Raw genomic sequence first — 259185 nt, forward strand, 5'->3', positions numbered from 1 at the left:
TCCGGATTCTAGAAATGAGTGCGCAGGATTAATTCACGACGCTCTTTTTCGTTCGACGACATTTTTCCAAATTTACGAAAAATTGACAGTGAAGCATGGCCAACGTAATCTATACACTCTTATCTGATTATAAGCGAAAGCTGAAGATATAATTCCTAAAAATTAAATTTCTACAGCGTTTTTTCCGTGATGCAATTTGATGTGACACACCCTTTAGTAACAATACAGTAAGGAGTTCGGCTCCTTTAAACTTATGTAACTGAGCCTGTAAAAATAAACGATTTAAATAAAAAAAACTAGTAGAACACAGTTATTCATGAAGAATGCAAATCCAAAATGGCCGCCACCACCAAATGACGGATTACACATTTTCTCAAAACCCCATCATTATGGTTATCAGATCAAAGGACTTGACTAGTAGAACACAGATATACATGAGAAATGCAAATCCAAAATGGCCGCCTCAACAAAATGCCGATATATATTTTTTTTTCCAAAACCCAATCAATATGGGTATCAAATGAAAGGACTTGACTACAGTTATTTATAAAAAATGAAAATGCAAGATGGTTGCCACCACAAAATGGCGGATTACATATTTTCTCAAAACAAACCCCATCAAAATGGGTATCAAGTGAAGGGGCTTGACCAGTAGATCACTGCCATTGAGGAAAATTCAAATCCAAGATGACCTTTGTAACAAAACAGCCAATTATTTTTTCAAACGGTTTCATTCAACTTCACCTATTTGTATGTCTGTAGGGTTGTCCCACATTAATAAAAAATTAGCTCCGTTCCTTTTGATTTATTGATCTTAAATTTGGAAGAAACATTTATCTCTGCTGTCATTTTAATACTGTGTAGTCCATTATCTTGAAAAACCCAATTTGGCCGCCGGTAAAAATGGCTGAATGGATTGACTTGGAGAACACACTACATTATGAACAACATAAATTCAAAAAGGTGTATGTATTTTTTTGTAATCCCCTCAATATCAGTATCGAATGAAATGATTTGACTAATAGAATACAGTACATCATCAAAATATTCCGAAGAAAATTAGGTAAAAAATAAAAATTAAAAAGGTTGAACGGTTTTATTGTAGAGAAGTATACTAATCATACAGATAATGTACTAAAAACTAGAAAATAAAAAAAGTAAAAAAAACTTTTTAGGTTAAACGGTTCAATGTACTAAAAGCTATAAAATAATTAGGCAAACAGCAGTTAGTAATTATCACATCCCTACCTTCATTAATCTAGGGCAATGATGAGACTAAAATAAAATCGTGGGGCATATGATGAAATAACTAACTGTGAATAATGGAAATCCGATGAGATATATTTACTGAACATCAATGTTGTTTTGATACCTATAAATATTGTTATACTGAAGGGTATATAATATCGGGGTTTTAATTATACAATTATTTATAACATTGATGTTTAATGCATTTATTTTTGCATTTATGAAATGAAGTTAACGTTAATAACTATTTTTGCCGAGAACGGATTTTGTCGATTTACATACATTTACATGATGGAAAAGTAGAAGAATGAAGGGGAACACTTGCCTAGAGTATAAACAGTGGATCTCGCTGAGGCAAACTTTCATTCGGCATCGGACTGTTGAGCAATCCAGTTCACTTTGCTTTCGTTGCACTTCGATCTAAGATTGGACCCCACCATAGTTAATCCAACTTGGATATCGTCATTTGGTTTTTCTGTTCGTTTTTCGTTATTCGCATCGTGTGTTTTTCTTTCCGCGCCATAAATTGGACGCTGTGTGATGAGCAAGAAGAAGAGGAAGGCAGGCTCGAGCCCTGCAAAAAACGAATGCATTGCCAGGGGCAATTGGCGATCTAACGCAAAACGTAAACGATCGGTGAGACATCTGGATTTTGTTTTTGAACTAAGAAAATGATGATAAGGTAACCAAAAACTCAAAATCAAATCACGTATATTTTACCTACGGTATTTTGGAGGTAGTTCTCACATGTAGGAAACATGCATTTTTCAACTTGTTTTTGATTGTGCTCTCGAATTTTCTTTTTTGATTCAACCATTGTCAACATTTATACAATTTTCACTACTGAAAGAGGTAAGAAAATAACATGTTATATATAAAATTGCGCAGAATTAAATTTCTTACAAACTAATCGCAATCAAATAATCTTTTATGACTATAACATTGTAATTTATGGAAAGAACCACAAATCTTCCATTAACTCACATGGCAAAATTTAAAACCATCATCACTTTCACCACAGCGCCACCTAGGTGTAGATTTGTACGTTAGATCGCCAATAACATTTCGAGGAAAGCGTCATCTAATGATGGACGCGATGTTGGTGCAGTGAAAAGCGCTCGCACTGAACCGAGCCTTTGCGAGTGTGACACCGCATCGAACAACAGCGAAGTAGGCGATTTCAGCGCGTCGGTGGAAAATGTAAACGCCGTTACCCAGGCAGCAACCAAAATCAAGCTCCCCCCGCTGGTGGTGAAGGCGGTCGCTCTTGACAAACTCATCAGCGAATTCGCATCGATGGGTGTTTCTGCAGAGTACAAGCTGTGTGGCATAATTCAGTCTTTTTCCAAGCAGTTAACATTGTTTGTTTTCCGTCTTCATAAAGGCTTCGTTGGTGCCTTTGAGAATGCATCAATGCATTAAACTGACGTTATGGCGACGCAGGCGTTAAGGTTGTGCGCCAAAAAATTATTTGGGGAAAACCAAGAATCTTGAATGTCTTACTGGAATGTTACAAGTTATTTGGGTTCGCGTGCCAGTCGCAAATCTGCCTTCAACTAGGATTGAATTTGCGCTTATATGTATAATGACTTATATAAAATAACAGCGTAGTTCTACGTCAACAATGCGGTCGTATCTTGGACACAACCTCCTATAATTTTTTCTCAGACGGGTCAAACTGTGTTATAGGAATGGCGGATGAAAATGCCAACATCCAGCTCTGGCTGACGAAGTATGAATTTGCCGATTTTTCAGAATGCTTCCTCGCCGTTCAATGTCTCAATGAGAAAATCACGCGCTTATCGGAATATTGAAAAAGAACAGTCACAATATTCCTGACAATTCAATGGCAATGAATAAATGTGAATGAATTCTCATGACTCGAACTTTATTGGAAGCTCAGATAGCACAGAATGAATATGAATGAACACAGTTGTAAATTTGTTGGACGTCGAATGAATGACAGCGGCATCGACAAGCAAAATAAACGCGTTACACTGATAAAAATCTATTTTCAATATTACTTAACAAGCTCAATGTTTCTGACTGTTCTGACTGAGCCTGATATTGACTTCAATTAGGGCAACACGGGGTGAATTAGACATATGGGGTATGATTGTAATGCTTTTTCAAATAATTTATTCAATAAAAACGACTACCTGACGGCACAAGATGAATGCCCTATGGCTGTGGCCTTCATGCTCAGAAACAAAACAAAATGCTTTTAATGTTTGAATAGGAATATGAAATTTATATTCCCTGTTTAACACTCCTATACTCGCGCATTGGTCTGTCAGACCGAGGAATCAATAATTCGTTCATTTCTCAGAAAATATCAACACTATGACTTTGCGATTTTCTCTAGCTTTGTTATTCGTCGTTCGTCATCGTTTAGCGTATCGCATGTGTTGGTACAAAGGGGACGTGTGCCACTTTTTTAACACTTTCGGTCTGACACACCGACGTGAGCACAGAAGTATCTTTTTTGGACAATTGCATTTTTTCATATTCTAGAATATCGTTGAATGAAATGTATAAATAATGATAGTGGCGTGGAATATCTGTTGAATATAGTGCATAAGATCATTACCGGACTATTCTTATTTGATTTCAGTCCCTTTCGTAACTGGATTGAACGGATCCATATATTAACTATTCGTCGATATATTCGTCGTTAGATTCATACGTTCAAAAGCAAAATATAAATGTTTGACTTTCGTATAGTTATTCACTAAATATAATGGTCATACATATATACACTTGTGAAAGAATTTCCCTTGTGGAAGAATTGTAAACAGTAAACTATAAGCTAATCGGTAGTTTATGGTAATTTTTAACAGTTACAGTTTCGGGGATATTTTTTTATAATGGACAATATCGACAAGAAAACAAGAAAAAGAAAAGGAACTACACGCACAATCTGTGAAACCGTGATCGAGTATACGTGTTACGATTTTGCACGCGAGTACGGCATTCATATAGAACAGGGGTGGCTAAACTTTTGAGCAGTTCGGGCGACTTTTTGTTCAAATGTTAGGATGCGGTCTACCAAGATTGACTATATCAAAAAGTCATTAGAAAATGAATCTAGTCTAGTACGTCTAGTACTAACGCTTAAAACAAAAGTTAACTCTCCTGTACTCGCGCGCAGAATCATAGCTCGTATACTCGCGCACGGTTTCATAGATTGTGCGTGTCTCTGTAATTTTGTCATGTTGCATTTTAGGTATTTTGGTATTAGTATTTTTTTAAAGTAAAAATGATTGATGGGTCTGAGCCTAGGGGCACGGACGGGATCTTGACATAGGATTGTGATTGTGTGTAGTAATTGCATTTAAATTGAGTTTTTCATTGTTCAAAATCTGTATTTTTTCTCTTCTGATACATCAAATGGATGCCCTGGAAAAAACCGTTTCCTGTATGTACTTGTATCCTTTCAACGGGTTAGATGACATAACGTGGTAGAATTCGGTACCGCATTCTGTTCAAAAATATACACGAATATACCATTAAAGCCATTACTACCCTTTTCTTCTGTTTATTCAATCATGCAGAAGAAGACAAAGAGTCATCATGTATCATTTTTAATCACAAGTCTAAATAGTTAATACCTACATAAATATAAGACTGAGCCAAATCAATCTATGACTACAAAAATATATTATAGATAAAAATAGCATCTCCTTCGTTACCACGTTGTCCGGAACATTGTTTATAATAACTTTATAACCCTGTAAGATCGCGACTACTCAAGCTATCATAATCTGATTTACGAGGGTATACCCTTTCGATCTTCTAAATCAGCAGTAATTTAAATTCATTTATTGCGTTTTTACATAACCAAACAACATACTCAATATTGTGACATCCTGGATCACAATTACATAAATTGTTAGTAGTGAGACCTATACGATAAAAACATGAATTGAGCACAAATGGATTGGACAACATACAATATAATATAAAATTAAAGCCTATTATCGGAAGGAGGAAGCGAGTGGATAGTGCAATCGAAAGAAAACATCAAATCGTCAAATTGTTAACTTTTTTTACTATATTCACTGTTCATGTTTCAAGCAAAAAAAAATGTGGATAAATTTCCTGTCTAATGATATATAACACAACATATGTCGCAATAACCATTTTGAGTAATATGCGTTTGAAAACTCTTAATAAATCGTTACATTTTTCGTAGTGTGACCCCCCTATATAGAAATCGAAGACATAGTCCTATGTCAAAACAAATATAATAATATAATTGAAAGAAAACAACTCCAAGAAATATTTTTTCTTCAACTTCATTCAGTTTCAATACTCATTTAATTTAGGCTCTTGAAAACAAAATTCTCGGTCTGTATGCTCAAGTTAATTAGAGGAAAATCATAGGTCATACTATCCGGCCAATGTTTGCTATCCGGCCGGATACCAGATATTAGAAAAAAATTATTGTTAATACGTTATGTTAATACTAACTCATAACATTAATTCAGTAATTGTGTTATTGGCGGTACTGCTTAGAGTTGGATGGCCACCAAACGTGAGGAACGTGATTGCGATCGATTTGAAATATTTTCGCATAACAGTCGATTTCTTTGGTAATAGATTTGTTTTAAATAGAAAATGAATATCATTTTCATCTGCCATCTCCCACCAAAAAATGTCCTGAGCTTCGCGCGTAAGCTTTAATTCAGTTTCGTAACTTTTCCTTCGTTTAATTTGATTTGTGGTAAATTAAGAGCACCTTTCTCGGATTATTACCCCTTAAGACAGTTCCATGATCCTGAATAAAAATAATTGATTGATGTTCTTTGCTTATTTGAGTTCGTAGTCACTCTTACTCAAATAGTATTAAAATTGTTGATTCACAAAAACTTCGTAATTGTAATAGAAAACCTTTAACAAGAAAAATAAATCTGTTCAATATTCGTTGCAGAAAACTTGATACTCTGTTAGGGAATATTCATTTTATATGGATAATTTTATCATAGGTCATTATTTTTATGTAAAAATGTGTTTATTGCTCCCTGAAATGTAAACAATTTTTTGCTTCATGCACACATACAGTTTCTCCCAGTTTCATATTTTCAAATAAAGACCCGAATATCCGGCCATCCGGCTTCAAAGCTTGCGGGATATCCGGTAAACTACTATCCGTTTTATTACTAATAAGAACTGTCTATCGGAGATAATGGCCCTTATTCTTCTTCTTCCCCAATGGCACTAACGTTCCTAGAGGAACTTCGCCGTCTCAACTTAGTATGTGCACAATATTTTTGATAGTACAGTGGAGCCCCGATTATCCGCGGTGCGGATTATCCGCGAAAGCGAGTTCCTTAGTAAATCTATAGAGCTTCCCAAAATTTGTCAGTGTGACGTAAAGACTTGCTCTTTTGTTTTGGTTATGGCTTTTATATTATTTGACACTGGTGCACACGACCTTACAGATGGATAGTTTAATGATTCCTATATTGATAAAACATAGTTTTCATGCTGAAATATTCATATTTCGTTTTTACACCTCGTATATCGCATTATCCGCGATTTTCGTTATCCGCGGTGACCTAGCCCGACTTTTTCGCGGATGATCGGGGTTATACTGTACTTAGTTGAGATTGCTATGCCAAATAACACGCCTTGGATACATTCTGAGTGGCAAGCTCTAGAATACGCATGACCACAGTGCAAGTTGGAGGAAATTTCTTTGACGAAAAATTACCCCGACCAGGACGGGAATCGAACCCGAACCCCTGACATGTTAGGTATGACGCTAACCATTCGGCAACGGGAGCACAATAGCCCTTATTATGTAAATTGAATCAAACGGTCGATTCGATCCCTATAACTATCACACCGAACAAGTATTTTGTAAATCGATAGAATCTTATCGAATCGAGTTATTTCTCGAACGCGAATTGCATATCTTGAAAGGTTGCTGAAATATTTACCGAAGCAAAATATCAGGAATCCAACAAGCAAACCAAACAGCTCGAAAAACTATGCCGACAGCTTTCACCCGACTGTATCTGTAAAAAAAGATCTAACGAGCAAAATTCTGTTCAATTAGAATTACATAATAGGGCCCAGTATTAATTTTTTCATTTATTTTAATTCAATATTTTAATTTTTGAATTTCTCTCTTGACTATAATTCTTGAAAGAAATCTGCACAATTAATAACATTACTCACCATAGTTTTAAAAAACAATACTTCATTAAAACTCGCACTCGTAGTCTTCAAAGGTGAAATTTTCTCCAAAAATTTCGTTTTTATTGATTTTTGAGACTTTATGTCGGATGTTTCCAGCATTTTCAATTGGTCATAACCACAAGAGTGACGTAGGACTATCGTTGATTTAGTGATTATTTGTTTTTAGTTGTATCTGAGTCAATTCTGAATGAATGAATAAATGAATATTTGGGGGACTTCAAAAACGAGAGCAGAATTTCGCGCGTATGTGTGACGGCTACTCCGAGGCCTCAAGCGGAATCGATTTTCGATGCTGCCTTCTCTTCTCCTCCTGATGGATCGGCTTTTCTGCGCTTCCTAACAGTTCGAAACAAACTGAATGCGTTTCAGGTCAGGTAATGAATCACTCGATCCCTCGCCGTCCAGCTCGTCCAGCAACGATGTTATCCAGTCGATGTCCTCGCGAAAAATGAATGCATTTCACCACCAGAATATCGCTCAAGTATGCTTTTTCTCCGTGATTGAATCGAGAGAAGGAGGTGGTTTACGATTGCAATTTGCAAGACAAACTAGAGGCGAATGAACTCTCTGAGTTTGAAACTTTCAGCGACTGAGCAATAATCGATTGAAAATTATATGATTTTCGCGATGCGAAACATTTTCCGTCGTGCGCGCATCCAATATTGGATACGAAAATATCCTACTGATGGGGAAGAATAATTTTCAGAAGCTTTCCTGCTAATTGCACTTGACGATAACGATAACATCTTTCCAGATTCTCCTCGATACTCGAAGCCCACCAGTGGTTAATGCTAACTCGATAACCACCTGTTAGTTGCACTTGATTGAAAAATCAAGAAACCAAATGTATTTGGTCGCAGTGTTATATGATAGAAAACATTAAAATAAACTTTTTAGCTTGAATGTTTTTTTCAATTCCCATGGGAACTGGCAGATTATTTTTCAGCAGCGATAACATCTTTCCGGAATCCTCTCGATGCTGGATGGCAACCAAACGAAAATAGTTCCGCGCGTGTGTGTGTGTGTGGCGGCTGCTCCAATGTCTCAAGTGGAGCCGTTTGTGGCATCACTCTCCTGAAGGATTCCCTTCTGACCTAAGGTGACACCGTTCATCAGCGCTTTCATGACAAACGAAGCTACAACAGCGACAACATGCCCCAATCGCTGTTCAATCATAACTGAGTGATTTGTGAGATTTCCGAGCGGCGCTCGCTTATATACCGATTGGTGATTTCAATAGTCTGTTTTGAAAGCAATTTTAAGACAATTGAAACAACTTTTTGGATCAAAAAGTAACAAGTAGATAACGCGTAGACATTTTATCTTCCGAATGAAGTGTTTATCATACCATTTCGTTCGGTTGTTTAGCAGCTATTAACGCTCAAAATCTCGGTCTCCGGCGTAACGCTTTCGTTTTCGAAACTATGATTTTACACCTCGGTATAGAAATGAAAGACGTAGTCCTACGTCAAAAATGATATGCCTGCAGAAAACATTGTTGAAATTGTTCCTAGTGAGTGAGTAAATCGAAAAAAAACTTTTAACGTTTCTACAGATCGATTCTTTGGTACCGATTCAATCAGTGGATCGATATCTACGCCGTTTGGAAAATCGATTCGACAAGATCGATCTTTTTATAAAGATCGCCCAATACTAATCCGCACCGCGGGGTCCTACTATGTTTTGTAAGGCTAAGCGCAAATTGAGAAGCGTATAGCGCTCGTAAGCGAACGCGAGACTACCAACACGACTCATACGTGCCACAAACGTAGCGTGGTGGAGCGCATATTGGGTCGCAGTTTGGTGTAAATAACATGCCACTCGCATACAATGACTGATTAACACAGAGTTGCGCGATATATTTATTTACTAACACAATCACCCGACCAGTACAGTCATACAGTGCCAAACCCACGGCGCTATATGATTGTTCACCAACACAACTACCACACAGGTATGACCAGCACGAGAAACTGTGGTTCAGCCACAGCGTCGCACGAGTCGTGTCTCACGAGCGCTCCACCATCTCGCGTTATCTGGCCAATTTGCGCCGTTCTATCTGTTTTCATTAGCCACAAAAACAGGCGCTATATCGCGCCAAGTTACGCTATATGCGCTATATGCGTCTCAATTTGCGCCTTGCCTAAATCGAGTCCTTTCGCGAGCTTCATGTGTTGCAAATTGCATATATTTAAGCGTTTCTAAAACGTTTCCCGTAGGAAACTGTCAGGGACGCAAACCAAAACAAACTAAGGGCCTAATAACGAACGTCACGTCACGGTCAAAACGAAATTAATTGAGCGCAAGGTTATATGCACTTCATTTCGTTTTCACAGTGAAGTGGCTTCCGTGATCATGCCCTAATTTTTTGACTGTTTGCAACAAACAAACCAAACAACTTGAATTTTGTTTTCCTGAATACTGCACCTTGTCACAACAGATTGACAAAGCACCGTACCTGATAGATTTATGTGAAAAGAAATTCACACCATATCGCTTTTTCTTTGATTTAAATAAGAATAGTATCAAAGATTTCCCCATGTTCGGTAAGTGAATTCAAATTCACCGAATCTGGATTAGGATGTCAATAAATAGTGGACTTTTCAATATACATTCGAACAATTAGTATATTTCTTTTAGATGCATACAAAAGTATTCAGAAAATTTCAATCTGCTCCACAGGCATCCACTTCGAACTCTCCAGCGCATCGTACAGATTCCGATCGCGTTCCATCATATCTCTGTTCATTTTATCGATATCCAGCGTAAACTTGTGATCGACCAGCGTCAACTCTTCATCCTCTACCTGGTTATGATGATGATGTTGCTGTTGTTGTTCATAGGTTTGCTGCACATAGGCTGAAGGGTCTACTGCGGCTTGAGTTGTGGCAGGTGCCATCTGATAGGCTGAATAGGCGTCTGTGGAAGCAGACGCGTCGTAATAACCTTGCCAAGCACTGTAGTTCTGACAGTACGTCGTCAGATCGTAGTATTGGGAATAATCGGTGCCCGTTCCATACCCAAGTAGACTTGCAGCGCTGGGAGTCGTTGTTGTTCCTGGCGTGCTGGTTTCAGTTTTTGGCTTGGGAACTGCATTGCAAATTTTCAGTGGCTTGCTTCCCAAACCAATGAACCCATTCATTTCATATAACGCGCTCTTTTGTTCGTCTTCCAGACCAAACTTGACAAAGCCATATCCCTTTGAAAATCCTGAGCCATCCAGAATAACTTTTGCTGTCTTGATTGAAGTGTATTTTGCGGAGAACACCCGATACAAACTGTAATCGTCCACGTCGGAACTAAGATCTCCAACCCAAACGCTAAATTCTCGATCCGCGAGCAATGCTTTATTCTGGTTGTTAGTAGCGCTGTTCAAACGGAATCGAACCAATGGATTCGTACCTGGGATAGGTTTTCCGTTCAACTTGTGCATCGCATCAATCGCCGCTTCGTCAGTTTTGAAACTAACAAAGCAATATCCAGCCGGGTCACCGGTATATTTGTTGCGCATCAATTTTACAGTTTGTGGATCCTCTCCCATCTTCCGGAAGGCGGCGAGTATAAAATTCTCCGTCATGTATGATTCCAGCTGTAAAATGAAAGTCATCAGATATGTTGGACGGTAAAAGAAACAATAACAATAACTTACACTGCCCATCCATAGCTGACATTGAATGGAACTCATTTTGGTTAGCTTAGAGAAGATTTCTAATCGAACTACTGAAAAATGAAAACGTATACAACAACTGATCGGAACACTGTGTGTAAACAAACAAATTCGTATGTCTACAATTTCAGCAGACTTCAGAATAGTACCCTGCAGGAAAGGGAGTCGAGCAGGGATGCCAGATAAGATGAAGCTTATCATTTTGAAGACATTTCTCGTATAGCTTTTGAAAAGGTCCAATGTATAAAAGATAAACGAATTGAGTTAATGATGCACACTATCAGATTTCAATCATTGAATGTATTGCAAAAATAAAATTTTCAAATATATATCATCTTCATCTTTCAATCTCCGATACAAAAAGTGTACAATGTACAGATTCGCATTTTAAGCACTCGGCACACTCTGTATCGGACGCTACTTTCCTCCGACACTCGGAATATAACAAATCAATCAAAACAACATGAAGTTGCACTTCGGTCATTTTGAGTTTTTGTTCCTTTCGTGTGTTGTAATCATGTTTAGGTGCAATTCAACGTGTGATAACAATAACGAACCGCCTTTAGCATAAAAATGTAGGTTTTTGGATTGTTATTCAGCAGTTATTATCAATTTCTTATTATGCAACATAATTTATCCAATGTACAATCGCGGTCAGTCAAAACGTCCATTGTAAAAATTGTCGGTACTTACGTATTAGCGTCACCAGAGCCGAATTATCACGAATAGCAATTTTAATTTTCACATGGGGACTCAATTATCTTTTGTATTGTTTTTTTGCATTGTTTTGTTATTTTTTAGTGCGTGTTTGGGATTTGCAGTATTAACGTATGAACGCCATCAGAGCGTCACTCATATTTCAAAGCAAAAATTACCCGGGCAAACGTAATGCACCAGGCAATCATATGTCGTTCAAAGGTATGTCGATCAAACTGAAGGATCGTCTCCTATGTTTCAAACTAACCGGACAACCGGTGGAACGCAGGTTGGCTTGCTAGAGACCGCCGCTTCCGACGGGTCGGAGGTCGACTCAGATTGCGCCAACTCGGCGGCTTGGGCCCGCCTGTGTTCCTTATCCTCGTTAGAGACTTTGTCACCATCAAATTTGTTCTAGAATAAATTTCATTACACAAAAGTAAATTCATAAAGAAAATTGCGCTCTGGTGGCGCTCGTACGTAAATACCGCAAATCCCAAATGCGTATTTTCGAAGCACTAAAAAAAAATAAAACACCGCTAACAACAAGCAAACAACAATACAAAAAATAACTGAGTGCCCGTGCGAACGATAAAATTGCTATCTATTGAATTTCGGCTTCGTTGACGCTAATACGTAAGTACCAAATTTTCCCTCCGAGGCTTAGACTAATAAAAAAACACGTCACAACAGAAGTATCTATTGATTGCTAGTTGATAAAGTAACAACAGTAGAAATCAAGATAAAATTTGTATCGTTTATGATCAAATTTGATGGTTTATGATGGTTTATCAAACATTATTTGATAATCAAGTTATAAATGTTTTATTTTCGTTCAACATGTGAAGTTTTTTTTTTTCGCGGTATTCGAAAGAAACCCCCCTGTTTTTACACAAATCTGTGCACATCTTCCATCATTGCACACATGATGATGTTTATAAATATTGACCCTAATTTTTCTAGCCGACATTTCCAGTTAACAGACTAGAGCGTGGTGCATTTTGATCATTTGTGTTATCAGGAAGATATAATAATTATAGCTGAATTTCCTGCGTTTTAAGCTTTATCAAAATGAAACAGTAATACGTCGAATATTTTTCCTAGGTTGGTGTCCATCTTCATTAGGTTCATATTATTTGATATAACATTCTTGGGCAATAAATTCGGTTTAAAGCAAGTATTTGTGGAAAGTGCATAACCTAACCGAAAATAAAACCTAATAGAATACAATAATATGGTAGCTTTTCTACAGAATTATTTTGACAAAAGAACACACATTGTGATGTAGAAAAAAAATCGTTGAATAGAACATCCTACAGGAACATAAATGCTGATTTTGCCCAACTGCAGATTTTTTGTCATTTCCGGAAAATGGAACAATGAAAAAAAAATTCTTGAATGTTGAGGTTTTTGAGCGAACGAATGAACCAGCCGTGTGCTATGATTGATGCTAGGATCGTTAGCAAAATCTCAAGCAGAAATGTCAGTGGGATACCCAATTCATGTGAAAACAAAGGGAAAATGTCAGTGGGATACCCGATATGTTGGCTCCTGTCAGTGCAATAGGGGTTCTCTAAAGACGTCACCCACCTGGAATGAACGTGATGAATTATAGAAGCTTTAAACTTTTCAGTTCATTCGCCTTTAGGGGTTCTTGAACGCCAATAATCAAAATTATATCAATGGCCAAAAATATACTTTATACCGTTTGGTCGTTAAAGGGTTAATTTATTTTTCCTTTTTTTTATTTATTCGACAATATTGTAGCACCTTGCTGATACACTTGGTTGCGCCGATTCAGTGATCAGAAAAGATGGTTCATTTTCAACTGTTCCTTGTTTATGCGAAGAGCTGTCGAAGCAATTGACAGATCGTATTAATTTCAGTACATATTTCCATTCATCTTCGTCGGGAGTTTTTCGATTGTATTTTGTGGATTTCCTTGAAACGAAAAGGTTGAGTGTTTAATCCCAATTCGTTGTTCGATTGTTATCGTTTACACTATTTTTACCACTCATATCGTTAAGTTTTACGGAATTTGATGCATCACAAATATTACATCACCATTGTCCATTTTTTTTACATTGTAAACATTGCCTACTGTGAACTCTCGAACCTTGCAGATGTCTTTGGGACCGTTTTTTCGCTCGCCGTTTACTGATTTGACCGCATCCATGGTCAACTTTCAGCAGTATGACAAATGCGGTGAACTGGAAATGGCCTCCATTGATTGCTTGGAAGCGTACGGAATGAACCGAGGACAGGAGAAATGTGCGGATGTCGTTAACGATTTCTTGGAGTGTGCCTACATGAGGAAACAAATCCAAAGATTCAATGTATGTCGAAGACTAGTAAACCTTTTTGGATGTAACTTATTATTATTTTTTCAAGGCTATGCGTTTGGAGAGACATCGTCAGGGTTTGCAGGGCGAACGAAAATCGAGTGAATACTATGCGAAACCACCGCGCGTTGATGCTTATTAGATACTGTCTTGATTTCATGTAGATGGATGTTAAAATAAAATCTGTTCAAGGAATGTGTTTGAATCAATTTTAGATTATACTAAATTGATACACAATATTACGACTTTGAACATTCATACAAAAATTAAATGCTATAATAAAAGAATGATTAATGTATAAAGACTTCGGTACACATAAGGTCACAAATCATTCAACAGATGGAACATTTTTATAATCGGAAAGACAATAATAGAGGCGAGACCTAATCCAACATGCAGTATTTTTCCTCTGATTCGTTTCATTGTAAGGCTCAATTGAATTAGCCTTGTGTACCCAGTAATTATATTTTGTAGTTTAAAAATAAGAGCTTAATGTTACAGATCAATTACTCGCACTCTACTCGAAATTAAAGGCGAAAACATTTTTGTATAGATTCAGATGAAATCGATTACGGGATTTATTTCAAAGAGATTAAAAGCTAGTACTACGTATAACGATCGAGCAGAGCTCAGCATAGTCATAGTCAACTTAGGTAAAGTGACCAGATGGTCAGAGGTCTAACGCGGGACACAAAAACAAAACGTTATGTGAACATAAACCATAGTTTAGAGAGTCTCATTTATTCGTGAAACTCTTAACATGTGTCCTAGCAATTAAACCTGACCTGTAATCACTCAGTTGTTATTTTTCGGTGATTTAGATTTTGTTTACGCCTGAAAATCTCTCACTCGATCAGAGCATTTAGGTCTGGCAAGCACGATTCAAATTCTACAATTTTCTTCCAATTATCGAATGGGATGCTTGGAAATTCCAATTCATTTTTCATCATACGTTAACACCAATGAGGTACATATAGAGGTGGAGCAGTAGGCGAAGTGTATCTGTATTGGCAAGCCAAATATCGTGTCGTAATTATTCGCATTCAATATGGAATGTATATGGAAGAAACAAAACAATGTTGAAAGTACTTACCGTTGCATGATAATTTGAGCCAAAATTCTCATGAAATCATTCAACTGGTTGTTTTTAACAGATGACAATTTTATCGTGGCTTATTTCAATTATTCATGTGGTAAAAAGGTCCAAAGAGCAGTTGTTGAAGTATGTCATAATTTTTTCCATTTTTATAAATATTGTAACTGCAAGGAGGCTATGAGAAATATATATTCGCTTGGAAACCGACAGAAGTCAGACGTCTTTTCTTTTCCCGTGAAGAAGCCAGAAGAAAATCGAAAATTTGGAAATTCTTCGTTTTGTGACGACATCTCTCAAGTTTATGGAAAACCATCCAATACGCAGCCATCAAATCCATTCTCGACGGTGTGATTCACCACAACAAGAATCTTTTGGGCCGTCGCATACTGACGGTGGAAAACCCTTCGATCAGGAACGGGTAAGCCCCATCATTTTGGTCCTTCGAACCGGATCGAAGGTTCCCCCGACCAGAAGGGCAGGTGTGGTGAGTACACCATTTTGTTTGCAAGTTCATTTGGTGGTGTTGGTTGGCAAGTAGACTCGCGTGGGTGGTATGCCCGTGTCGGGAAGGATTTTTTACGTTCGTTTTTGCGCACCATCCTCGAGTTATTCGTTCGCCTAAAAAGTGGTAAACCGTGACGGGAAGGATACATTCGTTCGATTTTTACCATTTTTCGATATCCGCGTCGTGTAAAAGACATTAAAACGCACAATTTACGTTCCAATCTTCCGAATTTTGATTCCGTATATTCGATCTGTGGTGGTAGTGAAGTGGTGATAGTGTAGTGAACCAAGATGTCCAGACCAGAGAAGAAGTTGGTCGAATGCTTTATGAAGCGCAAAGCACTATTCGTCGTTCGTGATTCCGTTGAAGTGTTCATCAATAATTTTGACAACCAGAATGACGTTTTCCAGATTCCGATTCGTGTTGAAGCGTTGGACAGAGTCTATAACGAATTCCTTGACCTGCAAACGGAGATCGAAAAGTATGATGATCCTGAGAAGTTTGAGGAGCATATGCAAGAGCGAGCAACGTTCGAGGCGCGATACTGTTCGGCTAAAGGTTTTTTATTGATGAAACGTTCCATAGATCACAACCAACCAGTATTGAACACGTCTTTTACAGCCAATCATCCTCCAGCGAATTTCCACCTGCGATTACCCAAGATTGACCTTCCAAAGTTTGACGGAGATTTGTCTAGATGGCTTTCCTTCCGTGATATGTTTACATCTATGGTCCATTCCAATGCGGATATTCCGACAGTAGCGAAGATGCAGTACCTCTTACAATCACTGGAAGGAGAAGCTCATAAGCCATTCGAGTCAACCGATATAAGTGCGGATAATTACGCATTAACTTGGGACGCTTTATTGAAGCGTTACGACAATAAACGTTATTTGAAGCGTCAGCTATTCCGAGCTTTGTATGACCTCCCGCCACTCAACAAAGAGTCACCCCAAGAGCTGCATGACCTGGTTGATGACTACCAACGGCATGTCAAGGTTTTAGCGAAGCTGAACGAACCAGTCATCCACTGTGACACACCGTTAATCAACCTGCTAAGCTACAAGCTGGATTCAACAACCCTCCGAGCCTGGGAGGAGAAGACTAGTAGCGCTGATGACATCACTTATGAGGAGTTGGTTGATTTCTTGTACCAGCGGGTCCGAATGTTGAAGTCCGTCGTCACCGATCTGCAGTAACGCTCCAATCAAGTCGGCCAAGTCAAGGTGGCCGGTTCCACACCAAACCAGAAGAAGCCATTCAAGATGGTATCCAATTCCGCCACGACCGAAACTAAGAGTTTCATTCCGCATTGTATTGCTTGTCCAGAAAACCATTTGTTATTCCAATGTCCAGCATTTTCCAAGATGTCCGTTTGTCAACGCAGAGAACTGGTATCCCAAAAACGCCTATGCTGGAATTGTTTCCGTTCTGGACACCAAAGTAGGAATTGTACGTCCAAGTATGATTGCCGAAATTGTCACCAGAGACACCACACGCTGCTGCACGAATCTGCAGTCCCGAAGGTACAATCCACTCCAGTTGTCATGTCTGGTCAGTCATCCCAGCAACCGAATCCACCCACGTTGACTGTTGTCGAATCCCCTGGATCAGCGAATCCGAATCCCCAAGTGAGTTTGTCGGCACAGTCGTATCAGTCCACTGTCCTATTGGAAACGGTTAACCTCCTTGTCGTAGACCAGAATGGCAAAGAGCATCCTGCTCGCGCGCTCCTAGATTCGGGATCAATGTGCAGTTTTATTACGAAGAAATTATCCAATGTACTCAACCTCCGCCGCACGAAAGTTGACATCGCCGTGTCTGGAATCGGTGAAGCATCGAAGCAGATCAAGCGCAAGTTGACTGCTACGATTAAATCCAAGTTGCTTTCGTATAGTACAACTCTCGATTTTCTGATTTTGAAGAAACCCACAGTATGCCTGCCAACTACGCCGATTGATATTTCCTCGTGGCAGTTCCCTGATGTTCCGTTAGCCGACCCACGATTCCACATTCCAGCCGACGTTGACATGATTGTCGGTGGAGAAGTATATTATGACCTGCACACCAGTTGTAAGATTTCCTGCGGCGAAGGAAAACCTGTATTCGTCGAAACCTCGTTCGGATGGACTGTTTCTGGGAAAGTAGTCATCCAATCACCCGATGTTCCACGTGTTTGTCACCTCACCACTGTAGACCGAAACCTGGAACAAGCCCTCCAGAAGTTCTGGGAGCTAGAAACTGTTGAACCCTGCTCCATGTTATCCGCTGAAGAAAATTTCTGTGAAGATCAGTATGCCACTACCACCACTCGCGATTCGTCGGGTCGTTACGTTGTGTCCTTGCCACTCACCCGCGATCCGCTCGTCACTCTCGGCGAATCACGTTCAATCGCCGAGCGTCGCTTCTTGAACCTTGAAAAACGACTTGAGCGAGATCCAACCACCAAAGCTGCCTACTGCCGCTTCATGGAGGAATACGAACGCCTAAACCACATGAAGAAGCTCGTGGATCCAATAGACGAAACCAAGCCACACTGTTTTCTCCCACACCACCCGGTGTTCAAGGAATCCAGCACCACTACGAAAGTTCGAGTTGTGTTCGATGCATCCTGCAAGACGTCTTCTGGATTCTCTGTGAATGACCTGCAACTAGTTGGACCCGTCGTTCAAGATGATCTGCTATCGATCCACATCCGATTCCGCATCCACCAAATTGCATTCGTCGCCGACGTCGAAAAAATGTATCGACAGATCCTATTGCGTCAGCCGTTTCGTCGATATCAGCTCATCCTCTGGCGTCCTAGTCCAAACCAGCCAATTGCTACGTACGAACTGAACACTGTAACGTACGGTTTCGCGTCATCACCATTCTTAGCTACACGCACCCTTCAGAAAATCGCGCAGGACGCAAGTGATATCTATCCAGCCGCAGCCGCGGTAGCCCAGAAGGATTTCTACGTGGATGATTTCCTGTCTGGTGCCGACACCGTTGAATCCGCTATCCAAATACGCCATGAAATGACTGTCATGCTTTCAGCAGCAGGTTTCCCGTTGAAGAAGTGGGCTTCAAACTCACCAGAAGTCCTAGTGGATATTCCCGAAGAAGACTTAGCCTTTGCACCGTACCATGATCTCCAGGACGATCAATCCGTTTCCACACTAGGACTCATCTGGAAACCGAGAATCGACATGATGAGTTTCAAGGTTCAACTTCCACTGCCAGCATCTGTTTTAACTAAGCGGAAGATTATGTCGTACGTGGCGCAGATTTTTAACCCACTTGGCCTGGTGGGACCAATCATAGTCATCGCCAAACTCTTCATGCAGCGTCTATGGGCATTGAAAACCGAAGCTGGAGATTCATATGAGTGGGATCGTCCTCTTCCTCCACGTTTGCAATCCAAGTGGAAGGAGTTCCACGAAACGTTAGATACTATCGCATCTCTTCGAATTCCACGCTGTGTAACCGTAGCAAACGCAACCTCATTCCAACTCCATTTCTTTTCCGATGCCTCACAGAAGGCTTACGGAGCATGTTGTTATGTCCGCTCAGAATCCGCTGGGGTTGTTCGTGTCCAATTGCTGACGTCCAAGTCCAAAGTTGCACCGCTGGCCAAACAACAAACCATCGCACGTCTGGAGTTATGTGGGGCTGTACTCGCATCCAATCTCTATAAAAAGGTGGCCCATTCCATTTCGAAACCTGCTGAATCTTTCTTTTGGACAGATTCGTCAACTGTATTACATTGGTTGGAGTCTTCGCCGTCCCGATGGAAAACTTTCGTAGCTAATCGGGTAGCTATGATTCAAGAAGCTACAGAATCCTGCCACTGGAACCATGTTTCCGGAACATCCAATCCAGCTGATCCCCTCTCTCGTGGCGTCAATCCAATCGATCTCAAACAACTTCCCATTTGGTGGAACGGTCCGAACTGGTTATCCCTGCCACCATCCGATTGGCCTGTTAACGAAATGCCATCCCTTGACCCACATTGGATGTCGGAGGCCAAAACCAACGTAACCATGATAGCCACACTCAAGTCCAACTTTTCCGATAAATTATTCAGCCGATACTCCTGCTTCAGCAAACTTCGTCGATCTATTGCATACTGGATGCGATATTTCCGTGCCCTGAAAGCCGCCGTCAAGAAGACCACCATCGAACCTTTTGAGACCTTAACAACTGACGACCTCCGTGATGCAGACATCGCCCTTTCTCGGCTAGCCCAGCGCGAATCATTTCCAGAAGAAATGTCCAATCTTATATCCGGGGAACGTATTCCTACATCGTCAGCATTGAAGTGGTTGCAACCTAAAGTCAGCAAGGAAGGTGTTATCCGAGTTGGTGGAAGACTCGGCAACGCCCCCGTGTCCGAAGATGTAAAGTTCCCAATTGTCCTCTCGTCGAAGCACCGGTTATCCGTCCTGCTAGCCAAGTACTACCACCATATGCTGCTCGATGCCGGTCCCCAGTTGATGCTTTCTTCGATTCGCCAGAAATTCTGGATCATCGGTGGCCGTAACTTAGTTCGCCGCACGTACCACCAATGTCACACGTGCTTCCGCAACAAACCCACCCTGGTGCAGCAGAGTATCGTCGACCTGCCTACAACAAGAGTGACTCCGACCAGACCATTCGCCGTATGCGGTATTGATTACTGCGGTCCCGTATATATCAAATCTCCGGTGCGTAACCGGACTCCTACTAAAGCGTACATCGCAATATTTGTATGCTTCGCTACACGTGCCGTCCATATCGAGCTTGTATCTGATATGTCAACACCGGCTTTTATGGCCGCTCTCCGCCGTTTCGTCGCCCGCCGTGGAAAGATGAAGGAAATCCACAGCGACAACGGCACCGCCTTCAAGGGCGCAGCAAACGAACTGCACAGACTCTACGCCATGTTAAAATCCAACCAAACCGAACGAAAGCAGATCCACGACTGGTGTGCAGAGAACGAGATTATCTGGCGTTTCATCCCTCCGCGAGCACCACACTTTGGAGGGCTGTGGGAAGCAGCCGTTAAATCAGCTAAGCATCACCTGTTACGTGAAATCGGCAATGTAAACGTTGGCTACGAGGACATGTGCACTTTATTGGCCCAAATTGAAATGTGCCTGAATTCGAGGCCCCTGGTTCCAATTCCAACCGATCCTTCAGACCTGGAAGTCTTAACTCCAGGACATTTCCTGATTGGAGCCAGTTTCCAAGCCGTTCCGGAAAACAACTTGTGCGACATTCCGGATAATCGTCTGACGCACTTTGAGCTCGCTCAGAAGCGATTCCAACGAATCTGGTCTAGATGGGCACCAGAATACCTCCAGCAACTCCAGTCACGCGTTACAAGGTCCAAGCCACCAGTAACCATCAAACCAGGTGCCGTCGTGGTAATCAAAGACGACAATCTACCACCAATACAATGGCCGCTCGGAAGGATCACTAAGGTTCATCCGGGCAAAGACGGAGTGGTACGTGTCGTCACCCTGAAGACTGCATCATCCGAAGCAATCGTCAGACCTGTGGCGAAGATTGCGCTATTACCAACAGCAGAAAATCATCATCCGGATCCTGAAAAATGAGACCTGGTAGAGCACGCCAAAATTTGCTCGATGCCTTCGTGGGAACCAAGCAGGTAATTGCGGTTCCAATACGTATCTTTATCTTGTCAGGTCTACCTGGTCTTTTCAATCCCCAGATGACGATACCCTGGGCTACTTATAACAATCTACATCGAGTTCAATGCCCGGCGAACCATAACAAACCGATCGTTGCCGGCAAATCACGTGCTTCTGTTGCGTCTTCACAACAACTGAGACTAGTCTCGAATCTTTAGATATTTAGTTTAAAAACAACGACAACATTGTTAAGTAATAGAATTGAACTAGCTAAACCAGTTCAAGGTGGCCGGAATGTTGAAGTGTCATAATTTTTTCCATTTTTTTAAATATTGTAACTGCAAGGAGGCTATGAGAAATATATATTCGCTTGGAAACCGACAGAAGTCAGACGTCTTTTCTTTTCCCGTGAAGAAGCCAGAAGAAAATCGAAAATTTGGAAATTCTTCGTTTTGTGACGACATCTCTCAAGTTTATGGAAAACCATCCAATACGCAGCCATCAAATCCATTCTCGACGGTGTGATTCACCACAACAAGAATCTTTTGGGCCGTCGCATACTGACGGTGGAAAACCCTTCGATCAGGAACGGGTAAGCCCCATCAGCAGTCGTATGCTTAGTTCTTGAAAGCAGTAACAATTTCGGTGAAATTTTGATTAATTGGCGACTATTATCTCACAACATACACACCGACACTGAGAGCCTTCGAAACATCAACTTCATAACGTTAAAATAATGAAACTTCGTTTGTTTGTATGAACGTGGGGGAGTTAAAACTGGCACATGGAAATATCACTTTTATCCGTATTTTTCGACGTCATTTCACAAATATTCACTGCACGTTATCACATTAGCCTTATATTCAGCGGGAACTCTAAAAAAATGTACGTTTTTAATTGATAAATTACTTCCTGAAAATGGCATTTTTACATGGATGCGGTGGGCAATCAAAGGTAAACACAACGACTGACGTCACTATTTGCGAAATAGTTATGGCAGCGCATGCTATGTCGCTCGAAACTCGACCATCTTCATTACCTTTTGCGTTAACACAAAATGCATTAAAAAAATGTACTAATTTCGGATGGCGATGAAAATAAACTACAAAAGATAATTTATAGGAACAAATTTTCTTCAAATCTCACGTTTATTAAGTCTACAACAAAAATGATTCAAGGATGTTGATTTGCAGCAGCAGCACTGTCAAGCAACTTAATGATTTTTCCATACTGCAAGCTCCACCCCACAGCGAAGGAATTGGACATCCTGAGGCACTTTGTGTCCGCCAGATATAGCCGATCTGGTATTTACAATATCATCTCTTTGCCACTCCTTAAGCCGGGAGATCCAAGCAACCGGTCAAACGGTGGAGAAGAATCTGGTTAAAATGGACATTTTTATGCAGAAGCGTCAGACGAGACTGACCGTATTTGAGCAGCAGTCAATCACCCAGAAGGAGTAGTTTCAGGTGCTGGTGAAAAACTTCTTTTCGTGCTCATAATGGAAGACGACACGTGTTTAATACTAGAATTCAACGAGTGCAAGGGACCGGATACTTTACGTTCTCCAGATAAATGATGGCGACGAATATATCACCCACATCAAGTTCTCCAAGAAGGTCATTCTCTGACAAACGAGAAGGGAATGTCCAAGCCGCTCTTCTTTCGAGTCATATGGTAAACTGAGAGATATACAGTACGAAGTGCTTGCCGGAAGTTTCGAAGGTGATGTGGTCGAAGCTGGGATCAGCCCATTATGCCAAAAGATCACTGAAGGATGGATCGGCTGGAGATAAAACGCCAACCTTCCCAACATCCCCCAGCTGCGACCGATAGAAAACTTTTGGGCGAATGGCCAAAATGGAGAGACAGCCGACCACCAAAGCCACGAAAAGGTAAAAGAACACACTGACATACATCTTCTCATCGGCCGTAGTTGAGGTTCCAGCCAACTTCCGTAAGGCCGCCAAGCGTTTCATTTACGATACTTCATCAAACAACCCTGTCTCTTCCTGTCCCGTATACACTAGTTATTCCGGCTTATTCAACACGTTAAGCCCTGACCGAGCTAGGGAACCAAAGATGAACTTTTCGTCTGACTCACGTTGGTCCCTGCGGATCAATAGGGGACTTTTATAAAAATCATTTTCTAATTTTGTTGCTGTCGTTTCCATTTGAGACTTTCTAAACAAAAAGTCCACTGTCGGTGCGATGAAACCAGCTCAACGTATTAATCTTTGGATGCATTGGAAGATCTCTTGAACAGTCTGTCAAATAAAAGTTTTTTTTGTGGGTCATCCATTTCGAAAATCAACATGATCAAATTGTGATTTTGAAATATATTGATATCGCGGGACATTTTCGTTTCTTCTGCCAAATGCGGAACGGAATCTTACGCGGGACATTTTGCTGAAATGCGGGACTGTCCCGCGTAACGCGGGACGTCTGGTGAGTTTAACTTAGGATAGTCGGCTGACTAACCGACTGACTAAATCCATAGTCAATCGGTAAATGACTTTTGGCTCTACCGTAGTTTCTCCGCCAAAACGACCGAACAGTCAGTCGGGCGTTTAAACGCTATCTCCCTCTACCGACTCGACTATATCATTCCATTCTTCCCAGTCAAATTGTCATTGCATTTTGAAGTGACTTCCCCCAAAACCAGGTGGGTGACGTCTTTAGAGAACCCCCATTGAACTGACAGGAGCCAACATATCGGGTATCCCACTGACATTTTCCCTTTGTTTTCATATGAATTGGGTATCCCACTGACAGTTCTGCTTGAGATTTTGCTAACGATCCTAGCATCAATCATAGCACCCGGCTGCCCAAAACGAATTCGTTCTTCTTTCTTTCTCCCATGCACGTTTGCATGCATTGATGTTTGAGTTCAAGGCGCCTAGAAGTATATCCTAAGGTGGGCCAACTTGCTAAACCACTCTTCAGCCATCTTGGAAGTCTACTGTGTTTTGTTTGTAAACAAAACACAATACGATTTTGCCGAAGCTCGCTCGTGATCAGTCTGTCTCTTTCACGCTACAAGCAAATAATTCCCCTTCTGCTTTCTTCCGTACTGTTTTCATATACCGCTCCCCTAACCAACTTAGTGACGAAACGGCCTCACCTCGAGTCACCTAGTACCATAGACCCGTCTTGGTTTGAGTTCACCGTGGTTTGACCAGGGGTTAGACATCAATTGAATATAAGCTACCCAAAATCAAAATTAATATGGCGTCATTTGTTTACCAACATATCATTTGCGAGGATTGAAATCGTTGAAATCACGGAGATAGTATGCTTTATTTCTAACTGCATGAGCGATTTTCATATTTCGGTTTCACATGGAGATGTTCACATTTAACATGGAGTTTACAGTTAGCCACTATTCGACTATATAACCGGACCGATTTGTAAACAACAGTAATTGACAGTGAATTTTGACAATTGACAAAATTGTCAAAATTTTGTTATAAATTTACTCACACGTATAAAATAGCGTGCAGTGTGTGTGCGCTATTTGGCACGCCTAATACTAACTAATACTAATGCGAGGACCTTGATAAATGACTAAGTTCGTTGGTTTGAGTTCACGATGGGTAAAAAAAAACCGTCCATTGATGGGGTAACTACTTTTTTGCATCAGGAATCAAGTTTTCGTTCCTCTTTATATGGACGGGTACAAAATTAGTATCAGGGGGAAATGGAAATGTGGATTGAAGTCAGTTGAATGAAGAGGCAGAGGCAGAGGCACTGACTGGACTAGTTCACCAGTCATCCTCGCTAGTCAGCGCTAGTCAATTCATTTTCTAGTCAAGTCATTTTTTTTTGCGGCGACTGCCGAAGCAGTTCTAGTCGAAGCGATGCTACTGGGAGTAGAGTCGGTCTTAATTTTCACCTTAGAAGATTTCGGGCCCTGTGATCGAGGTTATTTATTTAATTACAACTAGCTGGCCCGGCGAACTTCGTCCCACCTACAATTGTATTTTTTGATTTGAATCTTTTCAAATTCTTCATTTCCCACAAAAAAAGATTTTCTAATCAAGCAAATGGAGCAAATGAAGGGTTTTTAGGGTCGAGAAAAGTTTCTATGGTGGTATGACACCTCTCCCTCCTCTGGAATGGAGCGGGCTTCCATAAAAACATTACACATATTTCAACCATACAATTCTCATATGTTCTACAATTACATAGTAACAAGCGTTGTTAGACCATTTGATGTTTGCGCTAACGAAACTGATGTTTTTTTCGAAAGTGGATTTAATGTGATAAAATGCACTCCTTAATCTCCTTCTATCTAAATAAATAAAAATGGGTCGACGAATGTGTTGATAAAAGCAAAACTCCAAGAAGGAATTGTGTGATTTAGGGCTGTCTTTATTCTATCATATTTTCTGTATCAAACCTTTATTCCATGTAACGGAGAAACATGTTTTTTTGCTTTTGCCGACAATGCTAGATAAATTGAATAAAATGTGCGTATATAATACTGCATATCACTATACCAGGATGTCTGTTATTCCGATATACGACCTCGATTGAGCTCAAAGTTGTACATAACATACAACCCACTTCAAGAAGTGTTGTTACGGCATAAAAAATTGGAAAATTGGAAGAAAAATGATTTTATATATGACCAGAGTGCGTTTCTGAAATTGAGCTTCTAATGAAAATCATCTATTCAGTAATGAATATCTGTTCTATGTGAATGAAACATCTTTTTTCCACGTGTTTGACAAAATTATGAAATTGTGTTTCGAAGTGATTTAAGTGATTTAAGCTTGCTACAGGAAAACAAATAATTTTACGAATTTCTATTTATACTTTACCGAATTTTCTATTATTGAATTATATGGAGTTCGAGATAAACTTGAACATTTGTCAGTAATATGAATTTGTTTCACCAATCTCGTACAACTTGTTTTTGTTCTAAGCACGATGACAGATTCGCATGATTTCAGATTCAGATTCGCATGATTTCGTAATTCAATTGACAGATTCGCATGATTTCGTAATTCAATGTGAATTTTAGTTATTTATTTTGGCTTAACGTCTTTACAACATTGCCCGATTCACAATTTTCAAATCTTCTTGCGTATCGTTCGTTGCTTGGTGTTTTTAGTGGTGTGGCTCCCAAGGCCTGCGACCAACCCCACTATCTCGCAGAAGGACCATCGTGATACTGCTGATTTACGTCCCGAGTAGTACCACCAGGACTGGGCAAAGACGCTTATAACGGCGTCAATTCGCTTAGAGGAGCTGTTTCCGGGTTTTTGTGGCTTTTCTTGGGGACTGGCAATGCCCAATGCTCATCCCACTACACCCTAGACAGTTCCCCTTTACCAATGCAAGCCAGAAAAACGATCTATGACGATAGAATTTCTGACCCGAACGGGAATCGAACCCGAAGCCCCCATCTTGGCAAGCGCTACGCTCCAGCATTCTGTCAAATCGAGCGCGATTAGCCATTCATTCACCCGGCGCGACGCTTCCACCGCTTTTAACACGCTTCGATAGGCTCTCCTGCTCCACATCCCATTGAAACTCCTGTCTTTCACTCTTACGGTATCGCACCGCATACATCCCCGGCAAACGCAGCGATATCTCTTATGCTAAAAATATAGTTCAAGATAGCGTCTTTCCTGCTTGGCGTTCGATGATAAAATGTGGCCAAGCCCCACCATCGCTCACTTTATATAGCCATATAGTTAACGTTGTAGCGACCGCCTATATTTATTTATAATCTCTTTTTTGTCTCCCTCCTTCACCTTGTCCATACGTTTCGCTCGTACCTGTGATTGCTTGTAATGAATAGCTGTTTGCTGCTGGAGCGCAGATAAAATGTATGGGAAAGTAGGAAATTTTTTTTTCCAATTTTTCATCAATTTGAACTTTATATGAGCTGAAAAACCGTAATGTATAGCATATAAACAATTGCTGAGGATATTTCCTATCAATGTGTGTATTTGCGTATTAGCGTATTAGCACACCGAAATATTGGAATGGGCCCCTATATTGAAAGGTTAGACGTAGTCCTACGTCAAAATGAGCTCAATCTAAAACCAAGACGGGTCTATGGTACTAGGTGAGGCCGTTTCGTCACTAAGTTGGTTAGGAGAGCGGTATATGAAACCAGCACGGAAGAAAGCAGAAGGGGAATTATTTGCTTGTAGCGTGAAAGAGACAGACTGATCACGAGCGAGCTTCGGCACAAGATGTATAGAAGTATTACTACTAGGTGGGCCAATCTGCTAAAACCACTCTGCAGCCATCTTGAAAGTCTACTGTGTTTTGTTTACAAACAAAACACAATACGTTTTTTATAACCAAATTGCCATGCGATACGGCCATTTACATTACAGACGTCTCTTCATTGAAAACGAATGATTTCAATAGATCTTGTTGATCTTTTTTTTTTGTTTAATCGGGCTTTTTCAACGCATGAAGACACAAGCACGGATAAAAAAGCAGATTCGTTGGAAATTGGAGATATAATCCCGGTTGAAGTAAGTAGTTATTGACCATCTTCGTTAATGTTTGTAATGTTTACATTTGTTTGCTCTGCAGGCATCTTCACATTCGTTTTTAGACCCGGTCCCACAACGAGTGGTGCATTCTTTTGGAGCTTCTACATATCTACAATATCTCCCGTAACGGCTCGTGATCTGCGTTTTTTAACGGAATGTTTTAGATGGACTATTACTCCGGCACTTCCACCCTCAGTGGCCAGTGGCATCCCAGAAAGACGGGTGTCGCGTCCCTGTACTGAGCCCAAATCATACGCTGAAACGCTAGATAGTGTTGCTACCAGCTAAAGCTAATGATCGTTCGTTCAATGGTGCTGCTGCTGCAGCTGCTACTGCCACTCCAGCCACAGTACTGTCCAAATATGAGGATGACCAGTGTATCGTACCAAAAATTGACAGTCGCAGAAAATTTTGAAACGGGAACAAGGTTTGAAGAATCTTCAGGGAGAACTTCGCAACGAAGAAACTATGTTGATGTTATTGAAGAAGTTGAAACAGTCTCAACACGTAATGATTATGGAAAATTGCATCGTGACTTCAAGTAATACAAACATGAACAACCCTCGAGCTTCGATACCAGTCCCCTAACGAAAGGGTTACTCAGTGCGGTCGCATTTCCAGCTCATTCGAAAAACATAATGTCAGTTAATACAAATCCAGTCTGGTAAGACTTTTTTACTTTTCGTTTTTACATTCATCCTTCCATTTCAGTCATGGGTCACCTATCAATATCGCGAAACCGCTTCAACGTTTACTTTTACTCCCGGGAGGTACTTATTATACTGCGACATATGTTACCTATTGGAGCAATCCGAACAGGGTCCAATCTAATCATCACACCGTCAGTGACGATAACTCCTACGAGCGCACCTTCGAATAGTGTAAAACTCAAAGCTGGAGAAAACCTTGCTATAGGTATTGTATTGATTGTATCTGATGCCACAAAGTTAATTAAAAAATCGTCCACAGATCCCACCGCTCAAACCCAAAATGCACTTCATTCCGAATGGATGCCACCGGAGGTGGCTGTTGGATGATATACAATGATTCCGTGGATCAGGCAATGAGCTATTTTAGAAGGGAACAATACGACGTGCTTATAGAAGATTACTATAATATGCTTTCCCCGGAGTTCCTTCCAGCTGTGGGGACAGAAGGTGGATGTCGTCTTTTGCACATCAATTACAATTTGTCGTTCGGATTCTGTTTCTCCTTGCGGCACGAACACATATGTAACGAAACAACGGGACCATTTCTTGAACAGTATTTCTAATAATGATTCTCTGTCCAACAGATATTTTGGTTCAACAACACATGGTTCTAAAGGACATCCGTGCAAGAACATGCAAAGCAGGGATTGTTATAGTGATACACTTTCTCATTGGGAAGAGAAATTCTGTGAGTGCGCGTGCGAGTGTGGTTGTAACGAGCGCGCACCGATGAAGGGGCAATCTTTTTTTTACGCGATTCTCTTAAAATTACGCAATATTTTCACGCATTTTTTGTGAGCACTAGCGGCCCGTCCCATGTTTTCCCAAGTTTCCCGCATACTCATTGAAACAAATGAGCCCTGGTGTTTGGTTTGTTCAAATTGATTATTCAATCTTTCCACTTAAGGTGAAGGTGGAAGCTAGCCATTGTAGTAGTATAGGTAAAACCACGTGTAAAAATGGGGTAATAGTGTTTGTGAGAGAAGAGCAAAGCACATGTAAATAGATCAATTCACTTATCAGTGGCGCTTCATTGACACGAGTCTTTGAATACATTTGAAAAAAAATAACAATTCAATACTGAAGTTAAATGTATGAACGATATGTTCCGATGAACGATTGCAAACATAAATATATATGGAAGGTGCATTTGAATATGAAGTAAAATTCTGATTATACGCGAGCGTAACATGAGCAAATTTATAACACATGCGAATTGGGGCTCTTTTGATATTAACAAGTTCTTCCGCATAGTATCGATGCTGATAATTCCTCAATTTTTTTCCTTCGTTGGTCGTATTGTTTTCACATATTCACGTTGGAGAGCCTTAACCCTTCTCTTCGTTGGCCGAGACATTTAGATTGAATGTAATACTTTTCCGTTTATTGTTTTTGAAAGCATAGGGAGCCGTGGCAGTGTTCCGAGTTCTGCAATACAATTTTCTTACCCTATGTTAAAGTTGCTAAAACTAACATAATATACCCATTAAACGTAAAAATAATGATTGTTGATATCAACACAATTTTATTCTATTGATTTTCATAACATGAAACGCTTTAACTCAGGAATAACATTTTATTGAGTGGTTTTGATAGCTGTTTCGATGATGTTGTCTGGCATCAGTAACGAAAAAATAACGATGCTTTCACCAATACAAATAAAACCATTGCCGAAGATTGAAAAATGAAAATTTAACTTTCAGAGCACTTGCTCGAGTTTTCCGACGTTTTTCACTATACAGTGCGACAGCAGGTGAAAATTTAATATCTTGTGAGTAATCGATTAGAGTTTGGTTGATATTACTTCATGGGAAATGTGCGAAAACGATCATTTTCTTCACACTGTTTCGCAAAATTATTGATTTTCTGGCGAGGGGTGAGGGAGGGAGATGAAAGAAATGAGCGCCATTGTGGCAGCCATTTGTGGCTAGCTTCCACCTTCACCTTAAACGCGCTGGAAAAGGGAGTTGTATGTATGTAGTGTGTATGCATGTCTTCTATCTCTCTGTCTCTCTTTTCTCTCTCAGAAAATTTTAAAATTACCTTTTAGCCTCGAGGAAGCCTGTTGACTGACTGGCTAGAGCGAGAATAGAATTTAAATTTTCTTCTTACTATTTAGGTTTGAAACACCAAAGTTCATTTTCCTCTTACCTTGAAAAGTCCACTGAGGATAGCAAAACTAACTCTCTCGTAACCTTTGAAAGAACGATTTTTAAAGTTATTTAATGGCATATTCATTCTACAGTTTTGCATTTTTATTATTATTTGTAGGACAACCTATTTAAGTAGCATTGTGAGAAACATATCAGCCATTTCTCCATCAAGGGGGGACCCCGATCTGGAAAATCGAAAAAATCGAATTTTTGTTTTTTGCATTTTTGAGTACTTATGCCCTAGGAAATGTTATCCCAAAAGTATTTTTCGTAAAAATGGATTATCTGAAGCGTTACATAACCGTTTTTCATGTTCCTTTATTCCATTTTTTTTGAGCTTTTAAACAACGATTTTTCATGTAAAATAACTTATTTTTAAAAAAGACCGCCATTTTGGAATTTTTTTCGAATTTTCAAAAACTATGCAACGCCTCAAGTATTGCCTTAAAGCTTCAAAATATTCATTGGAATTTGTTCTACGACACCCCGTTGCTTCTGTACTACGGATCCAGCTGTCAACAGTGTTATAATTATTATTCGTGCATTAAAAAAATGGAAAATACTACTTCATATAAACCTTAAACAATAACCAAAATACCCGAACACAGAAGTGTATATAATATTGCCATGCCTGGAAAGCATCTAATTATTTGTTAATTTGTGTTGTGTTATTTGTAGTACCGTAAACCGGGGGCAAATTGATCACGATTTTCAGAAAAATGTAAATATTTCCGAATTTTTTTGTTAGATTTAAACCTAATTATTTTTGAAATCAGTACTGGTGCTAAGGCCACAAAACGTTATGGAATTTGTTGAAAAAAATCCTTGAGCGTTAATTTGGAAAATTTTTAGCAGAAAATTTCAAAATTTTACTTCGGGGTGAAATTGATAAATCTCTGTTTTTCAGGATTTTCTAGTGTCATACGCACAAAAATGTATACAAAATCTATTATTTCTTCACCTACGGTCATTTGAATGGGATTTGAACACTGATCTGTAGGTCATCCGGAGACCATTCCGGTTATCCTAATGTGAAATCCTTGAAATTGTCACCAATAAGCTAGTTTTGCCAAACCAAGATGTTCGATATGTCGAATGATGGGATTCGGTTCTGGTCATGCGTCGTGCTGTTTTTGTAAAATAGTATGTTTTTTACTTGTTTGAATAGTAATTACAAGTATTTGAATGCTTATTCAACTCATCAAGTATCGGCTAGAAGTGGATTAATATGTTTAGCGTCTATAAATATTGTTTTGATTTGTTGAAAATATGTTTCTTTACCATAGTTGAAAATGAAAACGAAAATGCTATTTAGAAAAATATTGTTTTTTATGCAATTTAATAAGGGATTCGTTGAGAGCCATTGGCAAAAAGAACCTTCAGATGATGCTTGAACATGTCAGATCAAAAAATTTTAAAATTAAATTAAACTAAATTGATCTGAAAATTTATGTTTGTTTTCATCAATACGTTTGATCAATTTGCCCCCGGATGACGGTACCGTGTTCTTTGTAGCACCGGGGTGAGATTGGATCAAATCGAAAGAAATTGCAGTTAGTGATATCTAGACAAGTATTGCAAATATTTTTGAAAGCTGTGAACCGTTTAGGAGGAGATATATTTTCACTACTTCCAGTGCATAATACTTTACTGTAATACAAATAGTTATTGTTTAGTAATTTATCAGAATTTGATGTATTTACAAATCAAGCTTAGACCTATTCTCATCCCCATCGACGGTACTTTAGCGAATTAATCTAATCCGGCGAACAAAACAGTAGAAAACTAGTAACTTCGATATACCAGGTGAGAGACGAACCAACCTACGGCTTAAAGTCTCTATAATAAAGAGCAAAAAAATGTACCAGGTGTTATTTGTATACTTCTATGCGAGCACTAGTTAATGAATTAAAGTTTCACATACTATAGTGGAACCAATGTGATAGAAGACACGATAAGTCACCAAATAAAACTTAATTATTGTATACTGATCAGTGTCAAATTCACGCCCAAGTCCTTCAACGTTGGGACACCATTTTTGACATCATCGGTCACATAATCGCGCTCGACGGGTTTGGTGTGCAAGTCTCCCAACGGGAACGAGATGCAAACGAATTCTGTAAATCTCACCTTCATCATGAAAGTAGGATCATCCCGTAAACGCCAATAGCTCTACCAGCTTTCATTCTTGCACATCACCTGGTGGAACCAATCGATCATTTCCGACAACTTGTACCGGCGTAGACCAACAGTCTGATAGATTTGGTCTGGCTGTCCGGGCAACATTCGAACAGTATTGCTGTTTGTCGGTGCGCTTGGACCACAATGGCATGTCGCGGAGCGATCTTCCTGGTATATACCTAATGGGCGGAATATGACCGCCTCGAGGAACTCACAAACCGCAAGTTCACATATTTACTCTTGTGAGTACCTCCGAGGAGAAAATTTTTGTCGATTAGATTTGTGACATAAGTTGAATTTTGTCACTGTTCACTTTAATCGATTTACGTGTTGGCTACTCATGCATTTGCAGATTTTCAGCTGATTTTCTTCAACATTTCATTGACATGCAACAAAGCAAGCTGTTCACTGCTAATTCTCTTTCTCTTTGTGTGTTAACAAAACATGCTCTCTGTTTATTTACACCGCGCTTTTGGACACGAATTTTTTAAGCGCTTTTATTTATAGTGAGAAAACGAACACATGCACACACGCAGACGCGCACACTTCGCGCAGTGATAAAATGAACAAACTGTTGTGTGCTGTATGCTGGGGGACTTGGACGCTTTCTGGGACTTGGTGTTATTGCCGACGGGGCAGTGTTATACACACTGCGTACTGCGGGTGCTGGCTCGTTCTCACACAAAAAACACATCGCAGCTGCTCACTCTCTCACTCTGTTTGTGTTTACGTCAAGAATACGACCATTTACGACCGTTTACGACTGTTCACGACGACCGCGCTTTATTTTTTAGCGATTTTATTTATAGTAAGACATCAGTTGCGTGAAAAATAATTCAGTTTACTTATTATTATCATCCTTCACTTACTAGAAGTGATACTGATAGCAACTGCATGTGTAATTACTGGAAAGGTTTGCCGACCAACAGACCTATTAGTAAACTTGAGGTATGGAAAGTATCGTGTTTGGGCATTGTGTACTTCGAGTTTGGTGTCGATTTACCACCGCTCGTGCAGAAGCGACCAAGGTTACAGTAAAACCTTCCGGAGTAAAAGGTTCATTGCACTGATTCACAACATCGTATATAACAATGAACAAATGTTGATGGTTTAGAAAGGATACCAAGAAGGATAAGCTATGCTCTTGAGTAACATTGAATATGCTGATGTGTAATGAACATCCGGATGAGGACGTTGAGGACCGGCAAATGTTTTCCGATACGGTTGAGATGCGAGCGGGAAGAATTATTGCAGAATTTATTAGAAAATTAATTTGCTATTTCGCAAAACCGATGGGTCGGAATAAGGTGATCGATGTAAAGTTCAGCGGGGATGATAGTGAAGAGAAAAATCTATAGACCAGAAAAAAGAGTTAATGAAAAAAATGTTCATTTAAGTACGTTAAACGTTTTTAATTCGAGCAGTAACGACACTGCTTTGCTCATTGATAAATAATTGACCTGCTATTTGGATTAATAAGTGTGAACATACTATTTCGTAAATTTATATGTACATATTTAATAGAATTATGTATTTAAAAAGAAAACTTTAAACTTTTTTTATATAAACATTTATGTATTTCAGTATTTTGCGGAAAATCGGAACAATTATCTGAATAAATATTGATCGTGCTGATCTGAATATTCATTTTCGACATTCAAGATTTTATTTATTCCGAGAGATGATTCTAGTTTAATGATTGAAAAATCTATATTTAGTTGTTCGACATTTTTCTACGTTACAATGTCTAGAAGTATTGTATTAAAATTCATCATCATAGTTTTATATAAACGATCATAGTTTTATGACTATATTAATTAAGACGTACGTTGCTATTTATAATTAATCAGTTAGAAAAAATCGTGCTTATCGCGTCTATAGTTCTTTAAAATAGCTTAAACGATTTCATTGCTTTTTTTTATACTTCATTAAAGAGCTGCTGGTATACTTGCGCTCTCAGTGGCCGAACGAGAAGAGAATGGATGGAGTTCAGACGGCTACAAACCACCCAGTGACTGTTTCCCCGACGGCGGAAAAAATCAACTGATTGGTCATTGGCGGAGGCTATGATAAACTCAACAATATGGTAGGATGATCCCACCGACACCCGCCCGTGTTCGGAGTTACCGACGCGACTGACTTCGTGGGAACCAGATTCAGATGCCAATTGTTCAGCAGAACAATTAGAAAAAAAGGAGAAACATAGAAAAAAGCCTTCTGCATGCTCACACAAAAACCGAAAAAGGGTAGCAAACATTCTATGGTTTCATTTGTGAATATGTTATTTAGAGTATATCGATAACCAAATAGCCTTGAAGGGATAGAGTCGCTTGGTGAATAGACAAATAACATTTGAGAAAACAGACGCATATTATTATTCATTCTTCAAGCTTGTTTTATTTTCTGAACTGAATGTTTACTGCACACTACTCGGTTTTCCCGACGATTTTTAAGACCGATTGGGTCACTGCACTGAACCTGAAACGAGATGCGCAGCGCTAGGAAACCTGACGAGAAGGTATATATCTGTGCCGATTACTCAATCGGCGCTAGAAGCAAACTAATCCCTCCTAACGTTCGAAGGTATTTTTACCAAACTTGTTGACGAACGTGTCTCCAGTATAATAAACCATTCCGTATCTGTGAGTAGAAGAGGATGATGAGTTAAAAAATCGGTTCACGCTGCTTCGCGACTACTGTTACCATTCACGACTGAAGAAGAGCCGATCCAACTGGAAGGAGGTCAAATACTTCGATTACTTAATTAATGCAAATTAAATCCACGACATTTTCAACCATCTCCCAGATGCCAGCTCCAATTACGACTCCAATTACTGCTCGCGTTGGTTGTCACCTGTACCAAATTCCATTACATGGCCGTCGTTTCACGCTGTAAATAGATCATCGTTAATCGAGAATTGAAGAAATATTTTTTGTTGATAGTTCCTCACGCTTTATTTTGTTTTCTGAATAGAACAAAACGAAATAGTTGAAAAAGTTTCGCACATATGTTCGTATGCTCATATGTATTAGTGACCCCCTTCCGCATTTTTTGTAAACAATCCCCTCTCACACTCCTCGCTACTCACCACTCCCCTCGCTAACTTACTGAAGATACGGACTCACCTTAGTAATACTTCTATACATCTTGGTGTGCAGTAAACATTCAGTTCAGAAAATAAAACAAGCTTGAAGAATGAATAATAATATGCGTCTGTTTTCTCAAATGTTATTTGTCTATTCACCAAGCGACTCTATCCCTTCAAGGCTATTTGGTTATCGATATACTCTAAATAACATATTCACAAATGAAACCATAGAATGTTTGCTACCCTTTTTCGGTTTTTGTGTGAGCATGCAGAAGGCTTTTTTCTATGTTTCTCCTTTTTTTCTAATTGTTCTGCTGAACAATTGGCATCTGAATCTGGTTCCCACGAAGTCAGTCGCGTCGGTAACTCCGAACACGGGCGGGTGTCGGTGGGATCATCCTACCATATTGTTGAGTTTATCATAGCCTCCGCCAATGACCAATCAGTTGATTTTTTCCGCCGTCGGGGAAACAGTCACTGGGTGGTTTGTAGCCGTCTGAACTCCATCCATTCTCTTCTCGTTCGGCCACTGAGAGCGCAAGTATACCAGCAGCTCTTTAATGAAGTATAAAAAAAAGCAATGAAATCGTTTAAGCTATTTTAAAGAACTATAGACGCGATAAGCACGATTTTTTCTAACTGATTAATTATAAATAGCAACGTACGTCTTAATTAATATAGTCATAAAACTATGATCGTTTATATAAAACTATGATGATGAATTTTAATACAATACTTCTAGACATTGTAACGTAGAAAAATGTCGAACAACTAAATATAGATTTTTCAATCATTAAACTAGAATCATCTCTCGGAATAAATAAAATCTTGAATGTCGAAAATGAATATTCAGATCAGCACGATCAATATTTATTCAGATAATTGTTCCGATTTTCCGCAAAATACTGAAATACATAAATGTTTATATAAAAAAAGTTTAAAGTTTTCTTTTTAAATACATAATTCTATTAAATATGTACATATAAATTTACGAAATAGTATGTTCACACTTATTAATCCAAATAGCAGGTCAATTATTTATCAATGAGCAAAGCAGTGTCGTTACTGCTCGAATTAAAAACGTTTAACGTACTTAAATGAACATTTTTTTCATTAACTCTTTTTTCTGGTCTATAGATTTTTCTCTTCACTATCATCCCCGCTGAACTTTACATCGATCACCTTATTCCGACCCATCGGTTTTGCGAAATAGCAAATTAATTTTCTAATAAATTCTGCAATAATTCTTCCCGCTCGCATCTCAACCGTATCGGAAAACATTTGCCGGTCCTCAACGTCCTCATCCGGATGTTCATTACACATCAGCATATTCAATGTTACTCAAGAGCATAGCTTATCCTTCTTGGTATCCTTTCTAAACCATCAACATTTGTTCATTGTTATATACGATGTTGTGAATCAGTGCAATGAACCTTTTACTCCGGAAGGTTTTACTGTAACCTTGGTCGCTTCTGCACGAGCGGTGGTAAATCGACACCAAACTCGAAGTACACAATGCCCAAACACGATACTTTCCATACCTCAAGTTTACTAATAGGTCTGTTGGTCGGCAAACCTTTCCAGTAATTACACATGCAGTTGCTATCAGTATCACTTCTAGTAAGTGAAGGATGATAATAATAAGTAAACTGAATTATTTTTCACGCAACTGATGTGCTCACAAAAAATGCGTGAAAATATTGCGTAATTTCAAGAGAATCGCGTAAAAAAAAGATTGCCCCTTCATCGGTGCGCGCTCGTTACAACCACACTCGCACGCGCACTCACAGAATTTCTCTTCCCAATGAGAAAGTGTATCACTATAACAATCCCTGCTTTGCATGTTCTTGCACGGATGTCCTTTAGAACCATGTGTTGTTGAACCAAAATATCTGTTGGACAGAGAATCATTATTAGAAATACTGTTCAAGAAATGGTCCCGTTGTTTCGTTACATATGTGTTCGTGCCGCAAGGAGAAACAGAATCCGAACGACAAATTGTAATTGATGTGCAAAAGACGACATCCACCTTCTGTCCCCACAGCTGGAAGGAACTCCGGGGAAAGCATATTATAGTAATCTTCTATAAGCACGTCGTATTGTTCCCTTCTAAAATAGCTCATTGCCTGATCCACGGAATCATTGTATATCATCCAACAGCCACCTCCGGTGGCATCCATTCGGAATGAAGTGCATTTTGGGTTTGAGCGGTGGGATCTGTGGACGATTTTTTAATTAACTTTGTGGCATCAGATACAATCAATACAATACCTATAGCAAGGTTTTCTCCAGCTTTGAGTTTTACACTATTCGAAGGTGCGCTCGTAGGAGTTATCGTCACTGACGGTGTGATGATTAGATTGGACCCTGTTCGGATTGCTCCAATAGGTAACATATGTCGCAGTATAATAAGTACCTCCCGGGAGTAAAAGTAAACGTTGAAGCGGTTTCGCGATATTGATAGGTGACCCATGACTGAAATGGAAGGATGAATGTAAAAACGAAAAGTAAAAAAGTCTTACCAGACTGGATTTGTATTAACTGACATTATGTTTTTCGAATGAGCTGGAAATGCGACCGCACTGAGTAACCCTTTCGTTAGGGGACTGGTATCGAAGCTCGAGGGTTGTTCATGTTTGTATTACTTGAAGTCACGATGCAATTTTCCATAATCATTACGTGTTGAGACTGTTTCAACTTCTTCAATAACATCAACATAGTTTCTTCGTTGCGAAGTTCTCCCTGAAGATTCTTCAAACCTTGTTCCCGTTTCAAAATTTTCTGCGACTGTCAATTTTTGGTACGATACACTGGTCATCCTCATATTTGGACAGTACTGTGGCTGGAGTGGCAGTAGCAGCTGCAGCAGCAGCACCATTGAACGAACGATCATTAGCTTTAGCTGGTAGCAACACTATCTAGCGTTTCAGCGTATGATTTGGGCTCAGTACAGGGACGCGACACCCGTCTTTCTGGGATGCCACTGGCCACTGAGGGTGGAAGTGCCGGAGTAATAGTCCATCTAAAACATTCCGTTAAAAAACGCAGATCACGAGCCGTTACGGGAGATATTGTAGATATGTAGAAGCTCCAAAAGAATGCACCACTCGTTGTGGGACCGGGTCTAAAAACGAATGTGAAGATGCCTGCAGAGCAAACAAATGTAAACATTACAAACATTAACGAAGATGGTCAATAACTACTTACTTCAACCGGGATTATATCTCCAATTTTCAACGAATCTGCTTTTTTATCCGTGCTTGTGTCTTCATGCGTTGAAAAAGCCCGATTAAACAAAAAAAAAAGATCAACAAGATCTATTGAAATCATTCGTTTTCAATGAAGAGACGTCTGTAATGTAAATGGCCGTATCGCATGGCAATTTGGTTATAAAAAACGTATTGTGTTTTGTTTGTAAACAAAACACAGTAGACTTTCAAGATGGCTGCAGAGTGGTTTTAGCAGATTGGCCCACCTAGTAGTAATACTTCTATACATCTTGCTGCACACTACTCGGTTTTCCCGACGATTTTTAAGACCGATTGGGTCACTGCACTGAACCTGAAACGAGATGCGCAGCGCTAGGAAACCTGACGAGAAGGTATATATCTGTGCCGATTACTCAATCGGCGCTAGAAGCAAACTAATCCCTCCTAACGTTCGAAGGTATTTTTACCAAACTTGTTGACGAACGTGTCTCCAGTATAATAAACCATTCCGTATCTGTGAGTAGAAGAGGATGATGAGTTAAAAAATCGGTTCACGCTGCTTCGCGACTACTGTTACCATTCACGACTGAAGAAGAGCCGATCCAACTGGAAGGAGGTCAAATACTTCGATTACTTAATTAATGCAAATTAAATCCACGACATTTTCAACCATCTCCCAGATGCCAGCTCCAATTACGACTCCAATTACTGCTCGCGTTGGTTGTCACCTGTACCAAATTCCATTACATGGCCGTCGTTTCACGCTGTAAATAGATCATCGTTAATCGAGAATTGAAGAAATATTTTTTGTTGATAGTTCCTCACGCTTTATTTTGTTTTCTGAATAGAACAAAACGAAATAGTTGAAAAAGTTTCGCACATATGTTCGTATGCTCATATGTATTAGTGACCCCCTTCCGCATTTTTTGTAAACAATCCCCTCTCACACTCCTCGCTACTCACCACTCCCCTCGCTAACTTACTGAAGATACGGACTCACCTTAGTAATACTTCTATACATCTTGCTTCGGCAATAGCGTATTGTGTTTTGTTTACAAACAAAACACAGTAGACTTCCAAGATGGCTGAAGAGTGGTTTTAGCAAGTTGGCCCACCTTAGTATATACTTCTAGGCGCCTTGTCTAAAACAAGCATAAGACAAATACAGTGGAACCCCGATTATCCGCGGAATAGTCGGGCTAGCTTATCGTGGATCACGAAAATCACAACACACAACAACACAACAAATGACTAAAAATGAGGTGCAAACACAAAAAAACAGATATTTCAGTATAAAAACAATGTTTTATCAATACAGGAATCATTGAACTATTGAATCTGTAAGGTCGCGTACACCAGTAGTCAAATAATGTGAAAGTAATGACCGAAACAGAAGAACAAAAACCTACCACTCATTGTCAAATTTAGGGTAGGTTCATAGAATTACTATGGAACTCGCTCTCGCGGATCATCCGCTCGCGGATAATGGGGGTTCTACTGTATCTCGAAAATTAATACATCTGGCGTCCCTGGTACTAATTTGTTAATATTCCCACTTTGAAATACCTTGTGAGATATCTTCAAGGAAAGAGATGACAGTTAATTCACGTGCTCTGTACAAAAAGTAAACAAACGCATCTCAAAGTGCTAAGTTGAGCTCGTCGAAATCGTTAATTGTGAATTTGTAAATATAATAAAAATCATAAATTGTCTGCATAATGAAGAATCGTCCATTGAAGCACAAATCTACAAATGCATTTAAGGTATGTTGGTTTTTCATCTTCTGATTTTTCTACGGATGGTTTTCGTCAACTCGAATTTCATCAATGAAAACGTGTTTACAATTTCAGTTCAAATCATCCAACGATCGGAATGCTGGAGTCGATGTGCGCCGGCAGGTGTTTTATGATGCAAAATATGAATACGAGAAGACAGAAGGAAATCAGTTCCACTTTCATGAGGCCATCGTTAAATGGAGCGCACTTAACGCGACCAAAGAGTATCAACAGTTTCATGGACCGTTGCGCTGTATAGTCACTCTGCCAGATTTGCTACACAAGAAGGAATTCGTCTTCGACCATCTACTTCAGTGTCTTAGTAAGGCGACTGAGCTATCGTTGCAGGCGATATTAGAGTAAGAAATAGTGAAACCTGTTGATATAGACTAGAATTAATACGAAAGCTATGTCCTCATTTACAGGTTCCCGGTGGCGCTGGCTAAAGATCTTCGCAACGAATTTTCTCCGTTCTTTTTGATTATATTCGACGAATTAATCAAGTTGCTCAATACGAATGACCCCGATCGAGTGGAATGGATCCAGATATGCATAGCGCAATTGTTCAAAACACAGAAGAGTTTTGTTAAGAACAAATTAGACTTGTTTTTCGGCCGAATTGTGGAATTACTCGATGACGCCAAGCCTCTTTATATGACTAATTTCGCAGCTGAATGTTTTGGTTTCATTGCCAAGAACACCACGAACAAAAGAGATGTGATTCTAATGGTCGCAGCCGCTGTGAAGAAAAGACCATCCATTACAGTAGGATGCGGTAGATTATTGTTTGAAATAATGCGTGGTGTTGATCAGCAACTTCATAGTTGCGCGGATGAGCTCTGGAGCATTCTTCTCGCAGAATTAATGAATGATGCAAACACAGAAAGTGACTTCGATCCAAGGATTCTTTTCAACACTCTTGTGCAGACCGTCACCGACATGACAGAATGCATCCGAAGTGCGCAATTAGAACCTTTTTGGAATTCCATTCATCAGGCCATTGATCAAATGTTGGAAAATCCCAATCAGTTGGATAAATGCTCCTGTAACTATGTTTTACAATTGACTGGAATAGTTGTTGAACATCAACATGGCAAATTGCTGAATGATTCCCCACGCTTGGTTGGACAATTGGTGAAAATAGTCAATACCAGCCATTCGGAAGAAGTGCTACAAAGTGTCACTAAAATAGCTGCCGTTATGATGTTGTCCAAAAATTTGAAACTCTCTCAGATAGAGGGAAGCCGTTTGTCGAAAAACATCGTAGCTGTTCGTGATCGTTCACGGCATGCGTTCGAGACATTTGTGATTAGTGTAACCGATTATGCCATGTTCGACAACCTAATTTGGCCTGATTATTTGAAATACTTCAAAAATAATTTCGACTTGAACAGCTTACAAGTATTACTGCGGATAGTAACGAAGAAATCACCTCTCTGTGGAAATGGGATCAATTTAAGCGAATGGAAACAATTTCCTATAAGGCTGGACTGCAACAAGACGAAACAAAACTTCGTAAATCTACTGCAAGGTAATTCTATTGAAATTAATACAATATTTTATATATAAATCTTTTTTCTATTTGAAAATCTTGGTGGACATACTAGTGTGTTTTGTGCTGTGATTGTTAAAACAAATTACGTGTTAAATATTGTTTTGTACAGCGAAAGATTACTTGAATCGCATGCCCATTGTGTATTAATATCATGCTAAGTAGAGGAACGGCTGCAACCACAGCTGATCTTCGTTTATTTATACTTTTCTCGATCGCCCCAGCGTGCTACTTTTCTCGTATAGTAGCTGTGGCGATTCAATTATTTTTACTTCTCTTCACTGTATGGTGTTTGTTGTGTCTAATAGCGTCCCGCTTTAATTTGTTTTGAAGGAATTGGCAATGGAATGTTCTGTGTATAAACTGGGGATATTTGTAAGAGGTTGTAAGTGATCTTCCGGTTTGCTGTATCGGTATGTGTAGCGGTGTATTCCACTACCGCTGTACTCCTCTGACTAAAGCGACGGCAAAGCTTATCACGGAGAATGTGAATGTTTTTTTTAAATGCAATGACTGTTTATCAGACCAGGGTTGAGCAGAGTGATATTCAGCCCTATTCTGTATTTCGGTAGATTAGAAATATTTCGAACGACTTGATAAAATTCCATCCTGTATTTTGTTCGAGTTGTTTTTGCATTTTGTTCGATCTGTTTCTCTTTGAATATCAAATGGGCAAAACGTTCGAAATAGGGAATGCGAAATTATAACTCGAACGGAATAACGGTTACGAACGAAATGGAAATCCGTCGGAATACAGAATAGAGCTGATTATCTCGGATGTGCGTAAGATAGAGAAAGAGGTGATGAAATTATCTTCACTCTGATTCGTTTACGGGCATGCGAGATCGCATCAGATAGACAGCGCGTTAAAGTGCGGTATGGAAGAATTGAGACAAGATGTAAATGGGTCTCTTGATAAATTAATACGCGAGAAATTGAATTCAATGACAAGTTCAGTTTTATCAATTAATGTGCAAAATAAATTAGCTGCAATGAATAATGATTCGCTTGGTCGAACCAGAATAATCCGAAACGGAAGAAACGTAAATTTCAGAATAACGATGATGATAATTTCTTCAAAATAAGATAAGTTTTGCGGATGTTGTAAAAAGCTCTAACATTGTTAATGAGAATAAGACAACGGATATTAGTGCCAAGCAAAAAAATTGTAAGGCTCATTTGTTATAAAACCTAAAGTGTCCAAACAAGCTTCCGATGATACTCTAAGGCATTTGATAACGAAACTTGATCCAAGAACACACAAAATTAGCAATTTTAGGAATGGTAGAGATGGCTCCATCATTGTTGAGTGTGCAACAATATAAACGATGTAAGAAATGACATCGAAAGCAATTTGGGTGAAAAATACTGTGCTGTTGTTCCCACATCGGTATCTAGATTAAAAATTGGGGGCATGGGCGATCAGCATTCCTCTGATATCTTCATTGATTATCTCAAAAGTCAAAATGAAGACATCGCAATAAAAGACATAAAAGTTTTAAATGTGTACGAAAATCCACGCTTCACATACAATAAGTTTAGTGCAATAATTGAAGTAGATGTTGATACATACAATTGTTTATTAAATGCAAAAAAGGGTAAATTTCGGGTTTGATCGCTGCTCCGTAGTCCCCGCGATTAATGTGTTGCGATGCTTCAAATGCGGAGAATTTGGACATAAGAGCACGGATTGCAATAAATGTGAAACGTGCTCTAGGTGTAGTCAGAAACACAAGACATCTGAGTGCAGGTCAACTGTATTGAAATGTGTTAATTGTTTGAAAATTGATAGAAAAGAAATGTTTCTTGATTCCAGCATATTAAATATATTGGCTGATGATTTCAATATCAACTCAACAACCGTAATTCAAACCATTCAGCTGGCTTCTTCAATTTTAAACAAACAGTAAATAATTTTACACGTATTTCCAGGCACAGTAAAACTTGATCATGTTTAATCCAATTTTGATACAGTTTGCTCACTGATACCTTAGTTATTAATGTAGTAGATAATTTCGTTAATAACGATGATTTTGTGAAATTAAAGTGCTGGAGGAAATATTCGAAACATTCCGTCTCGAATTTTGTATTAAGAAGTATGGATTTTCCATTCGGGACGAGTAATTTAGACTAATCAGCAGCTTAGTGTTAGAAACTGATGTGTTGAAGACGTGCACCAATCGTTTAGTTACGCAAAAGTTTGTGTGTGTGAAAAACTCTAACAGCTGATACAATTTGGATCTATTGCGTCTCAAGCGTAAGAGAGACAGATGGTACAATAAATTTTGTAGAACTAGTAATGAAAATCATTGGGATATGTATACGAACGCGCGCAATAGATATTCAAATCTATTAAGAAAACTCGTTGTGAATATATTCAGAGGAAGATTGATCAGCATCAAAGCAACAGCAAAGAGTTGTGGAAAATTTTGAAATCCCTATTGAAACCTAATAACAGCAAACCGCGGTCCATAACTTTTAATGGAACACTTGAACAGTCTGAACAGACAATAGCTTCTAAGTTTAACGTAGGGAACTGGGCATGTACCTCAGGTATGGGAGGAATCCCTGACAGTCTCTATTCAAAAGGAAGGATTCAAATGAAAGCCGAAAAGTTTCGTCCCATCAACATGTTGCACACATTAGTGAAAATATTGGAATTAGTTGTTAAAGGCCAGCTGTTGGAATATTTAAATGATAACAATTTGCTAATACCAAAACAATCTGGATATCGGGAAGGTCATTTCTGTGAAACCGCATTGGACTTGGTGTTAGCAAAATGGAAAGATAAATTAGAATGTAAAGATACCATCATTGCTGTTTTCTTGGATCATCAACACTTTCGAGGCAGTTTCTAGGCCCCTGTTGTTGAATACGATGAGGCACTTTGGAATTACGAGTGCTGCATATAAATGGGTTGAAAGTTATTTGTATGACAGAACTTAACGGACTATTTTTAACGATTTAATTTTCAGTCCCGTAGGGAATTATCTTGGAGTACCTCAGGGAAGTGCATAATGGTCCATTTTATTTATTATGTACATTAATGACATGTGACGAGTTTTACGATTTTGTGATATCAATCTTTTTGCAGATAATACTCACCCCTATTCTATATTTCGATCGATTCGAAATATGTCGAACGACTTGATAAAATTCCATTCTGTATTCCATTCGAGTTGTTTTTGCATTTCGTTCGATCTGTTTCTATTCGAACATTCAACGGGCAAAACGTTCGAAATAGAGAATGCGAAATTATAACTCGAACGTGATAACGGTTTCGAACGAAATGAAAATCCGTCGGAATACAGAATAGGGCTGACTGTGTTATTCATTGCAGCTAATGATTTAAATCAGGTCGCGTCACATTGAAATGGAGATTTGCATTCTTTAAGTAGATGGTTGAGTTGTGCTCCCGTGGCCGAGTGGTTAGCGTCATAACTAACATGCCGGGTGTTCGGGTTCGATTCCCGTTCTGGTCGGGGGAATTTTTCGCCAAAGAAATTTCCTCCGACTTGCACTGTGATCACGCGTATTCTAGAGCTTGCCACTCAGAATGCATTCAAGGCGTGTTATTTGGCATAGAAATCTCAACTAAGTACTAATAAAAATGACGCAAGTAATACTACGTTTAGACGGTGAAGTTCCTCTAGGAACTTTAGTGCCATTGAAGAAGAAGAAGTAGATGGTTGAAGTACAAGCAATTAAAATTGAACATAAGTAAAACTAAATATATGGTAATCACGCGAAATCGTTCAAATGAAAACGTATCTATTATTATTGATGATGAGACTATTGATCGCGTTCGGGAAATTAAATATCTTGGCGTGATTATTGATGACAAACTCAAGTTCAACACTCACATTGATAGTGTCATCAAGAAAATTGACAAGAAGTATGGAATCTTGTGCCGATTGAAAAACGATTCAACTATTTGCAGCAAAATACAGCTATACAAATCAATCGTCTCTCCTCATTCAGACTTTTTCTCTTCCATTTTATTTCTGACCAATGAAACACAAATATCTAGATTACAGCGTTTGCAAAATAAAATAATGCGGTTGATACTAAAACATAACAGATTCACTTCCTCATCTTTAATGTTGAACGCTCTGCAATGGTTATACGTGAAGCAAAGAATTGTTTATTTAAGTTTGGTGTTAATTTTCAAAGCAGTTTACGGTCTGTTGCCTCGATATTTGTGTGATCGAGTTGAAATAGGAAGTAAATTTCACAGTTATAACACAAGAAACGCGAATGAATTAATAACACCCAATTTCTTGACATGTGCTTCACAAAATTTATTGTATTTCAGGTATAAAGGTATAAATGTGTTCAACTCGATGCCAAGACATATTAAACGTGCAACAGCACACTTACAGAATTTAAGAGGCACTTTATTTATTATTTTGATGTTTTTATAAGGAAATTTTCTCGATTTCTCTGGATTAGGATATTCGGTGACCGGAATAAATCGCCACAGTAAACAACTGCAACAGAAACAACCGCTTAGAAAAAGTGTAGTAGGCTAGAAATATTTGGCGCGGGAAAAACATCATGTGCCTCACATTTCTATTATAAATTTATTCTCTTGTTCTCGTTTTTCGAAATTTATTCTGAGGACAATGTAATGGGGACGAAGTCCCCATTTGGCGAGGATAAGGAATCGAGGCGGCCCATGCCGCCAAGATGACGCAATCCGAGTCCACCGCCGACCCGCCGTCGGAAGCGGCGGTGTCTCGCACGCAAACCTGGGATCCACTGATTGCCCGGTTAGTTTGAAACATAGGATACGATCCTTTAGCAATGTCCGACCGAGCTCTAGCGAGCGTCGGACGGTATACGTCTGCCCGGGGCGTTACGTTTGCCTGGGGCGATACGTTTGCCCGGTTAATTCTTGTTTTGAAATACAATACCGCGCCACAATATTTATAGCCTACTACACATTTTATAAGCGGTGGTTTCTGTTGCAGTCGTTTTCTGTGGCGATTTATTCCGGGAACCAGGATATTCATAGTCAATCCAATACAAGCCTCGCGGTTGGGCTTGTGCTCTGGTAGACCACTTGGGTACAAGGGACTCGTCGGGACCGTATCGGCTCTGTGGCGGACATGACTGAGTATTGGCTTGTCATTTGACATTGCAATTTTTTGAACTTATATCTGTAAATAAAATCGGTTCGTTGTTTTCTTATTTGCCTAACTGATTTCAATGCTGAAAAAATAACTAAATAACAAGATAACTCGTCTTGCTCAAACCTCTGTAGGGGAAGGAGGCGGGACCATCATCATCAGAACAATTTATTTATTTTCATTTGTTTATCATAGGTGAATTTGGCAAGGATCACAGTCCTGAGTACCTGATGTGTGTGATTCTTTTGCCCCATATCGTGGACCTGGAAACAAACGATGAAATCCTTAAGGCTGTGGTACGAGAGGTTGATTCGTTTTCTTCAAGATTGGACAACCAGGACAACTTCGTCCCACTGTGTCTTATGATCGAAACTTTAGTCCACATGAACGTGAAGAAAACGGATATTTTCGTCGGAACCGTAAAAAAACTACTGCCTGCACTCTCAAGCACAAAGAATGAGTATCTGCTCAATGCCATCGATCTATGCTTAACAAAGATTCATCTCAGAAAGTCGCATCTGCTGGACGACAAATTGTTCGACATGATTCATCTACACCTGAATGATTTTCTAGGATCTGTCAATCACCCAGCACGACTGCTTGTTACGCATAGTTTATCTTTGTTCGGTCATCTCGAACAAATTAAGATAAAAAACGAAGAGCAAACACTGTTCGACATATTATATGCCATTGAAACAGTTGAGCCCAATGTTCACACATATCGTGATCAAATAATGCTACTGAAAAAACTCGAATACGATACCGATTTCTTCCAGAATATGAGCGGTGAAAGGAGACTAGATGCGATGAAATACGTTATATCGATATTGTCAATGAACTTCCTGAAGTATTGGGAGCCGGCGTGTGATGTGCTACAAACTTATGCAGACAATTTCGCTGTTTCCGACTTCTGGAACGTCTACAAGCAACAATTGGACCTCGTAACATCCGGCGTATGCTTGCAATTGTCAACGAACGCAGCGACCGCTGCTTATGAAGCTTATAGTTTTCTTCAAAATCTTGAAACGAAAACAAATGTGCTTATCGAAAATCGCATCCCGATGGGTTACCGAGAAAGGCTCCTGAATGCATTGTCACGGTTCAGTAGGATGCTAGAAGCGAGAGGTGCAGATATTGTGCGATCTTTTTTCCATTTCATTGAGACGGAATATCAGACAAAACCGAGCGCGGGAACGACCGAAAAAAGTCCAAAAGTTACCCAACAGATATTGATTTCCTACTTGAAAATATTTGCGAACTTCAAAAATGCAAAAGCAATACACAGATCAGATGAATTATATGAACTCTACCTGGAACTGGTGACCCATCGTTGTGCGGAAGTTCAAAAATTGGCACTTGATTGCATTTTTACTTACAACAAACCTTCGTTTGTGCCGTATAAGGCTAACCTGTATCGTTTATTCAGCGATAAGGGCATCAAAGAGGAGCTACAAAACTTTTTCAAAGCGGATGACGACAACAAGAGTGAGCTGCGCTGCATAGTACAGAATGAGCATCGTCCAGAGGTGAGTGATATTCGAGTTTCCGACTTATTTCGACTTTAAATATTTAGTTTCGACATTTACAAATTCGGGTGTAGTGATTTTTTTTTCGTTTATGTTCAAGTGCTTACTTTGTTAAGCAAAATATTTAATAATTGATTCAGCACTGTAGGATGGATCATTCAACTAAATGTATGCCTTTTGTATGTGAACTGGAGTCTCCTTTATGCATAATAGTGAGTTTGACCACAGTTTGGCGGTCAGCTTTCAGATCAAGTTTGCTGGCACACTTTGCTCTCTGAATAAGCTATAACCTGTGCAATTTTATTTGACCGCATTGATTAGTATTCAACGGTTTTAACAGTATCGAATCGAGCGCTAATAGCGCTTAAACGCGTCACTACATTGGAAGATAGTTCTTACGCGGACAGGTCAGCTCACCCTACGAAACTTCCCTCGAAAAATATTGTAAGTCTCCATCCCCGACGCTCTAATAGTCTCACTCTCCCTTTCCCACCATCGATTTCGCTTCCCCCTTCTGATGTCCCCGTTACAACTCTACCCTCGTTCTCGCCGTCCCCTTCTGTTATCTCCGCTCTCCGTGTCAGAGTTTATTCAGAAAATGCACCTGGAACTGGTTGTTTTCGTTCCGCCTGTTCCCAAGTAACTGAAGAGATGTTTCAGGTGTGCTTGGGGCCTGACGAAAGACTGCTTGGGGCCAGATAGATACGAAAAAGAGAACATTAATGACCATACGACGGGAGGCTTCAATTACAACTGTTGTGGCAGTCAACAACAAAAACAAAATGTGATGTCGCAATTTTCGCGGATCGCGTTCCCTCCGGTAACGGCAATTGAGTGATGGATAAAGTGAGAATGGCCGCCATCCAAGTCATGGGCCGATATCTCATTTAGGAGGAAGTCTCGAGGTCTCGCAAGGGTTTCGGGACCACAAAGATCAACGGAATTTTCATCTGCAGTTGCAACGCACCTCCCAGATGGACGATGGACCAGTTCCACTACATACTGGATGTCCTCTCCGAAGAGCTCGCCGAACGAAGACCAGTCGTTATAGGAGCGGATTTCAATGCTTGAGCAGTAGAGTGGGGATGCAGAAGCACCAATGCAAGAGGGACTAGTTTACTAGAAGCTCTGGCCAAGTTTGATGTGGCCCTGTGCAACGAGGGCACCACTAGTATCTTCGGCTGAGATCATCGACCTGGCTTTCTGCAGTAGGTGGGGGTAAGACGGACATGTTAGGAAGAACTTCAATTGTATCTTTGGACACTCATGTTTTCCAAAACTTAAAAGCAGTTTCTTACAGTTCAATATACTGGTTTTCGAAATAATTGGCCAAACATTTTATAAAAATGTGTTTTTCCATGTTTTTTTACTAAAATTAAAACAAGCTAAAAAGTAGAACATTTTTATCGATGCCGGTATAATGGACATGTAGTGAGGGGAATATGGACAGAGAAGTATAATTTCGCTCTCTCTCAGTGTTCATGTGTCCAGTAACTGAAATAGAACAAACAGAGAAAGCAATATGAAAAAGAGTTGAATATTCTTGCCTTCACTTTCGATCATGCATTGGATGTGATTATGGATGTGCCTGTCCATTTCAACCCCACCAGTGCAATTATTTCAATAATTTAAACCACCTACTAATGAAGAATTTTCTTTTCCGTACATACCTAATATCGCTTCTCTGTCAACTCACAATCCGAAATATAACCATGTTTGATTTTCGGTTTTTGTTTCCCTATTCCACTTTTGAACAGTATTCATTGTCATAGGATGGTTTAAATATTATAGAATAGCATGTAGAAGGGGTTCCCATCAACAGAAATTTGAAATTCATAATGCAACTATACAAATCAACCTCGTTAATGACGAAAATGAGGTGGAGGGTATGTGAAGGATACACCCACAGTGACCATCCAGCCATCAGTTATACCATTGGCCAACGAAACTCCGTAGCCGTACGGATAAATAGGACGTGCCCGCGCAGATGGAAAACAAGAACCTTTTCATCGAAGCACTGGCGTCTTGAATATGAACGCGGATGAACTGAGGGAAACACTAGCAAAAGCATGTGATATAACAATGGTGATGGTGAAGCTCAGGGGTCCATCACCATTGCTGGACACTCTTGGGAGACTTCTGGAGAGAATCATTCTCAATATGCTGACGGAATGCACGGAGGGAGTTCGTGGACTGTCCGATAGTCAGTTCGGATTTCGTAAAGGGAGATCTACGGTAGATGACATTCGCATAGTCGCAACTAGACTTTCCGAGATCTCGCACAGCACGCAAAAGAGACAGTGTGCTTTGCGTTATCCAGTCTGGCATCTCACAGTCAAGCGAGCAAGACTTCATGTGCGCGCTGAAATTTCGAGAGACGAGTATCGATTTTCTCTTCCTCACAGCCCTTCCATGTGCAAGCAATGAGATCGGGCTTTAGCACGCGAGCTTGGGATTGTCTCTTTATCTTCTCTTACGTAAAATGTTGTGACGTATTCAGGAAATGCCTCGTCGCGTTTCGATGCGAACGATGCACATGTGTTGTGTACACGAAGAGATGCTAGTGCATTAGTGCTCGCGAGACTTTCCGTGTACCTGCCTTAAAGTGACATTTGGTTAGGTCTTCTGAGATCTCACAGAGCACGTAGAAGAGACAATGTGCTTTGCCCTATTCAGCCTCATATCTCACACAATCATTGCAAGCTGTGTGCAACAAATGAATGAATTGATTGGATGACTTTAGCAGCGATATTTATGTGAAACAGTTCTTCATCACTAATTGTTCTACGTGCAATATTACGAAGATTAAAATTTTAACACCAAAAGCACAACTTCCCCCGACAGCACCAAATGTCACTTTGAGGCAGGCACACGAGAAAGTCTCGCGAGCACCAACTCATGTGCACCACTCATGTTGAGGTACTTCGTTGCACCTTCTTGAGCCCTTAATATTTTACGAAAGAGAAGAGAAGGAGCCGAACCCAGGCTCGTGTGCTAAAGCCCGGTCTCATCGCTTGCACATAAAGGGGTTATTAAGAGGAGAAAATCAATACTCGTTTCTCGAAATTTAGCCGCGCGCACAGGATTTCTGAAAACCTCTCAATATTTTACGAAAGAAAAGAGAAAACCAATCCTAAGCTCGCGTGCTAAAGCCCGATCTCATCGCTTGCACATGGAAGGGTTGTGAGGAAGAGAAAATCGATACTCGTCTCTCGAAAATAAAGCGCGCGCACAGGAAGTCTGGTCGCAACAAAGCATCCAAACAGAAGCGCAGAGGAAACCGATACTGCGCAGTGATAACGATCGACGTTAAGACCGCGTTCAATTGTGCCAGTTGGGAGGCCATCGTGACTGGGCTCCACACGATGAGAGTCCCAGACTATCTGTGCAGAATACTGAGAAGCTACTTAGAGAACCGGGTGCTGGTGTACGAGACAAACACGGACCAGGTGCAGATTAGAGCTACGACGGGAGTTCTAAAGGTCCGCAGGGCTCTATTCTGGACCCATCGGTCTGGAACAGTATGTACGATGGCGTACTAAAACTGAATTTGCTCAGAGGTGTGGAAATCATTGGCTTCGCGGATGACATCGTTATCCTCGTGACAAAAATGGGGGATGCAAAGTGTGAAACTACAGATAGCACGCCACAAGACGGGAATGCTGATTGTGAGTAATTGCAGGGCGGTGGATCGTGCGGAAATCCCAATTGCAGAGCACTCGATAACTTTGAAGCGAGATTTAAAATACCTGGGAGTGCGAATCGATGATCGACTGAACTTCAACAGTCTTGTAAAAAAGCAACGAAAGCAATCAATGCACTGACGAGAATAATGCCCAGCAATTCTGACTCAAGTAGCAGCAAGAGGCGCTTTTTTTCTAGTGTCTCCTCATCAATATTATGATACGAGGGTTCAGGCTGGATCGAGGCGTTAAAAACTCAGCGGAATACGAGGAGGCTGAATAGTACGTACCGGCTCATGGGGATGCGAGTGCGTACAGAACCATATCAACAGATGCGGTCTACGTCATAGCTAGGTTGATTCCCACCAACATCATCTTGGCGGAGGACAGCAAGTGCTATTGGAGGAGGAGAACCAGAGAAATTTGGAAGCTAATGAGAGCGGAGTCGATGGCTAGGTGGCAGCAAGAGTGAAGTGCGATTCAAAACGACAAATGGACGCACAGGCTAATACCGACACTAATGGACTGGGTGAACAGGAAACATGGAGATGAATTTCTACCTAACGCTGTTTTTGTCTGGTCATGGCTGCTCCAGGCAGTATCTGCACCGGTTTGGACACGCAAGATCGCCTCTTTGTCCAGAGTGTAGAGATGTGGAGGACACACCGGAACACGTCGTATTCGTATGTCCCAGATTCACCACAAGGTGCGAGAGGCTGCCTATCCTTCATGCTGGGAACATCGTGGAGGAAATCTGTCGTGACGAGGGCACCTGGAACGCAGTAAACAGTGCAATCGTACACATCATGCCAGAGATACAGCGGAAGTGGAGGGCCTACCAGCGTGCTCATAACGCCTGACTATAAAAGATTAACAACTGCGAGAGCTGTAGCAACGGATAGTACCCCACGAGAATTGCCGTGACGGAGTGCTCGTTATGTTGGAGGGCTCTACCTAATCGGCGCTCCGCTGGGAAGAGAAATCCTGTGCGGGTGACTGTGACGGGATGCGCGTTACATTGGAGATCGCTTCTTTATCGGTACACGTCTCGATAGGTGAGAAACCCCGTGAGGGTGGCTGTGACGGATTGCGCGTCAAGTTGAAGGGCAATTCCTAATCGGTACACGTCTCGTCGGATAAGCGGAATCTGGCGAGAAGGAACAAAATGTTAGTTGGCAATGTCAGGAACACTACGAGTGTCGTTTCGACGGAGCGAGCGCCAAGGAGGGTGTGATCAAATCGGTGTGTACCCTACGAGAGTTGCTGTGACAGAGTGCACGCTATGTTGGAGGGCACTGCCTAATCGACGCTCCCGCGAATCCCGCGAGGATGACTGTGACGGATTACGCGTTGAGTTGGAGAGCAATTCCTAATCGGTGAACGTGTCGACAGATGAACGGATGCCCCTTGATAAAATGAAACAAAAACAGAAACCAATCAAGTATTACCAACCAATCAAGTGCATGAGCGCCGCCTCCTCGAAGTAGTCGCCTAGATGTAGTCCCGGAAGAACGAGGCGACGAGTAGAGGGCTTGGCTTTTAGTGCTTGTGAGCCCCACACGACGTCAGGGTTAACCCGACCCAGATATAGGAGGCAGAACATTTCCAAATCTGTAAAAAAAAAAATATGGTAGCATTGATATCGTTGAACATTTTCTGATTTTTATATGAAATTTATAGTTCAGAAATAACGGGGGGAACAAAATGTGCTTCTTATCTAAATGTCGCAAACTGAATATGATAATATGTTTATCAGCTAACAATAGTATATGATTCGCACAAAATATGTGCAATTTTTCATATTTTCTGTCAGGACTAAATATAGAATCCATAAAAGATCATGTTTACAAAATTGACGTAAAATTTGAAGGCAGAGTTCAACAAAACCATGTATAAACATCATACAAATCAGGGGATTATGAGAAATCCTTTTTATGATTCATTTTGTTGTTCAGAATCATTTTAACTCAAGAATTAAATGGACTTGATTATGTCAGTCGCAAACAGCTTCGTGAAGAAATGTTTCAGACAATCTACGCGTTTTTAAAAATAATGATGAATATCGTTTCCACCTGAGGGAGGTTTTAAACAAGCAGAACTTTCAGTATTGGTTGGTTGCCGATCCAAGGGAACCCAATGTACTGTATTTACATTATCCGAAGGATACAGTATACATATTTTAACCCTTCTGTGCATAATGATGGAAATTTCCGTCATAACATTGAATTCCTAAAATTATATAAAAGAACAAGTTCACTTTAAGTTGATTGTGTCTGGACTTAGATTTATTTCACCAATGAAGAATAAATCATGCAAAGAAGGTTTAAACCGTTCAAAGCCCTTTTAAAGCTTGTGGCGAGCAAACCCGTTGTGTGGAACATCAGCATTAGGTGAGATTGCTGGCTGCTCGCTAGATGGAGCGATACTGAATATTAAAAAGACACAGGAGGGTTGAGTCCGAGACCCTACCGCATAGTTGACGTAGGATTCCGTAATTTTGTAAGGTAATGTATGTAATTTGTTGTCTACTACAGTTTGACGAAATAAAGAAATAATAATTATGTATGGATGAAATGAAGAAAAAAAACTCACCAATGTAAGATGTAAGATAATTACCAATACCGAATACAATTGTCAATTTTTCTCACCATTCACATCATATTTGGTTCTGGGTTGGTTCTGAAATACAAATGAAACACAAATTTCTGAATTGTTGGAGAATCAATCAAGCAAACGAAACCAAATCTGGCATGTGGAGGTTTTAGGACGTAATAAGTATTTCTATGGTGGTTAGATGCTCCTTCCGCTCTCTAAGGGTGGGCTGTCATACAAATGAAACACAAATTTCTGCATAACTCGTCAAGCAAATGGAGCCAAATTTGGCATGTGAAGGTTTTACGGGGTACGAAACGTTTCTATGGTGAATACACCCCTCCTCTCTTCTCTAAGGGGGGCTGCCAGACAAACGAAACACAAACTTCTGCATAACTCGAGGTTTTTGGGTATGAGAAATGTTTCTATAATGGTATGACATCCCTCCGTTCTCTGGAATGAAGAAAATATTACACATATTTCAACCAAAAATATTCCAACCAACCATAACAATTGAAAATTTTAGGAAAACTTTGAAGGAAAAAGGGAAAATTCGGAAAATAAATTCCCATATTTTCTACAATTACATAATGACAAGTGTTGTTAGCCCATTCGATGTTTGCCCTAGCGAATTTGATCTTTGTTCGAAACTGGAAATGGAATTTAATGTGATGAAAGGCACTCCTATATCTTTTTCTATCTATACCAAAAAAAAAGGATCGCTGGATGTGTTGATAAGAACAGAACTCAAGGAAGGAATCGTTTTTTTTGCCTGAAATGGGCTGTCTTTATTCTATCATATTTTCTGTATAAAACATTTATTCCATGTAACGGATAAACATGTTATTTGCAAGTGGTTGAAAAATCTTGAACGAGAATTGCGTCTGAAAATAATCTGATATTATAAAGATGAGTTTTGTTAGAAATACTAGGAATTTTATAGTTAATGGTAAATTCAACGGGGTTGAATAGAAGATCAGTCAATGAACAGTTCTGCGATTGGACCCATGAACTTGCTCATAGTAAGAAAAGGTGAATGTTTGAAGGTATTGATAACAAAAAAAACATTTTTTGGCGGGACGAAGTTTGCCGGGTTAGCTAGTAAATTATAAACGGACGGGGTTAATTAGCAATATCTCCTCATTCCACAATGTTCATATGAACGAACGCTGCATTTACATTCCTTGCGAGCGATTAACGCACGCCTTATAAAAAACGCCATATAAAAATTATACCTCACGGCATCATGCATTCCTCGGAATAGATAGTACGGGAAGGTAAGAACAAATATATGGGAAAATGAGTGTGCTTTCAATTTTTGTTAATTTAAACCGTTTACGGGTTAGGAAATCGTAATGTATAACATATCAAACAATTCCTAGAGAATATCCAATTCCATTGGATCTCAGGGAACATTCCTTCGTTGTGGAGAATAAAGCAGGTATTTTTAAGAATGTTTGATGAATGGTTTCATGGTCGGATTTATTCACTAAATAACATTCTTCAAAAGCTATGACTTTTTGATATTTTTTTTGGGCTTGAATGTCCCGTTTTCATTCCTAAACTATTTGGATTAGTTGCTCTACATTGACAATATGTCCCTGAGACGAATTCAATTGTCGATAAATAACGTAAGATATTTAAGGATACATGATGTTAACCACATCTTCTCCAGTTGAACTCAATGTCAACGATTTAAAGACTGGTACCGACCCACACAAAGCAATCCCCCAGTTTGATAGATTTGTTTGTTCAAATATTATTCAAAATTATATTTAAAAAAAACTCATGTTAACTAATAAATGTTTGCATCATAAATGTCCTTCGTTTTCATCATTATTGTAATGCCCCACAGGTTGTTCAACTGGTCATCCGAATTGTTCACACCAAGATGGTGCAGAAAACTACACCGGAGGAGCTGAAGCCGTTGCTGCTGCGCTTCATTGGAAATTTCCGGGAAGAGGAAATCAGAACATTCATTAGCAAATCATTCAACTACTTCGAGCGGTTGTTGAAATCGAGCCCACTGGAAACATATCATCATATAGCAGAAGGAGGGTGTGATTTCGATGACGTTCCCACCAACCGATTCAAAGCACTGATGAAGCTGATCGACGACATTCGGGATCAATTCGCGGGATTGAAGAATAAAAGCTTCATCCAGCATTTACTGCACATAAAGCTGTGCATGGATTCAGTGCTACTACAACTAGATCATTCCACAGTGAAAGATTTGAAATCACAAACTCTTTTAAACATGGTCGAGTTCTTCAAACATTTTGCGGATTATGAATGGCGCGAAGAGGAAATCGAAGCTATCTTCTTCATTTACGTTTGGCCCCAAATGGGTAAACTGGAAAGCGATTGTATTCACAGCCCAACACCACTGTTGAAGCTATTCATCGCATGGAGCAAGGATCCAAGATATCACCCACTGCTGGCCAAAATGGCACCAAAAACGCACACTTTGGCTCGCCTTACTCCTCTGGAGAGCGTTACAAGCTTACTGATTGGAGAAAAAACCAACGTGAAGGTGTGTCAAGAAATTGTTAAGATGGTAATCAGTTTGTTCACCATGGAATCAACAAGTGGTATTGATTCACTCCCCTTGAGAGATGTTCAACCAATCGACAGAGAAGAGATCGAAAAGAGCAATTTAAATGTTGGCAGCTACTTATTGCTTCCGCATGTAGCAAATATATTGCTCTACATACATCGAGTTTTGAAGCGTCAGCGGTCGATTACAAACGACCACTTGTTCATATTGTCTCGTGTGGCTGAGTATGCCAAGGATCCGGCGCAATGTGACTCCTTGCTAGAATTATTAGTGCCGATGACCGTGAAGAAAACAACATTAGCTCATGTTGAACCGGAAACTATCCGACAAATGAATGCTACTATTGACTCTTTGATTGAATCCGTATCAAATCCAGAAAAATATCTCCGGCAGATGGGATTGCTACTGGAAGCCGTTAGGGATACTGGTGAGTAACGGAAAGGATGGATTAACATTTTTCAAATATTAATCCATATCCTTAATTTTCAGCAACACGAAAAACCATTTGTCACATAATTGAGTTTATAGCGAACAAATGCAGTGCTGAAGAACTGATGCAATGTGCAACAATAATCGGTAACATGAATGCAATGCATAAACGCGGATTGGATAGACCAGATTACGAGTGCCAAATGGGAGCATTTCGTGATATTGATAAGCTAATAGAAAATCGTGGGATTATGGGGATCGATTCAACGCTTTTAATCGTGCATCAGTGTTTCTATTATCTGAAAACAGAGAAAGATTTGGCAATGCGTAACAATACCAACCATTATCTACGGAAAATAATTGTTACATCCCTCAACCAACACGGAACCGATCGAAAGGAGGATATTCGGTACCTTATTGAACGCATAATATTGCCTGCCCTAATGAAGGGTATCAAAGAGAATAATGAATCCTCGCGAAACGAAAGCATACAATTGCTGGGTGATTTATGTCGCGATTGTGCCGAGCACTGTTCGGTTTTCTCCGACCTGCATCCGTTCACTTGCAGTCAGGATCGCGAGCTGGATTTCTTCGATAATATAACCCATTTGCAAACCCACCGCCACCGGCGTGCAATGAATCGATTTTGTAAGACAGCACAAAAACTAACCCAAATCCCTTCCGCCCGTGCCCTCGTAAGCTTCCTCCTGCCCATAGTGTCATCCTATTTGGGCTGCGAAAAGTATCGAAAGAAAAGCAAAATAACCGAATCTGCGGGGAATTGCGTTGCGGTCATTGCTCGAATGTTACCTTGGTCAGCATACAAGGAGCTGTTGAAGCAGTACCTTAATAGGATGAAGCACAATCTAGAATACCGGAAGCAAACGAAAAATATAGTTGTTTCGTTGCTAGATAATTTCCACTTTGACTTGTCGGAGGCAGACGTGGCAAAGCTTCAGGACATGGATAGCTGTGTTCAGCCTGGAAACGAGGAGCTGGAAGATGATGAAAGGTTAGTCAGATTTGTTTAAATTTCTTCACTGAGTTAATGCTACATTATTGAATTACTACCAATAATTAAGTCGCTCTTAAACAAATCGGCCATAATCGTATATTTTTGTGTCGAATTAATAGAGATTCAAATGAATTGTTATGATTTAATTTCAAGTAAACCATTTTTATATTGTCAATTGACGTTCAAGAAGATAATATTTATGTTATGTTTATGAGTTTTATGGTGCTTGTAAAGTGTGTTCTTAATTGATGATAATAATGGCTATCCAAAACCTGTCGTCAATCATCAGTTACTCTTCAATTTTCCGCCGGTAATAAGTTTCTAGAGTGAAAACCCCCGAGGGAGCGATAATTTTCTAATCACTATCTAGAGCAGCAGTACTCAACCTTTTTTGACGTAGGACTACGTCTAACCGGAAGATATAGGGGGTGAAATGGAAATCTAGGCACTGAACAAGTAGGAAAAAATGCAAGATTTGGAACGCTTATAACTCGAGCATTTCTCAATAGATCGCAAAGGTTTTTGCATCAATTGATAGGAAATATATCTACGCATCTATCATAACGAATAACATTTCATTTTTCTTGAGATAAATAATTGAATAATTGTGAAATATCAAGCATTGTCAAAATGCACTATGTGCCCATTTTTGATTGGTCCATTTTGTGCTCCTCAAATCATACCGACCAAAACGGGCAACCAGAGCAGCAGCGAAATAGGATGAAGCACGATTGGAAAGGAAAAAGAAAAAAATGAACGAAACATTGGTCGCAGTCTCACAAATGCGTAATTCTCGAGCCAGCCAGTCAGCTTAAAAATCCCCGCTCCGCTGCCGTAACGATCATTCTCATCGAAACCGTACACCACATCGTTTCGCATCACATCAAATCAACAAACCAACCCAAGCAGCCATGTCTGGACATGGTAAAGGAGGAAAAGTGAAGGGAAAGGCAAAATCCCGCTCGAACCGTGTTGATCTGGAGTTCCCCGCAAGGGTAGCTAGGCCGAGCACATTAGTACCAGTGCACCAGTCCACCTAGCCGGCGTTATATAGTTTCGGCCGCCGAAGTGATCGAGTTAGCTGGCAAAGCTGCTCGCGACGATAAGAAAACCCGCATTCGGAACAGAACACATTCGGTTCGGTTAACATCAAGACAACAACAGGCAGTTGCAGCGAGTGGCGAGTGGCAAACGCAATCGCAAAACGGCATCAGGTAGCAGAAGAAAAAAAGTTTGTTCTTTATACAAACTGCTTTGGTGGCAAATCTAGAACAAGGCGGCATCGAGGGAGTTCGAAATGGTTTTTTTCAAAACCATGAGTACTAAGTTTTCTAAATTGGAACCATTCCATAAAACAAGGCGCTTTGCAGGGCCATTAAACCTTCCAAAAAAGAGTTTAGGAAATACAGTTCAATGCTTTCTAAAACATGATCCAAAATAATAATAAAACACAAATAGATTTTTTCATAATTTGTTTGCCAGGATCTGATGAGTATGTGAATTTGGCAGTTGTTCTGAGCTTATTGATAGTTGGGGACTTTCCTGATTATTCAATTTTCACCAATTCTTAAATTGTTTCCAGATTGAAAGTACAGTAATTTACAATTAGTTCGACATTTAGCTAATTGGACGGACATGTAATGCGACATATTTAGTTGGACATTTTTGTAAACATAGAGATCCAAATTATGACCCCACATTGAAAGTCGACACTGTACCACTGCCATCGCAAATGTTCAATTACAGGTTAAAATCGCCTCCAATGCGACACTGAGTGGTGCTTCGGCACGTCGCATTGAATGTAATTTACTGTACAACATGTCACAAAGCTGGATGGGAAGAAATTCTCCAACTGTGAAAGCTGTGGCGAGTGGCAACAAATCGCTAAACAGGAAGGTTTAGCCGAACAAGATGGGGATATCGAGTGATAACAAAACAATAAACTCTTTAGATTGAAGATAATTTTGTGATCCTGAAAAGGACCCTTTTTAGCCTGCATGTGAATCCAACGAGCGAACAAATCGTAATGAATGTATTTTTTTGCCATCGCTCCCTTTTAACGCTCATTCGTTCGTCTCGTTGGACTCGCCCCTCTGGCTGAGTCTGCCGATTTGTCTCTATCATGTGAGTGTGTACCGCTAGAGTATAAAACACGCGGACCCCAAAAAAATATCTTATTTTCTTTCAAACCGTAAACCCGTGTGGTTGTACGGCATCGGCATCGTGGACGTAACAAAGGAGGACAAGTTAAGGGAAAGGCAAAGTCCCACTCGAACCGTGCAGGTCTCCAGTTCCCTGTTGGTCGCATTCACTGATTGCTCCGCAAGGGTAACTAGGCCGAACGGATTGGTGCCGGAGCACCAGTATACCTAACAGCGATTATAGAGTTTCGGCCGTCGGAGTGCTCGAGTTGGCTTGCAAAGCTGCTCACGACAATCAGAAAACCCGCATCAAGAACAGAGCATCTTCGGTTCGGCGCTCATCAAGACAACAATTAGTTTCAGTGAGTGGCAAAGTGTTTCTCCGGCACGTCGCATTAAATGTAATTTACTGAACAACATGTCACAAGCTGGATGGGAAGAAATTTTCCAACTGTGAAAACACAACACCAAAGGTTCTTTTCAGAACCATCAACATATTCATAAAGAGTAAACAGTAAACTAATCCATTTTCCAGGTAGATAGGTAGGTATTCACGTAGGAGAAGAAAATAAAACAATATATTTTAAATATATATTTAACAAAAGCTGTTTCCTTTGTATAGTCCTACGTCACTCCGGTTATGTCCCCGACATTACCCACCCGTCTTTTTTCAGAGGGGCAACAAATACTTGTTAGTCAAGGTGTCGCGGGCCGCAAAAATAAAGAAGGGTGATGTCCAAGAGACGACCTGCTCCTGTCTTTCAGTGCATGCTCTTCACTATGCTTACTTCGCGCATATTCTGAGAATGAATTCAGAGGTAAAAAAATTGTTAACGTCTGTTCCTAACGGTCGCAAAATAGAAACTGAGGTTGGCCAAGGCGACCACAATATTTATAATGTTTTCACGGCCATTCGACGACATGCATCGACCACTGATCAATCTTGACATCGATGAACTTTCTAATATGTTTCTAGATTTTTGAGATTTTTTTTGACTCCGTTTAGCCGGCGAATGTGTATTTACGCTTAAATCCTTGTACCCCAAACGTAACGCTCTCGTTTTCGAAATTTTTAACTTTCACCCCAGCACAGGTGCCGAAATTATATAGTTCAAAAATGCAGGATCACTCTTCATCAGACGGCATGGAAATCGATGCCCACCACAAAAAATGGAAATCGATTTCCACCGCAAAAAATTACAGCACTATGTGCGATATTTACCTTTCATTCATCCTTTGTATCGAGTAAAAAAGCTGTGTCTGACATCCGCATTAAGAAAAACTGCTGGAGCGAAACTATGAGTTGAATAATTATGATCATGGTTTGAATTAGAAGGCTTCAAATTTTCTCAATACATTCGCCTTTAGTCCTGAAAAAGGCCAATTTGATCTAGAGAGACGCGCCCCTAGTTATATCTAGGGGCGCGTCTCTAGATAGCTTTATTCTCAGGCAAACTGGGCAAACTTTATTCCGCGCGGCGAATGAGGTGAGATGGCTCAAGTCACTGCATTCCCGTAGGCGAATGGCGTGACTATAGTTCGTCACTAGGTGAGATTTGAAGCCGTGTCCTCATATGTTAACGACTTGGGTATCAAAAAGAAGTTGAAAAGTAAGTTAGCTCCACAATGAAGCGAGAAACTTCGCTATCTTACGTCACTCGCCGCGTGGAATAAGGGGGATTATCAACATTTGACATGAATTGTATAAAATGTCTTCATTGTTCATCGGTTCGCTCAATCCTTATTTATACTTGTGTCATATGGTCGACTCATTACCAAATCGAATCGAGGCAATTTAGTGTAGCGATATTCATAGCTGACCTAATATTGATTGTTCAGATCTTCTCGATCAATTTCAATATTGGGTTATGAACCTTGCAAGTTTGGGTGGAAATCGAAATCGTTGATCATAAAATTCTCATCTGTTTGGTGTACTTGTGATTCTTTCATTTCTTTCATCCAATGAAATGAAAGGATCGAATCCGTAAAAACTACCTGTAGGTTTGCCGCTGAGTTTATGAAGTACAGTAGAACACCCATTATCCGCGAGCGGATGATCCGCGGTGCGGTTTGTCCGCGAAAGCGAGTTCCATAGTAATTCTATGCACCTACCCTAAATTTGACAATGAGTGGAAGGTTTTTGTTCTCTTGTTTTGGTCATGACTTTCACATTATTTGACAACTGGTGTACACGATCTTACAGATGGATAGTTCAATGATTCCTGTATTGATAAAACATTGTTTTCATACTAAATTATCTGTTTTTTGTGTTTGCACCACATTTTAGTCATTTGTTGTGTTATCCGCGATTTTCGTGATCCGCGGTGAGCTAGCCCGACTATTCCGCGGATAATCGGGGTTCCACTGTAATAGTTATTGACGACTTCCATCTCCTAGGTCTCAGCTGGCGCTCTTCAACGCATGCTTTAAGTGACGACCCTGTATCTATTAGCTACAACTTTCACAAGACCGACATTTCTGGCATCGCTGATTTTTTTTTTTTTTTTAATTCGTTTATTTTTACAGGCTCAGTTACTTAAGTTTAAAGGAGCCGAATTCTTAAATATAATTTTAAAACTATATATATAAACAATTTTCTTACATCTATGGTTAGTAAGGTGGAAAACCGATTACTCGCGGTGTACTCGAGTTTAGGAGGGTGACATATTTTTAGGAGAAGGATGGGATATAAGGAAATTGGAACAATGTTGATGAACACTCAATTTATAAATCTATTCGTATATCTATAGTGTATTTACATTTCAACTTATTCTACTATTTATAGCAAGGGGACGAATTACCCGCAAAGGAAGGAAAGGAGGGTATAAGGATGTAGGGGCAATCACACACGAAGATCTATAGCTTTAAGGAAAACATATATATGGGACATGTAATCAAGGTCTAACCGAGCCAACACATCTCTCACCGGCACATTGGGCTGTCTTCCTCGGGCCCGAAGGGAGTTTTTTAAATTCGATCTGGCGACCAGGTACACCTCGCACGACCAAACAATGTGCTCGATGTCGTGATAACCTTGGCCACAAACGCAGAGATTGCTGGTGGCAAGATTGAAACGGAAGAGTAGTGCATCTAACGAACAGTGATTGGACATGAGTCGGGAGAAGGTGCGAATAAAGTCCCGACTCAAGTCCAGACTTTTGAACCACGGTTTGAGGCTAACCTTAGGGATAATCGAGTGAAACCACCGGCCCAATTCATCTTCATTCCACTTGCGTTGCCAGTTAGCGATGGTATTTTTGCGGACTAAAGAATAAAATTCATTGAAGGCGATTTGACGCTGATAAATATCGCCTTCAATTGCACCTACCTTTGCTAATGAGTCAGCCCTCTCATTACCCGGAATGGAGCAATGTGAAGGGACCCAGATAAAGGTAATGACATAACAGCGTCTGGATAAAGCACTCAAAATTTCTCGTATTCTCTCAAGGAAGTACGGCGAGTGCTTTTCCGGCCTCACTGAACGGATAGCTTCGACAGAGCTAAGACTATCCGTTACAATGTAATAGTGTTCAACAGGTCGTGAGGCGACGCTGTCCAGCGCCCAATGAATTGCTGCCAATTCAGCAATATACACTGAGCAAGGATTCTGAAGACTGTGTGAGGTGCTAAAAAAATTCGTTGAACACTCCAAATCCTGTGGACTCGTTTATAGTGGACCCATCAGTAAAGTACATATTATCACAATTGATACCCCCATACTTTTCATCGAAGATCGTTGGAGCGATCCTCGATCGTTGGTAATCTGAATATCCATGGATATCTTGCTTCATGGACAGATCAAAAGGGCATCGCTGATGTTTTGAATGGAATCAACTGGGACAAAATTTACAATAACTATGACGCTAACAACGCACCTCAGACATTCCTTAATATATTGGCCAACGTCATGAATCGACACGTCCACAAGAAAATTTGGAAGAAAGCCTACCATCACTCTTACCACGAAGTACAGACGCTGCCCGGACGTCGCCACTATCTCATGAAACAGCTCGCCCCTAAGGCTCCAGTGATACGATTGGCTTACAGCGGGGGAGAGAAATATAGCGATCATTTTTTTAATTCATGTTTATTCACCACAAGGCTTAATATCTAAATTAGCTTTACATAAAAATTCTTACATTAAAAATTTACTTTGCCTAAGTAAGGTTAACTGGGTGCCAGAACCCGCGGCGGAATCGCGAAATTCGTGTCAAAATGAAAGTACGCGTTTTGTACTTCAACACTTGTGTTATTTCACACGGAATTTATTTCTGCTGCTGCTGCGTAGTGGATCCCCGGTGGTCATAAAAGAGGCTGAGCCTGATCTCAGTTCCCTTTTTATAGTCTAAGCTATTTTCTCTTTCGTTCTCTTTGCGTAGTAAAGGAGAACTGATCGTAACGCATACTGCGGTTCATCGTGAATTTGAAATTCGCCTTAACAACGTCTAAAAAACATTAACACGTTAGGTTCCGTTTTTTCTTGCTGCGCTTTCCATTCAGCCTGCATCAAGAGCGTTTGCACAATATCAGTGACGAACCCAGTTCCCAAAGGTACTTATTGTATAAATAGAAAATATTCACCAATTAGACTAGAAAGTTGTCGCATTTTGTAAAACATAAAAGAAACCATATATATTTTTATTTTATTATTTTGTAACTGTCAGTCCCAGTCAGTCAGTGCTTCCCTACCAAAAGGCTCAACTTCGGCCCCTAGGGACCGGCGGTGGTCTTAACGTGTTGAAAATTTACGCTCAATACAATCACGACACAAGCTAAAGTCAAACATAGAGATTACACGGTTGAAAATGCTCAGCAGGCCTGTAACAGCACCGTAGTTCGTTCACCGGGCGGGAAACGAGAGATGTGCCGCATTTCGATGCTGCCTTGGACGTGCCAGAAGATTGGCCCTTTGGAGAGTGGCAGGACAGTCGATTCGTGAGGTTAAACCGTCTGATCCATACCCCGGGCAGTGTTCCTACGCACTTCCAAAGTTTCTAAGTTGATAAGCTGACAGCGGCTTTCATAGCTGGATAGACTATAAAGATTTCGCCACGACAGTAAACGTAGAGCGAAGCGAATAAACCATCGTTACACATTTTCCATGCGTCCGGATATGAATCCGTGCTGATCGTTGCTGATTAGTTTTTTGAAATGATTCCTTAAATAGGCGGTAGAATAACGAGTTCGAACCTTTTCGATGTCATGCATAGGCTGGAAATTCCCCTGTAGTTTTCAAGCCTCGATTTGTCTCCTTTCTTATGTACCGGGAACATATACGCAATTTTACAAAGGATAGGGAATTTGCCACAAGACGATTGGCCAAACAAGCGGAGGAGCGGAGCGAACAGCAAACTTTTTTAGGTTTGAAGGTATCTCATCGGGGCCCGCTGTCATTTATGACTAAATTTTGGCCACAGCCTTGAGGATACACTCATCGTTAACGAAAATTCGGAATATTCCTGACGGCTGTCGATACTTATTCGGGTGATAGCGTGAAGTTTTCGAACATTTCTGAGAATTTGAATGAGAAAAGTCGTCGAATACCTTCTGTATCTGTCGCAACTCCATCTTTGTAGAACATTTATGACGGCATGTCGCTTTCCTTTCGTTGAACGTTGACAAATTTCCGGAAGGCTTTGATTTCAGCTTTATCTGGATGCGTGTCTGATGTTTAACAAAGCTGCCTCTATTTTGTAACTTATAAATTTGGTTCAATCTACGGTAGCGTTCTCTAAGCGGTAGCACAACGTGATTCTCGAAGTGACGTGCTCTTGTCCCAGAATACTGACTGAGTGCTGCTCTGCCGTAATCTCGCAAAGTTAAGTAAGTGCCAGAGGGAAGAATTTTCAGTACGAGGCTTTTATTAAAAATGTATGTATAATCACCATACGTGTACACTACACTCTGTCCAACAACCACGCTGAGTATATATTGTTGCAACACAAACAGTTGGAATTTCAAAAAGTTAAATGTATTTGAAGAATACATTGTAGAATGCTTAGAATAAAGTATATTTAACGCCAATTCGGTTCAGAAGAGTTGTTTGTTCATTGATTGTGCTTAAATATGATAATTTCAGCCGTCCAGTTTCTATAAGACCATTTCAAAACATTAGTATTATAAACGAAAAATTCAAAACGATTGGCCGATTTTCATGTCAATAATTGGCAAACCTGCCATTTCGGCTAATAACCTGGAAAAGTCGTATTGGCATACTATTTACCAAATTCTGCTGAACGTAATTCTTGATATTTTTCCATGTTTCCGAAATTGCGACCTTGAGCTCTTCAATCGTGGTGTACCACTTTCCTTCAGCGTAGATTCTGCGTACAAGGGTCCCCCTAAGATTTTCAACAGAATTCAAATCTGGAGAGCGAGCTGGCCAGTCCAAAAAAATAAGTTTTTGATCCTTAATCTTTTGCTTAGTTTCCTTGCTGGTATGAATAGTAGCATTGTTTCGCTGGAATGTGAATTTGTTGTGACGAGATCCACGCAAAAACGATAAGAGAAAGAATTCCAGAACATGTATGTAATCCTTGAGTGAGGTGAGTGCTATCTTAACTTTCCGGTTGCACAAAATCCCGCCCAAACCATGCACGAGCCTCCACCAAAATTCCTGATTGAAAAATACTGTTCCTCCTTCGGTAAATCACGTCAATACCCGTTGAAACCATCAGGACCATCCAAATTGAACTTTTTTTCGTCAGTGAAGATAACCTATACATTGAATAACTTTTCGTTATGGTATATAGAAAAATGTATTCTTCTGGAAACATTCTTTGTCATAACATACCATATTCCATTGTCGGTTCATGTGAGCTTTGGTAAAACTCAGACGTCTTCCGATGTGAATAATGACAATCATTCATGTGAGCAATATAAATCATTAGAAGCTTCATCGTTTTAAGCCCACTTTATGTGAGGATTTTTTACCAAAACTTTTACCAATTGTCACCCGAGGAACATTTAAATTCAAATATTGCTTTATTTACATAAGCAGTTTTGAGGTATTCGAAGCTTTTCTAACTATTTCTCGCTTATCCTGGTCAGAGAGCTTCGATTTGAGTGAAGCTCTCTCCTTACCGTATCCTTGTGGATAACCCAAATAATTGAGCACTACTTGATAGTATCGTTCAATCCGACGAGCAATTTCTTTGATACCAACATTTTCTTGATGAAATGCTTCGATTTGTCTTTCTTCAGCACTTTTCCCTTCGGAATTTTCCTGATTCAATGATCAAAACATCTAAAACAACGGAAAATGTAACTGGTCTTACAAACGTGACACTTGAAAAACACAAGAACAATAGTTTGTGCCCAGCGCTTGCACACACACACATATGAAACTCATGCAGTGTATGATAGTCACCTACACACTAGAATATAAATGGGAACATTGTTTACAATGAAACAAATCAGTAAGATTATCACCTGGTCTTATAGCAGTTGGACAGAGTGTAGAGTGCCAATAAAAATGATCATCTCGAATTTCAAAAAGTTACCCCATAAAAATGACATGAAACGTCGAGATCTACTGTCATTTCGGAAAAAAAAATTATCAACAATCGATACTCTGGGACTTGCTTTTTCTTTTCGAAATACGAGACGAAACATATGGTTTTGGATGCCAATAAAAATAGTCACCTCTATTTTTCATTCGGAATTTCATTTCTAGTGTCGCAGACGTTGAAATTTTAGTTTTTTAAAACCCGAAAAATCATCGAAAATCGAGATTAAAAAAAAATTGGTGCGAACTGTCTTAAAATTACATGACAGATTTACTGTTATCTCGAAACAATTTTTTTGTCAAAAAAATAGTTTTGGCACTTGGTCGTTTTTCCGCATGACAAGCTTTTCGAAAAAGTTATTTCTTACAAGAATGAACGCAATGACTCTCATTATGCTAAACTTCTATTACGAAAAATGTTGTTGTGTATAATTTGCTGGCCCAGCTCATCATTCTATGCCATCAGATAAGATCAAAAAGCACATCGCATCACAATCAACTTGATCTTATGGCGCTTACACCACTCCGTTTTTAAGGTTTTACGGGGTCATTTTTTCACATTTCTGCGAAACTTCGCAGTTTTTTTTTTTAATTATTTGGCATTGTTTATCGATCTATAACAAAAAAAGAAAAATGTCAACGTTGACGCTTACGGCTTTTCGCGATATTACGGCAGTGCTCTCGTTCAGGTCTTCAGTTGTCTAAAGCGGCCCATAGACGTTCAATATTATGGCGCAATATGGTTTGTACAATATAATTGTTCGTCTAGAGACTTCAATATTGAAAAATTCAATGATATTGAACGTCTATGGGTACCCGCGTTTATTGGAAAATCCGTGTAAAAAACCGCGCTAATTGGAAAATCCGCGTAAAAAACAGGAAGTGGGTTATATCTGTGGTATAATCGCAAGGGTGACTTAGGACTATCGTTGATTTAGTGATCATTTGTTTTTAGTTGCATCTGAATCAATGAATGAATAAATGAATATTTGGGGGACTTCAAAAACGAGAGCGTTACGTTGGAGGCACAATATTCAGCAAAAGAAGCAATCACACAAATGTTGTATAGTACATAATACATTGTTTGTATTGTGATATGATTTGTATTCCATATCCAATAGACAAAAAATCTGTTGCATCAAATCAGTCTATATAACTTTTGCGTTCGCTCATCCTTTCTCACAACAATCATTTCTCGTTTGAGAAATTGTTGAGTGAACATCGTTTGCCAGTGCGCGTAGAGCAGGAATTCCTTCTTAAGATTCATTGCGCCTCTAATAAATTGCCGAAAGACGAGGTCTTACGTTGATCGCACTTGATTGAAAAATCACAAAACCAAATGTATTTGGTCGCAGTATATGGACAGAAAATATTAAAATAAACTCATTCGCTTGAATGTAATTTTCAATTCCAAGGGGAACTGGCAGATTATTTTTCAGCAATGATAACATCTTTCCAGATTCTTCTCGATACTCAAAGCCCACCAGTAGTTAATACTAACTCGATAACCACCTGTTAATTTCACTTGACTGAAAAATCACAAAACCAAATGTATTTGGTCGTCGTATTATATGGATAGAAAACATTGAAATATACTCTCTCGCTTGAATGTATTTTTCAATTCAAAGGGGAACTGGCAGATTATTTTTCAGTAACGATCACATCTTTCCGGAATCTTCTCGATGCTGGATGGCAACCAAACGGAAAGAGTTCCGCGCGTGTGTTTGGTGTGGCTGCTGCTCCGATGTCTTAAGCGGAATGCGTTTCAGGTCAGGTCAGGTAATGAATCACTCGATCCCTCGCCGTCCAGCTCGTCCACAACGATGTTCTCCAGTCGGTGTCCTCACGAAAAATGAATGCGTTTCACCACCAGAATATCACTTAAGTATGGTTTTTGTCCGTGATTGAATCGAGAGAAGGTGTGGTTTACGATGGCAATTTTCGAAGGCAAACTAGAGGCGGATCAACTTACTGAGTTTGAAACTTTCAGCGACTGAGCAATAATCGATTGAAAATTATATGATTTTCTCGATGCAAAACATTTTCGGTTGCGCGCGAATCCAATATTGGATACGAAAATATCCTACTGATGGAGAAAAACATTCTTCAGAAGCTTTCCTGCTAATTGCATTGTTTTGTGAAAAATCACAAAACCAAATGTAATTGGTCGCAGTGTTATATGGATAGAAAACATTAAAATAAACTCTATCGCTTGAATGTATTTTTCAATTCCAAGGGGAACTGACAGATTATTTTGATGTCTCAAGCGGAACCGTTTTTCGATGCTGATATGCTCTTGGTCACCTTTTCAGTGGCATCACTCTCCAGGCTCTTGGTGACACCGTTCATCAGCGCTTTCATGATGAACGAAGTTAGCTTCACCACAACAGCGACAACATGCTCCAATCGCTGTTCAATTATAACTGAGTGGATTTCCGAAGCGCTCGCTTATATACCGATTGGTGATTTCAATAGCCTGTTTTGAAAGCAATTATAAGACTGTTGAACCAATGTTTTGGATCAAAAAGTAGCATATATATAACGCGTAGACATTTTATCTTTTGAATGAAGTGTTTATCATACCATTTCGTTCAGTTGTTTAGGAGCTATTATCGCTCCAAATCACTGTCTTCGGCGTAACGCTTTCGTTTTCGAAACTTTGATTTTACACCCCGGTATAGAAATGAAAGACGTATTCCTACGTCAAAACCTATTAAAAACCGCGTAAAAAACCTGGGTGTATCTGAATGCAGGCTTTTTGAAATTCATTCATGCTGTTTTCGTTCAATATACTAGACAAAGCTCACGCGTCTCAACTTTTGTGTTATACTCATTATGACAGATATGTTGTTGAGTTTCAACAGAATAGAATACATTCGACACTGGGAAAAAGTCAATTCCTTCATTCCTTCATAAATAAATTTTGATAATTTGTGGCACTGATTGCACCAAAGAACACACAGCGTTTAATCTTCCGTATATACCAATACAGAATTTAAAACTAGCATAAGGAATCCATGTCGGTCTGAAATCGGTCAAACAATAATGAAGACTTACTATGCAAACTTCTAGTCACCAAAACTTTAGAACAAAATAGAATAAAAAGGAGAACTTAATAATTTAAGACAATGCTGGAATGCTCATCATTTGTTTAAAAAACATAGTGATACAATCACTGCAGAAACTCAATTTCAAACGTCAAACGATGCAGGACATTGACATTGATTTCTTAAGTAGATTATCAATCGAATTAACTTGTTTTTATTTCTCCTTTCTATTTCCAGCGTAACAAATGTCACAACCATCGACGATACCATTGAAATTCCTACTGGCGAACCGCAAGAAAATGAGACTTTCCATACGCCTACACTCCCACCTAAACAGGCAAAAATATCATTCCAAAGCCGAACGCTACTGCCTAAGGAGAGAGCTGAGGCTATTTTGGATGATATCCTCAGGACTCTACTTCCAAGTCTCCTCGCTACGTTCAAGTATCAAGAATCACAAGATAGTATCAAACTACACGAGAGAAAAGAGCGTTACAAACGCGAGAAAGAAGAGATGATAAAAATCCCGATCGCCATTGCCATCGTAAAGCTACTACAGAAGCTCCCCAAAAGCTATATGGATTCAAACCTACCAAAACTCTTGTTTAAGGTAATTAATTTTTTGAAATCCAACCTCAAACAAGTGCGAAGTGTTGCTCGCGAAACATTACAAAGTATGTTGCTGTCACTTGGACCATCATTCTTGGGGGAAACCCTGAAACATTTGAAGGATATTCTAACGCGCGGCTTCCAAAGACACGTCTTGATGGTGACGGTTTACAGTATCTTAGATGCATTGAAGGATCAGCTGAAAGCGGCTACTATTGATGAGATTTTACAAATCGTTGTTCATATGTGTGTCAACGACATATTCGGATTGATGGCGGAGGAGAAAGAAGTCGCCTCAGTCACCAGTAAAACTCCGGAAGCGAAACCAAGTGCGAAAAGCTACCTTATACTTCAAATTTTGGCAACCAACATGGGTGAAAAGTCGACACTTGATATCATCATGCCTTTCAAAGAAATCGTGTTGAAGACCCAGTCTAGAAAAACTGTATCCAAGGTCCAAGAGGCGTTAAACAAAATATCATCTGGGATTTGTGCCAATCAAAATATTAGCACAGAGTCAATGTTGATTCTCGTATTTGGCATCACTTCCTCGAGCACGCTCGATTTGGCCGGTGGGAGTCAGAAAATGGTGCATCCGGAAAAGCAGAAAGAAAAACTGAAGCTCCGAATCTCCGACAATCTGCTTATACCGGCCGAACCGAAACGAATGGGAGCAAACAGCCAAATTTCCTCTGCAACCGTTCGGAAGAGTAATTCCTTCGTGTTCTTGGAAATGGGACTGGACATATTACTAACGCTGATTAAGAAAAACGAGGTTCTTCAGCCCGAATATGCCTCATTTCTCGAACCTTTGATTCCGCTGGTGATAAACTCGATGAACAGCAATCACACGAAAGTCACCGTTTTGGGAATAAAATGCATCTCTTCCGTTTGGTCCAGCAGGCTGGAACTACCCAGTGTTAAAGAGAATATTGAAAGGATCGTGGATAGTTTGCTGAAGGTGTTGCATCAATATGCCACGGCTGTGATAGGATGCAACGATGAGAATTTCCAATTGATTAAAAGTAGTTTCAAGGCAGTGGTTACCCTGCTGAAGTATGTGAAGTACTTCAAAATAAGTGATGACCAGCTGAAGGTGCTGTTGCTGTATGTAGAACAGGACCTACAACATCACGAGAAGCAGAATATGGCTTTACTTCTGCTAAAGTCTATCATTGGAAGAAAGCTTAACAGTAGTGAAATTGCAGCAATAGTTAAAAATGTTGCTGGGCTAAGTATTACCAGCGAGTATGCTAAGGTCAGGTATGGTAAAGAAAATTTTTGGGTAAACTTTTTGATCTTTATAATATTTGTTTGACATTCAGAGACGATTCCCGACAAATTGTGCTTGAGTATCTTCTGAACTATCCACTTGGAAACAATGTCGATCACACCATCGAATTCTTCGTTAGTCAGCTGGAATACACGGTTCTCGCGGGGCGTGAATCTGCGGTTCTGATGTTGCGCATGGTATTCAAATCATTTCCGGCGGTAAGTTTGACGTTGTAATACTTTTATTAACTCAGTCATTTATTTAAATTTATTTTCTTCAACAGGAAGTTATCGCCCGAAAATCTAGCTTCCTGTTTCTAACGATAGGCATTCGTCTTATCAACGAAGAATCCTCGGAATGTCGTGCATTAGTTGCCGAGTGTTTGGAATCTTTACTGGATAGATTGAGTAAACCTACTCTAGACGAACTGTTCGATTTAGTTCTACTCATGCTACAGGAAAGCAGATTAAGCCACCGAGAACTTGCTGCTCAACTGTTCATTCGGATGACAAACGTCGAAAAACAATCCTTCGGCAGTAGATTGAATAAATTATTTCCCGCGCTGCTTTGTGCGTTGAATGATACAGATTCAGAAAATGCTGGAAAATTCGTTAAAATACAACGAATTGCAACAACAGATGAGAACGGTGCGGAAGATCCTAGAGCGAAAGATCATTCGTTGATTCAAATACTGAACGCGTTCCAGAAAATTTTCGAAATTTGTCCGGAAACATTAACGGATCCAAAGTATCATGAAATAACGGATGAATTTTCATACAGTTTGCAACACTTATTGACCCACGATCACCATTGGGTGCGGTTTGTAGCGTTGAAAATATTAAGCTTGATACTCGAAAAAATTGATTCAGAAAAAATCAATCAAATTATGAGCGAAAAACAACTTGATAACCCAACCCAACAGTTCATATACAGCAATCCTAACGCGAATTTGAAGTCACTTGTGTTAGACATGTGTACGCAATTGATACCGACAGAAACGGATGACGATACCGCGGCTTTGATCGCACAAAACTTACTTTTTGCTGCGAACATTTTGAAAGATTTCAAAAAAGATGACGTCTCCGAATTCAAGAAGCGAATAGATCTAATTTGGTTGGTGCGAAGGGTTCGATATGTGATTCAGAGTGAAGTATCGATAGCTCCCAACTCTTTCGTCTTGGTAAGAATTAATCATACACAACAGTTAGGTTATTCTAACTCTACATTATCGTTTTAGCGTAAACATATGTTCCACTGGATGAGCGCACTGGTGGCACTCCTAGATGAACAAACCCTGTTGATGCTGGCCCCATCCATCCTGTCCCCTGTGTTGCGAGAACTAAGTGGCGGAGGTGATCAGTTGGATGATTCTCTGAAGCAAACACTTCTGAGTTTGACCAATCAAATCAAGTGCAGCATCGGGGCGAATCGGTACGACGAAATGTATCTTAGCATTCAGACGAAAACACACGAAAAACGTATTTCACGGCAACGAGATATAGCCCTGCAGAAGATCAACAACCCAAAAGAGGCGTTTAAGCGAAAAATCGCAATGAAAGGTAGAAGAAAGGAAGCAAAGAAACGGAAAACAGAAATGGATAACAAAATCGGACGGGGGAAAGTGCAGTCGCATTCGAGAAAACGAAAAACACTTGAAAATCTGTTCGAGGATCAATAAAGTTACGTTACAAATGAGTTTACTGTTTTTTTTATGTTCGCTTTTGATTCACCACATGGGGGCTGTGATAAGCTGATAAGCTTGAATTGGAGAAGCAAATTCCCACATATCGATTTTCAGGATACCCTCGTTATAACGTACCCTCGATATAACGTCACTCAATATAACGTACATTTTACCTCGATATAACGTACACATTTTCAAAGTATAAAGGAAATTTTTTCAATATTTTTTTCTGATAGAACAATGAATTATCTGTATTGTGATGTTAAAACAAGTTTTGTACTTTCAATCAATCCCGAAATACAGCTGGTTATGTCATTCCGGATTCTAAATGAATCAAGTTTTAATCAACAGTACGAAGGGAAACATCATGAGAAAGGCTGGCTTCGTCTTCTGATTGAAGTTATTCATTAATTTTACTAAAACAGCAACACAATAATGTATTATAGACTACGTCTGTGAGTACTTTATTATGCTTCGATATAACGTACAATTCGATACAACGTACAATTTTGAAAGTGAAATGTACGTTATATCGAAGTTTACCTGTATATATAAATGGATTCCTGTCTGTCTGATTGTTATGGTCTCGGAAACTACTGAACCGATCGACGTGAAAATTGGTATGTAGGAGTTTTTGGGGTCGGGGATGTTCTTATGATAGTTCGAGGCTCCTTCTGCCATACAAATGAAACACAAATCTCTACATTAGTTGAGAATTAATCGAGAAAATAAAACGAAATTTGGCATGTGCAGATTTTAGGATGCAATAAATGATTCTATGGTTGTTAGATATTCCTCCCCCCTGCCCTACAAATGGAACACAAATTTTTGCATAAATCAAGAACTAATCAAGCAAATGGAGCCGAATTTGGCATGCGCAAGTTTAAGGGGTAATAAAGATTTCTATAGTAGTTTGACATAACTAGAGAATTAACCCTGCAAAATTATAGAAGTACAGGTCGGACTCGATTATATACAGTTTGTAAAAATATTTTTTTTGACGTAGGACTACGTCTAACCGGAAGATATAGGGGGTGAAATGGAAATCTATGCACTGAACAAGTAGGAAAAAATGCAAGATTTGGAACGCTTTTTGCATCAATTGATAGGAAATATATCTACGCATCTATCATAACGAATAACATATCATTTTTCTTGAGATAAATAATTGAATAATTGTGAAATAACAAGCATTGTCCAAATGCACTATGTGCCCATTTTTGATTGGTCCATTTTGTGCTCCTCAAATCGTACCGACCAAAACGGGCAACCAGAGCAGCAGCGAAATAGAATGAAGCACGATTGGAAAGGAAAAAGAAAAAAATGAACGAAACATTGGTCGCAGTCTCACACATGCGTAATTCTCGAGCCAGCCAGTCAGCTTAAAAATCCCCGCTCCGCTGCCGTAACGATCATTCTTTGTGTGGACACCAACTGGACAACATCGTTGCTGGACGAGCTGGACGGCGAGGAATCGAGTGCCTTTCTCAAGGCAAGAGGGTGGAAGTGGTAGCGCTGGAGTAGAGTAGAGTATAGTTTTCAAAGGGCCTTTCTCAAGGCTAGAGACGAATGAACTGCAAAAGTTTAAAGTCTCTGTAATACAAGACCTTCCTTCCTTCTGTAACGATCATTCTCATTCAAACCGTACACCACATCGGTTCGCATCACAACACCTCAACAAACCAACCCAAGCAGCCATGTCTGGACATGGTAAAGGAGGAAAAGTGAAGGGAAAGGCAAAATCCCGCTCGAACCGTGTTGATCTGGAGTTCCCCGCAAGGGTAGCTAGGCCGAGCGCGTTAGTACCAGTGCACCAGTCCACCTAGCCGGCGTTATATAGTTTCGGCCGCCGAAGTGATCGAGTTGGCTGGTAAAGCTGCTCGCGACGATAAGAAAAACCGCATTCAGAACAGAACACATTCGGTTCGGTGGACATCAAGACAACAGGCAGTTGCAGCGAGTGGCAAACGCATTCGCAAAACGGCAGCAGGTAGCATAAGAAAAAAGTTTGTTCTTTGTACAAACTGCTTTGATGGCAAATCCAGAACAAGGCGGCATCGAGGGCGTTCGAAATGGTTTTTTTTCGAAACCACGAGTACTAAGTTTTCTAAATTGAAACCATTCCATAAAACAAGGCGCTTTTCAGGGCCATTAAACCTTCCAAAAAAGAGTGTAGGAAATACAGTTCAATGCTTTCTAAAACATGATCCAAAATAATAATAAAACACAAATTGATTTTTTCATAATTTGTTTGCCAGGATATGATGAGTATGTGAATTTGGCAGTTGTTCTGAGCTTATTGATTTTCACCAATTCTTATATTGCTTCTAGATTGAAAGTACAATAATTTACACTTATCTCGACATTTAGCTAATTGGACGGACATGTAATGTGACTTATTTAGTTGGACATTTTTGTAAACATAGAGATCCAAATTATGACTCCACATTGAGAGTCGACACTGTACCACAGTCATCGCCAATGTTCAATTACAGGTTAAAATTGCCTCCAATCCGACACTGAGTGGTGGTAATGCGTCGTGCCATTGAATGTAATTTACTGTACAATATGTCACAAGCTGGATGGGAAGAAATTTTCCAACTGTGAAAGCTATGGCGAGTGGCAAACGCAATCGCTAAACAGAAAGGTTTAGCCGAACAAGATGGGGATATCGAGTGATAACAAAAACAATAAACTCTTCAGATTGAAGATAATTTTGTGATCCTGAAAAGGACCCTTTTTAGCCTGCATGTGAATCCACGAGCGAACAAATCGTAATGAATGTATTTTTTTGCCATCGCTGCCTTTTAACGCTCATTCGTTCGTCTCGTTGGACTCGCCCCTTTGGCTGAGTCTGCCAATTTGTCTCTATCCTGTGAGCGTGTACCGCTAAAGTACAAAACGCACGGATCCGCTGAAAAATATATCATTCTCTTTCAAACCGTAAATCAGTGTGGTTGTATGGCATCATTTCATATCACATCGCATCAACGGATTGGTGCCGGAGCACCAGTATACCTAATAGCGGTTATAGAATTTCGGCCGCCGGAGTGCTCGAGTTGGCTTGCAAAGCTGCTCACGACAATAAGAAGACCCGCCTGCAGAACAGAGCATATTCGGTTCGGAGGCAACAACTAGTTTCAGCGAGTGGCAAACGCAATCGCAAAACGGCTGCAGGTAGATGAAGGAAAAAGTTTGTTTATACAGACGGCTTTGGTGGCAAAACCAGCCACAGTAAAACACCGCGCTTTTCAGGGCCATTAAACCATTCAAAGAAGAGTTATTAAAAGTTATTCACAATACCAATGCATTCTAAAGTGACATAATATGACATATAATATAAACTGATATATTTTGTTTATGCTTGTTCTTGAACTTATTGGTGGTTGGGGTCTTTTAAATTGATCATTCAGTTTTCACAAACCCATGCTTGGTTTCCGAATTAAAAGTGGCTTTAAATTACAACACATTGTATGCAGGATGGCATTAACGAATTCACTCGGTAGCAAGAACTGCTTTCTTTGGTTGATAACTGATGTTGAAAATTGACTGACGTTACATCTGCATTGTATAGAAAATTAACTAAGGAGCAACATGATGAGCTATTGGTGATGGCAACATGATGGTTTTTCAGAACGCTTCTAGCTCGTTTATTTCTCGACAGATCGTAGAGTTCGTCTCCAAAACCTCAGTTCTTTTTCATTTTTATTTACTTTGTTTGCGGAGACTACAAATCTTACAATTCATTCGTCTCCGAAACCACAGTTTAAGGTACGGTAATGTGCTCAATAGTGAAATATATGATAGTGAATGAGCTGATAACCACCTATGCATTCCCTATCACAGCCATCATTTTGATTGTAAGATATGTGCATACGCCGAAAGATGCCCGGCGTTGAACATTTAATAAGTACAAATCCTTAAGGAAAATAAACAAGAATCAAGTTTGTAAAAAAACGCAAAAACACAACACCAAAGGTTCTTTTCAGAACCCCCAACATGTTCATGAAGAGTAAACAGTAAACTAATCCATTTTTCAGGTAGAAAATAAATAAATATATTCGAAATATATATTTAGCAAAAGCTGTCCCCTTTGTATAGTCCTACGTCACTCCGGTTATGTCCCCGACATTACCCACCCGTCATTTTTTATATTTCCAATATGACTTATTTCAAGAAGAAATTTAACCTTTCGATTTTAAGGATAAATTCAAGTGGCTGTTACATGTACAGTGGGGTAATCGTGATTTTTAAAGATTATGCTTGAATTTTCACCAGGATTTTTTTTATATCGAAATTACAGACAAATTAAGAAAGATTAAAGTTGGGTGTCAAAGAACAAATAGAGCGGTTAGAGAGTATCAATTTAATTGATAGAAACAATCTAGTTTAATAAAATTATTTAGGATAAAATTAAAGATAACACATTAAAAATAATTAACTTTTAAGTTTTTCACTTCCAAAATGTTATTGAAATCCACTAGTTGTTCCATTACTATATCATGTACAAAATTTCTCATCTTTCAAATTAAAACATCAGGATCGTCTTCCGTAGCGTACTTTTTCATGTTTTCATGCCAGTTGGAGGCAACAGAGTCCGAAACAAAAAAAAAGTTCTATAACTCTGTCATTGTTGAAATTCGAACATATGCGTAGAAGGATTTTTCCCATCAAATATGATCGTCTATCACCTCCTGAGCGAATCTGGTTTTTTTTATTTATTTTTCAAGTGAGAAAGATGTTTTCTGACTTTAAGGGGATGAATCAAAAATCTAATTCCTCTTTTATATTCGAAAAACGAAAAATACAGCTTGAGCTTGAGCTTGAGCTTGGGTAGACTGTACAATTCGTAGTTGCTCTCCGTGATTGACCTGAACCAATTAAATTACACAAAGGACACACAGAATGACGCTTGGGACTAGCAAATCATTCTCGTTGTGCAATTTTCGGTGATTCGAGCTATGAATGGTCAATAACGACGCCGGCCACGTCCTTACAGTCACCAGGGGAAGGTAAGGAATGTTAGAATGATATTCGCCGCCCGAAGGCCAGAAGGGTCGCCTTTATAGCGTGGTTCCCTAGTGTTTATCATGGAAGGGATAGTTGTTAGTGGGAATGGTTAATAAAAATCAGGATTCACTGCGGTAGGTGATGTGATTCTAAAAAACGTGAACTCTCAACTATTCGGCGAAATGAGATTTGTAGAAAATATACATTCTTATCGGACCGGTCATACCGGAATATCGAAATTCATCGTGCGTAGGACATAAATATTTTCTTGGCCTGAGAAGGTCTTAAAAAACTCTTTTTAAAAAAAGTACACCTGAACATTACATAAACTCAATCAAGAAGGAATTTAACCCCTTCGCGTACGACGCTCCGAAGGGTCACACATCGAGTAATTTCACTACAATACTGAGCGTCTTAGCACTTTGATATACAAGCGCACTACGAGAGAGTTTTGACGTTGTACGTTGTACATTGTAAGTAAAGGGTTATATCTGAGCATTTAATATCCAAATCATAAAATAGTAAAATTGAAAAGGAAAGCAAACTACCGGTTGCTAATCGTTTAACGACAAATTATCAGCATCTAACACACTGCGACAAGGAGCGCTTTGGAGTATGTGTCACGCACACTATCTAGAAATGATTCGCGCTGGCTTGTATTACGAATGGTGTCGCCCTAATATTCATGCATATAATAATGAACGTACGGAATGTAAGAGGCTGTATTAGTTTGATTTGATCTCCGGCATAGCTCTGTTGATTTCACCACGTGGCTCTCCTCCTCGGTGATAATACCACTGAAGTATATTAAATACATTCGCGTTCAAGCAAGTGTTGCGTTTGCTTTGTGTAGCGCAATAATCATACACTCATACATATTTCAGAGAAAAATAAAAAAAAAGAACAAAAAATAAATAAAAACACATACACACGAATGAATTACGTTACGATTCGGGTTGCGGTAAATAATTTTTCTTCTCGACAACGACAAACAATCAGAAATGCACCGATGCACACAATTTTCTATCTGAATCGGGGTAAAGCAAACACAAACAGAACACAAAAAAACCGGAGAGAAACTTTATCTGACACTTGATATGACTTGATTTGCACTTGCTCTCGAACAGTGGGTAACAGAGGAAAACAAAGCGTATTCACTAACACATGCGCATACGCTGACTGTATTAATATAAAGCTCCGAAGCAGAAATAATAATATTCTGATGAAGCTCTCCTGGATTTCACTTTATTTGATAGTTATTTTCCGAATAATATCGCAATCCACTACTCTTCACATCATAAAATTCCAACGATATGATGACTCCGATTAGCAGACAAAACAATACATATTACATAAACGGAGCGTTCAAAGACACGTCTTAACGCGACGAATGCACGAGCCTCACTCCCATATTCGAAAAACGAAAAATACATGCAAAAAACCAATAATTTTTTTTTGACTCGATTTTATACAGTGAAAAGAAATCAGAAACTGTATACAATCGAGTCCGCCCTGTACTAGGAAATTGAAAAGGATCAATTAGTAAACTAATCAATGAAAAGTTCTGCGATTCCGTAAATGTTTGAAGGTATTAATAACTTAAAATCCATTCTGGGCGGGTCGAATTTTGCTGGGTCAGTTAGTGAACAAAAAAATAAATGAAATAGATAAGCACTCAGATGTTTTACGGTCCTCATTATATCTTTAACCCGAAGGTCATTCGTTCCTATTGTAAAAAAATAGTTGTAAATCTTTCCATAATGAAATGGCATTAAAAACAACACGACTTTAATTTTGCACATGGCAGGAATCACACGTGATCTGTCAAAAACAGTACGAGTAAGAAAAACTTCCAAAAATGTGCCAAACATATCAACGCACGTCACTAAATGAACGAAATAAACAAAGAGCAATAGACGTTATCAGTGACGCGTTTACTATGGTTTTTGTATTTAAATTTTCATGAAAAGCTAGAGCAAACTCATTCATGCCTACAATAGCTTCTTCTTCTTCTTCTTATTTGGTTTAAAGAGGCTTTAAGCTTTTCAGTTCAATTACAATAGCATATTACAATTTTTGTTACATACTGTTCAGTCTCATGACTGAAGAAAAGAGAAACCGCAAGAGAAAACATGTCTGTACATGTTCATAAGGAACAAACGCCCTTTTTCTTTGATTCCCCTTCCAGCAGCGCACGTGCATTACATAGCGCAATAACGGCAACAACACAAGAAAGAAAAATGCTGTCTATCGCTATTGCAGCATTACCGCTGAATAAAACTATGCGTTTCAACCAGTGAGACGCTCTCACATCTATATTTTTTTGACGGCTCAAGAAGTGTTTTACCTCGAACAGTTTTTTTTACAAGTGTTTCTCTTTTAGTCTAGAATAAGTTAGTATAATTTTAGATTAAGCTAGGGCAATGTAAATAAAGTGTATTATAAAAGACAACATTCCGTGTATTGAATTTCACAGTGTTTAAGAGTTTCTATCTAGCAGCTGATTCAACGAGAGTGGTCGTCAGCGTAGATCAGCGAGTGGAAAGTTGCGCAGCACGCAGCTTTTCAGCCAGCTACTTCCCGGCGATTGTGATTGTCGCATGCGTGAGGCATCACCAGCTGTCCAATTAAACCGAGGAAAGGTCACGAGCATCTTTGCCTCCTCCCCAATCATATACAGTCCACCATCGAACCACACATAAGAAATTGGTCCTTCGAACCGGATCGAAGCAGACTCCGAGAAGAAGAGCAGTTACCAGTATGAAATCTAACACGGAATTTAAACAGTGAATCGTTAATAGACTAAAGTGAGTGAGAGTATTTGAACAATTTGTGAAGTGAACGAACAATCAAACAACGAGCAAAATGCCCACGAAGAGAACACCAGTGAAAAACGACCGTGCTACTGCAGAAGTTGCTAGCAGCATCGAAGCTTTGTCTGCGCTCCGCGGTGCAGCGCAAGGAAAAATAACAAGGATCATGCATCTCCTTCAACAAGCAGAAGTGGAGCAAAAGGAAATTTCCAGTCAACAAGTCAAAGTGTGGATGAAACGAGTTGAAGCAGCGAATAACGACTTTGACGGTTATCATCAGCAAATAGTGAGTGGAAGTCCAGCGTCGGAGCAAGAAGAAATTGATAATCGTTATGTGCAGTTTGAGGAAATATACAACGATGTGACAGTGAAATTAGAAATGTTGCAAGAGCGACAAACACAACCAGCTGCTTCACAACCCATTATGAATCCGCCGCCATTAGTGATTCAGCAATCGCTCCCACGTATCATACCAACATTCGACGGCAGATATGAGCACTGGGAGAAGTTTAAAATAATGTTCCGAGATGTAGTGGATCGAAGCAATGAACCTCCTCGCATCAAGCTGTATCATCTAGAGAAGGCTCTAGTGGGAGAAGCTGCCAAATTGATTGACGCCAGGACGCTAAACGAAGGAAACTACGACAGAGCCTGGCAACTGCTAGAGGAGAGATACGAGAACAAGCGGCGATTGATCGATTTGCATATTCGCGGGTTGTTAAGCATACAAAAAATAGTGAAAGAAAATTATAGTGAGCTGCAAAAATTAGTTGAAACTTTCAGCAACCATGTGGAGAATTTAAAGTTCCTTGGACAGGAATTTACTGGTGTTTCAGAGCAAATTGCTGTTTATCTGTTAGCACAATCCATTGATGACGAGACGAAGAAACTTTGGGAGGCGACCATACGGCGAGGTGAACTACCAAATTTTGACTTAACAGTACAATTTTTAAAAGATCGAGTTTCAATTTTGGAAAGATGTCAGCCAACCGAAGAAATTAAATTCAAGCAGCAGCGCATTTATTCGAACCCGTCCTCGGAAGAACCTTCGATTCAGCGTTTCAACTCAGCGAATTCTCCTGCAGTGCAACAAAGTCAATGTGATTTCTGCAGTAACATCCATCCATCTTACAAGTGTCCGGAATTCAACAGTTCTACATTGAGTCAACGTCTGCTGAAGGTTAAGGAAAGGAATTGCTGTTTTAACTGCCTACGTCGAGGCCATCGAGTAATAGAGTGTCCATCTAAAAGAACGTGCATCAAATGTCAACGGAAACATCACACCTTGCTTCATAGCGACGGAACTGTACCGAAGAGCAATGTTGATAAGAGACAACTTTCCCAAACCAGTGTCGCAGTGGAACCGACAACAACCTTTGAAGAGAATGCTGCATGCCAGTCCACAGTAACATCAGCCCTGTCCAATACACGGTCAAACCCAGTCAGCCAAGTGGTGTTATACACTGCTTTAGTCAAAGTTTTAGATCGAGATCACCAAATACATCAATGCCGTGCCCTGTTGGATTGTGGCTCACAGGTGAGTTTCATTTCGCAATCACTCCAAAATAGTTTAAATCTTATCATAGAAGAAGTGAATGTTCCCATAGCTGGAATCGGTAATGTTAGGTCGCTTGTGAAGCAGAAGTGTTCTGTTCAAATTCGATCACATTGCACTAATTTTGAGTTCAATTTGGATTGTCTTATCACGCCAAAGGTTACCGGCAACATCCCGGCTATTCATTTCACGACTGAGAATTGGAACATACCCACAGGAATTCAATTAGCAGATCCCTACTTTAATCAATCAAATAAGATAGACCTACTTATCGGAATGGATTGGTTCCATGATTTGATGAAACCAGGCTTTCTTAGACTAGCGGACAACCTTCCCAGTCTTCAAGACTCACAACTAGGATGGCTATTAGGTGGTCGATTTAATAATTACAATCACAACATAATAACACTACACGCTCTTACTGTGAGCTCAGATTCTCTTGGAGAAAATTTACAAAAAGTCCAGGAGATAGGAGTGTCAGAAAATACTTACTCTACCGTTGAAGAAGAAAATTGCAAGCTACATTTTACAAAAGCATATCACCAAGATGAGAAGAGTCGTTCCATTTTTCAATCACCTCTGAAGAACATGAAAGGGAAGAAAAAGCATCCATTACAAGCAAATGTCATCGAAGGTAATTTTTACATAAACGACCCCCTATTTGATTCCAATGATACGGAAGAAGCGAATATATTTCAAACACAACCAAATGGACTCAATTCCAGCGGAATGAACTTGCAAAAATGGTTACCTTATGACGAGCGCTTCTTACTTACAATCCATCAAGATAAAGATTTCATAGTCAATGTTAGGAACTGTACGATAGCGAAAAACGAAATATGGTAATAATCCACCATATTTCGTTATTGCGAACAGTAGAGTATAACGTAGAAAGCATTGATGTACCTCCAGATATTGAGGTATTAATTCCCGAACTCAATCATAAATCACCATTTCATTACTCATTGATAAACGAAGAATTTCCGCTTTTCAAAAATGTTGAATCGTATGATCATCTAAAGAAAACTATATCATATTTGTTGCATTCAAGTAACACCAAACAGAATCGGGAAACCAATCGCTATCCTATCGTTTCTAAACATTACCAAGCAACATCATATATCATTAGTGCAATGCAGTATCATGAATTCTTGAAGGAAATTAAGTGTATATTATCTGGTGTGCCTAATCGGAGACAGGATAATTTGTATGGACCTGAGTTTACTAAGTTTAGTGCTTGTGGTAGAAGTCAAATGTACGACACTTTCAAGCGACCCATTCACAAATTAGCACCTTTAGCTATTTTGGATAATGATCGAAATGATTCCACTTTATTAGAAAAAGCAGCTTTTACCTATCCGCCGGGGGAGTATGTTCAGTCTCATGACTGAAGAAAAGAGAAACCGCAAAAGAAAACATGTCTGTACATGTTCATAAGGAACAAACGCCCTTTTTCTTTGATTCCCCTTCCAGCAGCGCACGTGCATTACATAGCGCAATAACGGCAACAACACAAGAAAGAAAAATGCTGTCCATCGCTATTGCAGCATTACCGCTGAATAAAACTATGCGTTTCAGCCAGTGAGACGCTCTCACATCTATATTTTTTTGACGGCTCAAGAAGTGTTTTACCTCGAACAGTTTTTTTTACAAGTGTTTCTCTTTTAGTCTAGAATAAGTTAGTATAATTTTAGATTAAGCTAGGGCAATGTAAATAAAGTGTATTATAAAAGACAACATTCCGTGTATTGAATTTCACAGTGTTTAAGAGTTTCTATCTAGCAGCTGATTCAACGAGAGTGGTCGTCAGCGTAGATCAGCGAGTGGAAAGTTGCGCAGCACGCAGCTTTTCAGCCAGCTACTTCCCGGCGATTGTGATTGTCGCATGCGTGAGGCATCACCAGCTGTCCAATTAAACCGAGGAAAGGTCACGAGCATCTTTGCCTCCTCCCCAATCATATACCGTCCACCATCGAACCACACACATACCTTACGACAAATATTCTGCGTCCTGCCGCCAGAATGTTAGAAAGTGTGCAAGTCCTCAAGCATCGTTCCCATAGAGTACCACAGCCTGACCATGGTGCTCTTTTATCGTTGTCTCCAATACTCTCTTCTGACAACATTCTCGTTGGTGGCAAAGTAGCTAAAATATTTAAAAATTGAAATTTAGCTTGATTCTAGCCCTTTTTTTAGCCAATAACCATTAGTCTTCTTCTTCTTCTTCTTCTTCTTCAATGGCACTAACGTTCCTAGAGGAACTTCGCCGTCTCAACGTAGTATTACTTGCGTCATTTTTATTAGTACTTAGTTGAGATTTCTATGCCAAATAACACGCCTTGAATGCATTCTGAGTGGCAAGCTCTAGAATACGCGTGATCACAGTGCATGTCGGAGGAAATTTCTTTGACGAAAAATTCCCCCGACCAGAACGGGAATCGAACCCGAACACCCGGCATGTTAGTTATGACGCTAATCACTCGGCCACGGTAGCACAAATAACCATTAGTACCACGCCTCATAGTAGTTCCTCGAACGGTTCTAACAGAGATCGGCCTTAAACGTTTCGTAGCTGTCCTCTGGTTCAATTCCTGGGTATGCACACCTAGCGATAACTCGGAATACTCCACCTTTGAAAAATACGCCACATTCAAAATTCCTCGCGACAGATGAAATTCTTTTTGTTCTATAACAAACAAATAACACAAACACTACTGGAAATCGCTTACGTTACAACAGAAATTACTTTAGAGTCTTCACTATATTTGTTTTCCCACCATCAAACAGTTATTGAAGCCTTAGCAAGTAAACAGAAATAAAATTAGTAAAATATTTTTTTTAAAAAAAGTCTATCAAATGTACTCAATAAATTTCTGTTGATGTTACTCTCAAATGCTTACATTACAGTGTTTACTTTTTCTTTAAACGCTCTCTGTCAATTGTACGTCTCATCGCGGGGTCAACTATAATCGGTTACACACTATGTAATAGACCACACACCACCTCATCATACTTTTGCTGGCTCTACGAGGTTCGCGCGCATTTGTGGTTTCATTATTTTTTCTCTTTCACACTCTACGTTACGTTCACAATGAAAATGAAGGATGTGTTAGCTTAACAATCGCACAGAAAACAAAATAATAATCGTTACATTTCTAATCAATCTTTGTTCTTCATCAACTTGTTATACATAAACTATTATTTCCTTCGAGTCGGTAGCGCTCCAATCCCGCTACCATGAGAGTTTTGCTGTTCCACATCATCCTAATCGAGTGGGATTTTGTCGACCGAGAGAGAGGGTATATTCTTTCGAGACAGTTTTTACTTTTTTTTCTCATCTGTTTCACGTTGTATCATTGTTTTGCTGCACAGTAAATGGCGGACGACGTTGCAGTCTTTCGAGTGTTTACCACATAATTCTCTTTGTTATAGCTCCCCTTGCGTTCTCCGTAGCGCCACAGCTTCCCGGCATCACTTACTTGATCTTGGCATAGAAATCGACCTGATCGTGGAACCAGCTATAGTACTGAGCAGCAGCCACTTGGGTACTGTTGAAGGCTTTTCCCAAGTTTTCCGGCGAAAGCTGACCACTGTAAAAAAAAAGGGAGTCGTCAATACCTATATATACAGAGTTGAAATCCATGGAAGATCTAGGAAATTAAGCAAAGAAGCGAGTATATTTTTGGGACATGACTTGCAGCAGGTGAAGATTACACTTACACAAACACCTTGGTTTTGAAGAATTCACAACTGTGCTTGTAGGTGTTGACTGTAAACGTGCTTACAGCGGTCCAAGACGAGCAGGCAAAGTCGCCGATTTTCTTCGGCAGTCCTGGTGCGTATTGTTCGATCTGGAGACGAAAGTTGATTAGAATTTGTTTTTTTTAAACTGAGAGAACAAAAACACTTACGAAATCCACCACCACTGGCTTTTTCTGCTCGACCAGCAGTTTCACATTGCCAAAGCCCTTCTTTGCCCCATTCCAGAGAATTTTGCTGAGGTCTATCGAAAACTCAACGTATGGTCCAACGGCCTGATTACGACAAGGAAAATAATAGTACTGTGACGAAAAAGGTGTTCTCAATCGATCTTACTTTACTCGTCTTTTGGTAATAGACGGGCACGTTCTCTTCGGCCCACTTGTAGCCGCGGGCGCTATATTTGAGCGAGCAGGTCCATGTGTCCTGTACCGCTGGAAGCAGGCCCGCCTGTTTCAGCAGCTGGCCGGTCTGGGAATTCTCGAATTTGCCTCCCGCCCGGTACGTATCGAAACCAATCAGTCCACCGGTTAATCCAAACAGCAGGAATGTTCCCATCAGCAAACTGCAGCATACCGAGGTACTCTTTGATTTGGACGCTTTGTTGGACTTGGCGGATTTGTTCTTCTTCGAGGCGACCTTCTCTTGTACTTGCTGGAATGAGGTAGCAGAAAAGCGAATGTTTAGTGGCAATTTATTTAGATTTATGTTATTATTTATGTCATAAAAAACGGGTAAAATCTTTCATCCGATGCCCCAAAACTCGCCGTTATTTCAATCACCCAAAATATTTTTTTAATAATATTTTTTCATATGGAACCTTTCATTAGAAAAAATAGCTTTAAAATTTGTCCGATTAAAATGAATTTTTCTTTTTATTTTTTATCTAGAAAGAACAGACCAAATTTCTGAAATTATGAATCATAGCGGTGCCATGTCGTTTTTCTAATATTATTTGATACTATATCCTATTATGGATTTAGATCTGCTTCACCTAATAATTCCTCAAATATACTCCGAACCATGGATACAGTTATCCAACCTCGTGTTTCATCATCTCTTTCTAAATTATGATCCACCGGATCACTTTGTTCGCTGATCCCCATCAGATTCGATGTCCATCGCACTCGCACAATTTTGACATCTTTCTAGATGCTGGGTTTGTCTAGTTGTGATTTTTTTTTTCATTTTTCCTGTACAATGCAATAGGTTTATTGGGAACTCGATATTCGGAAACACTTAGCGACAACAAGTACACTTCGAGTATGGGTAATGCTTCGTACTCGTACTCGTACTCATAGAGAACCATTTTAGAGGTCGGGGTTTATTAGACCATTGCGTAATTTTTTGAATTCCATGACTGTTATTGTTGTCAGTTGATATCAGCGAGCCACGTTAGACGATTATTTCGGGCTCATCGCCGTCAATTATAACATATCTAACAAAAGGTATTCAGCTACATTCACTTCCTTCAACTAGCAACGATTTAATCCTTTGCAGTCGTCTGTATGCTCTCAGCCACCACAGCATGAAATCATACTAAATACTTTGTTCAACATTCTTTTAAACGAATTTTAATGTCTAGTGAACTTCTTCACGAATGTATACGAAGTTTCTAGGAATAACAGGTAACGGTACTCGGGATAAACAAAATATTATTACCATGAAAAGACACGAGGATCTTTTTCAAGGGAAATTAATTCCGACCGCAAAGGGTTAATCTTGAACGCATTGATCCCGAATCCAAAAAGTCAGTCGTGTTTCAGTCAATAGTATAAGTTCGAAGTGGTTTCGGAATGGGTTCCACAAGGAAAACACAGAAAATACAAGTAATTAGAGATCGAATAGATTAACGTGTATTTGCTTTCTTGTTTCAGGTTATGATAATGATATGTGAAGCAAAGAATAGGTTACAGTAGCGTCGGCTATTGTAGGGCTCATCAATGTTGCCAGAAGAAGTACTCCAACACCTCCCTTCAACTACTGCAACTTGCTAATCCTATGTTGACACAGTGTCTCTTGAACGTCGTTGTCGGAATCCCTTTTGACATCAAATCCGCATGTTGGTCATCTGATCGAAGAAACTTCAAACAAATTTGGTTGTTCTTGACCAGGTCCCGAAGGAAATGAAATTTCACATTAACATGTTTTAAACGTCCATGATCCTTCGAGTCCTCTGCTATTCGTATGGTCGAATGATTGTCTTCATAATATATCACCAATATGTCACGGTTTCTCAAGCTCAAAACCAAGATCACGCAGTAGTCTTGTAAACCATACCTTGACAAGCTGGATTGCACAGAGTTGTGAACTCTGCTTTTGTTGAGGACAATGCTACCGTCTGCTGCTTGCGAGTCATCCATCCTACCGTGCATCCGAATACTTTGAAAATGCTGCCACTTACAGATCGTCTATCATCTCCAACACTGGCACCCCAGGGTATGGCTTTGTATATCAAACCTGAATCTAGCGACGTATCGTAAGATTCTCTTTATATGAGCCCAGTGTTCATCTGTTGGACAATTTTGATACTGGCTGGAGAAATTTACAACTGCAACCAAACATACGTATATCAAACATCCGACAAGTTTGCTATAGGGCTTTAAAGTTTTGTTTAATTACTCACCCTTCTGCAGCTTCAGATGAGCCTCCATTGGGGTACATACCGGTTTGCAGATCTCCATGTCGAAACGCCTCAGAAGATCTTCCAGGTATTGTTGCTGACTAATCATTATTGATCCAGATTTCACATCATGAACAATCTTTAACCCGAAAAAGGATTTGATTTCACCCATATCCGTCATTTCAAACTCCCGATGGGGGCAACGCTTGACAGTTTCAATCGCTTTCACTGAATCACTTGCGCGCATAACGTCATCTACACACAGTACCAAAATCACCCTGTCTGCCTCAATTTTCCGAGTATACATACACTGATCACTCAAACTTTATTTTAAGACAATCTTCAACAAAACAGTAAAAACGATCATTCCAAGCACGTGATGCCTGTTTCAATCCATACAAAGACTTCTCTAAACGACACACTAAGTCTTTTCCTTTCACGAAACCCTCCGATTGAACCATGAAAATCTCTTCTGTCAAACTTCCATTTAAGAAGACCGTTTTTACATCCATTTGATGTATCACCATCTTCTCCTGACAAGCCAATGCTAGCACTGTACGCAACGTATTCATCTTTACAACCGGCGAGTATGATTCATTGTAGTCGAATCCGCATTTCTGACTAAATCCTCTCGCAACCAAACGAGCTTTGGACCACCTAAGCAAATCGCCTAATATTTCCAAACCAATACGGTCTACATAAAAAATGTCACATTGTATACTGAGCTACACTTGTTTTCTCTCAATAAATAATGTTTAATCATTACATAAAGCTTCAATCTACCAAATATATCATAAAATAAAAGAGATGATTTTTGGACATTAAAATTTGATGCGGGGTGATTTGGACCGTCTGTGGGGTGATTTGGTCCAGTGTGTGTTTCATCGAAAAAAACATACTTATGTTTATGTAAAGTTTTTTTTTTGGGATAATGTTACAATCAATAACAATGTTTTGGGATCGATACTAGGTGCCTTGGCCAGATTCCAGACCAGAAAAGTTGGATTGACACCATCTCGAATTCTGCATGAATCTTTTCAGTGATGGTCGAGCATTTTCAAACACTTTTGATGCTTGGTCAAAGAAAATCCGTTCTCGATGGCCTACGTTGCTCTTTCACGCTTCTCTTTCTTCCAACGTTGTCTGTCCATCCTCTTTTTGTAATTCAGCGGCATCAAACTTGGGCCCTCAAACTGGGGGCATTGGCATATGACGTGTTCCACTGACTGGTGGACATGACATAGCTCGCACTGGATTCGGAAGTCGCCCCTATTTTTGCCCATGTTGTAGGCGAATCCCGCATGTCCAGTCCTTAGTCTGGAGATTACTTTCTGATCACGGTGCCCCAACGGATATCTTCCCATTTGGAGGTGTCCGCCTTGATCTTACGTAAACTGAATTGTCGGGTTCCATCTCGGCCCGTTTCGTACCATTCCTGGGCCCATCTTTCCTCGAATACTTTGTTCACCCATTTTTTAGTGTCTTCTGCAAGGACTAAATTTGTGAGAAGTGTCGCTTGTCGACCCGATGCTGCAATGAAATTCGCTGTTTCGTTTCCGGGGATCCCGGAATGGCCTGGGTCTTTCCGAATCCAGCGCTGTTACCACGCTGGCCGAGTCAGATAGCACCCGTATTGGGCGGTCCGACGGGTAGGTCGCGGCGATGAATGCTGCTGCTGCCTCTGCTGAAAATACATTGCACATGTCTGGGGGGTGGTAATGGATAGTGAGGTCTGGTCCCGTCACTCCTATTCCAACTCTCCCTAGCGCTTTAGAGCCGTCCGAGTAACGAATGGTGTGGTTTGCGTATCGAGTGTTTAACAGTTCTGTAACAATATTTCGGGCAACCACAGGATTTGAACCTACTTTAAATTTATCCTTAATTGTCGTATCTATTTTCAGTCGTTTCAGATCCCAGCCCCTGGTTCCATTCCAATGTATTACTGACACCAGTGGCAGCTCTTGGCCAGCCGTTTCGTGAAGGAGGCGGTTAGCCTCGACAAGGAGGAAACCCTCCTCGTTCGGCCCATCTGTTTTGTTTGTGAAACCCATTACTCGGTAGCATGCTACTTTTTTCAAGAAGAAGCGGAATGGAAGTTTGCCGCTCTCGACAGACGCTGCGTCCGCTGGGGTGGATGGAAGAAGACCGGAGGTGATTCGGATGGCGCGATGGTATGTGGGAGCGAATTTATCCAGCAAGGTTTGAAACCCTAATATCGTAAGCTCCAGGCCGTAAGTGAGGTGCCGCAAATATTCAGCCTTGTGTCTCGGTTGGTGTTTGCGTGTCGGCCAGCAAGACATCTGAGCAGGTTTATGCGGCTGGGGCAATCATTTTTAACGTTGTCACAGTGCTGGCCGAAAGATAGTTTCCGATCGATGGTTACCCCGAGGATCCTTATCGTTTTTTTTCTGGGGATGTTAACACCATTGATTCGAATCGGGGTGTCGATGATCTTGTGATTGGAATCACATTTATGGGTATATTCGCTCTTGGAGGGGGACAGTTGGAAACCTGCTAAAGAAGCCCACTTTGCCACCCACGAGACGGCTTGAACGAGTTTTCGCCTAATAAGTTTAACGGAGGCGCCCATCACCATTAGAACAACATCATCCGCATAAACGAAGATTCGAATGCCTCTTGGTAGGTTCTCGAAGCTACCATTCATCTTCACAAGAAAGAGTGTCACGGCTAGCACGGAGCCTTGAGGAACCCCAGTTTCTTCTGTAAAAATCCTCGATTTTTGGTTTCCAATGATGACTTGAAAAGAACGGAGGCGCAGGAAGCCCTTCACGAAGTGTAACATATTTCCAGCGATCCCCCAGCGGTTCAGCTGTTGCAAGACAGTTGGCATCCAGGCTCTATTATACGCTTTGGCAATGTCCAGTGCAGCTAGTTCGGAGTGAAGGTTTTCCGTCCTTGCCTCATCCAGGGCGTGACTCAGAGTGCCTAGGTATGTGTTGGTCCCACAACCTGGACGAAACGCGTGTTGCCGAAAGTCTAGCAATCGGTTGTAGGATAGATGCTGAGTCAGTCGGCATCAGAGTAATTCCTTGGCATTTCCTCTTCCCTGAGAGGGCATTGACCCGCTGCCAAAGCTCGGCCGAGGTGTTATCGCTAGACACACCGTCGATAAACTTCTCCCAGCTGTTTGATTTTGCGTTGCGGATTATCTTTCTACACTCGTTTCGAACTTGGCGGTAGGATTCAACTGTTGTTTTTTTATGCGGGTGCCCAATGGGAAGTCGCTTGTTTGCCCGTAGAGCCTTCCTTCTCGCTTTTACTGCAGCTTCCACTTCAGGGGACCACCATGGGACTGCTCTCCTGCCGGGGACAGAGCTGCTCCTCGGTATTGATGTGGATGCTTCTTCGAATAACCCTTTTGAGAATTGCCCCATAGTTACTGGTCCGGGGTTTCTACCATGGTACAGAAATTCGTCAACGTTGGATTGATAGGCTGCCCAATCTGCTTGATCGTACCGCCACCGTGGTCGCCTAGTGAGCGCCAAAGGTTTATCGTCGGTTCGGATGATGATGGGGTAGTGGTTGCTCCCCATTGGTTCGGTATGCATTCGCCACAGTAGGCGGGGTAGTAGATTAGGACTTGTGAAGCTCAAATCTATCGTTGTTTCAGTACTACCACGCACGAAAGTTGGAGATCCGTCGTTCAACGCTACCAGGTCCGCTTCTTTCATGACCTCTGCGATGTCGATCCCGCGCCGATTGTGACTGTTGCTACCCCATGTTTGATGGTGCCCGTTGAAGTCCCCTAAAACGAGGGTTGAGCCGGTTATGTTCCGCAGGATGTGGATCAGTTTGTTTCGTAGATTTGGGATTTTCTGATTCGACAAGTATATCGAGATGATTGTCACGGGAAACGGGTAGTTTTCATAGATTCTTCCCTCGCTGTCCTGCGAGGAATACGGGAATGAAACCCGCTTGTCCGTCTCGCTTTCACATGTATTTCCCTCGTTGTCCTGCGAGGAATACGGGGGTGGAACCCGCTTGTCTGTCTCGCTTCTAATGGTTCGCCATACTGGGTTAGGCAATCGATCGCTCTGGTTTATTGAACGAGTTGCGGACCCCGACAGATCTTCACCGACGGTAGTAATCCAAAAGGACCCCGCTGTCGGCAAAGATGAGAGAGCCGCGGGAAAAGTAGGGGATACTCGTGAAGGTCCAGCAACTGGTATTATGTAATTTTAGATCTTTGCCATCCATTGGTCGTATTCATTGGCGTCAACTGTTGCGTTTGGCGGGATGGTATTCCGCCCCGCGATTCTCGCAGATCGTCGAAGAGATCTTATTTTACAGAAATCAGGGAAGCACGCCGGGCGTCGGAGGGTGTTCTCCAATTCCGGTTGACCTGGGGGGGCTTCGACTGCCCAGGGCTACGTCTGTCTGTTTTTGTCCCACGCTGTCCTGCAAGGGATACGGGGTTAAGACCCGCTTGTCCGTCTCGCTTGTTTTTGGTGGATGTCGGGGGTTTTCTGCCAGTTCCGGTTCTCCAAAGACATCCGCACTGGCAGGGCCGCGGCTATCCAATGTGGTATTATCGGTGACGGAATGGTTGTTTATTTCGTCGTTTAGGTTGTTTACATTGTCCTCTCTGTCTTGTCGAGGATTTTTGTTCACTTTATTATGTTTAGATACCATTGAGGTTTGCTCAGTGATGGTCAAGTGTGTTCTGATGTACAGCAATCCAACCGGCCAGCAATCGTTCAAATTTGGTGTTGATTTGAGCGAAGCGGGCGTCGTTGCTTTCAGTGAATATGGTAGCAGCCGTTTTGGTACGGTTGAACGAGTCGTATATTCTTCTGACAGCCGGGTAGTTGATGCCGTGGTCTACAATGAGGTGCTGGATTTCAACTTCTTTAGTGTATACGGGACATTTCTTGCTACTTACTGCGTGTGAATCACTTGTGCAGTATTTGCAGTATGGATTAGCTATACATGGTGTCTCTGGAGCAGTTATGTGGTTACCGCAACATATGCCACATACGGCAGCGCTTCCGCGAGTGGCCGTATTCATAGCAATTGTAGCACAGCATTGGTGTTGGGTAGTATGGCCGGGTTCGCACTCTGATCCAACCAAAATTAATGCTTTGTGGTACCACGGTCCCATTAATAGTGAGAATCAGAGTGGGCGTGGGGACTATATTGCTACCTTCTTTTCTGGTGATTATTCGTACATCTTTAATTTTTTGGTCTTTCAGCTTTTTTAATATTTCTTCTGTCTCATATTGAGTGGATTCCGGGCAGTAGACGACACATCTACACTGGTTCAGAGTTGGGTGATAATCGATTTTCATTTCCGTTTCGTCTTGCAGTTTGGTCATTGTTTTTAAGGCGTCGATTTGTTCTTAGTTCCTAATTTTAATTGTATAGGAGGTTCCTTTATTTTCGGGCGTCAGGAATTTTTGTGCCCAAGAATGCTTCCACTGACTTGCGTATTTCGAATGGCTTTTTGGGTAGTGCTTCCGATACACCTTCCAATCGTAGTATTTTCAACTCACCGTAATCACCGTTTGGGTCGCCCCACAAGGGAAAGCTTCGTCTCGTATAAGTACCATCTTTTTTATTTGCTGGGCCGAGGTCCCCGAGATCCCCAGGATCCTCATAGGGGTTGAGGGAGGGGTGGGGGGTAAACCCCCCGTTGCCATGACGGGAGGTTATCCCTGATTTATTATCGCTGACACAATATTCACTTTATTCTTTCCAATTTCTATATTCGAAATTCACTAAACTACACTGGCAGCACTGTTAAGATTATATGTTCGGAGTGTAAATATAAACAACAGTTATGACTGCTGTTCACTGTTTTTCTCTCGTCTGCCGACAATTTATTCTGGAGATAACACTATCCTTCACGAAAGAATTCAACTGAATTGTCTACTGGGAGACGAGATTTCGTTTCGGTTACACCTTCGAGGTAAATTGCAAATGAGATTACACGGAAACACTTCACTTGAGCCGAAGTAAATCGCGTCGATTGAGAACACGTATGGTTGCAACAAATGCATTCAAAACAAGTCGACACAACAATATAGTTCAAGTGGCTAGTCTTGATGATACTTTCTATTTCCTACACTATATACTTCAATCCAACCGACTTCTTACATTTCTCTGGAAATTCAGAAAATTTGAGTGTTTCTATAGTTATGAAACGTAGTGTAGTTCATTTAAAGCTAGGAACTAATCCGGAATTTTGTTCCGGTACCATGTCTGCTGGAGCTACACTCATACGCACAGAATCTGTCAATATCCTCAAAAGCTTCCCAAACTGTCCATTTTTGATGAAATTCAATCACGGGAAAATCATTGCTTGAAAGCTTCAAAACCCATCCTTTAGTATTGAGAACAAGAAGAATATTCCAACGATCAGATGGAAACAATTAAGAAGAAAGTCAGAGAAGCCTGCTGGGACGGGATCAACTGTTTTGTGTGTTATGTTTGGAATTACTCGTTACCATCAACGAGGGTTATTACTTTCCGTTTAGATCATCATCATTTCCATTTCTGAAACCATTTTACAGGGAATAAAGAAAAGCAACTTCGGTCATAGTCACAAATCACAGGGATTTCAACATCGTGAAGGGCTTTCAAACTGACCCAAGGACCGCATCCATCGCATGCAAATTAGTGATCAAAAAGAGAATTTGAAGTAGATGAGAACAACTTAAGAAGATTTTTTAGAAATTCAATCGGGAAATGCCACGAAGAAAACCTTTTTCCGGAGAAATTATTTTTAGAGTGTTGTTTAACTTTCAAATCCATGATACCATTTCTTTACACAATCTTTGAAAATAACATCGCATCATCTTTATTAATCTTTAATCTGAACATGGGGAGTATAAAAAATATATTATAATGAAACATTTACCTTCTTATCTTTGTTGGCATTTTGTGCCTTCTTGTTCTGGTTTTTCTTCTCCGCTGCCTTTGGTGCCATTACTGCTATCTTACAGTTTAGTTTTTTCACTTAACTATACTAGATACTAATATTACAAGGTTGGTTTTCACCCCACAGCACTTTTCGAAATACCCTCCAAAAAAACTGTGTATACGCGCGGCGCACTTCTGTTAGTGTGGTTTATTCTACCGAATAAAATTATTGTGTTGCACTGCAATCTGTGGAAGAACATTCATGTTTTTATGAAGTAATCACCAAAGAATATTCGTCCAACACGTTTGCTTCATTCCGTTTTGTGTTGATTTAATCGATGAGCTAATAGTCCAGCTAAAACCAGTGACACTAGCTCGAGAGCGGGAAAAAATGATCCACTACGAAGAAACGTATCGACAGTCTATTCCGGCAGGTTGAATGATTTGCGACGAGCTAATGCCACTGTGGCTGCTGGTTCTGGCGATGGCATGACGAAATACATGTGCAAAGTATGCATTGGTTGGAACGAATACAAATCGATGAATACGTACGTACAAACATACGAGCCCAATTTTGATTTCCGAACACGCTGGATATCAACCAGGCTTCCGAGAGAATTGATGAACGATTAGAATACTGCATCATTGTGTAACGTGTGGGGATTAGAACTTTATAGTTTTAACCGGTTTGCATTCCGTATTCCAAAGTGGTAGGCTCATTGTGTACGTTCAACAAATGCACTACATGAATTCATAAACTTGCTAGTAGTCGGTTAATTTTGCGGAAAGGAGAAAGTATGAGGCGTGAAGGATACGCTAAATTGTGATCGCTCTACGCATCACGAAGTTGACCCCGGACTGTCTAGAGACATAATCAGGTCTTTGTTTGCCTTTAATATCGCTTCATTTGCAAGAAGTTTAAATATACAAGCGGTAGTATTGATCAGAAATCATGATTAATGAGCTCTACAAATTAGGCAATATGATTTGTTTAGAACACGTTGAACTTAATAATTCGCGTTGAATCAATATTGCTTGCTTATAAACCATAAGACCCAACAAACCCAAGACCAATTCTAATTAAATCGGTACTCTTAACGAGGAGCACTTCCAGACAAAACAATTAGACCTGGAAATTTGATTTGGAAACTTACTTTTTAGATAAACCTCTTTCTAGCAGTAAGCCATAAAACCGACTTCTACTATAGCGATCGAAGCAATAACTTATACACATAGGAGAGGTGGAGGTAAAACGAACATGTTAAGAAGAACTTCAATTATATCTATGGAAACTCATGATTCCCAAAACTTTGATACAGTTTCTTGCAATTTAATATACAGTTTTTCTACCTAATTGACCAAATATTATACAAAAAAAAGTGTTTTTAAATGTTTTTTACTGAAATTAAAACATACCGAAAAGTACAACATTTTTTTCGATGCGGGTAATATAGACATGGGGGAATATGGACAGGTTTGTAAGATAGAAACGTAGAAGTTTACCGATTGCGAAAGGAATAATTTCATTCAAATGAACTCATCACGAATGTCAGTTAAATGATGAAAAAATCAAATTAATCCATCTAGAAGTGTTATCGTGCTTTTCAACTGTATAAACGGACAGACCCTCAACTATTGTGCTTTTGATTCCAGTTAGTTTCTAAACAGTCCATATTTAGCGATTTGATTTCCATTTATAGACGCAGGGCATTCCTTTGGAATAGACTTTTCACAGTCCATTTTTTTTGTCTTTATTTAACAGACTTTCAGCCGTAGGGTGGTTCGTCTCTGTATTTCACAGTCCATCTAACTCTCACTGGCAACTGTCCGTTTTACCCCACCAGCACAACTATTTCATTATTTAAATTTTCCACTCAAAAATGAATTTACTTTTCCATACATATTTAATATCGCTTCTCTGTTACCTCACAAACCGAAATATAATCATCAGCGAATTGAATTTTGATATTAAACCACTTAAAATGCTAAATATCGAAGCAGCTAAAATTACATCCACACGCGGAATCATGCATGATTTTCGATTTTTGTTTCCCTTTTCCACTTTTGATCAGTGTGCATTGCCATAGGCTGGCTTAAATATTATAGAATAACATGTGGAAGGTGTTCTCATTAACAGAAATCTGAAATTCAAAATGTAACTATACAAATCAACCACCTGTCTATATTACCCCTACTGTCCGTATTACCCGCGGTTCCCTTATTTCTAATTTCCCAGGGAAAACAGTGAATACACACAATGTGCAACGATAAAACTTAACGAAAATCAGGGGGCATAGGGGGTTCAGGTTACATAAGGATACTAATAAGTCGGTCTGACACCTTGCAGGTTATCGCTGTAATATCGTGCATTGCATATTGTCAGAGATTCATTTTCCCCTACCTCATTTAAATTGTTGATACCGAAACGACACATACAAATGTACATAAGCTTTGTGTTTTTTTCTCTCTTTTATATGATTCACATCATATTCACCTCCGTGTATGTCGCAGAAATGGGTGCGATATACTATGCTCTAGGGATCATTGAAATACTGCCCATCGACCATTATTTTATTTTTTCAGACAGTCTCAGCTCAATAGAGGCAATCCGCTCAATGAAAGTTGATAAACGCTCATCTTATTTCCTAACAAGAATAAGACATCTATTGAGTGTTTTGGTCGAAAAATTATTCAAGATTACCTTAGCATGGGTTCCCTCTCATTGCTCGATTCCGGGAAATGAGAAAGCGGACTCGCTAGCTAAGGTGGGCGCTTCAGAAGGCACACTTTTTGAAAGGCAAATTGCCTATAATGAATATTTTCACATTCCTCGTCAGGACACACTCGTTAGTTGGCAGCGCATGTGGAGTGAAGATGAGTTCGGTCGTTGGTTACACACGATTATCCCTAAGGTTTCGACGAGTGCTTGGTTTAAGGGATTGAATGTAGGTCGTGATTTCATTCGCGTGATATCTCGGCTCATGTCCAATCACTACAACCTAAACGCGCACCTCTATCGCATTGGGCTCGCAGCAAACAAGGTTGTGCAGTCCACTGATGATTCAACAAGAGCCAAAGGTTGTACCGCTCATGACAACTCTACACGAGCTGATGATTGCGCCGGCTAGTGACCATTCTATCCTGGATTCCTCGAGTCGAGAAGACGCACCACGCTAGATATGAGGTACAGACTAGGGGGGCGTTGCTGATTAATGGTCAGCTGCATCCCAATAGGAAGTATCCCGTGTCGGGCACACGTACAGAGCATTGGAGACAGCAACATCCCAATTACGAAAACACTTGTAATACTAACCTCGAGCCAACCGCGAGTAATCGGTTACATATTACTAACATAGATAATAAGAAAAACTGTTAAAATATTGAACTCCGGCCCCGTCAGGCTAACGCCATATGAGCCTTGATAAAAATATATATTTTGAAAAAAAAAAATCATATTCACCTGTACACAGAACCTGCGACGATTAAACGAGTATACCTACTATATACCTTTGTAGTGATATGACATCACATAATTTCCTTTTATAGACATATACATACATAGCGGAAGAACGAAGAACGACATTGCGCCTGGCGCGTTTTTGATTTATTATTCGCCGCCAGAACAGATTCTAGTTGTAAAACTTTTATGTACGCGAGAGTACGCAAGAACGTGAACTATGAGTATACTATTTGCATTAATACATTCAGTTGAAGATGTTGGAGATTTGAGATTTATCAATAAGAACAATCATCGAATCGAGTTTTATGATCCGATGGATCTGAATCTTACAACAAAAGGCAAAGGTTTACGAAATATCGTGATATTCGGTGTTTGTCTGTTTAAAAAAATAGACCAATTGTTGGAACAAAAAAAAACACATCACGGAGAGAAAAATCCTAACCCCCCGACCACCGATCATTGAATGAAAGTTTTGTGTTTTGTGTTACGTTCCAAAGATAGCAACATACTCGTCCAGATACGTTGGACGAGTTGATAACACAACCGCTCTTCTCGAACTCGCGAACGAGAGCCAGTACTTGTAAACATAAACATTGCTAGCTTTGTAGTTGTAGAAGTGTTTGCTGTATTGTAGTAGCTCGTACGCCATAACATGCGTAGTAGCTTTCGATGTACTGTGTGACTAGCTCCACACGCCACGCCACAATTTTCGTTCCTCAAATTCAATTCACCCCTGGTTCCATCAGCTCAACATATCACTCATCTGAAGAGACACGTCATTGTTTTTTTCTTTCCAATGCGTTGGTGATTCTAGTTCACGAGGGCAACACAAACATTATACTCTGCGAAATCGATAGGGACGGCATGAATTTAATTTTGTTTTATAAAACCGCACAATGGTGTGGTGTGGGTCAATGAGAAGTGGCTCAAATCGGTGGTGTGGATTCATCCAGCTTTGATTCAAATGGAATTTTTGCAGAAAAACAATGAATGCACACACAGAGTTTATGTTCTGAATTAGAAAAAAATGACACAATAAAACATTTAGACACTGCTGATATCAAATTACAACAGTTAAACAATTATTGTTTACCTATTCCAAGGGTCATTTCAATCAGACATCTGGATCTCGAGTTATGATTTTTTGAGTCATGAAAAAGAACAATTCTGATTCATCTGACATTAAAATTTTAGGTATCTGCCACCATATGTACAATGATTGAAAAAAAATCCAGAGGCAGAGGTCTGTTGATTTGACGTGGAAATCATCAAATTCGACTCAGTGCCTATCATACACAGCTGTAGCTGTTATCATAGCTATCAAAAGCAGTCCGGCTTGGAATTCATTCAACTTGTGATCCGTTTAGTTTCAGCTTTTAATTTGTTTAAATAGATCGGACCCTATTATGTAAATCGAATCGACCACCACTATCATATCAGGCAAAATTTCGTATTTTATAAATCGAAATAATTTTACCGATTCGAGTTCTTGTTATGATTGATCAACGAAAACCCCTCATAGTATGTACTTGTGCTTGAACCCGTTAGCGTAAAACGTGCACACTCTGAGTATATTAAAAAATAAACTTGGTCCATTCTGACTGAACGGATCAGTGAATAATGCTGGTCTTCAGTTTAAATGATCGCAAAATTTACTATTTCAGAGTGCGATTTAGACTGTAGCGATGACAATGAATTCGAATTTGACGATTCTACAGACGAATACTAAATGGGACATTTATGCTGTAATAGATGGCTATTATGCAGGTTACAAGCGGTGTGAGTAATTTGAAGAGCTCAAACGAGCAGTATCCTCTGCGTAGAACGAGATACACATTACAACATGGCGCAGCTTGGTCGTAACCACCCCGATTGGGTTATTTGAACTGATTGAGAACTAAAGATGACCTACGAATTAGAAACTTATCGTAATTCATGTTAAATTGACGTTAATTTTGTAAAAAAATGAGAGTTTTTCCGTCTGGTTCTATAGTTATGAAACACTGGAATTCTAATTTTTTTTAATGTTTCACGTCTGAACACAACTATAAAGTTGAAATGGCCAGTCTTATAAATGAAGATAATTATTGTATTTTACACTATATAGTTCAATTCAACCGACTTCTTACAAATCTCTGAAACTTCAGAGAAAAATTAGTGGTTCTATAGTTGTTAAACGCAGTGTATGATAGAATCAACATGTAGGATCTGTCAAAGAGTTTCATAAGTTTTGCCACGGTGGCCAAGTTTCACACTTAACAATCATCTTCTTCTTTTCGGAAAGTTTAAATCTTTCGATTCAATCGTCTTCGAACGATTTCACAAGCAGATTCGGCATAACTGGGCCCCCCAGACGTTTAAGGTGAAGTTGGAAGAAAGCTACAAATGGCTGCCACATTGGCGCTCATTACTTTCATCTCCCTCCCTCACCCCTCGCCCGAATTTCACTAATTTTGCGATACAGTGTGTAGAAAATTATCGTTTTCGCACCCTTCCCATCAGGTAATATCAACCAAACTCTAATCGATTACTCACAAGATATTAAATTTTCATCTGCCGTCGCAATGTATAATGAAAAACGTCGGAAAACTCGAGCTAGTGCTCTGAAAGTAAAATTTTTATTTTTCAATTTTCCGCAATGGTTTTGTTTGTATTGGTGAAAGCATTTTTTCAACACTGATGCCAGACAACATCATCGAAACAGCGATAAAAACCACTCAATAAAATGTACTTCTTGAGTCATAGCGTTTCATGTCATGAAAAACAATAAAATAAAATTGTGTTGATATGATTATAATTATTATTTTTACGTTTAATGGGTCTATAATGTAAGTTTTAGCAACTTTAACATTGGTCAAGAAAATTGTATTGCAGAGCTCGGAACACTGCCGCGGCTGTCTATGCTTTCAAAAATAGTAAACGGAAAAGTATTACATTGAACCAAAATGCCTCGACCAACGAAGGAAAATATTAAGAAATTATCAACAGCGAGTTACTGTGCGGAAGAACTTGTTGATACCAAAAGAGCCCCAATTCGCATGTGTTATAAATTTGCTCAGGTTACGCTCACGTATAATCACAATTTTACTTCATATGCAAAAACAACTTCTATGTATATATATTAAATTTGCAATTGTTCATCGGAATACATCGTTCATACATTTAACTTCAGTATTGAATTGTTATTTTGTTCAAATGTATTCTAAGACTCGTGTCAGTGAAGCGCCACACAGTCTGATAAGTGAATTGATCTATTTCCGTACGAAGATCAAAACAAACGAAACATATTGCTCTCCTCTCACAAAAACTATTACCCCATTTTAACACGTGATTTTACCTATACTACTACAATGACTTACTTCCAAATTCACCTCAATATAGAGATTTCAAGTGATCACGCAATTTGAAAGTAATTGAAATTGACTCGAAAAATTGAGTCTACATTATGGGCATAGTACAAAAATCATTTGAATAAATCTTTATCTTTATATTGAATAAAAATAAAGATTTATTCAAATGATTTTTGTACTATGCCCACAATGTAGACTCAATTTTTCGAGTCAATTTTTTTTCAAGATTCTCTTTCCAAACAAAGGTTTTAGTTTCCTTTCGAATTTTAGTTGCGGAAATAAAACACCCACACATTCGAAGTGTAGCTTCATGATAACTTCAGTAGTAAAACGACTGCGCTCCATGGTTTCTGTTTACTGTCAAAGTCTTCTTCCGTTCGGGACTTGTGGTGAACGGAGAGATTTACAGCACAAAGTACCTATACCTCCTTCTCCTTCAACCAAAAAGGATGTGGAGTTTTGGCGGGACTTGACCTCTGCCCATCGCGCAGAAATCGCTAGAGGGATGAACCGCTTGGATTTACATTATCCACAGTTAGTGGTTTCATCATATACCCCAAGATTTTAGTTTAGTCTCATCAATGCCTTAGAATAATGAAGAAAGATGTGTGATAACTACTAAATGCTACTTGCTTAATTATTTTATAAGTTTATCTGTATTATTATTATGTCTAAGGGTGGGTTTAGACTATTGATATATTCATGTGAAGAAATATGATGAGATTTATAGAAATCGCATCAACCGTTTACACTAGCGTGAACTTCTATAATGAATATATTCATATCTTAGGTGAATTTATTCACCTGAAGTAGAACTGCATCCAACTTTAGTGATTTCTCACCAGTGAGAAATTCACAAGCGTTTACATATGCTGAATTTATTTAAGTTATATATACCTCGAATAAGTGTATCATATTTATTCTCACCAGTTTACACCTATTTTCACGTGAATAAATCCATCTATAGCTATAAATCTCCCTAATGTAAACCCGCCATAACGCGTTGAGCCTCGATATGTTTTGACGTAGGACTACATCTTTCATTTCTGTATCGCAATAGGCAAAAATCGAAGATGAACCGCCATGAACCGTGTAAGAAAAGCAGTTGTCAAAAATTAACTGAACATTCAAAATAGCCGTACTTGTCAGCATAAGTGAGAGATATGAGTACCAACATAATGCCATAAAGAATCTAGAATCGAATACATGTAACTCACGTAAATTCGAAGGTCGTGATACTTTTTGAACAGACTACGTATGTTTGTTAATTATTGACCCTAAATATTATTTCAATAGCTTCAAAATTGCTTTGAAAACAGGCAAATCTGTATATAAACTGGTACCCGCTCGGAAATCCATCACTTCTCGTTTGATGTTTGTAAAGTGAACTCCTTTTGCTGACAAGCGTCGAGCGAGAATGAATTGTCTTCCTCAGGGCAGATGAAGAATAAGTTTGGGATAGAGTTCTTCCACTAGGGCCCTTCTCAGGGCTAGGGACGAATGAACTGTAAAGTTTAAAGCCTTTTAAAAACTAAGAAGAAAAAAAAGGAAATTCATTTAGTTGTGATGTGAAGTGACAGGAGAATGGCCTCGCTCGCTCGCCTAAACATAATGGGCCTGATTCTCCAGCGCGAATGGAATGTGACAACAATGAACTCCTCAAACTCACATGACACAGGCCACCGTATCGCCGAAGGCGATTGCCCTGACGTGAGAGGTTCATTTTGGAGTAAAATACTCAATGAATTACAAATGATGCAGTGTTCATTGAAATATATGTCAAAGCTTGTGTTTTTTGCAAAGGCTCTATGTATTCAATGTGTTTCGTGAATATATATTTCTTTTATTTTAAAAATGTTCATTCCTTGTTACAAATATGTACAGGAAATAATTTCGTTCATCTTTATAAATGTTTTCCTCTTATTATAATTGATGAAAAATAATATCACTGGGATAAGAAAACAAATAAAAATATATTTTCAAATCTGTTTTTGCATTGTCCCTTTGCATTAATATGAGTGTATGTTATTTCAATTGTTTTGATTTCGTATCCGTGTTTTGATTCCGCATTTGTTTTTTGACTTAGTGTCCGGTGCTGATTTTAGCGTAATTATTGCTAAAAGTTTATCGGAAGGTTGACTATTGTTTATAACATTACAGTGAAACATTAATTTTATTGTCGCCTCACATAAAAGTCATCAAGGTAAGATATATTTATTATCGCATTCAAATAAATTTAAAAGCTAAATTTTGTTCACAGACAATGAGCCGATAAAAATGATAGAGCTGTCAAGGATCTTGTAATTCCACTGTCCGAAACTGCGCTGTTATCGTTTGGATTCTCACTGGATGAGCCCGGTGAGCACGCATCTCGCATCTACCTTATGGTCAAGCTGGGTCTTGAAATGGATAAGCACAGATGATACTCCATCCGCAACTACTGATGGAGATGCTCCTCCACTAGTGGATGACACCGAGGATGCCTCACACATGGAAGAAGTTGATTAAACATATACGGTTTTTGACTACTTAAGTAGCTTTTCGTAATTTTTGAAAGTCTGATTTGTGTTTTTGGAGAAAGGAAACGGTTTTTTTTTCTTCATTATAGTGATTTTCAACACATTTCGGCTGGTTCGTCACTTTTTACTTCCATTTTTGGAAGAATGTCGGGAGTGAGAATTGAACTCGTGATCTCTGCGTGAGAGGTATGGATGTTACCACTACGCCAAATCGCCTCCAAAGGAAACGGTATGCTGAATTGAGTTTCTCGTATCAGTTAGGGTCAACTATTGTAAACTTTCAATTTAATGTTATACCGCGTTATAACGGCTGCAGAAGATGTATATTCTTGTCATTAGTAATAGCATACCAAATACTTAAACTGGCTACATGTTAATAATAAATATAAATTATTTCAAAATGCACAGTTTAAATGGATTGCATTCGAAATTGCCTATTTTTGTCCGAAAATTCTCACAATGTAGATGATGACTACATCTTTGAATCTGGAGTAGTGATTGCCCGTTTGGAACGGCGAATGATTAGAGATCGTTCAAGTCCATTGGAAACGCTTAATCCTATTTTTGGCTACCATTACTGGTACTAGTCGATAACAAATGAGGATACGACTTCAAAAGTCATAAAATGGCATGTTTTTCCATTGCAATCGCCCACGAGAATTGAGTGAGTGTTCATGAGAGTTCATTCAAGCTAAAAATCTCACCACAGTCGCCCTCGGAAATTGAGTGAGACAGTTTTTGCGAGCTGTCACTTTTCATTCGCGCATCAGAATCAGCCCCATTGTCTTCCTCAGGGCAGATGAAGAATAAGTTTGGGATAGAGTTCTTCCACTAGGGCCCTTCTCAGGGCTAGAGGCGAATGAACTGTAAAGTTTTAAGTCTTTTAAAAACTAAGAAAAAAAAGGAAATTCATTTAGTTATGATTGTGAAGTGATAGGAGAATGGCCTCGCTCGCTCGCCTAAACATAATAATTAATATTTAATACTAGCTAACCCGGCAAACTTCTTCCCGCCCAAAATTATTTTTTATATAAATTTGAACATTCACGTTTTCGTGGATTCAATCGCAGAACTCTTCAATGATTGATCTTAGCAATTCTTTTCACCGAAAAAGCTAACGTTCCGATACCTTAGAATAAGACTAATAATAAGAAAAAGACAATAGAAAGAAATGACAATACTTGTGTTCTTGTGTATTTTACCTCAAAATATCACGAAATTGTAAGAATTTTCAAATTGTTTATTGTTTCTTCCCCAAAAACATCATATTCAAGGCTATCAATGACTTTTTTTTTGTTCACCCATCTATATGTACTCCATCTACCATTCCACACTGTTATGTGTCACACTGATATTCATTAATCATTTTCAGTTAGACAGTTGAACTTCTTGCCAGAAGCTTATTTTCTTTTTTTTGTTCGTTACAAACTGTTCGATAGTTATGAGTACATATGACAAACGACCCTTTTTAGGGGTATTATTTGGAGTTTCAAAAGAGTTAAACAAACAGATTTCTGAACAATGAAAAGAATTACATTTGAAAAAACAACTGTTCTGAACAATCACAGTTCTACGTCAATCTTCCGTCCATGTCCCTAGGCTCAAACCCTTCTACTTTTTACTTCACCTTAATCACAATCTTAGCAAATTCATCCAATTTGTGCTGAAATATTCGATAAAATAATAGATGCAGTTTGTTAGCATTGGATGAAAATGCTAAAATTCAATATTATGTGAAGTAAAAATGATGTTTGGCATAAACATAAGTAAAACGTGTAATACATCAATCGGTTCACGTTTCTCGACATCAACGATTAAACAATTCTAGCTAATGTATCGTCCAAATTTAGCACATGCATAACAGCGTTCAACACTGTTTAGAAAAAAATTCAATGACCGCAAGCGAGTGAAACGAATAAAATTTACAAAAAAGTAAATGTCTTGTGACATAATCGCGAACATGCTTTCCGATCGAACACCACTCTTCGATGAGAAACGATGCCCGGATTGGAGCCGACGTGTCTTCGCTGAAAGAGATCACCGATTACTTAACTTGCAGCCACATATGTCAGGCACGACGTGGTCAAGCCGGCTGCGAGGCGTCCAATGAATGAATGACACGCAGACAATTATACACTGCTTAGCGACTAAACGTACCAACATCGTGGGGTTACGATGGTCAAATTGATACAATCTATTTAATGCAACCTGTCTTTCCTCATCGAGTGCTGCCCTGTTCTTGCATTGCATCTAGCCGAAACACGGTTCAGTAAAAAGCTAATGCCACCAAAAGATAATATTCGTTGTGACGATGAAAAAGAAAGTTTGCACACAAAGAAAGCCAATTTCTCATCGGTAGCCAGAAACAGATGAATAGCTCTTCCGCCACTCTTTCCAAACGATTCCGAGCTATAGGTCAAATCAGTTTTCCAAACTAGTATTTGCTATTCCCTTTTATGTATTGTGTCTGCAGCCGGTGAGTTCTGTTTCCATCACCATAGCCTTTTACAGTCGTGGGCACATTTTTTGCACAACCAGTTTCGTTACTAGTTGGCAAATGATCACACATTTCGAAAGCTTTTCAGGCTGCTTTCAGTCAGGTTCATGGCTATCATTTTAGAAGAACCTATTTTCTGGATTCCGTTATTCTGTCAATTTGTGAGCCCGATAGAAGAATGGTGGTGATGTTAGTGTTGTTTGATGAGACACCACTACAAACGATTGGATGAGATTCGTCTCTGGACCACTCACGGATTTCTCCTCTGTTTATCGGTTCACAGCCCTAGCACAGCGAAGAGCGGCGCATTAGAAGTTATTTATCGATTTTTCTCGGTACGTTCTACAAATGTATTGCAGAGTAGTATTTCTCTGGGAACTTTTTGACATATCAACTGAAGCTCGTTCCTCGCAATGATATCATCAAATGTTTTCTTCGCCAACTGTACACATGCAATAGTTATTCTTCAATTTCTGCATTCGTGTTTCCTCACAAATAAGTTTTCACATGTTCGTTCGCCAGAACCAGCAGCGTTGTCATGTTTGATCGGTAGAAACCTAAGAAACCTCACCAATTATTTACAAAACCTCAACTTTTGCCACTTTTAGTTAGCGGGAATGTTGGATTTCCTTGTTTATTCTCACTTTAAGCACAAAATCACCCTATTTCCTATGAAGCCAACACACACAGTATAATCAAACAAGCGAATTCAAACTGACCGCTATGAATTGCGTGGCTGATCGGAATTAAAGCAGAAAATCAACTGAAAATATGTTGGCCAAAAAGGCATGGAAGGAGGAGTGTGCGAGGTAAAGAGAAAAAACGTCGTGTTGTCAAATGCTGGCAACGTTTGGTAGGGCAGTGACTGTTTCTCTAACGGTATCGGTTTTGCTGGAACACTGTTAATTCAAACGGTACAAAATAGCACCAGAAAAAGATATTATTTACTTTAATTTAATGATTTGGCCACCAGGTAATAATATTCTATCCTCCAGACTTTTTTCTATAAGCGATTTAGAATAATTCTTCGCGCTTGACGGTTTCAAAAATTATATTTCTTAAGCTTTAAGAAATATTTTGCCGACGTCGGAGTCATTATTGCTGGTGTATGTGAACACGACCATAGGATTTCCATGGGAGAATATTTGACATTTCATTCTTTCACGTTGACTTTACGGTGATGAGACGTGGTATGTGTTACGCACTTTATTCATTCACCAATGTCTCTAGAATGTGAATATGCAAAATGATTTTATAAAATTTGGAATATCAAATTGTGGTCAACTTTTGTATTGTACCAAATCAAGTGAGTGGCATCCATTCTACGGTAAATAGGAAATTAACCCATTAACGACCAAGCTGTAATATTTTTTTACGAAATCCATTGGTGTAATTTTTGTCATTGGCGTTACAGAAACTCCAACCTTCAAGAATTATTTTTTTCCGTTTTCTGGAAAATGACAAAAAATCGGAAAATCGCAAAATAAAACCATTGAACAAAACCTACATTTTTGTTCCTGAAGAAGGTTCAATGCAATGGTTCACAATGTGTGTTCTTTTATCAAAGTAATACTGTAGAAAAGTTTTCATATTTCTGCATTTTATAAGAATTATTTTTTGTTAGGAATTTATTTCCCAATAAAGTTATACAAAATTGAATTAAATCGATAGTAAGTGGTACCTAGTTAATAAACTAAGCTATTTGATGCCAAAACCTTAACTTTTGGTTGCTTTCCGAAGCCATGAAAAATTATCGAATTTGCTGTTCGATATTTCGAACGCTTGACCTAATATGGGTTAATAAGAACAAAACCGATTTTTTTCCAGATATATGAACTCTGATTGTGTCTATCAAGTTATCGTCACAAATTGAAAATAGATATAAATAAACAACAATAAGGTTTTATTGCATCCTACAACCACAGCTTTTGCTCATGAATTAACGACATGAATTAAGTGAAGACGGTTATATTTTCTTTATTCACGAATTGCTACTATGATTTCACAGATACAATCCAACGTTTGTCTTCTTTGTAATAAATGTCGTAACAAATCACAACAAGATCCAAACTTTGTTGTATTACCAGCAAACACTAAATCGTGTAACTTTTACACAGGCTAGGTCGCCTATAGATTCGTATCAAATTACAATCGTCAATCGTATGTTCATCTGAAATAGAATAAAATGCGAATACACGATTTTCAATATCTTTGATGAATTAAGTCGTATATCGGTATAACAATCATCCTAATATCGCGATGTGCGTTGTTCTATACAGCATTGCCAGGTCAAATCGCATATCAGTGTGACAAGCATCTTATAACGTTATATACGGCATTATACAAAAAAAATGACATGTTCGCGTATCGTCTCCACTTTTGCATGTATATGCCAGTTATAAGCATCCAAATGTGACTTGGATGTAAGTATATCGCCTCCAATTATGGCATTTCATACGATTTGATGTTTGCTGGGTTGCTGTATGTCTACAGTGGGTCAAGAATTTGTGATAGAATGCAGGTTTCATCATCGCGACGTCTTTGGTTCGAATCTCGATGTTGCTTTTTTTTTCTCCATTTTCGACTGGGTGTGTGTTGGAAAATGGAAAAATGTACATGGTCTTTCAGAACATGGCCTAGGTTACTATTTTCAACGGCAGTTGTTTATTTGCTATACTGCTTCAAAGCCTTCTTCGACGAAATCAAATGCAACAAAAGAAATAACATAAACAAATCTGAACCCTATCGTCTTGCCATTCCTTATACGTCTTTTCTAAATAGTGTAAGTTACGAGTCACCTGTCAATTTCACCATCTTGATTATGACTACGAATAGCATATTTTCACCGCTTTTTTGTGTACGTTCAACAGAAAGAAAAAACATTTAAATGTTCAACTGACGGTCGAGTTCGTGACTCTGCATTTATTTCTGATGTGATTGTTGGAGCCGAGCAATGCATTCTTGGTCACGTTCACAGTACATATTGAGCCGTAGCTTTCGCGCAAGGGCAGTATGCGATTGTCACTAAAAATGTCAACCGTTTACAACAGGCGAAGTCCCCATTTAACGAGGATAAGGAATCGAGGCGACCTAAGCCGCCAAGATGACGCGTTCCGAGTCGGCCGCCGACTCGCCATCAGAAGCGCCATAATATTTCTAGTCTACTACAATTTTTCTGAGTTGTTGTTTCTGTTGCAGTTGTTTTCTGGTGCGATTTATTCCGGGAATGCAGCTCATGAGCCCGCGATATTGGTGTGAAAAAGAGTGCTGTGAAACATGACTGATGGTAGTTGTTCGTTCGAATTCAAAAGAATGAAATGATTATTTTTATTTTCATCAAATAACTACGTTAATGGCCAAGATTGTCGCAACTTTGAGCATATTGTTATGTTGTGAGAGGTATATCTTGTCACCACTAAAATAATCCCTTCAGGCCCAGAGAAAACAGACCAATTTATGACAGTTACTGGCTAATTTAGACCTCGAGTGGTTCGTGAATAAGTGGCCTTAAACGAAAATATACCTAACCTAAAATCTCATATACAAAATGACGTCTATTTTAATGATACATGGTAACGCATATGATTTCAAGTTATTCACCCAGTAATGAAGACAAACTATCTCTGGGAAATTGGGCGTGAAGATTAAGATTTCCTAATCTTTCCACAATCTGATTTTAGGATAAATTTCACGTGTGTAGATCATCCAAAAAGATGAATGAAACAAAAATCAATATTGACATTTTGAAATTTTGACGTAGGACTGCGTCTTTGATTTCTATATAGGGGGGTCACTCTACTAAAAATGTAACGTTTTATTAAGAGTTTTCAAATGCATATTACGCAGAATCGTTCTTACGATATATGTTATAACATAACCATTAGACGGCAAATTTATCCAAAAAAATGTTCGTCTTAGGCATCAACAGTGGAAATAATTAAACAAGTGTTAAACAAGTGAGCAATTTAACAAATAAGACTTGGAGGCGAATGAACTGCAAAGTTTAAAGCCTCTTAAAAACAAAGAAACGTGAAACGTGAAACAAATAAGAGAGGTATGTTTTGCGTGCGAATGCGAAGGTGAATCATGTATTATGCATTCTTTCTTTCAACTTTTCTTTCGTTCCCATGAATGTTGTATGCAACATAAAATTGTGTGCAGTAGTTCGTTCTATCTAACAAGTTAGCAAGACCTTTTCTGAATCTTATAAGAAACCAGATGCAAGATTTCATACATCACTCAAATTTCATGCAAGATTTCATCGATGCAACGAGGAAAGTTTCGCCCATACAGTGATCGTTAGTTAACCCCTTGCCGTATGATTTAATTTCCAACAACAGGGCCCAAACACGAGCACATTGAATCGTCCCGATACTCTGTTGAGTGTGTGCATCTTACTTACAATCGTAGCAGTCCCGCATCATCACACGCCTGAAGCATGTATTCATTTCACATCGATAGACGATGAGTAAGGTTCGATTTTGTACGTTCTGGCACAGTCTAATCGCAACGAGTGACGTTATACGTGAAGGGGTTAATTGGGCCGGAAAATCAATACAACTATCGACTTTCACTCGCTAACTGGACTGCAAAACAGCAAAAGCTATACTTCAAATTGAAGATGACATCTATTATTGATACATAACTGCTTTGCTAACTGGGCTAACGTACACCCAGTTATAGATAAGTCCAGTTGAAGATAGTCCAGTTAGTGAATGACTTCTGTGTATGACGGGGTGACGAACATCTTAAGCTAGTGTCTTCCGGGCTGCGGCAACATGGGCAATTGTACAGCGAAAATGATATCAATACTAGGAGGGTGACATCGATTATCATTCAAGGACTTCTTGAGACCGGCATTACATCGCATCACAAAAATGAAACGAAATGGAATATTAATAATCTTTATGACTCATATTCATAATTCTCAATTACTCAACTCCTTCTATGAGAGATTGAGCCGTAGAATCAATACGACTTGAGCTCGAATTATCCGAAAAACGTGAATACTGATTTAATAAACGAACGGGATTCGCAAGAAAAAAGTGGCGTTTGGCGGGCAGATGAAAAAACTCATTTATACGAAAAATAGAATAGGCGTTTCGTTTGAATTGTTTAATTTTCGAAAGTTCGAATGGATAGATTTGATTCGAATGAATTTCGTGTGTATTTTACCTCAAAATATAACGAAATCGTTTCATGTGTATTTTTACCTCAAATATTACGAAATCGTAGTAAGTATTTTCAAATTGTTTTTTGTTTCTTCCCCATAAAATTCATGTTCGATGTAATCAATGACGATTTTTTTTGTTTGCTGATCCACATATACTTCATCTACCATTCCACCCTGTTATGTGTCTAAGTTAAACTAACAGATGTCTGAACCATGAAAAAAATTACATATAAAAAGCAACCGTTCTGAACAATCACAGTCCTACGTCAAACTACCGTCCGTGCCCATAGGCTCAGACCCTTCTACTTTTTATATCATATTTGCGAGAATTTAAACGCACACATACAATCAATCCCAAAATTGAGTATACACTAGGGTGGCAATGGATGAATGGAAAAAAATTCATCAAATTTCAAAAACCGACCATGTACAATTTGTTTATTGGCCCAAAAAATGACCTGCTCAGAGTTTCAGCTCAATCGAACATGATTTAAGGGTTCAAAGCGCTAAAACTTTTGATTTTTTGATCGTCGAAAATCTTCCAAGGGGGGAGTAGAGGAAATTTGGGGAAACTTAATGACAACAACATTCGCAGATGACACAGCTATTCTCAGCAGTCACAAACACAGAACGATTGCTTCACGGGATCTCCAGGAGCATATAACGGTAGTGGAAAAGTGGCTTCAAAAATGAAGTAAACGAAACAAAATATGTCCACGTTACGATCACACTTAATCAGAACACATTCCCACAAATCAAGTTCAATGGCTCTGCAGTGCCTCAATCAAATGAAATTAAATATCTCGGTATACACCTAGATTGCCGTCTAAAGACCGGTTTATGCGTGATTCACATCCAACATCCATGTCACGTTCACGTTCCGTCACGTAACGTTGCGTCAATTATTCTTCCATGCAATTCCTATTGAAGCATTCACATACACCAGCAAGGACAAGTCGAAGTTGCCGTTGCCGGTGTATGTGAATGTTTGCATAAGAGCTGCTTGGAAGAATGATTGACGCAACGTGACGGGACGGAACGTGAACGTAACGTGGATGTTGTATGTGAATCGCACTTTGGAGTTCTCGTGAGCGTAAACGTGCACAAACTCTTTTTTGTTAATGATTCATCAGCACATATATAAAACGTGGGGAAAACATCTTGGAACGATAGGAACAAACATTTTCCTGTGGAAAAAAATATTTAAACACAATAAAAAAATGATAAAAATGGCTTAATTCAATATTTCACTACGATTCTGAGTTTCCACCGTGGAATCGAGATGTTGGTGAATTCACCATAGTTCACGGACTTCGTGAACGTGGAAACAGTGGTGAATATAGACGTCAAAATATTTCCCCGTTCATGTTCACGTTCGAATGTCCCAAGGCATTCTGAAAATTATTTCACCGTGAACTGTAAAAGTATATGTTATGCAACTCTCGAGTTTTCAGTGAAAATGTCCATATGTATGCAGTTTCATTCTATCCGATCTCTGCATGGATTGAAAAACTTCGTTGCTTCGGGTTGATTCATGATCAATTGTAAATTTTATCCGGATTTCATTATTGAAGCTCGATGTTTATTTACTTCACGTTTACTGGCAAACTTTTAATATGAACGTGAACGTGAACAAAAACATTCTATCCACCACGATTTTTTGAGATGTTTGTTCGCAATTTTGTTAACCATGAAATATTCGTACCCTTTCACCACCTGTTCATGTTCACGTTCACGGGAACTCTAAACCTGTCTTAACTTGGAAGAAACACATAGAAGCAAAAAAACGCAATTGAAGATGTGAGCAAATCAAATACATTGGGTAATCGTGAGGAGGTCGAAATTAAAATTGTGTTCAAACTACTTCTATACAAATCCACTCTGAAGCGTATTTGGCATTACGACTGCAAACTATGGCAAACAGCATCAACAAGTAACATCGAAATCATCGAAAGAATACAAAACAAACTGCTAAGGCAAATTACAGGCGCCCCTTGGTACATCCGCAATAGTGTCATACGTCGAGACTTAGGGATGATGACGGTTAAAGAAGAACTTTATAAAACGAGGAGGGAATACGCGGAAAAGTTGAAGAAACATCCAAAACCACTAGCAAGCCGACTCGGTCAACTTATGGTATCACGTCCGAAGAAAAAAACATTATTTTTTGAACGTGGTCAAACATGTGAACAAATGTAATACTGTATTATGTTAGAACCAAATATTGTTATTTCCACATCATGGAAGACTCAATAAATAATTGTATGGAAAAAAAACAAGCAAAGCAGCACGAGGTGTATACTCAATTTTGTGACATACAGTTGATGGACAATAAATTGTTTTTAAATTCATTCACCATTAAAACTTGATACACTCACCTGTAGCACATTAATAGACGGTTTCAGACCCTCGACTTTCTTCCTGCTCTGTCCAAGCTCAACATTTATCACTTGAATATCGTACAAAAACTTATGAAACAAACTATCATTGATCAATTTAAGCGACAATTCTGGCGCCGAATCGTCTAAATCATCTGTAAGCAAGGGTAAAATTACTAAACTTGATTATCAATTCATAGTTGTCCTAACATACCAAAATAACTCAACAGAGCAACGGTGTGTTGCACATTTTTCCGATAAAGGCCGCGCCAGGCGGCCCAACACTCCGGATCCTCTATAAGACACAATATCAGTCCAAAGTATATCAGTTCTGGTTTGGCGATAAACGGGATGTTTTTGAACAGCGTCGTGAACGTGTTGGAAGTTTTCGGCGCGCTGACCACGTACCGCTCCACGAGCAGTTTGGAGGCCTCCTCGAGCAGACATGCAAGCTCACGGCTGGCCTTGGACTGGGTCGTCAGGGAGCTGAGTATGGTCAGGAAATCACTGGACGAAAGCTCTATCCTGGAAAATAGAAATAATTATGAAAAAGATGCTTTTCATTGACCCAAAGACCTATTTTCTTCAGGTCAAGCAAAACAAAAGTAGTGTCATAACTAGGCTGACCAATCAGTTCATGATTGAAAACGAATTGAACATTCACGTTTCTAACTAAGCGACCGTTCGTGGGTTTAATCCCAAAACTATTCAATGATTGTTCTTCTAATTGGCCTTTTTCAAGGATAAAGGCGGAGAACTTTGTAGTTTAAAGTCCACTTGAGGATGCATTACTATTTTTGATTCATAGAATCGGAGCACGAATTTAAATTCCGCCAACGCGAATTTCAATTAGATTAAAAACATCACTGTAGAACATATGGGAATTATTTTTTTTCAATTTTTCTTCAACATTTTCCAATTTTCTCGCCTTAGCATCTACGGGCAGAGACGAACACAACAAAAGAGACACGCAGAGATGAACACAATAAAATGAAACAAATTAAATCGGACAAACGATTATCGAGTTTTGATGGCGATTTATTTTCATTTATATAGAAGTGCGTTATTCCACCTGAAAACCCATTGCCATTTTCACACCAAAGGAACACGAAGTTCGATTCCGTTAACACGAATTGCAATTGGATTAACAACTCCTGCAGTGATATCAACTGCAGAACATTAATTCACTTGGGAATTGATTTGCTCCGAACATTTCTTTCAAAATTTTCCGAAAAAGTTCGTATTTTTCTCGTCGCAACATTTACATTGCTTCTCTGATCTCGAGTTTTGCACTAAGCAACACATTTCATTTTGATTCATTTCTATGTATATTGATCATAATATTTTCTGAAGAATATTATTGAGTGAATGACACCAAGAATAAGACCAAACAATCAAACATTCTTATTTTTTTTTTTTTTTATTAAATCGTTTATTTTCACAGGCTCAGTTACATAAGTTTAAAGGAGCCAAACTCCTATCTGTATAGTTACAAGTATACATAAACATTTTTTATTAATTCTAATGTTAATGAGGTAGAGAACCGATTACTCGCGGCTTGCTCGAGTTTAGAAGGGTGACATTTTGTTTCAGGAAAAGGATGGGATATAAGGATATGTTGACAATGTTCACACTCACATTCGCACTCACATTCATCATACTCAATTCTTAAGCCTATCTTATATCTAACATGTATTTACATTTCACCTTATTCTATTGTTAGTAAGAAGGGATTTGATTTCTCGCGAAGGAAAAGGAAAAGGAGAATATAAGGATATAATGACAATCACACACGAAGATCGATAGCTTTTAGGAAGACATATATTTGGGACATGTAATCAAGGTCTAACCGAGCCAACACATCTCTCACCGGCACATTGGGCTGCCTTCCTCTAGCCCGAAGAGAGTTTTCTAAATTCGATCTGGCAACAAGATACTCCTCGCACGACCAAACAACGTGTTCGATGTCGTGGTAACCTTGGCCACAAGCACAGATATTGCCATCGGCAAGATTAAAACGAAAGAGTAGCGCGTCTAACGAACAGTGATTGGACATGAGTCGAGAGAAGGTGCGAATAAAGTCCCGACTTAAGTCCAGACTTTTGAACCATGGTTTGAGGCTAACCTTAGGGATAATCGAGTGAAGCCACCGACCCAATTCATCTTCGTTCCACTTACGTTGCCAGTTAACGACGGTATTTTTACGGACTAAAGAATAAAATTCATTGAAGGCGATTTGACGCTGATAAATATCGCCTTCAATTGCACCTACCTTTGCCAATGAGTCAGCCCTCTCGTTACCCGGAATTGAGCAATGTGAAGGGACCCAGACAAAGGTAATGACATAACAGCGTCTGGTTAAAGCACTCAAAATTTTTCGTATTCTCTCAAGGAAGTACGGCGAGTGCTTTTCCGGCCTCACTGAACGGATAGCTTCGACAGAGCTAAGACTATCCGTTACAATGTAATAGTGTTCAACAGGTCGTGAGGCGACGCTGTCCAGCGCCCAATGTATTGCTGCCAATTCAGCAATATACACAGAGCAAGGATTCTGAAGACTGTGGGAGGTGCTAAAAATTTCGTTGAACACTCCAAATCCTGTGGACTCATTCATAGAGGACCCATCAGTAAAGTACATATTATCACAATTGACACGCCCATACTTTGCATTGAAGATCGTAGGAACGATCCCCGATCGATGATAATCTGGAATTCCATGGATTTTCTCCTTCATGAACAGATCAAAATGTACAGAGGAATTGATGTAGTCAGGAAAACAAACACGGTTGGGAGTATACGAAGAAGGATCAACCTGCATGGAGATGAATTCATGATATGAGCTCATGAATCCTGAATGAAAATTTAGCTCGATAAGCTGCTCAAAATTTCCGATCACCAATGGGTTCATAACCTTACACCGGATGAGGAACCGAAGCGATAATAAATTGAAGCGATCTTTTAGTGGGAGTAGGCCTGCCAAAACCTCGAGACTCATGGTATGCGTTGAGGGCATACATCCCAACGCAATACGGAGACAAAGATACTGAATTCGCTCGAGTTTAATGAGATGTGTTTTGGCAGCTGATTGAAAACAGAAACTGCCATACTCCATCACTGAGAGAATAGTTGTTCGATACAACATTATAAGATCTTCGGGATGGGCTCCCCACCAGGTGCCGGTAATTGTACGGAGAAAGTTTATTCTTTGTTGGCATTTTTTACTCAGATACCTAATATGGGCCCCCCAAGTACATTTGGAGTCGAACCAGACCCCAAGATACTTGAATGACATAGCATGAGTGATCGGTTTACCCAAAAGTTGAAGCTTTGGTTTTGCTGGTCTATGCTTCCTAGAAAAAACCACCATCTCTGTTTTCTCCGTGGAGAATTCGATCCCTAGCCCAATGGCCCAGGTTGAAAAATTGTTCAAAGTATCTTGTAAGGGTCCTTGCAGGTTGGATTCGTTTGATCCTACGACAGACACCACTCCGTCATCTGCAAGTTGTCTTAGGCTGCAATTTTGTGTAAGACAATTGTCGATGTCGCTTACATAGAAGTTGTACAAAAGGGGGCTTAAACATGAGCCCTGGGGGAGGCCCATGTAGGAGACCCGATTTACTGTCGAATCCCCGTGAGAAAAGTTCAACTGTTTCTCACAAAGCAAGTTATATAACATATTATTCAACAGAGGCGGCAGACCCCGAGAGTGTAATTTGTCTGACAAAACCTCTATTGAAACAGAATCAAAGGCCCCCTTTATGTCCAAGAATACTGAAGCCATTTGTTTTTTTTCGGCGTAAGCCATTTGAATTTCTGAAGAAAGCAACGCAAGACAATCATTCGTCCCCTTGCCCCTGCGGAACCCATATTGTGTATCTGAGAGTAGGCCATTCGTTTCAACCCATCGATCAAGGCGAAACAAGATCATTTTCTCCAACAATTTCCGTATACAAGACAGCATTGCTATTGGACGGTACGAATTGAAGTCGGATGCGGGTTTTCCGGGTTTTTGAATAGCTATAATTCGCACTTGTCTCCAATCATCTGGAACAATATTATGCTCCAGAAACCGATTGAATAAATTCAACAAGCGATGTTTCGCCACATCAGGGAGGTTTTTTAACAAGTTGAACTTAATTCTATCCGTTCCTGGAGCCGAATTGTTACAAGAAAGGAGAGCAAGAGAGAATTCTACCATCGAAAACTCGGAATCAAGATCGCACCTATCTTGTGGTATATCTCGAACAATTTTTTGCACAGGAACGGAATCGGGACAAACCTTCCGTGCAAAATTAAAAATCCATCGATGTGAATATTCTTTGCTTTCATTCGATGAAGAGCGATTTCTCATGTTTCGAGCCACTTTCCATAATTTTTTCATTGACGTTTCTCGTGACAAACCTCCCACGAAATTTCGCCAATAAGCACGTTTTTTCCCTTTGATCAAGTTTTTAAATTGATTTTCAAGGTCCAAATACGTTTGAAAATTCTCAATGGTTCCACGTTTCCGAAAAGCTTTAAATGCGTTCGATTTATCCTGATAAAGCTTGGAACATTGGCTATCCCACCATGGATTGGGAGGCCTTTGACGAAAAGTGGAGCCTGGGATGGGTTTCGTTTGAGCGCGAACCGCGCTGTCATATATCAAACGAGAAAGGAAGTTATACTCCTCCAATGGAGGCAAACCATCTCTGGAATTGATGGCTAGAGCAATCGCGTCCGCATATTTTTTCCAGTCAATGTGTCTTGTGAGGTCATATGCCATGTTTATAGATTCAGAAGAATTCGAACCAATGGTGATGGAAATTTTGATTGGCAAGTGATCACTACCGTTGGGGTCCTGGATTACATTCCACTTGCAATCTAACGATAGTGAATTCGAGCAAAGCGAGAGGTCAAGAGCACTTGGGTTAGCAGGAGGTTTAGGAACACGTGTTGTTTCCCCAGTATTCAAAACGGTCATATTGAAGCTGTTACAAAGGTCATATATCATCGATGAACGATTGTCGTCGTACTGTTCCCCCCAGGCAGTTCCGTGAGAGTTGAAGTCTCCCAAGATCAATCGTGGCTCAGGAAGGAGTGAGCACATGTCAACAAGTTGCTTGCGGCTAACCGCAGCTCTCGGAGGCCAATACAAGCTGACAATACAAAGGTCTTTGCCTCTGATGTTTGCATGACAAGCAACAGCTTCGATCCCCCCAATAGGTGGAAGGTCAATTCTAAAAAATGAGTGGCACTTATTGATCCCCAATAGCACCCCTCCGTATCTGTCAACACGGTCCAAGCGTATAATATTAAAATCGTGGAAAGAGATATCATCTCGCGAAGAAAGCCAAGTTTCGGACAGAGCAAAAACGTCACAATTGAAGTTATGAATTAAAAATTTGAATGTATCCAATTTAGGGATAAGACTACGACAATTCCACTGTAAAACAGTGATATCTCCGACCTCTCTATTTGAATTAGACATCAAGAGAGATAATCATTGCAAGGAGGGGCCATGTTTGCATCAATTGTTGCAAAATTGTCTTTAATACTGGAAGCATTGAAATGACAATGGTTCTGATGGAGTCGGAAACATTAAAACACTTGAAGATTTGGTCCAAAAGGTCAGACAACTTTATAAATCCCGATTGGGGAGTTGAGCTGGACGGAAAAATAGGGACATTTGGGGTTTTTGATGTCCCCTCGAGTGCTGGGTCGTTCGAAGGTGAACTATTCCCACGGAAGCCAGGAGGAACCTGATTTTGCTTGTCCGCTGCACTCGATTTTTTAGGCATGCTAACAGGAGGTATAACCGGAGGGGCTTGTCCTTGAACTTTGGGAGTGGTCACATTTTTGCGCCGGGGATTCCCTTGGAAAATGAACGGTGTGCCCCCGTTAGCTGTGTCCGCTTCCATTTCGTCAACGGGTAACGTGGCGAAGACATTTTGTGTGATGATTGGTTGTTGTTGTTGGGCCAGTGGAGAAGCGCCCTTTAAAATATCCGCAAAAGTGCGTTTCGAGCGTTCCTTCAAAGAGCGCTTCTGTTTCTCCCAGCGACTCTTGTAAGTTTCACAAACTGAGAGCTCGTGTGGGGATCCCCCGCAATATGGACATTTATGCTCAGTCGCACTGCAGGATTTCCCCTCATGTTGCTCTCCGCAAGTGGCACAGCGCTCCTTGTTGGCACAATAATCTGAAGTGTGACCAACTGACTTGCATTTTTGGCAAGTCATGGGCTTTGGCACGAAGAGTCGCACAGGCAGTCTTAATTTGCCCACCATGACGTAGTCAGGGAGAGCGGAACCAGCAAAAGTTACTCGAAACGAGTCTGACGGCGTGAATTTAGTTTTTCCCTTTTCTTGGGATACTTTCCCTAGTTGGCGGCTGTCCAAAATTTTAACGCCCACCAACGGGAGTCTTTTAAATTTACCAACTCCTTCCTTTATCATTTCACACGTCAGACCCGTTTCAGTTATCACCCCCGAGATTTCTACGTCATGGGAAGGCACGTAGACACGATACTCTAGGGAGAATCTCTCGTCGATCACAACTGCATTTGCGTGTTTCCGATCACTCACGACAACACGCAGTTTGTTCGGTCTAACCTTAGAGATTTCGACCACGGAGGAATAATATCTTGCCAGATCTTTCGAAACCTGAATGACATTGATGGATTTTCCGTTCGGTTTGGGCCGGAAAAAAACAACCCATGGGCCAGCTCCAGGTGAATCTTCTGGATAGACCTTGACACGAGGAGAGGAAGCAACTGAGGGGGAGGTCGAGGTCGATTGTTGAGCGGGAGCGGGATCAGTAGGGCTGGGAGGCAAGTTCGGGAGTTGAGCGGAAACGGGAGCGGGAGAATGAGGGGGTGAAGAGGAAAGGTTTGCAAATTTTCTTGAGGGAGGCTTGTTGAGGTGAGTTAACTCTTCCTGTAAAGAGACATCTTCTGAGGGGGGAACGCGTTTAAGCGACTTCCCAGCACCCGTAGCTGGGGAGGGGGAGACAGTGGATTCGATATCCATGTCAACGCTTTCTTCCCCTTCTGCCATTTAAAATGGCAGATGTACACTTTCTTATAATTTTTGCAATTTTTTTTTATAATTCCTTAACCTAATAACCTTAACCTATTAATTTGAGTATACTTATTATGCACACCAGTGCGGATTATTTATAACGGTGCTGCGTGTTGATCGTTCGGTACAGCTGAACCCGTGTATCGCACCACGCGGTGATGATGTCGAAGACGGTGCTACGGCGATAACACACCAGCACTCAGCGCTCGCGTGCAGCGTTTCTTCCTCTCGCTTGTTGTGTCTGCTTCAATGAATTCACAGGGAATCCCGTTAGTGTCCAACACTCACTTCACCAGCCACGAAAATAACGGTATCACTTCAACGATGCACGATAACGATATAAAACCGTCCGGCGGCTTCGAGCTTAGGAAGACGAATGTGAAAAACATTCTTAGATGTATTAGTTTTGTTCTTTTAATGAAGATTCCTTCCTTCGATAACGCAGTGAATTTGCGAAGATTTTGATTTTTGATTATTTTATCAAAAAAATTGTCACCTTCCAGAGTCATGTTCTGTTTGACATTTATCATAGCTTTAAAGGTTTTAATATTGAATCGTTACTTTTTCTTGTCTACATGTTGTTTATCATAGATAAAATCCTTTCGGCTGGTGCGGTATTACCAGGCAGACACGAAGTAAAATCAGTTAGCTCGTATCGTAAAAAATCTTCAGTTTTAAGAAATTTAGTCTCCTATATTCAATTGAATCAACTAAAGTCAACTTTCTCTAACTCGATATCCAAGGGGACCATCGAGTTAGGAGGTATCGAGATACAGAATATTTTTTCATATTTTTTTATGTCATAAGTTATCATATATTAGGGTAAGTGTCTCAATTATGGTATGAATTTGAATTTTTGATTCATCCCCTTAAAGTCAGAAAACACCTTTTTCACATGATTTTTTTTCCATAATCTCTCCGGAGGTGATAGATGGTTATATTTCACGAAAAAAAATCCTTCTACGCGTATGTTCGAATTTCAACGATGACAGAGTTATAGAACTTTTTTTTCGTTTTGCCTAAAACTGGCTCTACGTTGAAAAGTACGCTACGTAAGCCGATTCTGTTGCTCTGATTTGAAAGAAGAGAAAGTTTAGTACAGGATATAGTAGTGGAGCGTCTAAATTAGTGGATTTAAATAATATTTTGAAAGTGGCATGTTTAAAAGTTAGTATTTTTTTTTTTCAATGCGTAATTATAAATTCTATCCCAAAAATTCATGCTAAACTTGATTGTTTCTATCAATCTAGTTAAAGCTCTCTAACCACTCTACAATTTGTGTTTTTGACGCCCAACTTCTATCTCTCTTAATTTCGCTGTAATATCGATATAAACAATCCCTGGTGAAAATTCAACCAAAAACTTTTAAAAATCGCGATTTTTAAGCCACTGTAGTCATAAAAACCACTTAAATTTCACTTTGTTGGTAGCGCAACGTCGACCAGCGAGCCTAGCACAACCCTGAGTGAGTCGACCAAAAAAAACGTCAGCCGTACCCACTGACTGAGAGATGAGCGGAAACCATCGAACAAAAAGAAAACAACTAAATTGACTGATAGATCCCGTGTGTGACAGATTGCGAGTGCGAAAAGAAAATTTATAAATTATAATTTAAATTGAATTTAATTATTATTAACTTCTATAAGTTTATATTCCTGGTAAGAGTTACATCTAGTTTCCGCAACGTTTAATCAATCGTATCTAAAACCTCTCCAGAATAGTATTTACGACTGGTGGGATACTATAGGAATTGTAACCTACATTTGGAAATATTTCTCCAACACGTTGGACTAGAATCCTTGAAGTCTAAATCATTGAATTGTTGTGCGATAGCGATAAGCTACTACAGTAAGTAGAACTCCCATGAATGTACGTTCTAATCTGAAGATTTTCTTTATTGGTAGGATTTTGTAAATCTACATCTAAAACTGAATAAAGATTTCACGAAATTGGAAGCCGTTGTTGTCTATCGCCAACAAATTACAAAATCTGTAAATTGACAGAGAAATGGCGAGCCGAAAATCGGACGAAGGTTCCGGAAAGCAAAAACCCATTGCAAAGGATATACCCGACAATGTTGGTGATACAGTTTCGGTCAACACGAACCTTCCGGAGGTAGCAGTTCATCCGGAGACGACGAGACAGTTGGAGCATGTCACTCAGTCTGCAACAGGTGTTCAGATGGGATCGACAGTACCGAATAAGGTAGTCCTAACCCAAGGTGGGTGTCAGTCGATGGTCGAAGTTGATCGACAGGTAACTGGAGCCGTGAGTACCGAGAAAGGAGCCATTCCCAAGTCATCCAAAACACATGTTAGTGCAAATAAAAACAAAAACAAGCATAGACAGGTCCCGGCCAAAAGTTCGAACAACGATCCTCTAAGACGAAATCCCCCGCGTTGCGCTCGCGATAAGCAGATCAGTAGCTGCGGATCATGCGAAGAGCCCGATAATGACACCATGGTACAGTGTGATGAGTGTGATACGTGGTATCACTTCTCGTGTGTTCAAGTGAATTCGTCAGTTGAAGATTTAAGCTGGGTATGTCCTGGGTGTGCCAGTGAGGCAGTTCCAGTGGACAAAATGCAAAAGCCCGAGGGAACCAGCAAATATCAACCGCAACAAAATCCACCCCCTATCGTCGCATCGTTGGCTAAATCGGCTGGTAAAGCGAGCAGGCGTAGTGAGAACTGGAAGATCGAGCTACAGCTACAGAAGCTTGAGGAGGAAAAGAAAATGCAGCAGGATTATCTGGACCAGAAATATAATTTGCTGGGGGAACTGAATGTTGAAACTTCATCTGAAGTCAGCGTTCAGGATTCAATGATAGATAATGCGTCGAAAGTACAACAGTGGATAGAAGATACGGAGAAATGCGGTGAAGATTCTGGCCTTGTTGTTGACAATCTCGAGGATGAGCCATTACCTGAAACCGAAAATAGACCAACCACAACGCAACATACGACAAATACAGGCTTACGTCATGCAACCAAACTTGGCAGGCCGAAACCGCAGACTGGAAGAAATCTACCTGCGCTTGGCCAAACACAAGTGCAACCGGATCGTGTTTTAAGCCGTAGGGAGACGAGAAACACTATTGACTTCATCCCTGAACACGGATCGACTCCACTTCTGCAACCAAGGCAAGGGATTATGCCTACTAGAGCCGAAGGTGAAGACAATATTTATACGTTGAACCGTAGCCAACTGGCTGCTAGGCAGGCCGTTTCAAAGGATTTACCGGAATTTAGCGGAAACCCGGAGGATTGGCCGCTCTTTTTTTCGATCTTCAACTCTTCCGCCCAGCTATGCGGATTCTCAAATGAGGAGAATATGCTCAGGCTGCGGAAATGCCTCAGAGGAAAGGCACTCGAAGCGGTCAAGTGCCGTCTACTCCATCCATCGAACGTGAACGGAGTGATGGCTACGCTAAAGATGCTGTATGGCAGGCCTGAAACAATCATACAAGCAATCGTCAGAAAGGTCCGATTCTTACCGGCTCCCAGCATTGATAGACTGGACACTGTGATTCATTTCGCACTCAACGTAGACAATCTTGTCGCAACGGTGGAAGCTTGTGACATCCGGGATTTTATGTACAACGCTTCTTTGAGGTACGAGTTAGTGGAGAGGCTCCCGCCGACGTTAAAACTAGATTGGGCAAGAAATTCCCGGAACAATCCAACTCCAAACCTATTGGATTTCAGCTTGTGGCTGCGCTCTGTTGCTGAGGACGCCAGTGCCGTTTCAACTTCGATGAACAGTGACTTCCGTTCCCGATACGCGAAAAAAGATGGTTTTTTGAATATCCACTCAGAAGAGGACCATCAGTCATCAAGAAAAACGTTGGTCACATCCGTTATTAACGATCCTTCTTCAAAGGAGTACAGCAGAGAATGCATTTGTTGCAAAGGCAGCTGTTCAACATTAGCGCAGTGCAAACGGTTTAAAGAACTTAGCTACGATTCAAGATGGTCCGCAGTGCGGGAGTTTAAAATATGTCGTAAGTGTCTTCGTAGGCATAATGGTCCATGCAAACAGAGGAAAGTGTGCGGTATCGATGGATGTTCCTACTTACACCATCCTCTTCTACACGATAAAAACAAGCAATCACCGAATTTATCTCCCACTCCATCGACAAGTGCTCTACAGGGACAAGGGAGTCAAGCCATGAATAGCAGCTGTAACGTGCATCAAGGGCAGCCTGAGATCCTGTTCAGAATCGTACCAGTTCTTCTTTATGGTCCATCTAAAATTGTGCGAACTTACGCCTTCGTTGATGATGGTTCGGAACTTACACTGATGGAGCAGAGTTTAGCTGACGAGTTAGGAGTACATGGTCCGACGAAATCCCTTTGTCTGCGATGGACCGGTGGAACGAACAGAACAGAAGATTTGTCTCAAAAGGTAAATGTTCAGATCTCAAGTGTCACAAGTCCCTCCAAGAAGTATACACTTCACGAAGTACACACAGTTGGCAGTCTGCAACTCCGACCGCAGACACTATTAATTACTGAAATCCAGAATAAATACCGTCATCTCAAGGCCTTACCGGTAGAATCGTATCAAGAGGTTAGCCAACAACTTCTCATCGGACTGGATCATGCAAGCTTGGGAAACGTGATGAAATGTCGCGAGGGTAATCCGAACGAGCCCATAGGAGTCAAAACTCGCCTTGGATGGATAATTTACGGATGCTGTACCAAGACATCGAACGGTGGTAGTCACGTTAATCATCACAGTGTTCAACTCTGTCAGTGTGAAACTAAATCGGATGATCAGCTGCACGAAGCCATGAAACAATATTTCTCACTGGAAAGTATGGGAATCAGTAAGCCAGATAAACTGTTGCTATCCAACGATGAGCAAAGAGCGATAGAGTTGTTGCAGAAATTAACCAGGCGTGTGAATGGGAGATACGAATCCGGTCTGCTTATGCGGTACGATAATGTAAGACTTCCAGACAGCAGACCAATGGCCCTACGACGATGGGAATGTCTTGATCGACGAATGCAGAAAGACGAAAACCTAGCTCTGGTATTAAATGCAAAAATAAATGATTGCTTAGCCAAGGGCTACATGAGGAAGCTTACCGTGGAGGAAACAGAGACTGCTCGTAACCCAGTCTGGTACCTTCCAGTATTTCCGGTTATGAATCCTAACAAACCTGGAAAGGTAAGACTTGTCTGGGACGCGGCGGCGGCCTGTTATGGGGTCTCTCTAAATTCAGTCCTCCTTAAAGGACCTGATCAAGTAACCTCTCTCTTGTCAATCCTGGTACGGTTTCGCGAATTCCGGGTGGCAGTTTCCGGTGACCTCCGGGAAATGTTTCTTCAAATCCTGATGAGATCTGAGGATCAGCACTTCCTACGCTTCTTTTGGAAGGCGAACGCTGGAGACACAACTCCTAGTACGTACGTTATGCAGACCTTGCCATTTGGAACGTGCTGCTCTCCAAGCATAGCTCAGTATGTTAAGAACACCCACGCAAAACAATTCGAGCAGGAATTTCCGGAAGCTGTGCACGCCATCGTTCATCAGCACTATGTCGACGATATGCTGATCAGTGCTGAAACGGAGGAGAAAGCAATCCAGCTGGTGAAGGACATCAAAAATATTCACGAATCCGGAGGGTTCCAAATGCGGAATTGGGTGTCAAATTCACCGGCAATAGTCGATGCACTGAACGGAGAGAGAATCAACGAAGTGAACCTGAGCGTTGGCGAAGCAAATGCCGCTGAAAAAGTTCTCGGAATGTGGTGGAACACAAAAGAGGACTGCTTCACATACAAGCTATCTCCCCGCCTCGACGTTGACTTGGTGTCTGGACGTAAACGACCAACCAAACGTGAAGTCCTGAGGACCTTAATGATGGTATTCGAACCGCTGGGTTTGATCAGTAATTTCCTCATGTTTTTGCGAAGTCTTTTACAAGAAATTTGGAGAGCATCTATCGGTTGGGATGAGCCGATTCACGACTGCCACTTTGAGAAATGGCTCGTTTGGCTTCGAGTTCTTCCGCGTGTAGCAGATATCAAGATCCCTCGGTGCTATCGGGCGGTTACGTCTTCAGGAGAAGGGACCGTCGTGCAAATGCACACCTTTGTGGATGCGAGCGAAAGTGGTTTCGCGGCCGTCGTTTATCTTCGTTTTCAAGAAAATGACACGGTTGAAATTGCATTGGCAGGAGCGAAAAGCAGAGTCGCACCACTAAAATTTCTATCCATACCTCGCTCTGAACTGCAAGCTGCAATCATCGGAGCTAGGCTGGCAGACTCCATTCTTGGATCGCTCTCTATTGCGGTCCAAAAACGCTATTTCTGGACAGATTCCAGAGACGTCATGTGTTGGTTACACTCCGATCACAGGCGCTACAGCCAATATGTGGCTGTACGTGTTAGTGAGATTTTAGAGACGACAGGCATCCGAGATTGGCGATGGGTCCCTACAAAAATGAACGTAGCGGACGAAGGAACCAAATGGAAAAGTTCACCAATTTTGAGCAGCTCTAGCCGATGGTTCCGTGGTCCAGAATATCTCTGGAAAGCTGAAGGAGAATGGCCAGCAGCTTCTCAGTCCGTTAGTTTCACCGACACCGAGCTTCGTCCGCACATGCACCTTCATTTCAAATCATTCGAGCCGATCATCGATGTGAGTCGCTTTAGCAAATGGTCAGTAATTCTGAAGGTCACAGCTTTCGTATTTAGAGCCATCAAGAACATGCAGCGAACCATCAGGAAGACTCCTCAAGCTAAAGGACCACTTACTAGCGACGAACTATCAACGGCTGAGTCTTATCTATACCAGATAGCTCAAAGAAGTGCATATGAAGAGGAAATTTCAGTTTTATCTATCAACCATCAGAAGCCGTCAGAAAAACTAGTTCCCAAAAGCAGCCCCTTGTTCCGTCTTTGCCCATTCATGGATGAAATGGGAGTCCTAAGGATCCGCGGGCGAACTAACGTTTGCCAGTTTATCGACAGCAGCGTTGCTAATCCCGTTATTCTTCCACGAGAACACAGCATAACTAGGCTAATCGTATTGCATATCCATCAGAAGTTCCTGCATCAGAACCACGAAATCATCATAAATGAATTGAAACAACGTTATTACATTTGCCGTCTAAAAGCTGTCTACAAATCAGTCCGTAAAAACTGCCAATTTTGCAAGAACGAACGAGCTCGCCCAAAACCGCCGCTGATGAGTGACTTACCATTATCACGTCTTTCCGTCTACAGTCGTCCTTTCAGTCATATGGGGGTGGATTACTTCGGCCCAATGACTGTATCCGTAGGCCGCCGAGTGGAGAAACGCTGGGGTGTCTTGGCGACGTGCCTCACTGTACGTGCCATCCATTTAGAAGTCGCTCATTCACTTACTGCTGACTCATGCATTATAGCTCTACGCAACGTAATGAGTAGACGGGGGGTACCACTTGCCATATACAGCGACAGAGGCACAAATTTTGTGGGGGCCAACAAAGAACTGAAGGCCGCACTGGAACAATTAGATCACGTTAAGATATCTGCAGAATTCACATCACCGCAAACCACGTGGAACTTCATCCCTCCCATGTCCCCTCATATGGGTGGAGCATGGGAAAGGATGATCCGTACGGTCAAACAGAACCTGGAAAAATTACTTCTAAGCCGTCTACCATCGGATGAAACGCTACGTAGTATGCTGATAGAAATAGAACTCATCGTGAATTCGAGGCCATTGACTGAAATACCTTTAGACGATGATCAGTCTCCCGTGCTGACTCCTAATCACTTTATCATCGGTTCGTCGAATGGAATGCTTCCTTGGACCTGTTTGGATGACAACCCTGCTCGATTGAGACAGAATTGGAAACTGTCTCAAAATTTAGCGAACCAGTTCTGGGTACAGTGGCTGCGTGACTACTTACCGACATTGACGCGCAGGGCGAAATGGTTCACCGGAGTGAAGCCGATTGAAATCAACGTGGTTATCGTCGACAACAGATTTCCACGTAATTCTTGGCCCAAAGGACGTGTGATTGCCACCAAGATAGCGCCAGACGGACAAGTCAGGTGGGCTACAGTACAAACCGTTAGTGGAATATACGAGCGACCCGCCGTCATGCTCGCAGTGCTCGACGTTGGCGTAATTGGAAATACAACTCAGAAGGATCTTCGCTGCATTGAAGGGGGGAGTGTTGGTAGCGCAACGTCGACCAGCGAGCCTAGCACAACCCTGAGTGAGTCGACCAAAAAAAACGTCAGCCGTACCCACTGACTGAGAGATGAGCGGAAACCATCGAACAAAAAGAAAACAACGAAATTGACTGATAGATCCCGTGTGTGACAGATTGCGAGTGCGAAAAGAAAATTTATAAATTATAATTTAAATTGAATTTAATTATTGTTAACTTCTATAAGTTTATATTCCTGGTAAGAGTTACATCTAGTTTCCGCAACGTTTAATCAATCGTATCTAAAACCTCTCCAGAATAGTATTTACGACTGGTGGGATACTATAGGAATTGTAACCTACATTTGGAAATATTTCTCCAACACGTTGGACTAGAATCCTTGAAGTCTAAATCATTGAATTGTTGTGCGATAGCGATAAGCTACTACAGTAAGTAGAACTCCCATGAATGTACGTTCTAATCTGAAGATTTTCTTTATTGGTAGGATTTTGTAAATCTACATCTAAAACTGAATAAAGATTTCACGAAATTGGAAGCCGTTGTTGTCTATCGCCAACACACTTCAACGTTGAAAGGTTACATTTTTTTCTTGAAATAAGTCATATTTGAATTATAAAAAAAAACTTTTTTTTTCGAACTGTATATAATCGGGTCCAAAATTGTATATAATCGAATCATATATAATGGAGTCAGTATATAATCGAGTCTGACCTACATAAGAAACTAGGTTAACAAAGAAAATATGTATCAAGTATGTTATTCAAAATAAATTGTAACGATCACGCAGAAACTGTTCAATCACAAAGAATTGTTCAAATAGTTTCACAGGAACATTTTCAGTTGATTTCAATATTCCGGACATATTCTTCAGGTTTGATTTAACGTTCGAAGGTGTAATTTCAACACAATCATCTGAACCTTCCTGAATATTCTAATATATCTAACTCGATAGGACTACTATCTTCAGCGTTTTTCTCGGTTTTTCCAACACTTTCCAGTATATCAGTATCTGGTATCAGATCACAGCATATCACGTTCTGATACTTTTCGCACTAATCATCAAAGGAAGTTAAGCTATCGAACGGTACTGTACGGTCCACATCAGCATGCTCACAACGCATTAATTATGCCAGCGGAATATCACCATAATCATTGAAGGAAAAGTCGACTGTCCTGAAGCAATTTTAAATAGTCTCAGATTAAAACTTATGAATTTTAGAGGGTGAAAGTATTTCAATTGCATCCAATACTGGTATAGCTGAAGGGTCCTAGAGTGCATTTAAATACAGTAATAATGCTGAATAACATGAAGGTTAAAAAGGACAAATATCCTTCATTTCTTGCAGTCTTCGTTTAACTAATCGTACTAATTATTCGAAAATGGCGATAGTACTGATTCAGGTTTTTGATTATGTTGAAGTCCAGTCCAGCTGAGCTACGGAAGTAAAGATTTGTGGTAAAATTGTAAACTTATCGATTTAAGCTTTGGTCGAAGTGATTTTGGGTGCGCTGTACAGTTATCAATGAACATTACCACCTTTGAGCAGAAATAGATATAAGTATGATACATTACCATTACACATAATTCCAGAATTAATACATTTTTATTTTCTTTGGAAAATTTTTCGTCAAGTTGCATGATCTATTTCTCAAGAAGCTTAATTCCAACCAGGTCTTGGTGTTGCTCTCATATTTCACTGGTAATGACTTCTTCTTTTTGAAACATCTTGGGTTTTTACTCTTTCCATTGACCAGCAACGGTAGTTTATCGCTTCCGTCTATGTTGGTCTTGCTTTAAAGTTGAGAATTCCCAGTTTCTGGACAAATTCGCTAACTTTCTCCCGAAGAATAGAATCTGATAGAGGTAAATTGTTCTGGCTTGTTAAGACAAAAAAATCCATTGACCACTCTAACTTTTCGATTCCGACCAACCTTATATACTTTTTGTCTAGATTCAACTTTCCCTTCCGATTCCATTATTTGTTTAGCTTGAATAGTGTTGATACCGTACTTTGTGCAATACTGAAATCTTTTGCAGCTTCAGACCCCTTCCGTCCATACTTTTCGATCTGCTCGATGATGCTCAAACGTTGTGCAAAGGTTAGCGTTTTAATCGTTCGTTTGAAAGGATTTTCGTGGTTTTCCACACTTGAAAAGAAATTCCTTGATGACACGAACACTTCGTCTTCACTTTCAAGAGCAATTGAAATGACAATTAATAACGTACAGAAACATGTACGCGAACTTCAATCGAGTTAAAGATGTGAAAATCCATGGAGAAATGAATCAAAACCCATCGAGTTTGGGGAGGATTCGAGTTATGGAAAGAATAATGCTTGTAAAATCAAAGGTGCCATGAAATTTATCGGGTTACAGAACATCGAGTAAGGGAAAGTTGACTGTAGTATTTTAAAAATAGTTTGCACCTTTTTGCTCGGAAATACTTCATCCTCTCTATGTTTAGAATTGAGGGGCTCAAAATAAAAGGGGTTTAAGTGATTTGATCGATTTTTTTTCATTAACTTTTTGTTTAGTTAATAACTCAACTGCAAAAACGTTCCAATTTGAGTTTGCTATAGAATCCGATAGATAAGGTTCTGACTGGAATGTGTTTGCAGCCGAGTCATGACAAAAAGAGAGAGTCGATGTAGAGAAATCTACGATGTCACTCACACCTCTTTTGTTTTGAGCCCCTCAATTCTAATAAATTAATTAAAATTAACAGTAACTTCAGCAACATTGTCTCTCTCAACAAGGCCAAGAAATGTTCGAAAGGTAACTATCCGGTTTCTTGTTAAAAAATCACCATAGCTACGGAAGCTACGGGTTTCCAAATATATCGCGTAGTACAATACATTTATCTTGTGAGAGAATAAAATGAAAAAATTAAATGCAATACATCAAAAATACTAAGTCTCTCGATAGAAGGTCAAAGATAAAGGAATCGTGTGTTACTATGCTCAGGCAATTTTGTATAATATTCACCGATGAAATCACAAAAACTTTTCAAATTTTCTACATGAACACGAAAACATTGAGCAAAATTTCAAATCTTAAATCCAATCAGATGTTGATTCGAATAAATTTGTTTGAAAAAAAAATGACACTGGAATACATATTTTTTTATTCTATACTTTATACTGAAAATACGGTACAGATTGATGAAAAGACGGGACAATCAAAATAGGCCGAAAAAACGGTACGTTTGGTCAGCCTAGTCATAACAGATTAGCCCCACATGACGGTAACGTTTCAAAGCCAACGAAACAGAATGCTCGTTAGCACGCAATGAAATTGTAGAGAAATGGTAGGAAACAAAAAAAAAAGAAACTGTCGCGCGTTTGTCTTCGCTTGTCAACTTGATTCGCATGATTGCGACATTGTCGTTGCTTCTAGTAGACGAGTGAAGCCGGTGAAAATGCAAACAAGAAATAGAACTAACGATGCCTTCTCACGACGGTGCACTTGGTTTCATCACTAACGCACTACTAGCGGAGATCGGCGTTTGGTTCCTAATATATTCTATAGTGTTTCCGATGATGACATGTTTTTTGTTACCGATCTAGAAGTAATTAGAAGTATTGGGAATGATATACTTACTTGGTCGTTTTATGTTTGGAGAGTATTCTGTGGATATACTCGCAGACATATTTACTGTAGGTTTTCAGTTCTATGACGGGCACCATGATATCTTGCCAAACTTTGAGCCCAACGTTGAGATCACCGAAGCCACCTTGTCCAAGAGCCCATAGCAGGCTGAGTCCTATATTGCTGCGATTCTGGAAGGAGTTTCGAAGAATTGCGTTACGGGCGAGGTTGTTAACGCATATTTGGGGATTGCTCAGAGCCATTGCTTGCAACATAATTTTGTGTCCCAAGTGAGGCAAGTTTTTGTTCATATCACTGGCTAAGTTAGACAACGTTAAATCGTAAAAATATTGAACGTTTTGTTCTCCCGCCTTTGCAATTGATTCATCAATTAGGTCTTTCAGTTCTTGCGAAATTGTGTCGTATGGGTAGGATAATGATTTATCTACAAACAGTGGATCGACCGCTTCTTCGATGCGAAGGCTCTCGTTGAAAAATGCCGCTATCGCTTTAAGCTTCATCAAATGATTGTCTCTGAAATTTTCATTCACGGTCCACAGATTAAACCGCAGGTCGCTGACAACGAGCGATTTTAAGCCCGTCTCTAGATCTTTGAATTTTGGCTTAGCTTGCTGTTTCTTTTCCGCCTCTCGATTCTGTTTAGCCTTATTTTGGAGATGTTGTCCCCGTACAGGTGATCGCTTTCTCTCCTGTTGATGCGATTGCTGTTTTCCATTGGCCAGTTTCGGGTTGTTCTTGTTGTTCTCCTTATTGTCTCCATTATGGTCTAGCAATATATGGTCCTTCACGTTAGTGTACAACGACCGAATCTGATCCATAGTGTCTAAAATTAGCGAACAAAACAAACAGCAAAAATATCAATAGGACGGTTCGAACGTGCGTGTTAAAAGAAAGTTAGATTACAACTGATGCAGAACTGCACGCGGGAGCATTGGGATCCTATTCATGTACATGCGCTTCTCGCAAGAAGCAAATCTGTAACGCTACTTAGCTGTATTTTAAGCGATGGTAAACGTTAAAACATAAAGTTGCACTTTACGATCAATTTCCTTATTATATGTTATTTTAATCCGCTATTTGTAGCAAATCAGATATATTATTTGAATGTCGTAATAAATCCCAAATTCTTTCTTTTGTGATGCTAGCACAAATAGTAGTAATTATGACATGAAAAGTTAAGCTATCGTATATCGTAATAATAGTTCGATGGAAAGGGTTAATAGCTCTAATAGCGAGCACTTAGATGCTTACCAGCATCTTCTCGCGCCGCTGATCCTAATTTGGCGGAGGTGGAGTTTTTATTTTTATCTCCACCCGCTTTCCGTGGTTTCTTCTGTTTACTGACAACTTCCCATTCGTTGGACATTTTTCACAAACTTTACCCGGTGTTTACACACTACTACTACGATACTGTTATCAAGTTTGTAAGCTAATTCAGAGCAACGAAAATAAATTTAATTATAGCAATACAACACAACGTAACGAATAATCTTAATGAAGTATACTGAGGGTGAATTGTGAACGACTGAAACAAACAGATGTGCTCTTTCATAAATTCAACATAAATTCACGATTTAAAACTGCACAAATATTCCTAATTGTGAGATGACGCAAAATACAGACAACTGGACAGTTTTTCTTTTTTTTCTCAGTCTCGCAGCGTTTTCGTGTTTTTCGATGTTTTGACAGCTCCTACAATTCGTATAGCCCAGTGGGCTGATGCTGAGACGGTTGATGTAGGTCGAATAAAGATCAAGATGTGTATATATATACTAAAGGTGTGACCGTGTCGTCAATAAGTGCGCGAGGGGAAACGGTATAGATATACAGAGGACTGTGGAAAGGGATTTTACTGCAAAACACGGGAAAATGAACATCTGATGAACATCCCAATTTCCTCGCAAGCCATTGGTTCATTTTCCATCACCAACCGACACCGAGAGTCGATTTGTTCTTTTGAACTGAAACATAAAATAAGATATATTACAAACCTAGCTTTAAGGCCAGGCGCAAATTGAGACGCGCATAGCGCGAGTAAACTGCCGCGATATAGCGCCTGTTTTTGTGACTAATGAAAACAGATAGAACGGCGCAAATTGGCCAGATGACGCGAGAGTGTGGAGCGCTCGTGAGACACGACTCGCGTGACGCTGTGGCTGAACCACAGTTTCTCGTGCTGGTCGTACTGGTCGGGTGATTGTGTTAGTAAATAAATATATCGCGCAAATCTGTGTGAATCAGACGTTGTATGCGAGTGGCACTTTATTTACACCAAACTGCGACTGAATATGCGCTCCACCACGCTACGTTTGTGGCACGTATGAGTCGTGTTTGTAGTCTCGTGTTCGTTTACGAGCGCTATACGCTTCTCAATTTGCGCCTTGCCTAACAGTAAATGACTTATCTTTCAACTTTTCAATGCTCTTATTGCCACAGTTCCAATCACTTTAACATCACAATTTTGCCCTAATCCATCAACACTCTCACCCTGCAGAAATTCAGAATAGGAATAATCAAAACAATTCCACACACAAAACGCAAAAATAATATTGCAAAATATTGCCGATTGATTACACACACTGCGGAAGAAATCCAAGATGGCTGAAAGGCCTTCCTCATAAGCCGCGGTACCGTATTGTATTTATCGTGATAAAGACTTTGAAACAATTAGGCCTTCTACACATTAGGCAACCGCAACCCGATCTATGTTGGCGATGTCAATCGGATCTCCAACTCAGCTCTGCACATTGAGGCAATTCAAACGTAATGAAATCGTTATGTTTTCATCTGTCATCATAAACTGTATAATCGCTGACAGAGATGCTATTTCTTCAACTGCCGGAGGAAATTATATGAAGAGCGTTTTTCGAAACCATATAAAAAATGCTTTTCATAAAAATCTACTTTATTTTACATTTTCCTTATCTTGAACGAAAAGAAAAAAAGCTAAATCACTTAATTTTGTAAACGGCATCAAATTGAAGGTATGCCCGACTATTTAAAACTCTTCAATGGAATCAAAGAAAATTTGCACTATAGCAGAAATATCCACTCATTTGGCATTCCTGGACATTTTTTTCGGAAGTACTACATCTCCTATTCGCTTTAACGGCATTGAACTTCGTGTTCTGATTTTGGAAAGCGAAAATGAAAATAATGGATATTCAGGTTTAGGTAATACTGGATTTTTTTTCTTTTTTCGTTTCAAATAACGATTATTTTAATGGATTTCACTATTCAAATAACTTTATTAATTCTTATTTTGCTACACATCGGAAGTTTAACCTCCTCATTTGAGATTCGAGATAATCTTGTTTACAATGACTGGCTTAATTGACATTCGATCCACTTCACTCATTGACCCAAAATATATCCAATTGAACCTTATCCAATACATCAGGGATGATGAAAGGAATACAAATTCAAGTATGACCATCACTACAAAAACAAAACACATAAAACTTCTTGAATAAAATATTAAAATATGAAATATCATTTATATTCTTTAATAAAATTATATGAATTATCAAAATTATTACTTTTGTAAACACTTTCTGAACGTTTTCAGTTGGATTTTGATGTTTGAAAGTATAAGACTACTTTTCGATACACTCCTTACTACAGGCTCCGCAATACATATGATACATATGTTTGATGAGTTTGAGTCTTTTCTTTATGTTTGAATTGTGTGTGGGAAGTCTTCAAAATACCTGTTGTCCCATAGCAATTTTGTGCCCCGAGATGAAGAAATTAGGCCGAGGTGATATTGGATCGGAGTACGCAAATCGGCCCATAGCAACAACATAATGAAAAGATTCGGGGATTAAAAGCTTCTAATTAATTTTTGTACAAATCGCAAAGGAAGAAACATGGATGTCACTTATGTTAATTTTAAAATGTTTTGATTTATCTAAATGAGTCTACCATGGACAGACATATAATTGTACTAGCTTAAGCGACCCATACATTTACAATACTATTGCACAACACAGGAGATTGTGAAATAATATTGAGCGTGTGTTTCTGATATTGAAATTTTGTCCAATATATTGTACGATATCAAAAAGTTTAGATATTTAGTGTCAGTTAATGTCAAAGTTTATGTTTATATGTACATCTTCTCGAGTGTTAAATGAGTGTTCTCCTAAAAAAAATTACAGGCCGTTTTCTAGGACGTGTGTGTCGCGATGGCCATCAAAAACGCCGAAAAGTATTTTATTCTCAATGGGATATTATGGGATATCAAGTGTCAGGTTCTAATAAGTACTTGCGATGGAATATTGAACGTCAGTAGCCAGCCTTGAGCAATATTTAGCACAAACTTCGATATCATCTCCAAACGATTCAATTCCATTGCACATATATGACTGTGGCGCCATAATATTGTACGTCTGTTTTTTTTTTTTTTTTTTTTTTGTAGAGGTGAGGAACGCTCTACCAGCCTTATCTGGGAAGGGTTAACCCAGACGTCGAGTGGGGATCGCACCCACAAAAACCAAGCCCTCTACTCGTTGCCTTATTCCCCCTGGGACCACATCTAGGCGACTACTTCAGGAGGAGGCTGACAACGCTGACTAACGTTGTCCTTCCCTTTTTCTCAACATTGTTTCTCTCTATTCGCTTTTCATTCCACTGCGCTTATGTCCTCTTCGCAGGCATCCATTTACCCGTCGAGACGTGTACCGATTAGGAATTGCCCTCCAACTTGACGCGCAACCCGTCACATTCACCCTCGCGGGATTTCTCACCTGTCGAGACGTGCACCGATTAGGAAGCGCCCTCCAACTTGACGCGCGCCCCGTCACAGTCACCCTCGCAGGATTTCTCTCCCAGCGGAGCGCCGATTAGGTAGTGCCCTCCAACATGACGCGCACTCCGTCACAGCTACTCTCGTGGGGTATGCACCATTTTGATCATGGTTTCATCCTTGATGCTCGCTCCTTCGAGCGTTCGCGGTGTTCTTCCATCCAGGCCACAATCAGGCGTTGTCAGGCAGGTATTTTTCAGACATTCGCGGCAGTATCCGATTACCTGTCGAGACGTGCACCGATTAGGAAGCGCCCTCCAATTTGACGCGCGCCCCGTCACAATCACCCTCGCAGGATTTCTCTTCCCAGCGGAGCGCCGATTAGGTAGTGCCCTCCAACATGATGCGCACTCCGTCACGGCGGCTCTCGGGGGGGGGGGGTTAATATCCGGTACTACAGCCGTCTTGATTGTTCATCTCTTATGGTCAGGCGTTATCCGCATGCTGGTCGGTCCTCCACTTCCGCTGTAGCTCGGTCATGATATGTACGATTGCACTGTTTACTGCGTTCCAGGTGCCCTCGTCACGACACATTTCCTCCACGATGTTCCCTGCATGAAGGGTAGGCAGCCCCTCGCGCACTATGGTGAATCTGGGACATTCGAATACGATGTGTTCCGGTGTTTCCTCCACATTTCTACACTCCGGACAAAGAGGCGATCTTGCGTGTCCGAACCGGTGCAGATACTGCCTGAAGCAGCCATGACCAGACAAAAACTGCGTTAGATGGAAATTTACTTCTCCGTGTTTCCTGTTCACCCAGTCCATTAGTGTCGGTATGAGCCTGTGCGTCCACCTGCCGTTTTGCGCCGCACTCCACTCTTGCTGCCACCTAGCCATCGAATCCGCCCTTATTAGCTTCCGGATTCCTCTGGTTCCCCTCCTCCTATAGCACTCGCTGTCCTCCGCCAAGATGATGTCTATGGGGACCAACCTGGCTATGACGTAGACCGCTTCTGTTGACACGGTTCTGTACGCACTCGCGACTCGCATCGCCATGAGCCGGTACGTACTATTCAGCCTCTTCGTGTTCCGCTGAGTTTCTAACGCCGCGATCCAGGCTGGACCACCGTAACGTAGTGTCGATGAGGAGACACTAGCCAAGAGGTGCCTCTTGCTGCTGCTTGGGCCAAAGTTGTTAGGCATGATTCGTGTCAGTGCATTGATTGCCTTTGTTGCTTTTTTACAAGCGTAGTCGACGTGACTGTTGAAGTTCAGTCGATCGTCGATCTGCACCCCCAGGTATTTTAGGTCTCGCTTCGAGGTTATCGAGTGCTCTCCAATTGTGATTTCTGCACGTTGCACCGCCCTGCGGTTGCTGACAATCAGCATTTCCGTCTTGTGGTGGGCTATCTGCAGTTTCACACTTTGCATCCACCTTACGATCATGTCTATCGACTCGGTCGCGAGCATTTCGACCCGTTCCAAAGATTCCCCTGTCGCGAGAATAGCGATGTCATCCGCGAAGCCAATGATCTCCACACCTCTGGGTAGATTCAGTTTTAGTACACCATCGTACATACTGTTCCAGAGCGATGGGCCCAGGATAGAGCCCTGCGGAACTCCCGCCGTAGTTTTAATCTGCGCCTGGCCCGTGTTTGTCTCGTACACCAGCACACGGTTCTCGAAGTAGCTTCTCAGTATTCTACACAGGTAGTCTGGGACTTTCATCGTGTGGAGCGCAGTCGCGATGGCCTCCCAGCTGGCACTATTGAACGCGTTCTTAACGTCGATCGTTATCACTGCGCAGTATCGATTTCCTCTGAGCTTTTGTTTGGATGCTCTGTTGGCTCTTTCGACCACTATGCGAATGGCATCTACCGTGGATCTCCCTTTCCGAAATCCGAATTGATTATCGGACAGTCCACGAACTCCCTCCGTGCATTCCGTCAGCCTATTAAGGATGATTCTCTCCAAAAGTTTCCCAAGAGTGTCCAACAGGCATATGGGTCTATACGATGCTGGACCACCCGGCGTCTTTCCTGGCTTGGGCAGTAGTACTAGCTGTTGTACCTTCCATCGATCCGGAAAGTAGCATTCGTCTAGACACTTCTGCATGGCTGTCCTGAACATATCAGGGAATGCTAGGACTGCCGCTTTCAAGGCTACGTTGGGGATTCCATCTGGGCCAGGCGCTTTCTTCGTTTTTAGGCGTTTGATAGCTGCAACTAGCTCATCGTTCGTCACATCTCTGCGTTCGTATCCTCATCCTCTCCATATGGCGTGGGTGGCCAGGTCGTTGGGTCGTGCTGCGGAAATAACCCTTCCACGATAATTTTTAATTTTTCGGGACACATTTCGGAAGGTGTCGTTGGGCCCCTGAGCTTCGCCATCACCATTCGGTAAGCATTGCCCCATGGATTGACGTCCACGTCCCGACATAACTCCCTGAAGCAATTAGATTTGCTCCGCTTAATCGCCCGTTTAAGAGTGGATCTAGCCTCTCTGAATTCCACTCTCCGCTCTTCTCTGGTGTCTATGCTTGGCCGTTGGAAACGTCTTCTGGCGCTAAGGCAGTTGGCCCGAAGCACGCCAAGTGCCTCGCTCCACCAATAGGCTGGAGGTCGCTTATACCTGGGTTCCCTTTTTCTTGGCATTGTTATATCACATGCTGTTGCTAGCGTTTCCGTCAGTTCATCCGCGTTCATGTTCAAGACGTCGCTTTCCACGCGTAATGCTTCGATGAAAAGGTCCTTGTCAAAGGTTTTTGTCTTCCACCTGCGCGGGTATGTCCTATTTATCTGTACTGCCACGGAGTTTCGTTGGCCAATGGTATAACGGATGGCTTGATGATCACTGTGGGTGTATCCTTCACATACCCTCCACCTCATTTTTGTCATTAACGACGGACTGCAGAAAGTCAAGTCGATGATGGACTCTCGACCCTCTCGGCGGAAGGTACTAGTGGTGCCCTCGTTGCACAGGGTAAAATCCAACTTGGCTAGAGCTTCTAGTAAACTAGTCCCTACCGCGTTGGTGCATCTGCTTCCCCACTCTACTGCCCAAGCATTGAAATCCCCTCCTATAACGACTGGTTTTCGTTCGGCGAGCTCCTCGGTGAGGACATCCAGCATATAGTGGAACTGGTCCATCGTCCATCTGGGAGGTGCGTAGCAACTGCAGATATAAATTCCGTTGATCTTTGTGATTACGAAACCTTCGCGAGATCTCGAGACTACCTCCTGAATGGGATATCGGCCCATGACCTGGATGGCGGTCATTCGCACTTTATCCGTCACCCAATTGCCGTTACCGGGGGGAACGCGATACGGCTCCGCGATAATTGCGACATCACATTTTGTTTCTGTTGTTGACTGCCACAACAGTTGCTGTGCGATGTCACAATGGTTGAGATTAATTTGGGTTATCTCCATCACTGTTTGCTTGCCCTCGCCTGTTTGTACACAGGGCAATTAAAGCCTCCCGTCATATGATCATTACTGTCCTCTTTTTCGCAGAGCATACACCTTGGTTTTCCCTTGCAGTCGCTGGCAAAGTGTCCCTCTATTCCGCATTTCCTGCACAGTTTGGATCTATCTGGCCCCAAGCAGCCTTTCGCCAGGTGGCCGAAGTTTAAACACTTGAAACATCGCTCCAGTTGCTTGGGAACAGGCGGAATGATTCTAAAACGACCCACAGCCCAGCAGACTTTTATACTCTCTAACTTCAGCCACTTGTTCGCTGCGTCCGTTGAGAGACGAATCATTGCGGTCTGCGTCCCGCGATACGCCTTTCGTAGTCGGATTTTCATCGGAACTTTGCCCAGGATGTTTTCCTCCTCCAACTTCTGACGTAGGTCTATCTCGGTGGTGAACAGACTGAGGTTCCTGCATTCTATCGATGCCACGGAGGATAAGGCCCTTACGTTCGCTCCATCGCCGAGAACCCTTTCTACAAGATCCTTGAATGCTGAGCTCCTGATTTCTGGGTCTCTCTTCAGCTCGAACAGCATTTCGCCGTTCTGGGTGCGCCTGGACTTCACCACGCTCTCCTCCAGTTTCTTGAGGCCAGGGTCCTCTCGCATTTTTTTAAAGAGATCAGCGTATGATACGTTGCCCTTCGCTTCGACGAGGAGTGCATCGCCTTTGTCTCTCGCCCGCCGAGGATTAGGCTTCTTGTCTTTTGGCCCCTGCCACTTTTCATTCTCTTTCTTATTTTTTTCCACTTTTATCGGTGCTGATCTGGTCATCGCTGTCACCCAGCTCTTCGCTGTCGCCCTGGGCGGCACTATCGTCTTGATCATCGTTGTCGTGATCGTCCTTGCGTTTTTTGAGCATTTCTTCTTCTGCTGGTGAATCCTTTTTTCTTTTTTCCGAACGGTTTCGACGAATCTTTGGCGTCACCTGTCCAGCTGCAGCTCTTTGCAACGCTTCTGCGAGTGCCTTCTCGGCGGTTTTCGTCCTTTCGACGAGTCCATCGTGCTCCTTTAAAGCTCGTCCCAAGAGAGATCTTATACCCGACATCCTGGTCTTGATCTCCTTATGCACGTTGGGTTTGTCCTGCACGAAGGTGTCAAGTTCTTTGACCCTCAACATGATCGTGCTCAGGATACTATCTCCAGTCAGCCCTCCTTCCTGGGTTAAACTACCGCTGGACTTTGGCAGGAACAGGGGATTGATCCCCCGACTTTGCTGGGTCTCAGGTATTCCTCCATTACTGCCGCTAGGGCCTGGTGTTTCGACTTGTTTGAGTATTGGCGATCGCAGAAGCTTTTTACTACGAATGAACGCGTTGGCTTGGTCACCTGTATCCATTATACTCTCTCTTCGTTCTTCGTTGGTTTTGTAGGTTGTCTCCATTTTGGTTGGGTCCCAACTTCGGGCCGCTATCTCCGCTCGTTGTACATAGTCGCCTTTTTGTGATCCCATGGTTATCTATGCAAGCAGTGAGGCCATGCAGGGGTTGACACGGTCCTTCATGGGGACCGTGTTCAGAGCCGGATCAGCGCAAGTCAGGAATGTGACATCTGATGCCTAGTACCTAGTGCCAAGGCCTAGACGAGCATCGAACGTACCCGAAGACTTGCCAAGTTGTTACCGGGACGGGGGTAATCGTACTATTAACCCACACGCCATTTCAGGTAGGTGTCACCCTTCCTTACTCAGGGAGCAGAATAGCACGACTGTCGGCTTTTAGCATCGCATGTTATCCGTTTTCGTGTCTTGTCCGTTTTCCATGTCATACCAGTATGTCGTAATCAGGATCTTACTGGCGTCGATTCTGATGTGCTCGGCACTCCTCTCGTTGCTCCTGTACACGGTATTTCCCCCGTGCATTCTCCATAGGCTTTACCGCGCCCTTACTCGCGTTGTCACCCGATTAGTCGCCTTCTACGACAGGGACAAGGACGTAGACGTACGTCTGTGGACAACCTTCAATAATAGTGTCAATAATTTGGTACAATAGTATTGTGCGTGTATGGGGCGCTTTAGTACTGGTATCATCGCAGCATGACATCCATACCTTGACTTACCTTGTACCGCATGTCAAACTGACAATCAGAAATTTGACCAATTTTCACCACATATTTCAATAAAAACGCTATTCATGCAGCGTCTGAACTATCAAACACAACACAAAAGTTTCTAATCAGAGTTATTCATTCAAGAGAAAGTCGATGAAAAGAATGTTTACCAAATGTTTTGATTCGGTTTGTTCATGCTACCCACCACTACTCGTCTATGGCGCTGCACACAGTTGAAATTGACAAGTTGTAGCGATGTACAGTTGCTCCCGTGGCCGAGTGGTAGCGTCCAATCTAACATGCCGGGGGTTCGGGTTCGATTCCCGTTCTGGTAGGGGGAATTTCTCGTTAAAGAAAGTTCCTCCGACTTTGCAGTGTGGTCACGCATATTCTAGAGCTTGCACTCAGAATGCATTCAAGGCGTATTATTTGGCATAGAAATCTCAACTAAATACTAATAAAAATGACGCAGGCAATACTACGTGGAGACGGCGAAGTTCCTCTTGGAACGTTAGTGCCATTCAAGAAGCCATGTACAACGGTAAAACAGGTCGGTACAGATACAACGATTGTACCGAGTTGCTTGTATGGTTCTAGGACTGTACGTGGTGACAGACATACAATTTTCGGAGTACAACGCTAGTACAGTTGTATGTCTGTCATAAGTACAGGTCTGTCCAATTAACTAGATGTCGAATTAGAGATAACTTATTGTATTGTGTATTTCGCTGGATTGTTTTGTTGATGTTATGTTTTTATTTGAATTTTGAGCACCCCTACCAGGGAAGGTTATCAAGAGTCGTGGAAGATTGTTATTGTTTATATTGAAGACAGCGAGCTTTTCGAGACTGCTGGACAAAATTGAAACTTGTTGATAATATCGGCTAGTTCGATCAGAGTTTCATAGGACATGAGTTCTTCTCCCAATTCTGAAGACGACAGGTGAGACATCATAATATAATATATTGTGGTTATTATTATTATTATAGCTTGTTTTTTACAATTTACAGAAAATCCGATTTCAATCCGCTACTGCTGGCAAGTGGAAAAAGAAAAAGTGCATTTCTGCCCTACAAACCGACCAATACCGTACTTACGAACTTGCAGCGTGGTAACACGGAAGCGAGTATTCCTAGTGAAATATGTCTAAATTTTCACGAGAAAACGGCCCAAGGCGAAATCACAGAAGCGCAGGTGCGCGCGGAAAAATCGGTTGATGCGCTTGACTCCAATGGATTTGTCCCGTTGCATTGGGCCTGCTTTTACGGACAGCTAGCGTCAGTGCAAATTTTGATCAAGTTAAAAAATATATTCATGTTCTAAATACATCGTGCTAAAATATTTGCCTATTCCAGCTGTGGAGCAAAGATAAACCGACAGGCAATCGATATGATTACTCCATTGCTTCTCGCAGCAGCGGGAGGGCATCACGAGATTGTTCGCCTGTTGCTTCAGAAAGGTGCTCTGGTGAATCATATGGATATCATGGGGAATACAGCGTTGATGTACGCTGCAGCTGGAAACCATCCTCACACGTGTAATGAGTTGCTCAACAGAGGTGCCAATTTCACCGATACCAATGAGGACGATGAGACGGCTTACAGTTTAGCTGTTAAGAATAATGCCAATCTAGCTCAGGCTGTGCTGGAAAATTACATTTCTGCTTTGTTGATGTCGTAACATATATTTTAACATAGTAACATAGTATTTTAACACATGTTTTTTCTGTTATATAAATAATCAAATTTAATCTAAACTATGTTGTAATTGTAGTAATGATGAATATATCTTTGTTTTGTTTTAATTTGTTAAGTGCTACTGAAAGTTCAAGATATTTCTGCTGTCTGGTTTCACCCACAGTGCCGATAAGTGAGAAGCTGGAGACCATGTTCTGAAATCATCTGAAATAACCAGCAAAGTTAAAAGTGGCGATTTATTTCTTAACATAGTCTCCTGTTAGCTCGATAAACTTGACCCAGCGATGTTCCTACTTCTTTAATCCATCTGAAAAATACGTTTTCTCGAGGTCTGCAAAGTAGGCCTCCATGGCGGCGATGACCTCCTCATTCGACTCGAATTTCCGCCCGGCGAGTGACTTTTTCAAGTATGGAAACAACAAAAAAAAGTCGCTCGGGGCCAAATCTGGAAAATCGGGTGGATGGGGCTGCAGTTCGTAGTGCAATTCGACCAATTTGGCCGTGGTGACGGCGGAATTTCCATTTTTTCCATTTTTCTAAAATCCGCGGTGTGGAGATCGTGGGTTTCGCGGACGACATCGTAACAATGGTAATCGGCGAGACACTCCAGGAAGTGGAAATGTTGGTGACGGAGGCAGTAGACACGATCGGTAGCTGGATGGACAGTGTAAAGCTCTAGATGGCACATCACAAAACCGAGGTGCTGTTACTGAACAATCGGAAAGCAGTGCAGCGGGCAGAAATCTCGGTTGGAGGACATACCATCGCTTCGAGGCTTCGAGGTTCAGTGAAATGCCTCGGAGTTATGATCGACGATCAGCAAAACTTCAACCAGCACGTCGACTATGCATGCAGGAAGGCGGCAAAGGATCATGCCAAATAGCTTTGGTCCAAGCAGCAGGTACGGTGGCCCTGCCTGGTTGGCGGCTCTGGAAACCCACCGAAATCGGAGGAAGCTGAACAGCACATTCCGACTCATGGCCATGCGAGTCGTAAGCGCGTACAGGACCATTTCGACAGAAGCTGTGTGTGTAATCGCCGGTATGATTCCCATCTGCATCACTCTAGCGGAAGATAGCGAGTGCTACAAACGCAGGGTAATCAGTGGTATCCGGAAAACGATGAGAGCGGAGTCGATGGACAAATGGCAGCAGGAATGGGATACGGCAGAGAAGGGCAGATGGACGCATAGGCTGATACCGTTACTGTCGACCTGGTTGAACAGAAAGCATGTTACCGTTGTGGGAAGTTTGCCCTATGACTCCTCCAAGATCGCACATAGATGACACTGATAACAATTATAACAGTTAGGGAGACAGAGAGGAGGTTACACAGAAACACATACAGACATATATTATCGACAGGGTGGACTGGGAGGCTGGATGTTGGAAGGGGGCAATGATGAGGCTGGGAAAAACACTAGGAAGTTTGCCTAGTTCTTTTCCACTGCGACCGCCAAACCAAAAGGACCTGAAAAAAAAGTGAAATAATTTATTATCGAGTTCAGTGAAAGTATAAAAATTGAAGTTAAAGCTGAAATTGGATGAAAGTAAAAAGAAAAGAAGCAGAAAGAAAAGACGACAGTTGAAGGAAACTGGAAAGTAACAGGTAGAAGTTTGATAGAGAAAATTGAAGAAAATGTGCTTAAACGCATACTAATTGCTAACAGGATCAGGACCCATTGTACTAGGCTTAAGCCTTGAACGCCATTGTGAATATTCGCAACAAGCCAGCAACGCGCGATCCAGCTCCCAGCCCACCAGAATCATCGACCAGGGAAACGACGAAAACCAGAGGACCAGCGAAGCCGGCCGGCCGACGAACACACACTACACACAATTACAGATTGTAAGTCAGATTATTTAAAATATATTATAAAAACGGAAAGTTGGTGTTTTGTGTGCTTCCTGAAATGTCCATGTGAGCCGACCTTGGGATCTTCGAATCCCACGCTCGAGCTAGCCAGGAAAAGAGGTGTTGGAACCCGCCTCAGACAGTCTCCGTGGCTAGACCATGGACTAGAGGTTTTGTCGAGGTCCTTCTGACCGAGAGTGAGCAGTAATAAGCACGATGAGGTAAATTTTTACTTGACGCAGTTCTTATCTGGACGTGGCTGCTTCAGGCAATATCTACATCGGTTCGGGCACGCAGTGTCTCCCCTCTTTTCGGACTGTGGAGATATGGGGGAAACACCGAAGCACGTCATTTTTGTCTGTCCCAGGTTCACCACAAGGCGCGAGGGGCTGCCTGCATTTCACGTCGGGAATATTGTAAAGGAGATGTGTCGCGACGAGAGGATCTGGAATGCCGTGAACAAATCATGTTGGAGCTGCAGCGAAAGTGGGCTGACCAACGCGCTGACAACGCCTGACTATGAAAGGTGAACAACGGCGACGGCTGTTGCAACGGATGGTACCCCACGAGAGTAGCTGTGGCGGGGTGCGCGTTATGTTGGAGAGCACTGCCTAATCGGCGCTCCGATGGGAAGAGAAATCCTGCGAGGGTGGTTGTGACGGGGCGCGCGTCAAGTTAGAGGGCGCTTCCTAATTGGTTCACGTCTTGACGGATAAACGAATGCTGCAAAATTGGAATAGACTGGAAAAGAAAGAAACAGGGAAACATAGGTGAGGTGCATGAGCACAGCGGCCCCACCGAAGTAGTCGCCTAGATGTGGTCCCGGGGGAATGAGGCTACGAATAGATGGCTTGGTTTTAGTGAGTGAGAGCCCCACTCAACGTCTCCCAGACTCCCAGATAAGGCTGGTAGAGCGTTCCTCACGTCTTAAAAAAAATTGTTGAGGCTGCCATCCTCAAGGATGCAATGCGGTAATGGAGTTTTGAGGCAGGCGCTGTTGGACTACACGTGAGTCTGTTATCCACTCCCGTCCGGCTCTGCCAGCCGTAGGACTCTGGTGGGTATTGTACAGTGCCATTACACAGCTTTTCCACTCGATTGAAAGGGAATATTTGCCGAGTCAGACATGCAATATACAAACAGATACTAAATTGGAAGAGAGAGAGAGAGAGAGAGAGAGAGAGAGAGAGAAGAGAGAGAGAAAAGGGAGAGTCAAACCATGTTATGTAGAACCAACAGGATACGCACCACACCACATTATTGAACAGTACGAAAAATGCGCAGTTCAATATTCATCTAAAATATGACGTGGAAGTATGTCGAATAAAAGCCCATACAAAAGTACAATTAATTTCAGCAATCAAATCATAAGTTTTGACGTAGGACTACGTCTTCCGGTGAGGTTGTCGAATCAGAAAACAAATCACATTTTGATGAAATAATGATAACGTTAATAACTATTTCTGTTGCGAACGGATAGTTTGATAATTTACTTACCAATCAAATAGAAAATTCTCTAAGATTTGTTTGATATGCTGTACATAACAATTCCATATTCTGTAAATGGTTTAAATTGATGAAAATTGGAAGAATTACCATTTCACCATATATTTTTTCTTTGCATTTGTGTGCTTACCTACTCGTATAGTCAATAACGAGCAATTTGTGCATCGGCAGGGTACCACTAACAATTGAATGCAAATGCAGCGTTAGTTCTACGGAAAATGTTCATAGAGACCGTTTTTAGTTTTTTTTTGTTTTATATTAGATTGGGGAAAAAGTAATCCATTATATTCTCGATAGCTGTCTGTAGTGATCGATATCTCGCGTAATATCGATTATACAATTCCAAGTTTAGACTTGTTGTAAGATGACATTACAAACTACGAAAGCTTCTTTTGCTGTGTTTGTTCCATTCAGTTGTGAGTTACAGGGTGTTAGCAATGGAAGTCAACAAAGAGAAAATTCGTTACTATTTATACTTTTTCATACTTTTGCAAGCCAGACCGCTGAAATTGTAATTAATGTTCATGGTTTCGATACTGTAACCAAAAATATGCATTGCCCTGAGTGATAAGAAATTGGAATCAAGAGAAGACTGTGAAAATCGATTACTAGAGTTTTTCGTCAAATAGCACTAAGACTACTTTGAGAGAGGCACCTTTAGAATGGCAACAAATTTTACAACAAAACGGTGTATATTTGATCCAAATCGGACAATCCTAAGCATATGAAACAAAGTTTTGAATTTCACCCAACATAATGGACTTCTTTTCCCCAACCTAATATTATGATCTATTCTCGATTTCAAATACAAAAGAAGAATGGAACTTATGTGATTGTCCTACCAGCCTGTTTGTATACAAAAGACTACCCCATGGCGAAGCAATTAGTCATTTTCTAACCGTGAAGTAGTTAACACCTAACCTAACGTAACATATAACATCAGCAACTGAAGTAGAAGCAAAGGAGCAATATCGAGTAGCATCATCAAACGAGTTTCAATTTGTCTATCAAAATCAGTTCAAAACAATATCGTGTGTGTTTCAGCTTTGCTCATTTACAATTCATCAATCACTCAGGTAACGTCCAAGCGGCAGCGACAACGAGAATTTCCAAGTCTAGAGGCGAATGAATTCAGAAAGTTCAAAGCCTCTATAGTTCAAAAATTCGTCACCATCTGTTTTGCTCCTCTTACAGCGCTTTTCATTCCATCGTTCACTGAGCAGAAGGTGTTAATTTATCGGTTCTTCTCAGAACTATTTTTTTCCAAAAGATCGTCTGCTCCGATTCTATCGATCCAACACACATAGTGGCGCAATTTTGTTCAAGGGAAGTACCGCGTCTGTATTTTTCTTATTCACACGCACACATTGTTGGTTTAATGTGTCGCCAAATTGAAGTAGTGAAAAAATGTAGAAAAAAGTGTTGTAATCGTAACCAATGAATATTGCGATCATTGCGATGAATAATAATAAAATGACGTAAGGAAACGAGTTGCGACATATGACCAGTTTGTGTATTTTTTCTCACGAGGGCAGGAATTAATCATCAATAAACCATCTTCAACTGCCTCTACAGAATTAGAGTTATTGATGAAATTTCGATGTCCTCTTCAATGATATTCGAAGTGATAAACGAACGAATTGAATAAAATAATTCCGTAGTTCTACGGAAATAACAGGTTGTGTCTTGTAATGTTCAGTGTAATGTCATTTTTTGAGATGTTAACGCGAAACTGCATACTTATGTGGAGGTAAACTGGTAAACCATGAAATTTTTCAGATAAAGCTCTTCCAGACTACCGAACGATAAAGTTAGATCCCACGGAAGAACTGGATTCTACGGCTAATACTAAAGGAAAACATTCTGAAACATAAATATACGTTTATACAATAGAAATACTGATCCTTTCGGAACAAATTTGTTAGACTCTTTATTTAACGGTGATATACAATAGGTACTATTTGTGGGCAAATTATTCTAAATTTTTTCTATGCACATGTAAAAATAAACATATCATCAACGGCAAATCTTAGTATTCAAACTTTCTTAGAATCATATACCAGTCACTCTTTTTCTTCTTCCTGCAAGCGTAGAATATCCGCTTTGTTCATGAAATAATAACTCGGCTGGCGACCTTTCAAATCTTTGAATACTCGTTTCGCGCCGTTTTTAATGAGAATACGACTAATAGCCTCCACATTGCTGATTCCCATTGCGTAATGTAGAGCAGTTCGTTCCAACTGAAATGACAAACGGTTGATTGAACTTTCTCGTTACTTTCGAAATATGCTCACATTATCGCCAATTTTGAGTGTGGATTTGAAGTTAAAAGCCAAATGCTCTACCATTTCCTCATTTTCCATCAGCACGGCAACGTGCAGTGAGCAGCGTCCTGAAAACAAACGGTTTAAAATCATTAGGTTGCGTTTAATCACGATGGTGGTTTCGTACCATAATAATTTTTCGCTCGCACCAGCTTCGACCCTTCCGATTGGCCTGTAATCTCCAGAACCTTTTCCATATTTTTCTCTCGAATTGCGGAGAGCAGATTTTCACGATTTTCCTGAACGAGACGGAAAACTTTTATATTTTAGGATAAAATCATATGAGAATCCCTACCTCAAATTCTCGTGCTCCCTCCAGGAAACGAACGAGATCCCAATGGCCTCTGGCCGATGCTATCTGTACAATTGTTGTTCCGTCGGAACCAACGGTATCAACTATGTGGTCATACCCATCCATCAGCATGTTCGACAAGGTGTTCAGATCACCTCTAGCGGCCAACCCGAGTACGTAACGGTCGATCTCTTTAGCGTTATCAGGCTGAGTGGCTTGTAGTGAAACATCCCTAGCCGTTCGATAGAGTTCATCGCGGTAAGTTATGCTGGTTCCTATCAAAAATATATTGGAATCAGAGAACAAGAGGGCAGAAGAATATTTACCTGATTCCTCAATTAGCTGTATGAGAGCACCTCTTCCGTGAGATCTCGCACAAGCAAAATGTAACATGCTCTGGCCATGTTCATCCTAAAAGTTCGTTTCTTAGCATAATTAATGTAATGAGTGAGTGAAGTGCTGACGGACTCACCCTATTATCGCTGGATGCCGCGTTCTGTGCACTATCAGGCGATGGAGAATCCTGCTCATCTCTGTCCGCAGGCGGTTCGGCCATACCGTTCGTTGTGATTGCTTGTGTGGCTTCAGCCGTGTTAACGGAGCTTTCCAGTTCCTTTTCCGCGTCTTCCTCCACAGCGACTTCAATGCTATTATTGTTGGTGTCGTTTTTTGTTGCCTCGACGGTTTGGCTACTAGCACTGGTTTTTATGCGGTTTTGGTTGGCAAAGTTATAAAGATACGTTGCTAGATAGGTGATTGGATCCGCTGGGCGTTTATTAGCCACTTCGGTTAGACCTTTGATCAGTGGATCACCAAGAGCTGGAATCGAATGAATAACGCAAGTTTCATTATGTGAATGAAATGTTCAAATTCGACACGACATTAATACTCACATGTTGCCAGATATCTACCTTCCTCCGTCCGGAACAAAGGGATTTCAACTTGTGAATCATTCAGCTCTGAAAGTGATGAATACATAAAAAAGGTAGACCATGCTTAAGTAATGAATCTGAATATGTTTTAATTCGATAAGAGCTATGGAATGGTCTCAAGTTCCATTGGATTGCATGCGGCAGAATTGATCAAAAGACAGCGCAACAGAATAACAGAACTGTTATCGGACTAAAAGTATGGATACATCACAAGCTGTTGGAAAGATTCCATTTGTTTTTTTTTATTTGATAGGATATACGGTGATCAAATATTGGAATGCTTTGAAAGTTAGAATAAAAATGTAGTAAAAGATGTCCTAAAAAGAAATCCATTATTTTTATATAAAGTTGGAGGCTTCATTTAACACTAGCTGACCCGGCAAACTTCCTCCCCGCCAAAATTTATTTTTCGTTATCACATCCACGTTTTCTTGCCAAGCGCACGTTCATCGGTCTTATTACATGGAATAAATGTTTGATACAGAAAATATGATAGAATAAAGATAGCACTAAATCAGCCAATTCCTTTCTCGAGTTTTGCTCTTATCGCTCTCTAAAACCTCCATTTGCAAATTGTGGTTCAATTTGCTTGATTAGTTCTCAAGTTATGCAAAACCCCTCCCCCTCCCTCTTAAACCTCCACATGCCAAATTTGGCTCCATTTGCTTAATTAGTTTTCGAGTTATGCAGAAAGTCGTGTTTCATTTGTATGTCAAATTTGGTTTCGGTTGCTTGATTAATTCTCGGGTAATGTAGAAATTTGGGTTTCAATTTATGGCAGCATCCACTCCTCTTGTTATTTTGGACCCAGGACAACCCCCTCCCCCTTATCCCTTGTAACAATAAGTAACGCAAGACAACTCAACACTCCCCCCTTAAGTTACGTAATACTTAAATAATCTGTGCAAAAAGTCAAGGTCATTTTAAAAATATTTCAGAATATTTTAGCTTTTATTGAGTAATGAAAATATTAACGTAAAAAATTACGGAAAAGACTTCGAAAGAACATTCGACAAGTTCATAGAATTTCAAACAAACAGATGTGGAAAATTAATGCTCACATAGTGCTTCCAAACCATCTGGCGCATAGTTGAGAGGAACATGAGCTGGTATAAATTGATGTTGATTTATACAAATGTAACTACTGGTTCAATGCAGCATTTCCCATCGCCACATTTCACTACTTGCAAAAGGTACTGGTGACAAACCAATTGGCTTAATATCCTACTAATCCCGCTTCATCGTTTTTGGGAGTTTGCGAATGCGATCACTTGGTGTTTCATCAGTTAACGATACCCCTGCATACTCAAAATGTTCCGTTTCCAGTTCCGGGTTCCTTGTTTTGAGTTTTCCATTCAAGCGAGGTCGGTCATGATCATGTGGAAGTATTGAACCATCTAACTCCCATCCGACGTTCAACTCGGTAGAAAGCACTGCGTCCTGGAGCATTTGTAGCAACGAGCATCGATTCAACGATGCATCGAGTTCTCGCCTGGTCCTCCATCCACATTGAATACGAATTATGAACTGGCTTGATTATTCCTTGATGACGAATAATCTCGAATTCAGGCAACTCGCATATCCTTCCAAAATCGAGCTCATGAGACAATGCGTTCGAAGAATAGTGCCTTCCTGAACGAACTGCAACCTACATTGGTTCACTGTATTCAACTGCTTTAACATGACCAAGGTGAATTAGCATCCTGCGATAAAAAACGGAATTGGCTTATGTTTAGTAGCCATGACAAAATCAAGATCTGGTAGATTAATACGATATTCAAGATGCATTAATCGGTACCTCTTTACTGGCTGCTGTTAAGGCAGTATTCTAGTCTAGAAATTTGAAAAAAATCAATTTTGTTTTTCTTCATATTTGTGTGGTTTAGGCATTCAAGAATATACCCTAGAAAGGACTTATCGTGAATCCTATTATAAACCGAGTTAGAGCCATTTTAGTGATGCGGTATCTAACCTGGTACGACCAAACTATCAAACCGGCGTACACGATATCTCAAGTTCTACTGAACCGATTCATGTCGAATTTATATGGATACAATCGGTAGGCAACCTCTAAAAATGATATTTTTTAAATTTAACTATTTTAAAAAAAAACGGGAAACGTAAGAAAAAACATTTGAAACTGAGGTTCATGCGATAGCGGTACCTTCACTGATTAAGAATATGTTCGATTTTTTGGTAGCAGATAACCAGAAAGGCTTGAATGCCATGACACAACTTTTTTTTAACCCTCTCACTTCATTAGCTCTTAACTATTCTCGTTATGGATATTATTTCTCCGTTCAATTTTTTGACGTAGAGCTACGTCTTTCTTTAAGGGTGCCAAATCAGAAATCAGGCCACGTTTTTATGAAATGAAGTTAACGTTAATAACTATTTTTGCCGCGAACGGATTTTAGCAATTTACATACTAAACGAATCGGAAATTCCCTAAGATTTGTTTAATATGCTATATATTCGAATCCCCTGGTTTGTAAATAGTTAAAACTTATGAAAACTTTAAGCATTTCCATTTTCCCATACATTTGTTCTGTCCATTTGTGTGCTTTCCCGAACAGAGCTGTCAATAACGAGCAACGAAGGGGAAATCGTAGGATTTAAAGTCTCCGTGAACAAAGGAAAAGAAGAAGAATGTAGGGGAACACTTGCCTAGAGTATAGAGAGTGAATCTCGCTGATGCAAACTTTTATTCGGCATCGGACTGTTGAGCAATCCAGATCACTTTACTTTCGCTGCGCTTCGATCTAAGCACACCACCAGTGGTAATCCAACTTGGATATCGTCGTGTGGTTTTTTCAGTTCGTTTTACGTGTTATTCGTATCGTGTGTTTTTCTTTCCGCGTCATAAATTAGACGTTTCGCGTAATGTGTGATGAGCAAGAAGAAGAGGAAGGTAGGCTCGGGCCCTGCAAAAAACGAATGCATTGCCAGGGGCAACAAAATTTCGAGGCAAGCATCATCTAATGATGCACGCTATGTTGGTGCAGTGAAAAGCGCTTGCACTAAACCGAGCCTTTGCGATTGTGACACCGCATCGAACAACAGCGAAGTAGGCGACTTCGGCGCGTCGGTCGAAAATGTAAACGCCGTTACCCAGGCTGCAACCAAAATCAAGCTCCCCCCGCTGGTGGTGAAGGCGGCCGCTCTTGACAAACTCATCAGCGAACTCGCATCGATGGGTGTTACAGCGGAGTACAAGCTGTGGCATAATACAGTCTTTTTCCAAGCAGGGCTTCGTTGCTGCCTTTGGCATTGCATTAATGCATTAAACTGACGTTATGGCAAAGCAGGCGTTAAGGTTGTGCGCCAAAAAATTATTTGGGGAATACCAGGCATCTTGAATGTCATACTGGAATGTTAGGCGTCGTGCACAAATTACGTAACGCGATAAGGGGGAGGGGGGTTGAGGTTGCGTTACTTTCTGTGTATTAGAGATAGGAAATTGCGTTACGTAGGGGGGAGGGGGTCAAAAATCCGGATTTTTAGCGTTACGTAATTTGTGCACGACGCCTTATAAGTTATTCGGGTTCGCGTGCCAGTCGCAAAACTGCCTTCCACTAGGATTACATTTGCGCCAATCTTGATCATAATGAAGCAATGATACTGTTTTCGAGATTGTTGATATTAACAATAAAAGTTTATTTTGCTCGTTTAGTCACCAAGAACAAAGTAAATGTCGTTCTGAAATTTTGTATGTGATTAGGTTTCGCCTGCCAGTAGCAAAACTTCCTCCACTAAGGGTGACAGCTGTGCTTATCTCGAGCATGAGAAAGTAATGCAACTTTTTTCGAGGCCAGTAATATTAACAGAAGCGTTTCTTTTGAGAATAGCGCAAAATAATGAGAAGTGTTTATATTCCTAGTAGTTTCAAGCCACCAAATGTATGGCTCTGTATGCATGCTATGGCGAACGCTTATTTGGCGCTTGGTTTACGTTATACGAACGATGCCTTGAGGTGCGATTCCACTGAGGCAATACTAAATAACATGTAGCATGATATTTGATACTTGCAAGTGTTGTCATTGTTGTTGTTTACATGCGGTGCCAAATATTGATGTAGTTATGAGATGTGGGATAATGGTGCTGGTGCAACATGTATATAATCGAATGTAGCCGAGTCTATGTCAATTGCGGAAAGAGGTAAATTTTCAATGCATTGACATGAAATAAATTGCGACATAAGATCAGCTAGTGTATTGTTCTGCGAGGGCAAGAATGAATCATCAATCAATTATCGACAACTGATTCTACAATGAAAAAAACATTTCAGAGATTATGACTATGCAGTTGTTTCTAAAATTTCACAGCATTACAGAATAATATCCGAAGGTATAAACGAGCGACTTATATAAAATAACAGCGTAGTTCTACGTCAACAATGCGGTCGTATCTTGGACACAACCTCCTATAATTTTTTTTATTGTTAAAAGATAGATGAACAAATAATGATATAATAGATAGTCAAAATATTCTTTGTTTTATTTTTACGGAGCTCGAAAAAACGTCCGAAATTCGTGTCTGAACACTAGAATACCCCCTTAAGCCCATTACAACACGTGCTTTATCATTTTGACTCAGAAAACACAACTCATTCGGTCCCAGAATCGAAGCTAGCTGCTGAACCATATAGGATCGCGTTAGTTTATTTTGGAATAAAAATTGAATTTGTTACGCAACGAAAAAGTAACTTGAAGTTGGATTTCACGTATGGGCAACCTAGAACGTAGTCGTGGGCAACATTTACATAAAATAATATTTGAAAATTTAATGGCAATGACCCTGCAAAATGAAAACAAATCGCTGAAAAAATTATACAATAAATAAATAAATAAATAAATAAGTTTTTTTTAATAAGAAACACTGTCACAGCTCGAATGGGGGACTCTTTCTTACTGATCGTACTCACTAGGCAGAGCAGATCTGATTACCAATTGTTTAGCTTGATGCGTCATGACTTAAGAGGTACGCGCTTCCGAAAAGTGAGAATGGCTGGACGAAAAGACTCCGAAAATGGCATTGTTTTATCGAGATTATATCCCCCAAATTCCTCAAAGATACAACAAAACTGTGGAAAGTGATGGAAAATAAATTCATTGATATAATTTGTACTATTTTTTTCAACAAATGCCTTTTTTGCCTTTTTGTGCGGAAACTAAGTTAAGATCTTATCAATTTCGTTATGTCTCACTCATGGAAATTCTCGACTAAATATAGGCAACTCAATATTTACAAGTTTCTCTTTAGTCGATTTGTCTCGCCCTAAGCAGGAACACGTGGTGATCACTTGATGCTAGGTTCGTACTATAAGAACCTCCCAAAAACGCTCCTGGAGTATCTGGCGAGTCGATATCGATTTGTGTGGCCTGGAATTGCCCTGATGGAACCTAATTTCTCTTTTGTTTGCCGAAGTAAGCGTCTTCGGATACTCGAATTGTTGACAGTACCGGTCCGAGTTTACAGTTTGGTCGTTAGGAAGCGGCCCTAGTATATGGTTCCCTGACAATCCCATCAAACACACAGCAAAACCTTCCTGATTATGGCTTCCTGGCATTTCAACAACGACCGTATTCGCTTCGCGCTGTCATGTTATGAGTGACGTTCGTTTCATCACCAGTTACCATTCGCTTCAGTAATTGGTAGATTTTGATGCAATTCAGCAGCGAGTTCCGTGGGTTTATTGACTTTTGGCCGATGTGGTGCATCTTTGACATCAGAATTATTGCGCGTGATTGGTTATTACACTATCAGAACCATCAACACTATACAAATTTCCAACCTCCTGACATGTGTTTTCGCCTTAATTGAAGTAAAACTGTATATTATGGAATTGAACAATCACAGAACTGTCTGAGAGCTGTGCGCAACCCGATCACACTTATTCAACGCAAAATACAGTTTACCAACGCCTTTGATAATGGATCTCTTTTTACTACACCTCATGAAATAAGTTAATCACAGAATTGTTAGGAAGCATACATCTCAAACACTGATGCTATTCTGCCGATAGAAACATGTAGCACAGGGTTTACTTTTATTTGGCGACATATAAAATTGGCTCAAAATCACACTGAGAACATCGAGGAAATATATTAACAGAAAATGCAAAAGCAACATTACTAACCCGCTCTTGATCCATGCGAAATCTTTCCAACACTTTGTACTGTCATGTGCACTACGGTCTTTCAGTATTTTCTTGCAATTAATGATTAAGCAGAGGTGATAAGTATTATTCATTATTTGGCAATGTACTCCAGGTATATTGGATGCAAAAATGATACACACTATCGTTTAATCCTTAGCGAATGTTTATTCTAGATGTTCGAGACTTGCGTCTCACGTGTGACAAATGTGGATGAACAATAAACAGCGACGGATGATTTCTGAAGATCTACTGAGTTGGGGCTGCCTCCACCAAACTACTCTTTTTCTTACGAAATATTTTCAGTAGTGTCGCTGCAATGTGCAATGAATTGGACATCGAGAGTTCCTTCTCCAGGGCAACGATATTCGTGATGGCACCGGTAAAGTCCTGGAAAATTTGCCATTCGTACTGCCCGAGACTGCGTATATTGCTCATCCGCACCGTTTGCTGGTCTTCGTCGGAAAGCAAATTCAGTCCTCTGACAGCGCATAGGTGCCGCAGGTTTTCCCTTTCCTTACACAAATGGGGCAGATCTAGTGAGAGGGTCATTTTTAAACCCGTACCAAGAAGCGAAGGTCGGGACACGAGGTAGCCTAGCAGGTAGCTGTGGTGGAACTGTATTTTATCCTCTAGAAATGTCATGGCGCGTCCAACTTTGGTATAGGCCGATCCTATGTCCGCCGGATTCTCCAAGCTCGTGCAGCATATCACTCTGAGGTGATCTTGCGCGTTTATCCATGCTGTAAAATCCTGATTATGGCTCACGTAAACCCCTCTTCCGTAGGGCCAATACCGACCGTTGAGAGCGATTGATTCTGCTGTTTGTAGTGGATCATTGCGATCTAGCATGGGAATCAGTAAGCCGCTGGTGGCCAAAACAGTTCGTATCTCTGACGGATTCTCTAGAATCTCGTCCATTGTGTAGTATGTTCCCAGTTCATTCTCACCGATTGCCCGGGTAAAGTTGATTGATAAAATGCTAGATGTTAAAATTCGTTCAACTTTCTCAAGCTGCGCAATACTCAGATTCAACGGATATTCGAATGAATCCAAGTTCCGGGAGCATTCGATTGTGACTGCAGTAATAAATTTTCCCGATGTGTCCAGATTCAAGTGAACGTCTTTATAGTTTTCTTGGAGCACGTGGCCATTAGCTGCACTGGAAACTTCAGGTGAATCAACTAAGGAGTATCTTGGGAAGAATTGCATTTGGGGATGTTGAATGAAATCTTGCTGCAAATCCATGCAGTGCATATCTTTTATCAGCGGTACGAGGAACTCTTGGAACACAACAAACACGTCGTAATCGGGAATGACCACGCCCACATTTAGGTCTTCGTCTATTCTTTTCTCTTGGGTGGCTTTCTTCATCGCTGGCCAGATAACATCAAAAAGGTTGTGATCCAGCTTCGTTTGGCGTTTCTTAATTTTATCGAAAACACTTCGTTTCAGAAACCTCGCCAAATAGGACGTAATATGGATACGAAGCGATGACGCACTACCGGGGACACTATTCGAGTGTAGCTTCACCGATTTCATCACATCATCGACCGGTTCGTGTATAATTTTGAAACAACGCTCCAAGGTTGTTAATGTGTCAACATCGTCCAATTCACGCCGCGCACTATGCAGATCGGGCACCTCAGGTACTGGCGGGACGAATCCATATCCCAGAGGGATTGAGCGTGTGGCGAAAATGGAAACAAACATGATAACCATGAGTTGGTGCTGGGACTCATGAACTTGAAGAATTCATCGCTAAACATTTTTTTTTGCAAAAATCAAAATGTCAAAAAGCAAAACATTATCCATACTGCGATAGTGTGCCAAATGATTGAACATACAAGTAGAAAATCTGGATTAAATGTAGCTCTGCTGGTATTCCCTCATAGCTCTGGGCAATATAAACTAATCTTACATACCTTGATCATTTAACATTTCATCGGCAAGCTCCTCTTCGGCGCCATAATCCTGCAGCAGCTGGCGATGAGAAAGCAAATCCTTGGCCTTGTCGTGATTCAGATAAAAATCAGCCGGATGGTTCAACTATTGAAACACGAATCACGATCCATAGAAGTTGCACAACGAGAAAACACACACCTCAATTTTCATTCTGTTCTCTTCAAATCATATATTATTAAAACAGTGCAGCACACTATAGCATGTCATCCGACTATTCGGATCGATAACAGTTGCACTTCGATCATGAATAGTTTAATATCGGTTACGTGCGCCAAAAGGGCCACGCGGATCGCCGAACAAGTCCTCGAATGAAAGCTGCTACTCTACTTACGTTATCTTCGACCTTTGGATTCGCGCCCAGATGGGTTAGAAGATTGTAGAAGTGACCGTTGTCCTTCAGCGTGGCCGCGTAATGCAGCGGAGTGCGTCCATCATTATCGGTTGCATTGGTGGTTTCCGGGAAACGGCCAGCAAGATACCGAACAATACCTGAGAAATAACAGGGGTTTATATTCACTACCGGATATACAACATATATGGGAATACTGTTCAAGTCTTTGATTTCCTGGCCCATCGCGAACCAGTGACGTCCGTTCACGAACAAGCGCTAACTGTTATAAAAGTATGTCTCGTAGGTCAAGATGCAACCAGGTCTCCACTACGAGTGTGGGAATATTAGTTGTATATATTTTCATATACCCATGCAGTTATGACAAGAATATGAAAGCCGTTATTTACTCTTCCTCTGTTTCGCTTTCGTCCTTGTTTAATGAACGATTGTATTGATTGATTGTATATGTCCTTCACTCGAATGAAATGGACAGCGTTTTTGTTTGCCTATCCGCCTTTGGATTTTTGTCGTTAATAGTTAGTATGGATGCTTCTTCAATTTTGTACATAGCACTATGAATTTTAATGAATAGCATCGTGATAAGAGTTAAGTGAAAAGTCTGTCAGCAACTTCAAACAGTACAGCACGATTACCATCATATGAAAGGAGCCATGTTATTTTATGTTTGAGTGAGAGTAATATTGAACATGCGTTCCTTTCTACATACCATATATAATAAATTAGAACGGGGTGAAGTTAGTATTAATAGCTTTTCTGTGATGTCACAATTGAAATCTAAACAAATGAAATGGGATCATTTTAGGCTTGAATCAAATTCGGTGGAGGATAAGAGCCCCCTCACACTTAAATTTGTTTAAATGTTTTAAAATGTATTGGGTTGTTCGAAAAGTTTTTGCCATTACTGATGATGACCAAATCGAAACCTTAATCAAGAATAATATATTAGGTTGCGTAAAAAGAAATCCATTATTTTTTCGTGAAATTCAAAGCTTTATTTAAGATGTTTCGGATTGCCCGGTTTGGAGCAAATATGCACCATTTTGTTGTAAAATTTGTTGCCGTTGCCGTCCTTATTAGCGAAAAACGTTAGTAGTCGATTTTCACAATCTTCTCTCAATCTCTATTTCTAATCATTTAGGAAGTTTTGCAATGTGAGAAAAAGGTGATAATCGCTTGTGTGCCAGGTCCGAACTATATGGTGGATGCATCAAAACGAAGTTTCCACTTCCTTCATATGGAGCACGCTGCATGCTCATAAACATCCAATCACTAAAGGAACATCGTAAATGTGCAATGCTTTCTTTTGTTAATGATCTAATTTCGCAGCGAGTACTATCAGTTGAATTACTATAAAAATTAAATTTCGATGTGCCTGGGCGTCAACTAAGAACACGCAATTTGTTTCTAACCAAAACATCCAGAACAAATTACGCAGACAACGTTGACCGCATACCACTCCCTTTTGCCGCAGTGGCATGAGACCAAATCCGGCCAAAACAACACGGAACCCGTGTGCTGCTGCAGGAACGGCAGGAGTCGTTTTTGGAGGCACTTTTTGACGTAAACTTCCTGCTTGATGGTGCCGGTTGTTACAAAAACGCTTCTCTTCTCTCCATCCCCTGATAAACCAGATATTTCTTTGCCAATGCACAATGATCCAGGAGATAAATTTAAGTGAAAATGAGCATTTAGAGCTCGACAGTTATTCTCTAGACAAAAACTGTTTTCGACAAAGTTGTTACATATGATAGAGCACTCATTTTCATGTTATCAGAAATAGGGTGACCAAAATTGTCGATGAAATAAAAAATATAACTTTCTTATCTTCATAGATATGGATAAACATAGTTCGACAATGTTGTAGTTCCAGTTATTTGAGACGTCTTTGTAGAACAAAGGTTTTTTTCTATCTCTTGAAATAACCGATATAGCACCTTTTTTCTAAGTTACGCTAACTTTTATATTTGAAATTCTACGTCAAAACTGTCTTCGTACGACTTTTAGAGCTTATCAAGACCAACATTTTGCGATGCAGAACTTGTCAATATCTTAACCCTACTCAAAGTTATTGATGGTTTTTCACCCAAAACTCATGATTTTAATTTTAATTTACTTAAACACGAAAAATAACATAGTTTTGAAAATTACACATCATGTAGAGTGAACTATGCTCTTTCAAACGCCGTCTATAAACTTTGTTTATGTTTGCCCCGGAAAGGATGGGAAGCAATTGAAGAAAGTGTATTTTTTGGGAAGAAACATCAATAGCTTTGAGTGAAGTTGAGATACTGACAAGTTCTGTTATCGGTTATCTCAAGAGATAGGAGAAAACTTTATTCTACAAAGACGTCTTAAATAATTAAGACTACAACATTGTTCAACTATGTTTACCTCTATCTATAAAGATAAGAAAGTTATATTTTTTTATTTCATCGACAATTTTGGTCACCCTATTTCTGATAACATGAAAATGAGCACTCTATTATATGTAACAACTTTTTCGAAGACAGTTTTTGTCTAAAGAATAAATGTCGAGCTCTAAATGCTAATTTCCACTTAAATGCATCTCCTGGACCATTGGACAATGTCGACAATTTAATGTTTTTAAATATCTCTGACATCTTGCCCCTTCCCGTCGCATAGAATAGAATTTCGAAACTCCTGCCATTTTCGCCACGTCTCCGGATGACAATTTCGGGTTCTTTTTGGAAAAAGTTACCAAATTAGTTTCAAAATCAGCTGCCTTCACTTTTCTGCCACTTTAGGGTTTCTTGTCGATGATCAGATTTTCCAAAAATCGTTCAGGACACACCGTAAATTTGAAATAATTCAACATACAGCCACCTCACTAGCGGATAGTCCTGGGGTGTCATGGCGAGCGAGCAGGCGATGGCACAATTTAGTAAAATGCAATGAACTATGCAATGAACTTTTCCTGCTCAACCTTCGAAAATAGATTCAAGTTATTTTGTAAAGAGACAATATTTAAGAATCTCCACTTGAAAAAGTTCAGTTGCATTTGAAACTGAATGGGTTTGTCTGAAGGCTTTAGTTTGTAGTCAATGTCTACGATCGTCTACGGAGGGGGACCAGCATCGTGCTTTTTTAATTGAAAAAAGAAGCCCAAAATGGCCGCTTTTCTAATTAATGCGTTACAATCCTCCCAAGCGCTCAGTTATGTACAGAGAATGTTGTTATGTTGTTTATTGGCCCAAAAAATGGCCTGTGCAAAGTTTTAGCTCAATCAGACAAGATTTAGGGGCGCCTCAAAGCGCTCAAAGTTTTTATTTTTTGATCCTCGGAAACCTTCCATGGTCGATTTTTGGCCAACAATATTTTTCGAGATGACACCATCTCGACGTTTTACGCATTTCTAAATTTCATGTGATCACCTGATATCGATCTCAGAACTCTATTACTGATTGAAACATTACCTTGAATTACTTTACGTAAACATAAGTTATTTTTTTCGATGAAACATACACATTATACATATAATTCAAAACTATGACCAAATCACCCCACAGACAAATCACAATCACCCCACATAAAATCAAATCACAATCACCCCAAATCACCATACATCAAATTTTAATGTCCAAAAATCATCTCTTTTATTTTAATATATATTTGATAGTTTGAAGCTTGATATAATGATTAAACATTATTAATTGAGAGAAAACAAGTGTAGCTCAGTGTACAATGTGACTTTTTTTTGTTTAGGCCGTATTGGTTTGGAAATATTTGGCGATTTGCTTAGGCGGTCCAAATTGCCCCCACTTAGCCTACTGTACGTTTCTGAAACGGGAAGCATTTTCTAATATTTTACGAATATGATTATCGTAACATAAAATTGGTTACATCTCGAGAACGGTAAGTTTTAGGATAAAAGTTTTATATGAGTATTCATATGGTTTGTCCACTTTTTTGAATGCTCTAATTAAGCACACCTTTGTCAACTCAGGTATTCGAATGTTTTTGAACAAATAAATAAAATTGCATTTTTCATGATTTACAGCAATTTTATAGTATATTTCTACAGATTCACATGTTTCAAAGGATTATAAAATACACCTTCCATTGGTGTCAATGCGCCCCTCATTTGAGCTCACTTTTAATCAATCACCAGATGATTATTTGGCACGTATTCACGCCGTTTCTGGATTATAACACTTACAAATATTGTAAACATCATGGTTGCACACCATTTGTATCAGATTTACATAGCTAAACCATTTATTTAACGCATTTCGATGTCCTCAATTCTGATCATGAGTTGTCCAATTCACTAATGTTGTTCGATTTGCATTTACTAGTTAAGTAAAACACGCTAAATCGGACAAACCAAGATCATTTACCCTACCTCAGAAATTCGGTGAAGAGTGTATCTAAAGCCTAGTTTATACGGTGCGAGTAAGCATACGAGTCGGCCTAGACAGTTACTGCAGTCAAAAACATCATTTAGCGTTCGAATCAGGGATGCCAAATGTAAAGAAATGTCTCCATTTTGAAGATATAAAAAAATATGCGAAGCTATGAACAGGCTTGCGAATTACTGGAAAAACAAATAAAACCCTCATAGTTTCCAAATGAAATTGTTGTTATGTTGTTTTGCACGCTAGTGTGGCACGCTTTCTGTTTTAGATAGTTTTCTAGAAAATCTATAATGAAAAATCATTATCCGACAAAATGTTCATTCAAATTTCACTCACCAATTGCAATAAAAGTATTGTTTCAAGAAACAGAACACATATTCGATTTGAAAAAGTCCATTTTCATTCATTATTTTAATTTTTGACGCGTACTTATTCCACCTGTAAATCTACTGTCATTTTCATTTCACAAATTGGTACACGAAGCTGCTGTCGAGGCGAAATTAATAAAATTCATCACATACTTTCGGAATTATCTTAGCTATGGATGCTTTCGAGATTCTGAAAAATATCGACAGTAATCTGAACGATATTCCAGAAGAAAGGCGCATCAATGTAATTTCTAATTTTACTCTTATCCTTTTTTCATTCTACGTTTTTCGGGTAGTAGGGTAACACGGGGTGATTTGGTCATATGTGGTGATTTGGACCACCCCTTTATCTCAAAAAGTTCGGCTCAACTTGGATTTTTAAAATGCCATTTTCTTTTATCACTGAACCGTATGTAACTAACGTAAAAAAACTTTGGTAAAATTCAACAGGTGGAAGGAAACGGTAGCATGAACACAACAAGCACTTTGATTGTCAAAAAATGTGAGTTTTTCGATCGTGGTTTTAAGGTTTTTCCCGCTGATTAAACAAACTTTTCGTGTATTGTGCAGTAAAGTTCTGTTCGCCTACAAAAAAGGAACAATTTGATGCAGCGAAACTGTAAGTTTGATAACAATAAATGAAATAAATTGCATTTTAATTTTTGCATGTTGTGTGGAGTGACATGGACACGTTTCTGTGGGGTGAATTGGTCCTACAGGATTGAGGCTTTTCTTTGGTCTAATTGATTCCAGATGTCACGGAATTACAAAACGAGGATGGACAGACAGCGTTGGAAGAAGGAGGAGCTTGAAATAGCAACGCAGGCCATCATGATCAGATTTTCTTTGACCAAGCATCAAAAGCGTTTGAAATGCAACAGTGAAAAGATTCATGCAGAATTCGAGATGGTGTCAATCCAGTTTTTCTGGTCTGGAATCTGGCCAAGACACCTGGTATCGATCCCAAAATACTGTTACTGATTGTAACATTATCCCAAAGTTCTTTACATAAACATAAGTATGTTTTTTCGATGAAACAAACACTGGACCAAATCACCCCGCATCAAATTTTAATGTCCGAAAATCATCTCTTTTATTTCATGACATATTTGGTAGTTTGAAGCTTGATATAATGATTAAACATTATTGATTGAGAGAAAACAAGTGTAGCTCAGTATACAATGTGACACTTTTTATTTAGACCGTATTGGTTTGGAAATATTAGGCGATTTGCTTAGGTGGTCCAAATTCCCCCCTTTTCCCCTACCTACAGTTCGAAGAAATTCAGCACAAAATATTTTCATACACGGTCAGCGTGTATTTCGCGATAAAATTGTGAAATGATAACTTCAACTGAAAGCCTATGACGAAAACTGCCAATAGAGAAGTCAATTTCGGTTCAATTATCTGACCTGATTGCTGTTTCTGGCTATTTGATGAACATTTGAAAAATCGCCTGGTATCCCTGGTAAACTCATGCTGTAGTATACAGTTTCTCGCCAGCAGCTCACACTGTGTGAACGGAAAAGGCGAGTCACCCAATTGCCAAGCGAGTTCACCGGATCGGTTGCTGCTCACTGTCAAGTCAGTTACTAGCAACGTATAAATAGGCCTTAACAGTATACGGTTTTATTATTGAATTTGACAATGCTCTTAGAGCAAGCAAGCATCGCTTAGTACGTACCTGAGTGTCCAAATATTGTAGCCACGTGCAGAGGTGTTGCACCATGTGGGGAAACCTCATCCTTAGCGGTCGCAAACTTCCGACGATCTAAAGCAGACTGTAAGTCACGCAGGCTGCCCTCTCGAGCAGCGATGTGGACACGACGGATTTTATTCTGAAAAATATGGCAACATATTAGTATGAATATGGGGGAAGCTGGTATTTGTTTTGGTATATTTTCTATTGTTTGGATTATGATTTTGGAAGGAATTTATCCCAATAAACATTTCTATGGGAAGAGACAGGCTTATTATATAAAAAGAGTGGCCCTCATACAATACGATGACAACTCACCATGTAGGAAGGCACATTGTCTAAAAACGCTTGGATTTCCGGGAGTTGCGAGCTTCGACCCAGCAACTTTTTCCCTCCACCATTCAGCACAATTACCGCCAGCTGCTCCATGTCTCCACTGTCTATTATTTCCTGCACTGGTCGGTCCTATACGATGAACGGGGTAATCGGTCAGGTATATTGAATACAAATATGGGAAAAGCAGTAAGATGTGCCATGGTGTAAGGAGAATATAAAAGGTGTGAAAATATTCTTAAAACAATCAGTATTAGTAATCATTCCGGAATCAAGTGCAAAATACAAAGGTAGGTTTACTATAATTGAAAATAAGCATTGAACACCAAGAACTGAAAAAATCGAACACTGTAAAGAGTTAAATATTACATTTGACGACTCTAGATTGTCAGATATTTGAGCACTGCGAAGTTGATCTCCATCCGGTTCGCCCTCAACGGTTCCCCTTATTTCCAACGCAGGACTGGGAAATTCCGCGTCGCTCTTTTCCATTTTTCCATTGGCGGGCATTTCGGCGTTTGCAGGAAGGACTGTTTCAGTATTTGTGACCCCAATGGATGACATTTTTTCTTCGGTATCACCGGTCTCGTCAGGTGGTTTATCTGACTTATCGTTGTCATCGGGTCCAGCCTAAATGATAACGATTAGTCGATATTTAAAGCAAATGGGGCAAATAAAAGAAAAAGAAAAATCGAATAATTAGACCGAAATTCTTAGTAATGGCTTGGTGGCGGCTAAGAGATGTTTGCAATTGATAAGACAGACAAAAATGCTTCATTTTATATTTGAACATTGAACAAACACAGATACAAACACGAATGCTTAATGTTTCATTCTATTTAAGTTTCTTTTTACTTTTCACGGTTTCTAGGAATGTTAGTGTTTACGATCATATACACAAAGAGTAGGTTGGTTAATGCTAAGTAGGTACCAATGCTTTCAAAAGATAATGCTTCTAGGGAGTCTAGACTAGTCTAGAAAACAACAACAATGGACAACATCAATTGCTGATAGGATATGCTATAAATAGATTGGTATGTAATAAAATTCGCTCCAGAATAAAGATAACATTTCATTTCTCATTGTTGTCTGAAGAACTGAAGCCAAAGATTATAGACTTTATACCTCATCGCTATTTTCGTAATGAACAATTTCAACGTCGGCTTGATTAGAATCGTCGTTTGAATCGCTCTTGTCATCTCCATCACCATCATCATTCCCAGGCGGGCTTTTTCGTGACACAAGAGATTGGGTAGATCGTCCCCGTTCTGTGGCCGAAGTGGCAGATGCGTTACCAATAGTAGCGGTTGATTGAGGCCGCGTAGAAGCGGATGGCGGTTTCTCATTGACTGCAGTTGATGGTCTTGAGCTGATTGATTGATTCGCTTTTTCCAATTCATAACTATCATCAAAATTGTTGTTTCTATCATCATAATTAGACGTTGCCGAATAAGTTTTGTTGCTTCTCTGTGATACAGAATTCGCAGAGCTCTTCACGGATTTTCTAGATGTGGCTGAATTTGTAAAAGTATCTGATTGTTCAGCTGATTTGTCGTCGTTGATATAATCTTGAGGTACAGAAGCAGGTGGTTGACTTTCAGAATGATTGTTTGTTTCCTCAACTTTCGCCGACAATTGTCTACTTTTAGCAGAAGATACTTTTGACGAATTACCATTTTGATCAATAATCACAGATTGATTTGATGAAGTACGAGTTGTCGTCGGTGGTCTGGACGAAGATTGTCGGGATTTGGCGGACTGCTTGTCCGCAAGTTTATTACTAATCTCATTGATCTGTTCTGTGTTACCAGAACTGCCATTTTCTAGGTTATCGTCTGATTTGTTCAGACTGTCCTGATCGATCTCTTCACCATCGTCATCATCATTATCATCATTAGGCTTCGAATGATTGATCTCCAAGCTATCGTTGGTCAGTTCTCCATTTTCTGCAACTTCTTCAGCATTATTAATTTCTTCAACTTGTTCTATATCATCCTTGTTTCCTGTATCTTCACGTTCATTTGATTGTATTCGTCCTTCATTCTTTTCACCATCATTATGAACGCTAGACAGCGCATTTTCATTTTGTTCAATCTTCTCATTTTCATCTCGGATAGCTGTCGCCAAATCGTTGTTTACCTCATTGATATCTGTTGATGTGTTGTTCTTTTCGGTCCCATCAGAATTAGTAACCGCACTAGCGTTTTCCTTGCTGCTATCATTGGGACTCCCGTTTTCATCAACAACTGCTGGATTATTCTCTGAATGGCCATTTGTTGCTACTGCTTCTGAGCTCGGGATCCCATCTTCCGCAGCTTCTGATTCGGTCTGCAATAGAAACAGATTGGACACAATTGTTCCCAATGATTTTGGTTTTTTTATACATTTGGTAATTGTTAGAAAAACAACGCACACTTATGATAGATTCTACAAGGTATATTAAACAAGGAATTTCACTTTCATAGGAAAGTGTTTGCTGTTGTTGTTATTGTGGTGGGTGCAAATGCGAAATCATGATGAAAAAATAAAACAATAATGCCCACTTTCTCACGCTTCCTTGAATCTATACGTGATCGCCTTTTAATAATATTTTATTTTTGACGTAGAACTACGTCTTTCATTAAGGGTGCCATATCAGAAAAGAGGTCACGTTTTTATGAAATAAAGTTAACGTTAATAACTATTTTTGCCGCGAACGGATCGGAAATTCCCTAAGATTTGTTTGATATGCTATACATTACAATCCTATGGTGTGTAAATGGTTAAAATTCAAGAAAACTATGAGCGTTTCCATTTCCCCATACATTTGTTCTGTCCATTTGTGTGTTTTCCCGAACAGAGCCGTCAATAAAGGGCAACTTATGGACGAGCAACGAAGGTTAAATCGTTAGAGTTAGAGTCTCCATGAACAAAGAAAAAGAAAAACGAAGGGGAATATTTGCCTAGAGTATAAACAGTGGATCTCGCTGAGGCAAACTTTCATTCTTCGTGTGGACACCGACTGAACAACATCGTTGCTGGTAGTGATCCCCGATTTTTGAAATTAATCGTTCATCAGCTAATCGAAGAGTTTTCAGCAGTTTGTTATTCGATACGATTAATCGACCCAAATAATCGATTAATCGATTAATCCCAACACTGAGAGAAATAATTAGTTAGACTAATATTTCTCGTTTGCTAGAAGGCCATATGGAATCAAAAAAATGTTCATTCCGCCTGAAAATCAATTATTATCCTTTACGCTCTCCTAAAGTCGTAAACGAAGCTCAATTCGCGTTGACGGTATTGAGCTTCGTTTATGAACATAAGGGAGCGTGATTTTCAGGATAAAACTGCAGCGGACGTACGTTTTTTCTCTCTGCGTTTGGATCGATTAATCCACGTAAATTATTCGTTCGCTTCGATTATTGGTTGTGCAGTATTCGTTCGATTAATAATCGATTTCTGTAGGAAGTATTCGATTAATCGATTAATCGAACGATTATCGGGGATCATTAGTTGCTGGGCGAGCTGGACGATGAGGGATCAAATGCCTTTCTCAAGGCATTAGGGGTGGAGGAGTAATACGAGGAAAAAGTAAAGTTTTCCAAGGGCCTTTTTGAAGATTAGAGACGGATGAACTGAAGAAGTTTAAAGTCTCACATGTTTTAGTTTCGGATTCGCTTGCCAGTAGCAAAACTTTCTCCACTAAGGATGATAACTGCGCTTATCTCGAGCATGTATTGTTCTGCGAGGACAAGAATGAATCATCAAAGAATAATCGCCAAATGGTACCACAAGAAAAAAATATTTCAGGGCGACCAAACTGGTAGAATGGTTATTTCTAAAATTTCGTAGCATTTTAAAATAATATTCGCAATTATAAACAAGCGACTTGAATTAAGCTACAGCGTAGTTCTACGTCAACAATGCGGTCGTGTCTTGGACACAACCTGCTATAATTTTTTTCTTTTAGAGGTAGGACTACGTCTAACACGAATATACCGGGGATAAAATGAAACTGCAAACACTGAACATGTAGGAAAAAACCAAAGATTTCGAATGCTTATAATAAGGAGCAATCAGAGTAACGGCGGAATACGGTTTCCCCAACAAGGACTTCTAAACCAAGGGGCCTCGGAAAATCGACATTACAGATACTATAGGCGAATGAACTTTTAAGTTCAAAGCCTCTATAGTACAAAAACTTGAAGTTATCGATTCATGCAAGCCGGGGGTACTTTTGTACCCGCATGCATTTTTGCACTCCAGTTTTTTTACTCCTAACACGGACTACAAAAGCGGGTACGAAAACAACGCTCAGTTATTTAAGACGGCTTTGGAAGATATACCTTCATATCTTCAACTTACTGAACTTCTACGTATACAGTTTGATGATTAGATAAAATGTTAATAACAATTTGCTGCGATAACGTCGATTGATTCAACAATATTGTGCAACGTGCATGTCAAAATCGAAACTGTGTTCCTGAAGTTCATCAAATCAAGCAAATTGGTATGTACACTCGAGAAATGCAATAACTTTATAGGGAAACCTAAAATACAATGATCGTTTGACAATTCCCCCGTTCACATACTTTGGAAGTCCACTATAAATTAATGAAATGGCCAAGGAATCATGCCATACGTAAAGGGGTAATATACGGTCTGACTCATTCATTAAATTTACTTGTAACGAAGAACGTAACTTAAAGTCTGTCCACGTTAAATTTCGGACACCAAGATGATGCCAGTAGAACAAAAATTCACGTAATACAACAGAACCGATGGTTTATTTCAGTGAAATAGACGTATATCTAAAACAAGGAAAGCTTACTTCGATGTTAATTACGTTACGTAAAATTCATCAACTTTCTTGGGAACATCTGCCATTAGGTTCCGTACAGTTTCCTCAGATATGCTGGCGGTGGCGCTTTTCCATCACCTCTTGAAATCATTAATGCCATTCGCTTTCTTCTTAGTATCGAATAGTTTTCGCTCAATCAAAGCCCAGTACTTTTCCACTGGGCGAGATTCTGGATAGTTCGGTGGATTTACTGTTTTTGGCACATATTTGACCTCATGTGCATTATACCATTCCAGGATGGATTTTGCATTGTGACAAGAAGCCAAATCTGGCCAAAACAACGCTGGAGAGTCGTGGCTTCTTATGAATGGTAGCAACCGTTTTTGGAGACATTCCTTCTCGTAGACATCCTTGTTGATAGTGCCGGTAGAGACGATAGATTTGGATTTTCGGGCACAACTGCATATGGCCTGCCAAACCAAGTACTTTTTGGGGAATTTAGACTGCTTTTGGTCCGGAAACACTCGGCCATGGCATTCCTTCGCATTGCAGTATAAAAAGCGAGACCCAGAAACTGTTTGAAGTTTCATCATCCATTATGGTGCATGAACATTTTTGCAAAAACTGGGTGTAGAGCACCTTAGCACGGCTTTTTGCAGTGAAATTATGCTTATCATCACGATTGGGCACCTTTTTCACTTTGCACGCCTCTGCTTCACTTTTTGTACATATGATTTTGATTTTCCAACCTTCCGAGCCATATTTTCTAACTGAAAAGTTGGGATGTTTCTCAATAATGACAACCACCTTTCGGTTCATCTGTCGGGATCAGACTTTTCGATTTGTTCCGCTTCCAACCTTCCGATCCACAGTTAAGCGCTGGTCAAACGATTCGCACACACTAAACACGGTACTCTTCGGCAGTTTTAGTTTTTTGGTGAAATCGCGTATCGACAGTGCTGGATTTTGCTGCCGTTCGCGCAATTACCAACTGAAACCATTTTACCAACTGAAGAACAATGTAAACATGTTGGACATCGAAATAAAGAGGAGGGTTTCAGCTGTCATGTAAGTGAAATATTTCATTGATTAGTGAAATATTTCATAAACTACACTGAAAGAAAATTGTCCAAAATTTAACGTGGACAGGCTTTATAACAAAGCATGAATTGACTCAACATGGAATTTGTTCAAACTGTAAAAAGTTGTAATTGTAAGGAGGCCGAGTAAATGTTGAATTCAGTTGAATTCGGAAATTGTTTTATTTAATCAAAAATTTCAGCACTACGACAGTTATTTCTCCCACCCCAGCCTCATAGAATCAAAACTATTGGTTTGTTTAAAAAATATTTTGGCTATTGAAAAAATCACACATTGCTTTTTTATGACCTTCACTTGTTTCGGTGAATGTATCCTGTAATGTAGTCTGGTTGAATAGCTCGCTTCTTACGATATGTCAAAAAAGAGTCGTTTCTTTAATCACCTCAAAAAACGAGGCGTTTGGTCGATGCTATTACCAATGCTCTTGATTGTACCCGCGTCAATCGAGCTAATCTCCTGTGGAAACCGGAAGAATCAAACTTTATTACTGCTGGCCCTAACAGCGTAGGAACGGCAACTGGCTGCTTGCTAGATAACATGACCTTGAAGAATCTGAAACAATTTTGCGCAATTTTGGATTCCTGGAATTATATTCTTGATCTCGTGTTTTCCAATGCTGATCCATGTGTTGTTAAAGCGGCTCATAGACGTTCAATATTATGGCCCCAAATTTTGGTTTGTACAATATAATTGATCGTCTAGGGGCAATTTAAAATTATTACACAATATTCAATATTATTGCGCAATAACATTGAACGTCTATGGACCGCTTTATGAAGCTGTTGAGCAATAGTGAAAATCGATCGTTTTCATCCACCGTTTGAAATAACACTCGTCTTTAGCGGTAGCGAGTCATTGTTTGAATACGGAGTCATTCCCCAACTGGATTTCAATCGCATTGACTTCGTTGCATTGAATGTTTCTTTGGACTACTTACCCCCGTGAATTTTTACACTCCGGATTCATTTTGCTAACACGGTCTACAAATTTCGATACAAATGCAACGCTTTCACTCGATTATTCAGGCCTGAATTTGAAGATATCTCTTCATGTCTTCTACGCATACCGTTTGATGATTAGGCAAACTATTGATAACTATTTGCTGCGATAACTACTACCATAATGCATGAATTGACCTAAATTGGGATTGGTTTAATTGAATTTGTAAATTATTTCATTCATTCACTAAATAACATCCGAGGTGCGATTATTGCTGATTGGAGAAACACAAATCATTACTAAGTCAACAGCAGTCCTACGTCAACCTTGCGGTTATATTATTGCTATAACCCATCCATAGTTATCTATGTAAGAAATACGTCGTCAAAACGCAAAGAAGTCTCCATAGAAATGCTAACCGCTCCTGGAACTTTTTCAACTCTTATCGCAAAAGTTATGATGGTGTACCTGCTATGGTATTTCTTTTCAATGAAGTTGCAACTTATGCTTCGGATGAATGCGAACGCACGCAAAGCATTTTGCAAGCGTTTTCAGTACTGCTAGCGCAACAATGGACCAAGCTGAGTTAGCTGCATCCACTGTTCCTGGTAGCATGGGTGACTTGAGTCTGCCGATCATGGCCGAAAAAACGTTACATAATGCAGCAAAGAAATTGAAAGCATCCAGAGCTCCTGGAGCCGATGGAACCCCAGTTATCGTATTCAAAAAGTGCATTAAAGTTCCAGCTACGCCACTGTGTCGCATATTTAATCTCCAACAACAACACAAGAAATCTGTTACGCTCTGGAAGGAATCTTTAATGTTCCCTGTGAATAAGAAAGGCGGCAAACATAACGTGCACAATTACAGGGGAATCGTCTAAGTGCTGGCTCTTAGTTGTTCGAGAGTATCATCTAAAGTCATCTATTTTTTCATTCAAAAGCTTAAATCTTACCTTTGCGGCAGGAAAAGCAGATGAGAGGTTCGGTTCATATAGTTCAGCATGGTTCAAAAACTATTCTGGCATCTCACAAGGTAGGAACATCGGACCACAACTACCCGCACTCTACATCAACAATGTCTCAGCTCTATTATGTGTTGGATAGATTTTGAAAGGAGAAGCTGAGTGTTTTAGCCTTCTTGCAAAAATGTCACTGAACGCCCCCGCCCGACAACGAAGATTTCTGGACCAAATACTGGCTATTCCATTTCACCGCTCGCTTTTTGGTTACTTTAAGCCGATGTCCACTGTAATGAGAGCTTTCATCGAAGTATCACATTCGTTTGACTTTGATATGTCTTCGACAGTGTTTTGACAGAATTTTTGCTCCAGACATCCCCCACATCATAAGGTTAAGTTATATCCATTAAGGTTATGAGTAAGACGGATTAATAAATAATAATAACGGGTGTTCAATTAAAATTAGAATGATTTCAATATCTTGCTGTAAATAAAGTAAAGAGAGTAATTTTTTTCTCACTGAGAGAATTGCTCTCTGGGGTGCTCTGGTGCTTTCAGTTCGATCAAAGATGGCGTCGAAACAACATGCACTCCGCGAGCGCGTTGTACGGTTCTTCGAAACGTGTGAAAGTCATGGAAAAAAGTTTACAGTAGACCACTTTCGGGACGAAAATGTGCCGGTGAACACTGTTTACCGGATCTTGGCATCCCGGAACATCGAGCGGAAGACCGGTAGTGGCCGTCCGGCGAAGATCATGACTAAAAAGAAGAAGGAATCTCTGAAAAAGCTGTTCGACAACAAGGACGGTACGAGTTTGCGTAACGCCGGACGAAAATTTCGCTGTTCCTATTCCTATATGCACAGAACCTTTAAGGAGGAGGGCATCGTTTGTCGGATGAAGACTAGGTCCCCAGAGTTCACGGACGAGCAGATAGCGCCGGTGGATGACGAAGTGGACTTGCCATCAACCAGAAGGTGTACCAGGAGGAGTGTCTGGAGAAGATTCTGGTTCTGTTCTTAGAGAAGCATCATTCTGATGGAAAGTACGTCTTCTGGCCAGACAAGGCGTTTTCCCATTACCCCAAGAAGAGGTTGGCGTACCTCGAGGAAAAACAGATACCGTTCGTACCCAAGGAACGGAACCCGCCAAATTGGCCCAGTGCCGTCCGATCGAGGATTCTTTCGGCTCCCTCAGTGCCCTGGTATACAAGAACAATTGGTGGGCCACATACACCAAGCAGCTGACCACGAGGATCCGGAATTGCATACGGAAGATGGATGTCAGTATCGTCCAGCGCGCTTGTGAGAGCATCTCCACCAAGTTGCGCTGTACAGCTTAATACGGCCCCTTTGCCAACATTCACTGACTTTTTTTTGGAAGAACAACCGTTATGTTTTTTTTTGTAAAAAATACTGAATTGTTTGACATATTTTTTTTTTTGTTTTTTACTATATCACTGAAGAAATTCTCATTTTTCATTGAACAACCGTTAAATAGATAATGGCCCGGAGAGGGACCCAAAAACAATCCTTGCAAATCAGTAACGTTTTCCATCAAAATGGCAAAATGGCGGAAATGGCTGTGTTTAATTCGATAATACGAGAGCGGAGGCTCTGGTCGGATTACGCACCGTTTTACTGGGGAAACCGAGTCTTTGGACACTCTTTTATAATTCTAAAAATAACTATTATTAGTTGAACTATTCTTCTGCTTAGTCGAAGCGCGGAAGAACTCTTTACGGCAGGAGCGAAGCAAGAATGAGGTCAATGCAGTGTATGTTTGTTCAGATTTCAATATGAAAACTTTTTTGCTGGTGATGCCGTTGTTGACATTGCTGTTGTTGTTGTTGCTTTGATACTGCTCGATGTTGCTGTTGCTTTTGGTTCTGCTATTATTTTGCGTATTCTCTGATTCTTTTGGTTAGTGATGTTAACTGAATCCACTTCGTTGTTTTTGTTGTATTTTTAGCTGGGTAATCCTCACTCACAGAATCACTAAAAAAAACGGAGAAAGGTGGAGCTTGCGATTCAATACTTCCCTTCTCTTTATGGAACGAACAGGGTACAATACAAGTTTAAGTTACGCACCCCAAATAAATGGAACCCTCATGTGCAGCGCATACGCACCCCCAAGATCTCTTGAAAATTTCTGTAGAAAAAGTTTAGAGTGTATTGTTTACACAGCATTTTTATCGCTGTCAGTTTATTGAAAATTGGAAAAAATGACGTCACCCGAAAAGCAACGTCACGAATTGATTCTGCGCAAGCACCTGGAAATTCTCAACTCTCTCTTCGGGACATCGGAAAACAAGGCTCCAAATTGTTGGAACGGCAAAATACGGTGGGAAAGTCGCGGGCCCGTAAACTGTATACCCAGCTGCTGACGAAGCCTCATTGTGACATCATGGATGATGAACTAACGTCAAGACAGACTTCCGGCAGCTTCCGTGACCACTTTTCTTCCCCGCCCAGCACAAGTTTGATGTTCCGCAGGAAGTAAGGAAGCAGAAACTTTCAAAATTTGCCAAGAAACACATGATTTGGCAAGTGATCTGTTCATGTGGCAAACGGAGTGCGCCGTTCGTGACTACCGGGACTGTAAACGGGCAGACCTACCTCAAAGAGTGTCTACAGAAGCGTCTGCTTCCTCTGTTGAAGCAACACGAGGGCCCTACGATATTCTGCTCGGATCTAGCTTCGTGCCACTATTCAAAAGATGTACTGAAGTGGTACGAAGCCAACGGAGTCACTTTCGTACCCAAGGACATGAACCCCTCCAACGCACCGCAACTAAGGCCCATCGAAAAATACTGGACTATTATGAAGCAGGCACTACGGAATCATCCCTAGATCAAATTTTGGGATGACATGAATAAAAGTGGGTTTCCGTACAGAAGCTGAGCTCGACGGCAGGAATTCCACAATGCTCTATTCTTGTACCTACCACTGAGAAGTGCAGAGTGCGATTTTGCAGATGACGCCGCATTAACGATAATAGACGAAACACTTCGAGCGAAATGTGCAGCCCCGAAGTGCTGATATTGGGTATCTTCAGAACAGTATTCGTAGACGGAAATCCCAGTCAGAGTACATTTATTAACTTCAAAGAGTATGCTGCAGTACTATGACGCAAAAATTGAGGACCGACTAAACCTCAACAGCCATGTTGACTACGACAGCGAAAGGTGGTGAAAACCATAAATGATGTAGCTGAAATCATCTTCTGGCTAGTATGATCTGTCTGGGCTGCGCCTCCGAAGACACATCGCAATCGAAGGGAGTTAAATACCACGTTCCGACTCATAGCGTTGCGAGGCATGTGTGCGTATAGAACAGTATCATCTGATCGGAGGGGGGTCATACCAGTCGTCAAGCTGTTTTCTCATATTTTCGAAATAATTGCAGTGCTTCTTAGCGAGTACGGTAATCGGAGGAAGCCAGCTATAACGAAAAGGCCGCATGCAGTAGTTGATCCAGATTGAAAAGGTCAACCGTTACCTGAAACGATCTGTCCTTTCGGTGAAAGTGGCCTATCGGCCGGATCTTCCGCGCTTGAGGCTATTTGAAGTATAACTACTTTTTATCCCAGATTTTCTTTCGTACTCGGCAAGCAAAATTTTACAATTCTGTTCCAATTTTATTGTTATCAGTCAGTTAAATCACGTGGAACCCAGCCGTGGAATCCCAACCTTATAGTCTATCCCATAACTTTTAAACGTCGGGAAACGGTTGATTGGATATTGGATATTATTGTTCTGCGAGTTGTTGTTCAGTTTGGTCATCATCTTTGTTCATTAAAGTTTATAATGTGGAGTCTCCGAACACTTTCGATAATTTTACACGTTTCTCGCTTCTCACAACAAGTTCGAATTCAATTTAACGAACGACCAAAAACAGACAACGCCACGCAGCGCGCTAAGACGTTTCAATCTTCCGGTTATGACAGTCAGTTGTTGTGCTTAGTGTAAACTGTAACGCGGGACGTCTGGCATTTTAACAAAATGTCCCGCATTTGGCAAAAGAAACGAAAATGTCCCGCGATATCAATATATTTCAATATCACAATTTGATCATGTTGATTTTCTTAAATGGATGAACCTCAAACAAACTTTTATTTGGCAGACTGTTCAAGAGCATTTGGGCTTTTTGTTTAGAGAGTGTCAACTGGACAGCAACAAAATTGCAAAATGATTTTTATAAAAGTCCCCTATTGATCCGCAGGGACCAACGTGAGTCAGACGAAAAGTTCATCTTTGGCCCCCTAGCTTGGTCAGAGCTTAACGTTGGCCGATGAAAAGATGTATATCGGGGTGTTATTTTACCTTTTCGTGGCTTTGGTGGTCGTCTGTCTCTCTATTTTGGCCATTCGCCCAAAAGTTTTCTATCGGGCGCAGCTGGGGAATGTTGGAAAGGTTGGTGGTCTTCGCGACAATGTTTATCTCCAGCCGATCCATCCTCCAGTGATTTTTTGGCATAATGGGCTGATCCCAGGTTCGGAATAAAGACCACATCACCTTCCCAACTCCGGCAAGCACTTCGTACCATATATCTCCCCGTTCACTATATGACTCGAAAGAAGAGCGGCTTGGACATTCCCTTCACGTCTGTCAGAGAAGGACCTTCTTCGAGAACTTGATGTGAATGATATATTCGACATCATCGCTTACCTGGGGAACGTAAAGTACCCGGTCCCTTGCCATTCGTTGAATTCTAGCATCAAGTACGTCTCGTCTTTCATTATGAGTACGAAAAGATGTTTTTCACTTCTTTCGCCGGAAAGAAGTTTTTCACCAGCACCTCAAGCTACTCCTTCTGGGTGATTACCTGCTGCTCAGATACGGCCGGTCTCGTCTGACGCTTCCGCATAAAAATGTCCATTTTGGCCAGATTCTTCTCCACCGTTTGGCCGGTTGATTCGATCTCCCGGCTTGAGAAGCGCCAAAGACATGATATTGTAAAAACCAGATCAGGTATATCTGGCGGACACAAAGTGCCTCAGGATGTCCAATTCTTTCGCTGTGGGGTGGAGCTTGCAGTATGGAAAAATCATCAAGTTGCTTGACAGTGTTGCTGCAGCGAATCAACAGCCTTGAATCATTTTTGTTGTAGACTTAATAAACGTAAGATTTAAAGAAAATTTGTTCCTATAAATTATCTTTCATCGCCATCCGAAATTAGTTCATTTTTTTGAATGCATACGTTAACACTAAAATCGATGAAAAATGAATTGGAATTTTCGAGCATTCCATTCGGTAATTTGAAGAAAATTATAGAATTTGAATCGTGCTTGCCAGGCGTAAATGCTCTGATTGAGCGAGTGATTTTCGGGCGTAAACAAAATCTCAACCACCGAAAAATCACAACTGAGTGCCGATACTCAGAAAGAACTTGCTAAACTATGATTTATGTTCACATAACGTATATACACAACGTTTTGTTTTTTGTGTCCCGCGTTAGACCTCTGACCATCTGGTCACTTTAGTTTAGTGGATCTGTATCCTGGAAAAATAGTACATAGTTTGGAAACAACCCAATCATGTGAAATGGGAAATTATTCTCGACATTATCGCCACTGATTGTGTTTTTCCGGTGACAGAATATAATACGGCGTTTTCAAGATCTGGGTCAAAATTAAAGCATACGAATCTATCTGTAAAGGGCATATTTAAATGATACGTTAAAAACTCAAATGAAAAAGCGTGTATATACTTTCACTACGTCGTAATCTCAGCTAGTGTAGCTAATGTTAAACATTTGCCCTAGATATCTCTGCACGCTTTCGATCCTTCAATTAGTGTTTGCTAAAGCTTTGCGCATTGACGATATCCGATGTGCGATTGCCACTAGTGGAAAACTAATTAGTGTTGGCATATCTCGGCTGTTCTATCAACGTGTTCACCTGTTCACCGATAATTTGCCTTCCCACATACTATAATGACACGAACCACAAGAAAGCTTTATGTGTATGTAAAATGTATCGTTCTCTGGGTTTTCTAACTATGTGTATGTGTTCACTTTGGTGATTCAATAGAAAGTGAAATTATAAAAAGAATAGGAAGAGAAAAAATGTATGGAAAAAAATATTCGCAGCAAAAACAGGTCCCTCTAATGCGTTTGAGAGAGAAGTTCGGTTCAACTGTCATGCACAACTACCTGTTCCGTGTCTTCTGATGGTTTACTTTCCTCCACGTTCAAAATCTCACTCATCTCTTCTGCGTTACCGTCAACATCTACTCCGTTCGCATCCGGTTCAGGGGTTTCAACGCCTTTTGGTTCCTCCTGTTGCAAGTCGGCTTTTTCTTCTTCTGAACTGGGACAGCAAAGACGCACAAAGAAAATATAATATCGCATTTATTAAAGTTACAAGAATTGAATAATTAATAATTATTGTAGTTTACGCATAATTAGAGAAGAAATAAGACACACACACAAGCAGGACAAAATATCGAATTGATAATTACTTGTTCTTGGTCTCGCTTTCGCTCTCGTCGTTTGGGAGATCGGTTAGTATCCCGTTAGTGAGATTGTGCACAGATTTAGATTTGGAAACACTATTGTAACTATTTACATCGTTATCTAGCAAGTTATTTTGTGACAGAAATGGTTTCATTCCCATTTGCGAACCGTTGCTCTGAAATAGGTTACGTGTATAGGTTTTGAATTGTTATTTTAGAAAAAGTTTTCGTTTTTGCAAACTAGACAATTTCGTGTGAATGAAACATTACATCGTCGGAATCCTCCTCGATGGTGAACATGTTCCAGTCGAAGTACGCCGGAAAACCTTGCTGAGATATTCGGGGAGCCTCCGGGATCACCGACAGCAGCGAGCGGTCGATCTCGCTCGCCCGGTTTTTGTAGTACTCGGCTGTTTTGTCCCTCTGATGTATTGCATAAATATAAAAAAGAAAATATTTAGAGATCAAAAACTCTATTGATTCGCATGTTTGTTTTTTCTGCATTTCATGGAGACTCGTAGTGCATTGTAATATGAAGTGATATGCGTCCCCATTGAAAGGTTGGGTGAAGTTCTATTAAGTGCGAACTAAGGCATGCGAATCAATCAGAACAATCAGAGTTCAAATCATTCAACATACGTGATCAAGTGCGGTCTCATCGGAGCCCGCTTGCACAAGAAGATTGAAACTTCGAGCATTATTCTTCGCACTGGCCGCCCAGTGCAGCGGTGTTTTCCCTGTATGATCCTCTGAAGAAGAAAGACTAGGCCAAATCGACAGAATGTACTCGACGATTTGGGTGTGTGCCAATCCGGCGGCCTTATGCAGTGGCGTCAAACCGTTTGCATCTTTGCTGGTCATCACGATGCGAGGCGTTGGTGGAGCCGTTTTCTCCTTCAACGTTTCGAGATCGTTGTCCACAACTGCCTGGTGAATATCTTTGATTACACCCTAATTATCGAAACAGAGAGAAAGGTTTAGATTATTGATGAAAAAAATCATGGAACTATAGGAAAAGTACCGTAACATGTGGCACGCATTCTAGAAATCGCTTCATTTTCGGGTGATGTGATGTTTCGTTCCTGAGTCGCATTCCTTGGCCAGCCCACAACACTTTTGCCAATTTACCCATCTGCTTTTGGTGCAGCCATATCCTGATGTTGGACGGTTTGATGACTGATATTGATAAAATAAAATAAGTTACTCATTCAGAGTTGCAAGAGTTAAACCAATTGTTGGGCACATAATCTTACCATCTTTATTTTTACTATCATTTTCCCGTTGTAGATATTGATTGTTCATTTGTAATACTGTAGATAAAAAATAAACAAAATTTGAAGTAAAAACTATATAAAATAGATAAACAGGGGCAGTCTTAGCAGGCAAAGCACACTTCCAGACTGAATGATCTCGAGTTCCATCTTGAAAAATTCGCTTACTAAATTAAATAATAAATGGTAAAAAAGAAACTTTTCAAGTCAAACGGTTTCAATGTGTTCGAAACTTTAAAATAATTATGCAAGTAGCAGGTAGCATTTGTCACATCCATTCCTTCATAAATCTAGGTCATTTATGAGATTAAAATCGTGGGGTACATCGGATTTCCATCATCCACAGTTAGTGGTTTCATCACATGCCCATTTTCATTTTGGGGCGGTCCGAAAAATCGATTTTTTTCCCCTTTTTTCAAAAATGACATGATTCAAAAAATCATAAAATGGAAATGGACACTCAAATTAAAATAATCAAAAAAGGGTCTAATATTTTGTGATAAGGAACAAAACTACCACTTTTCACGAAAATCTGAGAACCACTCTATCGGTTTGACAAGGAATGGCTGCTCCAACGACTAGCATGCGTTGCAATTACTGGAGCAATGCGAAGCACTCCTTCAAAGGCATTGGAGGCTATCCTTCACCGGGTACCTTTGAATCAATATGTTCAGCTAGAGGCTAAAAAAAGTGCTCTAAAGCTTAAAAGATGGAAAAAAATACTAGACGGAACAAAACTGGTCACTTGAGCATCCTGAATCTCTTACCCATTGGACCAGCCTCAGAGATGAACAGTGATTGGATGGAACCAAGGACTAATTATGACATTCCATACAGAGTGATCAAACATTCTCGTTCAGTATGGGATGAAGGTGGCCCCAATGTTCGTAATGGTTCAATCATGTTCTACACGAACATGAGCCGAAGTGTATGGTCCCAGAACAAAAATCTCTGTGGCCATGGCAATAATAGAATGTTTAAATGTCTGCCTTAAAAGAAAATATAGACATGCTAACATCTGCATATTCTCAAACAGTCAAGCGGCACAAAGCTCTAAATGCTTTTGAATGCTGTTCAAAAATTGTCTTTGAATGCATTTCCCTTTTACGGCAATTAAGTCAGAAAAGTTCGGTACAACTGTGCTGGATTCCTGGCCATTGTGGTATAGAGGGCAACGAGCGAGCAGATGAACTTGCCAGGAACGGCTCAAACTCACCATTCACTGGTCCAGAACCATTCTGTGGACTTTCTGACTGTGTGTTGAAAAGTGAGCTGAATAAATGGGAAGACCGGGAAGTGACAGCCAATTGGATGGCTGCAAAACTTACACAGCAAAAAAAAATATTATGCCAAGTATTAAAATTACTCAACAACTCCTGAGCTTTAATAAGAAAGACTTCAGCACATTCCCTGGTCTTGTAACAGGACACTGTCCGAGTAAATACCATCTTAAAAACATAGGTTTAGATGATATTTGTCGCTTTTGTAATGCCGAAAGCGAACCTCGGAACATTTGCTCTGTAACCAAGAGCTCTAACAAGACGCAGACTTCAACACCTTGATAAAACTATTCTGGAGCCCAACGAAATTCGGTCTGCGTTTATAAATTTTCTGCGATTATCAATTTTATCAAACAGATTATTCCTGATTGGCGCCTATCTCGCTATAGCTTTCAGTCGACTCCTGCATCAATAAGCAGTAGATAATATTGAAATGTAGTATAAAAAAGGGGTATATCACAATAGTTCAAAATAGTGGACTCAGTGGTTTACACCCAACAGGGAAAAAAAATGCTGAAGTTCAGTCTGCGAGAATGAGAAGCCTGTTCTCATACATACAAATATTTTTAAACTCTTAAAAATGTGCTTTAATTTTTTCATTTCACTCTTCAGCACACGAAAAAGCATTTTTTTCTGTCAGGGCTAGTTTGGGTGTAGAAACCGATGGATTATTCAACGATATTTTGTATACTATCGACGGATGTCGCCCCGCGGAATTGGGCATTATTGTCACGTTTCATTGGGTGTAATAGAGATAGCTTTAGAAGAAAACATTGTTATTCTGAAGCTTCCATAGCCCTTTTTTCCAGCTTATGGATTGGGCCGTTTTCTAGCCACAGAAACTGTAGAAGACGAACAAAAACAAGCAAGATTTGGTAAAAAACAAATTGCAGTATAAATCTTATCCTTCAAAATCATGTATTTATTTTTCAATACCGTTAAGCATTATATATTTCTCCCAACGTGTTACAAATGTTTTTTTATACTGTCACTGAGAAATTCCTCCGACTTTGCTCGAACTCAGGACGCGATAGTTGCCTTCACCTCATTGTCCGAGCTATAATGATTACCCTTAAGATCTCTCTTGAGTGGAGGAAAAAAAATCTCAAGGCGCAATGTCGGGAGAATACGGAGAAACGCAGTTGAAAAATCGATAATAGCGCGTTGTTTAATTCGTATTGACATAGCATCAGAAAACGACGCCATCATTCCACTACTCAAAACAAACTGAATGAAAAAAACGCGTTCAAACTGCACAGGCATGTAGAGAAGAAATAGTACTTTCACATGCCACCAGGCGCGCTACTGAAGTTTATTTAGTAGGTTATCTACAAGCATGTGTGCTAGACTTATCAGCCTACCGTCGTGAAACAAATGCTTTCGACCATCATTTCCCGAATTTGCAGATTAACAGATGATCAATATGTATGGAAAGGTTAGGATTTTACACTGTTTTGGAAATATCTTTTAAACCAGCTGCCTCAGCTAGATTCAAAAAATTTAAGCAAGGCCTGGAGTTTCACCTCATTAGGAATTGAATTTCACCTAGAATCAGAGGCGAACCAGCTCAAAAGGCTGAAAGCCTCTCGAATAAAGAGTTAAAAATCAACACCTAGAAGTAGCAACCAGCATGGTGCTGTCGGACGCGGACTTGAACGAACACTTTCATTTTCTTGATTATTCATCAATTCATACTCGACAGAAAATGAAGGAGCAGAGTATGAAGTCAAAATTTTTAGGTGATTATTGAATAGCTGTAACATTAAATGAGCTGAAAGATAACATAAAATGTTCTACTCCCCAATACATGTATATCATTTGTATAATATATATGCTGGAGCCAATATGTGGGAGCGAAACAGGAGACACATTTAAATGAAAGCATATGAAAGCTTTTCGTATAGTTTGCCAAATACACTGCCCAGACAGAGAAAGATATATTCTCGTTCATGTTCTTCTTTATCGTCTTAGAAAGCACCTTCCAACTTCATTTTATGATGAGGCGTAATAGTATCACGCTCTTTTATAATAGCGCTGGCAGCAATATGGATAGCGTGGTCGTGTAAAGTAACTTTGCATTCCAGCCGGCCTTGGTTCGATTTCCATTGACGTCGTATGGACTTTTTTTTTGCACAATCCCAAATGAAAAGAGAAAAGAAAACAGAAAGAGATGTCTGCTCGCATACATACAAACCATTTTTAAGCTTTTAAAATAGCTCATTATTTGCTCATTTGACTCTCATGCACAGGGAATGGCATCTTTTCTGCCAAAGATGACATGTTTTCTGCCAACGCTAGTTTGGGTGTAGAGATGTCGAACGGCGATTTTGAATGTCCGACATGTTGCTTGAACGGCACAAAGGGAAGTCTTTTTAGCATCGAATCGTTACCGGGGACGAAAACTGAATTCACTACGATAATCCAAAACGCTAGATCGTACGTAAAGATTGTACTCGGAAAAAATGCAACACTTCTTTTTGTATAACTTTTTATTGCATGGGTAAAAATTGGTGAAATTTTGGATAAAACTAGACTGCAATGTTTACATGTGCAAAATTCCGCCACAATTTGTCAAGTGGTTATCGAGATGGCTTCCAAGCAACAAGTGCTTCGAAAAGGAAAAGGTGGATTACGAAACAGTTAAGAATCGAAGAATTGACCATGTCCGATGTGGTAAAGTCGTTCAAGGAGACCTAGACGACCAGCATTTCAATGCAATGCAATTCGTCCAGCAGACAATGAATCGGGCTTGACTTCATGTCTTTAACGAAAACAAGGCACCCGATCGAGCCAATAAACAGAATACGGTGATCAAATCCCGCGCCAGGAAGCTGTACCACGAGTGGTTGGTTCTGGCGAAATGCATCGTAGTTGTCGACGAGACGTACATCAAAGCGGATACCAAGCCAAGGCAACTATCAACCTGGAGTTTTTCGTTGGCAAGTCCCGCCTGGATGTTCCGGAGAAGTTCTGGTAGAAGAAGGCTGACAAATTTGCCAAGAGGTATTTGATGTGACCGGCTATCTGTGGGTGCGGCAAATTCGGCAAGCCGTACGTAACGACCGGCATTATCAACGGCCAAATATGTAAAGGAGAACGCCTCCAGAAGCGCCTGCTACCCTTCCTCCGGTCTCACGAAGGTGACACTCTGTTTTGGTCGGATCTGACATCGTGACATTACGTGAAACCGGTGATGGAGTGGTACGAAGCCAACGATGTTGTTTTTGGGCCGAAGGAGACAAATCCGCCAAACTCGCCAGAACTTCGCCCAATAGAAAAATTCTGGGCGATTATGAAGGCCAAGCTTCGGAAAACAAGGTAGGTCTTCAAAAACGTTCAGCACTTGAAGAAAGAGTGGATGAATATATGTATGAAAGATGGCGCAAGTGTTGCACATGATTTGATGGATAGCCTAGGAGAAGAGGTTGAATATAGAGATGTCTAAATTTTTCGTTTATTCGATTATCGATTAATCGTTGGATCATTTTTAAATATTCGATTCATTCGAATAATTGTCTTTCAGTATTCGATTAATCGAGCGAATATTTTTTTCTTGTAATAATAATGATTGCATAATAAAAAAGATTATGATATTATAATTTTACAAGTTACATTAAATATAATTGTAAAATAAACATGGAGTAGAATCATGGTTTTTGAATGAAATGATATTTCAGTATATTGATAAATTTACCATTTCATGATTTTTTTGTATCACGTTGTCTATCGGGTTGCCGATGTCAGATGGTTGCTGTCGGATTAAAAAAATCCATAGCCTAACTTGACCTAAAAATGTATTAACCTTGGAAATGGTTCCTGTTTTTATTAATCGCGATTACTGTGATAACTATTCGATGTATTCATATTTTGATTTTTCATTATTCGATACCAAATTACTCGATTATAATTGCAGATATTCGATTATTTGAATTAATCGAACGATTAACCGACGTCTCTAGTTGAATAAACCAACTTCGCAAAAACATAACTGATATGTGTTATTTATTTTCTGAGAGTTTCAAAACTATCCGACATAAAATAAACATTTGTTAATTTTTTTGTTTGTCTGTTGCATTTTCGCCGAGTACGGTTAAAGCCGGCCAACCGGGAACATCAACGCCGAAGTCGAATATCCACGGCGCCAAAGGAATGCTCTATATTTTGTGGGACCAAAGGATGTGATCCACTATGAGCTGCTAAGCCCTGGTCAAACGATCAGTGGAAAAAATGCCACAATTGATCCATTTGGAGCGAGGTGTTGCCGAAAAACGTCCAGATTGTGCGACCAGACACGAGTCGATAATATTCTATCATGACAATTCTCGGCCTCATGTTGCTGTTCGCGATAAAAATTCTGGTTCATCTAACCTTGCCCCTTCCGACCATCATTTGTTTCGATCGATGCAGAACGCTTTGAATGGAACACGCTTTACTTCCGAACAATCAAAAATTGGCTGGATTAATTCTTGGCTTCAGAAGATGCACGCTTCTCCCGCGATGGAACCCGAAAGTTGCAAGAAAGATGGGAAAAATAAAGGCTAGCACTGGCCTTGGAATAACACATTGATAAATAACTCTTATTTTTCAAATAAATGTGTTTTTCACTATTTTGGTAGCGATGCCCCGATCAGTGTCTCAAAACTCTATACAGGCAAACTCTTTTTGTGCGGGGGATAGGGACCGCACAAAAAAATCGTGCAAAACTTCACCAGCAGCTTTAAAAAAACGTGTTCAGTACACATTTTGAAAAAAAACTTTTTTTGTGTGGTAGATAGGGACCGCATAAAAAAGTTTCCCCCAAGAAAATAACTCAAATCCACGCCATTCACCGTTCAATTTCCTTTTGTTTCCCTGCTTTGCGATGGGACACTTTGCCTTTTCGGTTGCGCGTGGCTGTTTCGTGCTTTTAGTTGTCGCTTTTAGCATGTCGAAACGTGTTGCTGTTGGAAATCATGTCATGCAAATACTTAGAAAAACTTAGAACATTTGATGAGAGGAGGGGAATGATTTCAGAGATGGATAATTGAGACGCAAATATGCTTTTTCACACAGAAATGCATATAAACCATCGAAAAAAAAACTAAATGAACGATAACTTCGTCAAATATGCTTCTTTTCGTACACCGTACAAAAAAAATCACACAAAAAAAAATTCGCACAAAAAAAGACCGCACAAAAACAGGTTTTACTGTACTGTTCTCTGATTCACTCGATCTTGAAGTACTTTCCGTAGTTAGGGCTCCATATTACGATAGTGGTATCCAAAAACTTGAGTTCGAGCAGCGCAAGTTTGTACGCTTTACATCGACTACCCTTTAATAAAACAAAGGTCATGTTTGTTTTTCATTCACGGGAATATCGATTGGTCAGAATTCATCAGGTACATTTAAAGTCCAGTCAATTCGTAAATATTCAATAATTGGGTCCAGCATATCGTGTTCAATGACATGAAAGCAATTTTGTATCACTTATGCGTTGACGTTATCTGTACCAGCCAATAATAACAATGAAAAACAAACACCTTCAAGTTCAGCAAAAGTGATGGAGAAAAACAATTCAGTTTGCTATGCTACGGACTAATTCAGGATGGTGATAAAAAAGGAAGGGACCAAATGGACCAAATTTTCCTTGAATCCTACCTCTCTATTAAGCCTTGTACAAAAATGTTTTGAGGTCATTAACAGTTGATTTGAACTGGCCATGATGAAAACAGCCAAGCAACTACGCTCGATGCTTTGCTCCTACTGCCAGCTCCCAAAGTGGTCTCATCGTTCCGCACCTTGACTGAGATGTCAGAGCAACCGGCTAAACGGCCAAACCTGGCCAAAATGGACATTTTTATGCGGAAGCGTAGTCGAGGACGGCCGCGTCTAGTGAAAAACATCTTCCCGGCGAGGAGCAACATCTTGATTATAATGGATGACGAAGACTACTTGACACTGGAGACCGGGTACTTTACGTCCCTCACAAAGAAGATTAATTATATTTGATTACCATATACGTGGCAACGCTCTAACAAAAGTCACGAGTGTAACTTATCTTGGGATTCAACTGAATGACTTTCGATTTCAACCGTCCTATGATCATTTCACAACCAAGCAACACGGCAACTAGGCCATCCAAACCAAACCATTTTCGAATATAGCGATGGATTTTTCGGACCCATATTGTTGGAAGTCATTGTACTAGAAAATGTTGTACGGCCCTCTAATCAGGTTACATGGTGCATAAGGATAGAACGAATTCAACGACGTTTCATTCGCTTGGCTTTACGAAACTTGCCTTGAAAAGATCCTGACAATTTGCCTCCATATCCTGATAGATACCGACAGGTATAGACAAAATCGCATCGAAATTCGTTCCACAACACTCATTCATAGATAAAACTCACCCTTCTATTCTCAGTTTATGCTTCACTTTATTTGAGACAAAAAAACATTCACCTATCATCTTCGCAAAGTTCATCCTCGATTTGAACGGAAATATACTATCTCGATTACGCTCATCTATTCTCAGAGAATTTTGCATTCCCTTATTTGCCTCTCGGAATGACGTTAGATGGTGATAAAATCAAATTGGAAACTTTTGCTTGAACCAGCGAGTGTCTCTGTAAAATCATTCGTTTTTCACTCAAATAGCAATCATTGAAGCCTCGATAATATATAGGTAGATAGTCGAAATCGAGTTGTTTCCTGTGCGCTATTGCAATGACTTTTTTTTGTTTCTAGTGTGAAACGATCTAAGCCAACGCAAAAGACTATATTAACGCAAGTTATTGGTGAGCGGGAAGGTAGAATGCTGAATGCTGACAAGGAAAAGAGTACAAGGGAAAATAAAATTATACATACTCGCAGATTGAGTCTATTTTGACTCACTCATTATTTTGTCTCGTGCGATCCTTCCAAAGCAGTATTCATTCATTGAATGTTGTTTTCCACTCTTTGTTTTGTTATGTTCACTCTCAGTCCCGAATGAAGATGGTCGGAGAGTGAAAAATGATTCATCGTGCAGTCTCACGATAGCCTGCTGCATTCTTTTCGCCATGATTATTCCAAGCAGATACAACAGTGATTTATCATTAGGTGCGAAGACATGAGCGAATGAACTTTTCCATACTTGGATACCGATTGTTGTATTTAGACACACTGGAACGCCGCTGGAAAATACAGCAATCGACGCTAGTTGCCATATTGACAAACGGGGGAACAGATGCTTCCGATCTGCTGTCAATGCTAAACTTTCATGTGCCAAATAGATCGCTTCGGAACACAACGTTGCTGCAACCAAGTTTCCATAGAACCATTTTTGAATACGATGAACCACTATCAATTTGTATTCGTGCGTTTTCGGACGTCGAAAAGTTTTTTTGATTTTAATGAACCAACTTTGTTAGTAGTATAAGACTTGTTTTGAATTATCTCTTACTTAACTCATTTTATTCATCTGGAATGGTGTCAAATGAATTATCAGAAATTTGAAAAACTAGAAAAATAGATAAATTACACATGAATAAGTTAGTGCTAGTTTTCTGCGAAAATTAAAGATTGTTTTTTAAAACGCAAAAAAAAAACATTTGATTGAATATTTATAAATCGCTAGTTACTCGTTTCTAGGATCTTTCAAACAGTATTTGAGTTCCTCGTCTTTTAGGGCTATCGATGAATCAAGCACATTCACCACAGCTAAAACTTCTAATATAAACTATGCCCAACTTCTATAAGACCACCCTGATTATTTCGTTGCAACACAAACGGTTAAAATTTCAACAAGATACATTCATACATTGTAGAATGCTTAGAATAAAGTATATTTAACGTCAATTTCGTTCAAAAGAATTATTTGTTTATTTATTGTGCTTAAATATGATAATTTCCGCTGTCAAGTTTCTATAAGACCATTTCAAAATTCATAAGTATTACCAATGAAAAATTTAAAATTATTGCCTGATTTACATGTCAATAATTGGCAACCTTGCCATTTTGGGCTAATAACCTGAAAAATTTGTGTTGGCATACTAATTACCAAATTTTTCTGAACAGCGTAGATTCTGCGTGCAAGGATCCCTCTAAGATTTTCAACAGGATTCAAGTCTGGAGAGCGAACCAGTCAGTCCAAAAAATTAAGTTTGTGGTCCTCAATCCATTGCTTAGTTTCCTAGCTGATATGAATAGTAGCATTGTTTTGCTGGAATGTGATTTTTTTTGACGATATCCACGCAAAAACGGTAGGAGAGAGAATTTCAGAACATGTATGTAATCCTTGAATGATGTGAAAGCTATCTTGAGCTTTCCAGTTGCACAGAATCCCACCCAAACCATGCACGAGCTTCCATCAAAATTCCTGGTTAAAAATACTGTTCCTTCTTCCGTAAATCACGTCAGTACCCGTTGGAACCATCAGGACCATCCAAATTGACCTTTTTTTTTAACCTAGCAAAGTTAAAAGTAAAAAAAAATAATTGAATAAAAATTTGTTAAAATGTATTCTTTTGAAAATGTGAGCTTTGGCAAAACTTAGACGTCTTTCGATGTAGATGGTGTAAGATTAGGAGCTTTAACCTTTTTAGCCCTCTTAATGTAAAGACTTTTTACCAAAATTTGACGAATTGTCTTCCGTGAAAATTTTAAATTCAAAGATTGCTTTATTTGCATAAGCGATTTTGAAGAATTTGAAACTGTTCTAACTATTTCCCGATTATCCCGACGAGCAATTTCTCTAATTCCAACATTTTCTTGGTGAAAGGACAATTTGATGTCCTTTTTCTCTATCCGTGAGCACTTTTCGTTCCGGCATTTTCCAGATGTATTAATCAAACTAACTAAAAACTACGGAAAATGTAACTGGTCTTATAGAAACTTGACACTTGAAAAACACAAAAACATTCGTTTACGCTCAACGCTTGCACACACAGATATGAAAATCATGCAGTGTATGATAGTAACCAATACAAATTCAATAGAATATAAATTGAAGCGTTGTTTGTTAACAATGACACAAAGCAGCAAGATCATCACCTGGTCTTATAGAAGTTGGACAGAGTGTATATTACGCTGTAGCTATTTTTAGGGGTAAGAGTATTCCTATTCTATCGATACGATTTTGCTTTACGATATGATACTTTCGGTTAATTAAACTTTATTATTGAAAAATTATGTGTGTTCTTAGATATGAAAGATTAGAAACACGTTGTCGTATAGACTCGGTTAAGAGATGCTCTTGGAAACATCCACTTTCATATCCATGGTTTTTCATGTTTGTATGAATGTTCTAGGGAAACCTTTTTTTCTCTCCATTCTATTTCTTTTGAACCATCAAAAAATTGAAAACACAAGCCATTTAGTTTAATCTTGTTTAATTGGCCTCAATTAACATTATTTCATATAGTAGACATATTGCATTGTAATGCTATTTGCACGACACTAGCCTGTATGTCCATTCCGACCAAGCGTCTTCTGACACATTTGTGTTTTAGTTGGAATAAATGCGAGGGAAAATATGAAAAACAAAGAAAATGAAATTTACGTGAAACTATTTCAAGGTTAACTTTAAGTTGCGTTGAAACCTTCAATAGAAATACTGTAAAGCTATTGCGTCGATAAATATATTCTTCTTTTACATCTCATGTCTAATTTCTAAATAAAAATCCAGTGAGATCCGTGCCGAGGAAACATTATCTCTACATCTATGAGGGCTGTTCAACGTAACATATATCCTAGATGATACATCGATAGATTAATTTCTGCAGCAATAGACTATGTTTTATTACTTACATATTTTCTAATAGTAAAAAAAAACTTGCTAATAAGCTTGTAACATACCTTCAAAGTTACGTTGATTGTCTTGGAAATATCTTTTAATGGATGAAATTCCCCTTAAAATTGATTGAACTATTTCACTTTTTATGACCTCAATATCCTTTTTTAACACGCAACTACTCACACTGAAGAGCCGCACTAACCTATCTCTTAATAACTCACATTCGACACACTTGTCAGCTATTACGGCAGCGTTTATACAGGATATATAGACTTCCAATACTTTTAATTCACTATGCCACTTTTAATTATTCCCAGCTATCGACGATGGCACACCTCAATACGATGAATCAATTTTTAATGTTCCAACGAGAAGTCGAAGCATGGACTGTTTCCTATGACTTGTTTAAAGTATATGAGAAACAATATTTCAATACACACCAGTTATCGATGTTAAAAATCCGCACAATCTAAAATTTACACCCGAATCAAAATTGTAAGACTATTTCTGTAGGCTGCAATTGCTGGGACCGCTAGAAATAAATTCTGATCCAGCCGATTTCCAGAGCTCACCGATGTGTCAATTACGTTCGAAGCGCATAGTGTGACTAAACCACTTTGGAGGTCCTGTGCAACTTAGAAGGCACGGAGCTCAGTTCGATACAGGCTTTGTGCGCGTTCAGGATCCGATATGCGGGAGCTCTATATTCAACAGTCTCTTACCTGTCTCCATTAAATGGTGCGGCGTGGTTGATGGTTCGGAAATTGATTTGCCCCGAAAAATATAATTTACTCCTACGTACATTGCATGGGTTTCTAGGTGTGTTTCATTCCGCCGTGTGCAGACAAAAGAAAGTCCACGGCGAAGGCGGCGAAGGGGAACTACTTTCCCCCGTGTACTGTAGTACTGGCATGCAAAGACCTAAAGTGTTGTTTACTTTCCTGCTCTCTAAACTAACACTCGCTCGGAAAACGATTACGATCGATTGTCTTGGAGGTGCAAATTGCTTCCGATGGCAGAGTATTGGATTTGATGTAAAATCTATTTGATTGATGATTTTATGGGCTTCGAGATTTTAATGGAATAAACTTCGTTACACACATTCAAGAGAACTTCACAAGGTCTCGAATTTATTTTGCACACGCTTAAATTTAAACTTTTTTTTGAGTATTTACAATGATTCAAAAAAGATATAGGACATCAAGTGGTTCCTGTTAGAAGGTCTTTTCATTTCAATGACATTGTTTCATGAGCCTCGTCCCCTCCTTTATGGGTAAAAACTTTTTCGTTGGTGACTAACGTCTGTGTAAAGAGTGACAATTGCATCTTCCACGAGATCTCCCATCTGTTTTCATTTAGATTTTCCATTTCACCGGCTACGGTTCTGATTTTGTATTTTGTCTCGATATTTCGAGTTGATTTTTTGAAATTTGTCACTTGAGTGTCATTTTACAAATGAATTGCGTCGTTAATAACCTTGTTTCACAAAAATACGTAATAATTATGAGGACAAATGCTGCATATGTGTTTCATTCGTATTGTTGGACGAGAGAGGATTTTCAATTGAAATAAACCAACTCTATTCAACTCTATTGTGACGGTTTAAAAATCCTACAAAGATTTTATTATAATCACGTATTACATTTTTATAATAAATCTTTCTTTGAGGTCCCTCCACGGTCTATTTTTCACCGTTCCTCCTCTAATGTTTAAACCTATTGTTTCGAAGAATAAATTTGATTTGAATTTCATTCTATACATCAATCTCACCTTCAACTACCACGATAATAAAATAAATTTTAATTAACTTGATTTTACTTCATTCAATGTTCAACTCTTAATTTAATAACAGCGTATAGCGATTCAATTTACCCTTTCCTTTCAGTTCTATCTTCATCTCTGTTGTTTCTCTCTAGCTTGATATTATATTTTCTTGCAACATCTCGAGTCGTTGTTTTGGAGTAGAGCGCGCACGCATATTGCGTAACACGTATCGATGGCTAACAGCTGTATGTACATTTTGAAATTTTGTTGCTTTGTTGTTGGAAGCTTGCAATCAACAATGAACCATATGATCGGGGTTCTGCCGAAATGAACCAAGCGCCAAGTCTTAAAAAATGAGTTATTTACATCACTGGTAGCAAAAACTAATAAACTATCGACTATAGAATGACCAACAACATGGCATCTGACGATAGTGATCGTTTTCATCAAAAAGAGTGTTTTTTCAGATTTATTCTAAACTTCATCAGATTTTTTGTGTTTCGGACAGCCATTGGAAACAGTAATCGTCGAAATTTCGTAAGAAAGACAACCAAACGGTTGCCCTGAAACGTGAAACCACGTTAAGAAGGCTGACCTGCGTTTGTCAAAATTGCGTTCAGCCATAACAAACCAAGTGTAAATCAAACAAATCTATTTTCATTAATTGAGATATTATTTTGTTGAAAACAGTAAAAGTGAGTCAACACATATACTATTTATGAAATTAGTCAAGAACCGTTACAAAATACTAATGTATGGTATAATGATATTGTGTTAATGTACTTGGTTCGCTCTGGCTGAAAAGAGAATGAAGTTTTGGCATACACGATTCCAGCCCTTCTGGTTATCTAGAACAAAAAAATCGAACAGTTTCTAAATCAGTAAAGATGCCGCTATCGCATGAAAACTTTTTTTCTAATGTTTCCCGATTTTTTTTAAATAGTAAAATTAGAGGTTCATGCAATAGAGAGATGCATGCAGATTCTATTCATATAAATTCGACAAGAATCGGTTCAGTAGAACTTGAGATACCCTGTACGCTAGTTTGAAAAAACTAGTTTCGAGAAAAACGCTCTTGAAGTTCATTGTTATGGCCTACAAGGTCAGATACCACATCACTAAAATGGCTCTAACTCGGTAAATAGTTGGATTTTCGATAAGTCCTTACTAGGGTATATTCTTGAATACATAAACAACAGAAATATGAAAGAAAAAAATGGTTTTTTTTCAAATTTCTAGACTTGAACACTGCCTTAACTCATTTTCCGTACAGGTCAGAAATCTATCTTCTCTTTTAAGCAATAAAACACAAAAGGCGGCAGAACGCTAGAATGAAGGGAGCAGGAAAGAGGTCACCATACAACCAAGTTGTCATCGTTGTGACACCTTTCATTTGAAACTGCTAAATATTCGGTAGGTAGCGTCGTTCGAGAGATTCAAGGGATGGTTGCTTTCATGGCCACCTTTCGGATTAGGACAACCTTCCCCTATATGATATCTCTGAACAGCCGAATGTGGCTTTTTTTAGAGCCGCTTCGGTAGATATCGTTCGGTAAAAATGTTTTCAGTAATGAAGATTTTGCTTCTGTTGAAGCAACACTTGCGACGATCTGTTGAAGCAACCAGAGTGCGACGATCAACCGATGGTGATTGGTGATGTCTTGCTAATGTTTCAGACCCTAAGATCAATCAGATAATCAGATCTCTCGACATTTTCAATCCTCTTAAAACTCCCATAGCATGAGGTATAATATCTGTACCTAGTCCCTAGTACCTGAGCTTCGACGAGCTTCAAACGTGCCTGAAGGCCCACCAAAGTTTTATCGGGCTCATCCTGGCAACCGCGATATTAATCCATTCGTCATATTAGTAGCTGTCACCATACTAACACCATAACACCATATCATACGAACATACTAGCATGACCGGGATCGAGCCTATTGTGCCAGTTTGCCCTCCTTCCATCGCTACTGTTCATGGTTTTTCCACCGTGCTGTCTCTCTGGCTTTAACAGCACACTCACTCATCTTTTACAACTATGTAAATGACTATTTTGTTTATTGTGTTAGTGTCAAAATATTTCCCGGCTTATCCAAAGTGCTGCAGAATCCGTTTGCAACTGGTTATTATGAAGAGAACAAGAGGGACCTTTCAGGTTTTGTGACATAGAGTGCTTCCCGATTAGGGAAGCCTACAGAGTGCTTGATAGATTTTTGGAGTAAACAACACGTTTTATAAAATATACACCAGTCAGTGATAAATGCGATGAATGTTTTGTGGTTTATTTTTTTCGTAACATATGAAAATTGTAAATAATTTCATTCAAAAATATCGCCTCCTTTTTCGATGACGCCGCTTCCGGAAACTGCCGCATTCACGTTTTACCATGTTTCGATCCATAGATGTCATCACATCCTTTCAGCAACCTAAGTGTGGTGTGAGGCGTTCTATTGGTGTCCCGCTCGACGACGCCCCACACAAAATATTCCAAAGGCTTGTTAGAGGGCCAAATTTTCTTCTCCCAAAACTCCGGAACATTTTCAGCAAGCCATTTCGGGGTTTTCTTGGCATTATGAGCAGGTGCATTACATCCGCCTCGCTGGAGACTACGCCTAGAACTATCACATGGGTCGGAAACTTCGTTGACATGACGATAGGAACCTAACTACGAACTGGTGCAAGTCACCTGTCATTCTTTCGATTCACCTTTTGATCCTGATTGAACCTTTTTTCATCAGAGAAAGAGATTACAGGTTTAGTATGATGAGGATGCTTCAACCGACTTAGGAGTTTTATGGCTTTTTTAAATCCTCGTGATGTAGTCGCAGCGTTAATGAATTCACCTCTGCGTAGCGCCTACGGCTTATAGCCAAGGTTTTTGACAATTACTCGCCGGATTCAGAAGTCTCAACACCCGATTTCCCGAGCATAAGCCTTATTGACCTCGCTGTATTCTTTTAAATCATTTTTTCTATTTTTTACTCTGCTTTGTTCAGCAGTATCGGAACGACACTTGTATTTCTTCCGGATCGTTACTTGATAGTTTATTACTTTTCCAAGCCTTCTTTATAAAATAAACTGTTCTTTCCGACACTTTTATCTACCGGAGATAGTTACGCAAGCCACAGCGGCCATAAAACGACGACGATCACTCTCTTGTTTCGACATCTTTACGTTTACTCAACATTGTTTGTGTTACCTTCTTCTTCTTCTTCTTCTTCTTAAATGGCACCAACGTTCCTAGAGGAACTTCACCGTCTCAACGTAATATTACTTGCGTCATTTTTTACTAGTACTTAGTTGAGATTTCTATGCCAAATAACACGCCTTGAATGCATTCTGAGTGGCAAGCTCTAGAATACGCGTGACCACAGTGCAAGTCGGAGGAAAGTTCTTTTACGAAAAATTCCCCCGACCAGAACGGGAATCGAACCCGAACCCCCTGCATGTTAGGTTTTGACGCTAACCACTCGGCCACGGGAGCACAGTGTTACCTGATATATCTGAATATTGTTCCGAAAGCATGAGAAATTGTTATTTGAAATTTACTGCATAAATTGGTCACGCACCCTGTAGTGTTACTCTTGCTGACAACTATGGGTCGGATTCAGTTCTGGTAACAGAGTATGAATTATTCGCCTCGCGTAATCCGCATGATGGAAGAGTGTCAAAGAAGAATATAAACTTGCAGCACCAAAAGTGATCATCACCTTTTGGTTCACGTGCTTATGACGGATTTCGCGCCAACTCGACCAGATGTTGGCATGACCCTCTCAGAACTCAATGAAACTTTCTGGGCGTGAAGACCAACCTAATTAAGCAACTTGGCATACTTAGTTTTCCGAAAATTTATCTAGACTAACATATGGAAAGCTAAATAAAAAATAGAAAATAGCTTTTTTGCCTTAAATATGCACAAGTTGCGATGTATGGAAGAGTTGTAGGGCACATATTTATCTACAATTTATCTTTTCAGTGTCGTATTTTTTCGGAATATACAATTATTTTTCTCAAACTCTTCCATAGATCACTTTTTTGTAGGATTTACCATTTTCGAGTAAAAAAAATTAGAAAAAATAACCAAAAATATTTAGTCTTTTCCATATATTAGTTTAGAAGTTGCTTAATTAGGTAAGGTCTTCACGCCCAGAAAGTTTCATTAAGTTCTGAGAGTCTCACGTCATGCCAACCCCATAGACGAGTTGGCGCGAAATCCGTTTTATGTATCATGAAGGGCTACACCCGTGCACCCGTGGCCGAGTGGTTAGCGTCTCACATTATCATGCCGGGTGTTCGGGTTCGATTCCCGTTCTGGGCGGGGGATTTTTCGTCAGAGAAATTTCCTTCGACTTTCACTGTGGTCACGCATATTCTAGAGCTTGCCCCTCGGAATACATTCAAGGCTTGTTATTTGGCTCAAGAAATCTCAACTAAGTATTAATAAAATGACGCTAGTTAATGCATACGTTGAGACGGCAAAAGTTCCACAGGGAACGTTAACGCCATTCAAGAAGAAGAAGAAGAAGAAGATCATGAAGGGCTAACCGAACCAGAGTTCTCTCGTTCTCGTTTGTGTCATAATTCGCAGCATGTTGCTCAAACGAATGGCACTGCGGCAAATTACTTCTGTAAGATCGTATTAGAACAAACGATAGTGAGTCAGTGAAACGTTCAATCAAATACTGCTACCATTCCAAATGAATCGCGAACTGTTACACGCATACACCAATGCAATAACGCTGTTATTATTTGAATGATATTTTATTCAAAACATAAAATATAGTTATTATTGGCAACAATTTCGGTCGATATTTCATTTTTTTTTATCCAAAATATATATTTTTATTAAGGCTCATATGGCGTCAGCCTAACGGGGCCGGGAGTTCAATATTTCGACAATGTTTGATTGATGATTTTATGTTATGATATTTCATTGTTAGGTTTAATTTTAATCGTATTACAGCTACTAGTAAATAAAACAAAAAAATATTTTGATAATCATCTACTCGCAACTTCGTATCTGCCTTATTTAAAATTAATAGATCAACACAAGAATAATTCGAAAAATCGAAGAGCTACTTTGATAATTTTTAATGTCTTTGAATAGCAACCATATAGTAATGGTTTTGCATCAAAACTTTTCTTCACAATTACTCTGAAAAAAAAAACACAAATTATGATGTAGGAAAAAACTTTCGAAAGTTCGATTCTTCGAACAATCATTTTCCAGTAAATGGATGATTGGAAAAAATCTTGAACATTGGGATTTTTAAGACTTATAATAAATAAATAATACAGTGGTAGACATTAGTTTAGCCGCACCCTATTTTTTCTCAAATTTGTTAAAAATAAGTCAATTATTTGTACAGTTTTGTTCATAAAAGACTATTATTGTTCATTTGCATCGAATTCATTCTAAAAAAAAGTATAAATATATTTTTTGTTTTCTAAGTAATTGAAACATGTGGAATCAAGGTTTTGTGCGGCAAATTTCGAGTCCAATCGGTAGCTAATATTTAGTATGTCCACCTCCATTTCGGATCACTTTGAAAACTCGTTTTGGCATCGAGTCAGGCAACTTTTAAAGTGAGGCTGGAAATGTTGTCAAAATGTCATCCGTTTGCATAGAACATCTCGGTCAAGATTCTCCATAGATTCTCTATGGGATTTCAATCGAGGTCATTCAAGCAGGTCATTCAAGAAGCGGAATGTCCTTCTCAGCAAACCATGCCTTCGATTGCTTGGAAACGTCGATCTATAAATAATCCTGCTGAAAAAACGATATCCTCGGTAACGTTATTCTCAATATGGCCAATCAAAACGTCCTCCAGTAATTGAAGATACTTTTCGGAGTTCATTCGGATGAAAATGAAACAAATGGGAAGTTTACTGTGATAGGAAACGGATCCCCACACTGTCAAACTTCCGCCCCCAAAAGTTTCGCTTCAATCTCACGTCATTCCGTCGACTTAAATTGTACCAATAGCAACTGTCCGGGCCATCCAAATTGAACTTTTTTCGGAAAATACAACATAACTCCATTCCAGTTCCCATTCCATGTATTGACGGGCGAAAATGAGATGGTTCTGCCTTTGGGTGGCGGTCAGTTTCGGCATCCCTTGAAGTTTCTTCCACATTATGTTTGGTGACTCGCTCAAGATGCGCGCAATATGCCTCTTCGTTACTGGAACAACCGATTCTGCCTTAATGTATGAGCAGGACATCATTTCTTGGTTGCTTCGTGTCTTATTCGACCTTTAAGGCGCAAAGTAACTTTGGCGTTCCCTTTTGTCGGTCGTTATATCCCATATTTCAGGCACTATTTTAAGAAATTCCGTACCACTTTCTAAGATCGACCAATTTTTGTTACGATCGAGCGATTAGAAAACTTTTGTTCACTGAATATCTTTATTATTTTCCGCCCCTCTTCCGTCAATGGAATACCTTTCGCCATTCCTTTAAATTCTACGTAGATCACTAATCTGACCAACTTCTTACGTTGTACATCTAATATTTACCTTGTAAATTGAACATTCCCAAGTATTTTTTCAAAAAAGACAGATAAAGGCTTGATGATTATGCGAAAACCTGATTTTTATGCCCTGCGGCTAAACGCATGTCTCGGGAAAAAACGACGTTTGAATGTTTATATCCACCGATGCCGCCTTGTGTGTGTGATTGTGACGCGCGCCTTTTCAATAAAATTGATTTAAATATACTACCACTACAGCAAATAAGTATCCCGATAAAAAGAACATTTCTTATTGTTTTGTAAGTGTTTCAAGTTTTTTCCAGGTGCGGCTAAACGAATGTCTATCACTGTAGTGCTCCCGTGGCCGAGTGGGGGATTTTTCGTCAAAGAAATTTCTTCCGACTTGCACTGTGGTCACGCATATTCTAGAGCTTGCCACTCCAGAATATATTCAAGGTGTGTTTTTCGGCATAGAAATCTCAACTAGGCACTACTAATAAAAATGACGCAAGTAATACCCCCGTTGAGAAGGCAAAAGTTCTACTGGGAATGTTAATGCCATCCAAGAAGAAGAATAAATAAATAAATAAATAAATAAATAAATAAATAAATAAATAAATAAATAAATAAATAAATAAATAAATGAATAAATAAATAAATAAATAAATAAATAAATAAATAAATAAATAAATAATTTTTTACCAACATAATTAAACCGGTATTTTTTCAAACTATTACTCTTTCTATCGGAAGGGGACGAACCTTCTAATCGATTAGACTATATACTGATTCAAAGCTACAGATCAGAGCTGCAAGCTAATTGCCTGTCTCAATTTTGTCAGTTGGATCATTCACTTTTCCGGCGACAATATCACGTAGCTAGAAAACATATACATCATTATACGCATTTCGTGTGGGAAATTCCACTGGTGCTTCTAGCTTTTATTCTCCCGGTGACCTAAACACAATTTCAACCCCCAGAATATCAAACCATTATTGGTTATACCATCTAGAGTCCAACAAACCGGTGCAGTAGGACAGTTTGTGTACATTTTTACCGGTTACAAATGATACGCGTGTCCGACCGTGTATTTGTTGGCGTGTGTTATCTGTGGACCAATGTTGCCCTCAATAAATCTATCATACGAGCAGCATATGCAACGGAAAATTGTGCTGCCCACATATACATTTATGTGACCATTTCGTTATAGACAGTTTGCCTCGACCAGTAATTGCTGTTTCATGCGGTACCATGGAAATCGATAAATTATAGAATCAGCTTTACATTATTCACACGGAACAAATCAATGGGAATGTTCGAAGTGCCGGCGCTCTGTTTTAATTCCAGCGAAGAAACATATTCTGTGCCCCAATAATTCTACGCAATAACACTTTGAAAGTGGCCAGACATTGGTTATTAGGTCATAACGACAATTTGAAGGGATTTTTTAAATCGCACCAAGCAAACTAATCGCGGAAAATTACTCCTTTGTAATTCACTAATAGCACTCATGAAAATCATCCCGCAAATTAGCGGTGCCAAATTCAAGGTTAACGTTGCATCAACTGAAGCAATCACTGTCCATAAAGTTATTTGCCGCCTTCAAGAAGTGACGGCAAATGAATGTTGAAACAGATCAGGAGAGGCAAATTAGCGTTGTTTCCCTCATCAAAAGCTGTGCAATTTCACGAGGTTGCATGTCGGATACCATAAAACGGCATTGTTCTATACGCCACCGATTCTGCGGAAGGCAATGTTAGTCATGATTTTGTTGTCAATAAGTATGACAGACTTTGCGGTGTCTGAGTTGTCTCCGGAAAATTTATAGTATGTGTGCATAATTGAACGATTATCCAGGCGCTCACGACAATCCTTGTTAATACTAACGTTTAGGTCTCGTTAGTATACACACACTGGTGCTCACAGTGCGTCACTGAATGGAAAATGTGTGTATGTAAATCGGAAGGACCTGAAGAGTTTATTAGCCCATGACTAACCTGAAAATGTCTATCATGATTCTATCAAATACGCCATAGTCCAAGTACTGTGTACTAGGTGATTGACTGTCCCAAATTGGGAAAATTATATTACTCATCAGAACATCCAAATCGAACCGGTTCATTGATTTCCAAGTTAACTGACAACGGCGATTCATCCACTGAGGATGAAAGGCTCATTGCATGCTGAACTGAGCCATTTCAATATCTATTTTATTACCCCTAATCAATAGGTCAAACACTGACCGAAATAACGTGACAACGGATAATTAAAGTACTCCTTTTAACACCTTGTTACTGGAACTAAACGAGGTCACAGTGCAGTGAGGTGTGCGCGTCTTCGTAGTTAATTGAAGTCTGACTTGTGTCAATTCGTTATAAAATATTAAATGCACAACGCATTTTGTTTTCACTCCGGAGAAAATGTTTGTGCTGCTTCGGGTGCCTTTATCGTTTAGGCTAATGAACTAAGAATGTCTGGTTCTCATATTCTTTGAGAATAGAAGTTTGGTACGCATAGCAGATATTATTTCATGTTTAAACTGTTTCTGGGTATGAACATTTCAATTTATATCTTTCAATTTAGCTGTTTATACTATTCGTACAGGTGAGAAATGCAGATTTCTCAAAGGTAGATCCTAGATGAATGTGATATGAAGTAAAATTGCTTATACTCTCGATAAAAAAAATAGCGGAACCGAAGGCAACATATTTTTTTCGTAATTTCCATAGCGTTATAAACACATTGAGATCATGTAGATTCTAAGTTTTAGAATATTCTACATACAAACTTTTTTTCTTCTCCAAACATTCTAGGCAGTTACGCATAGTTTTTTACTAATCTATAGCGTTATAGCGTTGATCTAATCTACCTCGATCTAATATCTACTTTTGAGAAATATGTATTTCTCAACTGTACGAATAGTATAGACTGCTGAATAAAATAATGAAATATATGAATTGAAAGTTTTTTTCAATAAAATCAATAACGAATTCAATTAACCCAAGTTTTCTATTTTCATTTGTTTCATAGAACGTCCCAGTGAGACTTTTCACTATATAGAGAAACTGAAAGATGCGAAACCCAGATCGAGTGTTTTCAGCTGCGCATTATGCGGGCGCTACACGATTCGTCCAACGTTTCACTAGAATGTTGGACTCAAACATTTGGCTCGATGAATCGACAAATGTTGTGACGAATGTGCTGCTACACGGTGAAGTGAATGTTCGATTCAATGCACTCGGTCCAAACATTCGGCGAGTATTTGGATCGAATGTTTATTGTTTTTATTTACCATCAATAACGTTATGAAACTGGATGACGATGCGAGTATTGAAATTGCTGCCGTAGCAATTGTAATGATATCGGGCTGTAAATTAAAAATGCATGAAATCAACATTATTAAACTGCAATATTTTGCCGAATATTTTGAATTTTATGAATCAATTTCATAGTTCCTTCATCTAAAACTTGTAAACAAACCAATCTGTCAAAGATAGATTCGGACGAATCGTGTAGCGGTGTATCGAATGTCATCGAGTGCCGAATCAACGAATGACAAAAATCCTTTGACTCGTGCCACTCGCGTTGGAGGGTAATCCACAACGAACGGATTACCTTCCAACGCGAATATTCGACACTCGACATTGGAGGTTCGTAGCTCGTCAGTCGACTACACGATGCGTCGAATCATCGAGCGTCCAGCATTCGAGGGTGTTCGTAGCATCGTGTAGCGCTGGCTTTAGCTTGCTGCTGGGTTCCAAGACGACGTGTTCTCTGAACGTGTTCCATCTTCATTTTCAGATCTTTTGTTGTATAAAAATTACCATTTAGTTTTTGATTATTAATATCTTATGAAATAATAATCTTATAGCAAATCAATAGTCAATTTGGAAACTCTCTAATTAGGATTTCCTTTACTCAGGGTCGTTTAACCTGCTACCGGTTACTCGCAAACAGCTGTTCCTCCAGTAAAAAGGAACAGTTACGGTTTTGTACGTCTCCACTAGACCTACACACCCTATGCCCACACTCTACTATAGATCAAAGGTTGATCAATGCTAGCCAACTCCGCCGACCAATCAAGGACGAGGGCTGGCGACTCCTTTTAAGTCCGAAAACGGAAATTTCCACAATCGCAATAGAGGAGATAAATGTGATTTTCATACAATTTTCTTTTTTATTCTTTCCTTCTAACTCTATTCTTTAATTTACTTCTGTCCCTATTCTATTTTCCCTATCACTTTCTCATCTATCCCTGTGACGTCACAGACTTTCAGATTTTATACTTGCAGTATTTTCCTTGTATTTCCCTCCTTCTCTCATCTTTCTCCGTGGTTTTCATAGGATGAAACTCTCACTGTAAAGCGTTGCGTTGATAGGATACTTTCGGTTCCGGTACCCTGAATCGACGCCGAATGGCGGATAGTTCAGTTGAACGTCCTTTTTCTTAATGGCGGGTACTATGCTTTTCGAAGGAGAAAAACGCTAAATATAAAAAAAGGCCCGCTGAAAGGACCTATCCAGCGCATTATTTCTTATTCTTGGTTCTCGTCATTACACTACTTTACCTTTTTTTTCTCTCTTCCGGTTCTCCTCTTCTTTTTAGCTCTCCTATCTTTTCTCTTATAATTTCTATAAATTTAATATTAAATTACTACTAATTCTTTCCTTTTCAATTTCCCACTAACCTTTTATTTCTTATAACAATCTTTCTCTATATTCTCTATTTGCTTTCGATGCACTCTGGCACTATCAAAATTTACTTCTTCCGGCGCGCACTTCCTTTTTTTCTTGATGGTGGAAAGTCGTTAGCCGGCACAATTCTTTACCGAGCTTTTGTTTTTTTTCTTTTATGTGAATTCATTTATGTTTTGTCTAGTTGGCAGCTCTGTTGAATGACAGATGGTCCAATGAAGCGTATTTCGCGGTGGGTATTTTTACCCAGGGCTCACACCGTTCACTATTGGGCTAACTGTTCACAAGCAACAGGCGGTCGGTGATTTTTATTAAAACATATCCGTTATGAATAAATATATGTTGGTATTTGGGTAGAGCCCAAATTAGTACTTGGAACCAACGGTTACAATTTTGGAAGCTCTGATAAATTATGTACGAGTTCTAATTATTTCTTTGGTTTATTGTGTTTTCTATCATTAGTTAAGTTTTTGTTTTTGAACTATATTATATAACTATATTAACTATATTACTTTGCAAAGGAGTCGTGCACAAATTACGTAACTCCAAAATACGGCTTCTGTACCTTCTGTTCAAGTACCAAACAGCCAATAATCGTTACGTTTAATTGGACTTCGTTATACATTGTAACGGGTCACGTTTCGGTCGTACTGAACAATCATGGGAATGAGTTTAAAGTGTAAAATCCGTTTTTGAGATACTCAGTTGTATATAATTTCGAATTCATATTCTTATTCGGCACAAAAATTCAACTTTTTTACCACAACAACAGATCTTTTCGCAAATCGTATTTTGACTGTTTTCCCGGATCTCCGGCATTTGTTTGTTTACCCTTCTGTTTGAAATGGCCACTGAAGTGCTCTTTGCTTCCAGTTTCAATTTCACAAAAATACATGAGTTTCCAAAGATACAATTGTTGACTTCGGCAACAGTAGTACGATTTTGGTTGTTTCTTTTCCAAGTATCTCTAGATTTTTATTTTTCATACTATTCATTATTTCATTCAAACAATTGCCATGGTTTCGTTTTTCCCCTATTTCCATCCATTGAACTCAAACCAGGTCAGAGTCTGAACGAGGTTCAAGGACGCATTTGGATGTTAAGGTGCACTCAGCCTGAGAGGCTTAACAACAATCGAATACAAGTTCTTCTTAACATGTCCGTATTCCCGTCACTTTCCCTACAAGGGTATTTGAGAAAAATAAAAACAATAACAATTTGTCATTTGAAAAAGGTCTAATTTATTCGCGGCACATTAAAAGGAGCACGACTGTTTCGATTACAGTGTTGGCTAGCAAATTTATATACAAATAATAAATTGTTCGTATCAAATGAATATTCTAAGTAAAAGTGTAACGAGTTTTGTACAATTGATAAAAAAAATCGTGAGCGAAAACAGTGTCTAGTAATGATTTTTTTCGCGTTTTTTCAGGAGGCTATTATTGGGAGGAAACGCAACATGCAATGTATTTGTGGGCCTGGGAGATATTTTTAATTTCACTGCCGGAGGAAGTCGTTTGGTCGTCGTGGGTAATTTTACATACCTGGTGGAAAGAAATGCAACGCGTTGATATGAAGATATCAGGTACGGTTGTTTATCAATAGCTCAATCTCCATCCTGAGCCGTTAAAGCTATTCGAGGTATCAGGTTTCATCTGTTTTCGATGAAAGGTTACACTATTCTGGGCCAATATCTTAATTTATAATCAGGAACGACTATACATATCGAGCGACAGTAAGATTCAGCGTTATGATCATATTTTGCAGTATTACTAACAAAAGCAATTTCCTTATTGTAAAGGCAATTCGTTCTTATGAGGTTCACTTTTCAAAGGTCCTGTTGAAAAAATTTAGGAGTTCTTCTAGTGATGATTATACACGGATCCGCACTATGTAACCTGACCATGCAAACAACATTTCAAGTTGATTCAATGTATGAAAATTTACAACTGCATTTGAGCATGCTAGTCTCAATGAAGGTACTCTTATTCGAGTCTGTATTGTATGTCAACGCAATAAATAAACGGTTCCTGAAGTAAAAACTGCTTTACTAAGCTTCACTCTATCACTATTCGTTTTTTTAAAAACTACAAAAGAATTCGAGAAAAAAAGCACTCAAAGTACAGTTGAAAAACACACGGTTTGTTTACTTTTTCCTCATACATTCATAATATCCGCTAGATGGCGACAGCGTACCTTCTATGTCGATGAATTGACCAAACTTTCTATATTGATAGAACTCGGACTCGGATGGACTCAGTTGATTTGGGATGAATTTAACTCCGTTATCCTCATGCCATCGTAGCGCAATCTAACTGTAATGGCAGTCTGCCGAAACGTAACTGGACAATCAAAATGAAAAATAGTACATATTTCATAAAAAGAAAAAAAGTAGTAAAATCGAACATTTTTTAGCGTGCGGTTAAAATGATCACCTGGTGGTGGTAAAATGAACACCTGTACATATTATGCTAAATGGGTTAGATTTATACGTTCTTTCACGTCCAAATTTGTTTGAATCATTATTGAGAAAGTAGGTTTATGTATGAAGTAATCCGAGCCTTTTCGCCTAGAGTAGTAATCAGAATTTTCTCATACGTACAAAAACGTAGTAAGAAACATATAGCGCTTCACATATTGAGGTTTGGTTCAGGTTGGGGTGGCATATTTTTCCAGGGTCGAAGCAACAAAAGGAACCCCTTGAAGAGCAACATGTGATAATGTATATCAGCTCTAGAAAACATAACATTGTAAGTCGTTATCCGGTGGTGGCTCATTTTGCCCCAAAAACAAAGTAATTTCGAATACGAATTAATCGTCGAAATAAAAAAAATCTGAGAGGTGAGGTAACATTGAATATGTGAACCGTCGTCAAAATTGATGATTTGTCGAAGATAAATATTCCAACATAAACATAAGAAACTCAACGTTTTCTGGTTTTCTGAAACACTTCGTTTCATAGAATCACTCAGTTTTGTTGAGCTTCTCGGGATGCAATGTGTCGATCGGGACAGCCCACACCATCATGACGAAGGACCTGGGATACAAGCCGTACAAAAAACGCAAGGTTCACAGGGTAACGAAGGCTACAACGAAGAAGAGGCTGGGCAGAACCAAACTGATACTTTCGCGGCACGAAGGTCAGGAGTTCGTGTTCTATGATGAAAAACTCTTTGCCTTGTAACAGCCGCACAATGTCCAAAATGATCAGCTGTGGGCGCCGACGATGGTCACCATCCCCCGGTCCCACATAAACATCCCACGATTCCAGAGCGCCACGTCGGTGATAGTTTGGGCGACCATATCCAGGCGTCGGAGGCTCCCACTAAAGGGTGTGTCACATCAAATTGCATCACGGAAAAAACGCTGTAGAAATTCGCCCAGTAGACCGATCCTTTTGAAAATTTTAGACAGTAAAATAAAAACTATTAAACAACTTTTGGCATTTTCTTTTTATTCATACTTCGAGCCCAAGCCCGTATGCTCGCACCTTCCTCTTTACCCCGTCCATAAATTCTGTACAACGTCAGGTTGTAGTTTTTTTTTAACAGAAATCCATTTTCTCTTGAAGTCCGCCTCCGATTTGACAACTTTTGGGTTCTTCCGGAGGGCCTGCTTCATAATCGCCCAATATTTCTCTATTGGGCGAAGCTCCGTTCGTGTTGGGCGGGTTCATTTCCTTTGGCACGAAGGTGACCCCGTTGGCTTCGTACCACTTCAACACGTCCTTTGAATAGTGGCACGAAGCGAGATCGGGCCAGAAGATGGTCGGGCCCTCGTGCTGCTTCAATAGTGGTAGTAAGCGCTTCTGTAGGCACTCCTTAAGGTAAACCTGCCCGTTTACCGTGCCGGTCATCACGAAGGGGGCGCTCCGCTTTCCGCAAGAGCAGATCACTTGCCACACCATGTACTTTTTGGCAAACTTGGATAGTTTCTGCTTGCGAATCTCCTCCGGAACGCTGAATTTGTCCTCTGCGGAGAAGAACAACAGGCCCGGCAGCTGACGAAAGTCCGCTTTGACGTAGGTTTCGTCGTCCATTACCAGGCAATGTGGCTTCGTCAGCATTTCGGTGTACAGCTTCCGGGCTCGCGTCTTCCCCACCATGTTTTGCCTTTCGTCGCGGTTAGGAGCCTTCTGAACCTTGTATGTACGCAAGCCCTCCCACTGCTTGGTCCGCTGGACGAATGAACTTGACAAATTCAGCTTATTGGCGACATCCCGGACCGAACTTCTCGTTCACGTCTAAACTGCTTAACTACGCGCTTGTGATCTTTTTCACTGACGGAGCATCCATTTTTTCACCTTCCGTTCTTCACCTTCCGGTCGATGGTTAGGTTCTCGAAGTATCGTTTTAGTACTCTGTGACGATTCCCAGCATCTTACCGATGTCCCGATGTGACAACTCCGGATTCTCGAAATGAGTGCACAGGATTAATTCACGACACTCTTTTTCATTCGACGACATTTTTCCAAATTTACGAAAAATTGACAGTGAAGCATGGCCAACGTGATCTATACACTCTTATTTGATTATAAGCGAAAGCTGAAGATATAATTCCTAAAAATTTAATTTCTACAGCGTTTTTTCCGTGATGCAATTTGATGTGACACACCCTTTAGTGTTTATCGAGAAATGGATCAGGTGCGTGCAGCGTGCGATTCTTTATTTTCATTTTTTAACACATTTCAAAGTGTATTCGAATTTATTGAACACACTCTGTATATTGAAGCAATTAGATACATTAGGTGTTCTCTGCCTCAACACCACTTGTAACTTAATCCAGCAATGGAGAGAGCCCAACATCCTTATACCACATATTCATTAGCTGTATGGAGAGCATATTCAATTTTCGTCCTTCACATACCAATTTTAGCAATCAATCATCTTCTTGAAATAGTTGTCCAGCACGAGACATGGCTGCATATTCCGTGCCGGAGAAAACACATGTTAGTTACTCCAAGGGTAGCACAGACATACGAATTGGCGCGTCAATAAAGTTATTGGCACTTCGAACTGAACATTCATCAGTTCGGAGAATGTTAAAGGCCAAACAAATTTTCCCCACTCGTGACAAAGTACGAACAGTTTCCATCGCACTCGCGGTCTCGAAGTAGCTTTGATTCATTCCCTGGCGAACTTACCTTTTGGTGGCGATGAGTGGAAGTATAATCCGTGCGTTTTTTTCCTCCTCTCCTTCGCAAGACCTGGGGGAGCCATTTTGGTGGGTGTTCGTGGGTGAACGTGGGCAATTGTTTCGGCACCACTGTTAGTATTGTATCCTGCTTGCAAAACTTTGAATGATTGAACCTCTCGCTTTCCAACACGCACAGTTCATCGTTTTTTTTCTTCGAAAAATATGACGCCGCTCGTATACTTGGCAGTTCACATAGTCTCGCGGGTGACAAATGAAGTATCCTTAGCGACAAAATGCTGGTTATGATTTAGCACGGATTGAAGCATTTAATCTGTGGAAGAAAACAAGTGAAGTTTGATAAATTTTGATTAATCAGATATTTTTTTGTCTGTGAATTGTTAATGCAGTTTATTCCGTTATTAGAATGCAAGAGAAACAATCATGGTTCTGATTATTCAGCATATATGGCCCCATTTCCATGCAGAGCTTCCAGTCACGACGGATAGTTGAATGTGCTAGGATAGATAATCTGTTTGTTGTTCAAATATTAGGCTGCATGTGTCGAGAAGTGAACATGCGCCGGTAATTACAAATTCAAGCGTTTCTGAATTCATCGGGTATAATTGGCTGGTCAAACATAAAATGATTACTACACAAAATTGCATAGATTCCGCGAACAGTGATATATTTGCCTAACTAACTAATTGAACTACAAGTACTCGATTAGTTGATTCGTTTCTTACGGAACGAATATCAATTTATATACTCAGAAAATAATAATTGATAGATCAGGCCGCTCGTATATTCAATGTTTACAGTGTAGCGTTGTTCTACTTGATACGCTCAGCTGTTTACATATTTGTGAAGGCATCGTCCTGTCAGCTATAGCTGAAGTGATGAGACTGAAACTCATCTATGCTAAAAGGCAGAGTAATCGTTCATAATCACAAAAAATAAACAGAATATCAAACACTCCGTAAAAAATTAATTGAATATGAATGATCATTTTGAATTCGACACTATAAGAGGGCTTAGATATGCTTTGTCTTGTAGTATTTCCAGAGAAACAATTTCACCAGTAGAACCATTCGTTAAGCTGTTATTAAAAAATATACGCGTGTGACAACTTAAAAAAAAAGTTCTCTAGTTTTACTGAAGCCACACATACATGTAAACTAATCTCATAAAATTCCATAATTTTGAATAATAAATAAACTACGGTTTTTGTATTGCGCATTCACTGAAAGGGGCTATGAAAATGAATGTAAACGAATTAGAATACATATGATACACTTTTTCGGGTATTTCCAAGAGGTGTCGTTGTAAGCGCGTAGTTCTAGTTGTATTCATTGTATCGAGTCATACTATAGCTTGTTGGAAAGGTATAATATTGTCCTTGACAGTGTTTTGTTTGGTTAAGTCGTTCGTGAGTTATAGTGTCTCAAATATGGATTTTTTTTTTATATATCTGTATTATAGTGATTTTCAACTCATTTGGCTGGTTCGTCACTTTTACTTCCATTTTTGAAAGAATGTCGGGAGTGAGAATTGAACTCGTGACCTTCAGCGTGAGAGGCATGGATGTTACCACTACGCCCGATCGCCTCCTCTCAAATATGAATATTTTACAGTAGTTCTATGACAAAGGCAAAAATGCATCTCAAAATGCCAATAAAATTTGTGCAGTTTATGGACCCGATATAGTTTCTATTTCCACCGCACAACGATCGTCGAAGATGCGCCACGCTCCGGAAGGCCTGTCGTCGAAAATTGCGACAAAATCGCTGAATTAGCCGAGAAAGACCGGCATAGTAGCAGCCGTAGCATCGGCCAAGAGCTGGGGATAAGTCATCAAACCGTTATTAACCATTTGAAGAAGCTTGGATTCACAAAGAAGCTCGATGTATGGGTGCCACACACGTTGACGCAAAAAAACATCTTTGATCGTATCGACGCATGTGAATCGCTGCTGAATCGCAACAAAATCGACCCGTTTCTGAAGCGGATGGTGACTGGCAATGAAAAGTGGGTCACTTACGACAACGTGAAGCGCAAACGATCGTGGTCGAAGCCCGCTGAAGCGGCTCAGACGGTGGCCAAGCCCTCATTAACGGCCAGGAAGGTTCTGCTGTGTGTTTGGTGGGATTGTCAAGGAATAATCTATTATGAGCTGCTTCCCTATGGCCAAACGCTCAATTCGGACCTGTACTGCCAACAACTGGACCGCTTGAAAGTAGCACTCATGAAGAAGAGGCCATCTTTGATAAACAGAGGCCGCTTTGTCTTCCATCAGGACAACGCCAGGCCACACACTTCTTTGGTGACGCGCCAGAACAGAAGCTCCGGGAGCTCGGATGGGAGTTTCTTTTGCATCCGCCGTATAGTCCGGACCTTGCACCAAGTGACTACCACCTGTTTTTGTCCATGGCGAACGAGCTAGGTAGTCAGAAGTTAGCCACAAAAGAGGCCTGTGAAAATTGGCTATCCGAGTTTTTTGCCAATAAGGAAGCGAGCTTCTATAACAGGGGTATTATGAAGCTGGCATCTCGTTTGGAACAAGTCATCGAACAAAACGGCGCATATTTGACGTAAAACAGATGATTGTAACTAATTTTATGAACAAATGAAAATTAAAAAAAAATACCGCAGGACTTTTTTGACAGCCTAATATATATATATATATATATATATATATATATATATATATATATATATATATATATATATATATATATATATATATATACAGGGTTTTTCAACATTAAATTCCGAAAGTAAATTGAAATAAAACACACTTAGAATTCGAAACTTTTATTTCAAATTAAAGTTTGGTTTATGCCATTATGTGTGAAATACAACATCATTCCAATGTCCACCTAGGGCTTCCTCGCACACCTTGATCCGGAACAGGTAATTTTCGATGACTTTTCGGCACATATGGGGCGGTATCTCGGTCATAACTTCACGAATGTTGTCTTTCAAATGTTCAAGAGTTTGCGGAGAATTGGCATAGACACGGTCTTTCGCATAACCCCACAAAAAAAAGGCTAGCGGGTTCAAATCGCATGATCTGGACGGCCAATTGGCACAACCAAAACGCGAAATTATGCGTCCCTCAAATTTCGTTCGCAATATGGCCATGTTCGGTCGTGTTGTGTGGCACGTGGTGCCGTCCTGCTGAAAGCACATGTCATCCGTATCCATATCTTCAATTTGTGGCAAAAAAAATCGGTTAACATCGTTCACCCAATCGACGTATGCCCGACGCATTCCATGGTCACCACGCTCTAATTTTTGTACCAGTTGGACTTTATATGGATATAGGTGCAAGTCCAAATGCAAAATTCGCCACAATGATGTGTTTGACAAGCCCAATTGCTGAGCACGCCGTGGAAACGAAACATTCGGGTCCTCCACACTGGCAGCAATAGCAGCAACATTTTCGGCCGAACGCACATTACGATGATGCACAGGTTTCACAATATCCGCTACGGATCCAGTTTGTTCGAATTTACGCACTACATTAGCGATTGTGTGCTCTGTAGGCCGTCCATGACGACCAAAATCCGTCCGTAATGCTCGAAAAACATTTGCCGGTTTTTCATCATTTTTATAGTATAATTTAACAAAATTAACACGTTGTGCGATGCTAAAACGATCCATATTGTAAAATGGCAGACATTCAACTAACGATATGACGCTTTGGTTGACAGCTATGTCAAACGGTTGTCAGCGCAGGGCTGTATACTTTCGGAAGCCCGAAATGGAAAACCCTCTATATATATTTTATATATATATATATATATATATATATATATATATATATATATATATATATATAAAGGGTGTGTCACATCAAATTGCATCACGGAAAAAACGCTGTAGAAATTCGCCCAGTAGACCGATCCTTTTGAAAATTTTAGACAGTAAAATAAAAACTATTAAACAACTTTTGGCATTTTCTTTTGATTCATACTTCGAGCCCAAGCCCGTATGCTCGCACCTTCCTCTTTACCACGTCTATAAGGTTCTGTACATCGTCAGGTTGTAGTTTTTTTTTTGAACAGAAATCCATTTTCTCTTGAAGTCCGCCTCCGATTTGACAACTTTTGGGTTCTTCCGGAGGGCCTGCTTCATAATCGCCCAATATTTCTCTATTGGGCGAAGCTCCGGCGCGTTGGGCGGGTTCATTTCCTTTGGCACGAAGGTGACCCCGTTGGCTTCGTACCACTCCAACACGTCCTTTGAATAGTGGCACGAAGCGAGATCCGGCCAGAAGATAGTCGGGCCCTCGTGCTGCTTCAATAGTGGTAGTAAGCGCTTCTGTAGGCACTCCTTAAGGTAAACCTGCCCGTTTACCGTGCCGGTCATCACGAAGGGGGCGCTCCGCTTTCCGCAAGAGCAGATCACTTGCCACACCATGTACTTTTTGGCAAACTTGGATAGTTTCTGCTTGCGAATCTCCTTCGGAACGCTGAATTTGTCCTCTGCGGAGAAGAACAACAGGTCCGGCAGCTGACGAAAGTCCGCTTTGACGTAGGTTTCGTCGTCCATAACCAGGCAATGCGGCTTCGTCAGCATTTCGGTGTACAGCTTCCGGGCTCGCGTCTTCCCCACCATGTTTTGCCTTTCGTCGCGGTTAGGAGCCTTATGAACCTTGTATGTACGCAGGGCCTCCCGCTGCTTGGTCCGTTGGACGAATGAACTTGACAAATTCAGCTTATTGGCGACATCCCGGACCGAACTTCTCGGATCACGTCTAAACTGCTTAACTACGCGCTTGTGATCTTTTTCACTGACGGAGCATCCATTTTTTCACCTTCCGTTCTTCACCTTCCGGTCGATGGTTAGGTTCTCGAAGTATCGTTTTAGTACTCTGCTGACCGTGGATTGGACGATTCCCAGCATCTTGCCGATGTCCCGATGTGACAACTCCGGTTTCTCGAAATGAGTGCGCAGGATTAATTAACGACGCTTTACATAGCGCCAATAAACGACGTCATACTCCCACGATTCCCGGAGATCAAGAAAGAAATAAGAGCAACAGAACTGGCCCGAGAATAAAAAGTGATATGTCACAAGTAAGCTAGAAATATTTTGACACGGAAATTGATTTTGACTATCAAATTGTGGCACTTTCAACGATTTTAAAAAGAATTTTCTGCTGGGGCTCTGAAATCATGGTTTTGTTACATACATAAATATCGTACATTTTTAGCAGCCCTAAAACAATTGGCGTATTGCCAGATACTTTTAGAAGTATAATGGTTAAAACAAATTTCGGACGTTTTTTCGAGCTCCGTAAAAATAAAACAAAGAAAGTTTTTACTATACATTATATCATTATTTGTTTATCTATCTTTTGACAATTAAACAAAAATTGAACGGAGAAGAAATATTCACAACTTGAATAATGGAGAGCTGATGAAGTGAGGGGGTTCAAAAAAAAGTTGGGCCATGGCGTACACGATTCCAGCCCTTCTGATTATCTGAAACAAAAAAGTTGAACAGATTCTGAATCAGTAAAGATGCCGCTATCGCATGAACCTCAGACAAGTCAAAAACATCTTTTTTGACAAAATGGCGGCCGTTTGAAAAACAAAATGCGGTTTAAAACGTGTTTTCTTACGTTTCCCGTAATTTCTGTTTTTATTTATATTTTGACTTGCGACAGCTCTACTAAAGCACAAGGTAACTTAAAAGTCATGAAACTCATCGAATTTAAGGTGGCGATCAATATGGCAGCTATTGTCAATAGTTATATTACCAAACAAGCAGATGACCACTTTGCCTTCATTGACCAATTGGCCCCTACTACGCCTATCCAACGTAATTATTTCGAACAGTTTGATGGAAGGGAAGATAGGCTTTTTTCGCAATTCTGGCTTTCCGTTGAAGGCATGGAAAATAAGAGACATTTTTCTCACATTGAAAAAATCATGAATAGTTGACCAACACGCTTCTCTAATGATATAAAAACTGATTGGAAAAATGTCGTTTGGTGGGGTAATGCAGATAAGGTAGATTTACTTTGTATACTGAAAAAACATGAAAACATATTTAGATGAGTCACACATCAGTTCACTTTACTAGCTGTGTTAATTACTCATTATTAATCCGCAGCTTTACTAGGGCAAACGAGCGCACGGTTCAAAAGTGCGCATTGGCCTTTTTGAAACAAACGAGCATAACAATTCAGCAAAAGTATATTCGTTTGAACCATTATTACACCAGCAGCTCACACATATAAACAGGATACATTCCATGAAGGTGGCAAAAAGTTATGAGGTAAGAAGAGTTTTGCGTTATTTTGGTCTTATTTTTTCAATTTTGGGGATGATGATTTAGTTGCCTAAAATAACCGGAAAGTACGAAACTACATTATCAAGGAAACGTTCATTCTACAGTAGATAATAGTGCGTATTCGTTTTTGTGAAAACGTTCAAGAGCCTTTTCTAGAAATTCGATTAGTTGAAAAATCGCTTGCGGGGCAAAAATGCGCAGCGGTTGTGGGGCAAAAGTGCCCTCAAAAAAATATAAAATGTTTTCAACCAAATTTTTAACGGGAATCACAAGAAGCAAACTAGTTTGAAGAAATGCACTCCAGAAATACTCGAAATGACCCGACAGAGGCTTCGGGAGAGAGTCTCGAAGCGTCGGATTGCGGCAGATCTCGGTATTTATGAATCAGCTCTGAGGAAGAGGCTCATATAAGTAAGTAATTTATGATTTGAATCTTCTTTTATTGACATTTATACTTCTGCTGGGATGTTCCAGCAAGCACCTAGCACAGTTCAGACCAATATTTACGAGTGAGCAATCTGAGGATCTGGCGAACCATTGCAGAGCACTGAACAAAGCTATCTATGGTATGACTCTCAAAGTTTTACGGCGCCTGGATTTTAAAATTAAAGCCAACAACCTCCAGCACGAATTCAACGAAACTGGCATGAAGGGATTGGGTTTCTAGCTGCATGAGGAAACATCGTCTGTCTCTTCGAACCCACAACCCACAAGAGCGCAACGAAGCAACATCGCTCCAAGGCAAAGCGTCGAAATCCTCAGAACTGAAATCCAAGAGGGGAAGAAAAATAAATAAACAATTGCTTAAAAATAATTCAAAATGAATTTCAAATGAAAATTGTTTTTATTTTCACTATGCATTCAATTCAATAACGGTTATGTTTCGTTTATGTTTTTGTTTTCACAATGAACTTCATATACACTCGACAAAAAAATTAGAGGAACAGATAGCGGAGTCGGAAATTTTAAGTGATTTTTGACATGCTGTAACTTCGTGAAAAATCAACGCATACCGATGGGATGCGCATTATTTTGAAGCTACAAAATTCAGGTATTAGAATATTTTACGTACATATTTTTTGCTAATCAACTCAACAGCAAATCCAATTAACCTTATCAACCAGCTTTCATTTGGTTCCTAGAACGTTCCTGTAGGACCTCCCCACACAGAGATATTTCAGTTTGAATGAAAAATTACCTCATCGTCTTTGATGATGAATTATTAAATAAATCATCATCGCACCACAAATCGAAAAGCAGTTTTGAAAACTCCAATAAATTCTGCACAAGGATAATTTGCTATTTTGACGAAAAAAAATTATTTGAATTTTTTGCATCGGTTTCAAAAAAGTGCCAAAAACAGGATTTTTACGGTGCTTTACAAAATCCACAGTAATTCTGCAAATATCGCAGTAAGTTCTAATGTTTACAAGTAAAGTTTTAGCCTAATATATTCCCTAAACATCTGTGAACGTTTCATATTGATACGTTCAGCCGTTTTTTCTGGTCGATTTTTCAAAATTTGGAGTAAATTAGGGGAGCATTTAATCGCAAATCGTATCAGAAGTACAAAATCCAACGCGACTCTCAGATTGGACGATTCGTAACTTTCGTCTTTATGAGTTTGTGGATTAAGACTGCTAGAAAAAACGGCTGGACATATCAATATCAAACGTTCATAGATATTTAGGGAATACACTAAGCTAAAAATTCACCTGCAAACATCAGAACATACTGCGATATTTGCAGAATTACTGTAGATTTTGTAAAGCACTGTAAAAATCCTGTTTTTGGCACTTTTTTGAAATCTATGCAAAAAATTCAAATATTTTTTTTTCGTCGAAATAGCAAATTATCCTTGTGCAGAATTTATTGGAGTTTTCAAAACTGCCTTTCGATTTGTGGTGCGATGATTGTTTATTGAATAATTCATCATCAAAGACGATGGGGTAATTTTTCATTCAAACTGAAATATCTGTGTGTGGGAAGAAAAATCGATTTCTCGTTTCTTCCCGATATTGTTGCCCACTACACCTACACACACCAATATAAAAATATGTTCGTAAAGTATTCTAATATCTGAAAGTTGTAGCTTCAAAATGGTGCGCATCTCATCGATATGCGTTGATTTTTCACGAAGTTACAGCATGTCAAAAATCACTTGAAATTTCCGTCTTCGCAATCTGTTCCTCTAATTTTTTTGTCGAGTATATATATTGTTTTTTTTTAACATTGAGTTTCAAATAAATCAGATGAAGTTATCTATGTATTTAAAAACTTGATTTGTCAATAAAATAATTTTGTTAGACATTTTCAGATATCTTATATGCACGACCATAACAATCACCCGTCTCCACCCATGAAACATCATACAACACCCCCTCCTCCCCACTGGATGGTGCCTACACGTTCTAGTAAGGATGTTTCTTCCGTTGGTAATGATAAAGCATTTATATTACAAGTTATCTCAGAAGTTCAATTCAATATGTGCGCACCTTTGCCCCGTACGGTCATTTTGCCATTTTGTATTAGGATAGGTATTTGTCCAACTACAAAAAAAAAACTCGAGAGATTCTTGTACTACGTTTCGAAGGTAATATATAGATAAACAATTTGGTGACCAAACTGAATTTCATTTGTTTTTATTTCAAGAGTTATTGGACGACAACAGTTAGGTGCGCACCTTTTCCCCGCACTAATCTAACTCTAAACTCCTAGTGAATTCTTGTTCGAAGCGTTGAACTGGCAACAGCCTGCTAGAATCGGAAGCCTTTGTAAAATTGTTTGAATTATCCTAGAAAAGTGGAATAAACTGGGTGTCAATTAAGTTCCGGGACTTGAATTATGTATTAAAACTTTGCCACCCGGCGTTACCACAGTAGTTACGTGCGCATAGTATCTTACACACTTACACTTAGAACAAGTTTTATGTTAAGTAGGGGAAGTGGGGGGAATACGGACATGTGAAGAAGATCTTCAATTATATTTTTCCAAACTCATGTTTCCTCAAAATTAAATGCAGTTTCCTGCAAATCAATAACTGTTTTTCGAATTATTCAGCCAAATTTTCTACAAAGAACGATAAGATTGATAATACTTAACAATTCATAATTTCCCGATAATGTCAAGAACGGCCAGCGACAATCCAAGTAATATTCTTAGCATAGAACACACCCCGACGTTTTGCCCATTTAATGTCCGAAGAGAAGCAGATCGAACGAAATGCAAAACCAACCCGAACGGAATACAGAATGGAATTTTATCAAGTCGTTCGAAATATTTATAATCGATCGTTACCTGCAATACTTCACTAATCTTTTTTAAATTTTGCTTTGTAGGTACTTCCTGAGTACCGAACGGTATCGTAAACAACTACCTGCTGGGTCGTGAACTCTTCTCTGGCAACATTTCATCTAGAGATCGGTCAAGTACAGTAGGAATTGCACATCGAAGCATCATCATCAATTGTCTGGGGCTCAATAAAGGACACAATAAGTTCAAGTAGGTTTAAATAGTTATAATTTTCTAACAATGGACGGGGACGAGGATATTCCTCTTGACCCGTCTATTGAAATGATAAATCCCCTATCCTTCATGCTGAATCCCTTTCCCCTGCTATTCTTCAAGAAAATGCTCCATCTTTAGCTTCCGATATAAATGCCCCACCAACTCCTTCTGCTTTAAAAGTTCCCTGACTAGGCTTACCCCGAAGCTAAGACAGGGCCATATATCTTCTTTTTTTTTAACTAAGCCGATTGACGTCATTAAAATAGCGAAAGTATTGAAGAATTTTTCTGCAAGTTGTCTAAGATTACTAAGGTTAATCGAGAGAAACTGCGAGTAGTTGTTGTGAGCCTTGCCCAAGCAAATGATATTGTTAGGTATGAAGGCTTTTAAAAATGACTATCGTGTCTACATTTCGTGTCGAGAAGTTGAGATCGACGGAGTGATCACTGAATCGGGTCTCACGGAGGAATGTATTATGCAAGGAGAAGGTCGTTTCAAAGACTCGTTCATCAAGTCGGTGAAGATTCTGGAATGCAATAAATTACATTCCGTAGCTATCAAAGACTCGTTTCGTCGGCTCAGCTCTTCCCGATATTGTAGACATTGATAAAGTTCGTTTACCAGTACGCATTTTCATCCCACGCCCCATTAACTGTCTTAAATGTAAGCAATTTGGACACACGATGTCCTTTTGCTGTAATAAATTACGTTGTGGTAAATGCGGACAGGAACATGCCGATGATGAATGCCCGAAACTGAAAATTAAATGTATTCATTGCGGTGAAGCTCCACATGACCTATCCGTATACCCAGCATATAAACAGCATGCGGATCATATCAAGCCCTCTTCGAAATAACGCTCTAAGCAGTCCTACGCTGATATTTTGAAAAAAATCTCTACCTAAGACACAGGAACACAAATTATTTTGCTATTTTGCGCAATGACGAACCTGTTACAAACGCTCCCAATGCAGGAAGCTTTCTGGCTTCTCAAGGAAACCCTGGGAAGAGACAAGGACAGTCCATCCCATCTTAGTCCTTAAATACATTAGTGACCCCCCAAAATAGAACGCTAATTTCGAAGAAACCCGTGTCAATTGAACAGAGGCCAGTACCTCCTTTTTCTTTTAACCAGAGGCCCTCAGTACCTCCTTCCATCCAAAGTTTTGAATTGAATCAACCTGCCCTAACTAATTCCAGCAGTAATACCCAATTTTCGCAATCTGAACAACAGCCTCGTACTGGGATGTTGGCATTTTCAGTTCTTGTAGATAGCATTTGAATGCTCTAAACGTTAGTGGGCCTCTTAAGACCCTCATTGTATGCCTACTACCGGCAGTGAAGACCTTCTTGAAAGAAAAATTAGCTTTTCTTGCTGCGTTTATATCTTTCGATGGATAATTCAGCACAACAGGCCAATAATTCAATCACTGTTATACAGTGGAATCGCAGAAGCCTGTTGCCTAAATTAGACACGTTCAAATTTTTAATACATTGTTTCAAGTGTGATGCATTCGCCCTTTGTGAGACGTGGCTCTCTCCAGAGAACGAATTAAACTTCTCCGTTTTCAACATAATTCGTATTGATCGTGGCACGTATGGTGGTGTATTATTAGGGTTCCGAAAAATGCCAGTCCTTTCATAGAGTCCATTTCCCTCCAATGACAGGAATTGAGGTTGTTGCTTGCCAGACAAAAATCAATGGTAGAAACCTCTGTATTGCTTCAATTTATATTCCTCCTAGAACTACAGTTTACCGTCAACAGCTCAATGATATTGTCGAAGCCTTGCCAGGCCCTCGTTTAATTTTGGGTGATTTCAATTCGCGTGGAATGAATTGGGGATCACAATATGATGATCCCCGTGCCTCATTGATTTATGATCTGTGCGATAATTTCAACATGACGACTCTAAACACTTGGGAGGCTACTAAGATAGCTAAACCCCCCGAAAGAGATAGTATTCTAGACCTCTCAATTTGCTTCTCTTCTTTCTCTTCTTTATTATTGGATTGTGTATGGAAGGTAATCCAAGACCCCCATGGTAGTGATCATCTTCCAATACATTTATCTATTGCAAAACGTGTTCCTACCACTAATTTTCGACACCGTCTTCCATCCCCATGATGGGATAAAGAGTGCTCCAAAGTTTATCTTGAAAAATCGACTGCGTTCAAGGAATTCAGAAAACACGGTACGATGGACTGTTTCCGACTTTATATTGCCGTGGAACGCAAACTTAAAAATTTGGCTAGTGCGAAGAAAAATGGGTACTGGCGAGAGTACGTCAATGGCCTATGAGCACTCTTTGGGAAACGGGAATACGGGGTCGGAGCCACAATAACGAAAGTGAGGAATACTCTGATCGTTGGATCTACAGTTTTTCGTGGAAGGTTTGTCCAGATCCCGCTCCAGCACAAAATATCGTACGTGACATTCCGCTTCAAAGCAAGTATGAAAAATTTTGGTAAAATTTTCATTTGCCCTTCTTCCGTGTGACAGCACGGCTCCTGGAGTGGATAAGATAAAGTTCAATATATTGAAGAATTTCCCCGATTCTGTCAAAAGACGCATGCTGAACTTGTTCAAAAAATTTCTAGAGCTAAAATTGTTCCGCGCGACTGGAGACAAGTTAGAGTTATAGCCATACGAAAACCCAACAAGCCAGCCTTCGATCACAATTAATATAGGCCAATAGCAATGCTATCCTGCATTCGTAAATTGCTGGAGAAAATGAAAACAAATGGGTGTAAACGAACAATTTGCTTTCAGATACGCAGTTTGGGTTCAGAAGAGATAAAGGAACGAATGATTATCTAGCTGTGCTCTCGTCTGAAATTCTAATTGAATTTGGTCGTGAAGAACAAATGGCATCGGTCTTCCTTGATATCAAAGGGGCTTTGATGCTGTTTCTATTGATATATTATCGGATAAACTTCATAATTGTGGACTCCCGCCAACTTTAAATAATTATTTGTATAATTTGCTGTCAAAAAACACATGAGTTTTGCTCATGGAAATTTAGCAGTCTCCCGACCAAGCTATATGGGCCTTCCACAAGGTTTATGTTTGAGCCCCCTATTATACAACTTTCATGTTAATGATATCGATAATTGCCTTTCGGGACATTGCACGCTACGACAACTCACCGACGATGGAGTGGTTTCCATTAGGGGATCCTCGTCCGCCGATCTGCAAAGACCATTACAGGATACTTTGGACAATTTGTCCACATGGGCTATCAATCTGGGTATTGAATTCTCTACGGAGAAAACAGAGATGGTAGTTTTTTCCAAAAAGCACAAACCCGCAAAATTTCCGCTTCATTTATTCGGCAAAACAATAACGCACTCTATGAATTTCAAATATCTTCGATTCCTGATGTACCTGAGGGAGACATATAACGTATAAGAAACAGAAATGTCTACAGAGTATCAAATTCCTCTATAACAATAATAACAATAACTAGAACGTGGTGGGGTGTCCATCCAGGAGACATCATAAGTTTATACACAATACGATATTATCGGTTCTAGAGTACGGTGTAAAGATGGAGCGGCTTGCGTATTGCTTTGGGGTGCGTACAATCGACTTATACGATGGGTCTTGGGGTTCTGGGTGGAGTACTTCCTAGACGGCGTTGAGGAGGACTACACCGGTGCAATGAACAACGACGACGTACCACCCCCGACGATGGGTGAAGTTAAGGAGGCCATTAATCAGCTCAAGAACCACAAAGCAGCTGGTAAGGATGGCCTCGTAGCGGAGCTCTTCAAGGGAGGTCCGAAAAACTTGTAGAGTGTATGCACCGGTTGATAGTCAGGATCTGGGACACAGAACAGCTACCGGAGGAGTGGAAGGACAGGGTAATCTGCCCCATCTATAAAAAAGGCGACAAGTTGGATTGTGGGAACTATCGTGCCATCACAATCCTGAATGGTGCCTACAAAATTTTGTCTCAGATCCTCTTCCGCCGCCTATCGCCAATAGTAAGTAGATTTGTGGGAAGTTATCAGGCCGGATTCATGCCCGGTTGCTCGACGACGGTCGGACGGACGGACGACGAGTATCAGGTCCCTACACACCACATCTTCATCGACTTCAAGGCCGCATATGATACAATCGACCGACGACAGCTATGGAGGATCATGGACGAACATGGCTTTCCCCGAAAGCTGACAAAACTGATTCAGGCAACGATGAACGGTGTGCGGTGCAGTGTGCGGATCTCAGGTGAGCTGTCGGAATCATTTGAGACTCACAGGGGACTTCGACAAGGCGATGGAATCTCCTGTCTGCTCTTCAACGTGGCGCTGGAAGGTGTTATGCGGAGAGCGGGCTCCAACATGCGGGGCACGATTTTCAACAAGTCTAGTCAGTTTATCTGCTTCACCGACGACGTGGACATAATCGGAAGAACACATGCGACGGTAACCGACTTGTATACCCGACTGAAACACGAAGCAGGGCTGATTGGGCTTGGGATCAATGTGTTTTAGACTAAATACATGCTAGCTGGAGGGACTGATCGCAACAGAATTCTTCTTGGTAGTAGTGTTGTGATCGACGGCGACGAGCTCGAGGTGATAGAGGAATTTGTTTACCTTGGCTCGTTGATAACAACTGACAACAACAACAGCAGTGAAATTCGAAGACACATTGTCAATGGAAGTCGTGCCTACTATGGGCTCCGCAAATCCTTGAGGTCCAACAAACTCCGGCCCCGTACGAAGTGTACCATGTACAAATCCCTAATTCGACCGGTTGTTCTTTATGGGCACGAAGCATGGACGATGCTTGAAGAGGACTCACAAACGCTTGGAGTTTTCGAACGCCGAGTGCTCAGAACAATATACGGTGGTGTACAGGAAAGCGGAGTATGGAGAAGGAGAATGGACTACGAACTGGCACAACTCTACGGCGAACCCAGCATTCAGAAAGTCGCCAAGGCTGGACGAGTGCGATGGGCAGGGCTTGTTGCAAGATTGCCGGACAGCAGCCCTGCAAAGATGGTGTTCGCATCGAATTCGGTAGGAACAAGAAGGAGAGGAGCCCAGTGAGCGAGGTGGTTGGACCAGGTGGAGCAGGACTTGGCAAGAATCGGTGCAGCCGGGAGTTGGAGAACTGCAGCCATGGATCGGGACTATTGGCGAAAAATTGTGAAGAAGATCTAATCTCTCAATGGGATGTAGTATCATTATAAATATTAATAAAAAAAAACTTCCTTTGCCTCTTCGAGTTATAGAACTATCATACACATATCACATTCGATGTAAGATTATGAACCCGTTGGTAATTGATATTTTCGATGAACTTCTTCAATTGAATCCAGACCCAAGGCTCACCACCTTATATGCTGAGTTCCGTTCACAAGGATTGCAACCTTCGCTGAGCATCAACAACCAAGACTGTCTATCGTACTTCTCTGATTCCGCTGTAAATTTCAATTTAACCATGCACCAAGAAATACGTGATATTCCAGAACATACACGTCTTGTGGTTTTCCCACGAATGTTTTCGTCGAAATTTTGCGAAGTAAGCTCTAATAGAATGTTTTTACTGATGGATCATACATTAATGACTCCACTGGTTTCGGTATATTTAATGAAAACTTCAGTGTCTATTATAGATTGAGAAATCCATGCTTGGTATACGTTGCAGAAATGGCTGCAATCTTTCACGCTTTGGAAAAAATTGAATCATTGTCGATTGATCACTACTTTATCTATTCAGATAGCCTCAGCTCAAGAAAAGCTATCCGTTCGATAAAACCTATAAGAGCCTCATGTTATTTTCTTATGAGAATAAGACAGCTCTTGGGTAGATTAGCGGTAGAATCTTATAGGATTACATTAACCTGGGTTCCAGGTATTCCAGGTAACGAGAAAGCGGACTCGTTTGCTAAGCTCGGGGCCTTAGAAGGCACCATTTTTGAGCGATAAATAACCTAATAACGTATTCCCCAATTGACAACGCAATTGGAGTGAAGATAATATGGGTCGCTGGTTACATACAATTATTCCCAAGGTATCGACAAATTCGCCTGATGTCCCACCTCATGTCTAATCATTCCTTGTTAGATGCACATCTGTATCGCATTGGGATCGTTGATAGTAATATTTGCGTTTGTGGTGATGGTTATCATGACATCGAACATGTGTCTTGTATAATCTATCGGATTCACTAGGAAGGCAATCTGACTTACCGGTTAGAGACATCTTAGCTAGTCGCGACCTCAACCTTATGTTTTCTATTTACCAATTTCTCAAAAGAAATGATATCACTGTTTGATTGCTTCCCTCCACATCAAACCAAACTACTCCACTCGCTCCATCCTAGTCCTAAATCCTAATCCTGTCCAATCAATTTAGTGTTAGATTTAGTTATTATTAAATTATTAGTCTTAATTATATAGAAAATGAGTTATATTTTAAGGTGAAATTTGACTCTGTAAACGTTAGATAATAAGTAATTGAGTCTGATTAAAAAACGGTTTTTGAAAAAAAAGTCAGAAGCTAGACACCGTGCACTGAAAACTAATAAAATTTACTTCAAAAAAATTACACATTGTTTGCCACATTGTTTCCTATGGTGTTGAATCCAAGTTGTTTACCTTGATTACGTGGAACATTTTAGCTAGATTTCGTCCGGAGAAATCTTCTGAATTTTCTCGGATGATTTCTTATATAAAATCATATATAACCAAATCTGAAAAAAACAAACCGATCTTTAATATGATCATAAACTTAGACGAAATAATGATTCACTATAGTAGTTGCGCCACATTATTCCCTTTATGGTTCATACATTTGTTATGTTCCTATTTAATTTTTAATCCTTTCCCATGTAAAATCACCACCTTCAAAACACCTTCGTGTGCTGGATATTAGCCTTGACTTCGAAAAGTCATCTTCATGACGGCTGTGACCCTTCGAGAACTAATTTCTCGCCCGTGCATTCAATGCTTTCTATCAAATCGCTACCATGCTAACTGCATCGGTTTTATTGAATTTTGTTATTTGCGTACAGTTCAGCTCAAGTGGTGTCAGAAGGATACCCGAAAGTGTACCACTACGAAAACATGCACCATTATTCAAACTTCGAATTACTAACAGCTGATGTATAAGCCTACGCCTATACCGACGTTGCTGTTCCTTACAAATTCGTGACTGGAAAATTTGCGCCAATAATCTGCACTCGAACAAAAACACAAAACCGGTAGCGTTTTTCTAACTTTTTGACCCTGTTTACGAGCAATAACATGTGTCCGTTTGGAATCACTTTCACTTACTTACACTGACTTTACTTCCAAATTTCCCTTCGAATAACTCACCGAACAGGGGAAAACGCTAACACCATTCAATCTTCTTGTTTATGGGCGTGTTCGACTGTGAATGCCACAGAAATAGGATAGTTGTGATGAATATTTGAACAAATCACTTTACACTACAATTGCTCCTTGCGTCGGAGCTGGAGTAAAGAAAAAGCACAAGTTCACGTGGTCGGGTGTAAACTACTACTGAACCGGATAGTTCACTCGCGATCAGCTCTAGCTGCTATCCTTCTACATGAGAAACTGGACGTCTGGATGTCTTCGGTACAGTATCCCATTATTGGTGCACAATCGCATCGTACAGACACGTGGTCAGTGCTATCCTGTCACGCAATACATTAGCGTTCCTCCCAGCGCTCTCAACCTGTAAAATGAACGCGTATAATAAAAAAAAAAAACAGTCTGGAACCTGTCAGTTACTCTCCAATTGGTTGATGGAGAAAGTTGTGGGTTTGAAACGCTTCGCGCTGCAGGAATGTGAACAGAAACTTCTACAACTGGTGGTCGGTAAAAATGCGTGTTAACGTGGGAGAGACTGATATAATACACTCATTGACTGCTTGTCCTAGAAAGCCAATGTAAGTGGCGATGTGCGAAAGGACAATAGGAAATGCCAGATAATCATGAGTCGCGAGGCTCATTGTAGATCGAAATCAATTTAAATATGTTTAGGAAAGCCTGCTGCTTGCTCTTTAAGGTACCGTGATGATGCAATTGATTTGAGACATTTAAATATGTATCAAGCTACAGAATGAATGATTGCTTCAATTTATGGAATTGTGGCTAATTCATGGCAATAACAGTTTCAATAACAAGTTTTGCAGTTTGTTTATGCAACTTATATTCTGATGAAAAAAAAAACAACGCAGCATCTGCTATCCGACCTCGTTGGGAGTTTATAAGATTGTAAAATCGGTAGTTACGCGGTTTTCGCTAGCTAATTTCCTTTCCTAAATATATATCCCAGGCCCTGTGATTAGGAATCTTTCAGTACGTGTAGAGTCCTCAGTTTGGCGTCAATTTGTGTTGGCTTCCCTGGAAATAGACCGACGAGAAATTGAGCAAGGGTGGAAAGTGACTGAAAACAAAGAGATTCGGTCTAAAATCCATGCCAGAAAAAACTTTACAGGATTTGTATTCTAGACTGAACCAATAAAAGGCAAGTCAATGTTTACAGTGTACACATACATGTAACTTGTCTCTGTTACGCCCTAGCAGCCCAATGGACTCTCTGATCCTTCCCAGGGTCGGCTCAATCACAGCCTATACTAGGTTAACCCGAAAGAGGTTGGTACAATAGGGAAAACACACGTGTTTCTTCTGGTTTACGACGGCGATTTATTATGTGATTCCTGAATTTCCTGATTCCCTAGTTCCCTATTCCTTTTTACATTACTCACGGTGTTGGTGTGTTGAAGTGTCTGGGCCCGCCGCTGGATTTTCGTGCTGTCGTGGTATGGTTCCAGTCCACTGCTTCACTGTAGTTGGCTCTGTTTCAGGTAAACTGGTTCAGTCTGCTGGTGTTGGTTCGTCCTATTTCCGCTCCTTGACCGGTGCACAGGAAACGGAAGTTTGGATACGACACGTGTAAATTACGAGTCAGCCTCACTATTCGTTGACACATCAATGGTTATTGACAACGAAGCAGTACAACTTTCGCTACGCGAACGGAAGGGAATCTTCACTTCAATATTCTGGGATTTAATGTTACCCTTTTCCGCGAACTGTATCGACTGTATCGTATAACGTCTTCAAGTTGGTGCGTCTTTGTCCGATGGTTTCGATAAAAGTGTCCGCCTCGAGTATGGCGAAACTCTCTCAAACCCGCCAGGTCACATTCGGGTCGGGTTACACCGCCTCTGATACAATCTTGCCAACTGTTGTGATGTGAATTGTGTTGTGTAGTGTTGTCTTGGCTGTTTATACATTCTGGTTTGTGTGGTGTTAGCCCTGTGCCGTCATTTAAATCTATCTTCCTTCTTTTATTCATTTTAAATGTCTTTATAATCATATTAAATTTTATTTTCTTTCAGTATATGTTTGTTTTCAAATATTCTAGCTAGCTTTATTTGTAGAAATATCCGTATGTTCTCCCACTATGTACCGTTAATATATAGATGTTAAGCACCGTAGAAGGGGACAGAGTTTTGAACCACCCGAACGCACAGTGGGACATGTCACACTACCGCACCGCTCGGGTAAAAAAATATTAATGTGATTAATATTTTTTTATTAAGGAAAACCACTAACAATCACCACAGTGCCGCACCTGTACCAGTAATCATCAATTACAAAACAAGTTAAACAAATACCAATACTAATAGCAAGCAAAATAACGAACAGTCAGCTGACAAATAAACTACATAGCAAAGACAAGTATAACAATAGTGCAAATTAACCTAACAAAAATCAACGAGCATGAAGAATAAACTAAATTTAGAGCAAAACTTGATAAATAATAGTTTGAAACTAACAAATAAGAATTAATATAAATCTACTTTTATTGTACCGGTACAAAATTATATAATCGTTAAGTCATGTAACGATAAACCTTGAGCGAATTTTTTTTTGCATCACTAAATTGAATTGCCACACGGACTGCGTTCACAGAGTGAAATTATTGAAAAATAATAGACCTCCGATTACACACAGACGGAGTACTAGAGCAATAGAAGAGTTATTAATTCATGCGATTCGGTCTAATTTAAAAATTAACTATTTGCCATGGCTGTGAAGACGTATGCTATCCTTATTTATTCAATTATTGGCCAAAGATCATTTCATAATGGTTCATCTCACAATTTAATTTAATTAATTTTTAAAGGAAAGCTAATCAACTTTTTTGAAAAATAATTCAGTTCCCTGAAAGGTTGATCACAATACTCTTCTTTCATCTTAAATCGCCCACGTTCCAGACGACCTTGAAGTTAAAGGCTACGTCCTTGGACATTGTGATATGATTGTATGATGGTGTTAGTTATATTGTATTGAAGTCGTGCTATCGAAGATCACTCTATCGTGTCATATAATTTACTCTGACAAGGCGCGCGGTAACGCATGATATCACTGCTCAACCACTGTTCACAAAACGGTCAAATAAATATTTATGATCGAATTGGGGCGGTAAGTAAGCATTATTAAGCGTAGTTGAATTAATTACTTTAATTTAATTTATTTTTTTAATATTCTTATTATTATTATTTTTAGGTTCCTGGGTTAGGCGTTTCCTGAAGCTGGATGACACCAAAATGCATTCGAGTTTCGCCTATCCTTCACATTTTTATTCATGCACATTATTTTGTGGGCAGGAATAAGTTTGCTGGACAATATTCCACCACTGAGTGGACTCAATAGACTTTAACGAAGGAAATTTTACCATGGGTACATTCGACTCCCAACTTTACACACGCAATATGGCGAACAAGTGATTATAATGTTAATTGTTTTCAGGCTTTTAAATCACTTGCTGAGAAAACACCAAGTTTCCTTCCTTTAAGATCTACAACTTCATAGGAACTGGATCCTTTCCGAGAAAGAATAACGCATGGTTCATACACTTCACCTAATTTGGCGTTGAAATTATCCCTAGTCAACGGGTCTATAAAAGAACTTTCCATCAGTTCTTTTATAGACCCGTTGACCTACATCAAATATCGGTGAGTAGCGCTTATGTCTTAAATCATATTTTTTCTTAGTAGTTTCGTGAGCTCGTTTTAAGTGATTAATCACTTTTTCGTAAACTGTTTTACTGATCGTTTTCAATCTCTTTACTCTCTCCTCGAGAGAGTAATCATTTTCATCTTGTAGTAGATGTTCGGTTCCCTTCGTCACGATTTCGTGTCCGAAGATCACTCGATAAGGCGTATATTTTGTAGTAGAGTGGATTGTGTTGTTCAACACGAATTCCACTTCAGATATTTTCGTATCCCATAATCTTTGATTTTCTCGTACGTAGCTCCGTATCATCGCATTGATCGTACGATTTAGCCGTTCTGTGGGGTTTGCTTGGCTATGATGCCTCGCACTGGCCCAATGTTGGATCTCATATTTGTTGAGCATTTCTTGGAACTCTTTCGAGAGAAATGTTGTCGCGTTATCGGTTATGATAAATTGGGGAACAGACAATCGTCTGAACCAAAGCTGTTCTACGTTTTCACATACGTTGCTCGAAGAAATCTTCCGAACAGGAATCAAGAGACAATATTTTGAGAATACGTCCATGAGAACAAGCAAGTGGGCATTGCCTCGAGCACTTCTCGGAAGAGATTGGATGTAATCCATTGTGAGGATCTGGAAAGGTCTGGTCGTAACGCGTTGGTTGCCCATTTCGGGAACAACAGAAGTTGTCGAATGCTTGATTCGCTTGCAAACATCGCAATTTAGTACATATTTCTTTATGTCCGCGGCCATACGTGGCCAATAATAACGCTTTTTGATTTTCTCAACTGTCTTTTCATATCCTATATGAAATGAATCATCGTGTTCTTTTATCATAATATCTTTACGCAACGATTCTGGAACACACAATTTCCAATTGAAGGCATAATCTAAAATATCAGATTGTGAAGATACAAGCTTATAAAGCTTTCCTCTTTCAAGTTTAAAGTCAATGTACTTCTCGGGTTCACGCTGAATCGAAATGAACAGCCGAGAGTACCAATTATCTCTTGTTTCCATCTCTGAGATCTCCATTGACCTTGACAAAGCGTCTGGTACAACGTTCTCTTTCCCTTTACGATGTTTGAGCATCATATCGTATTGTTGAAGTTCGATGCTCCACCGCGACAACCTAGAGGACGTTCTCCACTTCGAACGCATTATGAAGGTCAAGGCTGACGAGTCAGTCACCAGAGTGAATTGGGTACCCTCGATGTAACACCGAAATTTCTCTATACATCTGAGAGCTGCCAAGCCTTCCTTTTCCGCGGCATGGTAATTGAGCTCAGCTCCCTTTAGTTTTTCGGAATGGTATGCAATTACCTTCTCATCACCATTCTGTACCTGTGTCAAAACACCTGCTATGGCATGATCGCTAGCGTCAGTTTGCACAGTGAACTGTAGTTCAAAATCGGGGTTTGCCATAACTGGAGCGCTAATCAACTTTTCTTTGATGGCACGGAATGACTTATCGGCTTCTTTCGTCCACGTTACGGTCTTTGGTCGGTTTTTTAGCAAATCAGTGAGCGGAACGGTAAGTGCACTAAATTGGTCAATAAACCGTCGGTAATAATTGACCATACCGAGGAATCTGCGTAGTGCACGAACGGATTTGGGCACCTCATACGCAACAATCGCGTGTACGCGATCAGGATTGGGCCTTATACCGTCTTTGGATAGGATGTATCCCAAATAAGGCAATTCCGGTAAACAAAATTTTGACTTCTCTAAATTTATTCGTAAGTCTGCAATTCGCAGACGTTTAGCTAGCTCTTTTAAATTTTCGATGTGTTCTTGGAAGGTTCTACTAGCGACAACAATGTCGTCTAAATATACAAATATACTTGGTTCAAGTTCTCCAAATCCCAATACTCGGTCCATCAATTTGCTCAATGTCGCAGGACTATTCATTAGTCCAAAAGGAAGTCTTTTGAAGTGAAATAATCCTCGTCCAGGGATCGAAAAGGCTGTATATGGTCGAGATTCCACACTAAGGGGAATTTGAAGAAACACTTGACTAAGATCAATGGTAGTCAAATATTTGAATGATCCCAATCGACTTAGGATGCGATTTTGATGGGGAAGTGGGTAAGCATCGCGTTTTGTACGCTCATTTAGTTTTCTCGCATCGAGACATAACCTTACATCTTCGCTGCCTCGCTTTGCAACTGGGACCACAGGTTGTGCCCATTCTGATCGAGATGATTCAACAATATCATCTCGTATCATGTTATCTAAAGCTCTATGGATTTTACGTTGTGTTTCAGGGCTCCATGGGTATGGGTTTTTTCGTATTGGAGGTTGGTTTCTATATTCATCTTTGATTTCAATAGAGTGTGTGAGTAAATTAGTACAACCTATATCTCCAGGTGTGGGTACTAAAAATAACTTTTTAACATCGTTCAGTTCCTCTAGCTCTCTGAGTGTCAATTCATCTTCTCCGTGATCTTCTGTTTCGTCTAATACTTCAATGAATGAATCTCGGAGTGAAGGGTAGATTCCAAATTCATCCCAAAACGACATACCTAGGTAACATTGTCGCTTTAGTGAGGGAGCGACAACAAATGATACGAATTTCGTTAGTCCATTAAATGAAACAGGAATATCAATTTCTCCTAACACATCTACTGGATGTCCTTCAGCAGTAAGTAAGGTCAAATTTGATGGTGTGTATGAAAGAGTCAAGTTTGAAATTATTTTTTTAGACCCTTTTCCCAATATGTTTTTATTTGTGCCACTATCTAGAAGAGCTATAAGTTTTATCCCTAGCAAGTCGATTCTTACAAACGGTCTGTTGTCACCGTGTGGGTGGAGAAAAATTGTGTTGACCTCCTCGTCACATTGTGGAACAGATTGTACAGCATAGTAACCGCGTTGTCCAAGGATATTACTTAGGCCACTTCTTTCAGCTTGAGGTCTTTCGGGAAATGAGGTTTGACTACTCTGCCTCATAGAGCAGTCTTCTCGAAGTTTTTTGGTGGGCAAAAAGGACATTCCTTTTCTATGAAACCTGGGAAACCACAAGTTTCGCAAAATATTTTTTTCTCTTTCGAACATTGGTGAAAATTGTGCCCATATTCATGACAGTTAAAACAGGTTCCCCTTTTGACTGGTACATATGATTCCAATATTTTCTCGATTGTGTTCAGATTTCTACTCGGACCGGGTTGGGGTTCTTGAAAATGACAATTTTGTCGCGCTTGATATTGGTTCACCGGCTGTGATTTTGTGTTTTGATACGATTTTTGTTGTTGAGCAGGGGAAATTTTCTTGTACTCAGAAAATTTGCTCACACTTTTGGGATCTCTCTGAGAATTATCTCTCCTATTCCACTGTCGAAAATTGTTGTCTCTCCTATCCGTTACTACCTCATTAACTTGATTTTCATTACGCTTAAACCCTCTCGTGTTTTCTTTCTCAATACGCGTATACCATTGCCAGTTGATAGAATCAAAATTTTTCCCGAACTCTCGCATTTTAGCGATCGTCGTAATGTTAGCTGCAAGCATTGCATTTTTATATTCCGAACGGAGGTTACGAAAAAGAATCTGAAATCGTTTATTCTCATCCAATTGGGTACTCATACTTCGGAAAACACGTGTCATATCCGAATAGTAATCCTGAAATCGCTCTTTCGCTCCTTGTTTTCGAAGGTGCGCTTGGCGTTCATAGAAATAATCGAGATCCGGTGGTAAGAATTCTCTCTTCAACTCCGTCACTAGATTATCCCACGTTCCTAATTCATTTTGAGCATTCACTTCCATGTACCACGATCTTGCTCTTCCCAAAAATAAGTGAAATGCTGAATTATAAAGTTCATCATCCGTGTATCCTTCTGATCTCGCATTGAATGCGACTTCACGAAGAAAATCATTCAATCGACGGCCGTTATCCGCACCATCGTATCGAATTTTCCATTTGTGAATTGGAAATCGTTTATTAGTAATTAAATTATCCTGATTAGAAAACCATTGTTTCCGTGTTTGTGGTGAAACCTTTTCTGATTGATTACACCCCTCTACGTTGTCATTTGATTTTGTGTCTACTAATTTCTGATCCTTTATCAACCAATCCAAGAACTGCCTATACGCAAACTTAGGTTTGGAATTTTCGGAACAATGCGATCCCTTTGATTGAATCGATTCAGTCGTTCTATCAATTGGTGTACTATTTTTCACCGGTTCAGATTTCTCTTAGGATTTCACTTTTTTATTATTGCTTGTGGGTTCTAATTTCTCCATGCGAGTTAACAACTGTTCAAGAATTTGCTTCAATTGTCTGTTCTCTTCACGAAGCGCAGACATTTCACTCACTCCCAAATTTATCTCTCCTCCTACCGCTTCGTCGATTAATTCGTGTTCATCCTCTTCTTCAAGAGGTGGTAACTCATTCACCCTGCTTTCTCTTGAAGTATTCACTTCACCTATACGCTCAGTTTCGCTCCGGAAATCCGGTTCTTCATTTGGAAAATCTGGATTTTCTGAAACGACTGGATTCTGTTCATCTGGTAATGCATAGCGCATTCTAAGCAAGCTGTTATTTACGATATCGATCTCTGCTCTCCGAACTTCTGGATACGGTGATGCAACAGAGTAAAAACTGTTCAAAAGTTTCACACACTGACCTGCGGTTTCTGAAATTGAATTTCTATCAGGCTCTTCTGTAGCATGAACTTTTGCTCTTAACATACGAAAGAGTAAATGAAGTAAGCGAGACTTAAACTTTTGATCAGGAGCTTTTTTATATCGCCTACTTTCTAGAGCATTTCTAATCTCTTGCACCTTCTCTACACACGTTTCGAGTTCATCTATCAATGATTCCCATGCTTTATCATATTCGATTTCTAACTTATTTTCCTCTTTTTCCCGTTTTAGCTCAGCTCTGCACTTTCGTTCCAAGGATGCTCTTGAACCTGAGCTGGCGTCAATTTGACGGATAATCAACTCGTGAGATAATTCGTCGTCCAACAAATGCGCGACATTCAACCCGAAGTATTGTGTGATGAAATGTTCCATGATGAAATGAAAATGGCGGAAATTGAATACAAAAGAACTTTTTTTTACTCAATATTTAAACTTTTTTTTCCCAATAAATTATGTTTATTTTCCTGTCTTTTTATTTACGACAGAAACTAACAGAAATCCGTTCTGCTATTGAAAATGAGCACTCTTGAAATACGTTTGTCTTTAAACAATGCGGTCTCTATGTACCGAGTTTCGCCAGCGTTTTGCACGTGATTTGCGGAATTAGTATCGAACTGTTTTCCCTTTTTTTTCTTGTTCAGCAAAGCTGCACTTGGGATCAATCACCAGAATCACCGGCGAAAGCAATAATTAATTATTGGTTTTCCCTCCCCGAGCTAACCTAGAAAAAATGTGTAAATTTTTTTCGTTGGTCGCCAATATGTAACTCGTCTCTGTTACGCCCTAGCAGCCCAATGGACTCTCTGATCCTTCCCAGGGTCGGCTCAATCACAGCCTATACTAGGTTAACCCGAAAGAGGTTGGTACAATAGGGAAAACACACGTGTTTCTTCTGGTTTACGACGGCGATTTATTATGTGATTCCTGAATTTCCTGATTCCCTAGTTCCCTATTCCTTTTTACATTACTCACGGTGTTGGTGTGTTGAAGTGTCTGGGCCCGCCGCTGGATTTTCGTGCTGTCGTGGTATGGTTCCAGTCCACTGCTTCACTGTAGCTGGCTCTGTTTCAGGTAAACTGGTTCAGTCTGCTGGTGTTGGTTCGTCCTATTTCCGCTCCTTGACCGGTGCACAGGAAACGGAAGTTTGGATACGACACGTGTAAATTACGAGTCAGCCTCACTATTCGTTGACACATCAATGGTTATTGACAACGAAGCAGTACAACTTTCGCTACGCGAACTTCCTCCGGAAACGGTGTGGATTGTTCGGAAGGAACGGAAGGGAATCTTCACTTCAATATTCTGGGATTTAATGTTACCCTTTTCCGCGAACTGTATCGACTGTATCGTATAACGTCTTCAAGTTGGTGCGTCTTTGTCCGAAACCATCGATAAAAGTGTCCGCCTCGAGTATGGCGAAACTCTCTCAAACCCGCCAGGTCACATTCGGGTCGGGTTACACCGCCTCTGATACAATCTTGCCAACTGTTGTGATGTGAATTGTGTTGTGTAGTGTTGTCTTGGCTGTTTATACATTCTGGTTTGTGTGGTGTTAGCCCTGTGCCGTCATTTAAATCTATCTTCCTTCTTTTATTCATTTTAAATGTCTTTATAATCATATTAAATTTTATTTTCTTTCAGTATATGTTTGTTTTCAAATATTCTAGCTAGCTTTATTTGTAGAAATATCCGTATGTTCTCCCACTATGTACCGTTAATATATAGATGTTAAGCACCGTAGAAGGGGACAGAGTTTTGAACCACCCGAACGCACAGTGGGACATGTCACACTACCGCACCGCTCGGGTAAAAAAATATTAATGTGATTAATATTTTTTTATTAAGGAAAACCACTAACAATCACCACAGTGCCGCACCTGTACCAGTAATCATCAATTACAAAACAAGTTAAACAAATACCAATACTAATAGCAAGCAAAATAACGAACAGTCAGCTGACAAATAAACTACATAGCAAAGACAAGTATAACAATAGTGCAAATTAACCTAACAAAAATCAACGAGCATGAAGAATAAACTAAATTTAGAGCAAAACTTGATAAATAATAGTTTGAAACTAACAAATAAGAATTAATATAAATCTACTTTTATTGTACCGGTACAAAATTATATAATCGTTAAGTCATGTAACGATAAACCTTGAGCGAATTTTTTTTTGCATCACTAAATTGAATTGCCACACGGACTGCGTTCACAGAGTGAAATTATTGAAAAATAATAGACCTCCGATTACACACAGACGGAGTACTAGAGCAATAGAAGAGTTATTAATTCATGCGATTCGGTCTAATTTAAAAATTAACTATTTGCCATGGCTGTGAAGACGTATGCTATCCTTATTTATTCAATTATTGGCCAAAGATCATTTCATAATGGTTCATCTCACAATTTAATTTAATTAATTTTTAAAGGAAAGCTAATCAACTTTTTTGAAAAATAATTCAGTTCCCTGAAAGGTTGATCACAATACTCTTCTTTCATCTTAAATCGCCCACGTTCCAGACGACCTTGAAGTTAAAGGCTACGTCCTTGGACATTGTGATATGATTGTATGATGGTGTTAGTTATATTGTATTGAAGTCGTGCTATCGAAGATCACTCTATCGTGTCATATAATTTACTCTGACAAGGCGCGCGGTAACGCATGATATCACTGCTCAACCACTGTTCACAAAACGGTCAAATAAATATTTATGATCGAATTGGGGCGGTAAGTAAGCATTATTAAGCGTAGTTGAATTAATTACTTTAATTTAATTTATTTTTTTAATATTCTTATTATTATTATTTTTAGGTTCCTGGGTTAGGCGTTTCCTGAAGCTGGATGACACCAAAATGCATTCGAGTTTCGCCTATCCTTCACATTTTTATTCATGCACATTATTTTGTGGGCAGGAATAAGTTTGCTGGACAATATTCCACCACTGAGTGGACTCAATAGACTTTAACGAAGGAAATTTTACCATGGGTACATTCGACTCCCAACTTTACACACGCAATATGGCGAACAAGTGATTATAATGTTAATTGTTTTCAGGCTTTTAAATCACTTGCTGAGAAAACACCAAGTTTCCTTCCTTTAAGATCTACAACTTCATAGGAACTGGATCCTTTCCGAGAAAGAATAACGCATGGTTCATACACTTCACCTAATTTGGCGTTGAAATTATCCCTAGCTGAGGATTGATGGAAAGTTCTTTTATAGACCCGTTGACCTACATCAAATATCGGTGAGTAGCGCTTATGTCTTAAATCATATTTTTTCTTAGTAGTTTCGTGAGCTCGTTTTAAGTGATTAATCACTTTTTCGTAAACTGTTTTACTGATCGTTTTCAATCTCTTTACTCTCTCCTCGAGAGAGTAATCATTTTCATCTTGTAGTAGATGTTCGGTTCCCTTCGTCACGATTTCGTGTCCGAAGATCACTCGATAAGGCGTATATTTTGTAGTAGAGTGGATTGTGTTGTTCAACACGAATTCCACTTCAGATATTTTCGTATCCCATAATCTTTGATTTTCTCGTACGTAGCTCCGTATCATCGCATTGATCGTACGATTTAGCCGTTCTGTGGGGTTTGCTTGGCTATGATGCCTCGCACTGGCCCAATGTTGGATCTCATATTTGTTGAGCATTTCTTGGAACTCTTTCGAGAGAAATGTTGTCGCGTTATCGGTTATGATAAATTGGGGAACAGACAATCGTCTGAACCAAAGCTGTTCTACGTTTTCACATACGTTGCTCGAAGAAATCTTCCGAACAGGAATCAAGAGACAATATTTTGAGAATACGTCCATGAGAACAAGCAAGTGGGCATTGCCTCGAGCACTTCTCGGAAGAGATTGGATGTAATCCATTGTGAGGATCTGGAAAGGTCTGGTCGTAACGCGTTGGTTGCCCATTTCGGGAACAACAGAAGTTGTCGAATGCTTGATTCGCTTGCAAACATCGCAATTTAGTACATATTTCTTTATGTCCGCGGCCATACGTGGCCAATAATAACGCTTTTTGATTTTCTCAACTGTCTTTTCATATCCTATATGAAATGAATCATCGTGTTCTTTTATCATAATATCTTTACGCAACGATTCTGGAACACACAATTTCCAATTGAAGGCATAATCTAAAATATCAGATTGTGAAGATACAAGCTTATAAAGCTTTCCTCTTTCAAGTTTAAAGTCAATGTACTTCTCGGGTTCACGCTGAATCGAAATGAACAGCCGAGAGTACCAATTATCTCTTGTTTCCATCTCTGAGATCTCCATTGACCTTGACAAAGCGTCTGGTACAACGTTCTCTTTCCCTTTACGATGTTTGAGCATCATATCGTATTGTTGAAGTTCGATGCTGCATCGCGACAACCTAGAGGACGTTCTCCACTTCGAACGCATTATGAAGGTCAAGGCTGACGAGTCAGTCACCAGAGTGAATTGGGTACCCTCGATGTAACACCGAAATTTCTCTATACATCTGAGAGCTGCCAAGCCTTCCTTTTCCGCGGCATGGTAATTGAGCTCAGCTCCCTTTAGTTTTTCGGAATGGTATGCAATTACCTTCTCATCACCATTCTGTACCTGTGTCAAAACACCTGCTATGGCATGATCGCTAGCGTCAGTTTGCACAGTGAACTGTAGTTCAAAATCGGGGTTTGCCATAACTGGAGCGCTAATCAACTTTTCTTTGATGGCACGGAATGACTTATCGGCTTCTTTCGTCCACGTTACGGTCTTTGGTCGGTTTTTTAGCAAATCAGTGAGCGGAACGGTAAGTGCACTAAATTGGTCAATAAACCGTCGGTAATAATTGACCATACCGAGGAATCTGCGTAGTGCACGAACGGATTTGGGCACCTCATACGCAACAATCGCGTGTACGCGATCAGGATTGGGCCTTATACCGTCTTTGGATAGGATGTATCCCAAATAAGGCAATTCCGGTAAACAAAATTTTGACTTCTCTAAATTTATTCGTAAGTCTGCAATTCGCAGACGTTTAGCTAGCTCTTTTAAATTTTCGATGTGTTCTTGGAAGGTTCTACTAGCGACAACAATGTCGTCTAAATATACAAATATACTTGGTTCAAGTTCTCCAAATCCCAATACTCGGTCCATCAATTTGCTCAATGTCGCAGGACTATTCATTAGTCCAAAAGGAAGTCTTTTGAAGTGAAATAATCCTCGTCCAGGGATCGAAAAGGCTGTATATGGTCGAGATTCCACACTAAGGGGAATTTGAAGAAACGCTTGACTAAGATCAATGGTAGTCAAATATTTGAATGATCCCAATCGACTTAGGATGCGATTTTGATGGGGAAGTGGGTAAGCATCGCGTTTTGTACGCTCATTTAGTTTTCTCGCATCGAGACATAACCTTACATCTTCGCTGCCTCGCTTTGCAACTGGGACCACAGGTTGTGCCCATTCTGATCGAGATGATTCAACAATATCATCTCGTATCATGTTATCTAAAGCTCTATGGTTTTTGCGTGTTTCAGGGCTCCATGGGTATGGGTTTTTTCGTATTGGAGGTTGGTTTCTATATTCATCTTTGATTTCAATAGAGTGTGTGAGTAAATTAGTACAACCTATATCTCCAGGTGTGGGTACTAAAAATAACTTTTTAACATCGTTCAGGTCCTCTAGCTCTCTGAGTGTCAATTCATCTTCTCCGTGATCTTCTGTTTCGTCTAATACTTCAATGAATGAATCTCGGAGTGAAGGGTAGATTCCAAATTCATCCCAAAACGACATACCTAGGTAACATTGTCGCTTTAGTGAGGGAGCGACAACAAATGATACGAATTTCGTTAGTCCATTAAATGAAACAGGAATATCAATTTCTCCTAACACTTCTACTGGATGTCCTTCAGCAGTAAGTAAGGTCAAATTTGATGGTGTGTATGAAAGAGTCAAGTTTGAAATTATTTTTTTAGACCCTTTTCCCAACATGTTTTTATTTGTGCCACTATCTAGAAGAGCTATAAGTTTTATCCCTAGCAAGTCGATTCTTACAAACGGTCTGTTGTCACCGTGTGGGTGGAGAAAAATTGTGTTGACCTCCTCGTCACATTGTGGAACAGATTGTACAGCATAGTAACCGCGTTGTCCAAGGATATTACTTAGGCCACTTCTTTCAGCTTGAGGTCTTTCGGGAAATGAGGTTTGACTACTCTGCCTCATAGAGCAGTCTTCTCGAAGTTTTTTGGTGGGCAAAAAGGACATTCCTTTTCTATGAAACCTGGGAAACCACAAGTTTCGCAAAATATTTTTTTCTCTTTCGAACATTGGTGAAAATTGTGCCCATATTCATGACAGTTAAAACAGGTTCCCCTTTTGACTGGTACATATGATTCCAATATTTTCTCGATTGTGTTCAGATTTCTACTCGGACCGGGTTGGGGTTCTTGAAAATGACAATTTTGTCGCGCTTGATATTGGTTCACCGGCTGTGATTTTGTGTTTTGATACGATTTTTGTTGTTGAGCAGGGGAAATTTTCTTGTACTCAGAAAATTTGCTCACACTTTTGGGATCTCTCTGAGAATTATCTCTCCTATTCCACTGTCGAAAATTGTTGTCTCTCCTATCCGTTACTACCTCATTAACTTGATTTTCATTACGCTTAAACCCTCTCGTGTTTTCTTTCTCAATACGCGTATACCATTGCCAGTTGATAGAATCAAAATTTTTCCCGAACTCTCGCATTTTAGCGATCGTCGTAATGTTAGCTGCAAGCATTGCATTTTTATATTCCGAACGGAGGTTACGAAAAAGAATCTGAAATCGTTTATTCTCATCCAATTGGGTACTCATACTTCGGAAAACACGTGTCATATCCGAATAGTAATCCTGAAATCGCTCTTTCGCTCCTTGTTTTCGAAGGTGCGCTTGGCGTTCATAGAAATAATCGAGATCCGGTGGTAAGAATTCTCTCTTCAACTCCGTCACTAGATTATCCCACGTTCCTAATTCATTTTGAGCATTCACTTCCATGTACCACGATCTTGCTCTTCCCAAAAATAAGTGAAATGCTGAATTATAAAGTTCATCATCCGTGTATCCTTCTGATCTCGCATTGAATGCGACTTCACGAAGAAAATCATTCAATCGACGGCCGTTATCCGCACCATCGTATCGAATTTTCCATTTGTGAATTGGAAATCGTTTATTAGTAATTAAATTATCCTGATTAGAAAACCATTGTTTCCGTGTTTGTGGTGAAACCTTTTCTGATTGATTACACCCCTCTACGTTGTCATTTGATTTTGTGTCTACTAATTTCTGATCCTTTATCAACCAATCCAAGAACTGCCTATACGCAAACTTAGGTTTGGAATTTTCGGAACAATGCGATCCCTTTGATTGAATCGATTCAGTCGTTCTATCAATTGGTGTACTATTTTTCACCGGTTCAGATTTCTCTTGGGATTTCACTTTTTTATTATTGCTTGTGGGTTCTAATTTCTCCATGCGAGTTAACAACTGTTCAAGAATTTGCTTCAATTGTCTGTTCTCTTCACGAAGCGCAGACATTTCACTCACTCCCAAATTTATCTCTCCTCCTACCGCTTCGTCGATTAATTCGTGTTCATCCTCTTCTTCAAGAGGTGGTAACTCATTCACCCTGCTTTCTCTTGAAGTATTCACTTCACCTATACGCTCAGTTTCGCTCCGGAAATCCGGTTCTTCATTTGGAAAATCTGGATTTTCTGAAACGACTGGATTCTGTTCATCTGGTAATGCATAGCGCATTCTAAGCAAGCTGTTATTTACGATATCGATCTCTGCTCTCCGAACTTCTGGATACGGTGATGCAACAGAGTAAAAACTGTTCAAAAGTTTCACACACTGACCTGCGGTTTCTGAAATTGAATTTCTATCAGGCTCTTCTGTAGCATGAACTTTTGCTCTTAACATACGAAAGAGTAAATGAAGTAAGCGAGACTTGAACTTTTGATCAGGAGCTTTTTTATATCGCCTACTTTCTAGAGTATTTCTAATCTCTTGCACCTTCTCTACACACGTTTCGAGTTCATCTATCAATGATTCCCATGCTTTATCATATTCGATTTCTAACTTATTTTCCTCTTTTTCCCGTTTTAGCTCAGCTCTGCACTTTCGTTCCAAGGATGCTCTTGAACCTGAGCTGGCGTCAATTTGACGGATAATCAACTCGTGAGATAATTCGTCGTCCAACAAATGCGCGACATTCAACCCGAAGTATTGTGTGATGAAATGTTCCATGATGAAATGAAAATGGCGGAAATTGAATACAAAAGAACTTTTTTTTACTCAATATTTAAACTTTTTTTTCCCAATAAATTATGTTTATTTTCCTGTCTTTTTATTTACGACAGAAACTAACAGAAATCCGTTCTGCTATTGAAAATGAGCACTCTTGAAATACGTTTGTCTTTAAACAATGCGGTCTCTATGTACCGAGTTTCGCCAGCGTTTTGCACGTGATTTGCGGAATTAGTATCGAACTGTTTTCCCTTTTTTTTCTTGTTCAGCAAAGCTGCACTTGGGATCAATCACCAGAATCACCGGCGAAAGCAATAATTAATTATTGGTTTTCCCTCCCCGAGCTAACCTAGAAAAAATGTGTAAATTTTTTTCGTTGGTCGCCAATATGTAACTCGTCTCTGTTACGCCCTAGCAGCCCAATGGACTCTCTGATCCTTCCCAGGGTCGGCTCAATCACAGCCTATACTAGGTTAACCCGAAAGAGGTTGGTACAATAGGGAAAACACACGTGTTTCTTCTGGTTTACGACGGCGATTTATTATGTGATTCCTGAATTTCCTGATTCCCTAGTTCCCTATTCCTTTTTACATTACTCACGGTGTTGGTGTGTTGAAGTGTCTGGGCCCACCGCTGGATTTTCGTGCTGTCGTGGTATGGTTCCAGTCCACTGCTTCACTGTAGTTGGCTCTGTTTCAGGTAAACTGGTTCAGTCTGCTGGTGTTGGTTCGTCCTATTTCCGCTCCTTGACCGGTGCACAGGAAACGGATGTTTGGATACGACACGTGTAAATTACGAGTCAGCCTCACTATTCGTTGACACATCAATGGTTATTGACAACGAAGCAGTACAACTTTCGCTACGCGAACTTCCTCCGGAAACGGTGTGGATTGTTCGGAAGGAACGGAAGGGAATCTTCACTTCAATATTCTGGGATTTAATGTTACCCTTTTCCGCGAACTGTATCGACTGTATCGTATAACGTCTTCAAGTTGGTGCGTCTTTGTCCGATGGTTTCGATAAAAGTGTCCGCCTCGAGTATGGCGAAACTCTCTCAAACCCGCCAGGTCACATTCGGGTCGGGTTACACCGCCTCTGATACAATCTTGCCAACTGTTGTGATGTGAATTGTGTTGTGTAGTGTTGTCTTGGCTGTTTATACATTCTGGTTTGTGTGGTGTTAGCCCTGTGCCGTCATTTAAATCTATCTTCCTTCTTTTATTCATTTTAAATTTTATTTTCTTTCAGTATATGTTTGTTTTCAAATATTCTAGCTAGCTTTATTTGTAGAAATATCCGTATATTCTCCCACTATGTACCGTTAATATATAGATGTTAAGCACCGTAGAAGGGGACAGAGTTTTGAACCACCCGAACGCACAGTGGGCCTTGTCACATACATTTGGAAAATTCTACTCGTAATATGTTCTCAAAATCAAACTTATGTTTTTTGAATGGAAGTCGATGATAAAACGAGACAGCCAAGCACAACAATCGATAGTTAAAATTAAGTACTTCGACTTCTTCCAGCACCGTCAGCGAGATTCTTCGATATTATAATGAAAAATTTATGAAATTTATCAACCGGAGGAGCTCAGAACAATCAATGTTTGATGTGATTAAATCTGATGTGAATAGCGCTTTAGCGACATCTCTTCGAGCAACTAATAAGTCTAGCCCTAGTAGCTTGCAACGGTCCTCGTAGCTGGGAAGATTCAGTGGATCGGTCCACGGAAGATTACGTAGGGCGAATCGAATGAATGTTCGCTGAATTGATTCAATTCGCTGAATACTATTTTGGTAATACGGAGACCACACTACCCAAGCATATTCGAGAGTCGAACGAACCAGCGCACAAAAGAGAGCCTTGATGCAGTGTATATTTTTAAAATGTTTAGTCACGCGAAAAATAAAACCTAGAGTTTTCGATGCTTTCGAGCAGAGATATGATATGTGCTCTCGAAATGTTAATTTCGAGTCCAGTATGATACCGAGATCTTTGATGGTTTCAACACGGTTCAATGTTTGGCCATGTAGCCTATATCCATAGTTTATCAACGTTCGCTTTCGTGAAAATGAGATTACCGAACATTTCAATGGATTCAAATTCTATGCACCATTCGGCAAAAATATCCAGTTGATCTTGTAGTCTTGCAGCATCACCAATGCAGTTCACTGGGTGGAACAGTTTAAAATAAAGAGACCAGATGGTCAAAGGTCTAACGCGGGACACAAAAAACTAAACGTTATGTATATACGTTATGTGAAAATAAACCATAGTTTAGCGAGTCTCATTTATTCGTGAAACACTTAACATGTGTCATTGCAATTAAACCTGATCTGTATTATCGTCATATCAGTTGTGATTTTTCGGTGGTTTAGATTTTGTTTACGCCTGAAAATCACTGGCTCAGTTAGAGCATTAAAGCCTGGCAAGCACGATTCAAATTCAACAATTTTCTTCAAATTCAATCAATTTCAATCCATTTTTCATCCAATTCATTTGTGTCCGCCGAACATAGCCGATCTGGTATTTACAACATCCTCTCCCTGTCGTTCCTTAAGCAGGGAGATCGAAACAACCGGCCAAACGGTGAAGGAGAATCTGGTCAAAATGGACATTTTTATGTGGAAGCGTCAGACGAGACCGGCAGTATCTGAGCAGCAGGCAATCTCCCAGAAGGAGTAGCTCCAGGTGCTGGTGAAAAACTTCTTTCCGGCGAAAGACTTCTTTTCGTGCTTATAATGACAGACGAGACGTGCTTGATGCTAGAATTCAACGAATGGCCGGGGACCGGGTACTTTACGTTCCCCAGGTAAGCGATGACGTCGAATATATCATCCACATCAAGTTCTCGAAGAAGGTCCTTCTCTGACAGACGAGAAGGGAATGTCCAAGCCGCTCTTCTTTCGAGTCATATAGCGAACGGGGAACGAGTACGAAGTGCTTGCCGAAACTTGCGAAGGTAATGTGGTCTTTATGTCGAAACGAGGATCAGCCCATTATGCCAAAAGATCACTGAATAATGTATTATGAATCGGCTAGAGATAAACATTGTCACGTAGACCGCCAACCTTTCCAGAAGCACAACTTCCCCCGACAGCACCAAATGTCACTTTGAGGCAGGTACACGAGAAAGTCTCGCGAGCACCAACAAATGTGCATCACTCATGTTGAGGTGCAACGAGGTATTCTTGAGCACATCTCAATATTTTTCGAAATAGAAGTGAAGGAGCCGAACTCAGGTTCGTGTGCTAAAGCCCGGTCTCATCGCTTGCACATGAAGGGGTTGTGAGGAGGAGAAAATCAATACTCGTCTCTCGAAATTTAGCCGCGCGCGTACTGGAAATCTGAAAACCTCTCAATATTTTACGGATCAATAGGGAACTTTTATAGAAAACATTATAAATCTTAATAAAAATCCTAAAAATAAATACTTATAAAAATGAAATCTTTACAAAAATCAATTTTCCGATTTTGTTGCTGTCGTTTCCTGTTTACACTCTCTAAACAAAAAGTCCACTGTCGGTGCGATGAAACCAGCTCAACGTATTAGGCTGTCAAAAAAGTCCTGCAGTATTTTTTTTTTGAATTTTCATTTGTTCATAAAATTAGTTACAGTCATCTGTTTTAAGTCAAATATGCGCCGTTTTGTTCGATGACTTGTTCCCAACGAGATGCCAACTTCATAATACCCCTGCTATAGAAGCTCGCTTCCTTATTGGCAAAAAACTCGGATAGCCAATTTTCACAGGCCTCTTTTGTGGCTAACTTCTGACTACCTAGCTCGTTCGCCATGGACAAAAACAGGTGGTAGTCACTTGGTGCAAGGTCCGGACTATACGGCGGATGCAAAAGAACCTCCCATCCGAGCTCTCGGAGCTTCTGGCGCGTCACCAAAGAAGTGTGTGGCCTGGCGTTGTCCTGATGGAAGACAATGCGGCCTCTGTTTATCAAAGATGGCCTCTTCTTCATGAGTGCTACCTTCAAGCGGTCCAGTTGTTGGCAGTACAGGTCCGAAATGAGCGTTTGGTCATAGGGAAGCAGCTCATAATAGATTATTCCTTGACAATCCCACCAAACACACAGCAGAACCTTCCTGGCCGTTAATGAGGGCTTGGCCACCGTCTGAGCCGCTTCAGCGGGCTTTGACCACGACCGTTTGCGCTTCACGTTGTCGTAAGTGACCCACTTTTCATCGCCAGTCACCATCCGCTTCAGAAACGGGTCGATTTTGTTGCGATTCAGCAGCGATTCACATGCGTCGATACGGTCAAAGATGTTTTTTTGCGTCAACGTGTGTGGCACCCATACATCGAGCTTCTTTGTAAATCCAAGCTTCTTCAAATGGTTAATAACGGTTTGATGACTTATCCCCAGCTCTTGGCCGATGCTACGGCTGCTACTATGCCGGTCTTTCTCGGCTAATTCAGCGATTTTGTCGCAATTTTCGACGACAGGCCTTCCGGAGCGTGACGCATCTTCGACGACCTCTACACCAGAACGAAAACGTTGAAACCATCGTTGTGCGGTGGAAATGGAAACTTATCGGGTCCATAAACTGCACAAAATTTATTGGCAGCTTGAGATGCATTTTTACCTTTGTCATAGTAGTACTGTAAAATATGTCGGATTTTCTCTTTATTTTGCTCCATATTTGCGACCCTATAACTCACGAACGACTCAACCAAACAAAACACTGTCAAGGACTATATTATAGCGCCTTTAAATACCTTTCCAACAAGCTATAGTATGACTCGATACAATGAATACAACTAGAACTACGCGCTTACAACGACACCTCGCGGAAATACCGCAGGACTTTTTTGACAGCCTAATATTAATCGTTAAATGCATTGAAAGCGCTCTTGAACAGTCTGACAACAGTTTATTTTGAGATTTATCCATTTAAGAAAATCAACATGATCAAATTGTAATACTGAAATATATTGATATCGCGGGACATTTTCGTTCCTTTTGCCAAATGCGGGACGTTTCGCGGGACGTAATCCTACGCGGGACATTTTGTTGAAATGCGGGACGTCTGGTCAGTTTAGTTTAAAATCATCTGCATATGACAGTTTGGAGCATCTCAGGCTGAAGTTTATATCGTTGAGATATAACAGAAAAATGTACGGACCAAGATGACTGCCTTGAAGGACACCAGATGTGACTCGGAAGGAACCAGATATTGTGTCACCGATTTTTACAGACATAACGCGATGAGATAGGAACGTAGCCAATTCAAGAAAGGACCATTGAATCCAAGACGTTGGAGCTTAGCTATTGCGATATCATGGTTGATTTTTTTTTTTTTTTATCTGTATTATAGTGATTTTCAACTCATTTGGCTGGTTCGTCACTTTTTACTTCCATTTTTGGAAGAATGTCGGGAGTGAGAATTGAACTCGTGACCTTCAGCGTGAGAGGCATGGATGTTACCACTACGCCAGATCGCCTCCACATCATGGTTGATAGTATCAAACGCTGCAGAGAAATCAGTATATATAGCGTCGATTTGTTAACGCGATTCTAATATACGTGCTATGTAAGATGTATATACAACAAGGTTTGTGCAAGTTGACCTTTTAGGCATGAATCCACGTTGTTCTTCGGCTATATAATGTTTACAAGTATGGGAGATAAATTCCAGTATGATTATCTCGAACAACTTAGATACGGCACACAGACAGGCGATTCCTCTGTAGTTTCTGACATCTTTTTTGCTGCCTTTTTTGAAAACAGGAAAAACGTATGACTTTTTCCATGCTTTTGGAAAAGTACCAGAGACGATGGAGCGATGAAACAGGATGCTCAACGGTAACGAGAGGCTGCTAAAGCACTTCTTCAAAATAACAGAAGGAATACCATCGGGTCCAGTATTCGAAGAATTCTTCAATTTACTGCAGGCATCGCGTACAATAGTGGCACTTATTACAGGAGACACATTTGTGGAAAACAGGCCGGGTACATCACTAACGACTGTATCCTCTTGATCGCTAGTGAGGTTCTCGGTGACAAAAACACTGTTGAATTGTTCACGAAACAACTCACAAATACCTCCCTTGGTAGCTGCTTCAACGTTGTCTCGTCTCATCACAGTAGGTAGGCCAGACTCTTTCCTTTGGCCGTCGACATACCTCCAGAATCCTCTTGGATTAACACGTAAATTAGATTGAATGTGATTTTGATGAGCAACATACAGAGCTCTGCTCATCAAAATAAATAAATAAATAGGATACTGTGGGGAAATATAGTTCTATAGTTAAACCCAATATAGTCGCAACATGGTAGACAATCAATAAATTGATCAAAAGAGCGCTGCTTTCGATGCACTTCATTATTGAATCCATTCCAATATTATTAAAAAGTGCTCAGATGAGGTTATTTTAACTAAATATGCAATAAAAAATGGCGTAATTTCGGATGGCGATAAAAAAACATCAAAGGATTATTCAATGAATCAAATTTCACTTCAATTTTTGTTTTTTTTTTGAACCGCCGGTTGGCGATCTTCGGTGCAACGTTTCTCTTGAGCAGGTCCATCTTCTCCAGTAATGTTTTGGCATAGTGAGCCGAGATCAAGTCCGGCCAAAAGATTACATCCTTATTCGCGTGATACTTCTTGATGAAGGAGGCAGCTCCCGGCAGGCATTTCGTACTGTATATTTCTCCGATCACCGCAAGCCAGGAAGGAAAGAACAGGGGTTCAAATATTTCTCCTCATCAGCCACAATGTTTCAGGAACTTGATGTGGGAAATATATTTGACGTCATAGCTTACCTTTTTAGTGGGGAATGTAAAGTACTCTGCCATTACGCGCATTACGGTTGCGCAGCACCGTCGGTACTCTCACTTTTCTCCACAAGGAAGAGCATTTTGTAAACCTCGTATCGACTATATCCGACGGACATGAAGTGCTTCACGGTGTTCAACTTCTTCGATCCGGCGAGGAGCTGGCAGTACGAATAAACCATCGAGCGTAGTTGCTTGACTGTTTCGCCATGGCTCCTGCAAATCAACAGATAAGGGCGTCGATGTATATTTGTAGAAAGCCTCATTTTCAAAAACCACTTAGATGAAATTTCGGTACTTACTTATTAGGGGGGGACCCCGGTCTGGAGGGTCGAAAAAATCGAATTTATTTTTTTGCATTTTTGGGAAGCTTATGCCCTTAGAAATGTTATCCCGAAGAGATTTTTCGATATTTAATTTCGTTGGAAAGCTACAGTCAAAAATATGAGGTCACCTCAAGGGATATAGTATTGCTGTACGAATATTTTAAACGCGTTTAAAATTTCGAAACTATGTTTTTGCAGCAGATGGCATCGATATCTCAAGCCTCGACCGATTTGGCTGAATTTTTTTATCAACATGTAAAAATGAATTATCTCCAGCGTTACGACGTTTTTTGATATCTCATTTTTTCATCCAAGCGTAACGCTTACCACTAGGCCATGGGGACCACATGTTTTATACAATGCTTAAAGAGCAGGGTTCTCAATCATAAGCAGATGTCATAACCCAATTGTCGGAGTTGTTCAAAGACTCCGAGTGCTTGCAGGTCCTCTTCGAGTATTGTTCACGTTTCATACCCGTAGAGGACAACCGGTCTTATGAGCGTTTTATACAGGGAACATTTCGCACGATTGGAGTGTTCGTGAAGACCACAGTACATACAACTCCCAATGATAATGCGTTTCCAGATCTCACGACTGGTAGCGATGTCAGACGTTACCATTGAGCCAAGGTAGACAAACTGGCCAACGAACTCATCGCCGTCGAACACTACACTACTACCTAATCGTATCTTTCCTTTCTCCACGACCAAACAACGGCTGTTTGTATTCGTGGAATCACAAGAACTAGTGCATCAGTAATGCTCGCAGCTGAAGGTCTACCAACAGACACAAACCTTTTGCGTGAAATTTTCCTGGAAGTACACGAAGAGCTGGGAGTTTCACGCATTGACGCCTTGGCAGACCTTACATCACACCGAGCATTTCTGTCCAGTGAACGCACGCAACGGCTACAACATGCTAGGGAAGCATCTACAGTCCGCTAAATTTTCAACGACGCTGACGCGCCCCTTAGAGGGAAATAGTAGTCGAAAAAATCAAAACAGTAAAGTAAGTAGAATTAGTCTTCCAAAAACTTCTCCGCCTTCTCAACAGAATGCGACTGAAATTTTGATATACTGTCAAAACTTCAATCGCATGAAAAGCCCAGCAAAAATGAAGGAAATTCATCAAAATCTTTTACCCGCTTCTTTCAATGTAATTCTTGCAACTGAAACTAGCTGGGATGAAAGCGTAAAAAGCGAAGAAGTTTTTGGAAATAATTTTAACGTATTCCGGCACGACCGCAACTTATCGTTATCTCAGAAGAAGTCTGGAGGAGGGGTCCTCATTGCCATTAATGCAAATTTCACTTCTGAGGAACTTATAACCGAAAAACATAAAGAATTTGAGCATGTATGGGCAAAATTATCTATAGCTGGCGAAGTACACATATTTGCTTCTGTGTATTTCCCACCCGAACATGCAAATAAAAAGTCGTATGAATTATTTTTGTCAACTTAACTGTACATATTCTTCACGAAATTCTGAATAACATAACATCAGAATTTGTGCCGAAGAAAAGAAGACGAAGAAATTCAACCAGCAAATATCCTATTTGGTTTAACGTTCAAATAAGAAATCTAAAGAATAAAAAACAAAAAGCACATAAAAAATACAAAATAGACAAAAGTCATCAAAATTTGCTTGAATATCAAAATATTTCTCAAGAATTAAATTTTGCAATTAAAAGTGCACAAGATGAGTACAATAGAAAGGTCGAAACTGAAGTCAAATCATGCCCGAAGAAATTCTTTAATTACGTAAAGTCTAAGCTCAAAAGCAATAACTTCCCATCGCAGATGCATCTCGATGAGGATGTGAGGAATTCTTCGAACCAAATTTGTAATCTCTTTGCAAATTTCTTTCAGGAAATATATACCACATTTTCCGAAGAAAATTGCGATCGGAACTAATTTTCATTTTTACCGGAATATCCAACTGACATATCGGTGAACTATCTTCCACAACAGGAAATATGCCATGCACTAAAAAAATTAGACGAAACAAAAGAACCAGGACCTGACGGAATAGCACCTATATTCCTAAAGAACCTGGCTGAGGAACTCACCCTTCCCTTACATTGCATTTTCAATATGTCACTACAAACTGGAATATTCCCAGTAAAAAGGGAAACAATCTTTTTTGGTACCTATCTTTAAATCAGGCGCTAAATCTGACGTACGTAATTATCGTGGAATTGCCATTATCTCTTGCATTCCTAAACTATTCGAAGCAATAGTCAACGAAAAAGTCTTCCAACAAGTAAAGAATAGAATTATGTGTATGCAACATGGCTTCTTCAAAGGCCGTTCAACTGCAACTAATCTGTTGGCTTTTGTGACTTTTATTTTGAATGCAATGGAAAATGGCAAACACGTAGAAGCTCTTTACACTGACTTCAGTAAAGCATTTGACCGCATCGACATTCCATTACTACTCTTCAAATTGCAGAAAATAGGAATGGAACAAAGACTCTTAAACTGGCTCAACTCTTATCTAACAAACAGTGAACAAATTGTTCATTTTCAAAATTCTCTTTCAAATCCAGTAAAAGTCACTTCGGGAGTCCCACAAGGCTCTCATCTTGGTCCTCTTCTTTTCATTCTGTACGTTAATGACATCTCCTTCGTTCTCAAGCGTATCAATGTACTTGTGTATGCCGACGACATGAAGCTTTTCGCGGAAATTGGAAATGAAAACGACATCGAAGCATTTCGAAACGAAATACATGTATTCCATACTTGGTGTGATAAAAATCTACTAACACTGAATGTGAAAAAGTGCAACTCTATAACATTTAGCAGAAAAAAAACATGTACCAAATATTGTAATATGTCTTGGAAATCAAAATGTAGAAATTATGTTATGTGAAATAGTTAGAGATCTAGGCGTCGTCCTGGACTGTAAACTCACATTCATAGAACACTACAACTCTGTAATAAATAAGGCGAATAGTGTGTTAAGTTTTGTCAAACGCTTCTCAC

The 259185-nt window shown here is 40.0% G+C and overlaps 9 protein-coding genes and 2 long non-coding RNA genes across 20 annotated transcripts; 7 read left to right on the top strand and 4 right to left on the bottom strand.

Moving 5' to 3' along the window:
• Positions 1–10064: 10064 nt before the first annotated feature.
• LOC129779329 (tRNA selenocysteine 1-associated protein 1) lies at positions 10065–11247 on the bottom strand. Its single transcript, XM_055786749.1, has 2 exons — positions 11105–11247; positions 10065–11044 (listed from the first exon to the last, which is right to left on the bottom strand). The coding sequence occupies exons 1-2, from the start codon at positions 11138–11140 to the stop codon at positions 10112–10114; spliced, it is 969 nt and encodes a 322-aa protein (XP_055642724.1). The 5' UTR covers positions 11141–11247; the 3' UTR covers positions 10065–10111.
• A 2387-nt stretch (positions 11248–13634) lies between these two features.
• On the top strand, positions 13635–14369 carry LOC129779337 (uncharacterized). Its single transcript, XM_055786757.1, has 3 exons — positions 13635–13773; positions 13942–14154; positions 14210–14369. The coding sequence occupies exons 2-3, from the start codon at positions 13942–13944 to the stop codon at positions 14300–14302; spliced, it is 306 nt and encodes a 101-aa protein (XP_055642732.1). The 5' UTR covers positions 13635–13773; the 3' UTR covers positions 14303–14369.
• Positions 14370–16051: 1682 nt separating this feature from the next.
• LOC129773650 (uncharacterized) lies at positions 16052–16960 on the top strand. The gene has a single exon (XM_055777291.1). The coding sequence runs from the start codon at positions 16052–16054 to the stop codon at positions 16958–16960; it is 909 nt and encodes a 302-aa protein (XP_055633266.1).
• Positions 16961–17128: 168 nt separating this feature from the next.
• LOC129773651 (uncharacterized) lies at positions 17129–21343 on the top strand. The gene has a single exon (XM_055777292.1). It carries the CDS (start codon positions 17129–17131, stop codon positions 21341–21343), a length of 4215 nt encoding a protein of 1404 aa, XP_055633267.1.
• Positions 21344–27608: 6265 nt separating this feature from the next.
• LOC129779339 (uncharacterized) lies at positions 27609–36222 on the top strand. Of its 3 annotated transcripts, none has more exons than XR_008743624.1 (6): positions 27609–27882; positions 27944–28543; positions 28615–28818; positions 28873–29135; positions 29198–29301; positions 34882–36222. It is a non-coding gene; the product is annotated as an uncharacterized LOC129779339 (long non-coding RNA). The 3 variants fall into 3 exon arrangements; XR_008743623.1 differs by having other exon boundaries at positions 29198–35465; positions 35531–36213; XR_008743622.1 differs by having other exon boundaries at positions 27610–27882; positions 29198–36214.
• LOC129779338 (uncharacterized) lies at positions 35295–40179 on the bottom strand. 2 transcript variants are annotated; one of them, XR_008743621.1, is made up of 10 exons: positions 40071–40178; positions 39823–40009; positions 39244–39759; positions 38583–39182; positions 38308–38511; positions 37991–38253; positions 37825–37928; positions 35899–36591; positions 35651–35837; positions 35298–35587 (listed from the first exon to the last, which is right to left on the bottom strand). It is a non-coding gene; the product is annotated as an uncharacterized LOC129779338 (long non-coding RNA). The 2 variants fall into 2 exon arrangements; XR_008743620.1 differs by having other exon boundaries at positions 35295–35587; positions 35899–37928; positions 40071–40179.
• A 665-nt stretch (positions 40180–40844) lies between these two features.
• Positions 40845–75778, top strand: LOC129779320 (small subunit processome component 20 homolog). Its single transcript, XM_055786728.1, has 10 exons — positions 40845–41008; positions 41096–41379; positions 41446–42551; positions 47900–49230; positions 57361–58489; positions 58552–59503; positions 72439–74073; positions 74136–74301; positions 74367–75263; positions 75321–75778. The coding sequence occupies exons 1-10, from the start codon at positions 40964–40966 to the stop codon at positions 75759–75761; spliced, it is 7986 nt and encodes a 2661-aa protein (XP_055642703.1). The 5' UTR covers positions 40845–40963; the 3' UTR covers positions 75762–75778.
• Positions 75779–83642: 7864 nt separating this feature from the next.
• LOC129773652 (uncharacterized) lies at positions 83643–85185 on the top strand. Its single transcript, XM_055777293.1, has 2 exons — positions 83643–85127; positions 85177–85185. Exons 1-2 carry the CDS (start codon positions 83643–83645, stop codon positions 85183–85185), a joined length of 1494 nt encoding a protein of 497 aa, XP_055633268.1.
• Positions 85186–87857: 2672 nt separating this feature from the next.
• LOC129779325 (transmembrane protein 214-A) lies at positions 87858–138280 on the bottom strand. Its single transcript, XM_055786741.1, has 8 exons — positions 137881–138280; positions 136621–137452; positions 118001–118311; positions 117787–117941; positions 89241–89558; positions 89057–89179; positions 88866–88996; positions 87858–88735 (listed from the first exon to the last, which is right to left on the bottom strand). Exons 1-8 carry the CDS (start codon positions 137993–137995, stop codon positions 88621–88623), a joined length of 2100 nt encoding a protein of 699 aa, XP_055642716.1. The 5' UTR covers positions 137996–138280; the 3' UTR covers positions 87858–88620.
• A 9423-nt stretch (positions 138281–147703) lies between these two features.
• On the top strand, positions 147704–148704 carry LOC129779333 (DNA-binding protein RFXANK). The gene is made up of 3 exons (XM_055786753.1): positions 147704–147842; positions 147911–148198; positions 148256–148704. Exons 1-3 carry the CDS (start codon positions 147811–147813, stop codon positions 148578–148580), a joined length of 645 nt encoding a protein of 214 aa, XP_055642728.1. The 5' UTR covers positions 147704–147810; the 3' UTR covers positions 148581–148704.
• Positions 148705–153886: 5182 nt separating this feature from the next.
• Positions 153887–234251, bottom strand: LOC129779322 (arginine kinase-like). Of its 7 annotated transcripts, XM_055786736.1 has the most exons (21): positions 232516–232690; positions 215381–215704; positions 186252–186308; positions 186020–186174; positions 185638–185949; positions 185269–185421; positions 185005–185174; positions 184697–184853; positions 171881–173083; positions 171125–171385; positions 170741–170887; positions 170408–170561; positions 163959–164116; positions 163588–163711; positions 155467–155532; positions 155046–155392; positions 154900–154984; positions 154577–154848; positions 154409–154520; positions 154252–154349; positions 153887–154197 (listed from the first exon to the last, which is right to left on the bottom strand). In XM_055786736.1, exons 2-21 carry the CDS (start codon positions 215454–215456, stop codon positions 154021–154023), a joined length of 4284 nt encoding a protein of 1427 aa, XP_055642711.1. In that variant the 5' UTR covers positions 215457–215704; positions 232516–232690; the 3' UTR covers positions 153887–154020. The 7 variants fall into 7 exon arrangements, with proteins under 7 accessions (XP_055642711.1, XP_055642707.1, XP_055642704.1 ...); XM_055786732.1 differs by lacking the exons at positions 153887–154197; positions 154252–154349; positions 154409–154520; ... (3 more) ...; positions 155467–155532; positions 232516–232690 and adding exons at positions 161686–163314; positions 233916–234251; XM_055786729.1 differs by lacking the exons at positions 153887–154197; positions 154252–154349; positions 154409–154520; ... (2 more) ...; positions 155046–155392; positions 155467–155532 and adding an exon at positions 161686–163314.
• Between the last annotated feature and the right edge of the window lie 24934 nt (positions 234252–259185).

This window comes from Toxorhynchites rutilus, chromosome 3, assembly GCF_029784135.1.
Source record: "Toxorhynchites rutilus septentrionalis strain SRP chromosome 3, ASM2978413v1, whole genome shotgun sequence".
In the NCBI taxonomy this organism is placed as follows: domain Eukaryota; kingdom Metazoa; phylum Arthropoda; class Insecta; order Diptera; family Culicidae; genus Toxorhynchites; species Toxorhynchites rutilus.

Excerpts from the sequence above, each read along its gene's own strand:
- LOC129779329 (XM_055786749.1), bottom strand. The coding sequence starts at position 11,140 with ATGAGTTCCATTCAATGTCAGCTATGGATGGGCAGT. Across the intron at positions 11,045-11,104 it reads GTCAGCTATGGATGGGCAGT|CTGGAATCATACATGACGGA; the intron begins GTAAGTTATTGT and ends TTCATTTTACAG.
- LOC129779337 (XM_055786757.1), top strand. The coding sequence starts at position 13,942 with ATGTCTTTGGGACCGTTTTTTCGCTCGCCGTTTACTGATTTGACCGCA. Across the intron at positions 14,155-14,209 it reads AACAAATCCAAAGATTCAAT|GCTATGCGTTTGGAGAGACA; the intron begins GTATGTCGAAGA and ends TATTTTTTCAAG.
- LOC129773650 (XM_055777291.1), top strand. The coding sequence starts at position 16,052 with ATGTCCAGACCAGAGAAGAAGTTGGTCGAATGCTTTATGAAGCGCAAA.
- LOC129773651 (XM_055777292.1), top strand. The coding sequence starts at position 17,129 with ATGTCCGTTTGTCAACGCAGAGAACTGGTATCCCAAAAACGCCTATGC.
- LOC129779320 (XM_055786728.1), top strand. The coding sequence starts at position 40,964 with ATGAAGAATCGTCCATTGAAGCACAAATCTACAAATGCATTTAAG. Across the intron at positions 41,380-41,445 it reads TCGTTGCAGGCGATATTAGA|GTTCCCGGTGGCGCTGGCTA; the intron begins GTAAGAAATAGT and ends CCTCATTTACAG. Across the intron at positions 42,552-47,899 it reads CTTCGTAAATCTACTGCAAG|GTGAATTTGGCAAGGATCAC; the intron begins GTAATTCTATTG and ends TGTTTATCATAG.
- LOC129773652 (XM_055777293.1), top strand. The coding sequence starts at position 83,643 with ATGCCCACGAAGAGAACACCAGTGAAAAACGACCGTGCTACTGCAGAA.
- LOC129779325 (XM_055786741.1), bottom strand. The coding sequence starts at position 137,995 with ATGTCCAACGAATGGGAAGTTGTCAGTAAACAGAAGAAACCACGGAAA. Across the intron at positions 118,312-136,620 it reads TCCAAACATAAAACGACCAA|GATAGAGCTTTCGTCCAGTG; the intron begins GTAAGTATATCA and ends TCTATTTTCCAG. Across the intron at positions 88,736-88,865 it reads TTCAAAACCAAGGTGTTTGT|TGGTCAGCTTTCGCCGGAAA; the intron begins GTAAGTGTAATC and ends TTTTTTTTACAG.
- LOC129779333 (XM_055786753.1), top strand. The coding sequence starts at position 147,811 with ATGAGTTCTTCTCCCAATTCTGAAGACGACAG. Across the intron at positions 147,843-147,910 it reads CCCAATTCTGAAGACGACAG|AAAATCCGATTTCAATCCGC; the intron begins GTGAGACATCAT and ends TACAATTTACAG. Across the intron at positions 148,199-148,255 it reads TCAGTGCAAATTTTGATCAA|CTGTGGAGCAAAGATAAACC; the intron begins GTTAAAAAATAT and ends TGCCTATTCCAG.
- LOC129779322 (XM_055786732.1), bottom strand. The coding sequence starts at position 215,456 with ATGGCTCCCCCAGGTCTTGCGAAGGAGAGGAGGAAAAAAACGCACGGA. Across the intron at positions 185,950-186,019 it reads AATGCGTGCCACATGTTACG|GGTGTAATCAAAGATATTCA; the intron begins GTACTTTTCCTA and ends TTCGATAATTAG. Across the intron at positions 185,422-185,637 it reads ATGAGACCGCACTTGATCAC|AGGGACAAAACAGCCGAGTA; the intron begins GTATGTTGAATG and ends GCAATACATCAG.